At 45.8% G+C, this 288,358-nt stretch overlaps 1 protein-coding gene and 3 long non-coding RNA genes across 10 annotated transcripts in view; 2 read left to right on the top strand and 2 right to left on the bottom strand.

Moving 5' to 3' along the window:
* The first annotated feature begins 1,608 nt into the window (after nt 1-1,608).
* Nucleotides 1,609-130,716, top strand: LOC108398792 (uncharacterized). Of its 2 annotated transcripts, none has more exons than XR_012126698.1 (3): nt 1,609-1,701; nt 95,605-95,684; nt 129,478-130,716. It is a non-coding gene; the product is annotated as an uncharacterized lncRNA (long non-coding RNA). The 2 variants fall into 2 exon arrangements; XR_005063194.2 differs by lacking the exon at nt 1,609-1,701 and adding an exon at nt 95,258-95,496.
* On the bottom strand, nt 6,953-31,328 carry LOC108398796 (uncharacterized). The gene is made up of 4 exons (XR_001853512.3): nt 24,068-31,328; nt 23,033-23,129; nt 16,579-16,665; nt 6,953-12,379 (listed from the first exon to the last, which is right to left on the bottom strand). It is a non-coding gene; the product is annotated as an uncharacterized lncRNA (long non-coding RNA).
* Nucleotides 97,011-111,942, bottom strand: LOC140847083 (uncharacterized). The gene is made up of 3 exons (XR_012126711.1): nt 111,798-111,942; nt 101,566-101,651; nt 97,011-100,076 (listed from the first exon to the last, which is right to left on the bottom strand). It is a non-coding gene; the product is annotated as an uncharacterized lncRNA (long non-coding RNA).
* A 24,030-nt stretch (nt 130,717-154,746) lies between the features above and the next one.
* The window catches only part of ZFHX3 (zinc finger homeobox 3), a 235,537-nt gene continuing 101,925 nt past the window's right edge, over nt 154,747-288,358 (top strand). Inside the window, exons 1-3 of one of the 6 annotated variants that reach the window (XM_073226006.1) lie at nt 154,749-154,884; nt 238,145-240,903; nt 245,782-246,278. In XM_073226006.1, the coding sequence (XP_073082107.1) occupies nt 238,191-240,903; nt 245,782-246,278 (3,210 nt within the window). In that variant the 5' untranslated portion in view covers nt 154,749-154,884; nt 238,145-238,190. Of the gene's footprint in view, nt 154,885-163,591; nt 165,311-238,144; nt 240,904-245,781; nt 246,279-288,358 lie in introns of those variants that run through there. The other 5 variants (XR_012126691.1, XM_073226007.1, XM_073226005.1 and 2 more) reach the window with 5 other exon arrangements.

Raw genomic sequence — 288,358 nt, forward strand, 5'->3', positions numbered from 1 at the left:
ACATCGTGACCATTTATTACTGTGCAGTAATTAAAAGAACTAGAACTATAATTTCAACATAGAAAAAGTTCAAAAACACAATATTAAATAAAGAAAGCAAACCACAGAAGAATGTGTACCCTATCTGTGCATTTTTTAGAGTGCTATATGTTGTTTGTGACACACATACCATAAGCAAAGTACAAAATCTTTCCCAGGGAGACTATGGCACCAGCTTCAATAGCATGGTTATCTGGGGGAGAAAGTGACAGGCACAGGGATGAAAAAGTCCAAAAGGGAGCTTCATCTGTATTTGTAACATTTTATTGCCAAAAAAAAAAAAGGTATATGTAGGTATATAACAAACATGACAAAAGTATTAACATTCATTAAATTGGGCTGCTAAATACATAGGCACTTATTAGATTACTTTGTACTTTTCTGATTGTTTAAAACATATCATAGCAAAAGAAAAAAGAGGGGAACAATGAATATGAGCCTCAAGGTCAAATAATTCTGGGTTCAAATCTCCAACACTTACCAGTTGCATAATATTGGGTGATTTTCTTAACATCTGTGGGTTCAGTTTCACCGTTTGTAAAATGGGAGTAATACTGCTTGCTTTGAAAAGCTGATGCCAAGAATGAATGTGATGTGTATATAAAGCCCCAACACAATGTCCTAATAGGTGTTCAGAAATGGTGGTTATTACTTCAATCCAGTGGTTCTCAACTGGGAACAATTTTGCCCCCCACCGCAAGGGACATTTGCCAATGGCGCTGTCGTTTAGTTGCCATAAATGGGGTTGGGAGATGCTGATGGCATGTAGGAAGTGGAGGTGGGGGATGCTGTTAGACATTTTGCGATGCATAGAAAATTGCCTCCTGCTACCACAGCCAAGAACTATTTGGCCCAAAATGTCAATAGCATTGAGGCTGAGAAACTGCTATAGCCCAAAGTTGCCCAAAATTTGAGCTGGTCTCCTGACTCCCGGGTGCTCTTGCACCTACTGCACATGAGGTTGTCAGACCCTCGCCTACTAAGTGAGTAGTGTAACCAGTGATGGGTACTATCCTTCTAGCTGATCGGCTTCATTCTGGGCAAAACTTTATATGTTACTGAGCGGAACAGCTGCCTGGTGTATAGACGTCTTCATAAATATTTCTTGAATCAGTGAATGAATGAATGAGTCAATCAATCCATTATGAATGAGTGCAACCTCCTGAAGGGTGGAGACCTAGTCACTGTTCTTGGCATGGCTTCTCTGGTCTCCCATTCATTTGAAATGGGGGCCTACTCCGCTTTCACTTTCTTATATAAAGAGAACAACCAAAAAACAAGTGAGTCAGAACTGCAGCCCACCTCAGAGGGGTCTTCTAACAACTACGGGCTAATCTTCCAATGACCTTTGTCAAGACACCTCTGGAATGTGAATTTGTTCAGGCACAGAACTCTCCAACTTCAATGGGCCATGGCTGCACAAAGTGAGGATTAACCTCGATACGATGAGCTTAATTATGACTCTTACATTTGATTCCAGCACAGCTTGCAGAATGTACATATTGTTATTTTAAAGCACTGTCAGGAATACATACATTCCTTGCAATTGTGCACTTTTTGCTTTATTCTAGGTGCTGATTTGGGGAACCCAGACACTGTGGTGGTTCAGAGGACGACTTTGAGAACCTTCTATCACCTTCTTGACTATCGTTTTCAGAGAGGGTAAGTCCCACTTCTTTCTGAACCTCATTTTTTCTAATGTTTGCTTTGGCAATGCAGAAACCCTCACCAATTGTTTCAAAGGATATAAAAGTTACTAAAACAGTCCAGACATGTTCTAGTTTCTACTTAGTTCATGTATATCCACAAGACAGGCAGGAGAGGAGCTTTATCAAACAGCACAGTGAATATAAAAGGTAGTAGGACTAGACTTCACTTCTAGTCCAAATTCTCCATGTGTAACTGGCTGAGTGACATTGAGAAAGTTACTCAACTCCACTTCATCTGCAAAATGGGAGATTTGGGCTGGATTGTTTGGAAGGTATTTCTCTAAACTCTTTAATATCATACCCTCTTGAAGACTGAACCTCCAAAGTGTCACGGGCAACCCATCTGCTTCTATCTAGAGTACTTGTTAAAAAAAGAACCTTCCCCAATCCCCACCCTCGATGTACTGAATCAGAATCTCTGAGGCTGCAGAGCAGAAATCTGCTTTTTTAATGAGCTCCTCAGTGAATTGGATGCACAGTAACTTTTAAGGACTGCTGCCCTAAGCATTCAGAGCACTATTCTGTTCACATGTACACTGAGTTCTGTGAGATGGAATGAGCTAGGTCTGGACCTGGCAGGAACTGGCTGGAATCACTTGTATCTGTAGACTTAGCAAGAATGATACCTGATGGTTGTTTTGCCTTTTGTTTCTTGGCTCCGTACCTCCCCCTTTGGCTCAGTCCTCCACTCAACACTTCTGTGGCCACATCGAGGTGTCTTGCATAGTGTCCTTGGCTCTCCTCCCCTGGGCTGCATTTGAATGAGAGCAAAAGCCTTTTGAAAATAACCATTGAGGGAGAGAAGCTCCTCTAGACTCTATTCAAAGCATGGTCGTGTCAGTCTGTCACTCCCAGAGATGCTGTAGTCATTGCCTCCTCGTTTGCAATAGGATTTGCTGTCAATCATTTGCTATGGAGGGCTGGGCTCTGCTCCGGAGAATGTCATCACTATAAAATGACTAAGGGGATGTGGTTGGAGGTAAATCATGCTTGTATGTGGAACCAAGATGGAGACTCCTTAGAGAGAAGCAGCTGTGCCCAGAGACCCCAAATCAGACAGCACAGATGATGCTCAGAGCTCTGGACTGTGAATGAGAAAAGCATTTGGACCACACTTTAGTCCAATTCGGTTGCCAATACAGGATATGTTGCATTTTGGGCTTTCTAGATTGTGTGCCTAAATCCTCAAGGAATCACAGGCACCTCTAAGGAGACTGATGTCTTAGAGGAAAACTAAATCCTGGCTTTGAAATATAAATAGTGTCTCCCAAGACTGCCTGCAGAGACTCCCCATCAGGATCATTCTAATTGCTCGGTGGGGTGACTATTGCTCTTCTCCAGAGCTTTAGTAGATATAATTTTCTGGCATCAAATAAAGGGAATTGGAGCTTTAAGAACACAACATTACTGTTGTCTGTGGGTCAGATACAAACCTCTCCTCCCAAATCCCAGCCAAGGCATTATATGTGATGTGTAGTGACAAGTGCCCCTTCATGAGAAAACCACTCACCCATAAAGAGTTTTCCAGACAACACCCATTGCTAGCTGGGGATACATGGGGGCTTTATTTGATCTGGGTTGATTTCTTTGTTTGTCTTGCTTCTAGAACAGCATACCTTGGATTTAATGTCTCGAATACTGAATCCAATACTTCTAGGTTCACTGACTTGTTATTATTTAGCATTTATGAAATATATGTCAATGCACTTGGCACTTTACAATGACTCATAAAAAGGCAGGATCCTGGCCATTGAGCAGACACTTGCTACTGGTTGAATTCTGCCTACATGGAAATGATCACAGGACAGATCTGGATATCCTTCACCCCAAAACAACTGTCCTCACTGCATCTGAGTCCAAACAGAATTGTGGTTGCTGCTACCATTTTGACGATCAGTGTCCTAATACAATAGGCTCAGCATGTAGTTCCTGGTACTTAGGAAAGCTTAGCAAGCACAGATGGATGGACTGATGGACGGACGGATGGATGGATGGGTGGATGGATGGATGGATGGAGAGCTCTATAACTTAGTGGACATCTGTCATTTCCTATTTGTCCCTCCACCTATGGCTTTATTTATGTGTCTTACAAACCTGTGGTTATAGCTGGCTGACTTGGAAGGGAACTGTTACTTAAATGGCTTTTTTCAATGAAGATGAGATCAATATATCTATGAGGTGGACAGAAACATAATGAGAAACTGGTAATGCAAAACTATATGAACTTGTTGACAATATGATATCGATGTCAATTTCTTTGTTTTAATTAAATAAGATGTTACCATTGAAGAAAGCAAGGTGAACGGTATAGGAGGGGAATCCCTGTACTATTTTTACAACTTCCTGTGAGTCTATAATTACTTCAGAAGCAAACCACGTGGACTTCAGCCTTCACATCTTTGTAGTCACCTCACTGCCTACATCTTCCAGTCACTGGGCCCTCTACTAATAAAAGCACAACCAAGTGTGTCCTTGCAGGACTCCCAAAAAGCAGAAGCCTAAAAAGAATTAGACATGCAAGAGATTTATGGGGGAAATGCCTGGGTAGCATAGAGCGAGAGGGAGGCAGGCAGAGAGTCTTGGGCAGTGCTAGGAAGTCCTGACACCTGTGAAGGGACAGAAGGAAGGAAGCTTTGGGTGGGAAGAGTCGGACTGCATGAGGTCAGAGGAAACTCCCAGCTGAGCCAGTGAGGAGTCCCTGAACATGCTTTGCCAGTTAGAGGGGTCCCAGCGGAGCAGGAGGGCCCAGCGTTAGCATCCTTACCGAGTCCAGTTGTCATCGGAGCTGCCTGGGAGCAGCCTGTCCTGGAACAAATACTGGGTGAGCCCAGCGGTGCAAGCACCCCTGGAGGGGGCCCACCAGTCCTGCCTCCATAGCAGCTTATCTCAGGGGAACGTGAGCAGGATGCCTTCAAGGCCACTATACCAAGCTGTTCTCTCCGTCATCTTGCCTTCCTGTCCAGCTCTTTGGTGACCTTGATACCTTATCCCTCTGTTGGACTCATATTCTAACTACCAAGCCAGAGTGACTGCCACCTGCTGCTTCTTCTATGGATCTGTCCCTATCTGTCCCCTGCCTATCCTGTATACCATAAAAAGTCATAGACCTAAGTCAGTCCACCCACCAGATGTGTGTGTCATCCACTGTCAGGTGGCCCTCCCCACCCATCAGTATCTCTCACTTTCCTTCTGCTGATTCAGTGTCGCATTTCTCCACGCATTTATTGAAACCCTGCTCTGCCTTCATCAAGTGCCTCTACACTGCCCCCACCCAGCGTTTCTGGACGGACTTCCCACGCAAGCTCCCTAAGCACCCCTTCTCCCTGCTCCACACTCTTCGTCTTCTCCCACTTTCCTTGAGTGTTGGAGAAAGAAAGGTCCTTCCCCTCTGCGGTGTCCCCTCTCTTTTTGGGCTCTCCCTTGCCTCCTGCCTGCCTACGTTGGTTACATCAGTCACCCCCGCCGTCGCATACTCTCTGCCCCACTGGATTCTTCCCCTTGTCTGTGAACGCTGGCTTCTTTATCCCAATGGAACTTTCCTCCCGATCCTTCTACCCGTCTGAGCTATCCTCAGGGACGTCTCCTTCCTTCTCCAGACCTCTGGGGAGACGTGTCCCCTTGCTGCGCCCTCCCCGTCCTCCCCAGGCGCCGGCGCCTCCTCCCCACTCAGACGAAGCTGCCCCTTCCCAGGCCCGCGCCGCCGAGCCCCGCGCCTCCCCTCGGGCCCCACCTCCCGTGGCTTTCGGGCTCAGCTGCCCCCCCCCCCACTCTCCAGACCGCCTCCCCTCTGGCCTCAAGGCCGTGTCGCTCTCCCCTCTCTTCCTACCTTTTCATCCTTATCTCTTCTGGCCTCTCTTCTTACTGCCTCTAGACGTAAATGTTCCCTCAGGATTCGGCCTTCACACCTCTGGATTTGACTTTACATTCTCCTCCATTTTCGGGACTTCCTCTCTCCATGCTCTGCAGAAACTCTAGACTCCAGCTCCAATTCCTCTCTCAGAGGTTTTGCCAGAGCTTCAAGTTCTGCGCCGGCGACGTCCCTCCCGTAAGCTCTTCTCTCCAAGCTCTTGTTTCTGCGTCTTTCCTGTTTGTCTTCCTGAGACCCCAGGCTGCCAGTCACTCGGGCTGAAGTCCTGTAGTCACCTTGGCCCTCCGTATCTGTTGCTCTTCCCTCCCCCGTGGGGTCTCCCCGGCCCTTCTGTGCCCACAGTCACTGCCCCGGCTCCAGCCCTTGCTCCCTGTCTCGCGGGTTCCTATAGACACCTCTCAGTTGGTGTTTCCACCTTGGGTCTTTCCTCCTTCAAGGCCATCGGAGTCACTGATGGCAGTTTTATTTTCCTATAAGCATAGCTTTCACTAGATCCCTTTTGTGCTGTTAAAACCTTTGATGGCTCTACATTTAACTCAACTCTTTCCTGCCTAGTAGCTAAAAATAATCTCCTCCCAACTAAACTGCTATGATATTTTTTTCTAAGTGCCTTTCTTTTAGGATTTATTATTAACTGATTATTACCAAAAGGCTAATTCTCCCAGTTCCCTCCCCCATCACTCACTGAGCACCCCCGAAAAGAAATAAATGTGTGTGTGAATGTGTGAATGTGTTTTATTCTTGTTCCCAACCTCTTCCTTGTATGTTTTCACCTGGAGTGACCAGCTCTCAGGGGGAATGGGCAGGTAAAGCATTCTGTTGGGTTCTTTTCTTAAATAGGGGTCATGGTGTGGGGACTAAGAGCAAGGTTCTGGGAGAGTTCCACCCACATTCAAAATCCTGTAACCTTGGACATATAGTCTACCTCTCTGAGCCTTGGTCTCTTCATCTATAAAATAGGCTAATAAGTGTATAGATGCCATAGGATTATTTTGATGAATAATTAAGTGATGCACATAGGCTGAGAACCATGCTGGGCACCTAACAGAGGTCGGCGTTCGCCACTGTTATTGTCATTCCCACTGTTGTTTTATCATGCTTGCGGCATGACATTATCCACAGCTTAATTATTCACTGTTTGGCATGAGAGACTAGCTTGGGAATTATACACAACTAGTGAATTAATATCCTGAGTACTTCCACTAAGACATCAGGCTAATAATTTTTGGTACTTTAGATAACCCATGATGGGTCCCAGAGGATCCTGCAACCAAGAGTCTACATTTTTTCTTAGTAAGAATGGACATGTTTTTGAGTTTAAGTCTCCATAGTTTAATGTAGCAGCTTCCACTACGGGACATTTGTAAGTTAAGCTAAGGAAGGAAAGAAAATCCCATTGACACAGAAATCTCTCCCCCCTACCCTACTCCCCACACATGAGATCATACATGTGACTCAGATTGTAAATGAAAGCAAAGACCTGGCAAAGATGGCCAAAGACAGAATGCAGGAAGAAGGAGGGGCTACATTAGAGGAAGTTTTTAAAAAGCAATTTGAAATATAGAGGCTGATTCTAACAAATAAAGACATTAAAAAGAGGATTAAAATTGGATGGCTGAATGGCTACCCAACATTGCCAATATAATTAATGCCACTAAACTGCACATGTAAAAATGGTAAAATGGTAAATTTTATGTTGTTTTTTCACACAGTAAAAAGCAATAAATACACACACTAAAACTATGTAGCAGTTTATAATAATATTTTTCTTACAGAAATGTTTTTATATGCCAGATCTGCTTATGTCAGGTTAGTGTTCACTGAGCACCTACTATGTACAAACCCCATGCTTGGGACATTGTATCATGATATGTAGCTGTATTTCTTTAATGTGTTACTACTCAAGTATTCATTATTACTGATGAAAGGATCATATCATACATGAAACGGTAAATGGCTCTCAATGTAATCTTCATAGACCTGTGGGAAAACTACACTTGTCTTAATTTAAAGAAAAAAAAACTAAGGACTTGGCTTCAAAAGCATTTGAAAAGCACTTCTGCTATAAACATGGACAGCTGAAGTATGAGCCAACTAGCTCCTGTAATATCAGTATTATACTTAAAAGAACAAATATGTTGTTTTTTCCCATCTTACTTTGCATGAATCAGTCTAATGGCAATCACTGAAGAAGGTCACAGATTAACAACAGTCACTTGTAACTGGCAGCAGAAACCTGGCTCCTGTAAGTGGCATCAAGCTTTCCCACTGAGAGGCTGTCCCTACAGTTTGTTTTTGAACTTCTCCACATATGGACAGTGACTCTGGCTGATAAATGATCGACTTAGAGTCTGTTTCTAACTGGCTTTCCACGTGGAAGACACAAAGAGTAAGAACAAAAATAGTGATGTAATAGAACAGACAGCTTCTTATAGTGGGAAGCAGAATTAAGCAGATTTATGAAGGAAGGTAGATTATAATTTGGTGAAACTCCATGTGGGTAGCAGCACTAAATAGTTTCAGTAGACACAATTGTTTGTTTTCATTGTAAAGTGTAATACACATTTGGAAAAGCACATATATACGGTTTCAAGTATAATCATAAAGGAAACAAGTATGTAATCACCTCCTAGATCAAAGCAGGGAACATTGCCAGCCCCTCAGAAGCCCCAGCCCCTGACTGTGAATTCCTTTTTAATTGTAACCTCCTTTTCCAATACAGGTAACCATTTTCCTAGGTTTTATAGTAATCATTTCCTTGCTTTTCTTGAGGTTCTTATGTATCTGTCTTGCTTCTTTTGGTCAATATAATGATTAAGATTCATCCACAAAATGCGTTCATGTTCATTGCAGTGTACTATTCCATTGCACAAATAGAATGCAAAGTATTCCTGTCGATGGATACATGGTTGCTGTGATGAACATTCTGATCAGGCATCCTGGGCGTGTGCTCACAGGTTTCTCTCAGGTGAGGGCTCATCATCACCCAGGGAGTCCACAGAGGGTGCAGTCCCACCTCAGAGTGTCAGTTCAGTAGAGCTGGAGTAGGATCTGAGAGTTCACACTTCCAGAAAGTTCCCAGGAAGCAGATGCTGCCAGGAGCAGGGACCACACTTTGAGAGCCACTGCTTTAAGTTATAGAAAGGGATTTGTCAGGTCAAAGCACATACAACTTTTCAACTTTATTAACTGATGCAAAACTATTTCCCAAAGTGTCTTTACATTCCTGCCAGCAGTGTGTGGGTGTCTGATTGTTCTTAGGCCCATGCTAAGAGTTGTAATTGTCATACTTCAATTTTTGCCAAGTCAGTGGGTGTGGAAGTAGTATCTCACTGTAGGTTTAATTTGCATTTTCTTAATTCCAACAAATTTGAGCACTGATTGGCCATTTGGATTTCTCTTTTTGGTGAAGTGCCTATTCCAGTCTTTTGCCCATTCTTCTGAGGGTTATCTGTCTTTTTCTTACTGATATGCCAATACTCTCTTCAGAAAAGGCCACCATAAAATTTTCACTAATTAATTTTTTAAAACTTAAAGAAATCTTAGTATAGTTGGACCAAATCTCCCTTTGTAATAGCAAGAATGAGTGCTGAAGAGAAATCTTTAGATAGCCTCTCTTTTGCAAATGGCTTCATGGAACATAAGGATATTTTCTCCAAACAAGTTACTAACTATAAAGGCAAAACTATATACAAGAATATCAGCATTCTTCATACACTGACAGAAAATGTGTCTGAAAGCACAAGGCCATCTTTAAATGGTAATAATGCAACTGAAACAGATCATTCAAGAAAAGGAGACCTATTATTGAGGCCAACATGTCCATCAACAGTTGTTAGCTTGTCGCTGAAGAACAGAATTCTGAGTAGCAGAAGCTTCAAGTGAATGAAATTGTATCCAATTCTCAATCTAATGAAAATGCTTTGGGCTCTGAGCCAGAGAGTAGATTTGGACCATGGATGGGAATTTTTTCAGGGCCTGAAATTTAAATGACTTAAATTATTTTTAAAGTATCATCCTACTCAGTCTTTTGGAATAAAAACATGGTTTTCAATTTTTTTAAAAAAACTTCATCTCAGTATAAGAATAGAAAGCAACATCTTTGCCCTGACATGGTCCAGAAAAGCAGACACTTCCTTCTAGTCCACACAGCAGAGAATAAAGACACCTATCATAACCTCCTTTGGCCCACAACACACACACACACACACACACACACACACACAAGCTTACAAATCTACAGAGTATACATACATATGCATGCACATATTCCCATTAACACATGCACATATATACATAAACATATTAAATACACATATATGCTCACACACACATTTTGTGCTGGAAAATTTGAGGCAAATATGCATATGTATCAACTTCATATAAAGGATGTATCTTCCATTCTGAAAACACTCAATATTATATCATAAAAATGTCAATAACCCTCAGTTTGTCAACAGTCAAGAACTAAGGAACTCTTTTAGGGCTACTAGTTTGTATAAAATGTAATTATTTGGGAATTAACTGAAGGCAGTTGCAAGTTTTAAGAATAGAAAAGTATACTTCAAATTGTTGCTTATTTTAAGAATGTCATCCCCTAAAGAATATGTAGATTTGCTTTAGGATACAAACACTTAAAAGGAAAACGTGTTGCTATGGCTCACTCATGTGCTCTCTCTCTCTCTTTTTCTTCCTCTCACTCTCTTAAATAAGGTGGAATTAACAGTAAGTAAAGATTAACTGAGAGATCTGTATAGCTGGAAAAGATCCCCAAAGCCCATACTCCGTAAGAGGCATAATCAAACTACTACCTAAAGCCTGCCCTCCCACCCCCAGCACCTCAGGGCTCAATGGGTGGCAGTGGCCCAGCTGGCTACTTAGGGACCCAGTCAGCCCAAAATCTGCATTCCCAGTCCATTTACCTCTAGACTTCCTGTCCTGAGCCCTGTGCTCACAGCTCCAAATATAGCTGGAGAAGTCCTGCTAGGGAACACAGACCGTTAAATCTGGGACTTAGGAGCCCTTTGCTGTTCTAGCCTCATTCCTCCAAGCCCCTGGCCATGAGGAGCAAGCCAGACCCGAGTGATCACAAAGGCTTCCAGCAGGGCCTGGCTCTCAGGATGCTTCAGGACCATGGACCAGCCCTCACTTAGAGTGTCTCGACTCTGGGACTGGGAATCAGAAGACAGGTGCCCACCTGTCGGCTGGTGAACCTCACCTAGCCTTACCAGGACTGTGCCCGGGTAACCTTGGCTGAAGCCTGGGACTGAGGAGTGGAGCTCCTCACTATATTCCAGGAGAAGATGGATGTGTAGCCTCTTGCTGTGACAGTGTCTGCCACCCCACAGCCGCCTGAGGCCCGTAACCCACCGAAGTACATCTGATCACTGTTCAAGGCCAAGGATCCAACCCTCTGGAAGTCCACAGATCTAAAGAGGCAGCGCAAGTGCATCAGCCTTTCCTTCTCCCCTGGGAAGTCCCTTCCTTTTCTTACCCTTTCTCTTCTTCAATTATCAAGACCTCAAAGTAGTTGGGGTATCAGACTACCACTCTTCACAGAGTTGCAGGGACCTGTTTTGGAACACCTAGACCATCACTAGGGACTACAATCTGGTGAGGTTCCAGAAAGTTCTAAAAGCCCATGTAGGAGCCGGCTTTGGACTGTACAACTATACATATTCTATTCCCCTCTATGCTCCTCAGCCCCTTTAGAGGTCTGAATGGGGTCTTCTACTTCTTTCTGGAAAATGTCCTTGGACACAGCCCTCATTGATTTACATCGGCTCATCTCAGATGGCCGTCACATTTGTGACATCTCATGTTTTATTCACATATTTCTCTATTCACCCAACAAATATTGGCTGTCTGCTGTTTGCCTGACACCGTGTTGAGTAGTGGGAATCTGAAGAATAAAACATAGTCCCTTTCATCAGGGAGCTTACAGCTTACAAGAGGAGAAAAATGAGCAAATCAAAAATAAGAGAACGATGTGGTAACTGCTTTTAGCTTTGGGGAAATAGAGCTGGAAGCTTCTCAATCAGGTGTCCTTGCCCACGGGAGTAGAGTTTGACTGCAGGCACTGGCCTGCCTCTGACAGCCATCCTCCCGTCCGTCCTTCACAGGGTGTCTCGGTACAAGGTGCCAAGATACCAAACTTCTCCAGGTCCTGCCAGTGTGGAGCTGGGGTCATGGCGAAGCGGGTGGCTTCGCCTTCTACCTGCAATTGTAGGACCTTCATCCTCACCCAGAATCTCCCCCGGGTGCCTGGAGAGTAACCCAGTGGGGGATGCATGTGCGCTCACACTAGTCCCCTCCACTCCCACTGATCGCTGAGTCCTCTGCCACGTATCGGCCACTGTCATGGCTGCTGTGAGGGTGCACAGCCACTGTCCACGCGAAAGCACTGCCTCTTGTCATTCCCAAATCTGGTGGCACTGCTGCCTGCCAGCTTCCCCCTGCAGCCGAAGCTGGGATACCCCGCATCACTGAGCCAGTCGCTGAGGGCGGCCTGCCGGGGCCCATACGGCACAAGTGCTCGCGTCTGAGTTAGGTTGACACTTCCCACGGTTCTGCTTCGCCACAGCCCCACCCGCAAGCTGCCGTGCTGCTCGGGGAGAAGCCCTTTCCTTTGCTCCGGCTCTGCGTTCAGTCAGTCGCCTTGGGCTCCATATACCCCGTCCCATCACTCAACGAGGTGCTGTGTGAAACCAGCTCTCAAGCTTCCCACTCCACCGAGACTCAGACCTGTGTCGTGCGCTTTGGCCTAAAAGAAGGAAAAGGGAAGGATCATCTTCACAGGGAAAGGCACCCTGTGCCCCAGACCTGCCCACCCATTTGATCACCCTGTGGTTCTTCTTGAGTCAAGCTGATAGATATGCCTGACCCTCTGCACAGGATGAACACCTCTAGAAGATTCCATCATTGGCCATTCAGAATTACTTCCTGCACATCTTTCCCCAGCTCCCCAGCCATGCCCAGGGTGTGGGAATCCCTGTGGATGCTGCCACTAAATTTTAGAGTTCTGTGGGCAGTGTTTCCTGGCAAAGTCCCAGAGCCCTTTGTCCTCCACTTCTCAATCCAGATACTCTCATGTACTCTCTAAAGAGGTGGCAGGTGAATAAGGAGGAGTCCCAGAACTAGGAGTTTCACACCCTGGAGGACCACCTTTTATTGGACCAGTGGTGCCATTTCCCATTCTTCCCAGGGGCCAACACACCCGATGAAGCCTTCATGAGTGTCCCACGCCAAACAAGGCCTGAGGGCCCACATGCTGCCTTCACAGCCCTTGCTTTAAAGGGAAGGCAGCTCAGCATGCTGTGGTCACCTCCCAGACCTCCTGACCGTCGGTGCATCATTCAAACCTGGTACTTAAACGGGACCTCACATCCAGCTGAGACTGAATGCTTGCAGGACTGCAGCATCCCTGAACTTCCACGCATGTCACTTCAGCAACAACTTTTCTGGCTTTTCTTTTAATTAAATCAAGGTAAGTCAGGTAGTTGCTGAATAGTTGGATTCTGGATGAGTGTGACACTGCGTAAATCCAAATTACGCCTCTGAACAGACTACACCAACAAGCATTGTGTCGGATGCTCAGGTGTGTTCACTGTGATCTTTCTCTGTGCCTATGGAATGAAATCACTGCGGTCAAACCCTGATGAGAGCTAGTCACATTGAGAATTTACCATCTTATGAAAATGTCAATTGCATCTACCGAAAAGAATATTTTAGGCATGTTCAATATAAAATGCAAATATAATAGCTTAGTGGGCTGGTTATGTCAGCTGTGTCTCACTTAAACCTATTACCTTGGCAGATTAAATACAGTTCCAGATCTTTTGCAAGGAATATATTCTAATGAAGTTACATTGTCTATCAGCTTTTGTGGTTCATCAGTTCAATCGCATATGAGTAGAATGAGGACAAATATGGGTGAAGGAAAAGAGTGAGACACAGCCATGGAGAAACAGGAGGATCTCCCCACAGACCTTCCAGTACCCACTGAGAAATAAGTTATTTGCTAAAGGATAAATATGAGCAATTTGTAGAAAAGATTTATATCTTATGTGATGAAATAGGTGAGGGTGCATGAATCCCACCCCGCCTGCCTAACCACTTCGACATTTTGATACCTGCTTGTATAAACCCACTCAGCTGGGCAGAGGTGGTGCCAGCTTGACCTAGGATGCCGACTCCCCTTGGTGCTTCTGCAGTCTTTTGGGGCGCCCAGCTCTCGCACCTGGACTCCAGAAGATTCCCCTCTCATTTGACCACGCACTCCACACTCTGACCTCACCTTCCCCTTTAGTTCTTATTGCTCATCATGCCTTGTCTTACAGTAGCCTCATCCTTCTAGATGTAACTTCTTGCTTGATGCCACATAATCCACCCTTCCTTGGCACCAGCCACCTCCTGCAAGAGCTTCCCCAGGACTGCCCTGTCTCACCCCACCCCAACAGAAAGGTTGCTGGCTCCTGGAACAGCCCACTTTAAGCCTCCACTCCATAGGACAGGCTTGATAGAAATTATTCAGCCCCGTCCAGTGTGTCTAGCACAGCTCTCTTATCCCATCTTTGCATGATGAGTTATAAGCTTTGGGGTTTATATATCTAGCAGCACTCCCCTGTGGACTTTTCTAAGGGAGCATCTTGGAAATTACTACAGAGAACTGCAGAAATCATTACTCCCTTTTACAAAGAGCATTCTTTCTATGCCTTCTGTGATCCTTTTTGTTTTGTCTTATGTTAGTATTCTATAAATGTATCTGTTCATAGCTCTTTATATTTGTATTAAAAAAAATGAAGAAGTTGTGCTCAATGGTTCCTGCTCTAAAATATTCTACATGGCTAATGCTATTAGCACCAAGTCTTTCTGTCAAAGAAGATAGTAGCCTATAGAGCTATGGTTACCAAACTGTTGGGTAGGGGAAGTAGGGGTAGGAAAAGTTGGTAATTGTGGAAGAAGGTTCTAGAAGGGAAATCTGGGCACACAGGACTTCACTGTGCAGTTGTGAACTGACTTCAGAGAGCTGGATTCTCTTTTGGATCCTGCCCTAACTGGCTGTGTAGTACTGCACTGGTTGATCCTACTCAGCCCATTTCTCCTCTATATAATGAGGAAGTTGACCTAGAGCAGGTTTTCAACTCTAGTCTTGCATGTTTCCATGAAAATGCCTTCCCCAGAAGTCAGAACAGATGGATAGTTGGTAATCTAGAAAATTAAAAAGCAACAATGACCAACTTCCATTTTCACAGCATTTTCTGCTGGACTTCAAACTCAGCATTTTACATATATTATCTCATTTAATTCTCACAGTCATTCCTGGAGGTTCATATCATGGTCCATTTCACAGAAGAGGGGACAGATTTCAGTGCAGTCACCCAAGCTCACTACAACCACAGCAAGAAGCAGTAACAGAGATTCCCATCAGGCTGGGACCAAGTCCAAGCTCACATGTAGTGAGATAGAACAAGAAGTTCCAGAGCCTCCTCTCATTATCCTCATTATATGAAATCTTGCCATGCTTCCCTTCCCTCTATACACAGATTCCTGATTTATCTTCTTTCCTGACTTTTAAAACACATGTGTCTGTGCCTTTGGCTCACGTGGAAGGGTAGCATTGTGTTTTAGAGTTCTGCATCTGTTCTTTGCAGCAAGATGTGAATCAATAAGAAAACAGCAAAAATGAATTCCCTAGCAGATGCTTTCAATATGAAATGTAAGTTAAGATTTGACCCCAAGAGGGGAAGATTTAGCTCAAAAGAATAACTTTTTAAGCCAGCCCTGTACAGTCCTCTTCAAATAGGCAGAGATGCCAAACATGAGGCAATTGTAATTTTGCTGATGCCTCCTTTGAATCACAAACATTACTGAGGTGGGGGAAGCTGGCACTGGGAGATTTCTCCTCGCTGGTGATGGAGTCCATATAACTGCCCAGCCTTTCCATGTCACAGAGCAAACCAAGTTTGTATCTTTGAAAAAAATGTAGCACCCCACTTCCAACTATCAGACAATGTCTAATGAGTGGCAATTATTACTTATGTGAAGGGTTCCAAGAAAGTGAAGATAATCCTTTGCCAGAAAGTTTTCCACAAATTAAAGAATGGAGTCCAAAGTCAGAATTGTGCCGTGAACAAGGTCATCACCATCTCTATGTGGAAATAAGGAAAACCTCTACTGTTTTCATTAATATCTTCTAGGGGGAAAGTCAATCCTCATTACTCATAGATTCCATATTTGCAAATTCACCTACTCACTAAATTGATTTGTAACCTCCAAATCAGTACTTACCTAGTGCTTTCATGGTCACTCGTCGACATGCAGAGAGAGGCAAAAATTTCAAGTCATCCGATATGCACATTCCCAGCTGAGGTTGAATTAGGCAACACCCTACCTTCTTGTTTCAAGCTTGACACTGTAAACTAGCATTCTTTTCACTGTCTGTTTACTGTCACATTTTTCACATTTTGCGCTTTTGGTTCCATTTAAAATGCTCCCAAGCACAGTGCTGAAGTGCCATCTAGTCTCCTTAAGAACAAGAAGGCTGTGAAGTGCTTTACACAGAAAACATGTTTATTAGATAAGCTTCAATCAAGCTGGAGGTATACTGCTTTGGCCATGAGTTCATTACTAATGAATTAACGATATATATTAAGTAAGACATCTTTAAACACAAGCACACCTAAAACAAGGTTATATATTGATAGGTTGACAAAAATATTGTGACCCGAGGCTCCCAGGAACGCAGCCCTGTATCTCCCCTAGGAGCAGTGGTTCAGTCTTTGCTAATCTAGAGTCTGTGGCAACTTTATAGAGCACAACTACCATGAATAATGGGAACTGACGATATTTGCAAATTTAGGACTTCCTAATGATGTCTTGAGGTATTTCTTGGGACCGCCAGGAGACTGAAGAACTGCTGATCTCATGCCATTTTCTGCTTTGTAGAAGATGGGAACTTACCAAACCATCCCCATTGTTCCTTCAGTGGTGGGCAGCTTTCTCAGCATTCATTCAACTAGCATGAATGGAGTGCTCCGGAATCTACTGCTGTTGGAAGATACGCAAAAAGAGCAGTTAGCAGTCTCTGACCTCAAGGGATTTCACTTCTCTTGGAAAGATCAGGCTTAAGGTTGCAGATGTAGCCAGGTCAAAAGCAAAGTGGAAACATCTTAGAAATGGCAAGGAGAGGAACAAGCTCCCTGAAGCATAACCTAAGGGAAACAGGCTATTTTTCTAATAGTAACCTTGAACTGTTAATTTAGTGTTTCCTCCCAGGAACTCCACTAAGGAAGTTCAGCTTTAGCCAAAGCTCCTAATTAACTCCAAAGTTTCTACCACATCAGCAAACACCTAAAGACCACCCCAGTGTACATTTCTCACCTGACAGAAGTGAAAAAAAACTGATATAAGTGAGATTTGCACTATAGGAAATCCTTTTTTCGCTATAAGAAATGATTGCTATGGTTCCCTCGGTTTGATTATTATGGGGGCCTGTAATCTTTTTTTTTTTTTTTTTGAAAATGGTTAATATTTTACCCTTCAGACGAAACAGCCTTGTGATGTCTTGATTCTTTTTTTTTTAATTAAGGTATCATTGATATACAATCTTATGAAGGTTTCACAGGAACGACATTGTGGTATTACATTCACCCATATTACCAAGTCCCCCCCACACACCCCGTTGCAGTCACTGTCCATCAGCATACTAAGATGCTATAGAGTCACTACTCGTCTTCTCTGTGCTATACTGCCTTCCCCGTGACCCCCTTACATTATGTGTGTTAATCATAATTGGGGCCTGTAATCTTATAGCTAAAAATCTGTATTTATGATATTCATAATCAAATAGTATCATTAATTAATTAAGCACCCAATGTACTCCAGGACTTGTGCTGGGTGCTGGAAACACAGGGATAAAAAGCATGGTCTCTGCCTGTAAACACCCCACAGTCAGACAGGAGAGCCTGGCCATTGTGAAAGTGGGGTAAATGCTGAGATAGAAGGAATCAGGGGTAGGGGGCTTGCGGCAGTACTTACCCAAAGCAGGAGTCTTGGGAGCATAGTCTTGAAGGTAAAGGAGTTGGCCAAGTGAAGAAAGTAGAACTGAACATTCCAGGAGGCAGAAACTTTGTATGAAAGCCTAGAGGCATCACAGAACTATGGGGTATTCTATGACCTAGCGCTCAGAGTGGGAAATGGGAGAATTTCAAGAGAGGAAGCTGGGGAGATGCAAGACCCAGATCATCAGAAGCCTTGAAGGACAAGTTAGGAAGATGAACTCCACTAGAGACTTTTACAGAGGCAAGCAAAATAATCATATTTGCATTTTCTATAGATCCATTGGAAGTAGTACAGAGAATGTATTATGAGCAGAGCCCGTCTGAGAAGGAAGAGAGCAGCTGGGCTATTAGAAGAGCCCCTGGGGAAATACACCAAAAGAGAAGCAGTAAGGAGATAGTGAAAGAGGGTGGGTACCAGGGAATCAGGAAAGCAAACTGAAAGAACTTGAAGAGCAGTTGGCAGTAAAGGCAGGAGGGAGAAGAGATGTAGAAGGAGGAGCTGGTTTGGGGGTGATGATGAGTTCAGCTTGGGGTGTATTGAGTTGGGGGTGCTGTGGATCATCCCAAGGAGATGTTGTCAGGCAGCCAGAAACCTGGGGCTGAGTTCAGGTGAGTTGCTTGGTCTGGAGATGATAATCTGATGACCAGCTTACAGAGGACTATCCAAGTCAAGGGTTTACATTTATACAAGAAAAGTATGTGCAGTTGAGAATAGAAGAGGACCACAGAGACCCTCTTCAGGAACACTAATGTTTAAATGTGAAAAAAAAAAAAGGTAAGTCTGAGATGAAGCAGCCACAAATGAAAGAGGGAGTCTGGCATAGACCAGCATGAGACAAGACAAACAAGAGTGTCATGGAGGGGAGGATGGTCAGTGGGGCCCAACTGCAGGGAGAGGAAAGCACAGATTACTTGGTTATTAACGCCCTAGAGCAGTTTTATGGTGAAGTAGAAATGAAAGCAAAGTGCTTTGTGAAGAGATGCAAAAAGGGGTGAAGACCTAAAGACAGGGGAGATGTTTACCCAGCCTGTGGGTAAACTTGGCTTACAAGGGAATGAGGGAGATAGAAGCAAATAGTGGGTAATGGAAAGTTAAGGAGAGTTTTTGCCACTGCCATTTGGAACTCAGCAATGCTCCTTAATTGCTGACAGGATAGAGGGAACATTTTCAAATTGCACATGACTATAGATTCCACAGACTATACGATGAAAATCTCATAGTGAGGGAGTTGGGTATGGAGATGAGAGAGGATCAAGAATAGAGGAAGCCTTGGGTCAGGGGTTCTGAACAGGATATTCTTTTCTGAGAACCTATGAAGAATAATAAAATGGCATCAGATTAAGACTCAGAAGACCCAAGAATGCCTCTACCAGTTTTCAGCCTTAGGCAATTTCATCACCTCTCTGAGCTCAAGTATCATCATCTATAAAATAAGTAGATACTATCTATCAGGTCTGGTTGTAGTGAGAATTAAACAGGATAATATGTGTGAAGGGCACCTTGGAAATTGGAAAGCCCTGTCCAGTTGTGTGAGAAGAAGAACCTTTTTGCTTCCCTTTGCCATTTGCTGAGGTGCCTTTTCCTGCTGAAGTTATTTCAGGTGCCATGGAAAAATTTCCTTCCAAACCATAGGCAGGATCTCTCTCTTTGGGGGATTTCTCTCTCTCTCTCTCTCTCTCTCTCTCTCTCTCTCTCTTTTGTCCTACACACTTGGTATGTAGAGTTCTGTGAATGAATAAGAAGAAAAAACATTTTTTTTATTGTTTTAAATGTTAACTTGGCACTAATTACTAACCATTTTAAAAAATGATCCAAGATGCACATGCAAATATACAAACACATTTCTTTCTAGGTACTTAAATCTTCCCAGTTATGATCTCTGGGGAAAAAATAATCTTTGTAGAGATCACTACCATAGGTAAAGATGACATAACACCATGCCTGCTAAGATGCCAGTGACCACAAGGCAAGGCAAGCAGGCCATGCCGACATCCATTTCCTTCCCCTCTTTATCATTTTAAATTAGCACTTCCTTCTTGGCCCAACAAAACACACACTCCAATGATGTTTGCCATGCAGCTGCTAAAGTCTATATTTTTTTAATTAAAACAAAATAAAATATTTCACAGAAAGACTAGACTTAAAAAAATACAAAATGGAAAACAATTCTATTCACAATTGCATCAAAAAGAATAAAATACCCAGAAATAAACCTAACCAAGGAAGTGAAAGACCTATTCCCTGAAAACTACAAGACTCTCTTTAAGCTAAATTAGAGGACACTAATAAATGTAAATTCATCCTGTGCTTTTGGATAGGAAGAATTAATATTGTCAAAATGGCCATCCTGCCTGAAGCAACCTACTGATTCAATGCAGTCCCTATCAAAATACCAACAGCATTCTTCAATGAACTGCAACAAATAGTTCTAAAATTCATATGGAATCACAAAATACCCCTAATAGCCAAAGCAACCCTGAGAAGGATGAATAAAGCAGGGGGGATCTTGCTTCCCAACTTCAAGTTCTGCTACAAAGCCACAGTAGTCAAGACAATTTAGTACTGGCACAAGAACAGACCTACAAATCAATGGAACAGAATAGAAAACCCAGATATAAACCCACACATATATGGCCAATTAATATATGATAAAGAAGCCATGGACATACAATGGGGAAATGACAGCCTCTTCAAAAGCTGGTGTTAGCAAAATTGGACAGCTACATGTAAGAGAATGAAACTGGATTACTGTCTAACTCCACATGCAAAAGTAAACTCAGAAAAGATCAAAGACCTGAATGTAAGTCATGAAACCATAGAACTCTTAGAAGAAAACTTAGACAAAACTCTTTTGAATATAAACATGAGCAACTTCTTCATGAACATATCTCCACGGGCAAAGGAAACAAAAGCAAAAATGAACAACTGGGGCTACATTAAACTGAAAAGCTTCTGTACAGCAAAGGATACCATCAGTAGAACAAAAAGACATCCTGCAGTATAGGAGGATATATTCATAAATGACATATCCGATAAGGGGTTGACATTCAAAATATATAAAGAGCTCACTTGCCTGAACAAACAAAAAGCAAATAAGCCAATTCAAAAATGGGCAGAGGATCTGAACAGATACTTCTCCAAAGAAGAAATTCAGATGGCCAACAGGCACATGAAAAGAGGCTCCACATCACTAATCATCAGAGAAATGCAAATTAAAACCACAATGAGATATCACCTCACACCAGTTAGGATGGCCACCATCCAAAAGACAAACAACAACAAATGTTGGTGAGGATGTGGAGAAAGGAGGACCCTCCTACACTGCTGATGGGAATGTAAATTAGTTCAACCATTGTGGAAAGCAATATGGAGGTTCCTCAAAAAACTAAAAGTAGAAATACCATTTGACCCAGGAATTCAACTCCTAGGAATTTACCCTAAGAATGCAAGAGCCCAGTTTGAAAAAGACATATGCACCCCTGTGTTTATCACAGCACTATTTACAATAACCAAGAAATGGAAGCAACCTAAGTGTCTATCAGTAGATGAATGGATAAAGAAGATGTGGTACCTATACACAATGAAATATTATTCAGCCATAAGAAGAAAACAAATCCTACCATTTGCAACAACATGGATGGAGCTAAAGGGTATTATGCTCAGTGAAATAAGCCAGGTAGAGAAAGACAAGTACCAAATGATTTCACTCATCTGTAGAGTGTAAGAACAAAGCAAAACTAAAGGAACAAAGTAGCAGCAGACTCACAGAACCCAAGAATGGAATAACAGTTACCAAAGGGAAAGCAACTTAGTAGGATGGGTGGGAAAGGAGGGATAAGGGGAATAAGGGGCATTACGATTAGCACACATAGCGTAGGAGGGTGGCACAGGGAAGGCAGTATAGCACAGAGAAGACAAGAAGTGAGTCTCTAGCATCTTACTACACTGATGGACAGTGACTGTAATGGGGTAGGTGGTGGGGACTTGACAATGGGGGAATCTAGTAACCACAGTGTTGCTCATGTAGTTGTGTATTAAGGGTACCAAAATAAAAAAAATAAAACAAAAAGAAAAATGCCTGTGCAGGTATTTTAGACTAGAAGAAAGACTACAAACTGGTATGCTGTGGGCCTCCACAAATGTGGTTTATTTGACCCATAGATCATATAAAGAAAAAACAAACTCTGAGCCAATATTTTAAAATGTATGTATTTGATATTTAAACATACAGATTTAATGCCTCTTGGGACATGAGGGTGGAGAGGCTGATTCCTAGCTCTTAAACAGCATTCTGTCTACTTAAGTTTGAGGCTCTACAGAAGTGGAAGTCAAATCTTTGTATGCTCCTTTGTATATTAGAGATTAAAATAAAAGCCACTACTTCCTTTTGGAAAAGCCTAATATGTAGCCCAAAAGAAAAATTTGTATTACTTCAAAAGCTGAGGCAATTGGCCAAAGGATTTCAGAGAGCTATTCCTACCCTCACAAGGTCAAGAAACTTTGATAACCTGTGGCAGAATGAAAAGACATCTGGTGGACCACACTTTAGCATTAGGGAGATAAAGCTCCTTCTAAGTTTTATTAGCACATCCATACTGGCCGTGGCTGGTCTTTGCCACATACAAGAAATTCCCAAACAATGCATTCTTGGGCTCTCATCAAGTGGTCTGTTGTCTGTGGAATTTCCTATTCTCCAGCCCCAGAGCAGAAAGCAACCGCCGCCCCCCTGCATTTGGCCGCTGTGAGGTTTAAAGAGGATCATTTGTTTTCATTACAGCCCCTTGAAGCCCTTCCTTCCCTCCTCATTAATGAATTTCCAGTCTTTCATCAAAAAACAAAAACAAAAAAACAAACACAGAAAAGGACCTGACAGAGGACATGGTTAAGTGGCTGGCGCGCATGGCGATGCCGGTTTTAAAGAGAGGAGACAGCCATTTACTGATTGCAAGGAGGGGTTGACATCCTTGGTTAATATGCTAATTTCATCCCCTGCATTTAACATTCAGATCAGGTCTGTCCAGGCCCTTCAGAGCTGCAGAGTCCAGGGATGGGTGGCTAGCTGCCTGGCAGCACTGAACATTCTCTGCATGAATTACATAAATGCCCAAACATTTTGTCTTTTCTGACTTCACTCTTTTCCTCCCTCTCAGAGACACACGAACGCAGAGCCACACACATGTGAGCACACACTGTAAACACACACACACACAGTACAGACATAGGTCTTTATGAATGCTGAAGAAATGCAATGTAAGGTGCCCGAGTCATCCACAACTGGCTTAATTCCTCCTCCTTGGGGTCTCCAAGGCATTCTTCTGCAGGAGGATATATTTCTCTTGCTCAAGAAACTTACAATGTACTGGGGAGTCCAAAATAAAGAAGCTCCAGAAGAGTAAAACCCCAGGCAGAAGGAAGACATCGCACCTATTGACCTTGCAGTCCCAGAAATCCTAAAAAAAAAACAAAAAAAAAAAACAAAAAACTGCACTCAATGTGAAAAAGAACCTCAGTTAACTGAACACCCAGGAAGGAGGAGGCTCCGGTTCTTTTATTCCTCGGGGTCCCCACTTTGTCATGTGTGTTTGGAACCCTTTATTCAAAGAATCCTATTCATGACTGGTTTTGGACTCACCAAGCCACAGCTGGGTGACAACATAAGAAGAATCCCAAACTAGCTCCCACATGGCCGTCCAAATGGCAAAGAGAGGTGCCCGGCACATTTGCCAGAAGCCTAGCCTACCGAAAACTGAATTTCCTCAACCTTTTTTCCCAGGGTATTTCTGTAACATTGCAGCAGCTTCCTGGAGACAAACAGAATCAGCAGCTCCTGTTATCAGAAGGCACATTTAGGGGTTGCTTTTAATAGACTGAAGCAATTTTGAGCAAGCAGGAGCTCCGATTAAAAGGACAGGACAGGTCGGTTTTTACTGTCTTGTTTTCTCAAAGTATGCCATAAGTGTGTGCCCTGGCATGCCATGGTTCCATCGTCTGGACACTCCAGTGGTCCCCGGTCCTGTCCCCTGGTGCCCGCACATTATTCCACATTTGGCTGAGCAACACCAGGCAAATCCTGTCCGAGCCTCCGCCAGGAGCGACGGGTGTTTTCTCCGAGCTGCAGACTTGATTTGCCTCGATTTTTTTTTTTTTTGGCTCTCGTCCAAGATGTTTTCCTGTCATCATTTCACTGTCTTTTCCAGTAATCCCTTTTTTAAACATTGCCAACAATTAGTCGATTTATCTCCACCACCCCCCCACCTCCCACCCCCATATCCACGCAAACACACACTCCACTAAGCCCCATCACTGTCTTGTTTTGCCTTGAAGTATAAGAAATTACAGCTTCTCATTAGCTGGAGAGCACGTTTGGAACGGCTTTGTATTTACTCACTTAGTAAGTGACGCTGGCCTTTTTAATTATTCTCCCTCTGCGTGCCATCAGAGAGCAGCAAGCTGTTCCAGCAAACCAAGCGACTGCGTATCCTCCGCAAGGCAGTTGGAAGGAGTCGTGTTGTACCTCACTGCTGCTTTCTTCTTTCTTGTCAGCAAGCCAAGGAACCCCCCAAAGCTCTTACGTAGGAGATACCAAAACTGTGAGTCACTTCGCCCTCCCAGAGCGAGTCCCCTGCATGTGGCACCTACAGCAGACCCAAGATGGGGGTTTCCTCCAGGCCACGGAGAACCCTGGAACCAGACGTCCGGGCACCACTTCGTCTTTCTTGCTATTGCTCCCGCTTTCTCATCCGCCCTTGTGCCTGCCTTCGTCTTGCAGCGCCTTGCTCCTCTTCGCTTCTGTGCTGCCGACAGCCAGCCGCAGACCGAGCGGGGCCCTTCTCGCCTTCTGTTATTTTTTTTCCCCCTGCAGCAGGCTTTGGCTGCTACCTCTGCAGGCTGGATCACCAAAGACCCACGACTCACTCACAATGAATAATCAATACAGATATTGATCTGTGGGAAATGTTTGTAAATTCCTGAAAGGGAATCAGGAGCAGGCAGGGGGCAGGGAGGCTCGTGGGGGACGACGCTGAAGTGCCCGCGGCGGTAGGAGACAGAACTTCATTCGGATCCCAGGGCTTGCAGGCTCCGAGGTGACGGTACCGGAATGCGTGCGGACGAGGGTGTGCGCGTGGGAGTGCGCGTGTGGCCAGGGTGTTGTGTGTGCTCCTTTCTCTACAGCTGCTCTCCCCGAAGCATCAAGAGCCAAATGGTCGGGAGCCCCCGTCAGTGCCATGTCTTGGCTGCGGGCCAGCGCTGTTTTGTTTTCATTATCACACGCTACTTTGCAATTTGCATAAATACAGGGTTATTTTTTATCGTGTCGCCCAAAAGATAGAAAGAAAAAAAAAAAGAAGTCTTTGTTGTGTGCAAGAGGGGCTGGCTGCCTACTCATCATGGCTAAGGATTTAGCGTATGGAGAGGGCACCGGAAGAAATAGGGGCGAAGAAGTGGTGATCACAGGAAAAGACAAAAGGAGGAATTTAAAGATAAATGCAGGGCTCCCAGCTTGGTGGAGCCAAATATATTAGGGATACATTTCCCTCTAAGGAGAAGTGGTAGAGCCTTAGACGAGCAAAGAACAGAAAAAGACCACCAAGGTCCAACCAGGGCCCTGTTATATACACGGTTCACTCTTGCAGCTGGAATGAACCGTTTATCCTTGGTGGAGGTGGAACACAGAATGCCGAACACAAGCTCGCTTTCTCTGCCCTCATCCGAAACCTGGGAGCAGGTGCAGCGTCCCCGTCAGCTGCTCTGTGCCCACGGTTTTCCAGCAGGCAGGAAGTGTGGGACCTTGGCCTTTTCCTCCTTCCCTCCTTGCAGCTGGGTCAGTTCATCTGAGCTTCCCGAACTGCACTTGCCCTGGCACCGAGTGGAATTTGCATCCTCCCGTTGGCTTTTTCCCCTTCTGGAAAGTGGGCACAGTCTTCAGCTCAAGGGCACGCTTGGGATGACTTTCTCCTGGCTGTGGAGACCAGGTCTCCTGAAGCTGCACCCCCAAGTGGGCGTCAGGCATGGTCAGGAGTCCCAGGGAGTGGCACTTCGTTTCAGAAAAAGCTGCTGGCTCTCTGAGGCTATTGGAGGGCCACCCCCACCTTGATGTCCTATCCTTTCATCTCTGCCCTGTTCACTCTGTTTCTGTGATTCGTTAGCAACATCTCTTTGGGATCATTCTGCTCTTTCCTCCCACTGCTCCGTCTGTCTCCTCGGGCCTGGTGACAGAAGGGATGCGTCGCCTCTGAGATAGCCATCTAGAGTAAGACCTCCACATGAGGATTCAATTCCAGCACCCCGTCCTGAAAGGGTCTGTCTGCTTTATCAGCCAGCAGCAGCGGCTGCAGCAAGAACGTGGAGTTTTTATTCCCTTTCTGGCTTCTGATTAGCTCCAGCAATCCATTAGCAGAGGAATTTATATCACACTGGCTGAGGTGCCCATACTCATCACAGCAGCTCAAACCCACTCATAAACTCTGAGGACACTACATCTTCCTGTGACATGGATTAATTACAGCACCAGGCCTTCCTGAGTAGGTCGACCAGCGAAGGTATATGTGAATATCAGAGTTAAACAAGAGGCAAAGGGATGACTTTTATGTGTCACCAAGGAAGCCTGGAGGCTGCCCTGCGCTTCCTCCGCTCTGCACATCTCACACTGTTCTAGTGTGTACCACAGAGGCCAAATGGGCCAGGACTGAGCGTTACGGAAGATAGAGAAGGGGATAAATCATGGCACACCCACGTCTCTTCTTCCCATCATTGAGACATTCATTGTGAAACTTGAGGGCTCATAGAGACGGACTAATTTCTTGCCTCCAGCCTATACTTCCCCCAAAATAGTTAAACTATTTAGAAATAGCTCCATGAAAAGAAATGTCATTATCTTCATTTGTATTCCATTCCAGTTGGGTACAATCCTGATGGTGGTGTACCCTTACATCCATCTACAATTTCATTCCGAATTTATCCTAACATTCATCAATCTCTAGCATCTATCTATCCATTCATCTAGCTATATTCATTTATACATCAACTATTTATTCTGCTTCCCAGTCATCTATTCACCCATGTGCGTCTAGCTGTCCATTTTCTAACCATGTATTGATCTATGAATATCTTTCTATTATCTGTCATCTACTTGTCTATCCATTTGTGTCTCTATTAATTCATTCATCTGTATTATCCATCTATCTGTTTTTCTATCTATTCATTAATCTATTCATGTATCCATCCATTCAATCATCTGTCATTTTCTTATCAGTCACCCTTTAACTTTTTGCCTTTTGTTAGCTATGATCTTAAGAGAATCCAAGATTCACATCCTTTATCATTTTTCAGGTAAACAATGCCCAATTTTCAAATGCAGTCTATAATGCTGTATACCTGGTTATCTGTCCTCTGGTTTAAACGAGTCTTGTAAAGAAATAAGTCAGTAAAATCACATGATTTTAAATGAGTTAAAAACTACAAGGGAAATATTTTACCCTGGATTCCTGGAACATTTTCCTTGCTTAATAAAATATGCATGCCTATTCCCTTTTAAACCATTGCCTTAATAGACAGGAATTTCAGATAACGTCTACCCGTAAATCTCATTCAGGTTGTTATGTGTATCACTGAGGGACCTTCATGCAAGGAATCCAGTTCACCCAAAGATAACTTGAAATTACTCTTATCATAAAGCAAAACAGATACTAAACCCTAACATCGTTATTCTTGTTTGGATTCACCCCGTATTTAGGGTGAGTGTCCGGTAACAGTTTGGAAACTAAAAATCGATGTTTTCCCCTTACTTCTTTTATTCAGAATATATTCAAGTCTAAGCCAAAACTTGAGATTCAACAACTTCTCAGGGAAACCGCTCATTTGTTAGGTAGAATGGGCCAAGTGAGGCATTATTGGGTTGGGGAGAAGTGGTAATGGATGAAGTTTGTTTCTGTTTGGGACAGAAACTACAGTCTGTTGCTGTGAGTGAGGACTGAAGAGTTTAACTGGCTTTTCCCCATGTTTCCAGGGAATCACCCCCATCATAAACAGTAGGAGATCAGAATCCTGACCAAGCAGCTCATCTTGTCTCTAAAACACTGGCCATCTCTAACTAGTAGTCTGTTAGTTTGTAGGCAGTATTATCAGTTAAGGACCCAAATTTATTTGTTTGTTTGGTTTTAAACTAAACCACAGTACAGTTGATCCTTGAAAAATGGGATTAGGGGTACTGAACACCCCCATGCAGTCTAAAACCCACATATAACTTTTGACTCTCCCAAAACTTAACTGCAAAGAGCCTACCATGGACCGAAGCCCTACCAATAACATACACAGTCAGTTAACACGTATGTTGTATATTATATGTATTATATACTGTATTCTTACAATAAGTATATAATAGTAATGTTCTAGTAAGAGAGAAATAATCAAATGTTTTCTTGAATTATCACAAATATCCAAAAGATTTTCCAGTGTATTTTTTCATTTGAAAAAATCCATGTCTAAGTGGACCCACACAGGTCAAATCCATGTTGGCCTAGGGTCAACTGTATATTGATTAAGGTCAAGCCCATAAAGACCTCATCATTTCTGCAGTGGCAATGGTGAAACAACAGGAAAGCACCCAAGCCATGTGTCCCCCAAAATCAAGGGAGATGGAAGCCACCCCAATCCTTTTCTCATGTTATTTCCATTTGTTCCATTACCATCGTTGATTAGAAATGGATTTGGTTGTAATCAGAAAGGATGCTACATGACCTCACATTCTCATCTTGGCTATTTTTATCACACCAGCCATCTATGTGCCGACATCTCCAGCAGGCATAGTAGCTGCATTGCTCAGGACCCATGGTCTTTTTTAGGGGCCCACCGAAGTGTTAAACATTAAAAAGGTAGACTTCTTGGTAAAAAAAAAAAAAGAAGCTTTTTTTTAATATTAATATATCCATCTTTATGCTGTGCAGTCATAACATAGAAATTTGAAGTCTTTTAGAGAGGAAAGAGCCCATGAAAGCAAAAGCAGCCAGAGCCAGTGGAAGCCATGTATAATATGGTTTTGACATTAACCAGATTACTTATAACTTAGTTATGCTCAAAAGAGCATGGTGGTTGAGGCCCTGCTCAGGAGCCAGGCTACCTGGGTTCAAATCTTGGTGCCACCACTTGCTAAAGTCACTTAGCTACTCTCAGTCTCGGTTTCTTTAGCTGTTAAGTGGAGATAATACTAACATCTAACCCGCAGGGACGATGTAAAGGTTAAATGAGACTGTACATTTAAATGGCTTCACATAGAGCCTGCACATGGTGAGGGCTCAGCAAAATTTGTTATCATTGTTTAAGCTTGGATGTCTCTGCTTTAAATGTCCACTTCTGTGTAATCTAGCAGCTATAACTAAAGCAATTCCTTTGATTTAAAAAATCTGATTATCTTCTAGTCACCATGGATAGATACAAAAGGTGGTAGTTGAAGTTTCCTCCCCACTGTGGAAATCGTGAAATTCTCTCTCCTAGAAGTAGTAAATTCTGTACTCTCTACCTGGAGCAAGGTCTTTATTCAATACTTTAAAACCCCTCTAATAAATCAGCATCATCTCTCTTGATCAGAGATTTGATTCCTTCCTAACCTAAAACAATCCTGCAAAAATCTTATTAAGAACCACAGGTTAAAAAGAATATTGTCAAAACTTTCTCTCTCCTTTTCTGTCTTTACTTTATTATCCCCTCATTTTTTTTGTCATTTAACTCCAATTATGAGATGCTAAGTGCTTTTGGAAATTTCATTGTTAATATCTTCTTACAGTGCTATTAACGTAAATCAAGTTTAATAGTGTCCCAGAAAGTGTAAAAGCAATCAAAAATTCAGTACTCACGAATCATTCTGTAATTTCAGCATAAAATGTTAATAGAAATAATATCCAATACCATAAAATATCGGTAAATTCAACTTTAAATATATGTGATGGATTACATCACCGTCCTATTGCATTCACGGACTATTCTAGTATGAAGTACTTAATTGGCCAAGCCATGCCTCAGTCATGCTCAGGCTATCTGAAGTCCCCTCCTCTGCTTTCCCCAGTCCTGGCAGAATGGACAGCTCAGTGACAGGCATTTCTTCATCGCAGACATCCTGAGTTATTGGACCATATGGAAAAATGACTCAGGATCAAGGTGGAAAGTACAGTCAACTTGAAGGAATTCAAATTAATGAGAACAAAGACACTGTAGTTCGATTTTAAGAGTATTGATGAGTAGCTGCAAGGTCTTAGCTCCATGTAATCAGCAAATATGACTAAGATAGAGGCCCTGTCCTTGGGAAGCCAACATCTCATGAGACAGGCCAAGGCCAAGATACATACAACATACAGTTCATGCACAGCCGTGAAAAGAGCCATCATGTGTACCCATAGGAAGGCTCTGATGGACGAGTAGTTGGTTAATTTTAAAAATTGGCTAAAGCAGGGAAACATAAGGAAATAAATATAAAATAGCATATACTTTAAGCATTTTGAACAAATACAGAAATAAAACAACACACGTCTTTTGTGCGTGAACCACTGCCATATTGCTTATCTACAGTTTCCAGTCTTGGAGGTGAAGAGAAAATGCAAGGCATGCAAGAGACCATCAGAGAGCAGGCTCCTTCAGTTACGATCGTCCTATCCACACAGCCATTTTTAGCAACAAACCTGTGTGTTTCCACAGAATTAATTTAGCTGTCATAGAAACAACTCTTTTTGCATCCATATATCTCTGATTTATATTTTATTTAAGTTGTGAATTGCATGAATGAATAAATTCACTAAAGAGATTTGGGGAGAAACACAGCTTACTCTTCGGAAGGATACAAAAAATTTGTGGTGGGGCCAGGACTGCTCAGGTGCCCCAGGGTACAGGTTGGTTATCATCCGGGACTGCTGAATATCTGGTAGTGCTGTGGGTGTTGGTCAGCAGGGCTTCCAAACGGCATAAAGAGGGATTTCCAGTTCAGCTATTTAGGGATATTGCCTAAGGAATTTCTTCTCCATAAACAGGAAGGTAAGCCCAGAGACAAAGGATCTAATATTGAGTCAGAACAAAGATCCACATGGGCTAATATTCAATCTGTGCTAAGATTATAAAATGTAGAACCCAGTGTTGATGGGGCCATCTGACATCAGGGAGTCAAGTTAGTATCTTGAATACCCCTAACTGAACAGCTCATTGTGGCTCAGACCTCCAGACATGTGTCCAGATCTTAAACCTGGCTTCATTTAGTCCAAAAGGTATTCAGAAAAACAAGTCTCAAATGTTCTCTCTCTATCATAAACAGTCATATTTTCTGTATTTGTCCTAAAAGACCTTTCCTTAAACTTGTACTTCCTCAAGTGTGGACTGCATGGTCTCAGTGAGGGAAAAGATCATGTTTGGGGGTACAATAACAATTTTTTTAATTTTAACATTTACACATATATAAAAATATAACCAGCACATGATCTCATGATTCCATGATATTGTCTCTTAGGAGAAGGCTAACTCTGTTTAAGTGAAACTGTAAGTCCATTAAAAGAGAAATATTAAGTCACAATGAAGGTGGTATAAGAACAGGACAGAATCATGAGCGTTTCGGAACCGGGTGATTGAAGGTGAAGAAAGGCAACTTAAGCTTCAGAGATGGCTCTACATCCAAGTATCCTACAGCTGAGCCACTCCACCATTCAGGCTCTTCAAGGAGAAGTCTCTGGCAGTCATAGGTGGTCTGTGTTCATGTGAAACAACTCACCTTGATTTTGTGCTGTTTTTCTGTGCCTTACTGTCTTTGTTTGATTGAAACATTCAGGCTTCTATTCACGGGCCTGTGTTTCAAAAAGACACCAGAGAGACCTCTCTTTGGCAAAAAATTCCAGGTGGTTGGTGCAGCCTTTCATCAAGAAGGCCAACTAGGAGTCCTTTTGCCTATAAATTAGACTCTTTTGGCCATGGTTCTGCAAAAGTTCTTCTTCCTTCACAGGCCACGTTACATTGCCTCACAGGTTAGAGATGTGGTGCAGGGCACTTAGAAACAGCACTTGAGGAACGCCACGTATTTGACTTAACTGTCTTGCTTAGGTGAGCTTGGCCTCTCTCCATGACTCTGTCCTTGGAAAGTTTCGTGTCAAGAAAAGGAATACAACCACAGAAAAGTGATCTAGAAGCTCAGGACATAGCTGATTTGAACAAGAAACATTTCTACTTTATATACGTGTTGTGTTAAACCTACTTTTTATTTTCCATTTTCTTATGTTGTCAGGAAAAGTAATACTTTAAAGCCAAGTATTAGCAACGTGACATTTTGCATTGTTGATCTTAGTATATGACACTCATATACGTAAAGGTGAGTCATACCTGGTATCTTGTTCCTCTTTGGAAAATAATTATTTCCAGCAGTGACTACTTCAGGATTTGTGGTGCTATTAAGCTATAAGGAAAAGATGTGAGAGGCTCCTGGGAAACAGAGATGTAGGGGGAAAACGGGTGCATCACTGAGTTTTGTATAATCGAGAAAAATTTAAAACAATCTAAATACCCCACAACAGGGGGTATATTAAGTAAAATATAGTTTATCCACACAATGACATACTGCACAGCCACATTATAAAGTAACATTTAAAAACATGGAAAGTATATACAATACATAGATAAGTGATTTTTAAAAGTTTAAAAAAAAAACAACATAGATAGGAGATTCCAATTTTATTTTTGAACCTATAAAAAGGTGCAACTAAAAAACAAAATGTATAAAATATATATTCATACATGAGCAATCTATAAAGATAAAATACATATTTATTATAAAGGTGTATAAAATATATTCACCAAAATTATAATTGTGAACAGAGGTATTAAGGTGTTCTTTATTTTCTCTTTTGTGTTTTTTGTATTTTCCAAATTTTCTACAATGGTCATGTATCTTTTATAAACAGAAAACAATAACACATGATATATAAATATATATGTATTAGAAGGCAAGACACAGATAGCAAGCTGACATACAGAATTACTTTTATTTATGAGCCATTTGGCTTTAATGCCACCAATTTTGTAATCCTAGAAGCATGTTTATCTAGTAAACCCTGTTTTCCATTACAATCATGGCCATGAGTTGGTGTGTTGTGATTAGTCCTATCTTCTTAGAAGTATCCCACATGGAGTACCAGTTTTCAGAGAATTCGAATATAAATACATGAGACTAGGCAATATCAAAAACAATTTACTCATTTTGAATTGATTCAGAAGGAATCTCATAATCCCTTAGTGCTCCAGTATTCTTTTCATTCTGAACCCCAGTGACCTCTGAGCAGAGGAAGCGCAGAGGTGAGGTGAGAGTTAATAGATGCGTCTGTTCAGTGCCCAGCTCAACTTCTCTCTGAAGGCTTTCTGGCCTATCTGGCCCACCAGCGGCTCCCTCTCTGAGTTCTTGGGCTTTTAGAGTATATGCCTCATCCTTTGGCAGTCTGTTAGCTCCTTCCCTACCTTTGCCCAGACCTCCAACCTGGATCCCCCAAGGCCTATCATGACCAAATAGGAAAGCACAGCCTCAAACTCAATTTCCTAGAGGGTCAGAATCCAGTCAAGACTGGGACCTCAGCTATGGAGGCTCAGTTACAGCAATAGGGTTCTACTGTGCTTCCTTGTCCTTAATGAATTCCAGGGTGTGGCAGCCATAGGGACCAACACTTAGGTTCCTGTCTTAACCCATTCGAGCTACTATAACAAAAATACCATAGACTGAGTGGCTTATAAACAGCAGAAGTTTGTTTTTCACAGTTCTGGAGGCTGGGAAGTCTATGGTCAAGACAGCAACAGATTCAGTGTCTGGGCAGAGCCTGCTGTCTGGTTCGTAGATGGCCCTCCTCTTACTGTGGCCTCTCATGGTGGAAGGGAGAAGCAAGCTCGCTGAGGTCTCTTTTCCAACGGTACTAATCCGTTCATGAGGACTTCACCCTTGTGACCTAACGCCTCCTGAAGGCCCCATCTCCTAATACTATCACACTGGGGATTAAGTTTCAACATACATATTTGGGGGCCACAAATATTTAGTCACTGGCAATTACACTGCTGTTGCTAACAGGGATCCTTCCCAGGGCTACAGCTTTGCCTGATACAAGATGTGCCCAGCAATTCCCTAGAACACTCTTGTGCCCTGCATACATCTTCCCTCACACACACAAACACATCCATCCCCAGTGCTCCACCATAAGGGGTTCGGGAGACTCTGCCAACTGCACAGCATCCTTATGAAAATTAGAAAATGAAGCCTATTCTTGGAAGACAAACAAATAGACAAGCAAAAACCAGAAGGCAACCCCTCTGGGTGAACCCAGCCCCACAGACACCTGCTTTGGCAAGCAGAGCACAGGACACCCACCTTTCAGCTTCCAGTAGTGCCCTTGACTAGATGCCTCTGTATAGCACAAAAACTGCACAGTGGACACAGCAGCACTGAAGGACTCCATGGTCAAAGACTTTTAGAGAATACTGCATCCTGTGTCTGCCTCCTGAAGCTTCAGAATGCACATGGGTATATTGAAAGATTCTGCAAATACCTGTATACTATAGCCTACTTATTTTCCTTTAACCTAACCTTTCTCAGCCTTCTTTGTCAATGAAGCCCACCCCTTTCCTGTTAAAAACAGTTTGCAGTTCACCTAGCTTTCCCCAAATGCATTTTCCGAAGGAAATCTTACCCACCTTCCTAGAACTCTATTACCAAAGAAGACAGCTTCCAAGCTCTCACCAACCCAGGCTCCTGGGTCGGGCCAGGCCAGAAGCAGCCATCACAGCAGTCTCTACTCTCTGACTTGTGGACCAGTCCCTTTGTTTCAGGATCTCTCATCACCGACCATTTGCTGAAACAGTGGTAGGAAATTGCAATATTGTTCAGACACATGGCCTCCCAGGTCCAACAGAGCTTTGGCTGTCAGCCGAGCATGTTGGCCCCAGCAGCAAATCGCACCCATCTCAACTCCCTCTGGTTCCACATAGACCACCTGCACCTTCCCCTAATTATTTCATATATCATTCTTTCACTATTTCTGCTCTACCTAACCGGAGCCCTTGAAGGCAAGAACATGAACTTACCAAGCAATGTTGGCTGAGTTGCCTCTAGTGCTGGTACATGGCAACAGGTGACTGAGAGTAAAATATGTTAATGACATGACTTGTTAAAAACAACCACCACAGCAACATTAGATCTGCATGTCATTTATATGAATTTCTCTTACATAAAGAGAAACAAAAATCAGATCTAAGAACCCAAATGTCCATCAACAGATAAATTGCGGTATATCCATACAATGGAATATTATTTAACCATAAAAATGAATGAAGGTCTAGTACATGTTATGATATGAATGAACTTTGAAGACATTACGTTAAGTAGAAGAATCCAACACGAAAGACCACAAATTGTGTGATTCTATTTATATGAAATATCCAGAATAGGTAAATCCATAGAGACAGAAAGCAGATTTGTGATTGCCAGGAGCTCAGGGAAGGAGAGATGGGGAGTGACTACTAATAAGTACACAGTTTCTATTAATAAAAAGGTCTGGAATTGGATAGTAGTGATGGTTGCACTACCACATGAATTTTTTTTAATCAAACTAGTTCTAAGAAAGTTCTAGACCTGTAGAAATGCTTTAAAAAATTAGTTGGGTCATTCTGCTTGAGCCAGTGCAGGATTATTCTCCACAATCCTCACCTGAAAAGAAAAGGCTTCACTGGACAGCTGATCACCACATTGCTCTTGCAAGATTTTAAGACTGGAATTCCTTTTGATCACGAAGGCCAAAGCATACTGAGTAGGTTCCTTTTTCTTTTTTAGGCATTATTATAACATTACAGAATTTTCTGGTGTGTTTTCTCTAGCCTCCTACTATGTATATGTACCTACAAGGTGTAGGTAAGGCCATGCTTTGTATTATGCTCCATTCTGGGCACCCCATTCTGCAGGGTGAATGATTCTAAACTACCCTAAATTTGGAATCATTGAGGAGACACGGAGTAATGGGGGAGGATGAAGCGGCAGAAAGGCTTTCTCTCTCAGAAAGGAACTGGAGGAAACCGTAACTTCTGTGCTCTAGAAATGACTCATGGGCAATACAAACCACTAATCAATTTTGTTTTTTTTAAGTCCTAGCACCTATACGTTAAAAGAAATTAAGATTCTTTTTTTTAGGTTAACTACAAAGCCACCAGTAGGGGGAAGTATACAAAGGGATGTCGGGACCGCCGTGGGGCCCCAGAATGTCCTGGGCTCCTCCATAAACAGGGAGGTTTCTTTTGTGTCTTCAGTAGAAAAAAAAATAGCCCTATTGTGAAGCTGTGAGAGAAACAACCTTTAATCCTTGCAAAGCCCAATAATATTATGTATATTGACTAAAACCCCGTAGAGTGGGCCTGACGGGGGTTTTTTCATTACCACGGTACATTGTAACCTAGCTACCTTTGAAAAGTAACCAACATCAAGAGACACTTGACATTTGCAAAGTATTATGGGTGTCCTCTCTATGTCCTCTCAAGTTCCCAAATTTACAATGGTCTTAATTTAAAAGTTAAGCCAGGGGATCAATTGCTTAGTGTAGGGCCAGGCTGCCCTTTTTAAAACAAAACAAAAAATGCGAAACCGCTGTGGGCCAGTTTGACCTGACTTCCTCATATGGCTCAGGTATTGGTGGGTCATATGTTGTCTTGTGTCTAATTTTGAAGGAAGGTGTCTGAACCCCAACTGGACGGTCATGTTCCAGTCCTCCAGGTGTAGCTGAGATGTACAAAGGCAGCAACAGCTGGTAATGAGTTTGTGAAAATGAAAAGGGAACATAAGTAGCTTCTTTAGCAAATCCCCTGAAAATGACATGGAGCCTTGAAGATCGATGGCATCGATCTCTCACAGGGCTACAGCCCTGAGCTGTCTGACTCACCTGCAACAGTCAGCCCTGGGAACAAAGCAACATTATTGCAAGTGAAACTGTGACGGTATCAACTGGGAAAATCAAACTCCAGTCTGCTTTCAGCTCCCTCTATTTGGGCAATGGCCATGGGTCAACATTAGAGCAAGGATCACTCTGAAATCCCAAGGGAGAACTAACGTGGGCCTTGGCCTTGCTTTCGGAACATATCTTTATGACCTTCAGTGATATTTGCACCACTGTCTATCTCCTACCAAAACCTAGACTCCTGAACTAGGAAACTGGGAGTCCAAGCTACTGTTTTGAAAATTTTCAGATAACATTTGTATATCATAAGTAAATAGTCTTTCAATGTGTCCTACCAAAACCAGGCCTGTTGTGATCATTACTAAATAAATCCAATGAAACTGGGAGTCCAAGCTACTTTTTTGAAAATTTTCAGATAACATTTGTATGTCATAAGCAAATAGTCTTTCAATGTGTCCTACCAAAACCAGGCCTGTTGTAATCATTACTAAATAAATCCAGTTTGTTTACTACAGGCTAGTGCTGAGTCTACAAAGATGAACGGGCTGACTCTTGACTCAAGTTTGCAGTCTTTCCAGGGAGGCAGATATAATACCAGTGACACTGAGTATGACAAGTACTATTGTAGCTCTGGAAACTGAAAGGAAGGGAACCAGTTCAGTTCAGGAAGGTGTTGCAGAGAGACTGACACTTTGGCTAGAGCTGGACTGCAAGTCCCTGAGTGCTGTGGTAAAGAGTTTGGACTTGCCCTGTAAGTGGCCAGGAGCCATGAAACAAGAGACTAAGATAATCCCATGGTAGTTTGGGAAAGATAAAGTCAGGTGCCAAGTGTACCTGTCAGCTATTGCCACGAGACTGCTGTGTAACAAACCTTTCCAAAACATAGTGTCTTAAAACAGCAAAACATGTATTTTTTCCTTGTGTGTCTATAGGCCAGCTTTGGCTCTACTGTGCTTGTCTGAGATCAGCTGGACTTGGCTGCAGGCTCTCAGATGGATTCAAGTCAGCTCCAAGCATTCTGCCATTCTTCTTAGACCAGTCACTATCCAGGGCTTAGTATTCTCACAGCAGATCAACATTGTGTAGAATCAGGAACAGAAAGATACAGTCCTTCTGGAGGTCTCAATTCAGAGCACACGTGCGCACACACACACACACACACACACACACACACACACACACACACTCTGCTAGCCAAATCAAGTCACATGGTTAAGCCACACACCAATTCAATGAGGAAACTCTACTTTCAGTGGGGAAAAACTGCCAAGTCTTGAGGCAGAGGCTACAGATGTCTCCTCCTAATATAGAGGTCATGAAGAACTGCACACAGTGATTCATTCCACTCCACCAGGAAGAGGACAAGCTGGGGGTGGAGAAACCATGAGAGCTTATGATATATCGAGTACGGTCCATGTAAGACAGAAGGAAGCAATCCGTTGAGTGACACAGAAAGCTTTTCTAAGACTGCATAGCCCAACCAAGTTGGCCTCACCCATATATTTAGAACAGGGGGAAAGCTCTAGCTAGAACATTATTAAATGGTTGGTTGAAACATTTAGGAATTCCTGGTTGAATTATAGCCTTGGCAGCAGCTGCCTTCCAGACCCATCTGGTTTGAATTGGCAAAACTGCAGCTGTGCTTGTTGGTATGGGTAAGCCTTTCTTCTGAGTAACGGGCCTGCATGGAAGGGGTGGAGAAAGGAAGAGAAGGATAAAACTGTTGTCATGAAAAATGGGTAAAGGGAACAGAGCTACTACTGTTTTGCTTTGCAACATGGAAGTGGGCCTGCGGTTCTGAACTGGAGGACATTCTTGGTGGATTACTGGGTTCCCTCTGCTTCTCTAGAGCTGTCATCCCCAGTAGATGCTGTCACATCACATACTTGGGGTTATGAATTGATTGTTTCACTTTTATGGGGCTGGTATAATTAGTTTCACATTTTTAATTTATAGCATCAGCTAAGCTTTTTAATCCGTTATTTATGGCAAAGAACTAAAAACTAAATTGCCTCCTGCCCCCCCTCACAGAAAACATTTCATTCCCACAGTTTTGTAATCAGTTGTTTGGCTAAGGCATGTGGCCTTCTTAAAGGAAAACTTTTCTCACAGAGGACTTGCTGCAACTTCTTTGGATTTCTTCATACATGAGTCCTGGACACCCTGAAAAAAAAACAAAAGCCTCAGATGTTTACATGGAGTAACATTTCTCTAAAGCTCTGCTTTGGGAGAAGGTGAAGCTGGCAGGGTCAAGAAACTCATGCCAGAAAAGTTCCATTTAAAGAGAGACTCTTATGAAGGCAAATAGTGAATCTGTAGCATCTTGCTGCACTGATGGACAGTGACTGCACTGGGGTATGGGTGGGGACTCGATAATATGGGTAAATGCAGTAATCACATTGTTTTTTCATTTGAAACCTTCGTAAGAGTGTATATCAATCATACCTTAAAAAATATTGAATAAGTAAAGAGAGACTCTTGTGTTTGGGCACATTTCCTATCTTTAGCCACCTCCTATACAGTCCTTGGGTGTATCATTATTTTTCTAGAAGGTGAGCATATGAAACGTGAACTCAAGGAGCTGGAGTAGGTGAGACAAGGTCGGCGCCATGAACCAAGGACACTGGGGTGAGGCAAGTGAAGGGGGAAGCAGGCTGATTGACTCAGAAAGCAGCCTGAGACGCATGCATTCCCCCTCTCTGAGAGGGGTCCCAGAGCATCTGATCTGGTTCGGGAGAGCAGCTAGAGGTTTTTGGCATCCTCGTCCTCTGGAGTTGTATTGATGGTCACATCAGAATTCACTTCAAAAAAAAATCGCCATTACACCCACAGATCTGGAAAGACAGGAGAGCCCATAGCTCACCGTTACTGTTGCTGCTGAGATGGCACTGGGGAACATGGCCTGCATCCAGACTGGTAGCCCCCATGGCAGTCGGAGCTGCAAGCTCCAGTCCAGGCTCCAGCCCGGGCTTTGACACTTTGCCCAAGCCCGTTTGAGCTGGAGTGCTGAAGGGTTAAAGCTGAAGCGCCAGCGCACCCCGCAGCAGGAGCAGCTCCTACAGGACAAAGGAAGCACTGATGCCGAGTGGGGTTCCTCCCCCGCCCCACCGCCCTGTCCAGGCGGAGGGGTCTCAGTGTTTACTGAATGTTAAATAAATACCAATTGAATCGTATGTTTAATGAGGTGTATCAAACATGTAATAAGATACATATCTATTAAACAGTTGTGAAATCTCAGTAAATATGTTCTTAATAATAAAGGGTGCAGATGGCTTGCAGATCGGACCAAAGAACAAAGACTAAAGGAGCTTATGGAAGGAATAGGAGAGCCATCTTCTGAAAACTGAGAAGACAGCTGATTTTCAGCCAGAATTTGATACATGTATCTGCGCTCAACTAGAGCGAAAATGGGACCCGAGCCCATAAAGGAGAAGACTATAAACTTCGAAACCTAAAGACCAGGAGAAATAGCAATGAAAATTAAAGCCAGAAATGGGGGCTCACAAAAATGTCATCAATGCTTTACATATACCTTCAGGTTTCAACAGTGCGTGATTCTCAATATCACACATTTATTCCTTGAATGTCCCCAAACTGCAGTGACTAGCTGAGTATCAGAAAACAAAAGAGTCACATGATATGGAGGTTAAAGGATTATTAACTTGTTTTTCTTTCTCTAAAAAGTGGTAATTATCATATTATATTGCAAAATGCTATTGAAGTTACATCAGAAAACTACTCTTGAAAACTGATCTCTTTCTCCTTCCACACATAGGTCAGGCTGAGAGTCTGGTTAAGCATGGTTGTTTGCCAAATAATTGGTGCTTTGAGTTAAGAAAAAAGAGGGGCGAGCAAAAATCGCAGAGGCAGGGTGTCTTAGAGTGGATTCTGAAATAAACACAAAGCCCATGACCAGGCTTCCCAATCTTTCACAAGCCTTTGCACACAACAAAAATAATTCTATTTGCTCAGCAGAGTGGAGTCATCAAAGGCTGGGTGCTATCAGCCCAGGGGCTCAGATCCGTCAGGCCTTGCCATATACCATTTTAAGGGCAAAGAATCACATTCTCCTCACCACTCACAGTTTGGGAAGCTATGTTCTATCCCATACAGAGACCCTAGAGCTTCCAGACACCAAACATAACATTCTGTCTTTCAGATCAGAAACCACCCCAGATTTAAAGCAGTCAAAAAGTGTGCAGCTGTATATAGCAGGATAATAATAATTAACATGTACTTGACATTATTCTAAGTGTTTACACATATTAACTTATTTAAACAACACAGTAACTATGAGCTAGTTATTAATCATTACCTCCACTTAAGAAATGAAGAAATTGAAAAACACTATAAAGAGTCACTTCCTTGAGATCCCGCAGCTGATAAATGGTGGGATTGAGTGAGGTTCAAAGCCGGCTAGTTGGTCTGGAAGGTATATCTAACTTCTACTCCACATCAGTACTTTCCAAGAATTTTAGAGCCACAGGAAACATAGAAAAGCCCATTTGTAAAATATAGGGAGATAAACACTGGAGGCAACTCCCAGTCCTGGGCATAGGCATAGGGCCAGATCAACACGTGGCGGAGTGGCCCCATCTCTCCCAGACTGGAACCCATCTGCACTGTACCAGGATGCCATGGCATACCAGCTAGATGTTCCATACCATATAGCTATCTGGGATGTTCACTGCAGGATTATTTATTACAGCAGGATAAATGCCTTACAATAAGGCATTGCATAGGCTAGAAGCATGATAGAAATGGATAAAGTCAAAATGTTAACATGCTAGGGAACCTTTATAAAGTTGGATGTGGAGGGACATTTAGCATGGAAAGATGTTCATGATATGTAAAAAAAAAATCAAGTGACAAAACAGTATGTGAAGTTTGATCTCATTTTCATTTTTTAAAAATATCTATATATGTATGTATACATATACCTATGCCGGTGTGTGTATATATATATATATATATATATATATACACACACACACAGAGGACAGGTTACAGAAGTCGCCGAATGGTTACAGCTCTGATCTTAAGGTAATGAGTAGTTTTTTTTTCTTTTTCCTTACCTGTTTTCTCTATCCTTTTTATATCATAAACATAGATGCCTTGAAAGTTATTTTTAAAAGAGAAGTCACCTGCATCATTCCCCCAGAAGAATTATTAATGTTGAGGTTCCATTTCAGTCTGAACCTGGTTTCCCCAGACCAGTAACTTCCAACCTTTCATTGCTGTTGTTTTTAGCAGCAGAATTCTTTTTCTAATAAAATCTTACTTGTAGCCTCAGTATATAAAAACAGATCAAATAGAACCTCTATTTGATGGAAGCCAGTTGTGGGCCAGAGCCCACCACCCACTGACCACCTCTTCCTTACAGCCCCTTTCCCAGATGGGCCTAGTACTCAAAAGGCTGCCGTGGATGGAGGGAAGAAATACAGCTAAATCAAAATAATAATAACTGAGAGAAATACTAGAAGACACGATTGTTTAAAAAAACAGATTCTTTGGGATTTAAATTTAAATATATAGACTTTTGCCAGATCCTGCTGTTTGGACGCTAAGTAGGGGCCCACAGGTGGTGTACCCATGAGGCTCCTTGCGTCTAGCATGATTCCTTCATCATGGAAACAGGCAAATATCCCCTGCTTCGTGTTTTTACTTCTACTGTTTGATTTCCACTCATTTGTGTATTTTCCTTAAGTATCCCTTAAGGTACATTTCTATGTAGATTTATTCCATCTCAAGAGGAAAGCCGAATAGATCCGTAACGTATAAGAACTGGGTGCATCATCCCTAAATTATTGGAGAACTCTGGTCTTGTTATCTTTGTCTACCAACTGTTTAGGAAACTAATATAGTATTAGGGGGGAAAAAAATCTTTCTGAAAAAGAAACCAGGACATTCCTAGCTCTTCCCTGTCTCCGTGGTGTTCTTGTCTGCCATCTCTGTGGTTCCCCCACACGTGCAGCCTCAGGACTCTCAGAAAGGATTAATTGTGACACTATACGCTCAACTCTCCTGAGCTGAGTTGAAGTCTTGTTCTGTATGCCACAGGTTAGCAGGGTTAGCCAAAAGAATGTGTATTTATTTACTGAAGGTACTTTATAAATCAATACCTTGTTTTTGAATTCAGGTCAATAGGAATAACTCTGAAACACAACCAACAGCTGCAGCGACCCTAAAACAGCACTTTCAACTTACTGATTTTTAGAAAAGTATCTTTTCCTGGCATTATTCACACACCTTTGATAAGCAACTCAATGTGATGGCAAAATTAAACAGATTTCTTTGGACACCCCCAAAATATATAGTTATATATTTTTCAACATATCTTTGAATTGCAGCCAGTTAAGGTCTTTGAAAAAAGTCAGTATGAAAGGGAAACAAAAGGTGGAGTTGGGGTTTATTCCTTCCCATTTGCGTGGGGAGGCCTTCTGCCAATTCCGTGTGAGAGCGCAGCTAACCAGATTCTGCAAGCTACTTACCGTTTCACTTCCTTCAGTCTTCTGGTGATTTCCCATGTTTCTCTAATTTTGCTGAGAAGCTTTTATTTCTCCACGTGCAGTAGTATTTATCAGGCACCTTAGCTGGACATAGTCTTGACATGCGGCACTTCAGAAAACAAATGTAACCAGAACGATTCTTATTTTCCTTCCACACCAAGTATTTCTAATTTGGGGTGTCCATAGACTTCAAGGTGTTAATGAAACACCAAGTTACCTGCAATCTAGTGTGTATGTGTATGTATGTGTATACACATGTGTGTGCATGCTTTTTGGAGAGGGGAGAACATGCACAGTTCTTGGGGGAACCATGAGTTTGAAGTGGCTTTGAATCATAGCTCTAGATCAGCCGTTCTCAAAGTGTGCCCCGGGACCTGCTGAATCACCTGGGGTCTCTGAGGCCAGATGACGTGTATGCTAATACGAAGACGTTATTTGCCTATTTCACTCTCAGCCTCTAATAAATGTACAGTGGAGTTTTCCAAAGGCTGCACAATATATTAAACTGTAGCAGACTGAATAAAGAAACAGATCTGAGAATCCAGCTGTCTTCTCCTCAACTAGGCATTCGAGACTTACAAAAATGTGACACAACGTCGCTCTTCTCACTAAATTATTTAGGTTTGGAAAATATAATTATTTTTGTAAAAGTGTGTTACGTACGTTAACATGATTTTATTTTAAAATGAATTAATATTTCTTTTAATTTCTCCATTGCAGTCTGTAATCTATCTAGAGATAGAACCCAGACAAAAGCTCTCTGACATCCTTAATAATTTTGCAGATCGTCAACAGGCCCTGACCAGAAGCGTTTAGGAATCACTGCTTTAGACTAGTTGAGGCTTTCTCGGAGCAACACTAACTGGCAGAAGTAAAAAGAGCGATACACAGTCTGATAATAAATCTCATCGGTAGACAGTTTGTGCTGTCCCTGATGTACTGGGTCAAACCATATGAAATTGCCAACGTCTGGCCATTATTTGCTTGCAAAAATGGTCATTTCATGTGGTGAGCATAAAAAAAAAAGACAATATTAATCTACCAGATGGGTTATAGTTACTTTGGCATTTCAGAATTGTTTGGACAACGTCAGTAAGAGTCTTGCTGTTTGATCTGCACACTCTTAGCCGGTGCCTTATGTAAAGTAACATTTTCTTTTCTAAGTATTTTATTCATTAACTTTGATTATGAAAGTAATACATGACTTAGGAAAAGTACAGAGAAGTGCTAGACAGGACATCCATAATCCATCGTCCAGAGAGAGCTGCCTGTGGGTTACTTTCACTCCATTTTCTAGGCATATTATAAATAAGAACGTAGTGTATTTTCAATCTTCAAGCGTACTTTTGTGATTTAACACTATTATAGAAACATTTCCCCTTTTATTTAAATCACTCGATTTAAAAATATGCAAATATTTTTCCTGATAACAAAAATTACATACATTTGAAAATATAGAAAATTGTGAAGAATTAAATCACTCTCAATGTCCCCATGTGTATGGTTTTGTTGTATTTTTTTCCATTTACACATATTTTTTTGTTGTTTTGTTTTACTTATTTGTTTTTATTATGGTATCATTGATATACAACCTTATGAAGGTTTCACATGAGCAACACTGTGGTGATTACATTCACCCATATTATCAAATACCCCCACACACCCCACTGCAGTCACTGTCCATCAGCGTAGTAAGATGCTAGAGAGTCACTACTTGTCTTCTCTGTGCTGTACTGCCTTCCCCGTGCCCCCCCTACATTATGTGTGCTAATCGTAATGCCCCTTATTTCTCTTCTCCCTCCCTCCCCACCCATCCTCACCACCCCCTTCCCTGTGGTAACCACTAGTTCTTGGGTTCTGTGAGTCTGCTGCTGTTTTGTTCCTTCAGTTTTGCTTTGTTCTTATACTCCACAAATGAGTGAAATCATTTGGTACTTGTCTTTCTCCACCTGGCTTATTTCCTGAGCATAATACCCTCTAGCTCCATCCATGATGTTGCAAATGGTAGGATTTGTTTTCTTCTTATGGCTGAATAATATCCCATTGTGTATATGTACCACATCTTCTTTATCTATTCATCTACTGATAGACGCTTAGGTTGCTTCCATATCTTGGCTATCATACATAGTGCTGCGATAAACACAGGGGTGCATATGTCTTTTTGAATCTGGGAGCTTGTTTTCTTTGGGTAAATTCATTTCCTCATATTGTTTTACACTCTTGGTGTTATACTGTTTACACAGTTTTGTATTCCATTTTTCAGATGATGAGCAGTTTTCAAGTCAGTGGAAAACTTGTCATAAACAGTTTGTTTATGGGACTAATTTTATCATCTGGATGTAACATTATTAACTCTTCCACTATTTTTTATATCATTTGCACTTTTTTCACAGACATAAATAAGGCTGCTGTGAACATCTTTGGGCAGGCATAAATCTTTTTCTCTACTGCACATTTTTTCACCTTGTTTCTCCATAATAGAATCATCCCATTTCAACTGAAAGGCTTCTGTCACTGATGCTATTAAAGCACAAGAAACAGTGGAGGGAATGTTCTAAAGGCAAAGCGCACCTTCGCCGATCCCACAAGGATAGATTCCTAGCAGTAGAACTAACGGGTCAAAAGGCATGAACATATACTTGCCTCTTTTTTTTGACAAATTGTTTTCTAAAAAGTTGTCCAATTTACATTTGCATCTGCCATGTTAGAATGGCTGTTTTAGTGATTCATTCTGGCACTGGGTTTTCTCTGTTTCTCCATGTTTAGAGAACTCTCTTACTCATCCCCTCCCCTCCCCTCTGTCTTCCAAAGGAACATAGGAAAACTGTTATCTTAATTTACTTTGCATTACTCTGATCTTGCATGACGTAGAAACTGTTTTTCCAAATATTTCCTGGCCACTGACCTTGCCTCTCTCTCCAGTGAGTCACTTTTATTTTCAAGGTGGCTGACTGACTGTTGAATCAAACTTTAATGTCTCTAGTCTGTAGTTATGCAATGAGTGAAGGCAGCCGGCCCATGGGACACCATACTCATTCTTTTGGCTTCATTATTACCTATTTGCTAACCAAATGAACTAACCAGCCACTGTTAGAAATATCCCTGGCTAGAAATACGAAAATGTTGAAGCCTCAAGTAGCCTTCTCATTATCCCTACGCTGGTCAACACCCCATTGCAGTCTAATTTGGGGCCCTATAATTTAAGAGGAAAGTGAACAACTTGGACTTCAAAAAAAAAGAGCAGTAACAAAAGAGTGAATTTGAAACGGGTCTTATTTAGCAGGAAATGAGTGGTCAGGAAGTCCTGCATGTCTTTTGGTACCTTACCGTCTCTTCTTTAGGGCTGCAGTTCCCTGAATGGGCTGGACGGCCTTTCTGTGTACATGTGTATCAACGTATTTAAGATAGTAAGTCTTAGAAGACAGGGGCCATGTCTAATTCTCTTTCTACAGCCTTGCCAAACAGATACTTTCTCAGCATTCTGTTTCGTTAGGTGTTGAGGCAGGAGATAGCAGCCACATGTAAGAAGAAAAAAGGAGGGTGGTGAGGGGAATTATTTATAAACAGACTTAATAGAAGAAGTACTCAACATGTGACAATAAAGAGAGGACTCGAGATGCCCGTAAGAATCTCTGAATGATAAACCTTGAGGAATCCTTCTTATAATGTAAGCAAGCTGTGGTCTCGATAGGAAAGGCAATAGTGAACTAAAAGCTTCCGTAGGGATGTAAAGAGATCAAAATCGAAAGGAAAACACCCTGCCATAAATGTCCAAAAAGAGCAGACTCCCTGTTTTCTATGCTCTAGTTCTCTTTGCTAACTCTCCTAGGCTTCCCCAGTATGAATAGTGCTGACCTGGGCGGAGCAAGATCTTGAAGTGCCCTCGGACTCATCAAAGAAATATTAAATTAAATGTATTTTGTGGTGGTCTAATTCTTTTAAAATTGGTAATCCATATGAGGTATATATGATAATTCCCTATTGATCCAATATTTTCTTCGACCAGAGCAATATTTGAGTGATCCATTTCCCAACCACAGCAAAGACTTGATGCTAGTTTTTCAAATGTGGTCGAGCGTGCCCCAATGCATCTCTCTTGTACGCTGCTCAAGGAATTTACATAAACACAGCTGAATATCAGTTGTTTCCTTGCTGTGATCAAAGTTCATTTTTAAAACCCCAAATTGCGATTTGTCAAAGTCCATTTGCCAGTTCTTTAACAATTTCAGCCAAATTGTAAATTGCATAACTGTCTGCATCATTTGCATACATAATCATGTTAGAGTGATGGTATAATCTAGACACATCATTTATGAGAAGGGGGAACAATAGCAGCCAGCTTCCAATTCTTGGGATACTTAGAGTAATTTATTACATGGCTGGTGTTTTCTTTCTAATTTCCACCAAATGATCTCTTTTAGAATGATGAGCCCTAAAGGCGGCTGTCCCTTGTGTATTATCTTTACTGCCTTCCTAATCTTGAATTGAGGGACAAGACGAGCACCATGCTACATGTCTGCTTCATTCACTCTCTCTCTCTCTCACACACATGCACACAGAGTAATTTCAGTCCAAATAATATCACAAGAGTTCAATGAAACATCCTCTTCAAATGGTGCCTATGTTAAATTAATTTAATCTCTGGATCTAGTTATTGAGTATTCTTTTCTGTGCATTGACGATTTGCCAATTGCTTGCTTCTTATTTTTAATCAATCTTGCAGATAATTTACCAGCCAGCTACATCGTTTTCCTGGCCTGTCACCCTCCTCTACTTGTCAGAGAGCAAAAGTAAACACAATCACTCTTGTGTTGCACCATCAGAAATTTATGATGACCCCAGGCAAGCAGCTTTCTGCAACAATAATTTATGTATGGTCACTTCTGTCACCATGGCACTTGGACACATCTTTTTGGGCTCTTTTATTAGTTATTCCTGGTAACAACCCTCTGAGATGACAAGGTGGGGCAGACACACCCTTTCTTGAGAGGCCTCTGAAACGGCATTACATGCCTACATTTGGGGACTCAGGAGTATGGCCCAGACCCATAGATCAGGCTCATCTTGAGTCCTAGGGCTCAGAATCTCTGCCAGGTCCAAATTCCTTTTTCTACTTATTATTTTCTTCCTCTACAACAAACACTGCAGCCCAAAGAGGAAATTGCTTTCTCAAGGTCACAAAATAATTTGGTAGTAGTAAGATTAGGCTCCCTTGTGAGTTAATGGCTTATGGAGACTCAGAAAGACCTGTATTCAAATCCTGACTCAGCCACTTTCTAATGGGCAAGTTGCCTAATTCCCCTTGCAACACTGTCAACTTCTTTAAAATGAAGGAAACAATGCTTCCCTTCTGGCGTGCTTGTGAGGATGGAAGTGTTTTTTAAGAGTTTTCTGGGCTCAGCTCTTTCTGCTCCTTATTGTGCTCAATCCTCAGCCTTGCAAGGGGTAGGAGGGTGTCTCTGTATAGAACTGCTCACCCAGGATCTACACTCACTATTACTAGGATACCACACAGCACAGAATACCGCATTGGTTGTATATTTCTTTCCTGTCTGAAAACCTGCTGTTTATTTACTGAAAACATCTTGGAATTCAGAGAGGAATCTTCAAGTCAAGTTGCAAAATCACAGATTAACAGACTTTTAAATAATTTAGGCTTAAAATACTCGAGTGTGGGCAGAAAGAAATTGATAAAGCTCTCTGCTAACTCTTAGAACAAATCCATATAAGCTCAGTTTTCATATACAAGCCAGAAACTCACCAGATCCAACTCTCTCAAGTTACAGATGCACGACTGTCCCTGCCACAAACAGGAGTCATGCTCATCATGTGCCATGGAATATTATCAAATGGTGATTTTATACACATAAGGCTCTTAGGACCTTGCATGTCCTAGAGTAAGTATTTATGAGTGTTAGCTGGTATTACTACTATAAGCATTCCCCCCGCTCCAATCCCATCCCACTAGTGACATTTGATAGATCAGCTTTTTAAATATCCAAAGCTAAGAAGATTCTCCTGTCCAGTTTCAGACTTGTTTGAATGGTGTTCACATTTTTATGGCCTAATAATACCATATAACATTCTATAAATGTTTATGGAACAGAAAAAAATATATATGCACCATGGACAAGGCAACTTTAGAGATACAAAGATGAAAAAGACTTGAATCCTGACTTCAAAGAGTGCATACTTTGTTGAAGAGAGGTATGGGATCTGTTCATACTGCAAGTCAAACTGGTATTTGTTTTATACCGTGTGTATGTAAAGTGCAACAGGATGGGAGGGATCGTAGAACTTCCCAGAGGAAGTGACACGAGAGCAGAGCCTTGAAGGATTAAGTCATCCTTCCTTCCTTCCAGCAATCTTATCCACCCTTCCTACTGAACACCAGAACTAAGTGATGGGAATACAAAATCAGCGAATGCATGATCTGCATTGTCAAGGCCACTCCAGGCATCTGGAAGAGGTACTCGTGTAGACCAGTGGCTACGGGACAGTGGGGTAGATAGTCATAAAGTAGGTACAGAGCAGTTACAGGAACCTAGAGGAGGGTGTTCTAAATTGGAGTGCAAGATCAGGGAAGGCTTTCAGGAGGAGGTGATGTTTGAGCCCAATTTAGATGAATAAGTTGGGGAGATCGAGAAGAAGGTAGAAGATGGTAAAGAAAAGAAAAAAGAAGCTAGGTCAAGGCATGGAAGCAAGAAAAAGGGTGGAAATTTATGATGTCCCAGACAATTAAGCACATGCAGAAGGGCTGGGAAGTAGAGTAAGGTGGGTGGGATGGTTAGGACTTTGGTGGCGATGGAGGAGAACAAAGGAGGTAGCCATTCCAGTCAAAGGGATCAGCATCGGCACTGTCAGAGGCACAGAGATGTAGGAAGTGAGTTGAGAGAAAGAAGGCCAACAACTGGCAACCTGGGAGAGAGGTGAGTCTAGAAAAGTAAAGTCAGGCAGAGTCCGTCTTCCTCGGGTGGGATTCCTGTCTGGCTTCCTCAGCACCACCTGGCTGGCCGGGTTCTCAGGGGTATAGTGGGGTCATTCTGTCTCCTGCAGCTCTAACATCTTCCCCTGCCATACCAGTAGTTATATGACTTTAATTTTGATTCTGCTCCAAACCGGCCATATGGTTGTGCTGTCTCAGTACCGAAGCTCTCTGAGCCATTTGTCCTGGGTAACGTTCATATTTTCTTCTTGGGCTTCAGATTTCTCTTCCATGTGGCTTTTGATTGGCCTCATATTTTGGCCAACTGTGTCAGCAATGGCTAGGAAATAAAGAGATAGTTGGTGTAAAATGAAGGAAGGCATTCTTTTAATGCTTTTCATTCTAGACAGTTTCAAGAACTCAGAAATATCGGGTCTAGACCATCTACAAATTCTAACAAGGCTGGTATTCTTACACAACATTCCGAAGTAAGGAGTGGGGGTTGGGGTGCATCAGGCTTAGAGTGACTAGCAGTGAACTTAAATCTTGTATTTAAGTGTCTTTTTTTTTTTTAGAAGACGATCATGTGAGCCACAGAAAAAGAAGGCTCTTTCCATTGATTTATGTGCTTGGTGTTTTCTGGGAATTTTGTCAATCTTCAGAGAAAGTCTGATCATTTTTAGATTGCATTAAATGCCTCAGAAACATTGGCATGCCATAATTGCCTTTCATTTTTTAATATATAGTCAGCATTAATAACTGATAGCAATTTTTTTCTACAAAGTTTAGTCAAGTAAATGCCTACTATGCACCCAGGTCTTTGGTACTGTAGACACCAGTGTAACACAGTGCTTTTCCTCAAGGAGATTTCATGTAATGCAGGATTATCTAATACTTAACAAAACAAAAATAAGAAATCATCCTTTTCTATATTATTTTTAAGGATTTTTCAACATCTCTTTTCTTGATCTAGGAAAGCTTTTCTCAGATGAAGGCTATTGCACGGTCAAGTCTAAGATGCTTTAGCAACATTTTCTTCTCAGATGGACAACAAAATCATTAAATCCCTTTGAGGTCCATGAAACTTGCCTACACATCCCAGGTGTATTTCAGAACAAAAGGAAATCCATTTGAAACATGCAGATTGCTCATAGACAAAATTGCCCTAATTAATCAGGCTCTTTTGGTTGAAACAAGCTGGAATCAAACTCACATTAGCTTAAGTAAAAATGGGGATCTATTATTTCATATGCTAAAATGTCCAGATACGTGGCTTCAGGCTACAGCTCAACCAGTAACATCTGTCTCACTCCGCCTCTCTCTCCCCATGCCCACTTCAGGTCCATTCACTGCCTTTCCAGGTGGGCTCTCTGCTTGGGGCTAGTAGCCCCTGGCAGCTCCAGGCTCACACCCTACCAATATAATCACCCCAAGGGGACAGAGCCCCCCATCCCAGTGGCTCCAGCAGAAGTCCTGGTTTGGGCTCCCAGTGGGGGTCCATCACTGTGGACAGGGTGGCATAGTGTCCATCTGGCCAGGCTTGGATCAACCTAAAGCCAGGGGATGGGGTCAGCCCTATCAAAACTAAATGGCCTGAGGACAGAATAAGTAGCCTCCCCGGCAAAGACATCTAGAATGCATGCGCCAAAAGAAAGTGAAGATACAGTAAGGCACAACCACTGTCCATTATAATTACCTTAATAAATCCTAATGTATTAGAAAATCAGGCAGCACCAGTTAGGTAAAGGACATAAACCAAAAAGGATCAATAACAGTGTGGTTGGTCATAGCCAATTTAAAAAGTAAAATATGACATCAAAAACCAGTTTTTTAAAAATCTTCAAGTACATTTGATTGGATTATTGGATAGGCTTATTTTCTCTGATTTCAACACATTAAACTATAGTTGGCCCAGATGATTCCAAAACTCACTTTAGGCTAGAAAAAAAAATTCTATAATTCTATGAATTGTTTAGGTTGATTAGTTCATTGTTTTGGAAGCACCTAGGAATGGCTTTCTGGTCATGGATTTAGGTAAACTACATGACACTTGACCAAGTTTTTTTCAGACAGTAGCTAACCTACGAGGCCAACCTAAGACACACTCCTTCTGGGGATTCTTTAATATTTTGTAGAAGAAGTTAGAATTCCACCCTACATTTGGATGACAACACATGACACCATTTTTTCATAAGATTATTTAATCATATTACATTCTTCCTTCAAATTTATAAGTACATTCACCATAACTCTAAATATATTAAATAAATATTCATGAAAGAATTTTATGGGTTAAAATTAAAAAGTATTCCCTAGAAATATATAATAAAACAGCTGAATATTTTTTTTATTTGAAACTTTGAGAAGCAAAATAATAAATTTGAAATATAAGACTAGAAATTCTACCAACTTGGTGTGTTACCCAAACAAAAAACTCTCCAGAGATGCTTATTATTTTATTCTATTTTTTCCATCATGCTCACATTTTCTTTTGCTTCAGTTTTTTCCTTGTGGAACCTCGATTACAACAAAAGGCAAACATATATTGCACAAATTGACAAGAATGGTGATTCTTTCTTTAAAAGATCATGATAAATCCAGCTTTATCAGCTATAGAGTTGTTTCATAGGCCTTTTTTTCCCCCTTTTAAACTAAGTACTGACAATCTACAAAATACTCATGACTTCATTTCTGAAATACAAGTTTCATGGGATTCAGCAACTCGTCCAGAATGGACAGCATTCATTTGGGAGTCAGCATTCTTCAGCCTCTCACTGTAGCATCTGTGAGACTGCCCTTTTATACCCTATGGACTCCCAAAGGTATTCGTTTCAGCAATGAGATTCCCCAGTCTTTTATCATTCCAGAAAAGATAGTAGCCGACTATCTCTCTCTAGTGGACTCGGAGATCTTACCTTGGGGTGTTAAGCATCGCTAAGGGCTGTGAGGACTTGTGTAAATTACAGCCATGCAGAGAGGCGTTGAAAATCAATAAGTAATGAAATAGTACTGGAGTGAAGTAGCCCAGAGAGCAATGGGTGAGAGACTCCCAAGGACACAGTTTTATCTTGTCAAAAGATGAAAGAAGATGTTCTGATGTGTTTCTATAAAACGGGCTTCCTTGGAAACAAGAAGCTATTGGCGTAGATGGCATGAGAGTCACTCCAACACCATAAAGCAAAATGGATTATGGACTTCTTTGTATGACAAATTCATTTTAGACAACCATGCACTTTAGTAAAGCAGTAAATGTGGTATTTTCTTTGTCAGTTGGGTGTCTGCCCCACCGCAGTTCTCTGTCCCCTAGATACCCCATTTCTTTCATTCTACATGGGACCATACTGCCTTCTCAAACCATCTTCATCCTCTCTGGCTACCCATTAGCGATGTTCCCCAAGAATGTAACAGTGTGGTTGAACCTGGATGTCAGCTTCCAAGGGTTCCCATGCATTCACAGATGACTCTAGATTCATGGTGCCTGGAGGCTAAAACTCTCTTCTCAGCCTAATAGCCATAGGGCTTTGTTTTGAATGGAATAGTCCCTGAGCTGATATTTAAATTTCCTTTTTCTTTTTTTTTTTATTTGAAATGACATCTCTCAATGTTTTTTATGGAGATGATTTGTTTTGAGATAGCAGAATTGATTTTCTAAGGTCATGGAATATTTGAATATAAGAAAGAAGTAGGTAGGAGAGGGTTCTAACTCAGTCAACTTTGCTTGAGACGGCTACCCTCCTGCTTCTGAGTGAACATGCCCTTTCATCCCTGCCCTTTCCAAAGGTGTCACTAGCCTCTGCTCCTCACCTGTCCGTCTATCTACAAATGAAGCTATCTGTGGAGAAGGATGGGCCAGCCACCAATTGAATCCTGGGGTCTAGATCAAGGAAAAGGGAACTGTAAAGATCTACTCAAGAACTGATTGAAATGATGGGATTACACTTGCTTTTTGTCTCCCCTTTTTATATACACATAGCTTCTGGCCTTTGTTTAGCAATAGATAAGTGAAAATTGGAGAATGTCCCCAAGCTCTCTTTTGGGTCAACTGGTGTCACTCCAGCTATGGGAGTTTCAAAATTTAAGGGGAAAAAAAAAATCATACCAGCATGGAAGATAAGAAAATAACCACAAGTGTTTGTATAATTAAAAGACCTGTCGCCTTAGTGATATGGTGACTTGATTCTTAACACACCAAATAAAATATTCTGCTTACCTCCTTTCCCTTTGCCAATACCCAAGTACATTTAGAAAGCTGACAAGCAGAATCTTTTGTATCTGATAAAACAGGGCATTAACCACTGAGTGAAAAGCTTTGAGATGGGAACCAACTGCCAGTCCATTTATGGTATGTGGAACACGTGTCCTGGTAACTAATAAACTAGTTTTCATTATTATTTTTTACTCTAAGGCTGTGTCTACCTACATTAGGTAGCATTAGAAATAAAGATGAATATCACATTTACCAGAAATACATCTGATTTGGGTCCCAGAAAAACACTGTCCTCTGAAACAGCCAGAAAAATAATTAAATAATGAGGAAGTAGTTTAGGTAGCTTGAGTTACCTGGTAATTTGACTTTCCTCTTCTCTTTACGTGAACATACCCAATTAGGTTGCTTTCTTTGCACTGGCCATATACTGCCATGGATGGATGAGGGTACCAAGGTGAGAAATCAAACAGACAACGGACAGGTATTTTTGCCACTCATCATTACCCAATCCGCTTGCCTGTCCTCTACTTGATATACTCATAGTAAAACCCTGCCAAGTCATGTTTCCATACCATGGACATAGCAAAACCCACCTCTTCCGACAATTCCTCCCTTGATGCCATTATCCATTGTGTATAACATTGCAACCACAATACTGATTTGCTATGTCGATCTTTGAAATGCTTAGACAGGAGGCCACATATTATAAGAAAAACGATGTCAAGTCAACTGTATTCGGCAGGGGTTGGAAATAGATATAGTGCAGGAAAATGCATTAGAGTTGAAAAGGGTTTTGTTTAACACGGTGGTTTTAAAGACATAAACAATTATGATGGGCCATAACTTCTTCAATCAGAAGATTGTGGAGAAACCCAGCATAGGCAGGGTGCTGGTGTATTTCCAAGTCGTGCTACCACCACGGAACACTAGGGGTCACCATGTTAATGGCAGTGTCCTGGCTCCATTGCCCTCCAAGGTTCTCCCATCCCAGAGCACTTGGCTCCCTGTTTATCCAAGGAATGTTCCTGAGTGCCTTTCTTCCTAACATGTGACCATTTGCAGTTATTTCAAGCACCACTAAAATAATGGGGTAGAGTCCTCTCTAAGCCTCTTTCTGGTGAATGACATTTTTTAAGGGCCACCTAAGGTATCAATCCATTATTTTGGGCTAAATGTAATTATAAGGGGTATGGAAGCCAATTAACCAAATATAGAACATTGTCATTCAATAGCTACACAGGATGCCAATTTAAATGTTCTGCTAAGGCCTAAGTCTCTGAAACCAGGACAACACTTTTATACTTGCCAGCGTTGACATTTCTGTTGAGTGTTGACTAGAAAAATTAATTTCTCTCCCTTCCTTTGTTCCTCATCCCTTTATGTTTTCAATCAGCAATTGAGAAATTATATCCTGAAAAAGAAATTTAAGCAGTTGTCTGTAATCTAGAGATATGTCGTTGCCAGGCTTTCCCAGTCTCTAACATCAGAATGGGGAACTGCTGGCCCAGGTCCACAGTGGCCCAGACCTCATAGTGATATGATGCTGCGTACTCCTGTTTCAGTCTTAAGGATAATCCCACCCACCCCACCACCTTAAGCAGGAAGCTCTAATTCTATCATCTGGGATAGAGCTTCTGAAGGCTAGGATTAAAGCAGCTGAAGATCTGTGAACAGCATTTAAACCACCCAAAAAGTACTGCAAAGAGAACAGATGACAATTCATAGTAATGGTAAGATCATAGCCTAGATAAAGTGCTAAGTCAAAATTAATTTCAAAGCTTCGGGGTTTTTTTTTAACATATTCTTTGTTTCTTCTTTCATTTATTTATTGAGTACCGAATATGTGGAGGCATGAGTTAGGCAATACAAAGACATGCATATGCAGATAAGGTAACTGGTGGACACTGTTTCTCTTCCCTGTCCTCACCATTCATGCAGCTGCCTTACCCAGTATATCCCTTCTCCATTTACCATTCTTCTCCTACCCTCGGCAGTCATGGTCTCTCACTTTCTTCTGCATTTTCTACTATTCTGGACTCCCCTCCCCACTCCCTTTCCCTTTGGTAACTGTTAGCCCATTCTTGGATTCCATGAGTCGCTGCTGTTCTGTTCCTTCAGTTTTTTCTTTGTTCTTATGCTCCATAGATGAGTGAAATCATTTGGTACTTGTTTTTCTCTGCGTGCTTATTTCACTGAGCATAATATCCTCCAACTCCATCCATGTTGTTGCAAATGGTAGGATTTGTTTTCTTCTTATGGCTGAATAATATTCCATTGTGTATATGTACCACATCTTTATCCATTCATCTACTGATGGACACTTAGGTTGCTTCCATTTCTTGGCTACTGTAAATAGTGCTGCAATAAATATAGGGGTGCATCTGTCTTTTTCAAACTGGGCTGCTGCCTTCTTAGGGTAAATTCCTAGGAGTGGAATTCCTGGGTCAAATGGTATTTCTATTTTGAGTTGTTTGAGGAACCTCCATACTGCTTTCCACAATGACCTAGACTTAATTTTTAAGGCAGGCATTTTTCTCTAAGAAATGAAAATATTGATATTACTTTGATATTTGTGTGTAGCCTTCAACCAATTTTTCCCCCATGGATTGTCAGCTCTTGTTAGAAAAAAACCAGATTCCTCCTTTCTTCCTCCAGAACAACCAGGTTTTAGTGGAAAAGTGATTTAAGGTAGTTCTGTGTTGCAAATTTTACAAAGCCAATGGCTCAGAAGGAGAGAAATAAAAGCATGCAAAAGGTGGTATTTGTTAAGTAGGTATTTTGGGAGACTTAAAATAATATGCTTCTGTCTAAACTGAAAATTAAACTCTTGTGGGTCCAACCTTTAATTCCTACCAAATTACAATAGAGCCATCCAGGGTATAATCATATCAGAGGGTGTATTTGCTATTATTTGTTTTTTTTAATATAAGTTCTTACAAATCCTAGCCTATAAACACTGCACATAAAAGAGTTCTTTATCTAACTAGAAATAAATAAACTTTCATTTGTTAACTAAGGGGTCCACAACTTTGACCTTCCATTTCTCCAGAATTGGGATTTCTTAACAAAGTGACCCTTGGCTATTTGCAGCTGCCAAATAGTGGGAATAGAGAGGGAGAGAGAATTTCTCCCAGGTGCTCTCAGAGTAGTATGTTGAGCTCAGACAAAAATTGCAATGGTATGCATCAAAGGCACAGTACTCAAGAAAGAAATCATATAAAGTCTAACTCGGGGTCAATTTTATCATACACTCTATTTTCATTTTGGATCTCTCCAGTTGGTATTAACCATCATAACATTTTCTAATCAGATTCTTATTCTTACTACATCCAAAGCTGTATTTGGATGGTCCTGATGATCTAATAAACAAGAAGGCAATAAAACAAGTTCCTAATCAAGGGTGTACGGATGGATGCCAGTAATTCCATGGATGGGTTGAAACCCACTGAAAAGTATACATGAAAATTAGGGCGTATGTTAGCTTATCTTCAGAGAGAGTCCACAACATTTATCATTTTCTCAAATAAGCCATGCCCCTCAGCAGCTTAAGAGGCCACTGGACTTGAGTGTTTTGACTTAGAGAGGTCTTCATAGCTGAGTCAGGAATCTCCTGGTCAGGCATTATCACTGCCTGGACTAAGAAAAGTCAATTCATAATAATGATGCTCTTAGTATTTACCAAGTGTTTACTGTGTGTCAGAGCACCGTTCTAAGCACATTACGTATAGACATTAAATCCTTCGCAGGTGGGAACTATTATTATCCTCATTTTATAGCTGAGGACACTGAAACACAGAGGGAGACAGCTTGCCCAAGGACCCAGGTGGGAAGGGAGCAGAGTTTGGACATAACCAGGCTCTGGCCGCAGGGTCCATGGGCTTCACCACCAGGCCACTGCCTCTTGACTAAAGGCTACTCCCAACCAGGGTTTGTCCCAAAATAGAAGGGAGAGTCTCAGGAAATGTGACCACTAAAAAATGAGAAAGAAATTAAAGTTTAACTTGCCTCACTCCACTCCTCATTCCCAGGATATTAGCAATTCAGGGGAATGGCAGCAAAATGCCAAGGTGCTCCTTGGTGCTAGAGAGGGCTCCACAGGCAACAGGTAGGGTCTACAGGCCAAGGAGGCTGGGTAGAAAACCCCTCATGCCTCACATTTGAACAGCACCTTCCAGCTGACAATCCACAGCCCATCTCCCTTTTCATTGGATGTGTCCCACTCTCTCGCAAGGAAGACAGAGTGGATTTTTGACAGACTAGAAAACTGAGGCACAGAGAGGTTGTACCTTCTCCAGGGTCATGGCACTAGGTCATGAGACTAAAGTGTCTAGGACCTAGGTCTCTGGACCTTTGGTCCAATTCTCTTTCCACTGCTTTTGGCTGCCTGGCCCATCAGTATCCCATGGCATCAAAGAGAAGAACACCCAAACAGGCAGGAATTCTGTGCACCCAGCTGCTCTGCGGTGGAACCATTTTATCTGGGTACATATAGTAGGCACTACCCTGAACCAATGCAAAGCATGTTGCTTCCATGATCTCATTTAATCCTCAGAGCAACCCAGTGAGGTAGCTATTATTTTATTATTTTCCCCAATTTTGCAGACAGAGAAACTGAGGCATAGTAGCACAGCTAGTAAATTACAAAACCTGGACTTCAGACCCAGCTGTGTCCAGTTCCCCACCGTTTACTCTCCACCTCAGTGGACTATGATGCCGACCCAAAGAGACAGGAATAATCAGGAGCAGAGGAAATGAACTGCACGGTTTGTACAATGAGCAACTGTTCTTCTCTGAGGGCAGCATAAACGGAAATCTGTTCTAAGCACTAGCACATAAGGTTAAAATTAAAAAGGACAATCACCAGCGATTAGTCACTGGAATGGGGCTCCATGGGCGTCTTCAAAAATAGGATGGGCTCTCGTTCACTTGGACCTGGCACAGAGGCACCGTCAAGGACGGCCTTTCTAGGCCTGTGACTCTGCGATGAGCTCTCCGGGAGGGGCCGGGGGCTGCTGCCCACCGGGAGCAACGGCCCCATTTCTCAGGGGTTGTCTGGTCAGGCAGGCCCCGAGGAAATTTCTTTGGCGCCCAGGGATCATGCAATCAACACCGGAGCCACGGGCACGGGGTCGCTCTCCTCTGCTGGGACCTCAGGGAGGGGACAGTCATTCAGCGTCTTTGTCCAGAAAGCCCAGGAAGCCCAGACGGCGGGGGTTTGGGTTTCAACACCTCTGAATGCATCACTTCAAACAGCCGCTCCTCCGGGCCTTGAACCCGTTCCAAGGTCCCAGGAGAAGCATCTGGAACGGGCACAGAGGCGCAGGGGGGGCCGGCGGGGTGAGGTGTTGGAGAGTGAGGCCCGCGCACCCGGGAGGCCCCGCGCAGGTGCCGGGGGAAGGGAGCCTCTGTCCCGCACCCTTTGGGTATGGGGACGACCCCTGGGCAGGGTCCCTCAGGCGTTTGAGGGCCCCAGTCGCGCCGCTGGCCCATGTGGCACCGCCCCTCCGACGTGCTCAGTGGGTAAAACTCCTCTTCGCAGAACCTTCCCTCGTCCTCCAACGTCATGTCTACTGAGGGGCGTCCAGTCACACTTCAGTGTTTTGGGGAAGTGTTAACCCAGAGCAGAGGAGCCCCGCCCTGCGTCAGCTGCATGCGCGAGGCTCCCCAGGGCAGCCCAGACCCCCGCCCCCCCGAGAATCTGGGTTTCTCCTCCAGCGGCCAAGGAGGACAGTATCTGAAAGAGCCGGAGGCGGGAGGGAGCCCGAAAGATGCCTGACGTATTGCCACTGTGAAAGAAGAGCCCAGAAACTAGAAGGAGAAGAAGAAAAAAAAAAGTGGGGTGGGGGAGTGGAGGGGGCGTTTCTTTTCTGCAGCCGTGCCTCTTGGGGAGAGCTAAAATCTGCGAGTGTTACGTCAAAGCCGTTCTCCAAATGACTTGAGGGTTCTGTTGTTGGGTTGCTGTACTCCCGGGACTCATTGGGATGGCAGGATAAAAATTAATTAGAGGCTGTTGGGAGGGGGCTTTGCAAGACAGCCCGAGGCTACGCTTCAGTCTGGTTGTTGGGAGCGATCTCATCGCCGCCTCCCCGCCCAGCGAACAGACCTGGGGGTGGGGGGCACGGAGCGCTCAACACAGACATCAGAGCCCAGGCTTCCTCCCAGAGAGAGTACTTACCACGAACCAGTGGATCTACCTGCTGACAACCTCAGAAATACGTCTTGTTTCATTTTCAGATTTTTAAAAGCTTTTACAGAATCCTGATGAAACGACTCGGGGAGGAGGTGCTGCTGCCTGTTCCTCACCTCTGAGTGTGACATTCAGGCTGGGCAGAGCCACCAACTAGACACAAGGTGGGCAAGATCCTTTCCAGGCACAGGTTTACCTACTTTTAGTGAGTGGCAAGCTGGAAAAAGGGACTCTCGGTATTGGCACATCGCTACACAGCCTAGACTGACCGATGATCATCTCAGATTCAGGCAGGCTCCAAGAAGATCCACCCAAGTCCTCTTGGCTCCTCTGGTCTTTAGCTTTCCCCCATTCCTTCCTTGGCCCTCCCCACACCTCCTCTCCTCTCTCATCCTCACGCCCCCCTCCTCTACCCGACGCATGGACTCCAACGAATGACCATTTAGTTTGAGTGATTTGGGCGCTGCTTTCTCAAAGCAGGGTGTCAGTCCTGGCATTTCATCAGCCACGAGTAGCTTTTCCAGCTATGCATTTCACCTGAAACTGGAAAATGCAAAATGAGCAGACGGCTGGGTCCCCTCATAAGCTCACTTTTATCCATCATGAAAGATGCTGTGTACTTCATATATATATATATTTTTTTAATCTCCTGTATAAAAATGTTAGCTAGTCAGTCCTTAAAACATTTCCTGTGATGCAAGTACTAATTAAGATCTCTGTTTCTTGGATGGAAAAACTGAGATTGTTCATATTTCCCATGTCCAAAAAAAGGCAGTCTATGTGTGAGCTCAAAGAAATAGTGGGAACTCCTAGGGCCCTTCCCTCTCCCTAAACTTAGCTGTGTCTATTTTATTGCCTGTAATTGCTTCCTTGCGTCATGATGAGAATGGGGGTGGGGTAAGCCAATGGGAACAATTACCAAAAGAAAAATAGCAAGTTTTCCCCCAAACAGCCATTTCCAAAATGAATTCACCAGCTGCATAATAGGAAATCGCACCGCTGCATATTTCAGCAACTTTCCTCCTTCAAAGGTGAATTCTTTAAGGTGACTTCACATAAGGAATGGTCATGGCACTCACCACATCTCCAGAAGAAACGAGATGTCCTCCTTGGAAGGCTCACCACCAAATCTGAACACTTGGCTTATTTCAGAGAGAATGTAAGACAGTGGTGAGCCAAACTAATTGCTCCATGCTCCAATTGCTTGTTCTTCCATAGCCAGATCGGCAAGAAATAGTCCCCAGCTGGTTACTGAGCTCAGGGGTGAGCCTAAGACCAACCTTACCGACTGGTTGTCTGCCAAGGGGCAGTGAAGAGAGAAATGGGAAGGCTACTTGCAGAAACCAGGTACTGAGTAGAGTGCAGGAAAAGGGGTATGGCCACATGAAGCCAGATCCTCTCCACTAAGTGCTTTAAAAACTAACCAGTCTGCCTGAAAATCAATCTGCTGCTTTATAAGCAGCCAGCATATTTAGAACCATGGAAATTAAAGATGGAAAAGACCTATTAAGCCTTCTAGATCATTCCCTAGGGCCCAGTGCAGGCACATTCCCTGTAGTACATTTGTTAGCGCTATGTCAGGCCTCATTTCAAGTGTCTCAAGCAATGAACATAAAGGAGGCAGAGACAGTGGTGTCTGCCCACCCCAGTGAACAATGATCATGTGATTAGAGTTGTGCCCACTGCTCACTGGCCTTTGGTATGCCCTGAAAGGGTTTGGATTCTGGGGCTTGGCCCAGAAGAAACCAGGAACTTCTGGGAAGTAAGGACATGAGAAAACTTCTTCACCTCTTTGTATTTAAGCAGAGTGACAGACTGCCTTACAGAAGCATGAGCCCCTGTGCCAATAAATTTCCATAAAGGAAGAAGACAGAATCCAGGTGTGCCAGGACTCATTTTAAAATGAAGTAAACCCCAACCCGTGAGGAATCCAACCTTCGCCCTCACAAGTTTTATTCTTGGTTGGTCAGCAGTTAGCTAAACCACATTTGCAACCAGTGACAAAATGAAAGAAACATTTTCAGAGATGCCAGGACTTTATTTAGAGCATTCAGGACCAAGTTATAAGAAAAATAAAGGCAGATGGCTTCCCAATAATACAATCAATGTTTTTCTGAGCAAATCACCTCTTTTTGTCTCTGTTCCCACCTAGAGAGGAAGTAAGTCAAATTTACAGTGTCAGATGGGAGACTCTTAAAGGAGGGTAAACAGAAACCAAAGCCAATAGAATCCAGAGAACGAAGAGATCACAACCCAATGCAAACCACGTTCTTGTTCCTTCGCAGTTTTGAAATGATGGAGAAAATCCCTTTAGATATTCATATTAAAAAGTTCCAATCATATGAATAAAGTCCAACTCTGTTCCACAACCTGGGTGAAAGGTGAGTCATTCATGGGCCCAGTGCAGAAACTGTGTGACAATTTTTTGACACCAAAGATCATGAAAACTTTACTGTTTATTTCTAGGAATGGGTTCATCCATAGGGACTCCCCTGACCATTTCTGGTCTAAAGGATGAGGCTCATTTTCTTTACTGGATTCTTTTTCTTTTCTTTTCTTTTCTTTGTTTTTGTAGTGTCTTTGTCTGGGGTTGGTATTAGAATGATGCTGGCCTCACAGAATGACTTTAGGAGTACCCTCCTCTTCTACCTTTTGGTGTACTTTAAGAAGGATGGGTATGAGCTCTTGTTTAAATGTTTGATAGAATTCAACTGTGAAGCCATCTGGTGATAGACTTTTGTTTCTTCGGAGTTTTTTGATTACCAGTTCAATTTCATTGCTGATAATTGGTCTGTTCAGATTTTCTGTTTCTTCCTGGGTCAGTCCTGAATGGTTGCGTTTTTCTAGAAATTTGTCCATTCTTCTAGGTTGCCCAATTTATTAGCGTATAATTTTTCATAGAATTCTCTAATAATTCTTTGTATTTCTGTGGTATCAGTTGTGACTATTCCTTTTCCATTTCTGATGTTGTTTACTTGTGTACTCTCTTTTTATCTTAATAAGTCTGGCTACAGGTTTGTCTATTTTGTTTATTTTCTCAAATTATCAGCTCTTCTTGGGTTTGTTGATTTTTTTTCTATTGTTTTATTCTTCTCCATTTTTTTATTTCTGCTCCAAACTTTACTATGTCCTTCCATCTGTTGACATTGGGTTTCATTTGTTCTTTGTGTTCTAGTTTCTTTTATTCTGAGTTTAGACAGTTTATTTGGGATTGTTCTTGTTTCTTGAGGTAGGTCTGTATTCTTCACTGGATTGTTTAAGCAAAACTGAACTTTTAAAAGCCTGAAGTTTGACTCATAGGCGAGCAGCATATTCACTTCTGAAGCCCCTCAACCCCCACCCTTCCCTGTTGCTCTTTCCTCTTTCACGCTCAAACATTATCTCATCTCAGCATTGCAGCTTTTTTAAGTTCAATGTCAATAGCTAGTTAGGAGAGGGCAGGGGGGTCAGGGCTTGGGACTCCAAACCGTCCTTGACGTTTCAACGTTTCTCTGTAGACTGATCTGCTGTTTGTATCAGTCCAATAAAAAAAAAATCCCTCTTTACTATCTGAGAAAAGATCAGAACAGGAAAATGTCAGTTTGAGAGCTGACAGAATTCTGATAAGAATGAGCTGGAAAAGAGGGAAAGAAAGGAAGAAATGCTGTCACTCTAAGAAGTTTTTTATTTAATATTTTTAGACAAATATGTTTCCCACTGAGTATATATATGTTTTCCATGCACACTCTTCCATCCCTCCACTTCTTTTCCAAATGCTCTCCTTGAGAGAATGGCTATTTTGACTTGATTTGATTTGATTTTTACGGTCTTTCCACACAACCTTTCAAAGATCTGGAAGGGTCAACCTTTCTGGCCTGAAAGCTGTGAGCACATTCATGTCCACAGAATTTCTTCTGAGTCCTGGAATAGTTCCACTTTCAGAAGTATCTATACATATTTTTAGAGTTAGAGAGATAATTTAAATTCTCAGGCTTAATTGAACCGACAGACTGGAGAATGGAGTGCTACAGATGGAAACACTTTCCAAGTGTGACGAACTCCAAGTTCAAATTTAATACCTACATAATAAAGGCTTGAAGATAATATAATGGACATTGTTTCTGTCAGTCTATCTTTTTTTCACTTGTGTAGTAACTTTATTAGTAGAGGAAATGGCTGATGTTTTTAAATACAGGCTACGTGAAGCATAGAGAAGTAACTCCCATTAAAAGATATTTTTTTCATGAAGAAAAGGCCAAGTCTTTGATAAATAAAACACTCATTAGGAGCCAAGTGTTCTTCTGAATGAAAAAAAGTTCTCTGGAAACCAGGGAATTGCCTAGTTCACCAACAAAACATTTGTTGAGCACCTACTCTGTGCCTGGCATTCTACCAGGCATTTTGTAGTATCTCTGTTAATGCTATAACGACTCTATGAGGTAGATATTATTATCCACATTTTTCAGTTGAGAATGAGGCCAAGAAGGGTGGGTTTGCCCAAAATCACACAGAAATGGTGTGACAGACCCAAGGTGCACCCTTAATGGGGCCATGAAGCATTCTGTATGTAGAGGATATGTCCTCTATTTAATAATGTGTCTTGTGTCTTTATTCGTTTTGTCAGGGTGCCTTAAGTGTCCGATATTCAGCTATTTTTAATAAGTTACAAAAGTTCATTAGAGCTGTTTTTCAACTTTAACTGGGCATTCTGTGTTTTAATTTGCTAAATCTGGCACCCCTAACATCTGGGTCTCATGACTCCAGATCTAGGGGTTTTCTCCTTCTTCCACACAAAAGGAATGGGTTTTTCTGGACACTTGATGAAATATGTAATTAGACACTGTTTGATATATGGTAGTTAAGAATGTGGACTCTTGAGTCAGTCAGATTGGGTTCGAATCCTTGCTCTACCATGCAGAAGCTGTATGACCTTGGGCAAGTTTCTCAACCTCTCTGAGCCCCAGGTTGCCACGCTGAGTGAGGACAAGAGTACTGCCGACCTCATAGGGTTGTGTGAAGATTTAAAAAGAGAACGCAGGAACTAAAATAACTCAGTTCTTGGCACACAGTGGGTACTTAAGAATTAATAATTAATTAATTAAGACTTAGCTATCTCCTGTGCCCTCAACATCACTCTCTTGTGGCCCTTCTAAAGCATAGTTCTCCTCAGGTCATCCCCTTGCTTTAAAACATTCACTATCTATAAGAGATAGCACAAACTCCTTAACTTTGTAATGTTTTAGGTGTGCTGGCCCTGCCAGCCCTATTTCCTACATCCACACATAAGGAGGTTGTCAATCAATGTTTGTCAGGATAACTTGTTGAATATCTCTGACTTTGGATAAGGAAACAATTATGTTTTCAGGTTTAAGTATGGATTCGTTTTCTGCCAAATAGGATTTAACTGACCTGGCATCCTTGGGCCTCGTCATCCTTATAGGTGGGTTTCACTTTCTAATTAAAGATACCGGATAACTTAGGATATTCTAGGACACTCTGAGCAAGAACACCACACCAGAGTGGCTGGAATGCCAGAGAAGGTGCCAGATGGGGGACTTTTATCAGGAAAATACACTGGGTTTTGACCCTCCATCACCCTCCAGGCTCACCCCTGGCCACTCGTTGTGGCCAAGCCCACGTGAGATGAGTCCCTCCTTCAGGTGCCACACCACCTCCTGGCTTGGAAGTAGTCCTGCCATATGCACCAAGGAGGAATTTTAATGGCCCATCCCAACTCATTTTATTGTCTGGCATTTCTGCTACCTTCTTTTGAAACTGACAAAAACATCTGCTATAAAACCCATGTTTAGTTCTCCAGGCTCAGATCCATGTTGTCTGCAAACTCTTCCCATGTCTCTGCATCATCTCTTCTTGCCCCCCTGATACTGTGTTCTTTAAATTCTGAAACAGAAGGCATCAACCACTGTCTGAATGCCTCCGTCGCTGCCCTGAGAGACCCTGAGAAATGCCCAGGCCCTGGTGCCACCACTGTGCACATGGCAAACCCTAGACTCCCCAGGGGTGGGACTGGGTAGGAGGTTAAGTCAGGAGGGAGGGTGGGAAACAACCCAAAGGGCCAACACTCTCCTGCCAGAGAAAAGAAGCAGGAGGCCAAAGGCTTCCCTCACTTAAAACCGAGGGTACGAAACAGGCCTCCTCACAGACACATGGCCTGCATCCCTGAGGCCCTGCTCTTTACGGATTCATGCACTGGCATAAGTTTTAAATTGCTGCCAGTTTCACAACTGTTTTTCATTTAAAGGCCTCCAGGCCATGATATTCCAGAGCAAAGAGAGATTTTTCAGCGAGCTGAGAACGAGATGAGCGCACCCCCACGGTTCACAACAGCCAACTTTACCTCCTCAGCTTTTGAAATTGCAGCTCACTGCTGCCCATTTCCAAAATGTCCTTCCATTCAGAGATAAGCCCCCACACTGGAACCCACTCAGAGGAGGCTCAGAGGGCAGGGCAGTCAAATGCAGCAGCTATAAACATAACTTCCTTTAAGAAAAAATAATAATAAAAGGACATCTCAGAAAAAAAGAGTTTTCCAGAACTGAAGACAGCGCGTGATGTCTGAACTTTAACATCAACCATCTCCGGAGGCTGACGGAAAGAGAAGGGCTCAGTGACGCCCCCAGGTGCGGAGGTCACTCAGACCGGGAATCCCTGACGAATCCCTGCAGGGATGAGAAAAACAAACAAAGGAATACTCACCTCACTTTACAGTAACCCGGTTGTGAAAGAACAGGAGATGGAGCCAGGATAATTACACAGGCTTTTTATCATCCCCTGCTGCCTCTTAAAAGTTAAAGTGTGAACCGCTGAATGTTCTAGTTGGGATCCTCTCTACCTCCTCTTCTCCCAGCTCCGAGGAAAAGGCCAGAAGAATCGGGGCCCTGTCCCCACCTGGTCTGTGCTGCTTGCCATTTAGAAAAAGCTGCTCCCTCTAAACGGACAGTTAGAGAAAGGCACCCCTGCTCAATAGACAAAAGCCCATAGGCTGCCTGCTAGAGCGGCCAACTGCTCCTGGATGAACAAAAAGTTGCCAGTTCGTCCAGGGGAACCCCAGCCTTGGCTGTGAACATGCAATCATCACTCAAAGGGAACTGGACAAAATGTTTTGGGGTAAGAAGGCTTTGGTGATTGGGAGGAGGAGAAGATCATCTAGACAATGTCATCAGCTGCTTCAGGGCACGTGGTGGGGGTGGGAAAGTTTGGCAGGTAGAATGTTGGCTGATTTCAGCCCACAATTGCCCCCTCGTCTAGGCACCTTTACAAATTCCATAAAATGCCCAACCACGCACGGTGGCCCTACTGGAAATTATACACCAACACACTTCTCTTATTTATTGACATTGTCTGGATGATCTTCTCCTCCTCCCAATCACCAAAGCCTTCTTACCCCAAAACATTTTGTCCAGTTCCCTTTGAGTGATGATTGCATGTTCACAGCCAAGGGCACAAAAGAAAGGGAATGAAACTTGGGTTAGAAGGGCAGAATTTAACCCCAAGACCACCTGTGGATAATGGCACCCATGGTATTGTTAAATAGCCCCACACAGGCTTTATGCACCCATCAGACACAAGCCTGTGCTACCCCTTAACAGAATGGAGCGGTTCGGGGGGATGGTCCCCCTCCCACGAGCAAAGCTGGCAAAAAGCAATTTACAAGGCTCTGAAAACTGAACTGCAACTTGCTTTAAAGCCCTCCTTACACAAACTGCTCCAGATACTTCCAAAGGCATTTTCTGGCTCAAGAAGAACACCATATAAAGCAGCAGAATGGCATTGACCGTACACCCGGAGAGACCGGAATGGCAGAGCAGAGCTCCACTGCCCCTGGGAACACCAACATTGGCATGTCAGAAGGGGAGACGAAGGGGGTTGGCATAGAAAGCTTATTGACAACACTTACCAGCCCTCAGCTGCCCTACCATCGTGGCCACTCCTATCTCCTATGTCCTCACTTCAGCATCTGTGACCTCAGGACCTCTGCTGGCAGGCAAAGCCCTCACACCAGGTGTTCTGGATCCTTCTGGTGAGTCTAGACCAGAATGGAGAGTAAAAGAAAAAAAAATTCAGAATGAAAGAAGAGGATCCCTTGTGAATGGATCTGAGACCTGAATCTCTTCCCAACATGCCTTAAAATTTTCCCTACAAATAGTTGGATCTGTGCAGAGCAAGTCTGATTTCGTGGAGCAACTTGCTCTCTCGGTGACCCCTGGGTCCTGGAGTTGGCTGGAAACAGAAATGACTGGCCAAAGACTGGATGGATTCAGCTGGTCTCAGTCCCTGAAGGCTTTGTTCTTCAATCTGTTTATACAGTTTCCCGTAGGAGTCTGTAATTTTAATCAGTAAATATCTCCCTTGATTTATCACCTTTTATTGACATAGTGGTAATTCAAGCAGTGGAACTAAAGCTGGATTTGCTGTGTGTTTTTTCCTCGCATTGTGTCCAGCCTCTGTTTGATTTTTCTCAGTCCTCTTAGGTAATTGGTCTGCCTCTAACACACTGTATGACCGGCTGTGGTCAGGGGTCAGTGGGTACCCCCTTCAAAGAGCAGAATGTTCTAACCAACCACGAGACAACCCCATCTCGAGATTTCTAAAACCAGAGCAGACAAACCACAGACTGATAGGACCCAGTGGATTTCATTTTAAAAGTAAAAATTCAAGATACTTATAAAGAACACTGTTATTCTCTCTAGCCCCAGAGACAGTTTGGAGACTTAATCTGCTCATTTAGTATCTCTGAGTTGAGCAGGGAGATCCTCCTTCTCAAACCTTCTGGAGCTGCCAATTTCCACATTAGCAAACTGATCCCTCTGTAAACATGAGGTTGAATAAGGCCTGGTACTCAGTTTCACTTTTTATTAATGTATTTTATTTACTTAGTATTTATACTGGCAAATTGATAATATTTTGGGGGCACATAGTATCCTGATTCTGATATCACATTTGATCAAAAATAACCTTCTTGATGGCCAAGATAAAGAAATGAGGACTTTATAGTTATTGAGCTAGGTAAGGGTTCAAAAATGCCTCGGTATACTCCAAAGTTCTGTGCTAAGGTACTTATGTTTGCAGGTGGCCCAGAACTAAAAGGGAAGACTTGATATTGGAGGACAGGGTCTAGATTCTCAATGAGCTGAAATAATGGGCTAAAACTTCAAAGGATGAAATCAATGTACAGTTCTGAACTTTGATTCCAAAAATCAAGTGCCAAGGCATCAAACAAGGGCAATCTATTTAAGCATAAGTTTTGTGAGACTATGTTAGAAGTTTAGAGGTCCACAATTTCAGTAAATACTGTGTGACCCATGGCTGCCAATAATACTAATGAAGTCTTAGGTTGTGTTGGTATGAGTGAGCATGGTTCCCTCCAAACATCATCTCAGGAGACTTGACTTGACTTTCATTGAAGGTTTTCCTTTTCTTTACCTCTTTCATTAACTAGAACAGTGCCTCATGGAAGCTTATTTGGATGGATGGATGGATGGATGGATGGATGGATGGATGGATGGATGGATGGTTGGATGGATGGATGGAAAGACAAATGAATGGACACATAAACAGATGGATAGATGGATAACAAAGGAAGAAACTGACCCACTGGTCAACACATATCTAAAGTATTATGTCCAGTTTTCAATGCTGTGTTTAAGAATGGACATGAATAAAGTAGAGTGTGTCAAAAAGAGAATGCCCAGTGCCCAGATAGTGAAGGATTTGGGAATCATGACATAGGCAACAGAGTTGAAGAAATTGGTACATTTAATCTGAAAAAGGAGAAAGCAAAGGAGTCTTTGGGGAAGGGGCACTTGGAAAGGGGAGGGAAATGTCATCCAGATTTAGAATTTTAAACACTGGTATATAAAAGAGGGATTAAAATAATATACATTGCTTCTGAGGATAAAACTAAAAGGACATCATGGAAGCTACAGATAGGTATATTTCAACTTAGAACAATAAAGAAATCTCCACCAGTTAGAAGGGTTCCTGGTGCCTAAGGGAAATGGCCTACTTCTGCTGATGGGTCTTTCTCTTTCTTGCTTAAGACTGACTGTCATAGTCGGCCCCCATCTGGAGCAGCGACTCCCCTGTAATTCTTCCACAACTAATCGGCAAGAGCCCTTTCTCAATGCTTTATTTAGCAGTGCTTTACATAGTTTAGTGTATATGTCTGTATCCCCCACTCTGTTATATATTCCTTGAGAACAAGGCTGTTGCCTTTCATAGTCTTTATACATAGTAGACATTCAATCAACATTTACTTCATTTGTTGAGTTAAATAGAACTTGGCTGCCTCTTTCGTTCAAGAGTATACCAGAAAAACTTGTTTGCTGTAGTCTGACATCTATGGAAACACAAACTCCGGAATGGCAGTGGAGCGGTGCTGGCTCTCCTCCAGGGTCCTGCGGGTCTCGTCTGTGAACCCATTCTCCCCATCGTTAAAGTAAGGATATCTGTATGGGGTCCATAACACACCATGTATATAATGTTTCATATTTTTTCAAATAAAGGTAATCTGAATTTGAGGTGATGATATATATAATACTGCAGAAACATTTCTCCTTCCCTTTGCCATCAGCATTCTCTTTTGTTCCCAAAGTTTCCACTATGCAATTCTCGAAAATTCATTTCAGGAAAACCCATTTATCTGCTATCCATCCAAACATGTACAAAGCAATGGAGTCTTTTGCATACAATGGAAGAGATCTCTACTCTCTTCTTCTTAAAGGAATGAATAACTATTCCAACTTTTCCTAATAACTCAAGTCACTAAATAGTTTTGTCTGGAGGATATGCAGATTTTGTCCTCAGATCACTTTATGGAACAGAGTGCCTCAAGTGTACTGAGACCTGCTTCCCTGACTCAGTCACATGGATGGTGCAAATCCAGATGAGGCCAAGAATGAAATGATGAACAGTTACCCTCATGCTTATTCTGCTGGATAAAAAGAATCGCTCTGATGCATGCCTTCTGCTATTTCTGATTACATCATGCCTTCATATTGCATGAGATTGTAGGGTGGGGCTGCTTAGCCCTTATCAAGCCTACATTCCATCACACTACCATATTCTTTCCCAAAGGTGGCAGCATCCTGGTGAACAGTAAAGCAAAATGACTTCCAGAAAAGTAATTAGTAAAGTGCACAGAGGCTTAAGAAGAAAGAAACAAAAAAAAAAAGGCTATCAATCAATAAATAATAAAAAATTCAGTCAAGGGCATTTTCCAGAGTGGTGTTCTTGGCTAGGAGAGAAAGAGAGCAAAGAGAGAAAGATTCATGGGGACAGGTCAGGTCACCCCTTCTCAGCTCATGTTCCACAGCTTCCATGTAATGCAATGGCCACACATAATGAGTGGTGGTAAGGATCAAAGATGGGAACTATGAGTCCACCTCCACGTGGTTTCCTACTTCAGGTAGGGCCGTAGCATACCTGATCTTGGATATTCATGGACTAATTGCACAGATGTTGATCTCTTTAATGGTAGACGATGAGTTAATTCATCTCAAACCCTTCTAACTTGGCAGATGAGAAATTATTAGTCATCAGATCACTGTGGGCATTACATATTCTATTATTTATCATTTACATATAAATGAAAGTGTGAGCCTCTCACAGGAGAAAATGGCCTACCAGCAAGAGAGAGTGGAGTGGTGTCAGAAGGATGGGGCAGCCCCCAGATGATCCAGAGAATTTCCATTGCTGAGAGGCCTGGGTCAATACTAGCAAAAGAATGAGAGAGTAAATAACTAAATACAGGATCTGGAGAGAGGGGTGTGGCCCTGGCAACAAGGGAGGCTGGGGGTGGCTCTGGTATTAGAAGAGGAAAGGTAGGGAGTTAGATCTGCTCCTTTACACATTCATTCCACAAATGTTTCTTGTGCTAAACGAGGATACACGGACATAACCCTGCCCTCAAGTAAATGATAAGTACATGCATTACGACCTGGGAAAAGTGCTGCATAGGAAGCGAGGAGACTGTTCCAGGAGAAAATAATGAAATTGGGGTTAAAGGGATGGGAAGCTATTTGAGTGGACCAAGATAACATTTAAACTCAAACGTGAGGAAAAGAAAGAACCAGCTCCACAAAGAGGAGGCAAGTAGTAGAGGCTTCGGTGGAGGCCCTCAGGAAGGGAAGTCCTGGCATATTCAAGGAGGTAAATTGTGAGCGGAGCCTCCATCTATGAGCGCCTGCCATGGTCCGACCCTGCAGGAGCCTCGTGTGGGTTTGAGCATTTACTCCTCCCGACCCCACTTGGCGGAGGAGGAGAACACGGCGCGCAGGTCTGGGACATAACTGCCCAAGGGGAGACGCCTCAGTGTCAAGTTGGATGCGTAGGCAGGGACCAGCAAGGTACTGATTCAGCGGGGAAACAGGGGCGATCTGACTTGGGTTTTTAAGTGACCCCTCCGGCCGCTCACCGATGAGTGACTGAAACAGGGCAGTGGAGGAAGCGGAGGGAGAAGTCAGAAGGCATTTCTGGTTCCAGGCAAGAGCAGGTATGGCTGGAAGGTGGTTGAGGAGATGGTAGGAGATTGTGGATTCGAGGCATATTTTGGCTGCGTTGAGATTTGAGAGGCAGCCAAACAATGAGGACGCAGAAAGAAAGCAGCAGGGACTCAAACCTAACGCCAGCTGCTCCTGCTATGAGAGAGAAGGGAAGGGAGAGAGTTGAAAAACAGACTCCTTGACATTGGAAGATTGTCAGGCACCTAACCAGCATCCTGCCTCGCTGTCAATACAGGACTTGAATACCCATTGCCTGCATGTTGTGGTTTGACTGCTTTAATTCCTCTCGTGTTTTTTTGTTAAATGGACACACACACACACACACACACACACACACACACACACACACACACTCACACACACACACAGACCCCACATGCTGATCCACTGAGCATTTAGAAACAGTCAACAAGTTGAGCTTCCTTCTGGGGCCAGGGAAGTCTCCATGCAGAGAAGAGAGATCTGCCACCCAGAAACTGAAGTTAGAAAAAATGAGGGACAGCAATGAAGAGAAAAGTGTGAAGATGGCTTGCCATGGGGCAGTGGGGGGACAGGTCCCGCTAACCCCAAGCCAGTCACTAACTCTGCCCAAGGCCTTCAGGACACTCACACGCTCGGGCATTTCAGGAGCCTGGAAACTAAAAGCAAAGTTTATTTTCAGAACAAGGCCTGAAGAAGGAAGCCGAGGATAAACAGGGACCAAATGTTTCAATTATTTGACATGGTTTCCACCCCAACACCATTCCCCAAATCTTAAAAGAATGAAGGTCAGGACAGGTTTGTGGGAGAGCATTCTCCTCAGCTCCCTGCCATCCAGGCTCGCACCAGCCCTGTGCTCCCACGTCCATGACATTTCCTCGGGGGGAAAGGCCAGGGGTACCCGCAGCTGCTTTGTGACTTCAGCCAAAGCTGGGTGTCGCGGCCAAAGCTGGGTAGCGGCCACCTGGAACCATCCTCTGCTTCAGACCAGTAGCTGCAGTGGGTTCCCCAGGGACTGCCTCTAAGTTTCCTGTGATACAGTTCTTCATCTGGGTTTTATAAAGAACGGGGTCTTGACCCTGGAATGGAAGCGAGCACAGGCTTATTAGCAAACTGTCCAGGGGAGACTTCAAGGAAAATGAATGCGGTAGGGGACCGGGCAACAGGGAAGGGTGAAGGAGGACAGTCCTTTGCCAGGACTCCCTGGCTGGGAACTCGGACCAGAAATCCACGGCAGGTACCTCAGGGAGAGCAAGAGGAGAGAACAGAGGTGTCGGGGAAAACATAACTGCTAATACGATAAAATGCTGGTGGATATGACAGACCACACGGCCCATCGAAGATCTCAGGGAACGCAGCTCCGGGAAAAGCACAAAAGTCCTTCAGTGTGAGTAATGAGGCGCGTCTAATTATATTTAAGAAAGAAACAGCAAGAAATGCTTTCAAAGCCTTCCCCTCTTTCTTCCCTCACGACTGAGTCCACAACCCAAGCCCACATCCCAAGCCCAGAGACACCGTTATTATTGCAGAGAAAGCAGGAAACGGCCGAGAGCATCACACAGGACAAGGCTGTGATTTTTCCCAGAACTGAGAAAAGCTGTCACACAAGCCCTCCCCTGCCTGTTCTCCTTCCCCCTCCCCAAAAAACCCCCATCAGGAAACAGCAGGGGGAGGAAGAAAACACACACACACACACACACGCACACACGCACACGCACATGCACACACAGCACACAGGCAGCCCCACCATGAGAAATCAAGGCAGTCGGAATGACATCTGACACCGCCAGGCCACAGCTGAAGAACAAGGGGAAAGTTTTAGGGTGACTGTCACTGACCCATAGTCTCTCACTCCCAACCTTGCTTTCCAACATATGTTTCTCATTTCCTTGCTTATAGCTGGTCCAAGCTAATGATATGTGTTTTGGCCGCGATCCCGTGCTTGGCATACAGCCGGTCTTGTTCTCATTGTCCGGGCTACTTACAGAAACCTCTTTCTCTGTCTCTTTCTCTCCCTCAAAAAACCAGCTTTAAAGAACAGTAAATATGCAAAACATCCCCCACGCTCTATACAGCTACCATCTTGAACATGGCCCCCTCCACCCTAACACACCCCACAATAAAGGCCTGGAGAGACTGCCCACGGGTGAGGGGCTCGCTCAACACAAAAGCGGTGGAAATGCAAACAAATTGGCCCATTAGAGTCTCACACGGCTATAAATACAGCTCGGCTCGGGCTATTTTGAGGGACGGTGGCATGGGAAAGTTCGGCCTGGAATCTTGAGTTTGTCCAAGGAGACGGATCTCTCCCCAAGACATGGGAAGAAGACGAAGTGCTCCACAGGCAGGGGGGAAGGAGGGCATCGGTTCTGGTCGGTCCCAGGCAAGGTCAGAGGCGGCGCGTCCGGGCCTCGCCCCTGTTCTCTGGGGCTGCGGGCCTTGCCATCGGGGGTTGGGCTCTGGTGTCACTCCGAGTGTCCGTAACCTCTAAAAAAGCCGAACATGCCCTTTTGCTTCTCAGGGGTCAATAGACCATTTCACTCTTCCTGAAAGGCTGGGCAGCGGTGGAGGAGGGGTGGGAACGGGAGCGGCCTAGAGTCCGAGCAGGCCCCAGGCTGCAGACGGCCTCTCTGGCTGGCCCACAAGGGAACCCTGAGGAGGCCATTTTTGCCGATCAGATCCCAAAGTGTGGCACCCATAATGCATTTTACGAAATTAGGGCAGAGTCATGTTGATTTTAGGAAATTGGGCCCCGTACCTGAGTGTTAGCAAAATATGTAGGCAGAGAATGCACATGTAGGTGTGGAGAGCTGCTTCACATTTCCCCTCGGGGCGTGTCAGCAGATGGCTGTTAACTGCTCACAGTTAGGAAGGAGTAAACACAGAATACCCACACTTCTGCATGGTGTACCTGCCCAGGTGGGGGGCACACGCATCCCCACCGGGCCGTCTCACTGCTGCATCTGCTTCACCGGCCTCACTGGACAGAACCCTGTATCGGTTTACTGGGATGTATTCGTTCAGCTAATAAGCTTCAGGATTGGGGTCCGACAGATAACAGTGGTGACCTCACAGATTTTTCAGCCATGTGGATGCATTTGATCTGTCCCCAACCCTACAGTTTTATTAACTGCACATCCCCATTTGCCCAGGACAGGTTATTTTGTATCTGTTGTCCCCACGTAATTATTCATCACACCTCTTTCCCCTCTCCAAGGTGTCCCAGTTTGGATGATAAATTATATGGTTACTCTGTCTAGAGTCCCTTTTCAAAAGGTACCTTTTTTTGGGTATGAAATCTAAAACCGAGAGAAAAGTGCAAAGATACAGCATCCTTTATTTTCAAGTCTCTTCAGAACTTGGAAAAGTCAAGAAAGGGTTCCCAAATTATCAAGAAGATGGCTGTAGCAGATTAAATTTTAGTTTAAGAACAGGCCCTGCTGCATTTTGGGCTTGAATCCTCACCACAAGTTGTAAATTGGGTCTGTTGTCACTGACATTGTCTGTCTGCTCTGGATTTTCCATGATGCGTCTGAAACCTTGAAGGGACTGCCCTCTCCTCCCATGCGTAGAGGCAGCTGGGGCACGTGAGGGCACTTGTCCCTGTACAGCCCAGAGGGGAAGAGCCAGTTCAGGTTTCCATGACAACACTCTTTCCTGAAAATCTCTGACTGACACTTCCTGGGGAGACAGGAAGTAACGACAGGAAGACACCGAGGTCACTCTCTTCCCATGTCCAGCTTTCCCCGCCTCCCAGAGTTGTCTGATATTTGACCTTCTCTAGCTCAGCCTTTCTTCTCCTGTTCCCATCGGCAAGGCTGTCCTGGGGGGAGGGGGCTGAAAGGCACCAACAGCTTCTGTCCCCTTCTTCACAGTCAGCCAGTGGAGGTCCCAAAATCACTCCGTAATAAGCTATATAGAAGTAACTAGTGAGGTAAAGATGCTTCAAAAAGTTTTGTAGCTGCTTCCAAAGTAAAAAAACAATAAGCAATGTATGGAGCGTCTGCACTTTTGTAATCCATGTACTGACATTAATAATTATCTGACAAGTGTTATTGAGCACCTACTGTGTGCCAGGACCTGTGCTAGAGACAGGGTACAGGGAATTGAACAAAATGAACGTGCTCCCTGCCTTCCTGGAGCTTATGGTGTCCTGCAGGAGACAGACATTAAAGGGATAAGCCCTCCACAAAGAGGTACCTACAGAGTGTAGTGAGCACTACAGAGGAAAAGTACAGACTGCGAGAGAAGGTAGGAAAAGGGGACCTACCTTACATTTGGGTGAGTCAGGCAAAGCCGCCTAATAAAGCAACTTTAATCCAGGATCTGCATGATGATAGGAAGTAAGCAGAGTCCTTTTGCATCAAGAGGCCATCAGACTCCGCTGTATTAGGCATAACCTTTATGTCTTACTGAAATATTTCACTTCAAGATCAGAAGAGCTTTGTGGTATGACTTCCAAGCCTACAAATTGTGACCTGCATCAAAAATAATATAAGGACGTAACAATACCTCCCTTCCAGGTTGTTAGTTATGTGAAGTACTTTAGATAGAGAAAGTGCTCAGAGCACAGCATTCTTCTCTCTCTGAAACTGTTTTGGCAAATGTTGGGTCTCTCATATCTGAAACCCCAGCACTAGCACGATGGAAAGTATTGTTAGCATGTAGGAGTTGTATCTACTAGGTGTTCAGTATACAGTGAATGAATGAAGGAGTTGATGAACAAATGAATGAACTTCTTCTGTGTCTTCTATGGACCAGGCTCTGTGCCAGGCACTCTCACCAATGAACTTTAATTCCAACACTATAACCTTGTTGCCCCTTTCTCAAGGCAGGGATTCTAACGTGCTGAACTAAACAACTGCTCTGAAAATAATTACAAAATTCAACCCTGATGAAGTTTGGAGAAACAGTTGAGGAAGAAAATGCATTTTCAGGAGCATTTAAAATACAAGGGAAGATGCAAGCCAGTGAAATGAAAGGTTCAAAGGCTGCACAGAGTCATAGAAGTAAGACAGGAAGGAGGCTTTAAAGGGAAAAGAGATCTAAGGTGAGATGGAAGGACAGCATTGCTAAAACCCCAAGAAGCATTGGAGCTCCTGAAACGGTCTGCAGAATGTTTGGTAGGTGGAGATGATGCAACTGGATTCTGACATCCTTGGGGCAAGTGTTAAATGCACCGCCAAACGTCAGGGATGCAATTGTGTTTGAAGAGAATGGAGAGAAGAGAATCTGTGCTCCGTGGAACATTTAAGTGCAGAAAAGCTTCCGAAATGGGCAAGAAACTGGCAAGTTAAAAGGCTGGCATTTATGGGGCAGATGGTAATAGGGCCATTTTCTGAAACAAAGGTAATGAAAGGAAGTGTGAATTCAGAAGTAGCTCCAAATCTCACTGGTATAAGAAAGGACATTGGATAAGGAAGGAAACTAACCAGATAATTTTATATTTTAAGAGGTTTCCTCTAGCCTAAAAGAGACGAGGCTCACTGTGAATGATTTAGACAATAGAAAGTTTAAACAGAGGTAGGAGTTCATGTTATCAAAGATGGCAGTGGGAAGCATAGAGTCATTTTAGGATTGGAAATCTCTACGTTTAAAAAACCTTCCACATTAAACTGGGGATGAATGGAAAAGGGAAATGTCTGAGAAGTTTCAAGGGGAGAGAGGTTGGAAAAAGCCCAAAGGCAAAAATGATTGTCCTGTGTAGGGGGCTCTCGTGTTCAGAGGATTTTCTGCAGAAGCAGGCACGGGTTTAAACTCGCTGCTCTTGCTGGTTGAATCCCTGCAGTTTTCTTAGATGGGGACACAGTCCATAATTGTTCTAGCTTTATTGTTTTTCCTCCACAAACCTATTTGTGAAAGTACCATAAAATGCTCTTACCCAACACTCTCAGTTTCAGGAAATATGATACACCACAGATCAGGAGAAAATTTTTTTTTCCCTGTTTCACAGCATCTTGGCCCATGTTCAGCACCAAAATGGTTAAAATATCAGCACATTTCACTAGTCTTAGGTTACTCATAAACATTCAGCAAAGCAATTTCACTCAATCGCACATATTAACTGCTTAAGTTCTTCTCTCTGAGGATGTGGACTGTTATTTTATGCCAAAAGTCCTGTAATTAAGTTTGACATAAGCGCATGGATTAAATATGTGGTTGGGGGTGAGAGGGGGTGGGACTCAGATGGAAGGGTTTCTCCCCTCGCCTTCCTGCCATATGAAGCCTGTAACCAAATAGTGTGCAAAAATTTTTAAGAGAATTTCCAATCTTATTACTCAGTGTTGTTTATCAGGTAAGTCACAAGGCCAGTACAGTTACAAAACCAGATTTTTTTCCTCCAATTTAGCAATAAGAACAACAAAACCTTCCCTTACAACAGCCCCAGGCCCTCATAGTATAGTCTTTAGAAGGCAGAGAGCAGAACTGCTAAAGAAATTCCCTCCAACCGGCAAGCAGCTGTGGCTACAGTTCGGAGCTGATGTATTAAACTGATCTAATTCAGGGACATATTTTAAATGCAGAAGCCATGGTGAGGGTGTGTGTGTTGTTGATTGTATTAAGATACGCCGCGTTCTGATGCACTTGGTTCTAAGGGGATTTTTTGTCAAGTCCAGATTTTCCCTGTCTGAAGGGTCCTCAGGTAACTGAAAAGACCTGAATCACTTAAACTGCCTAATAGCAAATTTACCCTTGATTTCTGGCCACATTCATGAAGGTTTCTTGAGGTTTGAGAGAGGAATGCTCTTGTCCCTCCCTTCCTAAAAAGAACTGAAAATAGCTTTTTCAAATGTTTGAAAGAGAAAATATCCTCCTTGAGTGTCCCCCAAATCAGAGGGAGCACACAGGAGATTAACCCAAAAATGGGAGTTAACTGGTGGGTCACCTCGCTCCATCCCTCCTTGTGAACTCGGTCCAGTGCTCTTGCCCAATTCCAGACCTTTTTCTCCATCCATGTACCTGAGTCGACAGCCATCTTGGTGGCTCTGTCACGCTGTAACTTCTTTAAAGCAACAAGAAACGTTACCCAAATCGCCGCCATGTTTAACTTCTTTATACTTCACCATCACTCCGAAAAATCTCACAGCAGCCATTCCCAGCTATCTTCTGATTTGTCTCCATTTCTCCGAACTCAATGCTGAATTTTTCCCTATGGAGGGTCACACTCTAGGCTGCTCATAACGTTGGAAGCCTGATAAATCTCCATGTGTGCCGACTTCTGGGGTGGGCTTCTGACTGCTTTAGCATGTCCATTTTGATTTTATGATTGGTGTCTCAGACTGAGCACAGGGTTGAGGTAAAGCCTTAATATTGGCTACACAGGAGTGAGAATAATTTATTTAGGCTCAATACATCCCTCTGTATTCCCCATCATTTGGGAAGTATCTGCCACATCATTCAAAAGCCTATTCCAAGCCCTTCAGGAATATTCTTGTTCCTGAATTTATCATCCTCATTTTATAATTTATATTTCTGCTCATTAAATTACATAAGCCTATTTCTAGGCCCACAGCCTTAATGTATTCTAGGAATTCTGAAGTATACTGTCTCCTCCTGTATTATCCCACAATCTGGTGCAAAATATAACCACCTTCAACTCTACTATCCATGTCATAGTTGGGATTTGTCTGGTTCTCTTAAATGGCTTTCAGTTTTTCTTGGATATCCTAGGTTGTTAATTCTATGCCCAAACCTTACTCTCTACAGGGGCCAGTCCATAAGATTTGACCACAGAGCTAATGAGACACATACCCTTGACCCAGAGCTGGGCACTAACTTTGGTCATGAGGACTGCGCAGAAAAGCCTCTGGTGAGACTGCCACTCCCTGAGTCTAGCCCAGGGACTTGAAATTAGTGGGACTGACCCAGGACACTCTGAGAGAGGTGGGCACATTCTGCTTTCTGACTGTGTCTAGCTGCATTTTCCATGGCCTACGTCTGCCCTTTTATTCTGTCCATGGCCAATTCCTCCATAACAGCTCCAGAAAGAAATGAAGGCCTGGCCAGGACACACGCCACCAAGGATAGGCACCAGGTGGAGCATGGCTGGGGTGCATGTAGCTGATTGAAGTGGGGCAGAGTGTGGTATGTTAAGAATCCTGGGGCCCCGGCATTGCTGGGCAGCCCTTCTTGGAGGTCTACTGAAACCTTTCTGCACTTGAGCCTTTATCACTTTTGTCCCCAAATAGGAAGTGATCTCCACTTTTCCTCTCAAGCTGGGGTAACTCCAGCAAGGATCATGCATTCTTCCCATGTTTCCTGTCTCCCCTCTGCCATACCTGCAGGCTTGAGAACCTGTTACGAACTCGTGTGGTCTGCGCACACAGCTTTCTAAATCTGACCGTTAGCCTTGTTGAAGAGTTCTTTACCCTGCAGCTTATGCAGAGTATTTTGTGGTTCCAATCTTCCTGAGCATGATTCAAAATTACTCACTGCCATGCTTGTCAAGGAGTGGTGGCTATGAAATAGTGCAGTAAGAATGCAAGTTCTGAGGCTGGACCACCTGGGTTCAAACCCCAGCTCTGACCTTTATTAGCTATCTGACCTCAAGCGTGTTGACTTAACCCTCACGACTCATTTGCCTTATCTGTATAATAGCGAATCATAGTACCTCCCTCTTGGGGTCATTGTGAGGTTTAAACACATAAAAGGTTAATGAGAGTGCTTGGCCCATGGCACATCTTCAGTAAGTGTTGACTGTATTCCAAATTTTCTAAGGAACATAAGCTACATTGTTTTTGGTTGAGATGAACTGGTCCTTCAAAAACCTAAGACGCTCAGGCCCTCGAGGGGATGAATGATGAGCACATCCATGTCTTCAAGTTGCCCTTGGCACCATTTAAACACACCTTACATCAAAACTAGCAGTCAGTTCATGACTCAACCTCTCACAGCCTAGTATTATTTAAGGACATGGAGATTCAAGAAATGGAAACGTTGGTGCAGAAATTAATAAAAGGATTTCATTTCACAATTCTTATTGTTTCCTCTGCTGCTCATATATACAAATGGCAGAGTTCTCATGTGGGCTCCCTGTAAAAGCCAGAACATTGCTAGTGTTTCGGGGTGAGCTAGCAGCTTTGCAACCTCCGGCAAGACTTTTAGCCAACCTCTTCACCCTCAGCTGCCAAACGGGCATGATTCACTGCCATGCCTACCTCATAAGACTGTTGCAAGCAAGAGAGGAAAAATGTTTGGAAACATAATCATTGTCATTCTGAAATAGTTAGCTTCTATTAAATAATCTGTCCTGAAATCAATAATAACACCTTATAAACTTTATTTATTTATTCACATTTATACAGAATATTGCTAAATACCTGTGGAGTACTCCCATTCTTCCCTGGCACTGTCCAAGTTCTACCCTCTGTTAATGGCCATATGAAGCCTCACTTCCTCTTAAAAGCCACAGCTACACATACACAAACACAACATTGAACTTTCACTCTTTTGAGCTATTAGCCTGACTACTGCTGTCCTTTCTACTTGCTTTGGTATTTAATCATTTATTCCAGGAGTCTGCAGATATTTTCTCTAAAGATCGAAACAGTAAATATTTTAGGCTTTGCAGGCCATACTTTCTCAGTCACAACTACTGAACCCTATTGTAACACAACAGCACCATGGATAATGTGTAAATGAATGGGCATGGCTCTGTCCAGTAAAACTTTATTTCCAAAACAGTGAGGCCCACAGACCATAGTTCGCAGCTCCTAATCAATAGCCTGGCTTTGCTGTTGAGCACCTTTATTTGTGCCCTTTTGGTCTACCCAATTAGATCATCAGACTCTCAAAGACAAAAGTCTTCAAGGTTTGTCATGCCCTCTTCTCCACTTTTCCTGAGACCAGCACCCAGTTCAGTACATACTTGCTGGATTAAACTGCCTTATGGGAAGATTGTATATTGATTGTGAATAGATAAACTTAGGCAACCAAGCCATGCCAAATGAAGAGTGAAACCAAGAAAAAGACGTGTTAGCCTTACAGAATGAGAGACAGCCATCTGACCGTCACATACATGAGTGTAGGAGGGAGACTGCCCACTGATCACCATCAAATCCTGAGGGGAGAAGCTATGGAAAACACCTGAAGGCCACATGTTTCTGGAATTTGAGCTCTGTGCATGAATAATGCCACAGAAGACCAGGAACATGGGTAGCCTGACTCTTTCCCAAGGACGTAGTTATAACCCTGAATTCACAGACAACCACCATTCTTGAGAGGGAACTCTTTTATCATTATCCTTGAGCTTAGAATAATTGCACTATTGTTTCCCATTTAGATTCATCTGAAAATAAATATTTTTATTTGTAGAAATATGATACTCCAGGTGTAGGTGAAATAGTGGGTAAGAGCAGCAGGGCCTGGGTTGATTTCACCTAATTCAAATCTATGAGCCTTGGAGTAAGTCACTTAACCTCTCTAAGCTTCAGTGCCCATCTGTGAAATGGATATTTTGTGAGGGTTAAATGAGACAATGTATACTTGGTATAGGGATCAGGGCAGAGTAGATATTCAGTAACTAACATCCAGTAAGAGCAGTGTAAGTAGCAGTCAAGATTACAGAAGTAAAAGATATTTCTTTAAGCATATCACTACCATGTAACATAGGAATTCCACTCCTAAGCATACATGCAGGAGAAATGCACCTATGTCCACACAGAAGCTTGCATACCAATGTTCACAGCAGTATTATTCACAATAGCCAGAGAGTGGAAACAACCCAGATGCCATCAGCTGTTGAAAGGATAAACAAAATGGGGTCTGTCCATACAAAGGCATATTATTCAGTCATAAAAATCAATGACTTCCTGACACATGCTACAACAGGGATGAACCTTGAAAACATTATGGTAAGTGAAAGAAGCCGGGCACAAAAGACCACATACTGTATGAGTCCTTTTATACGTAGTGTCTGCAACACGCAAACACAAGAGACACAGAAAGACCAGTGGTTGATAGGGGCTGGTGGGGAGGGGCGCAGAGTAGGAAAGAATGCAGAGTGGCTGTTAGCAGGAATGGCGTTTCTTTGAGGGCTGATGAAAATGTTCTAAAAATCTATAATAGTTGCCGTTGCACAATTCTGTGAAACACCATTTTTTAAAGGGTAAATTTTATGATATGTAAATTATATCTCAAGCCATAATTTTTTTAAAGTATGTCCTTTAAAAAAATTAATTAACTTAGTTATCCTCATCAAAAATTATTATGTAGTAGATACCTTTTTCCCCTTGATATGAGCTAGAAATTTACAGTTTAGAATTCCACATGCACAAAAAATGTTTTCTATACAGCTGTATTTTAAAAGAAGATTAGTTACTAGTTAAGTTCATTCATCCATGGTATTTAAATGTACATATCAAGGCTGTGTGTACATCACCTTCATTTATAAGCAGTAAGCTGTAAGAATTACTCAGAGTTATGAGCTATGTGTTGAGGGCCTACTGTGTGCGGTGGGTATATTACCTTGGACACAGGGACATAGGAGAGAATAAAATCCTAGGGTCAGGAATCTATGGTCCAACAAAGTCTTTTCATATCACAACAAGATAATTTGGTCATGCTCCACTTTTCTGTACTTTATATCATAAGAACAACAGAGTTTTCCCCAAATATAAATCATATTATAATCTTAAATCTGCCTTTCATACCCTTCTTCCCAGAGGCACATCACCCCCATTCCCAGCTGAAAATTACACTGCTGGATTCTAGAAGTTTCAATAAGTTCAGGATCCCTGTTTTACATAATAAAGTATGGGGTCCACTGTGAACCTTTTTGGAATGAAATCAGGCCTAAATAATGGAGCCATAGCATGATAGAGGTAGAATTCAGAATGGCTTGGAACAAGAAGTCTACAGATGAGAGAACCATGTGGAAGGCCTAGGATTAGTCCCCCACAACAGCCTTCCTCCCAAAAGAATAAGCATGCCATGAAAGAAGGCCTATTTTACTTAAAAGAGAAAGGCAGTACTAACACCCTTTCTTCCTTACACTCACGTTAAGAGAGATGCGAGCTTGAGAGGGGCAATTAGGGAGAGAGATTATGATAACAGTAGTAAGGGACATGAAGAGAGAGAGAAAAGGATTTAACTGACCTTGGAGACTAGCAAGAAATGACCGTGGGGTGAGGAAGAGATGGGGAAAGACCACCCCAACGGCCAAGCCTCACTCGGCGTTCTCACTCGGCGTTCTCATTCTCGGGGTCTTGCTCCTGACACCTAGATTAAGAAACATTGCCTCCCAGGAAATTGGTCCACCCATTACAAGCAGCCTTTACCAATGACTACTCAGGAAAACCTGATTAGACTCTTAACCAGAAAGGGGAGCCATCATTGTATAACACTTAATACTCGTGCTTGTCCAAATGGTGCTTTGTATTTTAGGAAAGATGTCCCACATGATAGAACTTAAAGGAGAAAAATAACCAGTTAGGTTACTGCTTGTCACATAGTTTCTGCCATGTACCAAGGCACCCCAAAACTTCGTAACTGTAGTCATTTCTCATAATTCTGTGGGTAAGCTGGACAATGCACCTAGTCTGAGTTGGCTGGATGGAAATGGCTAAGCTAGAATGGCTGGCAGTAGGCTCTGTGTCAGCTGATGTGGCTCTTTCATCCATCATGGGCTGGCCTGGGCTTCTTCACATGGCGGCCTCAGGATCTCAAAGAGCAGTGAGAGAACCAGCCTCAACACATAAACACATTTCACGCTCTGCTTGTGTCTCCTGCGCTATCGTCCTGTGGGCCAAAGAAAGTCACAGGGCCAGACCAGTCCGTTATCTGCTTAATTCTGCTTAAAAGATCTGGAAGGATAAAGGTCAATGTTGGGCTTAGCTGTTTTTGTCTGAATGTGAATATTTAAACCATCATGAAAGAAATTCATAAATGCATATTACTGATTAAAAAGTTTTAAAAAGGAGGAAAGCAAGAGAGAGAAGCAAAGAAGGAAAGAAGAAGGAAGGGAGGAAGGAGAAGAAGGGAGAGAAAACGATGCCTGCCATGGCCCATCCAGTTTCATTACTTTGCATGGGCAGGACACCAGCGACCCTGGAAAGACCCTGACCTACGTGGTGGTCATTGCTCTTCATGTAAAGTGGCCTGGATCACTCCTGGACGCCCGTGTGGCTCTGATTTCCACCTCTACAGAGGTGCCTGGCACTGGATATCCAGGCCCTTTCAGAGAAGAGGAGCCTGAGCTTCCATGCCACAAAGTGGTACCCGCTGGGATTGCTGGCCCGGCCACAGGAAGGCTGAAGATGCACACCGGCCACAGCCCAGTCTTAGGACATAATTAATGCGCTGTTAATTTTTTTTTTCATCAACAAAAGATTACCAAAATACCTCATGATTTCCTTCAAAAATGTGACCCTCCCTTTCCTGTCTCATTTTTTCTTTTCCTGGTTCAGAGTGTGGTTTCCATTGGCCTCATGAACAGTTATTTCTGTTGATTTTCCTCAACTTGTCTCAGTTCCTTGATCTCAAGAAGTCCAGAAACCCTAACACAAACTGTGAGCGGCAATTTGAAGGGCTGCTTCTCTCACTCAGAGCTCTTCCCTAAAACACTTCTCCTCCTTGTGAGGCCAGTGGCTTCCTCTGCATCCCACAGAAAACCTCATGGCGTTATAAAAAGCCAACTAACTAAATAATGCCATAGGAATCTTAATGACTAGGGCCATTGGGCCAACAACATTACCCAGTTTTTTCCTCTCAGAATTCAAGCATTTGAAATTACAAATACCCCCATCCAATTCAAATTTAATTACCACTGTCCAAACTTGAAAAACTTTCTCGTTTTCAATTAGGTAAAATTGGAAATAATGAACTACCGCTAAAAAGTGGTCAATTGACTCCATTTTTAGGAGGAGCAGAGAAGTGACATCATTGTTACCTCTTCCTGATTAAATTTCTATTTTTGATCAGCTATTTCTTTACCAAACTTCCTTAAATCACCTAGGTCAATTTCTCCACATTTATCATCAGTCAAGAACGAAATGAACCTGTGATGGGCCCGGGTGCCTGATGTGGCCTCAGAGACTGCAGTTTACAGGTCAGAGAGCCGAGCTGACATAGGCTTTGACAGTGGCAGAGTGAGACTGTCTAGAAAGCTCAGGACAGTCCCAAGCAACCCAAACAAACTGGGAGCCAGTCTACTCCATATGTTGGTTGAGGAGAGGTAATGGGGAGGGCAGAGTCCACGGGGCAGCACCTTTGGGGCAGCTTCCAAATGATCCCACTCATAACTTGGCCTCCCTCCTGCGAAAGGCTAGACTTTGGAGTCAGGCACACCTTCCAAATGTGGCTGCTGAGAAGGCCAGGCTAGGGGCAAAGAGTCCCCTCAAGAGAGCCGCAGCTGTTTAAGAACTGTCCCCTTGAGATGGTGATGGATTCATGGTAGCGGTTCTCTGAAAATCCATTTCCATATGGGTTGCAGTCTAGTCCATTGTGTCTAATGATCATCTTTTAGAAAGAAAAAAGAAATATTCTTTTAGTCCCCAAAATCACTTATTTAAGTGGGAACTACCACCTACCTATCAGGTATTTCTGATAATGAACCTAACTTTCACATTATCAGAAAAGAGAGCATGTGTGTGTATATACACACTTTATGTACTGACATGTATCTAAAATACGTGTGCATCATTATATTGGTAACATCCATTTGAAAGGGGCTGCATCTTGTCACCCCCGGCAGTTTTGTTTACATGGAAGATTGAGGGATGGGGCAAAGGCTTTATTTCTACTCAGCTTCCTCTTTGGAAACAAAAGTCCTTGTGTCTGGGAGATGTTCCCAGTTTCATCTAGGAACAGCATTCTTTCTATTGACCACTAAAACCTAAAGTCCTCAGGACTGTTTACCCTGAAATGTGTGCTGTTTTGGCTTTGGAGCAAGTGGAACTGGTTTTAAAGGTTTCTGTGCCAAATGAAAAAAAATAAATCTTTTATCTTTGCACTGGGATTCTGTTCATGCTTCTTCATTCTACAAGCTTACCTTTCAGTTTGCATGTCTTTTTTTTTAATGACTGACCTCTTCTATTCTTTACCCATCTTTAGTGTTATGAGGTTTTCTGAAGCTTGATCATTCACTACCTGACATACACTTTTTCCTCCAGAACATATTTCTATTTACCAAAATCTCAAATGACCAGGAAAGCTATCAAGAATCCGTAATATGCTATGTTGCTTTTCTATACTCAACCTATGGCACTGTCACCACACATGGTCACAGAGATTATGTAAGAATTACACCCAGGGCTGAGGGAAGAGCTGCCCAGCCCCCCAACCCCCCTGTCATTAATTTCTCTCCATGTTCGCACGTACATCCTGGGCGGAGGTTGAATGGCAAGCGTAGGGGGATAATGAAATCATCGGTACAGACTCTTCTTGTTATTTCACGGACAGAGTGACTGTCCAGGGGCTGCGGGTGCTCACTCGGTGGTGCTGGGGAGAGAAGAGGAAGTATCGAAAAACGGAACAGGAAACAGATGGGAGATGTGATCTCTCAAACTCCCCAAATTCTTAAAAACCTCAGACCAGCCTGGTTGCTTGAAGATTAGGACCAAAGTGAGATCTCGCGTTTACCCGAGAGAGGCCCCCCGAAGCCGCCTGGATGCCGGTCAGGCTGGCCGCAGCCCTGCGGGGAAGGGAGGAAGGCGGGCCGTCGCTGGGTTCCTCTGGGCCCGGAGGCAGGGAGGCCTCGCAGTGACAGCCTCCACTCCAGTGTCACGTCGACAGCTGCAACCCCTGCCCTCACGTGGTTTGGGGTTAAGAATCCCTCTCTTCTTACTAAGAGTGAAGAGGTGTTTACTAAGAACTAAGCGGGTAGTGGTGGCCCGAGGATAAGGACTCAGTCTTCCGCATCTGCAGCCTTTTGGCTCCTAGATGGGCGGGAGCGGAATCTGGGATCAACGAGTTGGGTCATTTGCAGTGACCCCCATGCAGAAACATCACAGAATCTAAATGGCTTGCTTAAACTTGGTCCCAACGTGCAAGTGTCGGTCTGAAAGTGATTCCGATGCCCGAGTTCAGAATTCCGGGAGAACCTGCGGTGGTGACTTAGCCCTGGCTGGAACCAACACCGGGCCTGAATTTTCCTTTTCTTCCCTGGCAGGTGGGGTGTGGGGCAGGGGGAGTGATAGCCCCTGACAACCCGAAAGTTGAACCTGCTTCCTGAGATGCTCCAGTCCCCTCCTAACAAAGCCTGAGAGCCGCGCCATCCAGAGACCCAGCCGCCCCTCCCCTCCCCCCCCACCAGGCGACTGCATTTCACTTGTGACCTTGCACAGCCTGTGGTCAGGGAAGAGCCTTTGAACGCGTCTGCAGAGCTGGAGCGATTAGGTCTTTGATTACTCCGCTTGGCTGCTCCTCTCTTCCCCGTATTTCCCTTCTCCCCTCCTCCAGCCCCCTTCGCCTCACCCAGAGCCCAGGCAGATTTTTTTCTCTCTCTCTCTTCATTTTCCTACAGCATCCTAAACCTCAAGATGTGGGTAACGCTAATCCTGATTTATTTCGGGTTTATCTGCATTATTAATTCCAATCATGAAAAAAAAAAAGGGCTACGGGCCCTAGTTGTGTACAAAGTTTGGGTATTTGTGGAAATGGCCGGCAATCCCTGGGAAACATAATTTTCTTCAATATCTTTTACAAGCCACACCACTTTCTTTTCTAGTCTGAAAATATTCCTTGGGATGGGTCCCATCCTTCACAATTTCATTTAGTATTTTTATTCCCCCTGTCGATATCCTTTGAAGCTGCTTCCTGCGTTAATCTGGACTTAATATGGATTTAAACATTCACAATGGAACATAATTTGGGTTAAAAAATAATCCCCCTTGATAAAGCTAGAAAACCCCCACAACTGTCACCATCTCTGACGGCCAGGAATGGAATGAGATTCTTAAATATGCATGTGGAAGAAAAGGAAGGGCCAGACTATCAGGGTGCATGTTATATTTTGCATTTGTTAGCTGCTATGGCTGGGCTGGAGCTGAGTGATACCCAGGATCTTGACTTGTTGTTTGAATGAATTCGTCATCACTCAGGACATAGGAACAGTTATTTGGTGCCCAGAATGTACTAAAAATACCTTCCACTGGAGTGAGAGAAGGCTGTCTCTCAGAGGTAGCAGCAGCCTGCATCCATCACGCATAGAAGGGCTGCCCACTCACTAACAGGTTCCAATACCCTCCCCACCGGTTCTTTCCATTTTTGCATTTTCCAGTCTATTTACTGGTGTAACACTAGAAATAGAAAGTCCACGTTTCTTTGGGTAGGCCCCCAGCAAGCCAGTGTTATTAAGGGAATTCTTCCTGGATGTAACTCAAAGAGCTCATGGGAATTGAAATCTTTTCATGGGAATTTAAGGGATTTCAAATTAGACCCCCCAGTCCACTTTGTCAGACCTCAACACTTAAGGAAGACCTAAAAGTGTTTTGATTTTTTGGAGACTTGCCGAATGCAACTAGGCTGAACCCAGGAAGCACCCCTTTTCCAGGGATGGAAAAGAATGTGGCATTAGGTGCCATAACTCCCCAATTCCTATGCCCGTGACAGACATCACTAATCAGAGAAATTAATTTTGGTTCAATTCAACAGATATGTATTGAGTGTTAAAATGTGCAAGATTCTTTGCTAGAAAATGCTGGGGCTACAAAGAAGAATGGACTCAGCCTCTGTCATTCAGGGTTTTATAATCTGTTTAAATCAAATCATGAGACAAATCATGTCTCTGAGTCACTCAGATACCTTTAGCTCTTACCTAATATTTTAATTTACATTATTCAGATATAGATGTGTCAGTGTTTTTCCATTTTATGTCATGTGCTTTTATATTTCTACCATGCTATTCTTAAGCACAAAGAGGAACTATGGGTTCTATTTATTTCCTATTGTAATAATATTGATGATAATTACAGCAACTACCTTTGTCATGTATTTATTTTATTTGATCTGTAAAATAATCCTTTGAGGTAGCTATTGTTACTGTCATTTGCTGATGGGGAAACCAAGGCTCAGAGTGATAAAGCAACTTACTCAACTTACCCACTCACCTGGGAAGGGTGGTCCCTGGACCATACTAGCCTCCAGCTGCAAGAGGACATCCTTAGCAGCCAGTAATGACACTGTCCACCTGCCACTCTGGCAGGCGGCTCTGTGTCTTGGCCTGGGTAGCCTGAACTAGTCTCTAGTCAAAGGATAAAGTCAAAGAGTCTCAAGCCTTAATCCTGTGGCATTTTGGATTGTGTCCATTCCATTATCCTCTCAGCAATGATGGAAAACATGACTTCCCAAAGAGCTCCTTCTGCTTGGTACAAGAAACCATCGAATGCCATCTTTGGCATTTGCTAATTTGAAGTCAGACTTTCAAAGATGCACATATGGATAACACATTAAGAACATCTCAACACCCGCCCATGGCGCCACTTGCGAGAGCAGCGGCCCAAAAAGCAGGACTGGAGGACTCAGGCCTCCCCTTGGGCGCTTCTAGAACCGTCAGACAGCCTTCCTCAGGCGCGCTTGACTGTGCTGCGCTGACATCTTCAACATGAAGGCAGGTTACATCCAGGAATCTGCATATCACAGTGAAGACACTCAATAAATATTAAATAATAATTATTGTTTCCTTCACATTTTCTGACAGGATAAAATCCCAGTAAAGAGCCTTTAAGGTCTAATTACTTCATAGGCACTGAAACCAAACTGCTAGTTGAAAAATTAATTACGGAGCCGTGGTAGATGGAGGAGTAGGAAGTTGTTTTGAGCAGCGTGTCACCCCGAAACTCCACGTAAGGTGTGGAGCAGTAAACACCGCCGTGAACTGCCGAAAATGAGTGAGCAAAGGGAAGCTAGCTTTGCAGGGAGCATGGCACGGACTTCAGGGCATTTACAGATTACTTAGGTACACAAAATGTGTGTGAGTGACCACCGGAACGCATTAATAAGCAGAAAATGTATTAGGGATATTTAGAACCGTATGCAGATGATCGCCATCATACAAATGAAGGCCCCAGATATTAATAAAAACAATTACAGTAGAAATTAGCATTTACTAAGCCTTAAGTGTAAGCCAGGCCCTATTTCAAGTGCTTTAAATATATTATCTCACTTAAAATGAGAAAGCGGAAGCCCAGAGAAGTTAAATAACTTGCCCAACATCACACAGTTAGTAGTTAAAAGAAATTAAAAAGCCCAGGATTTGCCAGGCAAAGGCATATTCACTGTGCCATTCTCTAATTTCCTAAGAGATTGCTGAGTTTCCAAGTCCTTAAAGACATATCCAGAGATTACCTCACCTGCAGTTTTCTAACTGCCACATGCAACCATGGAAGTTGCTTCAGAAGTTCTACCAGCAATAAAGTGTTGGTGCCAAACAGGAGTGAGTTCAGCTCCCTGGGAAGAGATGTGTGCTGCTGGAAGCTGCATATTGGATTTCCACATAACATTTTGGTTTTAAACAAAAAGAGAAAGGGTGCTCTATGGTTATAGTTCAAGGGTCAGCAAACATTGTCTGAAAAGGGCCAAATGGTAAAATTTTAGGTTTTTCAGGCCACAACAACTTAACTCTGCTGTTGTCATGCTAAAGCAGCTATATATAAATAAATGAATGGGGCTGCGTCCCAGTAACACTTCCTTTATGAAAGTAGGTGATGGGCCATAGTTTGCTGACTTCTGGTCTAGGCCTTCCCTCTATGGTCCGTAGAGTTTGCCTAAACTTTCTAAGTAGGGGTTGTCTTGCTTACCCACAAAGAGAAGGTATATTGTCCAAGACCCCCATATTTATTAATGCCCATCATAGGTTAAAGCAAAGGAAACTAATGTATATTGAATGTGAACTTTGTGTCAATCACTCTACTAATGGTTCTATGTCTGAACTAATCCTCACTGTAACTGTGTAAGGCCAATGGCATGATCCCCTTTAACAAAGAAGGAAACTGAGACTTAAAGAAGTGAAAAATCGCAAGTGGAGTTGAGCCAAAGTCTCACTCTGTGCCATCACACCATATTGATGTGTCTAAAGCCACATGACTTGTTCTGTCCTATAATAGACAGAAGGTCATTGGTAAGTCACCCTCAGTTGATTCTTCTCTAGGAAAAAACATTCAAGTTCACTTCATAAGCTCACTTTGCTTCCCCCAGGTGCTTCACCATCTCTATTAAGTTAGAGACTTAAAGATTTGTGCTACCATTGCTATTTGAGTTTTTCCAAGACTTAACATGGGAGCAGAATAACCTTGCAATTTCAATAAACTGTTCTCCAATTTATTCTTTCTAGTCCTCCATTGTGTATCTTAGCAGGCTGCTCTGGGGGGTGGGGGGTTGTATTATCTGGTGAGCCTCCTGATCCATATGTCTTTATAAAGATCTTTTTCTTTTGTTTGTTTATCTCTATCCTTTTTTCTCTCCCTCCTGTACTTGTCTCTCTTGAATTCATACTATGCTGGAAAATTCTGGAATTCTAAGTCTTCAGTAGCCTCCTTTTCTTCAAATATTTCTTGACACACTACTAGCTCAGTTATATGCTACCAGTAGAGAAAGAAATCTAGTTTCTTCTTCCTCCATGGGAAAGGTTGAAAATGTGAGGCTGAGATACTGATAAGTAGAATACTAAATCTCTTCCAGAGCATATATTCATTGCCTTCTCTCATGTTCACCCAAATACCTTGGAATTGAAGGACCTCATCATCTATTTTCAATTAATTCTGAATTGCTTTCCTTTCAAGAACTGATCAGCCCCATCCATCTGGCAGTAGGAGGTTGGTGCCATCCCAGGAGTCAGTGACAGCATCGCCTCTAGTGCCTCTCAGTTCCAGAAAAATCCATGTCCACGAGCCACTGCAGCCCACCTCCATAACTGAACAGTGACCCAGCTGCATGTGAAATGAAAGAGAAATCCACCACATGTGGAAAATTTGGCCATCAGTGAGCAGCTCTGCAGGCTTTCATTCGGGGATAGACCACAGAATTGGCTCTCCATCAACAATCAAACGATCCTTAGCTGTTATCAGCCACTTCCATCACCTCTGAGACTGACAGGTTTCCAATAAAGCCAATGGCCCCCTCCCCCAGGGTAAGGTCATCAGCAGGAGGCAGACGTTGTCATTTAGCCCAGCAATTTGACAACAGTGTTAGCTTACACTCTATTAGCCAGCAGCTACACCCTGACCCCTAACCTTGACATTGACCTCAGATGGCCCTCTCCTGAAGTAGACCCTGATCATTTGCAGGGACCCACCCTGCTGGTTAGCGAGCAAGAAGGCCTATCAGGACCAAGCAGGCCTCCCTGGTCACCCCTGCTCCCAACAGGAGGCATAAGGCTGGAAGTACAGAAACAAGCTAGAGTTGAACCCAGGATGGCAAAGGTGAAAGTTCAGAAGCATATCCATCAGCAGCTGTCACCAAAGGACAATGTTAGAGCTATGGAAGCTTTCAGCACAGGATAGCCGTTGTCTCCAGACAGTTCTGCTCCTTAATGGAAAAGACATATCAAAATATGGCTTACAAAATACAAAATAATGGACTGAGATGTACATTATATGAGGGTGTTAGATTGCAGTGTACTTTACAGTGGGGGAATTAGATTGAAGTGTTATGTCAGGGTAGTTAGGTTGAAATATGGATTACCCTAGGAATGTTAGCTTGAGATGTGCTTTATAACACAGTTGTTAAATTAAGACGTGCTCTTCAGTGCAGGCATTAGCCTGAGATGCGCATTATAGCAAAATTGTTAGGGGGAGATGTGGATTCCACTTTGGGAGGGGGATAAGAGCAAGGAAAACACCTTGTGTTGAATATTATTCAAGGTTACAGAATGTCTTCTGCATTACATGCATTTCGGGGGTTTGAATGCAGGGGGAATAAGAGCACAAAGCATATAATGTTCCTTCGCCTCTCCTTTCTCCCAGCCAAACAGTCTGCCACTTTCCCCACTTTTCCTGTTAGGGACTTAAAGGCCTCCCCCATCAATAAAAACATTAGCTCACTAAACAGCCTGATGGCTTTTCCTTCCCTGGCTTAACCCTTCGGGAGCTGGGGTCTCCTTTGGATTTGTAAAGATATTGATCCCAGATAATGTTTGCCTTCCTAACTCTCTCTTCCCTAGACTTGATGGATAGGTTCAGGGCTCCATCTCGGCAGCCAGCTCACCACAGCTACCCAGGGAAAGGGGATGGAAAGCAGGACAAGTGTTCAGTAGTTAACACCACCGGCATGCTTTCCTGGGATAGACAGGCAGACACGCAGCGGCTGGGGAGATGTGCAGGGGCTGCAGTCACTTTCGATCAACACACGATTTCACTTTCGATTCTCCTCATTCTTGTCCTGCTCCTTCTACCAATATATTTCTTCAGTTGAACTGAAGAGTGTTGCGTAATTTCTAATTAATATCAGATGCTATCTTGAGGTTGGCTGCCCTGAGTTGCATTTTTAAAGACCGCTTTTCCAATTAAAGGAAGCACTTTTCTACAGCATTATCAACATGGATGGATACAGGTAGCTGTGTCATTTGCTTGTGATGTTGGCCTAGATGGGAATGACTGATAAAGCCTAACCCTAGAATGCAAATCTTACCCAAGAAAAGTAAGTGAAGAGGAATGGGAACAGCATTTCGCTCGTCAGCTGCTTGGCCCACCAAAGTTCACCAATTGTCTTCCTAACAGTGTTCTTATTCTTTCGTCTCTTGCTTAGCTCGGAAGATACAGTTTACGGCCTCTAGAAACCTAGCCGTGCACAAGCGGACAGCGTCCAGCTTTGCCGGAATCAGAGAGGTGAGTCCCAGCCTTCTTGTTTCTCAATGAAAGAAATGTGACGCCAGGTGAGTTACCACTGTCAAAAAGACTAACCTACCAGACAAGGGCACCAAACAAAACCCAGTAGTTCAAGGGAAATTGCAGTGTTACTGGACACCTCTGCATTGTGCCTTGAGGTTCCAGGAAAGAGGCAGGCGGGCATTTACGGGTGCATTTTGTCAGGCCCTATTTCTTTAGATAGAAAAGAAGGTTTGCTGTAGGGACAACAGCACTTACCCTTCCCTGACTGAGCTTGCTATGGGCAAGACAAGGAGTGTGACAGAAACATGCTTGACAGGTGACAAAGCAGTCCACCCACCCACCCCGTGATGTCTTTGCCAACCTCAGTCTCTTCGGTAGTATCCCAGCTCCTTCGCTGAGCATTTCCTGGGTAAGCACTTTAGAAATGTGCCTGATCCTCCAGACTGGGGTATTCTTTTCTCTTCCTGGTGTCCATGCCGGCCTCATTTTCTGACATCACGTTTTCCTTAAAAATAGGCTATGAGAGCTATTTCTATCCCCTGTCAAGGGATCTATCCAGCCAGACTCCCACGGGATATAAGAATAAGTTTAAAACCTATCCTGAAGACTAAAGAAAAAGAAGGGTTGGCTTAGTCCCAGCCTCTGTTTTTAAACAAATCTTCTGTTGGGTCAAGTGAAATATTTAGGGCCCCTCCCTGGAAGAGGAATTATAATATAGTTCTTTTGGAATACCACCTGAAATTCCACCCCAGAGAAGAGACCAAATCGTATCACGACAGGATCATGGCAGCCTGGTGGCTGGAGGCAGCTTTGGAATCAGTCCCACTGAATTGTTTTGTGAATTTGGGCTAATCAGTGGACTTTTCTGAACCTCAATTTTTCCATCCATAAAATGGGTTTGATGGTAGTATCAACCTCACAGGGGTATTAAGAGGATCAAACAGGCTAACACACATAAAATGTTGAGTCTTATGCCTGCCGCACACTAATCACTCAGCTAATGGTGTCAACTTTGTCATTTTATTACCATGCCAACACCTAGTGGGAGCAGTGTGCCAATTTGCCACAAATCCTTCGGCCATTGCCTTATCACATACCACACTGACCCTCGTGCGCTCATCAACACATCTGGTTTTAGAAAAATGCGGTATCTCTTAGCCTCACTCCTTTACTGTTTATGGGGTTTTTCTCTGCCCAGGGAGAAGGGCAGCCCTGCCACTGAAGGGAGAGACAGATTAGAAGGGCCTCGCAGATGGAATGTAATCCCCCCTCTGTACTCGCTGGTAACTAGCCATGATTGTATTTCAAAGGTAACAGTTCGTCTCCACCACAGGGATTGGCGCGCACTCCACAAATAGGGCCTAATGCGATCCGACAAGCCTGATTTCTCTAGATATATATTAAAACAACATGCCCAGTGCTGATGGCTCCAAGGTCCCAACCTTTAACAAGGACGTATGACGTAAAGCAACCTGCCCAGGAGAGCAAGCAGGGCAGAAGGCCAGAGGGACAAGGTCATCGGCTAATGAAGTGGTCAGCATCGAGTTTCTGTCACTCAGCTGGTTAAGAGGAAACTGAGAGGGAAGGAAAAGAAAATGGGAACATTGAAGAAGCAAGGAGAAGGACCACATTTGAGCCAACACTCCGATGTCAGAAGGCAGGGTGGGGAAACACACTCCGTCTGGGCCTTCGTTGTGGCCTGGCTCAGTTTCTCCTGCTGAACACAGGCTAGTTGAAAGAGCGGTTGGAAGCAGCTAACCCCAGGTTAGAGCAAAAATGAGCAAGTATTCAACCAGCCCGGAATTTGGTTCAGATCAGCTCCAGACACACAGTAAGGAAAAGCTGTCAGGAGCATGGGGGTGCGGAAATGGGCTCCAGACCTTTTCTCTCTGCATTCTGGGCACACTACCCACTGAGCTTCAGCGTCATTATCTGGAAAACTGAAAAGGTACCTACCTCAAAGGGAGGTTGGGTAGAATTAGATGATAAAATTCAAGTAAAGGGCATAGTGCCATGCTTGGCCCAAAATAATGGCTCAAATGCCAGCAGTGATTAATTATTGTTACTCCATGGGCTCTAACAACCTTAGAAAGGGGTGGAGGAGGACATGTAAAAATGGGTGATAAGTTGTGTGCTGTGTAGCAAGGGGACAGCTCCACCAGTCTCGCAGTGATCATTTCCAATGCCTCCCATTGGGAGGGCACTTCAAGCTTTTGAACCACTCACCCAGTCAGTGAACATTTCCTGAAAAGTGCTCAATGCTGAGCCCTCTGCTAGGTCCTGGGATGGCGCTGTATTGCATCAGTCATTCTTGACTTCATTCTTCACAGCCTTGCTGGGGAGGCAGAAACCTTGACACTGACAGCATAGGTGATAGTATACTTCCAGATAAGGCATGGGGTGGGGACAACCAGCTCTTTTCATGAGAAGGTCATAGAGAGGTCAAATCTGTTACATCACAGGATCCTCCAAATGCTGCCTCAGGGCAGGTAAGGCTGACATCACTCTCCCCATGCATTTTATGTCTAAAAGGTTGAGACCCTGTCAAATTACCGCCCTTACCTTTGTTTGCAGCAGTCCCTAGTAGGACTGCGACCATTATCCCAGTCGCCAGCTGCCAGGAGGGAGCCTCCTTGGCAGCATCAGCATGAATCGTGCCCACTGATGGCCGTCGAGGTCCAAAAACATTTCTCATAATTGGCAGTATGATCTTAGCCAGGTTATAATCCAACTCCTGAAATATCCCAACACACAAAGATGCAGAAGGTTTCAGTTCCATTGCCTGAGTTATTAAATAGGTCTTTTCAAGCCTTTTCCCTTTCATTTCTAAAAGTGAAGCACTTGGAGCTGGGAGAAGAAGCCCTGAATGGAGAGATGAGGACCAGCACACCTGTCTAGGCAGCGCACACTTACCGATGTGTCCCAACGAAACAAGCATCCCTCAGGTCCCCAGACTGGGAAACCTCATGTTCCCTGCTCACCTCCGCCTTATGGAAATGATAGAAGGGTGAACCGAAGGCATTGATCTGGGAAAGCATTTTGAGGTTATATGGGAGCATAAAGTTCCAGTGGAAACAATTATCAAATTAGGTTGTAGCAGCCTGGGAATGGAGCCTTGAAGCATCCCCAAGGCAACCACCCCGCTTCCCATCAGGACCCAGACAAAACTTCTTTCTCAGGATTCAGTTCCTTGGGAATTTTCTGGGCTTGGAGACCCCAGTGAAGCAGCACAAATATTCATATACTGTTAACCAAGACTGCTCTCCTTTTTTCTTTCAAAATGCGGACCTAGCTTTAAGCCTTTTTTTTTTCTCTGATTATAGAGATAATATATAATCTCTTTTTAAAAACACAAGCTGTTTGTCAAAGCATTAAGAAAATTTTGAGTACTGGAAGTCCACCACCGAGCAGCAAACGCTGTTAACCTGCGCTACATCCTACCACATGTGTCTCCTGCGTGGATACGTATGTGTCTTGTGTCAGTGGTATTGTATTATATAGGCCGTCCAAAACAATACAGCGTGTCAGTGAATCATAGGTTCACATGGTCCTTTTCAATGACTGCGCTGCCTTCCGGCGTTGGATGTGCCATCACTCATTCCACCAACCCCCTGGGGATGGGCAGCAGCATTGTAAACGATAGTCATATGAACACCCTTGTGCTTGGTGAATCTATCCAATTGTCTCCTTAGGAGAACTTACCACAAGGTGTAATTGTTGGGGAAGCTGTCCTGCAAAAATGGGGGCTATAGCGAAATAAGGGCAACCGAAGGTGAATGTTCATACCCCCAAGATGAAGCATCATTCCAGGTGGTTCTAGAACCACATGCTTGGGAGTGTTTGCTGGGGTCCTTGGCGTGTTGGTTTACTTCCTTACCTCCTGTGCTCCTTGCTGTCGCCCCTGGGTCTGTCCCACATCACACAGCACTCCACATCCCCTGACCACTCTGACCCTCAGCCGCGAATTCCATCTTCCCTTTCCTGGGCTTTCTTCCCGGTTGCCTTTCTCCCTACGGGGCCCAAAGGTTGGTTAAATCCTTTGGGTAACAGTCGACACTGAGGCCAGCCAAGCAGGGAGTTGAGGTGGGTGATTACACTGCCATGTTTTAATTTGCCTTTGGACAAATTCTCATAAGCTTTCCCGAGGAAATCTCCCATTAGATGTAGTCATTTCATTTAAGAAGGTTCAGGAGAGGAAGATGACAGAGAGAAGAATACAGATGTGTAAATGCTGAGAGGGACTCAAAAGCACTCTGAGGATTTGGTATACGGTGAAGTGCAGTGTCTGCTTCTACTGCTTGTATCCGTGGACTTCAGAAGTTTCCAAGAAATCATTCAAATACAGGGATTTTTCTCAGATGACCAGCAGGTTTCATTATTTTCTTTTGCCTGTAAAATCATAACAAGGTCAACTAGAGAACTGGCTACCCCTTGTACACACCCCAAGTCCAGCAAACATAAAAGGAAAAAAATTTGAGTAGCCTTGTAGGAAAGCAAAACAAAGAAAATAATAGTAAGGCTGCTGTCAGAGAGGTGTTTCCTTTCGTCACATTGCCACAAGATATCTTTTTAAATTTCATGCTTAACTCTGGTTCCCTTCAGATTTTGTGGACATCCTAATTTGGTGTTTGTAAAATTCAACATTTATTATTGTTTCAGGACCACAGTTTTTAATTTAATTATAATTTAAAGTTGCCTAATATATCCAGAGGTCACTAGTTATCTAAAAGAAATCAATAAAAACAACTTGCCATTTTTAAAAGCAGCATGTTTATTTGAAAGTCCCACAAACCACTCAACTGAGACATCATAAAGCCTTCAAAATAAACTAAAATGGAAACAAAATAAAACGTCTGGCCTTAATCTCCTTAGAAGGCAAGCAGGAGATGGTTGCAGCTAGCTGAAGGCTGCCATGAGAACTCTCAGAATAACTGTATTACTGAGTCTGGGAACCCTAATGTATGTTTTGACACCCACACTCCATATTGCAATCCATGTAGTCCTCCTCCCAGGTTTATAATCCTTGACCCTTGGTGTGAAGTTTTAGTCAATGAGAGGTCAGGCTAGCAATGAATTTGGTACAGAAAAAGAAAATGACATGCTAGAGGCTTGGAAATGCCCGCCCACTACTTCATCCAGTTGGCTTTGGATGGCTTTCTCCAGTGTAGGTGTCAATAAGGCAGATTCAGCTCTCATTAACTTCGCTATATTAAACATAAAAATGCTGAAATATCAAAATCTAGTGATTTTACATTTGGAAGGCTAAAGAAATTTCAAAACAGTTCCATAATATTCCTACATGTTAGTTTCCATAACAGAAAACAGTAAAATCTTTTTCAAACCATTTACTGCTAGCATTTTCCATGTAATCAGATATGTTATGGTTTGTTAAGCAGCAGAATTATCTAGTGGACAGGAGGTTTATGCTGCTCCAAGACCTTCTAGCTACACAAGTATGCAAATCGGTGAACATTATAGGATCCATTGAACAAGCATAGTCACAACTTTCAGAGGGAAGCATCTATTGCCTCCACCCACCAAATGGTCTTGGGTAGTTCAGAATAACTCTCTTTGGGAGGCAAAGAGCTGGACTGTCAAATTTGGGCCACTCAAAGTTCTGAGAACAAGTCGGAGACTGGTATCCTCAGAGTGGCAAATAACAGGCTTCCAGAAATCTCCTTCCTTATTGTGAAAGAAACAAGAATGAGAAGAGAAAAAAAGAAAGAAGAGGAGAGGAAAGGAGAAGAAGTAAAGGGAAGAGGTTGATCACCTGGATGGCACACTCAAATGGCTACAATGACTGAGGAAAAAAATATGAGTAAGTGAAGTAGGCCTAGTATAAGGCAATAAGGAGAGGTGAGGACTGTGGAATACATACCCAGCCTAAAGGTCATCTGCTGTTCAAATCCAGCTGATGGTTCCCAGGCCCATTGTAACCAGACCTTCTAATTTTTTCAAGAGAAGCTGGAAATAGAGATTTTAAAAAAAATTATAGTTGACATACAATATTATGTTAGTCTCAGGTGTACAACAAAGTGATCTGACAACTATATACATTACGAAATGTTCAGCACAGTAAGTGTAGTTACCATCTGTCACCATACAAAGTTATTACAATATTATTGACTATATTCCCTATGCTGTACTGTTCATCCCCATGACTTACTTTAAAATTGGAAGTTTATCCCCTTCACCTATTTTGCTTATTCCCTTACACACCCTTCCCTATGGCAACTAGCAGTTTGTTTTCTGTATTTTTGAGTCCATTTCTGGTTGGTTGGTTGGTTTGTTCATTTGTTTTATGTTTTTTTTAGATTTCACATGTACGTGAATTTTCTTTCTGTCTCACTTATTTCACTTGGCATAATATCCTGTAGGTCCATCCATATTGTCATGAATGGCGAGATTTTATTCTTTTTTACAGCTGCGTAATGTTCTGTTGTGTGTGTATATATACACACAGAGCATCTTCTTTATCCATTCATCTGTTGATAGGCACTTGGGTTGCTTCCATATCTTGGCTACTGTAAATAATGTTTCAATAAACATAGGGGTACATATACCTTCTCAAATTAGTGGGTTTTTTAAAATTTGGGTTCATATCCAGATGGAAATAGAGATTTTTTTTTACTAGAAATGCCTCAAATTTTGAATATTGGCAATAAATTTTATTCAAACACCCATACATTTTGAACCAAATAAAATACTCCTACATACCACATTCAACTCATGGGCCATAAGTCTGTAAATTGTATGAGACAGAAGTAAGCAGATGGAGAAGATGGAGACCGAAAATAGCAACAGGTTTTGAGGCATGGAAGAGATCATTTATATTAAAGAGTTATTTCATTCTCTGTCTCAGATAAGGGAGAGTCTTATCAAGTCTTGTTACTAATTCCCATCAAGAAAGGAAAATATATACTTTTTCTTCTCCCATGCTATTCAATGCCTTCAAACCTAAAATAACCTTTAATCTGCTACATCCTTTCTTTCTAATTTTCTCTGTAAGTATTGGGCTAGTAAATGATCCTTGGATATACTGCATTAGGCAAATGCTTATGATCACTTAGCTTTTGTCAATGGAGATAGATTGATACATAGAAAATATTTGTAGAAGGTAGAAAGCTGATCTGAACCTATCTGTGAGATTTCTTGGATAAATTATAATATAGTTTGTTGGTTATTTAAGGATATTATCCTTACAGAATTCCTGGCATTTCACCTTTAAAATATCTATATTCAGGGTCAGTTTTTACTGTGTGACGCTGCAGTATTACTAGCTTACAGTCAAGATGTATTTTCGCACATAGATAGGCTGTATCTCTTCCCCATTTTATCTTTATTCTGAGCCTGGGGCTGAAGGAGCAGCTCCTCCCTGGCTTGAAAACAATTCTGTGCTAGAAAGGAGAAGAGAAACTGCATGATGGCTTTTAAAACTTTGGCTCAGAGGAATACACATCCCTTCCTCTCATATTTTTTCGGTGGCCAAAGCAAATCACATGGCCAAGCCTGACGCTGAAGTGGTAGGACAATTATTACCCTCTGACAGGGAAGGACAATATTTAGGAACAATAAAACAATATCCCACAGAGGGCACTGCCTTGGGGGCTTTGAAAGGGAAAAAGCATGGGGAAGCCCCCCAACAGCTGCTTTTGGAGAATCAAAGCTAGCCCTCAGGTTCCATTCTGACCTTGCTGGGACCGTTGAGGTCATTTGATGGGTGAGTGGTTAAAACATGGTATCTGGAGTCAGACTTCCTGGTTCAAATCCTGGTGTTCACGTTTCCTGGCTGTAAGACCTTGGATACGTTACTGACCCCTTTGTGTCTCCATTTCCTCACATAAACGTACCTACCTCCTAAGGCTGTTGAGAGAATTCAAGGAATAAAATATATTCAGAGACTGGGTGAGAGGCAGACAGGAAAGAGAGAGAAAGTATACTTAGAACAATAAGTACTGACTCTTACTACAGTGATGATGACTGGAAGGCCATTGGCTCAAATGCCTCGCGGATACCTTCTCAGTAAGGGCTGACACCTCTGTTACAGGTAGATCACTCCAGGTCATTTTGACTTCAAGAATCCCATATTAAAATGCAAGCATTTCTAGAAGGACTAACCCCTTAAGTCTTCATCACCTAATACCTTGTTGAGGAAAACTTTGAGAGCAGGTGCCAGCAGGGTGGGATATAGAAGAGGGTCCAGTAGACAGTGAAACAGAGAAAGCAAAAGTTGGGGAACAAGGACCCCCAAAATAAATGTTCTACACCTGATGGTTTTACCAAGAGCTATTCGGACCAGACCAGTAACTCTCATCCTAGGCCGCACGTTAGACTCCCAGGAGGTGCCCAGACCACACCCTAGACCAGTGGCCTCAGAAGCTCTGTGGATGGGCTGCAGAACTCTGAGCATCTTAAAGCCCCCCAAGTTCTTCTTATGTAAAACCAAGATTGGTCAACACTGGAATGGTCTACTCTCCGCTCAAAGCACCTGATTGGTCCAAATCTTGCTCCGCCATGAATCTGCAGTAACCCCACTTTTCCGGCACAGTCAAGGTGGACTGAGTGGGAGAGGAGCCCATGCTGACAAACAAGAGGAAGAGATACAGCCAACATCGAGCATTTGTCTTTCCTCTCTTCCTGATTGATCACTTTATTCAATAATAAAACTTTTAAAAGGTTGAACCTGAACTGAGGCTGTGACTGTGACACAATTAATCACACTCTTGAAGAATCATGTTACATTATGTGCTTTAAGCATTGATCCACTTCACTAAAACTTGGCCTGAAATACAACCTAGACACAAGAAACTGGTTCTATAAGAAATGGCCAGGATGCTGTCGATTGCTTTGCATCTCGAATGTGATATGTAGACCTGCAGCTGACCAGGCTGTTAAGCAAGACAAATCTAGCACATTAGAGGGGATGTCACCAGTCCCCACGTTGCCCCAACTTGCTAAGAGTGGAAGTACAGAGAAGAGAGGGCTGATTCTGGCGTGTACATCAAACCTGCTATCATTGTTCCTAGGTCACAATAATGGTGCTCAGCCACAAGGCTCCCGGTCTCCCCACCTCTTCTTGAATTGATCACAGCCAACATCAGCATCCCTGGCACGATAAACAATCCCCCATGGAGGCACATTTTTGGGGTCCTCTCTAAATCTAAGCATTATAGGACCAAATCTATGTCCCTTTTTAACTCCCAAGTAGGCGTCAAGTCTATAACCGCATCTAGCATCTCTGTGCAGTGCTTTCCAGACAACCAAACACTTGAAAGTCTCCAGCCTCATGGGAGCCTCACACTAGCCGAAAGAAGAAGGGAGGTGAGCCAGGATTCATGATCCCCATTCGATGGAAGAGAAAACCTGCAGAGGAAGCGATGTCAGTTTGCCAAGGCCTTGGAACTCACGGTAGAACTTCAGGCAACTTCCAGGCAGCACAGGTCACCACAAAGGAAATCAGATCTTGAGCTGGCCCCAGGCAAAATCACATTATAGGCCAAGCTCCTGGGATGCCTGTCTCCATCCCTCCCCCAGCCTTCCCCTTCCCCTGGCCCTTGTCCTCCTGTGCACCAGCCTACACCTGCACTAGCTTCTTCAGGTCCAGAAGTCTCTAGCTGTGCTCCCCCCTTGAAACCACCCTGGTCTCAGCTGGCCCAGTGGGAAGGCAGATGTGTCCTCAAAGCCCACTTTGCCGTTGAGACCTCGCTGGGTAAACTTGGGCACGTACATTATGCTTTTGAGTTTCCTCCTCTATAGATTGAATTATGAGTAGTACCTACTTCTTACAGCTTTTGGAAGATTGTGTGAGTCATCCACATAAAGTACTCTGGATCATGTCTGGCGTGTGTTAGGCACTCAGAAAGAATAGCTGTTTCAAGAGTCATTTACATTTACTTATTAATTATATGCAATAGGTTAGCACTTTCCAAGGCCTACTACATAGCCCCATGTGTTGCACTGTTCTCAGTACTTTTCATGTATTTATCCTTTGACTTCTCAAGACAGCCTGGAAGCAGATATTATTATTACCCCACCTTACAGCGGAAGAAACTGAGACACAGAGAGTTTAAACAGAGCCATCAGGGATAGAAACTGGACTTTACTAACCACTGCAGAGCCACCGCTCCTCGTCAGCACGAGTCTGGGGAGCAGGGGAGGAGTAACAGATGCTTAACATTGCTTCTTGCCGTTTGCATTTTTAAATATGACTATCCTTGAATAAAATAAATAGCTTAAGCATATGGTATTGGCATGGAAAGGGATCAATCTATGACAGTGACAGCCATTACAGCAAGGAGGACAGATAGTAAGTAGGCAAGAGAGCTTTCTAGGTGCTGCTAAAATGATACCATGAGTGTATTTTGTACACTGACGGAAGGATCAGGAGAAAATGTTAACAGTGGTAGTTTTGGCAGAACAGCACCGAGCTCAGGTGAGGACAGCAGGGTTTTCATTTTCAAGTGTATCCCTTCTTCGTATTTTGAATTTTCAAACCCGGCTCCACAAATTGGTGGTGTCTTATACCAGCAGGATTTATCAGAACAACACAACTATTGCTTCATTTTGTTATGCATTGTGTTATCTTCTTCCCTATACATGTCACATTAAAATATTAACAAATGCAGTGTTTAAAAATCATCCCATAAAACCAACCACTTGCCGCACTCCATGTCGCAGCCTGGAGGTGCTTAGCGCCTCTGCCCAGAGAAGAGCCGGAGGAGATGGAAGGGTCGCAGAGCCCAGCAAGACGGGGTATAATTAAGTGCCCGGGAACGCAGAGCCATCTCTTGAGACCTTAAGAGTACAGCTCTCTTCCCAAACATGGCATTTTCCCTGATGTTTTTTTTTCTCCACCAGAAATTTTCCACTTTAATTATGTGGGTTAGGTTAGAGGAGTTCACCTTTGGAACTTTAAATGCGCAAACAGCTAATCCCTTCCATAAGACCCATTTCTGGGGAAGCCGAAAGATAAATGTTTACAGCCTGTGCTGGAAGCACAGAACCCAGTGAAATTCGGAATGATTTAAGCGTTACGTGCCCATGCCCGAAGAAACTATTTAGAGAGGGCACTAGCCTCTGTGGCCTGGAACCCTGGCCTCCGTTCTCACAGAATCGCAGGCAATGGTCATAGGTTAGATTTTCCCCCCCTTTTCCTGGTTTTGCCATCAACAGGAGGAGGATGGTAATTAAAACCATACTTAAAACATTCAGTCTCCTACCTAAAGGGATGAAGTTTATTAAAGTTGCTAAGTGTCCAGTACAAAACCCAAAATGGCATGGGTGCACTTCCCTCAGCATATACCCTAAATATTGGTTGAGAGGAGACTGCGTGGAAATGTACACACACACACACACACACACACTCATCAATACATTGATACATCAATAAACGGAATGCATTTGTCAAGTAGCTAGAAGTCAACAAGCAGAGACAAGGATGACCCCCTAGTTAAGGGACTTAGAGGAACCGCTACTCAGCAAATTATGAAACGGTTTCATAAGGGCACAGAGAAAACCAGGACCAACCCCAGACACCATTTTACCACCTCTCTGATGCCCAGTTTCCTCATCAGCCAAATGGGAACAGTCATACCCGCTTTGGAAGGCTGTGGGGAAGGCATAAGGAGATACCTGGCATGATACCCCGAACACAGGTAAGATCCCCTATGAGGGATGAGCTCTCCCTCTGCCCCAGGGGCTGGGTGGAACCTACAGGTCAGCCCAGGTGAATTCTAGCCACGGTCAAGGAGAGGTCAGTCACCATCCTCTCCCTCACACCCAAGGGCAGGAGGAAAGGGCAGCGTGGGGTAGAGGCTGAAAGCTCTGTGCTGGGCACCAGCACCAGCTTTGAACATGGGACAACTCATGTCAGCATCCTGCAGGCTGTTACAAAGAATGAATGGGAACCTGAATGACCCGTGCTCAGCACACAGCACGTTCTCAACTGCTCTGGGCTGCTCCAGCCTCCAGGGGCTCCTCTCACACCTGCACGGCTGCCCAGATGCCCCACTGGCTGGACATGAGGTTGAAGGCACTTTTCAGGAGGACACAGGCCCACCGAGAAAGCCCAGCACCACGACAGAGCTGCTGCAGCTCCACCCATCCTGCCCACTGGTTGGCCTGGCATCTCCTCTGTCCAGAGCTTCCTAAGGACTGGGCCCTGTAGGCAGCCCAGGGATATCCTGAAAAGCTGCATGGACAATCTGTGATTTCCTTATGTGTTTGTTTTCAAAGTGCCAGGAGGAATTCCTTTCGGAATTCTTGGAGCAGAGCACACTCCCTGGTGCATAATAGCTGTTCAGTAAATTCTTGTGAATGAGTCATAGTTAGTGTAACAAATTACTGAGCTGCTGTTCTGTGCAAGGCATGGTACTCCAAGAAAATCTTTACTGCATGATTTCATGTTAACTCCACATGTAGGTGGGAGGCACTAGAGCTTAATAGAAAAGAGAGCAGGCTTTGGACTTAAAATTTCAACAAGACTCACTTATGAAAGATTCATTTATGCTTGGTGACAAACGAGCCCGAAAGTCCAGTGGTATGACACAACAGAAATTTATTGCCCACTCACACAAAATTCCGTGCAGTTCTGGATAACCATCCACATGTTAGCTTAACATTCCAGACGGTGTTGCTCTTATCCAGGTCAACACGAGCCCCTGTGAGCACTGTGGCAGGCAAAAAGTCAGAAAAGTTGTACATTAGCAAAAAAATGCTTCTACCCAAAAGGGACTCGTGTCTCTTCTACTCCCATTTCATTGGCCCAAACAAGTTACATAGTCACACCTAAATCAAGAAAGAGAAGGGCAGGGAAAACCATTTCTCAGTGAACAGTGTAGCCCAAAGCCAGTCCCTTAACTACTCTCTATGGTGCTCTTCTCTCCCTCTCAGGGCCAGGGCCAGCCCTTGTCAGCTTTCCCTTACTGCGGCTGTTAGTTTCAACACCCCTTGCTTAAGTTCAGCACAAAGCATAAGGGTTTTAAATGAACTTTCTAATCAGCGGCTATTTCACAAATTCCAGCCTGACTCTTGTCCCATTGCTGCCGGTCAGCGGCACCCGTGGTCAGTGGCTGTCCTCCAGTGCACCCAGTCGCTCAGCCAAGAGCAGGGCCCCCCACCCCTCCATCCGGAGGCCTTTACTCTCTCTCCATCCATCACCAGGGCCCTGCAGACTTGCCTCTCGATGCCCAGCTCTCACTTGATGTCTCAGTTCCGGAACAGAGATGCTTCAGCTGCTACCTGGGAAAGCTCTGGCCCCAAAAATATTTAGTTAGCAGCCATTCAGTTAAGTGGAATTGACTTTTTATCGGCTTTCCTCTGTACAGCTGCCACCAGCGAAGTCTGTTTCCTGCTTCCCTCTTCTGTGCCTGTCAGTTCACTCCACATTCCTATCGGCAGCCGTTAGCTCTAATCAATATTAACCGCTGTGTAACAGCCCACGCACGGCTGCTCCGGTTTGCATCGATCAGACCCTTCTTCCAACAGGTAGTCAGCTATTTGAGGCAATGACTTGAGATAAACACCTACTTTTACTTCAGGCTAATTCGTTTCAGGTGGATTTCAAGGAGGCTCTGCACCCCGTCTCTGTTAGACAGGCTGAAATCATAGAGTCAAGATCAACTCCTCACGTGCTCAAGATCCTAGGAGGCCTTTCTTCCTCTCCCCTTTTTTCCCCTTCCCTTGTATGTTGTAAGTGCCACTTATAAGCAAGATAGCAAGACTTGGGACATTGAAAATGCCACTTCAGAAAATGTGTCACCCGGCTGTCCCTCTTTCCTTTTAACGAGATGCACCCGGGACTGCAGGCAAGCACTGCCGGGGAGGCAGCACTGTCCCTGGGCAGCCGAGCATCCTTCCAGTTCCCCCGGAACTAATCTCACAACACCCTGCAACCCTGGTCCTCCTACAACGTCAGGGGACCGTCCTTGAATCCACCCCCATCCTCTCCAGGCTTTGTCAGGAGCTGATATTACAAAACCAGTTGTTATTTTGCAATTGATTTGAGGGTTGGTACAACTTCATGGCATTTGTGTGATAACCAGAAAACACTCAAGACTAGATGATATACACTTTTTTCCCAATATGTACATTAAGTGCAGCTGAACGGGACATCCAATACCATCAATGCTCTGTCATCTGGGTCCCAAACCTCCTGCCTTGTTTCTCTTTCTCTAGCCTCCCCTGACACACCCAGCTCATCAGACCTCAGGTCCTGTTGAGCCTTCCCTTGCAGTGTGATTCTGATGTCCCCGCCCTCCATCCTGGTTGCTATCATCCTAGTCAAGCCCTCATCTGCTGGTGCTTGGACCATTGCAGTATCTTCTACCTGGTTGTCTGGTTTCCCGTTGCTCCCTGCTTTGTTAGTTTTCCCTTGCACACAGATCAATCTTCCTGGCACTCTGCTGCGATTGCCTCTCTCTTCTTGGAAATACTCAGTGGCTCCTAGAATGGAAACCAAATTCCTCAGCCTATCACCCTGGCCTTCAGAGATCTGATCCTTACCTCTCTCTCCGGACTGTCTCTGCTGCCCTCCAGCAGAAACCCCACACTCTGCTCCGTCTGGAGGGCTCCCTAGTTCTTCTGCAAGAGTTTTCTAGGTCTGTGCCTAAAGAGTGAATGTCAAGCCCCCCACCACCTTTGAAACTGGTTCAAATCCTGGCTCCACCACTTATAAAGTTGTGTGACCTCAGTTGAGTTATCTCACTTACCTCCCCTCAATTTCTCGTCTGTAAAATAGGGCTGATAAATACTTCCTACCCCCATAAGATGGTTATGAGGATTAAATAAATTAGTGTACATAAGGCCTTCAGAAAGTTACGTGCACATTTTAAGTTCCAAGTAAACATTTCCTTTTTATCACTATTGTTATTATTTTCCCCACTTCTCCAAACAACAACACAGACATACCTTCTCCACATTACTCTAGCAAAAAATACTCATTTCCTTTCCTGACACCCGCAGCCCTTGGTTTATACTAATAATTTTACAGTGAATACTGGCTGTTAAGTACATACTTAGTGCTTTTATGTGCACTATTGCTTTTAAATTCTTGGACCAGATATCTTCCATTTGCCCCACATCCACTCTCCCTCCTTCCTTACCCTGCTTCTGCCACAGGAGGCAGGTTGATCTGTATGTCCAATGGCTTCTGGCTGGATTTGGCCAAAAGGACCATGAAATGAGCTGGAGGAAGAAGTGAAGGCTGGAGCTGGGAGCTCCTTCCCAACTGTGTCACCGCAGAAAAACTTCATCCCTCAACCTAAGGTCATGACTCCTGCCAGGTGGCCCTCTGTCCCCAGCTCCCAGTCACCATGCCCCCTTCCTTGCCCTTCACACCCAGAGTGGTAGCATGGCCTCAGGGCACTGCACTCTCCCTTGGGGATCCCTGAACCCTGACCACACCATTGTAAAGACATTTGTCCCTACATGAATGTCCCCCAAATTATCCTAATTCCCATATGCCGCTCTGACTGACACCGATCTCACTACAACCGTACAATGTAGACACGGTCATTGTTACAAGGGATGCCCGAGATCACACCAAGCAAGTGATGGAAACACATCTGCCTGGCTCCAGAGCCCATGCTCTGAGTCACTCTGAATCACGCTCTGAATCAGTCAGTTACCGTATGGGGTAAGGTGGCTCTTTCTCTATGGATTGCCACACCTCTTAGTCAAAATATATTTTCTTTTGCCACAGAAAAAACACCCCCAAAAGTTAGAGGCTTCAAATCACAGTCACTCACTAGCCTTGCCATACTGGGGGTCGGCCACTTGAACTGGGCTCAGCTGGGCAGCTCTTCTACTGGATTCACCAAGATTCGCTCAAATGGCTGCTCTCCACTGGAGGATTTTCTGAGGGCTGGTCGTCCCTGATGGTGTCTCACTCATGTCTGGCAGCTAGTCAGGAGCTACAGAGGGTGACCAGGCCCCATGTCTCCAGTATCTAGCTAGCTTGCCTAGACTTCTTCACACAGGGGCTGGGTTCCAGAAAGAGCAAAAGAAAGCAAGCCCCAGTGTTCAAGCACTTTTCAAGCCTCTGCTTGCATCAGGTTGTCTAACGTCCCATGAACATAACCCAGATTCAAGAGCTGGAAAAATGCACTTCACCTCTTTGGTGGGAAGAGCTGTGAAATACTTCGGCAATTTTTTTTTCAGTCTGCCACACAGGACACTCCTTTCTGGAAAGATCTATGCCTTGACAACTTCATATCCTGTATCCTCATAACCAAAGTCAGAAAAACAAAATGGGTAGGTCCTGTGTTTTAGGGGGTGGAGAGTAGCCGCTTTATAGCTCGGTGAACATCTGACACTCTTCCTGCCCGTTACCACCAGACTGAAAATAATGCTGAAAGGGAAGTCTCTTAAAACTTAGCATGAGGGAGTGGAATTTTTTTTAATTAGGCTTCAGCAGAATTTTTAAAAGGATCTTTCTTTTCTTCAGTTGCCTCTCCCTTGTTATAAATTTTAACTCCGCCCAGTGGCATACCACAGCCAGCCCAGCTTCTCCTCCCCAGTCTTCACGCCACAGTTTGCTTTGCAGCAATGCTCAGCTCACATTGCCACAAAAAGCAGAGGGAGAAGTCTTGTTTCCTGCTCTCCACACTTCCTCTTTCCTTTCCTCCAGTCCTCCTAGAGCTCATCCTGGTCTGCTTACTCCTTCTCTACACCCGTCTGGTGCCCTCCCAAGAGCAGCGTTCTAGGAAGAGCTGGAAGGTTTGCCTATAGGGCTGCCCAGTACAGCCCCCCAGGTTGGGCACTGCACACAGTGGCCAAGAGACTTAGGCCGGAAGACTTGGCCTCTGGGAAACCCTAATACAGAATATTAACCTAAAAAGTACTTTTGTATGAAATTACACTTAAAAATATCTGTGAGATTATGAACCTGGTGCAGTTAGCCATTCATTAATTTATTTCACAAGTGTTCATTGAGTACCAACCCTGTGCCAGGCACTATGCAGGCCCTGGAAATATAAAACATGGTCCCTGCCCTTGACAAACTTGTGGTCTTCAGGCAGGCAGGAGGGAGACAGATACAGAAAGAGAGCATATCAGTTAATGAGGTAAGTGCTATGCCAGAGGGTGTCATGAGAAGACAAGAGGTGACTGAACCTAGCCTGGGTGACTGGCAAGGCTTCCTCCAGATGGTATCTGATATGGTCCAATCCAGCACTGTCCAGTGGAAATACACTGCAAGCTATATATGTAATTGTAATTGTTCCAGTCGCCATATAAAAAAAAAACAGGAGAAAATGATCCTAATAGCATATTTCAATCAGCCCAGTATATCCAAGATACTGCCATTTCACTACCCAATCAGTACACAAATTATTAATGAGATGGTTCACATTCTTCTTATTGTACTAAGTCTTTGAATCCTGTGTGTATTTTATATGCACAGCACATCTCAATTTGAGCACCAACTTCTCAATACTTAAAAAATAAAAAATGCACTTCCACTAGCCACATTTTAAGAGCTCCATAACTGTGTGTGACTAGTGGCTACCATATTGGAGAACACAGGTCTGAAAGGATAAATAGATGGGAAGCAGAGAAAGTAGAGAAGAGAGAGCATTCTTGGCAGGAAAAAGGGAAAAACACTGCAAGCAAAGGCACATAAAATAGTATGGGATTTGGAACTCTGCAGTTAAATATTACTGTGACATGATGGACAAGCCTAGTGATGGGCAGTGAGCCACAGGTGGAGGGCTGGGCAAGAGACAGTCAGGATGAGCCTTGCGCACTCCCGAAGGATTGAGAGTAGTATATTTCGTAAGCACATACTTACCATGGGGAAAATTGAGCAGAGAGAGGTGTCTCAGGTGTAGGCCTTGGCTGGGGCCACTAAACACTAAGGTGAGGGCATCCACCCTCCTGGTAGGCTAGGACAGAGCCCACATGTGAGATGACTCGGCTTGGCAAACAAAGTATAAAATGGAAGAAGTATGTATTTTCTATGACTAACAGAAATCAACTCAAATAGTTTTCAATAAAGGGGCTCACTGGCTCACAGGGGACAGTTCAGAGGTAAAGCAGGCCATGTGGCGGGTTGGTTCAAGTGCTCGAGAGCATCATAACGGTCCCAGAGGCCTTCTCCCTCGCTGCTCCGTCATCTGCAATGTTGACCTCATCCTAAGGCCTGCTCGTCTTGCAATCATAGGATGACTGTCAGCTGAGTTCAGAGCCCCATGTTTCCTCACTCATGCTCAGTGGTACCATCATTCCAAGTAAGATTCTTTGGGATGTACTGATGGGACCATTCCAGGAAACAGTGCCCACTCTTGGGTACTGACTGGCTCAAATCGTTCAGAACTCACAGCTGGAATAGCTCACATCTAGGCTGCACAGGGGTGTAGTTAGCTGAAAGGAAATCTGGATGCTGTTAAGATAAGAAAGTAGAACATGGGTGTTGGGTAGCAGCCCATAAATATGACTACAGTCCAGCCCTTTGGCCAGTCAACGTCCACTCATGCCCATCTTCCACCGAAGCAGCTTCCCAAGTGTCCACAGAAGTTCATGCAACTCAAATGGGAAGCTCTCAAAGGCTCATATAACTACATTGTGTGAAATCCCTCTCCTTGAAATCCAGAGGTAACCCCATGTGGTTTAGTAACCTGTGGCTAAATGACAGGTTTTCTACCCCCATTACACCCAATACAGTGGATAAAGAACAGGATGTGTACAATAAAACTCTGGGAAAATTGGGAGAAGAACATATCATATCCTGTGGAACAGAAATAATTAAGACTTCTAGCAGTAGAAAGAATCGTTGGTATCCAGTATCGACCAAGGAGGATGACCTTTGCCCGCTGGTCCTCCATGAGCCGTTTGAAAGAGGCCCTGGGAGGATGCGCCTCCTGAGGCCCAGGCTGCCTCGGCAGGCAGTTCCCGGCTGTTTGGAGCAAGTTCAGGAGCCAGGGGCTGTCCTGACATCTGCCCTAAGATCTGAGCACTCACAGACCATGATCACCCTTTCACGGAGTTTCTGTGGCAAAACACATCCCGCAAGAAGTTGGTAGGCTTTTCGTCTTCTGCTTTTTGTCAGCCCCACGGAGTAACAACCAATAGCCAGGCGTTTTGTGTGGTCATGCATTTCAAACCTGGACATTTCTATTTTCTAGCCAAAAACCTCCATGCTTTATCTGCCCAGACTACTAGCTTTCAAACATTTTGGCCATGATTCATGATAAGAAATGAATTTTATTCACCACCCAGTATATAATTATGCATGTGTGTGTGTTAATATGTATTTATGTATTACTGAATGACAAGTTCTGTGCAACAGTATTTATCCTCACTGCATGAGGTGCAGGCTGGTATTTTATATTCTATTCCACTTAAAGAAGAAAGAAAGAAAGAGAGAGAGAGAAAGAAAGAGAGAGAGAGAGAGAGAGAGAGAGAGAGAGAGAGAGGGAAGGGGAGGGGAGGGGAGGGGAAGGAAGGAAAGTAAAGCTGGTCACAATCCACCAAAATGATTTTACACCCCACTAATGGGTCACACCCAGAGTTTGAAAGCTTAGTTGAATGGCCTCCCTCTCCATTTTAGCCTCTGCTTTGAAGAAAATAAAAACAATAGCCTCAGAGAGAGAGATTCTTATAATTTCTTCTAGCCTTTAGACTGTTCCCAGATACATCACAAAGCCTGGGAGTCTCTCCTTTCTTAGAGGATATTTACCAAGATGTGCTGGAAAAGTCTGGGATGGGGTGAGTCAAGATTTTTGCAGGTCCCAGTCTTATCTTCTGGGCACCCTCTGGCCTCCCTGCGTCTGTGTGTGTTAACCTTGGTCTAAGATAGAAACCGTGTCTTTGCCGGCCCTGCAGGCCCCAGGTGAGGACTTTGAGCCATCTTGAATTATAGGCCAGAGGCAGAAAGGACTTCTCAGAGCAAAGCCATGTCCCTTCACTTTGTGCTGGAAAACAGGCCACCTTCAGTGTGTCTCTTACAATATTTTATTGAATGCTGCAGGAAGCAGCCAAGCCACTGTAACATCCTGGATTTTTTCTACTAAATTAAGCTCTGATAGGTACTCGCTGTGCATCACTAGGTACAAAAAGTGACAATTTCACCCACTGTGTAATGAAGACCTACTTCCCATCCCAGGGCTCAGAACCCTCATGGGCCACTCCTGGACTCCTCCACTTGCAGTTCCATCATTTAGGGGGTATTTCTTGCAATACTTTCTGATCCAAACGCCCATTATGCCTTTTGAAAATTAGCCTCACTTCTTGTCCTGAAGTAAAGGCCTTAGCGACTTTCAGCACACCCGTTATTGTGTTAGAATTTTCAAAGGAGCCTTCCACTGTGTGAAATCCAGTGCCTGGATTTCAGTGGAGAGGCTCTTGAAGGTAGAAACAGTCTTCAACATCCCAAGAGTTACACCTGCCGGTGGAATTTCAGGCATAGGAGTGAACGCAGGGTGACGGAGTGGAGAGGACCAGCCTTTTGAAGCCAGGAGGCCCTGGATTTGACCATTGGCTTTATCACAAACTGTGTAGATTTGAACCAGCTACCTCTCTAAGCCTCAGTTTCTTCATCTGTGAAATTGTGAATAACAGTACCTCCTATAATTGAAGGCTAAATGGAAGATATAAAACACCTAGCACTGTATCAGCCGTAGAGTAGGTGCCAAAAAAATATTTTGGCATCACCCTCCAGAAGCAGATGCACTGGGAGATGCTGAAGGGCCCTAGGATCAGACTCAATGGTACCCCGAAAGGTACCACCACAACAGTGTCCACGGAGACTTGGGGATGATCAGAGCTTGCTTTGGTAGTTGGTCCTGACTGTCTGGGTGTTAACGCCAACAAGGATAAACCTGCTCAGAGTTGATGGCTTACAAAGAGGCCAGGAGAGAGAAGCTGAAGATAGCTATTTTTGTGACCAGACTCTTCTGGAATAGAGAAGGGCCTGGTATCTCAGGACGGGAACAGAGGCCACCCTTTGCCTGTGAGCTGCCCCTGTGATCAAGGACAAGCCAACCATCCACCTCATAAGAGAGCAAAGCTTAGATTCTTGCAGAAAGTTGCCAATGAGTCTGCTTACTTTTTGATAATTTCAAAGAGGATTACTGAAGAATATTAAAAACACAACTTCAGTTAGTAAAATTCCAACGGGTCACTGAAAGCGTCAGAAAACGAGTAGCATATGCAAAATCTACCCCCTTAAAGTTTCTAAAAAGAGTCCTGGTCATGGGGACAACCCCTTGGTTTAAACCCTCTTCCCTGGAAATATAGAAAATGACACCATTCTACCCCATCTGTAGGAATCAAGAGCTCACATCCCTGTCTGATTCCACTTCCTGCTGTCTCTTCTAGAACATTCCTTCCTGTGCATTTGCGGCTTGCCTCCTTGCCTCGCCCTAGTAGTTCACGCAGTGGGTGTATATGGAAGCCTGTGGGGGTTCTTGCCTAATTATAATTACTTACATTAAAGCAGCGCCTTGGATGATGCCTCATTCTCCAGGCTGTGACGCAGACATGGGTGTGGATAGACGTGGGCCGAGTGCCTCATGGCCTGGGATTTTTAATTTCTGGGAGGCAGCGTTATGGAAGCTGGCGGAAGCTTTTGTACTTCCTCAGGGCTTTTGCTCACCCTCAGCGGGAACCTGCACTGCTTTTCCCAGCCAGGCTTATTGACCTGCAGGTCTTACATTCCTCTTCCCTTTTGAATGTGTCCTACCAAGTATTTGCACAATGCCTTCCTTCTTCCCTTCCCTTTCCAACCCTTCTCTCCTTCCTCTCCTTGTTTCTCACCATCTCTTTCCTGGCATCCCTCCTCTTTCCTCCAGTTGACGCTTCTCTTTCCCTCGCTCTCCTCTCTCCCTTTTGTATTTCTCTCTCCTCATCTCTCTCTCCTTGCCCTTCCCTTTCTCCCAGGACTATTTTAGCAGGTTTGGCTGCTGCACTGGTGTCTGTTCTCTCATTCTGAATGTGTGCCCAGAGGCACTGACCATCCCTAAGCCCGTGCTGTCCAAGCTCAGGGCTGCTGTGGTGCCTGGGCCTGCAGCATAAGGAGTATTTCCAGGGACATGGAGGAGAGAGGACATGCCCAAAGCAGCGGGGCTTCAGACCTGCCTGCCTGATCAGCCGGGCCCCTGGGCAGTGGTGGGGACCCCCCACCAGCTCCCCCTGATGCAGAAGGCAAATGGGTGGTGTGCAGGGTGCCTCTCTCCTCTCCACCCTTCACTAACCTCCCCCTTCCCACTCCACTAGGACAGGCACATTTTTTTAATCCTTCCTGTGTGGTTTTGTTGTCATACTTTCAATTTCTGAGACACAGACTCCCACAGCTCCTTGCATCCCAGATCCCTCCCTCCCTGTGGCCCATTTCCTCTGTCCTCCCATTTCCTCGGGCCCTCTGTGGTCTCCCCTCTCCTTCTCTCATCATCTGACCTTCTCTTCTCCACTGAGGCTCTTCCTTATTTCTCCCTTTCTCTCCTGAGATGGGACACTGTAGGCAGACAGGAGCAGAAACAATGGGGCCCTCTGGAGAGAAGTTTGTCAAACATTCCCCAAAGAAGTTTGTCAGGCCCTTACCCAAAGTTTTCTCTAGAGCATCCTTAAAAATGGAGGAAAAGAACAATGAGACTCCCAGATCCTTGAGCTTACGATTCCACAATGGCTCTTAGGAGTAAATACACATGATTTCTCCAACTGACTCTTAAATGGCTTAAAATATATGCACTCGTATCACTCAGAACTTTCCATGATGATGGAAATGTTCTCTCTCTGCTCTGATAATATGGGGGCCAAGGTCTGCACGTGACCCCCAAGCACTCGAAATGTGGCTAATGCGACTGAGGAACTGAATTACTAATTTTATTCCTTTTAAATAGCCACATGCAGCTACCTAGTGGCTACCATACTGGGCAGCACACAGATATAAACGCAGAAGGGAAAAATAATAGAACAAATGGGACAAAATGTGAAAAATTGGTGAATTTGCATAAAGGGTAAGTGAAATTCTTTGGATTATTCTTGTTATTTTCTTTAGGTTTGAATTACATGATTTTTAATTACATAATAAACATAATGTCATGTCACAGAAATTCAAATTAGACTATCTCTGAGATATTATTTATAACAACTAAATTGTTACAAATAAATAAAACTATACTGTCCAGGGGCCAGGGAAAGGACATTCTCAGACATTACTGTTGTATATGCAAATAGGCACAACTTTTTTGAATATGCCCTACCAAGTATTTGCACAAGTACATGTGAAAATGTATACGGATGTTCACTGCAGCTTTATTTGTAATACCAAGAAATTGGACACAGTTGAAATGTTCACCAAGAGAGTGGTTAAATGTATTTGGCTTTGTACTTCTTCCGAATTACTATAAAGCCCTTCACCAAATTGAGGTAAATCTTCATGCTGACATGGAAAGGTGTCCAAGATAGATTGCTGGGTAAAAAAAAAAAAAGAAAGAAAAAGCAATTTACCAGACAAAATGCTTAGTATCATTGCATTTTTGTAATAAAAACACTAAAACTATACACACATACACACACACACATGCATTCACACATGTACACGCACACACACACACATGCAAACACAGTCTCGCTCACATTTATATACATAGGAAAAAGTTTGGAGAAATACACATGAAACAGTTACCAGATCATTCTCCAGAAATTCCTCAGGTCCTGTGGCAAGACCACCCAATTCCATCGCTCAGCCTCGGGCTGGCTGTGGAGGGTCCTCTCTGGGGCGCCTGCGCGGTAACAACAGAGGTGCCTCCAGCCAGTCCAAAATCTCAAGCTGGTGCCCACCAGCTTGTTAGCCGCCCCTCTGAGCCTGTGCCACCAGACCCCCGGCCTGCCATTTCCAGGCCCGAGCAGGGCGCCTCCCCACAGCCCCCAGGCCTGAGGCGCAGGCAGGGTCATTGCTGAGTTCCAGCACAGGAGTGTTTATTATTGTTGTCGATTTGATGCCGATCCCAAAAGGACCTCATCAACAGGTAATAAGACCTCACGGGAGCGATTAGAAACCTCAACTTTAACCCTGTTGTAACCGCAGCAGAGAGAATCAGAGTCCTGCCGCTCTGTGCCCCTCATTCCTCAGCTGATGGGGAGGACAAGGAGGGGGAGATGGAGGAGACCCAGAGAGGGACTGGCGGGCGTAAGCTGAGCAGGGAGGCTGGGCAGGAGGCACATCTAAAACAGGGTCTTCCCAGTAAGGCACATGGGCATCATCATCTTCATGCTCATTGAAGAGCTGGGTACATAAGGCACAAAAATGAACAAGCTGTGGCCCTGCCCCCGAGATGATCCCGAGCGTGGTAATGGACTTGTAATACAGCAGGAATAACATACAGAATAGGCTTGTTCAGGGCACAGGGGTGGTGCAGAGGAGAGACTTCTCAGTCTTTGGGGGAGTCAGAGCAGGCAACTGCCCCAGGAGGGTGACTTGCAGCGGGTAGACGTGACAGCATCTGCTGTTTGGACATAAAGGGCTTAACGTTTAGACATCCCCTTCCAACACGGAGTTCCTTTTGTCCCTGAAGCTGCCTTCAATCCTTCCCCTTTCTTAACAAGATTGAAGATACCTAAATAAAACTAAACAGTTATTCATTTTAAAATACATGAACACTTGCTTTTTGGTGTTACAAGTGACTCACCAGCCAACCAGCTGGGTGGAGAAAGTTAGTCCCATCCATTAGCAAAACTTAATAATGCCTGATAAGATAACAGTGTCCTGACCCATTGCTCCTTCCCCACAGAGCAATCAAGTGTATTGTTACATAATCATCACATGAGCACACGGCTGGAACAGGACCAGCTAACCGCACACAGACACATCATCGCTGTGGTCGATGGATAGTTGATATATGTTGTGATTACTTAAAGTTTCCAAAGCAAGGCCTCTGTGATGAAGGGTAGAAACAAGGAGACAGAGTTGCATCTGCAAAAGTCGAAAGGACCCCCAGTCTTTTTCCAGGTTGCACAGAATTGAGACAGTTCCTCTTGTTGTTGGTACTCAAGGTTGTGCATTTTGCATAAAACTAGCTGCATGTGTCATGTCTCCTTGATGGATGATTTGACCAGGCCCGGAAGCACAATAAAGACAGCGGAATCGGACAGCAGGACAACAGCCCTAGCAACACTCAGTCCTGGCCCTTGAGAAGCACCCCCCTTACAGGAGGAGGGTTTATACATTCACAGCTTACTTAATCCTGGCTTCTCATTCTGCCAGATGAAAAGTCCTGGAAACCAAAACCTGACACCGTATGAAAACCAATATACGTTTAAAGTCTTCTCGAGCTATAAAAAACACACTTCAACTTCATCAAATAAAAAAGGAATGTAACGTTGCACAGATTCTCATTTCATAAACGTGCATCCAACCACCTGGTCCCTGGCACTGGGTGTGGAGAGAGATGACAAGATGGGATCCTTGCCCTTAGAGAGCTTACACTCTAATTGAAGGAAACAGAATTAATCAGAACATGATGAAAAAGGTCAGGCAGTCACAGAAACTCAAGGAACTAAGCGGAGAAACCCTTTGGGCTTCAGCTTGCGGGGAGGGTCCTGGGGAGGCTTCAAAGGGACATTTGAACCAGGTTTTAGGTGATGGAAAGGGCTCCCCTAGTTCTGGGGCTCGTGTTCCAGGTAGAGGGGACTGTGTACACAGAAGCACAGAGGTGGGAGACGGTAGGTCAGCGTGCGGACAGGCGTGTGGGAGGGATGAGGGAAAAGGAAGTCTCTATCATAAAAGGCTTTCAGGCTATGAGAAAAGTACTGGACCTAGAAGACCAGGCAAGTGTTCATTGTTTTTTTTAACCAATAGAAATTGGCTGTTAGGAAGAAAGTGACCAAGGATACATTTATGTAAGAGTTCTTGTCGTCGGGCATGGTGAGTGGAGGCTGGGTATAATGACCAGACATCCTGTGGTCCCACTCCCTCTGCAGGACACTGGCATCGTCTCTTGTGCTCCCAGAATGGCCCAGTGACAGACGTATCCAACAGCCGCCTGCCTGCGGTGAGCTCACAGTCAAGTGAGGGACAGACTTGTATTTAACCACTTGACAGTGTGAAGATTGAAGCAGACAGAAAACGCTGTGGGGGACAGAGGGCAGGGCTGAAGGGTAACCAAGGAAGGCTTCCTGAAGCAAGTGACACTTAAGCTCCAAAAGCTGACAAGGGGTTAGTCGGGTGAAAAGGATTCACGGTCAGGTCTACATCTGAAGTCAACTGTGGTCCAGAAGGGGTTGTTCTCTAGAGACCCTGTTTGTTCTCATTATATCTCTATAACTTAGCCCATGACCTATGAGCCGGCCTATCTTCAATGATGAGCAGTATTCCAGGGTCTTGTCAAAAAGGAAACATCCTCACCCCTTCGCTGAGAGATTTCCCCAAATGGTCATATTGGAATCCATAGGATTGTGGCAGTGGTTGCAAAGGGTCATCTGGAGACCTCCTAAAGCTCCAGGTGGAGACAGGTGCATGACGTAACCTATCAACTTATTCTGTCCCCAGGGATTTGGCCAGTTCTTTCTCCAAGCCACCATCACCAAATGTTATGAGAAGCCATTAGCCATGAAATAAGGAGTTTGACAAAAAGCACCAGGACACGCCCGGTTGCCTAGGGACTTTGGCCAAATTGCTAAACTCTCTGTCTTGGTTTCTACAGTTTCCGCACAGTATCTGCCAGGGCCACCCTCATTTTTTCTGAAGATCCAGGAAGATGATCTATGTAAAATATCCTTGTAAAGAGGTCTACCAAAAAACTCAGTGTTGCTATTTTATTAAAGCCAGAAAACATTGATTGAACTCTTAGGATTTCTGAGCACTGTGATTGGGATGGGATGATGCATGAGACATAATCCCCACTCTGAGGAGTCCATGGATTCACAGAGAAATTCAGATAGAAAAAAGAAATTAACCATAATTCAATATGAAAAGTGCTATTATGAAGGGAGGTTTGAAGTGCTGGGGAAACATGAATGAAGATGGAAGTAATTCTCAGCAAGTGTCTTCTAATAGGAGGGGCAGACACTGCAGGTAAAGGGAGCTGCTCTAGGACAGGCTTGGAGAAGGGGAGCAGAGGTCTCGAGGAAGAAGGCACTTTGGTGCAGGCTGATTGAGTGGGAGGGATGTGGGACAGTGCCTGGAGATGGAGCTGGAGCCCTGAGATGCTCTAAGCCAGGAGAACTGGGACCCAGTGGAGGCCTGGACAGAGATGTAAATGGACGGACACCAGGACCCAGTGGCTACCAGGTACTGAGCACTTGCCACGTGCCAGGAACCATGTTTAAGCACTTACATGTGTTTTCTCTTTCAACCTTCACAACAACTTATGAGATAAGTGCTATTATTTCTCCCCTTTCACAGAAGGTGAAGCTGAGGCTTAGAGAGGTTAGGCGCTTGCCCAAGATCCCCGTGGGCCACAGAGCTGAGGTCCTAACCTTAAGCTCAGGTTGTTATTTTTTAAATTTCCATCTTAGTAAATGCAGATAAATCAAAAGATTCAAATACCAAGGAGAGGAAGGCAAGCTAGGACTATGACTGTGAAAGTGCTTTGAAAGGTCAAGAAATCTCTACACATATCACTACATGTCAGTGGTGGACCTGTGATTAAGAAATTCACCTGTTCAATTCAATTCAACAAATATTTTTCAAAGCACCAACATCATGCAAGGTCCTCTGCTATAGAAAAGCAAAGATAACTTAGAACAAAGCAACTCACCTCTGGGAGCTTCAAGGCCAGTGAAGGAAAGAGCTAAGTATGCATAAATATATTCCCCCAAAATGGACAGAAAATAAGTGCTGGAAAAGAGGGGGAACATGTACCCTAGATTCAGAGGCTGAAAGGGACAGCATTTGAAGTGTATCCTGTGGCTAGCCCACATGACTGGTTCCTAGATCTTAATCAAGGGGTGCAGAAGTACAGATGGAAGAAACAGTAGGAGGTAACTCCCCGTTAGCAAGGGGCACGTCAGAGGCATGGAGAACAGGAGAGGATGCCTGGAGGACTGAGGTTTGAAATTTGTGGCCTTCGAAGCACTATGTCATTCACAAACATAAGGACGTCAGGAAGGGGCCAGAGGCAAGGTGAAATTGAATTCAGAAGAAAGGCTAAACTTCTTTGTGGCACTGGGTTGGAGTTCGCCGAGAGCAATAGTTCTCAACCAGGGGCTGTTTTGCTTCGCTGGGGACATGTGGGCCAGTCTGGGGACATTTTTTGTTGTTACAACTCAGAGCGGGGCATCACTACTGGCTTCTGGAAGGCAGGGGCCTGGGAGGCCGCTACAAGGTGCACATTGAGCCCCCACAGCAAAGAAGAACCTGGCCTAAAATGCCAACAGGGCCAAGGTTGAGAAACCTGCCTCAGAGCACCTCTCCCCAAAGAGCATTCCCAAAGGCAGCGGGAAAACTAGGATAATTCACAAGCCATACACAAATACGTTGCTTTTCAAAGAACACATTTCTCATTGTGAAAATCACAGGAATTGAAGTGCAGAGAGCTTTGCAAAGAGGACCAGCCCACCTATGATGACTACAGTCTGAGCTCCTGAGGAGCTAATACCATTTTACCTGGATTCCTTCTTCCTCCCGTCCACACAGGGCAGGTGTCAACTTCATAGCACTTCCCAGTCCTCTGCCCTCCCACCATACACACGCAGGAGAGGAGTAGCCTTGCAGACTTCCACTCACGTCAGCTAAGCAATAGAACAGTATCTTATTAATATGGTAATCATACTACTCATGGCAAAAGACAGTGTTCTCAACTTTATAAGTGACTTTCAAAGTTCTGATTTGGTAGATCTTTGGTAGATCTAATGCACATATTTAACTAGTACCCCCCATAAATTCCAGTAAGTTGGGCCATGGTCACAACTGAGAAACCCTTGTTGTAAGGGTACAAATGGGGTGGGGGAAGGAGGGGAAGCAAGACAGGAGTGTTCAGACCGGGCAGGGAAAAGGCAGGCAGGGCTCTGAGCAGGTGGGATACAGACTGGATGGATTTCGATGGGTCCCAAGCAGAAGAGGTCAGACATGGTAGACCCGAAGAATGGATAAAGAGGAGAACAAGGAGCTGTTCTGTGATATTTCACCCTCAGAATCCTTTCTTTAGCGAATCTCGGGAATTCTAACCTGCAAACCAAAAGAACCAGGGGATGCTCTGATTTACTTGGGTGAAAGGGCTCTCTTGATCTCTGCCACTTCCTGATATTTCTGAGCCAAATTCTACCCAAGTTTTGCAAAGTTAATTTTTGGTCAGACCAAAAAAGAGAAAAGGCACACAGGTTGGTCAGATCACGTCAATGCCTGAGGATCTAGTGGCTGATGTTTATTTGTTCATTTGGTAAATATTTTCCTGAGAACCTACCACAGACCAGGGACTGTTCGAGCATATGAGCAGTATGGTCATCCATCTACTGTGTACTTTGTCATTCTTTCTCTGCCCCACAGCCCAACTCCCAGAAATTAGGGAAAGGAGAGGAAAAGAAACTAAATGAAACTCAGTCCATTGATCTACTGAACTAATGGATTTATGAGCAGTTTGACGGTGGAGTCCTGGAAATTGTCAACAATAAAACCTAAGGCTTCTCTCTAAGTGCTCTCCATATGAATTCTGCCATCTTCATGTGTAATGTTCATGAAAGTAGCAACTCAGGTCCTCAAGACAGTGTTCCCACAAAAGGATATTCCATTGGGAGAGCCCCAGATAGCCAGAAGCAGCAGTTCCATTGGGATAAAACCGAGGCATGGCAGGTGCTAATGGCCAACTGAGGGACATCCCCCCTACCTGCCACACCGCCCTTATCAAGAGTATGTGACCTGTTTCATAAGCCCTCCCTTCCATTTTCCCTCAGAAAAGAACACACAAAGCTCACCTCTTAATATTCCCAAAGAATGCTGTTTTAAGAACCCGGCTGTCTGGTGCATGACAGAAATAAAAAATTCCAACAACAAAAATTACTATTCAAAGTAAAGTATTATTTTAGGGTGACATTATTTTTTTAATTCACATTTTTTCATTTGTTATAACATGCAGCCGTTCTGTGAACACATAGATAAGAGGATACAATAGATATTTGACAGTGTAGTTCTCAGAATATTTGCATATCCAAGAGATTATTTCAGCAAGTATACTTAGACTGACCCTATTAACCATTCACAATATTTTGTCTTGAATCCAATTCGCACTCTATAGACATGTCCAATTCACATTTCAGCTCTTATGCTGTTTTCTCTTTTAGACTTTATATTAGGAAATAAATCCATGACATCAAATTTCATGACAACATCTGCTCTGGCTGACATGATTGAAAGGGAATTTCACTCATGCCAGGTTATTTTGTTTCTTAATTTGTTCTTTATCATACCTGAGAAGCAAGCCTGTTTTATCAAGTCCATTGTAGAGAATGGAAGCTACTGCTGCAGAATTCACCACCTGTACCAGCCTCAGCAATGTTGGAAGGTGATGACAAGAAGTGCTCTGAGGCAGCAGCATTGACAGGGTAGCCAGAGAGTAATTCCCAGGCATGAATGGCTGTGCTACTTGTGGCCAGGCCAGGTCTGCCAAGCTAGCAAGCAGAGCATTCAAGATAAAGGTACATTAGTGTGTATAATGTGCAATGACCTTTTATGGAAAAAAAATGTAATGGTCAAAAAATATTAGTTCCTATGTATATTAGGGACTCAGATTCTTCTTGTACACCAATGTTCCCAAGAGCCAAAAGGGGTAAAGAATTCAACTGTCCATCAAGAGATGGATGGATAAACACAATGTGGTATAGCCATACAGTAGAATATTATTCAGTCCTGAAAAAGAATTAGATTCTGTACATGACCCAACACTGTAAAACATTATGCTAAGTGAAATGAGTCAGACACAAAAGGACAAATATTGTATGATTCATTTTATATGAAACATTCAGAATAGTGACAGAAAGTAGCCTGGAGGTTTCCAGGGGCTTGGAAACTCCTGGGAATAATGGGGATTTAATGCTTAATAGGTGTAGAGTTTCTGTTTAGGGCAGTGAAAAATTTTGGAAATAGTGATGAGAGTTATGAATGTTATAAATGTAATTAATGTCACTGAATTGTATAATGAAATATTAAATAATTATATTAGAATAATTTTATATAGACATGTATGTGTGTGTGTGTGTATATATATATATAATGAATATATATATATACACACACACACGGAGATAGATAGATAGATATCTCTCTCTCCAGGTAAATCCTAAAACCAGACAATCAAAATGAAAAAAGAATGTGAAAGCTGTAAATGTGAGATTAAATAAACTGAAGGTAGAAAAGAGAGCAAGCAGCCACCCCAGAGTCACTCAATTCAAAGTGTCCCAGAGAGAAAGACACCTAATGTCCTCTTGTTGCTCGCTGGGGCTTCCCCTATGGAGGTGGGTGTCTGTTTGCAGCACATACGTGTGGCGGTGTTTACAGGCTTCATCTCCTTCCTGTGGGGCCGTGCAGCCTGTCTTCTCTGGCTGAGTTCCCCTCTGTGCCTGCACGCCTGGCATGGAATGAGGCTCCGGGAGCAGGTTTGCTCCTGAACACACCTGCGCCTGAGGAGGACAGAGCGGGACTTCCCATCCCCTTCCTTCCCCCAGCCCTACTTCCCTCCCACCCTCAGAACAGCTGCTTCTCCTACTGCACACTAGGAATTCTGTGTTGCACTGCTGTGAGAAACGTGAAGGGATGCCGTAAGGGAGCCTGTGGGGTGTAGAGAGGTCGCCTCCAAAGCTCACAGGTCATGCAGGCCCTGCCCACCTCTCAGCCTCCAGCTCCTAGCTGCTGCCGTAAGGAGGACAAGCGACTTAGGGAACCGTTACGGGAGCCCATACCCAGCGTAGGCAGCAGGCGCAGGCAGGCGGGCAGTAAAGTTTCCAGACCCCCAGGGGATGTAATCACATTCTCCAACCAGGTGCTGGGAGTGAGGCTTGTGGCTTCCAACCTTCTTGGCCGGAGGCCAGGATTTCCAGGCCTCCCCTCCACCCTTCGGCTCCTTCCCATCATCTTTCCAACCAGAAGCTTGTTAACTGTTTTCCTGTGCTTTTATTCAGATTTCAAGGCACCCTCTGTGTGTTAAACTTCAAAGAAAGTTTGCTGCAGTAAGTGCAATGCTGTAACAAGTGGAAGCCCCAAACAGCTCTGTTGAAATTTTTTTTTTTTTAAGTGAATCGGATGGGGACTCCTTCCACCCCACCCTTTCTTTCAGATGAAATTGCATTTGTGTCTGGATTAAGTTGTCCGGTATCAATCCTGAAATTTTTAGATGAAAAGCAGAACAGTCACACAATATTTAAAATGTGAAATGATTACAAAATGGCACCAGGCCAATGTTTATGAATCATCGAATATGATCATAAAATCATAAAAAATAATCACCAAAAGGTAAATAAATTACCCAGCTTACTGCTTATTTTCACATAGGGTCTGACACAAAAGCTGCAGCCATGAATGATTTATACCTGTTTTAACAATAATACTCATTTTACTGAAAGATGGTCAGCACTTGGGCTGCTGTGGGCAACATGCCAGTTGTCGAAAGGTTAATGTTTCAGCAGCAATACATTAAATTATGAATAATACCAGTCCCAAAATGGAAGGTTATTAGCTCAGTATGCTTAATTAGCTCAGCTAGAACTTTGCCATCAAATAGCAGTGCCCATTACTGCAGCCCTAGCGATGATGGGGGATGGCAGTGCTGGGATTCTAATGCCAGCAGCGGGGGCAGGTGGGGCCAGGAGGGGTGGGGGGCATGTGCTTTCATTTCTTTTCACTCAGAAGATGGTTTGCAGGATTTTGAACTCCCCAATGTTTTGTCTATGGAGACTTCCCAGAAAAGAAGAGCAGAAATTACTTAGGAGGGACAAGGACATGGTCCTTAGCATTGTGGACCCACCAGGACCAGGCATTTATTGAGCAGCTATTGTGTACCAGGCACAAAGTAGTTAATGAGGCAAACATGTTTGTAGATCTAAGGCAGGGGATGGCCCTTAAACAACCATCTGTGCAATTAGTGCATTAATTGCAGCCACATGACTGGCATGAAGGGAAGGTTCAGAATGTCAGCAACCTGGACTGGGGTAAGAATTCTCAGAGGCTTCCTGAAGGAAGCACCATTTGCTCTGATCCCTAAAGGGTGAGTAGGAATTGGCCAGGAGAATCTCCTGAAAAAAGTCTTCCAGGCAGGAGTACCTAAACCATGCCTGAGTCTCCAGAAAGAATGATTCTAGAGAAAGAGGCAGGCATTGCTAAAAAAGGAGTATTGGGAGAGCATTTGCCTGCCAGGTCCACGAGAATGTCTTTGAGCACCTTGCTTGCATGGCTATGTGTGCATGTGTGTGTGTCCACACCTGGCCCACAATCACCCCCACTTCCTCGCCCTATCCTGGCTTTGCCCTGCCAGGTGCTCTTGTTTAAAACTCGAAGTTGGAGCCAGGAGGAGGGCTGGGATTCGCCCAAGCCTCACCAGCTACATCCCAGCTGTCTGCACCACCAGCCTGCTCTACTTAGTACTATTAGTAGCTTGTTTTTCTAAGTCCTAAAATTCATTTTCTTTTCCCGCCTTGCTTCCAGAAAAATAAATAAAAGTGAACACATCACTCATTTAAGACGAGGAATGGAATTTAGGTTGCGTTTTTCTTTCTATTTTTATGATTAGTTAGAATTTTCCTGGGAACGCCGCCAGGAGGGCATTATGGTGAGATAATGTCCTGTATTTAATCAGTCCTGCAATGGCGAACTGTGTTCTGTGGGGAGAGGCCGAGTTAACGCATCCCCTACTGTCTTGTCTGTTTTCAGGATCCCACGGTGAGCCCAGGATGAAGACAAGACTGAGAGGTGGCAGGGCTCCAGGCTTGGGTGATGGCCCTCGGGTGAGCAGGATGCAGCCGTGACTCATTCTCTTCATGCAGGACCCATCGGCTCTGAAAGCCTGCAAACCCCAAAGGAGCTGAGGGAGAAAGGCCCCAAAGCTGGCCAGAGTGAGCAACCTGCAGGAGCACCCAGCGGCCACCGCTGGCGTCTTCGTTTGCAGCTTGCCAACGGCGTCTGCTGGCCTGGACACGCTTCTTGCTTTCAAATGCGCATCTCTCCCCCTTGCAACCCAAACACAATGTGTGCAGGGGAAGCACAAGGCTGCTAAGGGAACCTGGGAGTCAGCAACAGGTAGGACCGGCTCAGCGCCTTATCTCTGTGGGTGTCCGGCTGTCCAGCTGTCCCCACAAGCTCTGCTGGAGGCAACAGCTGGTGGCTTGCAGTATTTGGAGTTGTTCTTGTGTTCCAAGGTGGTTGATCCATCACTGAAGACAGAAAGAATCCCGGGCAGTGGTAAAATAGAAAAGGATGTCTTAGAGAGATGTCCGAAAGGAAGGAAGAAAATGAGTACCTGGGGGTAAAAGAACAGATTTAGCCTCAAGAATAGGAGCCCAGAGAATAGGTGAATGAAGGCAGATCCACCTTTCTCTACAATTAGCGCTAGTGGCCAGGAAAACAGGGGCGTGTGGGGCATACACAGCCTTTCACATTCACTGTTGTCCCCATTAAATGTGGGGTCTGCAGGAGCCATCTGTTGAGGTAGGGGCAGTGGAGAGAACAGGATGCCCCAAGCAACCCATAAATAGCAGGGTGAAGACAGAGTGTTTATTACTTAGCCTCATGAAGCCCGTGTAAGGGCTCTCCCAGGGTGTGAGAGAGCAGGAGCATGTGTGCACTGGCCCCCGTGCGGCCCGGGAGAGTCCCAGACCCGGGGTTCGCGCTTGGCTTGATTCTATGAAGGCATCTATTTGATGGAACGTACTGGAACAGTTCATAGCCAGCCCAGCAAACCTCGTGTGGAGACAGAGCTTTCTTTTTCTGTTTCCTTTTCCTGTTTGCAGTGAGAATGAGGCCTTTCTCTTCTCGGCCCTTTGCTCTCCCCAAAGTTGTCTCACGAGGTCATTGCCAGCTGACAGGCTTCCTTTCAGTGCAAGGTTTGGATGGAAACAATGCTCTGTTTTCTGGGGGGAGGTGGGGGGAGGAGGCTCTATGCCTATTCCTGGCTAGGCTGTCCTAAATTTAAATGGGTTATTGTTTGTAGTAGGGCTGTCAGTTTCTGCAGACATTTTGGTCTATGTGATGCAAGACTTTATCCTGTTATTTGTGTGTGTGTATATATGTATTTATATGTGTATTTATTATTATATATGTGTGTATGCCATCAATTTTGAGCAGCAGAAAGGTGGTTTAAGATCATTGTATTTGGTTTCAAGCCAGGTTCGGCCACTCACTAGCTGTGTGTTCTTGAGCAAGTGACTTACCCTCCCCAGCGAGGCATTTGAGTCTTCAGTTCAGACTAGCCTTCTAATTTAAACACTTTGGCTCTGTGATTGCAAGGTGCTACACTACCATGTCCAACAATGAGCCCTTTCTTTGAATAGTTTGTACATCAACAGAACTGACTGCTAAGAGCTGTCAAGGATATGCGCCGAAAGTTCCGTTGAATCTCCTGAATACTGAATTTACTGGTTTGCGAAGGTTAATGGGAAGTAATGGAATGTAGAAGAGATCTGTGTTGTCAAGTTCTGGGGTCTTGAAAAATCCTTACGGATGTACTTAGGGTTGTCAACTACAAAAATCTTTGTCACCCACAGATAATATTTTGAAAATTAAGAAGAACCTTCAAAGACTATATACTGGGGATTTCTGAGTGAGGCCTCAGCCCTGCCCCTTCACCCTTTCAGCTGATGAGGAATAGCAAATAGATAAAAACAATTCATGGAAACTAATGTTAACTATTCTTGACCATTGTTAATAATGATCACATATCAAAATATCAAATTTCCGAGGCCTCAGAGGAGACTGGTAGGACAGTGACAGGACTTAGCAAGGCCCAGCCTCTGCGATGCGAGAAACCCTCTGACATACAAAGCCGGGCTGGTGCTGGCTGGCTTTGCCAAAGTGTCGCCGGCATAGAAGTGTGCACTGACCTTCCAGGAAGGTAAGTCAGGAGCTGGGCCAAGAAAGAGGTGTTCCCTGGAGCTCTGCCAATCAGTGGGCATCACAGCCCTGCAGCCACTTACAGCCGCTGCCAGCCCCTTTGCAGATCACCATGAAGTGGTCTCTCCTAGGCTGAGTAGCCAATCCCCTTTCTGGAAAAGCCCAACCCTGCTTCTCATTGGCTAGAGGTCTTTCCTTCTCCATTAGCCTACCCGCGTTCTTTCCTGCCTCCCTTCTGCAGATGTTCATTGAACATCTACGGTGTGGCAGGCACTGTGCCAAGTGCCCAGGCCTTGTGCAGTCCCTGGCTCAGAGTGCTTTCTGCCTCATGGAAGATAATCAGGTGGACAGATAATCACAACATACTTTACATAGAGTGATGCACACTGAACTTGGAGAGCACAGACCAGGAAACACTAACTCAGCCTAGAGAGGGTCGCAGAGGAGGCGTTTCCGATAGATATCTGTGGTGACAGGGCAAGGCATTCCGAGCAGAGGAAGCACAATCTAGATGGGGCTGATGGATCCACAATCTTCTTATGGCTCGTGACTAAGATTTGGGGAGGAATCAAGCCTGAAGATGAGTTTGAGCACATGCCTCACCCCCTCAAACTTCAAAACAACCACCGTTGGGCTCAGATATTTCTTCATCCCGTACCCTGAAGATAATTCCCTAGACCTGGACATTAGTGGCGGGAACCTCCCAATCTTGTCAGTCATTCATAAAAGACTTGATGATCACTACTAAAACCTGCAGGTCCGTCCCTCGGGGTGACATCCTGCCCCAGGTTCTGTATCTGCAAGGATGAGAGGCCTGCCTGGTACATTCATCCTTTCTCAGAATGCATCTGGAGTCACCGAGCTTCTGCTGTCCGACACCTGTACCTTGATTGATGACAGTCGGTACAGGGTCAGTGGGAAAGGCAGGAAGCACTACATCCATGATCTAATCACAATGGAGTCCTTGATGTTTCTTGCATTAGATTCTTTTTCAATGATATAAGGTGGTTTCATGTCGGCCCAACTGTCTCCTGTTTGTGTTCTCCTTGGTAAAAGATGTGCATGGACTAAAGAGATGCAAGCACATCATGTGAACATGTAATACCACCTTTGCCTTTGGAAGTAGGTGTATGGCTGTGCAGGCTACTGAGATCTGGGCCCAGAGCTGTATTATGTCCCTACGCAGAGGCCCACCAGGCCCGGAGCTGTGCCTGTCTGCTTCTGGCTCTCTCTGGCTGCCCCACCCCAGCCTCCTACCACGGAGATTAAGTAGTGTGACCTCCCTTTCCAGACCTAAGTAGAGCCAAGACTCCCCAATGACTAGTCAGCATGTCCAGCACTATAGGAATTGGAAGACCGGCCTTCTTGCGATAAGATAGGTTCCTATGAGTGGTCCTGTCTTCTGGAGCAGATGTCCCAGGATGCCTGATCTCCTCCACCTGTGCACACCTGACTGCCCTGACGGGCAAGACCTGCTGGGTAATGTCTTAGGCCTCACTGGATTACCTGGATTTGTGGCCCCACAATGTGCTCCCACTTACCACACCCACCTGGTCCCTAAAGCCGTGTCGGGGTAGGGTGCCCTAATCCCCACTTGCCCCCCTCATTCCTCCCTTGCTCTTCTGCGTGCGTAGGTTTGACACTAAGGCAGCCTTCATTTGGGTGATTCCTCTCATATTCCAGGCTCTCTGTAATCACGGAGATGGTGAGCATAAGAATATGAAACAAAGCAGAAGTCTGGTTTGGGTTACATACATTTTTGTCCCTTGCAATTTAAAATGTTTCCTGATCTTTGAACCACATTAAATCTCATAATATATTAGAATCTGGTGACTCCAACCTTTTCGACTGGCACGAACCCACACTGATGGGAACAAAGCAGTCTTGTCCATGAAAGAAGATGTACGAATGCCACTTGCTTAGAGTCTCATGGGATCCACGCCTGTCATCCTCCATTTTTAATTAGAGCTGTAATCATCTCTCAAGGGGCATCTGGAGGTTTCATTAAACCTCCCAGCTTCCCTCTGATATCTAAAACTGGCAATGTTTAAAATCTTTGCCAAATCAAAAATAATAGGAAGTTGGGGAAAATATATCTGTCATCTAGGGGCTCCAGATAAAGTGAGTTCCCCTTTCATTCCTGTAGGAATAAGACTTCCCTGTAGTCAGCGCAGGAATGACACTCTTTCCAGTTGGTACGTTTGCTTCACGTCTACCTCACATTCCTGGGGCTTTACAGTCACCAGTTACATCTTTAGAAGCAGTGTTCAGGGCCCCTTTAAGACCAGGAAGGTGGTTCATTGATGCTTCTTGCATGAATCTACTGAGCCTGGGCTCCTCTGTCTGTGGAGAAGGCAGCTGCCCTCTGAATGGTGTTCACCAAGAGCCTTTTCAGTAAACCATTCTGAGATCAAACCTAGAACTGTCAGGAATGTTCCAGAACCTCTCCACTTCCATTCAGGCTGCCATCCAAACCAGTCTACCAGGTAGGGGCTTCCAGACTTGGTACCCTCTCCTCACCATAGAACGGCAAAGTATCTTACAGGAGCTATCACCTGTGCGTTGCTTGACAGACCCACAAGCAATTACATGACCTTTGAGATGGAGCTGTCTCTCTCTCCATTTTCTTAATTGAAAAATTTTATTGAGATAATTGCTACTGGCATTTTGCGCTGTGTAATTCTATGTTGGTGGAGAGAGGCTGCCCTGTGAGTTGTAAGGCATTTAGCAGCACCCCGGGCTCTACCCGCTAGATGCCAGTGGTGCCTGTCCCTCATTTGTGACAAGTAAAAATGTCTCTAGACATTGCCAAATTTCTCTGGGGTGGGGAGGCAAAGCCCCCGTTGTGAAACACTGCCATATACCTCAGGCAGGAAAAGTTTGCAGACCTGGGGCTGTGTGGCTCTTCCAGTGGGGGAATGTTATGGAATATTTGTGGAATCTTCTCTGGCTTATAAGAAACAAGAAAGATAAGCCATGACTACGAAGACAGTCACTTAACCCATGGAAACCACAGGACTTTCCACCATTCATTTCCATCCTACATTTACTCTACTATCACACATATCAGAGAATTACTCAGTTATATTAGCAGTTGTGTAGAAGGAAGCTAGATTTCCTTGTCCAGACATCTCATCTCCTATTGACCTACTTTGTCTACATCATCACAAGGGGTTTCTCGTTAGAATTAAGTCTATAACAAATTTTGTTTGCATGTCACACTGACTTAGCTCCATGAAGCCCAGGTTTTTCCGGAAATGCCTTTTCCAGTGTCTCCTTCGGCCATTACCACAGATTCTAGTAAAGCTGTGATATTTCAGAAACTTTGTCACCATTTCTCAGTGTTTTCATCACACTTTGTTCAAAGTACATCTTTATTCTAACAATCACATTTGAGTGAGCACAGTCTAAGAGAAACAACTGGGCCTGAGGCGAGCTCTCTAGGCCCACCACTTCTTTCCTGCCTAGAAGCACATTTACTGGGAAGTCTCCCAATATTCACTGCAGAGTGTGCTTTCGTCTTGTACAAAGAATGAAAGTACATTTGTGGGAATAAAATGTAAAATTCATTCCCTCATTCAAAATAAGTACTGAGTAGGACACTGTGTTAGGTACCATGAGATAGCTAGAGACACATAAGACACAACTTCAGAGTTCAAGTGCTCTTTGCCTAGAGGTAGAGGTAAGGTGTGGACCAGAGCATTTATAATACAAGTCGGGCATCCTATAAGCTAAGTGCCATAGGCTTTCAGAACAAGGTCACAGGAAAAGGTGGATTCTACACAGTACAGTCTGCCTGGCCACAGATTCTAGAATGCATATAGAAATGGCTCATGAGAACATTTCATTTCCTTCTTTGACAGGATTGATATAAACCAGTGAATCAGGGAAATACGGAAGACAGTGAACAGCCAGGCTTTACTGAGGCACTTGGCAACATGGCAAATGACACTGTGTCTCTCTGTCTGATGGGAAAGAAGATGAAGTACGAATCTGTTAGTACTTGGTTGACTGTCATTGCTGGTGTCAGTGTGAAGGGAGATTCCGGGTGCTGTGACAATAAGGTTTTTCATTTTCATCCATGTGGTTGTCATGAAGTCATATGTTGCAGAATTAAAGAGCTCCACAGATTTTGATAGGCTGAGGCAATGTACCAAATCTAACAAGATGAACTGTAATGCAAGAAAATTTAAGATCTTGTCTTGGATCCAAAAACCCATCTGTACAAACACAGGCGGTTGTGGGAGGAGGGAAGCAGGCATGGCAACAGATGTTGAGAGAGTATTTCTTTCCCAGATTTTGTGTGCATCCAAAACCATCTGGCACACTAGTCGAAAATGTGGATTCCCAGGTGCAATGCCCAGATTGTCATATTCAACAAGTTTGAGGTGGGACCCAAGAGTCTGTATGTACTAAGACTTTCAGAGTCATTCTGAAGTAGAAGCTCCATGGGCCACATTTTGTGAACTACTATCTTAAAGGTAGGAGGCTTCAACATTTGTACCGAGCAAAGTGTAATGAGAACAAAGGAGGTAAGCCCCATGCTCTGTTGTGCTAGGTGGGAGCAAACGTGGATGATTTACATTTAATCTCATGTCTGAGGCCTGTAAGAAGGCAGCCCAGCTAGAAGGAGGAGGCAGAAGAACTCAGAACCAGGTCTTGTAAAGAACAGTTGAAAGAAATGGCAGTGCCTAGCTCAGAAAGATGAGACAGGGGGACACGCCAGGAGAAGGGTTATCTGCATCAGGGAATTAAACTTGCTCTGTGTGGGGCTTCACGTGGGGACACTGGGACCAGTGGGCGAGAGCTACAGGGGAATTGACTTAGGCTCAGAATAACAACTGCCTTTCCCCAATAGTCGGAGCTGTCCACAGGGCTGGAGGTGTCCAGTCACGGAGAACGTGTTTCCGTGATTATCTTAGGAAGCTGGGTAGTGAATGGAAGGGTGGCAGGTTGCCTAGGGGGTAGGATCAAGAGAAGTTTTGTGTTTTATTTTTAATAGGAGAAAATAGAGTATGTATACCTTTCCCAGTGGAAATAGACTGATGAAAAATAGATGGAGAGATGGGGGCAGATACACAGTGGGGACAGGAGTAGGGAGAGAGATCGGCGAAGAAGGGGAGGAGAGGAACCTGCAAGGGTTGGGCTCAAGAGCCCAGGGAAGACTTGAAGTAGAAGCAAGGAAGAACAGGAGGAAGGTGTTAATGGTTAAGGAAGCAAAGGCATTTTATGGTGGAAAAGAGGGTGCCGTGTAAGGCCCCTTAAGCTAATGCAACAGGCAAGTTGATGGGCTTCATTCCAGTCATGGTTTTGAGAAACAAGCGGTTGAAATCCTTTGCCCAGAGTTAAGGTGAGGTGAGGCTGATGGGGGCTTGAGGAGCGTGGAAAGGGCGAGGAGTCACAGGTTTGGGGGATTTGTTGTGGGGGTCCACAGCCAGCCGTGATTGGCTTTTACCTTGTAGAACTTTGTATAGGCTGCAGTTCAACTCGAGTTCTTCACATTCCCAGCAGCACTGAGCAATCTGGAGGCTAAGGTGAAGAAAGCAGATGGCTGGGGGTATCCTGGGCTGGGAATTGGCATGATTGACCCAAAAAAGGACAAAGGAACTTACATTGCATGCTCACAAAGACTGTTAAATACCAAGCTTTGATCTGTCAAGGGCAATGGAGTTTTTTTCAAATGAGCATCTATCTCCATTCAACAAATAAACCCCAAGCCCTAGAGATACCTGGAAGTATCCAAGATACCTAGATTTCACTTCAGGGGTGTCGCCACCCTTCTTCCATCGTGGTCTCTTCAGAGTTGGGGCTGCTCTGGCTTTCTTTAAGGTTCCATTGATGCAGCGTGCCCATTCTAGAAATGGGATTTTAACTAAGCCCCAAGATATTAGGAAGTGTGCGAATCCTATGGTTACTCTAATTTATGTTAAGAGGTATAAGCTATGAGGTTTTTCATACATTTTCTCCCATTTTCCTAATTTATTTACTTGTGGGGTTTTAATACATTTATGGAAAATAATGGCTCCGACTTGTGTGAGACTTACAAGATTAACACAGTCTGAAAATCCACCATGCCTATCTTTGGCCTTGAACCCAGTCAATTCAGATGGCTTCAGATAATCCATGGGAGAGAATCTGGAAACAGGCCTGTCAAAGTAAAGGTCTAAAGTCTTGACCATTTGCTTCCTCATTGTTTTTGCATGATCAGCTTTGAAATAGCCCTTACATGCTGATAGAAACACCTTCTTTTATTTTTAAGTAGCTCTTTTGCAGGGCAAAGGTTTTTTTTAATAAGGGTATCTGTTATTATTGGCTAAAATCATGGGAGATGATAAATTCATTGTTAAGAACTTGGAAAGACTGGAAAGGAAGGGGGATTAATGCCTCTATTTTTAAAAAGCAAAAGGGAAATTCATAATGTCCTCATCTGGAACTTTACCTGGAAAAAATGATCGCCAAATCATTTCTGGAATAATCTGTAGTGAATACAGTATTGGGAGCTTATATCACTTGACAGAACAGGTCCTGTCAAGCTGATTCATTTCCTCCCATGAAAGAGTAAGGAGATTTTAGTAGATTGAAGGGAAATGATAAATGTAATCTATATTTTATTTAGCAAGATGCTTGAACCCTCTCCATCCAACGTCTTGGTCGATAAATTCAGAAAATTTGGGGATTGGCATCAGATGTCTCTGGAGGGCAATTGAGCTCCTTCCTATCCTGGGGTCTAGATTTAATAGCACATCCTTTTTGAGAGGCCCTGAAACAGGGTAAAAGCCACCTGATCTGCTTTAAGAGAAAGAAATGATGGAAACTTACTCCAAAAGAATCCTTTGAGTCCTGAAAAATGTTTCTGACATGTTTGCCATTCATGGTTTTGATTATTTAGATATGCTAGGAAGATCAGTTATGAATATTTATTTTTAATAAAATAAAATAGATGCTGGCTGTGCTTGCAGTCATTCACATACCCTGCTTGTACATTCTTCTGAAAATTCCCCAAGAACTTCCCGACAGGATTGGTTCTCAGGCTTCTCTGTCACCAAAGGGTGGGGGGAGAATAAAAGGAAATAATAACTCTGAAACCAAGTGAGATGTGTGGAAATAAATCTGTCATACCCTGTAAGTCCAAAAGAGGAAGATACTTCTGGAAATTCTATTCCAGCCTAGGAAAGAGTCTGTTGCTGGAGATGGTGATTATATTATGTCAATGATGATGCCAGGATTTACATACCCCCTGTACTGCAAGGAGCCTGAGCACCTTAATAACTTGTTGTGTCATTTTTAACTATTAATTTTCATAAGACCTTCCCAACCCCCAGAGAAAGTATGATGGGTGCTTGTATTCTTCATATTTCAGTAACTTTATGACTGGAATTAGGTATACCTGATATCTGTATATGGAAAAAGTTTATCCTTGATAATATATCTTCATCTCTACCCCATTTCCCCATACAGGCTTCCCCTGCTATCCAAGAGTAGATCTAAAAGGTTTCCTGTGAAACCTTTCATAAACCAAAATGGTATAAAGTGAGGAAGCAATTACCAATTTATATGGAAAATATTTTTAGCATTCTCACACCCCAAAAATAACCTCTCAGGCTTTTCTGATACCCTAGGACACCTTGCTGATGAATGCACAAAATAAAATGAGATAAAGCACAGATGCTCACAGATGCTGTTCAAAGCTCTGACGGCTTGAGGCTGAGATACCGAGTATGGTTCCTGGGGAAGGAGCTTGGCGGGGCCCCTCTCGCTGTCTGGTGTGTGTGCACAGCCTCTGTAGCTGCTCTCTCACTGCTAAACAAATGCTGAATCCCCTTCTTTTAGCCTTTTTTCCTAAAAGCAAAAATCCCCTTTGGATTTCTTTTGCTTGGTGAAAACAGGTACTAATGTAGGTCTTTTGTAAAAGCAAACTGGTGTAATGAAAACTTTCGAAACACAGAGGATACCTGTACTAACAGATTTAACCCAGAGCCCAATAATACAGAAAAAGAGTATCAGACTTGTTTAGGGCCCTCTGGCTTATGAGCACTGTCACGATCATTTGATCCTCACGCTCCGACCCAGCAGTGCTGTTAGGTAAATAGTATCAGGATAATATTAATCATTTCTACTATGTACTGAACACCTGCCAGGTGCCAGGCACTGTGCTAAACACTGTATAATTGCCATCCCATTGAATCCTCCAGCAACACCCAGTGAGGTGCGTACTGTTACCCCCATTTTACAAGGAAAAAACACAGTCCGATGATTCCGTGACTTATGGAAATCAACAAGCAGATTTCAAAGCATATAATGCCCTAATGCATGTCACTGCAAGGTACATCACCTCTGGCTCATAGTCCTTCGTCCCTTGACCACAAGGTACATCTGTCCTGAGCTACCAGCATCTTCTCTCTGATGTCCTGCCCTGAGCAGATCAGGAGAGAGGTTTTATGCTCCGGATACTGGCAAAGGACTTTGTGTTCTGTGCTCATTTGCTTGAGAGAGAGAAGTGTTAGATAACTAAATCATATTTTTAAAAAGATTCCAATGATGAGAAGTGATTGTCAATCCACTTTTGTATTATTTAGCTCAGCCCACTGGCTCAGCAGTTGAGATGATTTCTTTTAAGAAGAAATAATAGGGTAAATGTTCTTAAAAAAAGAACCAGATCTCAGAAAATACTCAGCGGAAGTCCTAAACTTCATTCATTCATCCTGCCTTCGTTAAGCATACTGCTATGCCCAGAACTGTTTTCAGCCTGAAATCATTAGCAGCCATTCAGTGTCATCAGCATTGTCTTCACGATTATCGCCGCCATCAAGAGTTTCATTATCTTCCTTTTCACCAGGGGTACATTGCTTGGTACCGATTAGCACTCTGGACATTCATGAAGATGTGTACAATGTATACTCCATATGGTGTCTATCCTGGGGGGAAGCAGGTGGGGTAACCCATAACATGAATACAAATCTATTCATAAATGCATATGCATTTCTACTTCATCACAGGTATTGAGTTGTGAAACAAAGGGATCTTATTGATATTATTTTGGTGCTTGAATCATTGTAAACGAATCCAGGAAACCTACCCAGAAAGCTGAATATGAGGCTCTGGGTGAGCTTGGCTCTGATATTGGGCTTTGGCCAGGGTGCACATGAGGAAGTGAGACTGAACTAAACTCAAGGATGGAAAAAGAACTTCCCAAAATCCTTCCCCAGAGCCCTCCTAAGTGGCAGGGCACATAGTAAAAGACCCTTTTATGTTTTTTTGCATAATTCCCACCATCCTCCATCACCTCTCTCTGCCATTTTGGGCCTTGGATGTGTGTAGAATCTGTGACACTGGCATCGTGAACTCCCAGCCCCAAGTTTAGAACCTGGGCTCCACCTTATTCTTTTGTGGTTTAATTCAGCCAGGGCCCTATAAACATTCACAGAGATGGCAAGAATGACATCGAGACTCTCAACACCACTTTATTTGGGTTCTAAAACCACACAAATCATTTAACTGACCAACAGTTAACTATCTACCTAATTGACAACTCAAAACAGCAAGTCTTGGCCTGTAACATTTGGAAGTTTAAAACTAGAACTTGTACAAAATAAAGCTTATAGGAACTTCTGAGTTCCCAACATGTCTGAAGAGGGCTTAGATCCTGAGTGCCTGAAGAGACCTATCTCCCCCACACCCCACTGCCAGCTTTGTACACTGATCTGTGAAAAGGTCTCCAGAAGGTAACCTCGTATTGTCTGAATTCTCTCCTTACCGGCTGCCAAGGCCATTTTAACAGACACAGGGCTGGAAATGTTTCTCAAGAAATAGAAATGCATCTAACGATTGAAGACCAGTACTATTTTAACGTTGAAAGTCCCATACCTAGATTTTACTACGGTCTTCCAACAGGATGCTGTATTTCTGGTTTTCTATATAACTCAGTGGTAAACGTGCCCCTTAAAGCACTCATGTCCTCCTGGTAGAATCCCACCTTCTCAGGGGTTGAGGATGATAAGTTCACACCGAAGTAATAATTACTTAATGGTTTCATTCTTGCATGGCCTTCCCATGCCCCCTTCCATCTCACCCCAAACTGAAAGGTATAAAAACCCAGGAGACGACAGCCTGAGGTGGAAGGTGGGAGCAAGAGGGCAGGTGAGAGCCTGCAGCCTGTCCTTTGGCCCAGGTGAGCCATTCGCTTTAATTGCCCCGGTTGTTCTGCCCTCTGGCCATACTACACTGTGGTCTGCTTTTGAGGCAGTTTCCTGGGACATCTGTCTCCACCTTTCTGTAGGACACATAAACAGGTTGAGAGTCCCATGGCTTCACTGAACGTTCCCTCCCAACTGTGTGCGCTCTGCACCCACGCGCACCGATCAGGCTTCCCAGAGCAGCGGGCCCCAGAGCCCTGCACCAAGGGCCCTCACGCAGATGCCCTGCGAACCCGCGGGAGGCACCTGCGCAGCCCCGCTGCCCCTGCTCTCTGCCTCCGGGGCTTCTGGGAAGGGTGCTGAGCGGCCTCTTCAGCCCCTGACAGAACCAGGACCAGCAGGAGCAGGAGAGGAACGACCAGGAGCCCCCTTCTCACAAGTCCGAGAGCTGGGGGGGTCTGTGGCCTGGCTCTGGGGGACAGAGGGCACCCCACCTGCTGCAGAGATGGAAGTGAGACGTGGGAGGGAAACTGAAAGAGGAAAGGCTGAAAATAAATAAATAAGCAAGGCCTGTTTGGCCAAACCCCCAGCACCTAAATCTCCAAGCCCACTGGAGCAGTAAATTGAGTGGCTGGACCCCGCAGCCCTGCTCTGGCCTCCCCTCCACCCCTGGCCTGGAAGGTTCTCTAGGCCTTCCAGATTTTTTTTTTCTTTTTTAATTTAGAACTCTCCAATCTCTAGAGAAAGAGTTAGTGTATCTTTAAAACCGAGCAAAGACTCAGTGGCCATAGATCTGACAGAGGAAGAAAGGCTTGATAGAGAAGGAAAAGAAAAAGCGCCCTGAGTGTGCGCGTGTGTGTGTGTGTGTGTGTGTGTGTGCGTGCGCGCGCGCCCAGGACGTCTCTGAGCCTGCCTGTAAGGCGAAGGAAAACAAAGGAAAGTGTGACATGAGAAAGACAGAGAAATAAGTGGGAGAAGGCGCGTTGGGGGGGGGGAGCGGCGTCCGGCGCGGGGGCTCGGGGAGGGCGCCGCGGGAACGGGGACGCGGGCAGAGCCGGCGGCCGGGCGGGGAGGGCGCCGCGCACGTGCGAGGGAGACAGTGATGTCAGCATTTCCTTCTGGATCGGTCACGTGGGCCGTGCCAGGTAAACACACTGGAAATAGACTCCATAAAGGCCGGGCCTGCTGGGGGAGGGCAGAGGCGCTGCCACTTCACCCTTTCCTTACTGCGGCGTCCTAAACCAGCAGGTCTGCCTGTTTGCGACAAGGTGGTCTGCGAGTGGAACTGCATTTTTTTGGAGCCAAGGGAGATGACTCAGAGAGGAAAAGCGATTTGCTTTTCTAATTAGCTCAAGGAGTTCAGAGACATTTTGATTTTAATAAAAAATTAGAAGGGGGACTGAATGTAAATCTGAGCTCAGATGCTGCCAGGGTCTTGGGCCAAGGGCTGTTTATCCTCATTTGTCTCCCTCCGAAGGGGTCAGGTGGGTCTAGATTAAGGATGGACTGGGAGGCCGCAGTTGAGAATGAAAGGATCAGATGCTGTGATTATCAACATTAGAAAGAAGAAACTACTAACAGACTCAAGGTGGATACATTAAAGGAGCTTGATACAGCTCAGTATGGGCCTGGGTGCTGCAGGGAGGAGCTGAGGCCCACCAAAGAGATGAGGTGAAGAAAGACAAGTTAGTATGACTTTCAAGCAGAATTGTTTTGAAAAGGATATAAAACATTCCCCAACTAAAACATGGCAGGAGTTCAGGGCGTTTTGGAATGGCAAAGGCACGTCTGGATATTACCTGAAAAGCAAACAGGTAATTTTTCCACCCAGAAAACTCTAGAGTCCAAAATAGGGGGCGAGGGGTATATGGCTTTTTCTGCAAATTCCTGGAAATTGGGCCTTTGAGTCTGTGATGGAATAGCTTATTTAGGTCATTTGAATAATTTTGACGTGAAAGGAACTACCTTATTTTGGTCATAATTGTCTAAGCCCTTGTGGAAATTTGGCCGAAGACTGGGAGGGAGAGCGACCAACTGTCCCAGATCTCCAGGGCTGCGGGGCTTCCTGGGATGCAGTTTCAAATCTAGGATAGTCTTGGGTGAAGTGGAACCAATTGGTCACTGTGATGGGAGGCCTAGTCTAGTCTAGATAGAAATAATAAAATAATTGGTCTCCATCCTGCTCTACTAACCAACAAATGGGAAAACTCGTTCGCTCTTTTTCTTGTTTTTTTCCTCCCTCCCGCCTCATTTCTTTCCCTCAGCCTTCCCTGATATGTTTATAGCACGGACCTCTGCAATCCTAATTGCAGTATTTGTGACTATGCGAACTTATTAGGAGCTGCCAGGATACATAAAGTTAAACAGTTGACTTTAGATGTACCTGGGGAGAAAAAGCGGGTGTGTGTGTGCATCCTTGTGCTTCTTTCTCCAACTTCCTTTATTTTCTTCACTGTGGGGGTAGGGGGAGTCCATCAGTACCACAAGTGTACTTTTAGCCCAGGGTTGACAGATAGATATTTGATACCCCTCTCTCTTAACAAAATACGTCACTCTGACAAGACTCCCAGCCCAGAGTTATTTTTGCAGCATTATGTAATTGGATTGCTTGGTCAGGAGTACTTCCTTAACAAGGCTTTCAGCAACCCTTCCATGTGGGCCTGGCCTGGCCTGCCCAGTTACACACGCTCAGTTCAGCCCTAGTCAACCCAGCTAATAAACGCAGAAGAGGCATCAGCCCACACCACTGACCTGAGCAGCCCATCCCCTTGCTTCAGTGCCTGGTGGCGCATGTGGAAACCTGAGCTGGTAGAAGAGTCTCCCCTGGCCAAACCTCAATATCTACCATGCAGGCATTTTTGTTCAGTGGGAGCTGCAGGCCTGCTGTGGCACATGCCCCTTCCCCACACCCTAAGGGCCTGCAAAACTGAGCTCCTGAGGAAAGCTCTAGAAGGACCGGAAGACCCTGCACAGGCCTGCCATTTGGATGTGGCTTCCCTGTCTTCTCCCCAGTTTCTGGATTTCCTCATATTTTTTCATGACTAATTGGTCAAGTGATCATCCCTTCCTGTTAGCCTGCTGACTCACAGAAGTTAGGAACTTGTCTGAGCTTCAGACACAGTAAGAAAATTTACAAAGAAAAACAAAAAAGGCCCAGTGGGAGTGTCACCTGGCATGGCCAGCGCAGCCCCATAAATCCCAGGGTGCACTGGGCAGTTGTTTGGGGGGTGATGTCATGTTGCTGTCATCCTAGCAACATGGGATGTGCATTTGGGGGCTGTGCACTTGGTACTTCTTTGTCATTTCTGTCTCTTGGCCTTTAGAAAACATCCTCCACAGCTTTCAGTGACCTGTCCCCTAGCCCGTATCCATATCAAAACAGAGACCCCCCTCCTAGAATAGTTTTCTTTCCCTCCCCTCAGCCCATATGCACTGCATATCTGTTTTCCCCAGGGTCCCTAGTTCTGCTGACCTTGACAAGAGGCAGACAGTGTAATAGGACTTGAAAGCCAGATGGAGCTGGGTTCAAATTCAGACTGAGCCATTTAATAGGTGTGTGATCTTGATAGTCCTCAACTATAAATGGGACTAAAAATACTAGTTTCCCAAGGCTGCTGGAGAATTTCATGCCATTACACGTAAAGCACCTACCAGGGGACTAACACACCGTAGGTGCTCAACAAATGTAGGGCCTTTGGGGAGGGAGGGATGAAGAGAAAGCAGCCAGTTTGCCGCGTTCCTCAGAGCTAACCTTCATCCCCTTTACTACACTATGATCTCCTCTGGAATGTCCTTTTTAAGGGTACAGAATTCGATCTCACCATCATTTGGGAGGGCCCTGGGGAGCAATCAGGAGGGAAAGGGAATAGGTGTTCTTGGTCCCAGGATCCCAGCAAAGGGTCCCTGGGACAGACACTCTCATAGGTGTTCCTTTTGGGGGAATTTTCCCAGCCTGATAATCTGTCCCCAGCCTGCCCCCTTACAGTCAGGGTCTCCCCACAGACCTCCCCAGTGCCAGGCTCTAAGCTCAATGTATTAGCTCTGGTTTTACCTGCACCAAATTGCAGAGGCCACCAAGTACCCAGAGCAAAGAGAGAAGGAACAAATGTAGTTCCTCCCAGTGTCCACCTGTGTGACCTTGCATCTTTGTGGCAGAGGGTTCACTCCAGCTCTGAAGCAGGTCCTAGTTGGAATTCATTGGTCAGCGATCCCCAAGGCAAATTGGGATACAAACAGTCATAGGCAAAATAAAGTGGGAGATACAAGGAAGAAGAGGTTTTCTGGAGGTGGCGATGGGAAGAACCAGCACCCAGGGACACCTCTTGCTGAAGCGCACAAACGCCAAAAGCCAAGAGCCAGTAATGTCTGCTGTACCTGGATGGGGCAGATCGGGGTGGAGAAGAGCATGTGGCTGTGCACCACTGTTCCAATTGGCAGGAAGCCCTTCCCTGAGGACTGTAAGTTTAACCTTTAGCATTCAAGTGTCGGGGCTTAAGTGTCGTTATGAGCAATTCTTCCTGCTGCAGCATTCCCAGACTGGGAAAGAGGGTTCGGCTCAAGTCCGCCCGCCCACTTTCCTTTTTCTTCCCAGACAAAACGAGAGGGAGGGAGATGAGCAGAACCAAACTGGCAGACAGGCACTCCCCCAGTCGACCTCTCATGAACCCTAACATCCAGTCCTACCTCCTTGGCCAGCCAGTTTCCTGGTCCACCTCAGGGGCCAGCATGGCCCCAGAGGATGCTCCACAACCAGATCTCCAGGGCTGCAGGGTGCAGAATCACACTCCAGCCTTTCAGGCCTGGCTAGGAGCCCTGTCTGTGTCTTCCCACAGTTGGATTCAGGGCCCCCAACAGTCCCCTCTGGTAGATGATGTGCCCCTACCTTGGTACCCATAGGACTGGGTTCGGGCACTTGTGTCCCAAAAGAAGCCAGGAAGTAGAGAGGGTCTTGGACCACGACCTGAGCAGGGTGGGGAGTGGGATGGAAATGGGAGGGAGGCACATGGCCTGGGCAGTTCAAGCCACCGAAACCAGGTGACCCCACCACCTTGCCCTCTCCTCAGGTGGCTGCTGGGGTCAGGCCCTGGGCCTGGCAGTTTTATTAGGGGGTGCAATGGGGTGCTTGAATTGCTCCTCAGGGGCCATTTCCCCGCCTAACCCAGGGGCCCTGGGGCCCTGCCATGTGTGTACCTGTGAGGGGCACCCGGGTCCCGGGGCAGCAGTTCTGCACCGGCTGGAGCTCCCCAGCCAGCCTCTCCAGAGGTCTGAGCTCCAGGGCTTCCTCTCTGGAGCCCCAAGCTGACAGGAGAGTAAAGGTTTCCCCGAAATGGGGCTGGGTGTGCCAGACGTTAGGAACGCATGCCCTGGCTCAGTGTCTCAGGAAACTTGTCAGGATCAGCGAGGTCATGGTTCCTGGGGAGGAGGGAAGAGCGCCTGGTCTCAACAATGCTGCGCCTTGGGAGGGTTGGGGGGCAGGAGAGCAGACACAGAGGGTTTGCCTTGTGCCCTGGGCCGGGGTCAGGGAGAACTGGCCTCGGATGTCCTGCTGCCCCGCTAAGCCCTGGAATTAAATAGGGAGGCGGCTGCGCCCATGGGGAACCACTTCTCTCCCACTGCCCTGGCCACAGGCAGGGCCTGTGGGACATCTGGGGGGAGCCCACCGAGCTGGAGCCCCATGCGCTCCGGGCCTGAGGAGCACCAGACTCCTCCGAGCAGGCGGTGCCCCACCCTGCCCTCCGCCACTGCCCTTAACCACACTCTGGCCCCAAATTTCGTGCATCCTTGTGCAGGAAGATAGGATTTGTCTTTTTCTCTAAGAGTAGGAAACAAACGAATTGGAAAATCTTTGCTTTGGAAAAATGTCTGTTTGATGTCATTTGGTGCTTAAATTGTCCTTGGAATTTTTTTCAGCTTCATTTAGAAAAGAGAAAGAAAGTTGATGCGTGCCCCAAACCCTGTCTCCCCTTACACCGTCCCCTTAGACGTGCAGTCGATTACTGCAGATGTTTTCTGGAGCAAAGAGAGCGAAATGGAATGGGAGGGAGGATGAGGACTGGGAATCTCTCATTTGAAATCCCATTATGGCTTTCAGGAGAGGCACAAAAATCAGGAAAAGATCGTTCCTCCCCCACTGATTTCCTCCACTTCAAAGATTTCCCTCACCCCTTAAATCAGAAATATTATGGCACTAGGTATTTCTCAAGGAAAAAAAAATGCTCATATTTCTTCAGAATCTATACACGGTATATGTCCCTTTTTACATTTCTCAGCAAAAAAAAAAAAAAAAGAAAAAGGTGAGGGGTGGGGGTGGGACAAGACACTCAATTCCCTGGCTATTAAGCTATGTCTGCAAGAAACGCAGGCATCGGAGGATGGCTCAGCCACGCATCCTTCCATTAGCACACGCCTGCGTGTCTGCGTATCAACAATGCACGTGCTGCCATGGGCACGATTCCCCATGTCTGCCTGGCCCTGGTGGGCTCTGTGCGAATGGGTGCCAGGTCTCACTTGCCCACTTGTAGCCCTGGTCCCAAGCCCGCAGCCCATGCCTATTAAGGATTCCATTCTTCTGCTTCCAGCAGGCAAGTCGGAAGCCTCCATCATTCCTGAAAGTTATGCCCTTGTGAATCCCTAAATCAAACGTAGCCCGACTGAGGGTCTTTTGCCCTACAGTTGTTCACTTTGTTGCAGGGAGATGAGGTTAGTTCCCTCTTTTCTTTACCCGCCCCAGGCTTTAGATGTAAGTGCAAACTTCTGGTACCAGGTCACCAGAAGGGAAGCCGGCGCTTGCTGGTGGCGCGTGCAGTGCGGAACCCAGGAGAGCCTCCAGCACCGGGGGGCCTCCTGCCCCAAGTGTGGATTTCAGATTTCCATTGCAAAGGAGCCCAGGAAACTGGGATTCTGATTCAAACCCTGGAACTGACTAATTGTCCTACATTTTCACAGTGCGCCATGTATTCGAAATGAAGGGCAGCTTTTATCATTTGGAATTCTTTCAAGGACCCTGGCGCTCCAAGTTTGGGTCTAATTCTTTAAAGATTTTACTCCTGAGAAACCGGGAAAACAGAATGAAAGAGTGAAACATACCCACCGTCCATGTATTGGGGATGGCACTCACGAGTAGGTTATGGTCTCTTTTGAATCTGGAGTTCAAAAGAAAAAAAAAAAAGGCATGTTCCTCCCCCTTGCCCCAGGGATGAAACCTCTCCTACATTCGAGCGGCCAATTTGGTTTGATTTCTGTGGTTTGGAGGCTCTGGTGGGGTTAGGGGTGCCAGGCTTGGAAGACGGACCTCAGCTGCCTTCTGGACTAGCTGGTCTGCTCTGAAATCGGGGTGATTTTGCCCTCACTGTGACAGTTGGAGGGAGCGTCCTGGGAGCGCGTCACCGAGCCTCTCCCGCCGTGCCCTTCACACGCTGTACGTGGACCTTCTCACTCGCCGGTCTCCCTATCTACTCTCAGCACCCCACACTTGTCTCCTGTCCCCCAGGAATCTAACTCCCCCCTCTATCTCTGTCATTTCGAGCCAGTTCTTCTCTCACCCAAACCTCCTTTTTCTTGGAGTAACTTTTCCAAAAAAGCTGTCGTTGTCCTCAAGTCCAACCTTGTGCCAGGATTTGGGAAGCTCTTTCTCAATCACAGCCCCTTTTGTGGGCTCTGTGTACAGGCTCCTAAGGTCCCCAGGATGTCACCTGGGCACTGAGACCCAAACCTGACTCATCAGCGCCGCACCAAAACAAAAGAGGACTTCAGACACTTTGCTCTTTTCCAGTGGAGAGCCTCAGAAACAAATCGGAATTTGGTTTTTGGTTGTCTTTCAGGCGTGAAAAATATTTTGACATAAGTATTCTCCAGGCTGTCTGAGTTGGGGGAAAGATAGCTTTTGCCCCGGCACGTGGGCACAAAGCAAGAAGCTGCATATAATGGACACCACTGTGTACATCCATTCATGACTGTGAAGAGCAAGACCCGGGTCTGAGGAGCTTGCGCCAACATCCTAACTCCCCATCCTGCCATGGGCACCCTTGTTTTCCGCAGTTGTGGGGCAGTTTTTACCCAGACCTAGCTGCTCACCTTCTGGCACAGTAAGAGCAAACTTTCTGATTTGGCTGTTGAGGTGGGTGGGGGGCGCAGTGATTTAACCCGAGGACAGAGCTGCGGACGGAACAGTTCTGAACGCACAGAAGAACGTTTCCCCGCACCCCCAGGAGAAAGGGGAACTAGTTGATTTGTCTGGGGGTAGAGGGGTGGGCTAGGGGTTGGGGGGGGGGGAAGGAACGGACGGACGGAGCGCCAAGTGCCTCGCCTGGCTGCCTCTCTCTCCTGTTCCTCCCTCCCCTCCCTAGCTCATCTGCCTTTTCCAGAGGCTGGAGAAAGGTGATCTAGGACTTGACCCCTAAATCACAGCTGCTGGTGGCTGCACCTCGCTCTGGGATGAGCGCAGCCCCTTCCTAGGGCTCGGACGGCTTAACCCTTTCGTCCCCGCATGCTCAGGGGCCGACGGCAGCGGCGCCTCTGACCTCTGCGCGCCGAGCAGACCGCCTCCTCGGGTGGCACCTTGGATCCCACGAGGAGACCACAAACGGGCGAGACTGCGGGGCTCTGCCAGCCTGGGGCTGGGACCGGCCGGCCCGGAGCGCTGACGGGGAGCCCGAGAAACAGCCGGAGTTGGCAGAACGAAGAGGGATGTTTGGATCGTGTTAGCTACCCAGACAGATGCACTTCGGCATGTCTGCATTTATGGAATCCATATGTCGTCGTGGCAAATGAAAGGACAGTAACACATACATACAATAGACTTAGAATAACAATACACATTCAAAAGGGGACCCGCACATTCTTCACCGATGCAACCCTCCTCTTAGATCTAGCTCTAGACTTGTTCAGAGAGCAGTCCTTTCAACCTTCCCTGCCTCCACTCATTTTTTTTTCCCCTCCACCTCTCTTTTTTCTTTTTGTGACTCCCAATCCTCCAGCAGAGGAAAACCCCGGCCCAGAAGCTGGGCTTTTTTGGAAGTGAGCTCTCCTAAGGTCCCCCTCTCACCTCCTTTCTCCCTTAAGACTGGCCCATGGTATCTTAAGCCCTTGAACCAAATAAGAGCTGCTCACATTGCAACCCCAGATTCTGAAAATTGCAGGGGAGCAGATGCTTATTCAAATTCACTACCCACAACTTTATCATCAAGCCAAACACTTCTCTGTTGTATTTGCAAAAAAAGTAGCTTCAAACATAACTGGAAACAAAAAACCACCAGTAAGAGGGCATACACACAGCTCTGTACCTGCACATAGGTACACCTGGTATATTTGTGTGCACACATAGATACTCACAGAGATGCAAAGACATCTAAAGTCATTCAAATGTATATTTATGTGACCATTTACACATATGTCCTTGTGTTTGTATCCATTCAGTTGAGCAAGAGGCAGAGAAATATACACATCAATGCAATATTTAGCCTACATTCTTTCTCTCCCTATTGTACATGTCTTAAAAACAGTCTGGTGTAAAATTTTCTGCTCTCTTGCTAGCTAAATGAAGGATTTAGATTCTGAGTTCCTTGGTTGCTTTTTTAAAAATTTTGTACACAAAATAATCCATATAGATGCTGGATTATCGCCTAAGCATTATTCAGTCATACCAGCTTGGTACCTCTCCTCCTTATAACGAATTCACTCAGCAAAATTAGCATAAGTATTTACCAGATTAAGCTGACATTTTCCTATATTGCAACATGAAATACATTTATATCCAGCATATCCCCCACATAGCCTATACCAGTGGAGATACTGACTTCCTCGGCACCTTTTGTAAAACAAGCTACAAGTTCGCTCCTAGTACTATTTATATTTTTAAAAGAAAATACATACATAGTCTTTAAGTGAGTTTTCAAGATCTACAAGGAGAAATTTAATTCTGCTACATCTTGAAAAAATACACCAGCAGATTTATGAAGATTCGTGAATACAGATAAATAGGAAGCAAATATACTCCTGAGGGTCTGAACAATTTTCCTTACCTGATGTATTATGGAAAAATTCAGAATTTACCAGTCTTCCTTCAGTCAGCTACATTTTACACTGACCTGCACTTTGGACTGAAAGGGAAAAAAAAAAGATTAACTGTTGCCAATTAAAAATTTAAAATAATAATCAGAAATCGGACAAACTGAAGGTAAAAATATACAATGGCTAGAATAAAGATAAATATTTATTTAATCAAAGTAGAAGTTGTGTTTGGACTGTAGGAATGTTTCATCCCTCCCTTAAAAAAAAAAAAAATCAAGAAAGAAAAAAAGCCAGTCTTTGCTGGCTCCTGGAGAGTTCCCATTGTCCAGGGCTATCGAGAGCCCAGAATGGCATTAACTTCACAAAAGACACATTGTGCAGGGGACAAAAAAAAGCCCCTTCTTCTACAATAACTTTTAGCTTTTTTATTTTTAGAAAATGACAAAGGTTTTGCAAGCACTGACTGGTGAAACCTGTAGCAAGCCAGGCTGGACTTGGCTTTATTGATCAACTGTCCCGCATGGAAAAGCAGCCAGGAAAAGTTTGAATGGCAATCCAGATTTGGCTCATAGAGAGGAAACCCCCGATTTTTCTAAATGTATTTTCTCCCCCCCTATATAAAACAGCATTATTCCCAGAGTGAATTCAGAAGGATTAGATGAGGTAACCTTGCAAAATCCTAAACCGGTTTTCTTTCCCTAGTCTTGACTAAGAAGCTGCAAGCTCTTGAGAGCATTGGAAAATCTCTCAAAATGAAGAATTCCTTTCTAATCAAATAGATCTCCCGATTAATTCTCAAATTCTTTCTAAAATAAATAATCCAGCTAGGCTGGGGCAGAAACATTTTTTTCTAAGAAAAATAAGTTTTAATGTGCGCTCTCTCTCTACCTGATGTTACAGGGTTCACTAATAATGCCTTCAAAAACATAACGTTGTTTTTACATTTGTTTGCAGATCACTTAAAGTGCAAATTGCATTTTTATTCCAGACATTGTAATTTGCAGTGGTACTAGTTCATATTTAGAACTTACATAAATACATACTTGTCATTAAAAAAAAATCTCTTGGCATTAGCAGTGACGCGAAGGCTAGGATTTGAAGGAGGGCAGAGAGAGGAAGAGAGAGAGGGAGAGATTGAGACTCTTGTTCTTCCTGCATTTGTTTGCTTGCTTTTTGGAGGTACCGTACACCCGCCTAAGTGATGGCTTTGATGTACTGGGAATCGGTACGGTAGCAGGGTCCCTGGCTGCTGTCTTTGATTCCAGGAATCTCCTTTGGGCTCTGGTGGGATGTACTGCTCCTAGTCTTTATCTGAAATTCATCTTCTCATTTCAAGCCCTTTGGCTTCAAGACTCTGCTCCAAACTCTTGGAGGTAGCTATAAGATTTTTTTTTTTTTGGCATTAGGGACGGGGTATGTAATTTCCCCCCTTTCTCCACCCTAGACCTTTCCTCACTGTTTAAATATATTGGCTTGCTTTCTTATGAATTTAGTCTGAAATTATTTTTCACTGCCTTTATTACATCCCTGCTTTTGATGGCAAAAATAGCTTCCTGTGTTTTGAAAACATCTGCTTCCCAGGTTTTACACAAGAAAATTGATTTTACTTTTCTCTTAGGTCTAGAAAGGTAGAAAGTTGGACTTGTTTCCAACTGCAACTTTTCCTTTTCTTATCTTTTCTTAAGTTACCCCTTCACTTGTTTCACTTCCCCCTTTTATTTCTTCTAATCATCACTCCCTCTCCCCCTCTCCTAAAGAAGCAGAGAAGATAGATTGCATTTTATTTCACAAGACAAAATTAATACATTTTTTCTTGTCTCGTCTATGGTACGTGTTAAAGTTTTTCCCCTGTTTTTTTTAAAATTTGTCCTCTGATCTAGGGGGAGGTAATTTTCCTTATTTAAAAATACATCGGATTTGCAATTTAAAGTGGCCTCTATTCTGAGTCTCTGCTGCTTCCCGGCTCTTTCACTTAAATCTTTGCTTTAAGCTGCCCCACTCCAAGATTGCCCCCCTTACTCCTCTCTTTTTTGAAGATGCTCTCTTCTATTTCATTTAAACATTGCTGCATTTGCCAAAAAAAAAAGAAGAAAGAAAGAAAGAAAAGGAAATGGAAAGAGAAAAAACAAGAAAGAAAAGAGAAAATAAAAAAAAAGGAAAGAATAGAATCTTAAAAAAAAAAATCTTAGCCAGGTTCCTATTGTTGCCTCTCTGCATTTCACTTCTTGGTGTGTATGTGTGTGTGTGAGTGCGCGTGTGTGTGTGTGTGTCGTGTGTGTGTGTTTTTAATACATGCATAAACTTTTGGTGCCTCTCTCCCTCTTCCTGGGCTCTTCTCCCATCCTCTCTTCCTGCTCTCCTTGCCCTGCTCATCACTTTCCCCTGGTTTTTTTTTTTTTTTCCTCCCTTCCTCCCCTCTGCCTCCCTCCACCTCCCCCTTTTCTTTTTTGCTGAATCTTATTGATCCAGAAGGTGGCTAATTAGCCCTTCCCGTCGTGCCTGGGTAATGAAGCACATGCGCACTGAATTAATCACAGCCATTTTTTGCAGGAAACTAATTAGCAGAATAAAGATCCAAAGACTTTTTTTTCTTTTCACTCATCAGCTCCCACTTCCAGCGCGTCCCCTCCGACCGCTGCAGCCGCCGCCGCCGCCGCCGCCTCCTCCTCCTCCTCCTCCCGGCCGCAGCCGCCGCCGCCACCGCCTGCTTTGCATCCCAATTACAGCCTAGAGCCGCTGCCGCCGCCGCCGCCGCTTCTCCTCCGTGGCCCCTGCCCGCTCCGGGGGCTGTAAACTCCCCGCCAACCATGCTGCTCGGCGGCAGCGGCGGCGGCGGCTCCGGCTCCCCGGCTGCGGCCGCCTCCCGCCCCGGGCTCCGCCGAGTGCGCTCCAGCCCCGCCGCCGCCGCCGCCGCCGCCGCCGCCAGCAGCGCGTCCTCCGCCGCCGCCGACCCCCGCCAGCCGCCGCTGCTGCCTTGATGGGCTCCGCGGCCCGAGCGCCTCTTTTCGGGATTAAAAGCGCCGTCAGCTCCCGCCGCCGCCGCCGCCGCCAGCAGCGCCGCTGCAGCCGCCGCCGCCGGAGAAGCAACCGCGTAAGTGGCAACTTTTCCCTCTTTTTTTTTTTTTTTTTTTTTCCCGCCGCCGCCCCCGCCTGCTCCTCCTCCTCCTCCCGCCGCCGCCGCCGCCGCCGCCGCCCGGACGCGGGGCTCCTCGGGGCGCCCGGGCTGCTTTGCATGGGGCTCGTCCTGCCCCCTCCCGGCTCCCGCGCCCGGCCGCCGCCGCCCGCGCTCCCCGCGCCCGCGCCCTGCTCGCTCGCCGCGTCCCGCTCGCCTTCCCCCTGCGCCAAACTTTCTCTTTCTCTTCTTCCGCCTCCCGCCGCCGCGCCTGGGCCGCCCCCTCCTCCCCGGCTCCCGCGCCGCCGCCGGCGACCCCCGCGAGGGTGGAGGCGCCCGGGGCGAGGGCCGCGCGGCGAGTTCGGAGGCGCCGCGGGGCAGGGCCGGCCGGGGCGCGGGCCGAGGGCGGGAGGGCGGCCGGGGTCCGGGCGCCGAGACAAAGGCGGCTGCCGGCGGGGGCGGGGGGGTGTCCGCGGTGCCGAACGCCCCCGCCCTCGCCGCCCGCGGCCCCCAACTTTGCCCCACCCCGAGAGGCGCCGGGGCCCCGGGCTGAGCCGCCGCGCGAGGCGCGCACCCGCCCGGAGCAGGAGCCGCGGCCGCCGCCTTCCGCGCTGGGGCTCCGCTTGCGGGGGACGCGGCGCCGGCCCGGAGCCCCGGGGTCCGAGAGGGGGCGAGGCGGCCGCCCGACCCTCCACCTGCGCGCTCGCCGCCCTGCCCCAGTGGCAGCGCCGCGAGCGCCCAGAGGGGGCTCTGCCCTGGACACTAGGGGCTCCCGGGGGCTTGGGGCTGCGCCGCCGGGCACGGCTGGACCTAGCCTGTCTGGCCTCTCCTTGGCCAGCTGCGTGCAGAGACATCGGAGATTCCTTTTTCTCTTCTTTCTCTCTTTTCGTTTTTCTTTCTTTCTTACCTTTTCTGTTTCCTTTTTTCTTTGCTCACAAGAATCTGGGATTGTTTACTTTCGCTCCCCACTCTCACCCCTTGTCGTGCTCCACTCTTTTCCATGTTTTTTTTTTCCATTAGATGCAAAAACCGTGTTCCTGAATTTTACGTTATGCATTTACATGTAGATCTTTTTGCATATCTCTTGAAGAGTAGGTCTAAGTGTGTTTTATGCAATGTATTTAAATTGTGTGTGGACTAGGCACTCCTTGGCTTCTTGTAGAGCTATTAAACTTTAAAAATACATTTTATTTTGCAAATCTGCTGTTCAGAATTTGACTTTTGCAAAATGTTGTGCAATTCCTTTGACTGTGGCGAATTCTTTAATTAGAAGTGCTTTCAGAAATCACCCACTCTAAACTTTCCCCCCTTGTTGCTTCAAACCAGGGTAAATATGACAATTTTTATTGGTTTCAATTCTAAAAACTTGACCTAAGGACTAGATGGAAGGAGACTGATTGCCTTTTTTGTGGCCTCCAGTTGTAGGGACTTTTAAAGGGGGGTTTCTTAAGTACCTTTGAGGAATATGACATACGGTGATCGCTCGGCTGTAATGCAAATTACAGAACATAAATTCACTTCGGAATTAAAAAAAGACTCAAGCCCTTTCAGTGGGGACATTTGAGGATTTATTATGTTTTTTAAAAGATTACTTTTTTCTTCCTACTTTGGGAGAATGGCTAGGTACAGGCCAACTTATTTGGAGGTCTTTGGAAAGAGGCTTGGGAAATGGGAGAGGGGAGAATATTGATCACAATCTGCATAATCAATAGGGCAGTGTGCTGCAATCGTGTACCTACATTTACTGTAAATTTCTACAATATCTGTAGCGTGGGTGCTCCAATGTCTCGTTTGGCTTCTTAGAGTTGATTTAGAAGCCGTACAAGCAGAATTTGCTGCCCAGCCCTCCAGAACAATTTAGAGGAAGTCTGCTTGCTAGTGGCTCATTTTAAAATTCCTTCATTTTACTGTACTTTTTCTGGCGAATCTGTTTACATGTGGGGGTTTCTGGAACCCCCAAAGTGTAGGTATCCTATAGATTGAGGAGAGTGGATAGTATGGGGGGTTTGGGGATATTGAATTACACTTTGAGGACCCTTTTCTCATCTTATAATGTTAGATATCTTTAACTGGTGCAAGTAATTTAGAGATATGAATACGAGAGAGTAATACAGCAGAGATTGAAGCAGTGTCAAAAGTAAGGATTGCTGTGTGTGTGTGTGTGAGAGAGAGAGAGAGAGATAATACAGACACTTATCTTATAGTCAGGCTTGAAAGCTTGGAGGTAGGTGAATCCATATTTGGAGATGATTTTGAAATAGTCTAGCAATTGGTGCTCGAACAGGATTTCATAAAAAGTGTACTCGGAGTCAGTTTTGAAAGGATTGCAGTTTGGGGAAATAAGGTGTGTGTTTAGGAAAACCCACCCTAGGCCTGCAGCCTTCCTGTCCTGATGTCTCTTCTCTTCCCTTCCCCCTCCCCGAGTTTTAGTTTTTAATTACTTAATGCTGAAACACACAGGGCTTACATAAATATTTGCAAATGCTCTTTCCTATTGATTTCTCTGAATAAACTGCCCTGCTCAGGTCTAGAGAGGAGGCAATTCAGATCTGTGGACTTTTTAAACATATAAAGTCTCCGGAGGAGCGCTTGTGCATGCGTGTATTTATGGGTAGAGTTGTAGACATGAAGATTTTTGGAGGACAGAGGGAGAGTTCAGGTTCCCAGTAGTGTGACCTAAGAAAGCTGGGCTGGAGCTGGCCCCATGGCCTGGCAGTTCTGACAGATGTATGTGTGCGTGTGGGGGTGTCTACCCTGGGGGAGTCTGAATGCATATATACTTAAACACACACATACACCCCCCCCCCTCCAATTAAATATGGAGCATTTTGCTAGGGCTCCATGACTGTCTTCTCCTCAGGGTCACATTGAGTTTGAATCTGACCCAAGGTGTAGGAATCCTGCAATGGGGAAATAAAAGAATATACAGAATGGGGTCAGGTCAGCTGCTCGGAGGTCAAAACCCCTACAGCTGCTTTGATTTTTTTTGTGTGTGTATATTTTAGGCTCCTCCTGCCATGTTACAAATTGTGCCTCCCCCTCTCAGGTGTTTGCTCTGTAGCTTAAAGGCACCAGAGCCTCTGCCTGCATAGATGGCTGCTCCCAGCAAGAACAGAAAACCCACAATACCAAATCCAAAACAAAACAAGGGAGGAGGGAGAGGAAAAAAAAACCCTATTGAGTTCAGGCAAATAAGGTTGGGTCCCCAGATCCGATTACAAAGCTGCTTTGAATATGCAAGACAGCACACAAGACCAGTTATTCCAGTTACAACAAACTATTAAAAAAAAGAGAGAAAAGAAAAGGCATGTTTAGGTCGTAATTTGTTAGTACAAGGAAGAGAATCCCACATAAAGCTGCCTTTCCCCCCCCCCCCCTCCCGCCACCTCCTTTTGCTGGCTTCACACAGAATTCACTCACCCTTTTCTGATTTGCCTACTATATAGGTTCTTTTATTAAAATCTTTTGGGTTTAGGAAGATAGCTGCAAGCAACACATTTTCTGTATTTTTTTCCCTCCTTTATCTTAGAGGAGAGTTGGCAGGGGTTCTGTGGTTTGCAGTTACACAATATGTTATCATGTTTTTAATCACTAAATCATTGCAGTGGTTATAGATTTACAGTCTTGGGGTATTACAGAGAGGAGCAACGGCAGCTATATATATGCTTTTAAATTACACCAGTGTAAACTGAGTGCAGCAGCTGTGAATATGGTCGGCAGACTCCCACCCCCACCATCCCAGGATCTTAGTTCTTTATCCCTCTGTGATTTTTTCCCCCAAATTGTTTGGTTTGTTTAAAATAAGCTATATCCCCTCCTGTATTCCTTGTCTCTCTAGCCCCCCAACAACAACAACAAAAAAACGTTCACTTCAGACCTCTAACCCCAGGTAAGCTAGAATTCAAACTGTTGAAATACAACTTTGGATCAAAGAGCATAATAATAATAGTAGCAATTCACAAAGTAGATTTCTAAGAAATCCTCTTGGTTACCATACTGACCTAAATGGGGCTTGGAGGGCTGATTGCAAATCAGGAGGGTGGGGGTGGGCAGGGGGAAGGGAAGGCAGGCTTGCGGTGCGGGCCTGCCTGGAACCTCCAGTGTCCTGTCACCAAGAGCCCACTTGCAGCTTCTGTTTTTCATATTATTATGTAACAGAATCCTTGGCAGCATTAAAAATTCAGTATTACAAGCTGATTGTAATGTTGCCTCATTAGACAGCACTGTCTGGCCTTGTATTAAGTGAAACACAGAGCATGGCTTTTAGATTATAAATACCAATAAATATAAGGATCAGCAGAGGGGGAAAATAGCTGGGGTTTTGGCCCCTTCTAGTTTTATATCCCTTCCCATCTCCTCCCACTCCCTCCCCCAACCCCACCATGGTAACTGTCATCTGTTTTCTGGGGATGCTGATGTGTGGACCCTGGTGACATTTTAGGAGGGCTTTTTATAGAGTTATCTGTGTATACGAAAGGTTTGCAAGTTTGTTTTGTTTTGATCTGCAATAAACAGGTCCTTCACTTTGCTGATGTCATTTCCGTTCATATTTGAGTTGTTTATTGTGCTTCTTCGCAGGGCCCTCTCATCCCTACCCCCACCTCACCTCCCAGCCAGAGCCTGTGGCTGCCTGGGGAGGGGGTGCGTTCCTAAGCTGCCAGGTCTGGGTTCAAAGGCTGAGGGTTGCATGTCACTGCCTTGTCATAGGATTCGCCCACTGGGGAAGATGTTTCCAGCTTTGAATCTGGTTAAACACTCCGTTATCCACTTGCCCTGGTATTTCCATGGCATTCAGTGATTCAGCTCAGCTTCCTTTCTCTAAAGCAGCCCCCACCCCATGCACCTTATCTGTCTTTAATACATCCTAATTGTCCACTTCTCCATGCAAGCCCCCCATCCCCCCAAAAACAAACAAAAAATACCCCCAAACACCACCAACCTTGTAATGATGACTTTGATTCAGTCGCAAATCTGAAGCTGGCATTAGTGACTTCATGCTGTGGAAAAAAGAGAATGTTTCCAGGCACTGCCCCATAGCCTCCCCAGTACCAGCTTCTATCCTATTCAGTGTTTTTTTTTTTCTTTCTTTTGCGTTTAATTTTCTATTCCTGCCTTTTCGCAGACATAAAGGCAGTTCTGGTGTTACTAAAAATGACTGCAATGTCCAGTGTCTCCTATTTCCATGTGATCTACAATTGGAATACCCCCTCCTCCCAACCCCACCAAAAAAATAGGGTGGGGGAAAGAAGGAGGAAAAACAGACCGTGTAGGCCCCCAAGACTTACGTCTAATAGGATGATAGGTTTTAAGTTTAGAAAAATATTATTGTTTTGTTCTTTTAGGCTGAAAAATAATAGGGAGAGAGGGAAAAGCAGTCATTAGGAAGTTCACTGAGCTGCTTCCCAACTAGGACGGGTGAAAAATGAACCTGCATTGACACATGGCTCCATGTGAGAGCCCCGGTAACCTCTCCCCCCTTCGGTGGCCCTGGCCTTTTGTTCCTGGAGAACGGAGCTAAGGTGCTTTTTCTCCCAGACCAAAGGCAGCAGGCAAGGAGTCCCCTTGTGTGCGCATCGCCTTTAGATGGCCTTCTCATGGTGATTGTCACTGCAGACTCCCCCAGACAATTGCTGCAGGGAGACACAAAAGCAAAAACATTTGTCCTATTTTTTTAACCTCTTTGTTTTAGATTTTTTTTCATCCATTCTTTAAATTTCACAGTTTCTATTTGTCTGCAGAGAGACAAACGGAACAGCATGAAGCACATTTTCCCGTAGGCCTCACTGGCGATTGGATCAGCCTCAATAGAAAACCAAATTCTAAAACACTGGCTGACTTGGAGGATATGTGAAATTTTAGCTCTGAGCTCTTAAGTCAGATTAGCAACAGATTTCGGGCAAAAATGCACTGAAATGAAAAGATAAGAAAATGGGATTCTAGAATCATTTTGGGGAAGTGTCAGAAGGGTCATCTTTTGTTTATCTCTTAGTATCCTGCCCTATGAAGTGGCTGCTTGATAGGAAAGAATTGCAAACCCAAATGAAATTCTTCATTAAAAAAAAAAAAGTGCTCCTGGTGGTTTTGCCCTGGTATATCAGTTCATTGATTGTTTTAACACATGTGTAGGGGAAACTGTTGTTGCATACTATGGAATTGACGCTGTGTTGAGAATTTTTTTAAAAACTACCATTTATATAAAGAGGCCATAACCCCTCCCCTTTTCTTTCCAAGAATGTGGTTTGCACAAGACTGAGTGCGAAGGGATGTGTCAGTGGGATGGCCTATGAACAGAACAGGAGTGCACCTATTTCCTGGCCCCAAACAAAACGCCTTTCTTCTGTAATGTATGGACCCTGATTGGGATACTGTCCTTAAGCATGTGTCTGCTCTTTCATTAAAATTCTCAATTTCAAGGTTTAGAAACACAAATGTAAAAATCCCCCTGGGTATAAAAGTCTTGCATGGCAAACACTCTCTGCCCTTTCTGAACTAATGTTTTTATTTTAAAAAAAAGAAAGAGCAAGCTCTTTACCTAATGTTTTAAAGCTGTTTCAAGGCAAGTTATTTTTTGCTCTCTTAAAGCTTGGGCTTTGTAACTTAAAATCAGTTTGGAAGAGCTCTTCCCAATCATAGTTTTTAAAAAATGGTTACTCATTGGGGTTTCCTACATGTGTCACTGACAGATTTAGGGTCTGAGCTGGGGAGGGTGGGTAAGTAAACTAGATAATATTCCACCCTACACTTTGGGGGTGAATATCTGTGGAATTAGTGTTATAGCAGTAGATGGAGGCCTTGAGGTCTGTGTCAGAGAAATGTGAAGCAAAACATCCATGTGTGGGCCTTAGCCCACCAGCCTCCACTGCTTATGAAGGTGTGAGTGGGCTAGGCTGCTCTGGGTAAAGCCTGCACTGCCTTCCATACCCAGGAGGGCTAGTCACCCAGTGGGTACCAGGCCCCAAAATATAGCTGCCTGGAAATGAAGGGATGAGTTCAGGACATGGAGTGCACTTAAGCTCCAAATGTTTCCTTATTTATTCAGGGGCTTTGTGTTTGCCCACTTCTGGTTTTTTCTTTGTTAAAGCCTGAAGGTTTATTTGAACACTAATTTTAAAATCAATGTGTATGTATAATTTAGTAAAAATAGCAGGATCTGGAAGAATATACAAATCTGCCAAAACCCAGTTCTGCTGTGAAAATAGAGCCCAGGTTTAGCTAGAAGTCAGAATGCTGACATTCACCGTATGCTAGCTCAGAGATCATATTTACCTTTGCTGAAGCGAAAGGCTAGAGCAGTGGAAGTGAGTGTGTATGTGGGAGAGAGCCCAGCCAGTTTGGTTTGGTCGGGATCATTGTGATTTACCAGCCAGCAAAGTGCTAGGGGCCTGGCCTCTGGCATGGAGAGTGGGTAAGGGGCGGAGTAAGGAGAGGTTAGCATTCCCTGGTTCATTTTTAAATATTTATTCTTTTGGCTGTTGCCAATTACGCTTTCCAGATGAGATGAGACTAGTTACGGAGAACTGGAAGTGGGAAGGACTGCCTTTTCTGAGAGTGGGTTTATTTGTCGACAGTGTCCAGAATGGAGGGATGAGAGTGCTGGGTTCTCACTGTGGGGTAGGCCATGTGTTTAAGGGCTGGCAGCTGCCCTCCGAAGAGCTGGAGGATAGAATTTGCCACATGTATTTCAGAAAAACTGTTGATTCCACATGTAAGTGCATAAGGTTCAAATCCCCTCTGAAGAGGTATTGTTTTTGTTGATGATAAAAATAAGTTTTGGTAGGGACAGCACCCCAGCTCTGGTATAATCCTTTATATTCGTAATGACACAGAGGACATAGGTTACCTGCCTGTGGATTACCTGTTAAATCTGTGCCTGTGACAAAGGCAGGCTTGCCCAGGCCTCATCGTGTGAGTAGCTGGTGCTGGACTGAGATAAAGGAAAGGGACCCAGGGACCCAGGGTCAGTCTCAATTCTGCTTGACAGCCCTCCGCGGTGCAGGAGGCAGCCTGCAGTGTCTGCCGCTTGGGACAGTGGCAGTTTCAGGACAGATCCCCTCAGGGCCTTCTGTCCAGCACCTCTGCATCCTTCCAGATGACTATACTGGTTCTTTGGACTTCCTAGCTTTTGTCTTATTGAAGGTATTTATCTGTCAGCCCACTGGGTTCATGATGTCACCAGATCATGAGGTTGTCCCTGTTAATAGAAGTGAAGATAAAGGAGCAAAATTAGATTTTCTGGGAGCATAAACCTTTTCTTTTTGTCTTTCATTTATCGCTGGGCTGTGGGTTGCTTCCAGGTAACACATCAGGGCCTGGAGTCTTCATTTTGCTGAGGGTTTTTCCAGAGGCATCTCTGCGTTGTGCGTGCCACGTTACTTGCGTTATTGCTCGCATCATCATCTTCATGTATTATTCATAGTCACTTCTTCAATTAAATTATTAATTGGTTTTCTTTAAGGTAGTCTCAACTTATGTGGCTAACGTGAAAGTGTGTTTTGAGAACACCACCTGTTCTTGGGGCTGAATTAGGCTGTCGGGACAGCTCTGCAGTGCTCATACTCGGGTTTGCCAAATCATCCTCCGCTCTGCTTTTTGGCTCTCCACCCCACCCCCCACGCCCGACTCCCCCTCTCCTGCCCCCACTCTCTCATGTGTGACAGAATTTGGCTTGTGCTCTCCTTTGTCCCTAATCGGACATGATTCCCTAGAGGCAGTCTTTTCTCCCAGGGCCCTAGCTGGGAAAAAAAAAAAATCTGAGTCTCTTTTCTGGACTAAAATGTACAGGGGGTTTGTCTGTCCCCAAAAGGTTAGGTATTTACGTTAATTTGAACCCAAATTATATTGTGTCAAGTGCTTTATACATGGGAACGTGGTAATTTTCAGCCAGGCATCCCCTTTCCTCCTGCACCAGCGTGTGCTTAATGCTAATACGATTCCATACCTACCGCTCTCCGCCTCGTGAGCTTATTATATTTCTAACACTTGCATGGTTCATTATTGTGCAGTCGGAAAGGACTCTCAAGGCTGTAGGGCCAGCCTGGGTGGGTGGCTTTAAGATAGGGTAAAAGCAGGTGCCTTTCAGTACTGAGAGAATCGGGAGTAAATTCGGATTGAGCGTGGGATTCTGGCAGGGAGGACAGGGGACTTCCGGTGAGATTTCTGTGGTGTTGCCTTTGCGTATCAGAATGGAAAAGGTGAACCTGGGGAGATATAAAAATGTCCAGCAGTTGCTTTGACCAACTACGGTGGCTGCATTAAATTTGACCCAGCCGTGGAATCTCCCTACGGAGGGCATGATCTATGCCGTATCTGAAACGATGTGGCTTTGTAAGGCGAGGCTTGTACAAGAGACTGTAAGCTTAATTGCAAACTGCGACTTCTTTCCTTACTTTTACTTCCCTCTTTCTCTCCGTGAAATACTGTATCCTTAAACTCTCAATGGAAAGCAGGGGATGTTTTTATAAGAAGTTCTGCAGCTGAAAAACAGAAGTGCTCAGTAAAGCAGTTCATGGGATGGGTGTGTGTTTCAAATAAATTCCTGTCCACATTGGCTAATGTCCCCATGCTAGAGTGGCCTGGCTGTGACGTGGATGGGGCCCCGAGGCCGATGGCTCCGGTTCGGAGGCCCCAGGCTCTTTTCTTGCGGCCGAGGGCGCGTCCCTTTCTTCTCGCCGGCCCTGACTTCTGCTGAGGGGTCAGCGCCTGGGGAGGACCAGGCTTTGTTCCCGCCGGGCCGGTCCCGGGGCGCGCGGCCCGGCCTGCGCAGAGGCCCGTGCCCGGAGCGCGGCCGAGCGCTGGGGCCTCGCGCGCCCCTGTGTCCCCGTGTCCCCGCGGGCGCGGCCACCGCCGAGCACCCGGCCTGCGCCCGGCACGACTGTAGATGTCAGGCTTTGCCCGGGGAGCCGAGCGGTGGCGGGGCTGTGAGTTTCAAATTAACCTTCCGCTTTGTTGCTGTGTAATGTGGATCCCCGAAGGCCCCCCGCCCCGCCCGCCCCCCTTCCCCGGGCGGTGCGCGCTGCGAACTGCGAGTTGAGCTTCATTTACATAAAGCGATTCCGGGCGGCGGGCGGGCGGCCGAGCCCGCGGCGGGCAGGCCGGGCCGGGGACGCGAGCGCCGCGCCCCGTGGGTGAATCCCCGCCGGGCGCCGGGGACCGTCCCTCCCGGGGAGGGGCTACCGCCAGCCCCGGCCACCACCATGAGCCCCCTTCCCCTGTGTGCGGCCCCCTTGCGCCTTGCCAGAGCCACCTCGGAGCCCCGGGGGCGGCGGGAGGGGGGCAGAATGCCGCCTGGGGTGGGTAAGTTCGGGGCTCGGGTGCTGCTGGAATTTCCCGTTGTGGCGCACGCCGCGGCCCCCGGACCTGCGAGAGCCTCCTCCCTCCGGAGGCGTGCGGAGCCTTTGTGTGCCAGGTGAGTGTGCCTCCCTCCCCCCGGCCCGCCCGGTTCGCGCAGCCGGCCTAGGGCTGCAGGCAGGTGCTGCGAGTCTTGGCTGAACTTCCCATCCTCTTGGGGCATGTGGGGGAAGGGCAGGCTGGATGCACTTGAACTCCTAGACTTCAGTGGGAACCTACCTGGGGTGAGAACGTCTAAATTCCACTGGGCACAGAGTGAAAGCCTTTCCTCCTTCCCTCCCCTTCCGTTTTTCCTCCCTTCCCTCCCTCCCTCCTTCCTTCCTTCCTTATTTTGCCTTTGGTTTCTCCCCTGCCTTCTGAATATTTGTAGGGCTAGTGTCACTGAGAAGTTTGGGTTCCTCTGCCTAAAAATGCACCCTTTTCAGCCCAAGAGAAGTCACTGGTCAGTAGGAAACAATGTGAAGAATGCGCTCGCTGTGGAGTAATTAAAGGGAGAATCAGAGTTGGGAGCTGGAAGGCACCTTTGGAGATGGACGTGTCCACCCTTTCGTTTTAGTTTGTCGCACCCTGGAGAAACCAGAGCAGCATTCATTTCCGTGAGGAGGGGTGGTGGAGAGAGAGCTACGCTGTTTGTCCTGTTAAAGGAGGCAGAATACCCAAGTTAGGTCTGTAGCAGAAAGAAAAGAAGGAAAAAAAGCAGTCCTTGTAGGCTTACAGAAGGAAAAGAACTTTCTGGAAAATGGTTCTCTCTGCTTTGGACATACCTGTGTTGTAAGGTTGGGAAAACACCTCCAGGGCACAATGTGTTCCAAGAGTCGCATTGCCTGGCACAGTGGTGCACGGTGTATAAACCACTTTAGATGAAGCCAGCGAGCAGGTGAATCCAGGAGGGCCACCACTTCCCCTACCCTCTATTTGTGGCATTTAATAGTCCTCAAAGACTCTAAAAGCCAGTGACGGATAAGCTCAGAGAGGACAGAGGGCCCCAGTTGGGCACAGGGACAGGGCCTCTCCCTCAGGCTGGGGCCTGCTTGGTGGAATGTATCAAGGCAAAGCAAAGAAAACAAACATAAGCTTTGAAGGTAGATAGTGAGAAAGTTCCATGTCATCTCATTTCATCCCATGCTTTGAGATCCTTGGAGACAAGTCACTAAATAAATAGAGTATAATTTAAAGCTCATGCTAGCTGGGGAACTTTGTTTCTTTGCCGTCAAGCAGCAGGTGCGAGTTTGTAGAGCTGGCCCCTGGAGTCCCCTCATTCCTAAATTCAGGAGGTGTCAAACCTTCGTGTTCTTTTAATGGCTGTGGTTTCTGGATAGGTTTCAAGGGGAAACCCTAAAAATCACTAGTTGCAGGAGGCTGGGCTGGAGAGGGAAGCCTGAGTGCTGTGGCAGAGAGCGTGTTTGTGAGGAACGCATCCACCTTCCGAGGTAACCTGATCGAGCAAGGCCGAGGCTGGAATGTGGGACTGTTACTTGTTATCAGGATAGCCACTGGCAGCCCGTGATTCTGAGTCCTTCTAGTTAACCGACCTAAACGTGAAAAGCAATTAGAGAACAGAGGTGGGGTGTGAGGGAAGTCAGGAGTACATGGTTCTAAGTGATGTAAGGGTTTCAAGAATGGTGGTCAGTGGAGAGAGGTACATACCTGGATGCTTGCACACCTGTATTTGTGTTCGTTCTATTTTCCAGAGACCCCACAGGGTGTGTGTGGCTGTGGAGGCCAAGAGAAACTTTTCTTCTTTCTCGTCCTTAAATTACAGGACTAAGGAGATTGTCTGCATTTAGTTTCCAGCATGTTTTCAGAGAGGGTGTAAGTGCCTCTCAGAATGGGCTAGGGTCACACTTGGCTCTTTTATTTAATTACACAAGTGTTATTTAACAACATGGGGCAGATGCAGAAGCAAGCACTTCTACACTTTAGAAACAGTCCTTTGGAATCACAAGGAGTTAAGTGACTCGGAGACCTTCTATCTTTATGGCACAGGTCACCTCCCTTTCCCAATTCTCTTTTGAAATGGCTGTGCTTCCTACGGGATAGAGCTGCTATTTCCCAGTTCTCCTGAAAATGGTTTTGATGGACAGGGAACTGTTGAGAAACACTGGCTAAGTCTTCCGAAATAAAAAAATCTGAACTGCCTCCCCAACTACCTGAAACCTTGATTTTGGTTTCTTCCCTTCTGTCTGTTAGTGGCACAAATGAATATACTCAGGGAGAGTGAAAAGGACCCAAATAAAATAGTACTGTCTGCAGGCCTCTGTTTGGCTCATCCCACCCTGACAGTGAAGTGCCTGCCTTCTTGCTGCTTTGGGATTGGATTTAACTGTTGTGTAAAGTCAACGCCAATTGGACTGCTCAGTGGCAAGGAGCTAAAGTGAGTGGGATTTCAGTTTTCATCATTATGACTTTAAATGATGATCACTAGACACTCCCAGGACAGGCCTGGCTCACCTTGGTTGACAGGTTGTTAGTTCATTGGAATAAATCTGTGATTGCAGATTATTAGCAAAGTATTACCTGGGGCTGGTGATGATACAGCTTGGTTCCTTCAGTTTGGGTCCCAAGTGGTGCCAGGGAGGGTGTCCTTATTATCACTGGGTGCTGTTGTTCCTTTTGGGCATTGGGTATTGGGGCTTTTTAAAAAAAATATTTATTTTTTTTAAATTTTGCTTCTCTACTGTTAGTCAAGCATCTAGAAATACTGGAGGGCCCAAAGCAGGCCCTTACTTAAGACATTATTTTTATTGCAGAGTTGAAACAGTCTCATGTTAAAAAGTAAATATTTAAGTGACAACATTTTATAGAAGTGTAGGGAATGGCTGCAATTACTAGAAGGGAAAGAAAGTGAGTTGCTGTTACACCCATTTCATGGAGCAGCTAGCTTGCTTCTTAACCCGAAAAGTTTAGTCTCATCTTGAAGTAGTGACCGTGATTCTGGCCTGAAGAAACTTTAAGCCCCATGGATGGTGCACCTTGACACTAACCTGCAGAGGCAGAGTAGGTGTTGTAGTTTATGCTTTCATTTGTTCTTAAAATGGTTGCGTGCTCTTAGCCTGGCCTGTGTCCCTAATACAACTGGCAGCCTCTAGTTCCCAAGGCTGGTGTAATTAACCAGGATGGGGGCGTTACCATAAAAACACAACAGAAGGCAGATTCCATTAGCGTGAACTTCACAGGGGTGTCCGCATGCCCTAGTATGAGAATTTGGTTGTAATGGTGGTGGTTAGAAGTCACAGAACAACTCAGAACCACCATCCCCTGCTGGGGATAGAAACTGCAGTCAGGGAATGGGAGACCCATTTTAATAGAATCCAGGCAAGGGAAGGCCTTTGCAGGAGCCAGTCTCAGTCACATTTTAAAGGGTGCCTTTTCCGTCCAAAGTACAGTGTCCTGAGTCCTTATGCTACTCAAATTGAGAAACAAACACACAGAAGCTAAGCTTGAGTCAAACTGCCCCGAGGGAGGGACCCAGGCAAAAATCTTGGCTCCTTGGCAAGCCACTTTCAAAATCCAGATTAAGGAGAAAAACTACAAAATCAACAACTGTCAAATTTCTTTTCTACATGACTTGAAGTTGGCTGCCAGATTGTTCCCTCGGAACATGTGCGAAGTGACAATCAAATGGTAGAAGGCTTTCCCCCTGCCGCTGTAATGGTAAATGGCTCCTGTGTGGATGGGAACCCAGGGATTGACAGCAGCATTGGCCTACAGCTGCATAAGCAGTGGGGCAGCTCGAATTTTGTTTCTGGTTTTCATTCTTTGGGTAAGGGGACAGGAAGGTAAGGACAAGGTGGTGAGTGGTCTAGCAGTGACGGGCGTGTTTCTAGAAGGTTCTTTTCCCAAAGAAGGGGCCTTGTCTGCTTCTTTGTAACTCTTGAAGGTGATTTTTCCTTTGATGTTTTCACTCTTCTTTCACTCTTAATTCCTGGAGTTTCTTGCTTTTGCAAGGATAAGGGTATGAATAAAAAATGGAAAAAGAGACACCGAAAGTTTGCTAAGTGGCAAATTTGGCTCCATTACAGAGTAAGACTTCTGTTTTGTTGGTTTTAACCCCAGACAGGGCCTCTTAGCAAAGTGCCTGGGCTTAATCTGCCTTTTGGGTGAGCCCTTCTTCCTTCCCACGGGCGGGTCACCATGCAGTCTTGTCAACACGGGGATTAATGCCTGAGGGTTTTGATGTGCACCCCTCCAGAGAGGACTTAGCTGGCCTCCTGTGTCCTGGTGAGGGTGGGCGGAGGTCTTAGGTGGTTCAGCTGCTCATTCTTTGAATTTTGTGCCACCTCCAAGATTTTTCCATTTTCTTCCTTCCCTGAAGTCAGTGTAGAGGCTTCCACGAAGGGAGGAGCTGGGTGGAAGAACATGTGTCCCCCCATTCCCCCCCTGGGCCCTGCTGACTGCCGCTGGTTCCACTTGCAGGCTGCTCCCTGTGAAGATGGGGAAGCACCAGGATCCCTCTCCCCTTCTAGCCTGCTAATCACATAATGGCCTTATAGGCTTCTTAAATGATTATCTTGTCTTTAATTTTAAGTGGGTCTTTTGGGGCAACAGTTGGGACTTTATGGCACGTCTTCAGTCATCTGTAGGAAAAGTCTGACCTGGGAAAACTGGCTGCTTTGGATTCTCTGAAAAGGCAGTGAAATTTTCATCTGCTTCTGATTTCATGCACTGTCCTGAAAGTGATTTTGGCCACAGACCTTTGATCTGGGACTGAGACTTACACGCCTTATATGCTTCTGGAGGCAGGAGTTGGTGACTGCTCAGACCTCCTACTGTGTGTGTGTGTGTGTGTGTGTGTGTGTGTGGCAGTGTTAGCTAAACACTTGGGGGTGGTTGGTGGGGACTTTGAGACCTCCTCAGGCAAGGAGAGCTGCTTAGCTTGGGGGCCTTTGGGCTTGGGCAAAGCAAAAAACCTGGTCCTTTGCTGGTTACTTCGTGGTGCCCTATTTCATCTATGAATGGGACTGCAGGAAAATTCTTCCGAGTCTATTGGTTGAGCTGGGATCTGAATGAGAACTGTTACTTGTATGACACCTTGGTTGTAGGCTCTGCATTTTATTATTAAAAATTCCAGTTCGCAGGCAGCTGTGTGTCTCATCTCTTAAATCTCCTTCGTGAAGTGAGGATGGAGTCAGATTAGCCAAGTGAAGAAAAGACCAAGGGACTTAATTCGATATTTGATTTCAGCCCTACAAGCCCCCGACCCCCAAAAGTCATATAAGTGCCTGTTCAAATGTGGAAAACTCCCTTCAGTGTATACAAAGCTCTTTTCAAAAGAGTTTTAACTCCTTTAAGTCTATAAAAAGTACATATGTGTAGACATGAACTTACTTGCTTCCCACACTTAGGGTCTCTGAGTGGCCTATTTTGGACAGCATTCCTCGTGCTAACATCTTTGTGCAGTGTGAATATGCTGAGGAACACGTGTGCCTTTTTTCTCCTCAGTAGGTTTTCTCTTTTTTTCTTTTAACAAATTTTTCTGAACTGCTCGAGAAACAATGCAAGCCTCTTCCACCATTTCAGGCTCTGCTTTGTAAAATGCTCTTTGGCTCAGGACCTTGGTTCTTAATGTACATCTGGCTTGTAGGGGGAGTGGTTTTTGCTTTCTTTCTAACAGCTAGGTATTTCTCCATGGGACATCTGCATCATGCTAAAGCATCAAGTCAACTTTTAGACACTTTAGGAAGAGACCCAGGGTGAATTCAGTGTCTGTGTGAGGAGGTTGATGTCAACCTGCTGAAGCAATTGGTTTTAAATGCCACCTCTCTTCTGCCACGTTCTCAAATGGTGTCACTTTTTTATTCAATACACAATTATGGCTGAAGGGTAGGCATTGAGAAAGACTGACTAGATGAACACGTGCGACTGGGCCTGCCTGGTTTACCTTTAAAATGTAGTTCCAGGGAAAGAAGGGCAGAAGTGAACATGGTAGGGGCCCCCCTCGTTCTCCAAAGAGGATGTTGAGGCTGGTTTTTCTTCCAACAGGTATAGAATCCAGACGTAGAGGTGTCTTTAGGGAGAACAGAGCACTTTGACACCTTTTGGGAAGGGACGGTCAGTTTATTTTGTCCTTGCTGGGAAAGCTGTAACAAGTGTCCAAAGTGTGGGGAAGTCGACTGATAGAGGAAGTCCTGGTGCAAACTCCCAAGTGTCTGGAGGGGGGTTGCAGTCTTCCTCATTGGTTGCAGGAATGAGATAGTTACAAAATAAAACAGGGTAGGGTCCAGTTTAGGATCAGAAGGCTGGTGATGAATCAGCCCTTGAAATGGGTTTTCTTGTGTTCATACCCAGTTTTGTGGGGGAAGCAGAGATGAATCACAGGAGCTGGTGCTTCAGGAACTGGCTTCTGCGCCCCGCTGTGTCTTAGCCTGTGTCTCCCCCCCTGGGATTGCAGGCCTCAGGCCCGCAGCTCCGCTTGGGCCTGTGTGAGTGTGGACCAGTCATTTAACCTCTCTGAGCCTTACTTCTGTCATCTGTAAAGTGGGCATGATACACACCTCACACTTATAGTGGGAATTAAATGCAGTAGAAAATAAGGCTCCACAGCGCTTAACCTGTTGAGTAGCCTCTCTCATGCCAGGTCCCATTCCCATAACCTCTTATCTCGGGGCTGCTGATGGCCTCTGGTACCCTTTGTTTCCCAGCACCCTGGAAGAAATACACTAAGAGGTCCAGCATTTCTTCGGCTCTTCCCTTATGGGCTGGGAATAAAGCCAACTCTTTTTAACATCCTGCAAATGCATTCAGGACTGAAAAGGTCTAAAATAGACACAGTGTCCCCATCCTCTCCAGCCCACCCCTCACTGCCCCCCATTCTGCCCCTCCACTCGAGCTGGCAGGCGGCCTTCTAAGTGAGCAGCCCACTCAATGACCCACCTAGAGGCCTTCCGGGGCTGGCTTGTATATGCTAATAGGCCTGACTTGTCCTGGCTTGTTTGTAGTGATTTGTGGAGGCATTTATATGCAAATACTAACAACTTGCTGAGTTAATTATCATGTGTCTCTCCCACGCTCCCCCCCCACCCCCCTCAACTCCTTCCTGCAAAGCCTCCCAGCCTGACTCCACGAAAGGGGCTGTTCTCATTCATCCCTGAGCTCTTCCTGTCTTGGCCTCCGCTGTCCCTTCCCTGTCCCCTTCCTGTACCTGCAGGTCTGATCATAGATAGCTCCTTGCTGTTCTACTGCCCATCACAGGAACCTGTGTGGTCGGAAGTGGGGAACTGGGCACACTGGTGGCTGGCCCAGTTTGAATTCTCCGTTAGAGGTGTCACTTGCATGGAGCGGGGAGTCTGGCTCACGTTACTCTGAGCTTTAAACCCTATGTTTTACCTACAAGCTTGAATCACAGAGCTGCCCAGACCTATCAACCCTGGACGCTCAGTCTTCATTCCAGTGAGAAAGTGACTGTTGTTTTAACATTACTGTTACTATTTTCATTTGCCCATATTGTTTATCCCATTGCAAGTTGTTACCAGTTGTAAGCCTGCAGAGTGGTTTTGCGGAGGGGTGCCCCGTCTAGCCCCATGCCCCTGGAAAGCTGAGTATTGAAAGTGTGCGTGAGTGAGCCTCACATTTAGTTGTTTCCTGGTTGTGTGTAGACACTGTTGACATTTGGAGTCGGATAATTCTTTGCTGGGGAAGGGGGCCATCCTGATTTCTCCTGCCAGATGCTAGTGGCAACCCCCTCACTCCCCTCATGTCAATCAAAAATGTCTCCAGGAATTGCCTAGTGTCTCCAGGAGAGGCAGAATTGCCTCGGGATTGAGAACCACTGGGCTAGATTGTGTTTGTTTCTCTGGGATAAAAAGATGGCAGATTCCTACCTTCTCTTCCTCCTCCAAGTTGGACACGCCGAGTAGCCTCTGAGCGTGTGATTTAACCTAGCTGATAACAGATGTTGCCATTTGCTTAATTTTATGAACTTTCTAGCATTTAAAAATTAGGACTCTTTCCTTTTAGGACATGGTAATGGGCTCGTGTACATTTTTATCCTCTAGGGTCTGTCCCGTAGAAATAGAACTCAAGTTCCATAAGTAGTTGCATGTTTTCAAACAGTTGTGTTAGTAAAAAGTAAAAATAAACAGGTGGAATTAAGTTTAGAATACATTTTGTGCTCCCCACAATGTCACCATGACTGCTTCCACAGCTGGGACTAGTCATGTGTCCAGGGCTCTGGAGCCATATGAGGCCAGTGGCTACCATATTGGACAGCTCAGTAATATCTCAGATCTTTCTGGTCCTTTCCAGCCATGAAATCAAGTCATTTTCTACAGTTACTAAATCTGACAGAGTTTTTTTCTTCTCTCTTAAAAAAAAAAAAAAAAAGGCTTTGTGTTTATACTCTGCAAAGTAGGGCCTTTGCCGCACAGCTGCAGCTGGGCAGTGAGGCCAAGGGAGCAGAGCCTCTAATCTCTGGGGAAGCTCCCCCAGCCTCTATGGGGGAGGCCTCAGGGCAGTACTGCGGGCCCAGCCTGGAAGGGAGGGTAAATACTCCGAGGGCTCAGTGTACTCTCACACCGCACACACTAATGGTTCGGGTTAATTTTGTGTACAAGGTCCCCTTTGTTGGAGAAGGGGGTGAAAGTCCACAGCTGTGACCGGAAACAGGGGAAGGGCCTACTGGGATGACCTTGTTTTGGAAAGTCTAAATGGAACACTAATGGCAGAGATCTAAGACGGGTGATGTATGTGTGTGTTTGACTGGGCCTCAAGATAAGGTGAAGAGTATTTTAAAAGTTACTTTAGCGCAACCTCCCAGATAACCATAGGCCTGGGGCCAGTTAAAATTTATGGCGAGCTGGTAGTCAGGCCTGTGTGTTGGCCTCATTTTATCTTTTGAGCCCAGGCTCTGTAGCTTAACTGGTCGTGCTCTGTTTATTTATTTAATCTTTTTTTTTTTGGAGGGCGGCATTGGGGGCTGTTCAGGTTTTCAAGTGAGGGAACATAGTGGCATTTTATAATGCACCAAGAGCTGGCTGAAATGCTTCTTCTGGGTGCTGTGGGCACTCCATGCTGTCCCTAATAATAACTTACACTGCGGTGTTGCATTGTTAGTTTCCAGTAGCCTGGAGTGTAGGCCCACCCCTCGAACATTGCCACAGGCCTGCCAAAGATGTGCGCTGGGGAGGAGGTGTGGAGACCTTAATATAGCGCCAAGCCCCAGGTTTCTTTCATCTCTGAGGTCAGCCTTTTCCTGTTACCTCTTCAGTTATTGCAACTGCGTGGCTGGGCTGGCCAGCATCCTTTCCTGCTAAACAGGACTGCGTTAGCCCTTTTTGGATAGCAGGGGAGCACTGGTGTCTTGTCACCCAATGGGGTCCTTTCATCCCTACCATTCCCTAAATGCTGCCCATCTTCAGAGAGATCCCAAAGTTCACAAAGTTACCATGGATTTATGGATGCGTTTCAATAGCTAGTGGATGTTCTGCTTCTCACCGCCCTGTTCCCAGGAAGAGCCTTCCACCGCAAAATTCTCCCAAGCTTTGTTCTTGGAAAAAGTATGTTCTTGAGCTAGTGGGGACTTTGCGTTTAATAATACATCTTGTTATCAGGTCGCAGCATTTGGCTTGAATCTTGCATGGTTTCTTATTTGCAGTTTGACAAGGTATAGTTTCAGGGGCAGGGGGGCCTTTTCTTGAGGGGCAATAAAGGTCAAATGAGAAGTTCTAAGTGTTGGACTTCATCTACAAAAATAAGTTCATTATTGATAGACTCGTAGTCTATCAATATCTTTTTTTTGAGGCAGGGGTTGGGGGATGTGGTCTAAGGGACCTTCAGACTTTTCACTTTACGTATCCTGGAAGCCACTGCCATCTGCTTTAAGAAATTTATTTTTTCATTTTAAATCCTCAAAGACAAAGGGACCTGGAAGCTCAGACCTGTCCTGCCACATTCCTGAGTAATTTGGTTTTGATTAACCCAAGGAGAAAAGTTGGTTTCTCCTAGCGACCGAGGGGATCAAAGCACCAGGAGGGGCAGTTCCCCTAATACCCGCGGTCCCCCCCCCTCCCTCTCTCTCACCGCCCACTCCCCCTCCCTGGCCTTTTCAACCTCCCCCTCTTTAGAAAGCCCGAGCAGGAGTTATTTCCACTTTCTGACTCTCAGAGGAGTGGAAGTGTATCATAGAGCTTTAGATGGACAGACCAGGGAGACATGCCCCCCCACCACCCCATTCCTTTCTTCCTAAACTCCTTTTCCCCCCACAAAGCTGCAGAGCACATTCCTGTGCTAATCCGGCTGCTGGAGGAATGCAAATGGCTGTAATTGTGTGCCCCAGGATGGGCCTTCCACATCTGTGCAGCTTTTCTTCTTTGAGGGGTGGCTGAAAAGTTCATTTACATGGAGAAACGAGACTGGCTTGTGATCCCTAGTGGCAGGGTGGGTACTTTCTAATAGGAAAGGGGCAATTTCTGTGTTCTCTGCCCCTGCCCCTTCTTCTCCCCCTTCCCACCTTACAGCCTGTGTGGTGGTGGTGGAGGTAGGGGTTGTGGTGGTAGTGTTACCAGACTCCTGCTGGGCATATTTTATGGGGAGGGCAGTTAAAAAAGAGAACTCTGCACTTGATAGTAAGAAATAATGCTGGAGTATTAGGCAAGCTGTGTAATAGGTAATCCTTGCATTAAACCACAACAGACTTTTTTTTAAAGAAAACTATTGGTCTCAGAAGTAATTGATGACATTTTGGAAGGGGTGTGCCACTGCGCTGACCTCATCTAGCTTCTGACACCCCCCATCTCACCTTCCACCTTTTTTCCTTAACTTACACTTGCAATTTGGCAGTGGGCTATTGGGCTACTGAGAATTTTCAGCCCAATTAGAAGTGTCTCACTTGGGAGTGGGTACATTGTAGCTTCAGGGGCATGTTCAAAATAGACAGGAAAATGCTGTCTCAGTCGTACTCAAGACTCCAGGATGAATCTGAAGTTGAAAGACAGGCGAGGTTCTCAAACAGCCCTGTCCAATAGACATACAGTATGAGCCACATGCGTAATTTAAAGTTTTCAAGCCGCCACATTAAAAAAATTTTTTTTAAACCAGTGAAATTAAATTTAATAATGTATTTTATTTAGCCCAGTATATCTGTCATGTTGTCATTTTAACATGTGATCAATATTGAAAAAAACTATTAATGAGGCATTTTGCATCCTTCTATTATAAGAATCTTGTGTGTGCTCTATAGTTGCGGCCCCCGCCAGTTCAGACTAGCCCCACTTCATTGGCTCATAGCCACAGGGGGCTGGTGGCTGCCTGTCAGGCAGGGCAGGGCTCCCATTGAAGATGCTGCCCCAGGCTCCTCCGAGACATTCACTTGATGGAGCGTGGTCACCCACCATCTCTTAGGACCCGGCGGCTTCCGTTTACTGGGGTTCAGGGCTGCAGGCTGCATCTGCACGCACTTTCTTCTGTAAAATCTGCCTGGATCCCCTGGCATCCTCATGGGGTTATTAGGAGGCTAAACTGTGCTGCTGTGCAAAGGTTTTGTGAACTGCTTTGTGGCCTACATGTGGGAGGTGGAGGTTCCAGCAGTGGCTGCAAGATGGGCCAAACCCTTGGGGGAGAGGGTGCATGGCCGGACAGCTCTCATTTGTGTGCATTCTGGGGCATTTTTATTGCAACAGTATTATTGCTTTATATGTCACCCCCTCTTTATTCATGAAATCTCAAACTGGCAGGGCTGCAGGGAGCTTCTAGACCCCATCATTTCTCACCCTGTCCATGGCGGCTTACTAGCTTGTGGCAGTATGGGGTGTAGATCTAGGACCTCAGGTGTGTGGATAACGGGTATACAGTCCTCTCTGATGGCACACAGACTTCCTGGCTGGCCAGCCTGGCCGATGTGCTGTGTGGCGTGGAGGGGCCTTTCTTTGGGAGGTCCCAGCACTGCCCAGGTGTTAGACGCAGGAGCCAGCCTCTACCAGAACTCCCTTCTCTTGTTCCCGTAGTGTTTATTTAGCTTTCTGATTTCTCACATGATCTGAATGCCATGCCATGGAACCCTCTTTCTGTAGTCTAGCACCAGTGGGCATCGCTGGTTGGAGAAGCAGAAAGGGAGGGACCGAGGGCGATCAGGGAAAATCAGAAATTGCCTTGCATGTGAGGATAAGGGGTCTGATCCAGGCAACAAGTCCCAGCCTAGACTTTTTAAAAAGGCTGTACGTAATTTTCTCTTGTTCACTCATGAAGTGACTTTTTCTCTAAGCTGCAATGACTTAAGCCCTACTAACATTACAGCTCTTAAGAGTAAAGAGCCAGGAAGGCCCCCACCAGCCTTTGCCAGCCGAAAGAGCAGCTGTACGCTGTGTCCCATGGAGGATGCACGCCCTCGCAGAGCCGCGGAGAAGGCCCCCAATTCTCTCACTGTTGATCTTAGCGTCCTTAGTCGATGTGTGTGATAACAACTACTTTGCTTCGCTGTTGCGGCACCCAGGGTGCCCAGCCAGCCCCCGCCCACTGGGGGCCTCCTCGGGAGGACAATGGGGTTTGCGCCCCTGAAGCTGAAAGGCGGGTGTGGGGTTGGGGTTTTAGGGAGGAGGTATCTAATTCCTTCAACAGGCTGGCCCCCTGGGCAAGCAGGAAAAAAAACTGCAAGTGTGAAGTCAAGTGGCCCCCGGCGCCGCCTCTGCTGGGGACGGGGTAGCGCAGCTGTCTGACCCCGGGTGAAGAGTTCAAATCTGCATTTAAAAGGAGTGCCAGACCCCACCCCCTTCTCCCAGTCAAGTTGAAACCGTTCACATTTTAGAGGCTGTGATCGGGCCTTGTGCTGGGACATCAAACAGCTCCTAGTTCCCTGCTGCCAGAACCCAATGATGCTGGAAGCCACGAGGGGGAGTGGGGACTCTTCCAAGCTGTAGTTCCCGGGTAACAGTAGTTGATGAGGACCGGCACCCCCCTCCCGCCCTCCCACCTCCCCCAGGCTCATGGAAGGAGAGGGAAGTTTCTTCCTCAGTCAGACCCAGGGTGTTTCACTCCTTCCCACACACGCTGTGGGCAGTGCTTTTTCTTTTCCATTGTCCCCCATCTAAGGCCACCGTGGGCCTGGTGGAGGTGCTGGCTGTGGGTTCCGGGGACCCTGGGTGGGGGGTGGGCAAGGTGATGTCTGGTAGTCATGGTTTCCTCACCGTGGACGCACAGCTCCCCTCTCTTGGGCTTGTGATTAAAATGCTTCGCTTTGGCCAAGTCAGCCAGTATCCCCCACCCCCTGCCTGTGCTCTGCTGTTGTCCTGAGCAAGAGGCATCCTCTGCTTTTCTGGGAACTTTGACAGCCTTGGTGGGCAGAATCAAGATGGGCAAGGAGGGCCCAGGCTTGTGGGGGTAGGGTGGGAAGGGGAGCCCGGCCTCCGTCAGTGTTGACCAAGAAGGGACAGCAATACTCTGTGCCCATCCCGCTCTAGCTGCCCTGCACAGAGGGGGGTCTGGCCTCAGCCCTACCCGGAAACCCATCCACTCGGGCTCTGATTTGTTTACTTGAACATTAGCTGAATGTAAACAGTTCAACCTCTCTGATTTTATATCCCCAAAGAGTCTGAGTGTGAATGCAAATGGGCATTAGGCCCCTGCAGTTTCCATGACTTTCCCCACCCTCTGCCATTGCTAACTCAGGTCCTTAACCTGCTCGGAGGCAGCCGCTGTCCTCTGCGAGCTCCGAGACTCAGGGCTGCCTCCCCTTTCTTTTCTTTTGGTTTTGAATTCTGAGATTTAAATAGTGACGTTGGGAGGCCCCCATCTGTAGGACGAAAAGTTTAATAGAACAGAGAAAGGTGCTAGTAAGGGGAAGTGTGGTTGTCTTCATCTCTTGTTTGGGGAGGAAGGGAAGTTTTCTATATATGTGTTAGTTGGTCAAATGCACTTACGAATTTTGACAATTTGGTTAAACAAATTCTATAGCGTACCTTTGTTTAATTGTTTCTGAACCTTTCTTCTTTTTGAAAGGATAATTAGGGCCTTATGCTTTTGGACCCCGCTCCCTGTAAGTGTAGTGTCTAAGGGAAGTGTCCCTGGGGGCAGTGTAATGTGCCTTCTTCCTTTCTCCCTTGCTGGAGTAGGCACATGCATTTTGTCTTTTCTTCAGGGGAGCATGAACTCAGTCTTGTGGGAACTCACGCCAAGTCACTTTTACCCACGGGGTTCTGGAATGTCCATTCTGTCAGGGAGCTGGCGTTCCCTCGGAATCCCAGTGCCTTCACTCCCTCACCCCCAGCTCCTCCTGCTTCCGCCCCAACCCCCAGTTCCAGTAAGGGGCTCCCTTCTTTGCAGCAGAGGGCCATTGTGACCTGCAAAAGGAGGAGCAGAAGGTCCCCACCCCACCTCGCGCCGCCCTGTGCATTTGTGTTCTGGTTCATGCATTCAAGGCCTGGGCGGTTCTGTCCCCTGTGGTGGCTCTGGGTCCAGTCATGCCATCACTGGGACATTTTAATTAGCAGTGCCTTAGTCATTAGTGAGTTATTGTTTTTGTCTGGAAACACTTAAGTACTGTTTACTCGATGTCTCAACGAAATGCAAAACAGCAATTAAACAGAAATTTGTTGTATGAGGCAAAAACCAAAATGGATTGTCAAAAGCAGGCCCGTGGTTCCTCCAAACCAAGTAAAATCACTTTTCCCTCCAGCATCCTGATAACTGGATTGCTCCAAATCCTGTCTTTCTTCACGACCTGCCCCCTAGAGTTACAGAGTTATCAGGTAGAAATACTGGTCAGCTTCATGTCTTGCTGTGTCCTTCCTTCACTGGGGTGCACATTGGTTTGGTGAAGTGGTAATACTTACTTTTTTCTTCCTTGGACTTTTTTTTTTTTTTTGTCGGCTATCTGGAATATTTCAAAACCCTTTCAAATGAAGATTGATTATTTGTGAAAACTCTTGTACCACCTTGTGTGATGGCCTGTAGAACTTGTGTGCATTTTCTTTACACTTCTTGAGACTCCCAGCGCCGTGGTTAATCTGAATAGTTCTTCACTACCTCTTCAGAGTGTTGGGATGCTGGGGTAGATGCCCCTTTTCTTTGGGGAAACCCTTGTATGGACTAGTGGAAGAGAAGCTGAGACTGAGAAACCTGGCCGAGGTGGAAGTGGAGAGGTGCTAGAATGCAGAAAACAAAGGCAGGGCGTGGGGCTGGTGGTGGAGCATGTGAATGACCCACAGCATCGACAAGAATCCATAGGAGGGAGTTGGGCCTTGTTGAAACGGATGCACAAGTGGCTTCCGCTTTGGTGGTGTTCCTGCCCCTCTGAGTCCACGATCTGTGGACAGTGGAATCACATAAGTAGGCAGGGGGCTGTGTAAGGGGATAGGTTCCTCTGAGTTACACCGTGGGGGCCTCCCTAAGAGGCGTATTGGGGGTAAAACTCTTCTTGCACCAAGTCCGTCACTGGGGACCCCTCGGGGCCCGGTTTGTAACTGCTCTGGCTCTTGTCTCTTGCTCCCTGTCTCTTCTTTTTTTTTCTCTCTCTCTCTTTTCCCTTCAAACAATATCTTCTGACTTCCAGATTTCTGATAAATTGATAAGAGGCATTGCGTGAGTCAATAGAGCTGTAGACACTTTGCCAATATAACCCTGGCTCTATTGATCTGCCAGTAAATTAAAGTCTTACTTAGAGGCTGCCGATATTTCTAATCTCCTGCCTCACCAATTACATCCTCCCGGCTACCTGGAAAGGAGACTTGAGCCTTCGAACCTCATTTTGTTGTTGCAAGCCGACCGCTCTCCTTCCATGGGGCCTGGGGGCGGGGGGTGGTGCTTGCCTCGCTTATCTGGTAGGAAAAGGGGGAGTGTGGAGGGAAATGAACCAGCATAACTCCATGTATGGAGTCTATTTTCATGCTCCAGATTCATTAATAAAAATTTCTGGATCACACATTCCATCGTGCTCACATACATTTTAGAGCACGTCTGCAGGCCTCACTCTTGGATTCGCTCCAAGCTTGGAGGTAGAGAAAGTCGAGCCCGAGCGTGGCTGCTATTGTAGCTTCCCCTGGTATGTTTTATGGCCGCCTCTCACTTTTAAGAAATTGTTGACAGCCTTTTCTGTTGCACGGGGAGACAAATGGGTGCTTGGATCAAAAGCTGGGTTATTAGGGTTTATCACTTTTTAAAAAATGGCCAAGAGTTTGTGAAAAGGAAGAGAGCAGAGGAGGGGTGCCCCAAATAGCGATGGCTGGAGGCACGCCTGGGTGCTCACTGCTTTTCCTGGGTGTTGTTTTGTTGTCGTTTTGTGTTCTCATTGGAGCAGAGGGATGAGGGGGAGAGGATTCATTTCTTTGTCCGTTGTAACTTTTGCCCGTGGTGTCCCTCAGTCACTCCCCCTCTCTGCCCTCTCGCTCACTTGTGTGAAGTCAAGTAACAATAACAACTGCTTGAAGATGTCCTTGCAGGAACAATGGGGCGCACAGAGTTCCCTACTGGGATGCCCACTTTCCGTGATGGCTGGCGGTTTGAGCAGATCATTTGTCGGATAAGCTCCTTTCAAGTCCCGTTTATGTGGTTGGCTTTGGGAAGAAATCTCCAGATAAATACTGTGTTCTCTCTAATACCCCAGAGCAAGAAATCAATGGGAGGGATAATGCCTTCCCTTGTCCAACATACACACTTCTCTGGTGTTTCTACCCTGAGCGGCAGTCAAGGTATTTCCTAATGAAAAGTCCAGTCCTGGCGTCCTGTCTCTTCCTCAGCGTCCTGTCTCTTCCTCAGCGTTCTGAGGAACGAAGCGTTAGGAGGTGCCCGTGTCCCCTTTAGTGGAAAGAGCAGCTTGGTCCCTGTGACCTGGGAAAACCTCTGGTCTCCCTCTGCCTTCTCCCACAGCTGACCTCTCAAGCGGGAGAGGTGGTTGGTGAGCCGGGGTCGGGTAGTGGGGGAAGCTTGCCAGTGGAGTTCATCAGCTGGCTGCGTTAGGGAGGGCGTGGAAGGGGCATGGGGCCCAGGACTAGGTGGGAGGCACTGAGTGGCATCCCCTTCTCAGCCAAGGCCGTGCAGAGCTGCCGCAGGGCAGCCAAGATGGCAGCCGCCTGAGGCGGTGGAGGAAGCGGGCCCCAGGGTCAGCCAGGCCTCCCTGCCCCTGGGCCTGGAGACAGCCTCTCCGCGCTGCCCCTCTGCTCCCTTGGGCTGGCTGAGTGGAGGAGATGTTAGACCAGGAGAAACCCCAGGAGGCTGGGACTGACTTTCCCCTTTGTTTGGATTGCACTGTGTTGTAGGAGGTGTTTAAATCTTGTTCACACCTGTCGAGGCTGAGGCCTGGCTTTGAGAGCAGTTTGTAACAAGACTTCTGTCGTTGCCGAAAAGGTTGTAGCTCACAACAGAGGAACTTTATTGTAGCGACTTGTTAATGTTCAATTAGGCAAATCCTGGGTGCCAGGGGCAGTGGGAGGGCATGCTGACTTTTCTCTGGCTGCCTGTGTAGGGATGGGGTGATAAAAGCAAAATTTTTCTGTGGGCTCCTCCAGGGGCAACAGGCGAGGGTCTTGGTGGAGCTTGGGGGCCCTGCTGAGGTGCTGGAGGTTGGCGAGGGTGAGGGCATGGGTGTGCTGCCTTCAGCCGTAACCACCTCCCCTCCCCATGTTGGCACTGGGTGCCTCCTGCCCCGGTGGGGTGTGGGCTGTGCACCATGTACAGCTGGTTGGGAGACTGGAGGGAGGACCCCAGGCCAGCGTGTGGCGGCTTCAGCATCATGCCTCAGAGCCCCATTACCTTTCGGCATCTGAACCTAACTGGCCACACCTGGGTGTGTCTCTGGCTTCCTCCCTGGCACGATTCTTCTTGAATGACTGTCTGGCACATTGATGGGCAGTGTTTCCCACCTTCTGGCGGACTGAGGTCTCAGGACTGTGGAAAGGAAAAAACAGGAAGCTCATTTCTTTATAGAAAGTTCAATTTGGACTAAGGTGTTTATATTTTGCCACATGAACATCGTTGGCTGACAGTTGGCTTTTCACAGTAGAAAGAAGAAGGGGGGGGACTTGGGGTAACTGGAGCATCGCTTGCAGCAAAGCAGAAATGAGACTCTCAGAGGGTCCATGCCCCATCCTACCCCACCCCCCGCCTCCCAGTCAAGGTGCCCTGGGACCTGGCAGTTTGGCAGGAGGTGGAAGGTAGGTGTTCCCTCCCCACTGTCTCAGGGAGTCTTCTGTGCTGGCAGGGCCTGGCTGTAAAATATTGCCCCCCGTGGCAGCCTTGCTTCATGGTGTTGAGCGATGAGGAGTGTGGGGCACCCGGCAGTGTATTAAACACTAGTTGAGCACAGGAGGGGCAGTATATCACAGGAGAGAGATAAGCAAAGTTCTCTGATAGTGGATCAATAAAGGTTAGTGACATCATATCTCAAAGTGAGGGAACCTGCTTTCTGCACAGCCATTTATCAGATCACAGCTCCGGAAGGGCATTAACCCCTTTCTGGCCAGATTTCTTTTTACCGAACACAGACCAAAAAACTCCTTCACTGGGGAGGCGATCGTATGGAGGGGGGATGCTCACTCTTCCCAACACAGTATTTACATGCTGGGCACGCGCTGGCTTTGGAAATGCCTTCTGTAGCTACATCTCAACCCAGCGGTGGCCTGGGCATGCACCCTGCATTTATGAGAAGTTTCTTTGAAATTTGTGCACAAATTCCCGTAAGAAGACAGTGTTACTACTGGAGTCTTAAGACAATGCCAGAGTGTTAGGGGTTGTGCTGCTATACTGCAATCAGACACCTGGGGGCTGGATTACTGTTCAGTGTTTGATGGCCAAGCAGTTTGGGCTAAATTATTGAAATTGCAATAAGCCTGAGAATGATCTGTTTTTTAAATCTTTGCAGCATTTCAGGTATTTTTAAGGCTTGCGGTGCTCTGAGATTGGCAAACTACAGCCCGTAGGCCACATCTGGCCCAACGCCTGTTTTGTATAGTCTGCGAGCTAAGAATGGTTTATCCATTTTTCAATGGTAGGGGGAAATCAAAAGAGTGATGTTTTATGAAATATGAAGTAATTTCACATGCATGGAAACATGTGAAAATCTTATTTATATCCATCTGTACATAAGGTTTTCTGGGAAAACAGGGACTTGTATGCATGGCCTGCCAAGCTGAAAAAATGTACCTGGGTCTTTACCGGAAAAGTTGGTCAACCCCTAATCTAGCTTCCTATCTCAAGTCTACTGCTAACTAGCTGTGTGACCTTGAGTAAGTCACCTTCCCTGTTTCACTGGTCTCTGCAATCAAATCTGACCTTGTCTGTTCCAGGGCATTCTGAAAGTCGGATGAAAGATGGGTTTGAAAAACAGCTTGTGTTTGCACAGCATTCATTATTATATTAGAATTAAATGGTTCTAGTATGGAAACCATCTAAGACGGTGAGGGCGTGGGGCTTTTCCTTGTGGAAACCCAGTGCCTGATGTGGCAGCTTGAGCTTTGGAGAGGTTGTGTGCCTTGTCTCTTTCCTGTGTCTCGTTGGGTGAAGTTAGAGTTTCTTTGTGTGTCTGAAAACTTGAAGGCATGTGTCTTCCCAGAGCGGACATCTTTGGCTCTGCAAGGAACCATCAATTTTCCTCCTCGACTGCTGAGATTTTTATCCTTAAAGAGTTGGATCACTTTTCTTTCCGTCCCACCAGTGATTTATAGATGGAGTGAGCAGGCCTTTTCCTGTAGGTCTCTGGCTGTTTATCTTCTTGGTTGTTCACGATACGCTGGCTGGGATGTGCACACTGGCCAGGGTGTTTGGGGGCGGGATGCCATTTCCAGGGCCGGGGTGGGGCGGTCTGGGAGGACTAGGCTGGCGGTTCCAGCCCAAAGCTAATGGGCTGAGATCCAAGTGGAAAGTGTATTTTCATTGAGGAAGTGTAGGTATTAGTGGAGCCTGGATTACTGTGTGATTGCGCTGTCAATACTGCGGCACTGAGTCCGTGAGCGCCCGCACAATACGGGGAAACACTTAGCTCACTGCCGCTGCTTATTGAGAAGCCAATAGCAATTTACTTGCTCACACTTGACATCAAATCCATTCCCAGAGGTGGAGCTCCTGCAAACTTCCATGGAGCTCCCTCCCCTTCTCCGGGCCCTCTCCCACCTTGGAGGTCTGCGCCTGTGCCCAGGGTGGGGGCCAGGCTGCCCCTAGGAGGGGGGAAGAAGCAGGGCAGGGCAGTAACGGGGCCCTGTTTTCTTCTCTGCCTCATCACTCTTGTCCTCGTCTTTCAACAAGTGCTAGATGACCCTCTCTTCATTCCTCCCTGGGGTGTGAGTTTTCTGCATGTGGTAACTTTCTCCTCCTTTCTCCATTAAAAAGTTTGTTCTTTAAAATGGACACAGAAGGATATCCTATGTGCACCGGAGCTGGCGGGTGGGTGTGTGAAGAGCAGTGAAGGTCAGAATGTGCTGTGCTGGGGAGTACAGTGCCCCCCGTGGAGCCTGAGATGGGGGAGCGGGGCATCCTGTGCCCACGTTCTGGGGGTTGTGGGATGTTGGGGCTGCTGGGTTGGGGCTCCACTGAACACTCTGTTCTTCTGTGCCTGCTCATGTGGAGTCTGTCTGTGGAGCATCTGGCCACTTGATTTACAGCGTTTTCACATGACCAAGTCATGGAGGTGCCTTCAGACCCTGAGTTAGTCTCTGAATAATCAGCTTGCAAATCAGGGTGACCTGATTCTGGGAGGCAGAACCTAGCATGTGTGATTTGGGGGTGACCAGTCCATGGCTCCCGTGGTCTCCTCAGGTCTTGCTGAACGCTGCCTCCATTTGAGTTTTGTCTCTGTGTTCCCAGACCTTGGGGCCCAGTCCAAACATTTTTTTAGAGTTTCTTCCATAGATGTCTGTGCGACCACTACTTGCAGGGTGGATGAAGGGAGAATGAGGCTGGCGTTGAAGTGAAGGCTGGATGGTCTCAAGCCCACTCACCAAGGGCAGTGCCTGTTGGCCTTGAGCTGCCCAGAGGAAGGCGGCAGGAGGCGGCCTTGGCAAGTGGGGTGTCTTGGGGCTCCAAGGAGGAGATGAGCCGTCAATTCTCTGGACTCTGCTCCTTCCAGTCTGGAAATTTCTCCCTGGTGGCTGATTGTCCTGCCTCACTCCTTCCTTATCCCTCCTACCCCCAGCCACCTCCTTCCTCTGCCAGAGACTTGGCTGTTTCACATCAAGCAAAGCAGAGCCGTGTGGAAGTGAGACTGTGGGGCTCTGACTGTTTTACCTTTTCTCTAGTGATCTTGTTGGACCCAGAATTCGAGGCGCACATGTGAGCAGCAGCCTGCGCCTCTGCTGTCACTGGAGCACCACGCCAGCCAGGGACGGGGCTGTTTAATGATGGTGCTGCTGGAGCTTTGCTGGCGGGGCAGCTTTCTCGGGGAAGCTGAAGGGACTCACAGGAAGTCTTTCTACCCAGACGGGCAGCAAAAGCAAGCCTGTCCAGAAACGGGGGTGTCACTCACAGCTCTGACGCTTTTTGTCTCGGTCTAATGTAGGCGGGCCCACATTGCCTTTGGGCCAGCACTGTGGGGTGTGTTGGCCCCGGAGGTTAGCCTCCTGGTTTCTCCAGGCTGGGATCAGTGTGGGGTTTGGCAAGGTGACAAGTGAGCCCCGTGGGCATCAGGTGGGACTTGAGCTCTGATTCCAGCGGTCTTCAGTGCTCACTTACTGTTTCCCCAAGCCCCAGTTTTCTCTCACACTAGAGACCCGACTTGAAGGATGCTTGAATGAGGGGTCCTTCTAACTTCCGATTATCACGGGAGGGGGTCCCAGAGGTGACTGGGCCTGTTTAGAGCAGCAAGAAGTTCTCTTACTCAGCAAAAATTTGGGGTAGGGAGGGTGCGGTCATGATCTAGCTGCTCCTTGGCTGGTGGTTCATGTGGACTGAACATTGGGGGATGGCGCACTCGGGGGGCCACTGGTCCAGACCAATTTACAGGTGTGGAGGCCTTGGCTGTGTTCAGGATGGGTTCCGGGCTTCGGCTCATGCAGGTACAGGCTCATACACCTTCTAGAATTAAGCGGGGGACTTCCTGCATTTATTTTCATCTTCAAGAGACTCCTCAAGGTCTGTGGCTGTTACTTGGGCACTTGTGGAAAAGGCTTGTGTTTTAGCAAACTTTGGGGGGTTGTCCTGCTGTGTTTTGTATTGTTTCACCTTAAGTTTCTGGGGTTCAGCCCTCTTGTTTAATCCCTGCTGTCACAGGCCTCATCCAGGGCCTCTGTCCCCTTGTGGCTGACATCCTACAGGTTCCTCAGGAATCCACCCATCCATCCCCTTCTACCTCCAGGCGGCCTCTCTGCCTAAGATGCAAAGTCACGGCCTGTAGGCAAAACCTGCCCTAGAGATGTGTTTTGTTCAGCACATACTAAAATTTAAAATTGGCATATTTCAATGTAAACATTTGAATTGGGACTGTCTCTTGAAAAAATGTGGGGGAATTTGGACTTGAGGGCAAAACTGGCTCAAGTAGGATGGTGGATGCCCCTCTTAGAAGGGGCATGGACTTTAGGTCACAGGGTCACTGTCACTCCATTACCTATACCTACCTGGCCAGCACACTCACCTGTGTTACCTGCCTGCCCTCGGTAGGTGTGCTCCCCCTGTGTGCTAAACCTATGAAACTCTATTTCAGTTTCCTCAATGGGGCTGATTTTGCATTCCCCACACCCCGGGGCATCTGGCATGTCTTGAGACACCTGTGGTTGGCACAACTGAGGTGTGAGATGCTAACAACGCCTGGCAGGTAGAGGCTGTGAATGCTGCAGACTTCCTTCAGTGCCCAGGGCAGCTCTTCCCCCACTGCACAAAAACCTGTCAGGCCCCAAATGTCAATAGTACCAAGGTCGAGAGAACCTTCTCTGCTTCCTTCGTCTTCCTCTCCTGACAGGGGGCCTACAGTGGCGCCTTGATGCCTAGCATTTTCCACCTGGCTGCAAGGACTTGCAAACCCTGCCACCAGGAGGCCCGGCTCCTCCTGCGGGCCCAGCCACCCCAGTAAGCTCCAGGTATTGGTGGGCCTGTTTGTCAGGCCGTGCCCTGTAGTGCCCTTCCTCAGGGCACCAGGCCCCTCCCTGCCCTTGAATGCTTGTCCACTCCATCAAATGTTTGAGGACTTCTTGTGTGCCAGGCATGGTTCTCGGCACTGGTGGCACCGCAACAAGGCGAGGGAGACAGGAAAATCTTTGCCTTCATGGGGCTTATGCTCCTCCCATCCCTGATATACACAATTAGTAAGTGAGGCACAGCATTTTGGCTGGTGCTAAGTGCAGGGAGGAATAGCCGTGTGCTGTGGGGCGGGTGGCGGGTGGTTTGCAGGTGGAGTGGGTGTGTGAGGCAGGCCTCCTGAGAAGGCAGCTTTGGAGCGAAGGCTGGAGGGAGGGAGGGAGTGACCTGGGCAGTCTGGACAGAGGAGAGACTGCTCAGGAACCCCGAGTGCCACATGCTTGGCATGTCCGAGGAGCCGCAGAGGCTGCGTGGTGGTGCGGGTGTGCAGAGGGGAAGGGGCGGACAGCACATGGCCTCGGAGGCCATCAGGAGGGTTGTCCCTCTGTTCTGAGGGAGCTGGCTTTGTTGGGGGAATTGGTCTGTGGAGGTGAGAGGCTCTGACGGGTTGGACAGGCACCCTTTGCCAGCTGCACTGGACTGAGGAAGAAGCAGGGATGCCAGACTGCATGCAGCCTGTGGGCGGGAGGGGCTGTGGCCTGGCCCTCGCAGTGCAGGGGCCAGAAGTGGTGGGTCAGCTCCTGTGACTGCTGTGACACAGTAGAGTAACCCAGCAGCTTAACTAACTACAGGAATTGCTCTCTCACAGTTCTGCAGGCACACCGTCTGAAGTCACGGTGCCAGCAGGGCCATGCCCCCTCTGAAGGCTCTAGGCAAGGATCCTTGCTAGCTTCCTGTGGCTGGCACTCCTTGGCATAAAGCTGGGTGCCTGCTGTCCTGCCTCGGACTTCGTGTGGCCGCCTTTCCTGGGTGCATATGTGTGTCCTCTCCTCTCCTGAGTTCCAGGCATCGGGTCTGCGGCCAACCCAGGATGACTTCACCTCAACTTAACTGTACCTGCAAAGACCTTATTTCCAAATAAGGTCACATTCTGAGGTTCGGGATGGACATGACATTTAGGGGGCCACTCTTGAACCTATTGTAAGTGGTCACCCTCTGGATGTATTTTGAAGGTAGGGGATGAGGCAAGAGGGAAACAGAGCCAGGGGTGCCTTGAGCAACGGCAAGGATAGGATCCTTGTGACCCCGGCTAAGCTGCACTTAGTGGCCCCTTCTCTTGCCCCTGAGCCACAAGCCCCACCTCTTCCACCGTGTGCTTCTGCACTGCTCTGAGCCCCAGTGAGCTGTCATTGAGTAACTGCACGTCTAGTCAGTATCACTGTTTAAGCCTCTGAGTTAGCCACTCAAATATTTAACTGTTTAATTCCCAGTAGGAGGGAAGGGTGTCACATCTGTCTGAGGAACATTGTGAAGGAATTTAAGAGGCTTCGATTTTCGAAGCCGTGGAGCCTGTGTTCTGTCAGCTAATCCTCACAGTTGTTCTGTAAGGTATGCAGGGTGGGGACACGTCGTTTTTATAGATGAGAAAAACTAAGGTCAAAGCCTTAAGAGGATCACCTAGCAGTTGGTTCAGATCTGAAACTTGAACTCCAATGGGCAGGCAGCGCCCCATATAGAAGAGCGTTGGGGGCTAGGGTGGGGTGGGACGGTAGGGAGACGTCCTCTGCTCACTGATGCCCCCACTCCGTACACCACCGCCGGATGGCGCAGAATCCAGGCAGAGGGAGGCCTCAGAGCCACCTGCACACATGTGGGGCATATAGCCCTTGAGGGCCTGTACAGGGAGAGAGAGGGCTGTTCTTCCTCCTGACACAAGCAGGCTTTTCCCTAACAGTTTCAAGAGCATGTAGGGAAGAAGGACAAATCGCCACAAGCAAGTTGGCAGGAACTCACCTAAGAACCAGACATTCTGCCGTCGATGCTCATGACTGGCTGGTTGGCTGGTGTGCCACCGTACTGGGAAGAATGTCTGCAGGTGCTCCCAAAGGCTCTGCTGACCAGAAAACCAGGGACCTGGTCCTCGTTCTGATACTTGCCAGCAGTATGACTGTGGCAAAGTTATTTGGACTCTCTGGGCCTCGAATTCATTGTGGGCAAAATAGAACCAATGCTGGTACCCATCTTACGAGATGTCATCAGGACGACACAGAGTGCAGATGGAACTTCTCCCACAGTTCCTGGCGCGTGACTGTACAGATGTTCATTTTGCATTTACACTTAGTGCTTTGTGACGTTGCCCCCGCTTCAGCTGTATTTGAATAGAACTGAGACAGAAGTGGTCCAATGACTATGCCTGTAACTCCCTGGCCTTACCCCTAAGCCAGTAAATACTGGGATGGAAAAATGTCTGGCATGCGTGGGGCATTCAAGAAATCACTGAGTCAAACTTAACACTAGAGGTCTGAGCTGATCGGTTGCACTTGCCTGCGGTTTTGATAACTATTGCTGACTCACAGTTGGCAAGCACCACCAGGGTCAGTAGGATGGGTCTGGCTGGGAGCAGCTGGTTTCACAGTGGTTCACCCCGTATGTCCTCCATTTCCCATATTCTGTGTATTTCAGAAGCTGATCCCTATGGTAAGGCCATTTTTGGCCCTTCCAGGCTGTGTTGGGAGGTATTTTTCTTGCATAATTTAAGACAGAGACCTTTTGGGTTGAAATTCCTTGCAAGTAGTCAGGACTGTGCCTTTATTTTGGTAGCATGATAGCAATGTTAGCCCTCTTGATGGTGCCTCTGGGCAGTCTCCCTTTGGTCTGACCTGAGATTTGGTCTCGATTGTTAAGGAAGTATTTTTCCAGTGTACAGTGTTTGTATGTGGTTCATTAAATGTATTTTTAAAAAACATAAAATCAAGTGTCCTGGTATCTCTGCAGAGTAACCGGTGCCGGTGCCTTTTATACCGGTGACAGCGGCCTTTCCCACGTCCTGGTGTGTCCTTCCTCTCTCCCTCTCACGTGCTGGGCTCCCAGACCAAGAACGTGAAGGATCCATGTGAGATACTGCAGGCTAAAGTGGGTTTTGTCTTTCAGCAACGATAAGGAATGGTGATAGGCAATTCCCATGGAATGTTCGTGGCTCTTTTGAAAGGTTAAAGGGCTCAGTACAGGACCCAAGCAAGCTTGGAACATACATATTTTTTTAAAAAGTGTTTATGCCCTGGCAGGCATGGCAGATGGCTCTCTCATTTTTCTTACCCGTGGACTAAACAAATAAACAGTCCCAGTTGTGGGTAGATGAAAGGAGAGAGCTTGAAAAGGCTGTAGAAGAGGGGCTGTGGGTGAGTAAACCTGAGCATGTTACAGGAGACGGGGGTGATGGGGAGAGACTAGAGAAATCTCTCTAGGAACTGGCTCAAGGTTTGGATGAGAAGTTGCCTCCTGCGAGTAACGATGATTCACACTCTCTGGGTTCATGCCCTTTAGAGCAAGAAGGTCTACATAAGGGAAAATGCCAGCCTAAGGGTTCACGTGCAGGCAGTGTAGAGCGGTCACCTAGGGGGAACTCTGGTTTGAACAGGGAAGTGTGGCTGGGAGGGTCATGGGGCAGGGTTCCAGGAGAGGCCTCCTGCCTTTTTTCTGGGTATAGGAAGGACTAGTGGCTGTTCGCTACTTCAGCTGTTGGCTGCTTCGTAAGACGAACTGGCCACAGGGTCCTTGCCTCGTAGGTATAGCTTTGTAAGGTCAAAAGTGGGTTTAATCCCATCTCTGACTGGAGACAGGCTGAGAAAGTGCCAGACGTATTGCTGTTTGATTCTCACATCCAATGGCAGCATTCAGGATGCTGACTCAGTGATGGCTGTGCTATAGGATTCAGCTCCAGGTTTCCTGGCGTGTGTTCTTAGAAAGCGACATCAAAGTCTTTGTGGGACCAGAGACTTTGGCACCAAGTCTGCTAGGGCACAAGCAAAGCTGGGTGCTGAGTTCTTTGAGGGTTGGCTTGAGAAGGAGCACCTTTGAATGAGAAAAACTGCAGCTTTTGTGATAAAGTCATGGCAGACAAGGACTGGGGAGATGGTTTGACCACTGAGCTCAACATGGAGAATTTACAGAGCCTTGCTTCAGTCTTCAAGGAAGGGACACATCAGATTCTTATGTGGAAGAGAGACTATGACCGCACATGCCAAGCATGAGCTGATTTAGCTCAGTTTAATTCAAACCTCAATGGAAGAAAATTCTAACCATTTATTGCCTAAAGTTCATATTTTTATAAGATCAAAACTCATGAAAATATAGGCTTCTTTCCTGCAAAAAATATCCCACAATTTTTTAAGACTAAAATGGGGAAGTCCTTCCCAGGAAGGAAGGACAGCCAGAGGTCCACAGCCCTCGCAATGGGCCAGACCCTTGTATTTGAGCAGCTGCCAGGACACGAGCTGTGTGCAGGCAACAGGCGTCCTGGCCCGGTCAGCTCACCGCCGCTCCTATCCCTAGCCCTTAGGACAGTCCCTGCCACACCGTAGCCACTTGGGTATTTGCATGCACGGATATATAATTCCCTGGACAGACTCCAACTGGGGTGCTAAGCTTGCCAGGCTGTTTGTGTGGGGCCATGTTTTCCAGTGCCCTGGAATCAGAGAAGACAGCTGCTAGGTTGTGCTGCAGATCAGAAAGGCTCAGGTCAGTTGTGGAGAAGAGAAAGCAGTGTTCAGATGCCAGGGCAGTGAAGATGGGTGGGGAGCCCAGGGAAGTGCTGTGGAGAACATGTTGGCAAGACTTTGATGGTGTGGTGAGAGGACCCGTTGGGATGGGAGCTGGAAAATACCACGAGCACTTCCAGACAGTCCTTTTAAGAATTCCTCCTCCCATGGCTGATGGATATTTTCTGGGACATCTTTCCATACCATCTCCCAAGACCTCCATCCACTCTCCTTAATTTGAGTGTATAGGAAAACCCAAACCATGTCTCAGTATCACAGTTGCCAGCCCAGCTGTTGGCATTCCTTTGTCTTTTTTTAAAGACACATAAAAGAAAAAGGAGTATCTGGCTGCTTCTCCAGAGAGACACAGCTGAACTTGGGTGTAGGGTCCCAAGCGAGCTTACTTGTAGTGGAGGCATTCTACTCAAGAGCCACCTTGCTTCCCCCAGGACGTGATCCCACATCCGTAGGAGGCACGGAGAGCATTCTCAGTTCACGTAGAGGTTACAGAGTGGCTGTAAATGGACGTTCGTATAGAAGAAGAGGAAATTACTGGAGTTCAGAGCTCTGGTACAAGGGCTTTAAAGGAAGGCCATAAATTAGTCATAAGTGCTAAAGAAGACGGGTTTCTATTTCTAGGGCTGGCATGTTTTGAGGAGGGTATCAGAAGAAGCCAAAGAGAAACTGGTCAAGTAGCATAAAGATTTTGAATCTTGGGCAATTAGATGCCAGTTTTGCTGGAATTCACCTCCTCTTGGACTTGGAACATTCAAGTGTGTATCTTTGTTAAGCAGGAGGCTGAATGAGAACCCTTTGTAGAAGGTTGGTTATTTTTTTAAAGTTTTACTTCACCCTGTTTAAAGTAGCACCTGTACAGGTGCACTGAAATTACATACATGTTTAAATCCCAATGAGTAATCCCCATTACCCTGACCCTGAATATCACAACATAATACTTCATGTTAATTAACATAAAGCAAATGAGCTAGACTGCATGAGTGTCAAGTGTCAATAAGCTCGTAGAATTGGTAGAGTTGGGTGAACTAAGTTTACAGATGTGGAGTGTTGGATGGATGGAACGTCTGAATTGGGATTCGAGGAAAGCTGGGGGAGACCAGAGTGGGAAGAATCTTTGCTGGAGGCCCAATGCATAGATGCATTTAACTGCTCTGCACCAGGGCTGCCGCCTCTGTCTGGCCCTCTCTGTCTGTGGGATGTTCTTCAAGGCGCCAGGCCTTGCTTTGGTTGACAGTGGCCTGTACCTGTGTGGTTTATAAGACCCAGTCCTGGAAATCTGGCTCCTGTGGAGGTGTTGGGCAATTGGGGCCGGCTGGCAGCCAGCTTCTGATGTGGTTGGCTGCCTGGCTCACACCTCTCAGGTGCTGGAAAAATGGCAAGATCCTGTGGCCCCAGGCTACCACCGAGGTGGGCAGGATGCCACCACCTTCCAGAGCCTTCCTCCTCTTTGTCTTCAGGAGCCCAGTGGGCACAGGCCCTGGTTTTCCAGTTCTTCAGGCTGGCTGCCTGGCATTGCCGCAGGGCCTCAGGCTGGGCCCATCTGTGGGATCTGTTGGGGGCGGTTGGTTTAGAACAGCTTCTGACATTTGATAAAAGAAACTATGGATCTGGGGATTCTTTCCTATAGGTCTTTTTAGCCCAATATCTTCCATTAGATAACATCAAAATGTCATACACCTATATTCTTTGTTTAACCACAGTTTTTCTATTACTCCCATGGCTTGTTGTGGATATTCATGAATCTCAAATTGCAGTAGGCTGGTATGGCAGTATTTTTCCATCTGACACTAAGCCGCCTCACCGAGTTCGCGTCCCGTAAGATGCAGTCCTTGCTCGTGGCATTAAGGTCCTTTGGCCGCAGCTTCTGGTGATGGGGAAGGAGAGGATTCATCTGGTTTTCAGAGTCTGGAGAGGGAAGAGGTTATGTGGAGCCCAAGGACAACGACTCACTCTGAAGTTCACATCCCTGCCTCTGTGTGTTCCTTCTGGGTGGACCCCTTTTCTCCAGAAGGGTTGTATGCGTTCCCATTGATGTAACAAATTACCATAAACTTGGTGGCTTAAAACAACATAGAGTGTCTTAGAGTTGTGGAGCCCAGAAGCCGGGAGTCACTTTCACTGGGCGAAGGTCAAGGTGATGGCAGGGCTGGTCCCTTCTGGAGGCTCCGAGGAGAGGATCCGTGTCCTTGCCTGTGCCGCATTCTGGAGCCCACACTCATTCCTTGGCCTAGGACCCCTTCCTTGCATCACTCCTCTTGTTTGCAGCATCACACCTAGTTCTGTCTGACTCCAACTTATGCATCCTTGTCACAGGGACCCCTGTCAGTACATCAGGCCCACCTCGATAAACCAGGATCGTCTTTCCTGTATCAAGATTCTTCACCTAATCCCATCTGGAACACACAGGTTCCAGATATTAGGGTGTGGGTAAAGACCTTGAGGGGCTTTATGCAGTCCACCACAGGGGTCCCTTGGAGGAATCGGTGCAGTTGGCAAAGAAGGAAAGCCCCACGTGGCCCTGGAGTGAGGCAGCCAGGGAGGATAAAGCTAAACCAAGCTTTACCTGTTCCGGCAAAGGAGGTTTTCTTGGGAATGAGGGGAAGGCTTTGAGGTGAAATTTGGTATCGTCTCTCGTCCCCAAATGATGTGGTGCTGTTTTGTTAAGTTGTATTGTGGTGAGATACCAAAACTAGTACTGGAGAGAGAAAGAGAGTGTTTACAGAATTCCCGAGGAAGAATCCAGGCATTATAAGAGTGCGAGCAGAGGTTCAGGGGGACCCCAGCAGCACTTGAGAGGTCAGTCAAGGGTACAAGTAGGCGGCCTGTGGCCGTGGGTGGGATGCCAGCCTCCTCTCTGTGCCTCTTGTACGCCTCTTGGTGGGCACCTCCCCTAGAGGGCAGGTCTGTGGCACATAGTTAGAAATGGTTCCCGTGTGCCTCCCTGGATGTCCAGTTACTGGACTGTGGCTTCTTGGCAGCCTCAGAAGGGAGCATGTTGGTAGAATGGGGATATGTTTCTAGAAGCCTCGTGGATACATTTTCTGCGAGAAGTCATGTTGCAAATGGTGTTTCATTCCTTGACCGTTCCCTGGTAGTTTTAGTTTGACCTGTGGAATTGCCCTTTTTGGAATACACCTAAAGAGTAATTAAGTGACATTATAGAGGAATGTGTTGGGTTTTAGGTAAGGACCTTAAAGGCATGATTTTTTGGAACAAGCATAGGTTTTTGGGTGCCCAAATCATAGACATGCCAGGATCTCAAAATTTGAGATTAAAATGATTCCAGTCAGATTCTTCTTTTTTATGTCCAATTGCCAAGATGAAGAAAACAGCAGTTTCAACCAAATTCCAAGAGGACTTGTGGGATGGAGGCCAGTTGCTGTCGTAGCATGTGGCCCCCATCAAGCACCAGCCATGGGCTTAGGATCCCTGTCATGGTGCCAAGGTGAGCTGAGATGTACCGTGGCTGCAGTGCGGAGTTGAACGGGAGTTTGAGCCTACCCTCCTACTGTTGTACCTGTTCTGTGAGATGGCATGGTGCTGGAGAACTGGGATCGTGATCTGTCAGTGGTGGCTGCAAAGTGTAGTTGTGCGGGTGCCTCTAGTCTTAAGTGGCTGTAGCGTTTGATTGTAGCTTGAATGTGCTTTGTGCTTGATGAGCTAATGGCACACCCCTCTTTAAAGACAGTAATACAGTAGGGATGAAAGAGGTGTCCTCCTTGGGTCTAGGAGGCAGCAGTTGGCTTCTGCTCCTTGATCAAAACTTACCTGGTACTCCAGAATTTGCACGAAATATTGAAGGAACGCCTTAAAAGGGTGTCTCATCAAATTGAATTGCAGGGCATCTTAATTCTCCTTGCATTATCCCAGCATCATTTTGGGGGTGGGAGGGATTAGCTTAAATCTTAAAAATCCATTGGAGGCGTTGTGACATTAAAATGTTCCATGTTACCCAGAGAGCAGCGCTTGATTTGAATGCCCCCTTGATCTGAGTAGAGCCCATGGTGCCGGGTGGCCCAGCCGTGAAGGGGGATTGGTTTCCGAAGACAGACACGGAGCCTATCAGCCAACTCGAGACTTCGGGCTGCCAGCTCAGTTCTTTTATGAGGTGTCTAGAGCCAGCTCCCCTGAGAGGAGGCGTCTGAGATGAGGTGACCTGGTTCTGCAGGTCAGCAGGGGAGGTTCTGCCTTGGGGCAGTGTGCTGAGTGCTCTGATAACGCGGCATTTCGCTTTAATGCATCTTAAATGTGGATTATACTATTAATTACTGCTGGACACAAAGGGATTAGCGCAGCTGTCCTGGGCTCGCCTCTGCACTTTTACACTTCCCCTTTGCTAGGGAACGGCCAAAGGTCACCAGGTTTTCCTGTCATCCGTCTTTTGTTTCAGCAGCAGCAGTGACTGCTAAAACTCCTGTGTTCAGGAAGGTAGAGGAAGGAACGGGGCACGCACAGTGTGGAGTCTGAACGCGGTTTGGCCTGGGGATAGTCAGTGGAGGTGGGGCTGTTTCCTTGCCATGTTGGGCATTGCTTACCTGGCTCTGAGGGTGTCTGTCTGGATGGCTCTTGCCCAGCCTCTTGTCCTGCAGCCTCTTAGCTATCAGAAGGCCTTGCTAAGCGCTCTTTTCCCGTGGGGCTAGACCTCCGTGGGTGTTGTCAATGGAAGTCTCTCTATGAGTTTCTCAAGTAAATAAAAAGGATGGCTCTGACTTCCGCTGCTGGCTGCCTAGAGCGCCAGTGCCAGCGTGGGATTGGGTCACCAGCATTATAACCTGAGTTCTGAATTCCTCAGCTTTGGTTCTACCACCTTGTCCTTGCATACAATGGTATAGATTTTAAGTTTATATTTTTCCCCATATTCGGGGTAATGTACTCATCTTTCATCCATATGGAATGAATTTTTTTCCAAACAGTAGAGGCATTAAATAACAACATCTCACTAATAATACTCCCAGGAGTACATAACTTGGTCGGGTTTGCAATTACATGTAGTGTCATCTGTTGTGTGTGCGGCGGGCCTGTGACTTTCTGTTTACTGGCATCCTTCATTACACGGTAACATAATCTATGGATTTTCCCAGTTGTGGGAATTAGAAAGAGGGAAACAGATTTCTTCAACATAAATTGGAAAACTGATTTCTGGAGTTTGTTTTTTCTTATCTTTTGCAGTTGACATGGCAAAGTTGGTGGGGAGGGTGGGGATTGACTATGGCATAACACTTAGAATCCCAAGTTAACTGAATGAATTTGGAATCGAAATTCATTTGAAGTAATAATGGAGAATTCTGCCCCAACCAAAACGCCTGATAGGGAAGCATTGCTACAATGGGAAAGAGTAGAAGAGCAGGTGGGTTGAACTGGGAATTCTGCCATCCGCTCAGCGGTATGTTCTTGCATTTCAGGTGTCAGAATGGTAGCTGGTTGAAACTGGATTAAACTTTTTTTTGATTATTGCCTTTTCCTTAAGTTCTTAGTTCTTCTGAACTTGGAGGTTGCAGAATTAGAGATCTCTTTTTTCCTCCTCCTTTCTCCAACCACAGATGTTTATCATCTTGGAGCCAAGTCTTGCTCAATGAAATTAGTCTCCAAAGTTCATCAAGGGAAGTATGGAAATTTACTTGGTGATATACTTAGTATATCTGGGATGGTATTATCGCATTTATTGAGAGATGGCTTGGCTTTTTAAATTAATTTTTAAAGAAGCAATACATGCCCACAATAAAATTTTCAGAAGGTACGGAAGAGCTTTCCTCTTCCCTCTCTTCCTGTGCTGTGTGCCCCAGAATCACTTAGTTCCTCAGAATCACCTGCTGTTAGACCCTTTCTATAAGGCGTATACTTGGGTATGGCTGTCACAGTATTACGTAAGTACTTAAACATGGGTAGTGTTTTCTGCTTCAAAGTTTTTTTCTTTTCCTTTGCAATAGTTTCTTCATGTTCTTTCAGAGATGTTTACGTCCTCTATGGAGTACTTAATATTAAAAACATTAATGAAATCCAGTTACTTGAAAATTAAAAAATATTTTCCTGAATCACATGGGTTAAAGAGGAGATAAAATTGCTGTTAAAGAGTCATTAGGAAATACTGAGAACTCTCTATATAAATGCATGGGTTATTGCCAAAGTTATAATCAGGGGCACATTCATAGCTTTAAATTGTCTCATTATTAAATAAAGGAAAATGAAAATAAATGAAATTAAGTGTTCCACTCAAGGTTGGAAAGAAGAAAACAGAATTAAGAGATCATTTTTTAGATGCCTAATAATGTACAAGTGATATTAATGAATTAGAAAACAGACAAAAACATTGAAGTGATAAATTTAAGAGCTGTTTGTCTGGGTCAAAAAAAATCAAGGAAATAGACCAAAAACCACTGTGTCATATCTAATTAAGAAAAGGAAAAACCCAGACACACAAAACGAAAAATGAGTTGATGTGATGGGAAAAAAAAGAGTAACAAATTATAAGTTATATTTGAAATAATTATTTTATAATGTAAAAATAGAATATGGTAACTTAAAATACAACAACTTTGAAAATCTCAGTTGACATGGCTATTCTAGGGAAGTGACTCATCAGTCTGAAACTAGGGAAGAAACTGAACATGTAAAAAAAAATCGTATTTCCAAAAAGGGCTCTGAATGCAAGCGGTTTAATGGATGAGCTCTTTTAAACTTTGGAAGACAAAATAATTGCCTGCTAAATAAACTATTTTGGAGCATAGAAAAAGCAGTAAAGCATCGCAGTTAACTTTATAGAGCTAGTACAACTTTGGGAACCAGCATCATTACAAAGATTACACAAAGAGAAGACTGAAGATTGAGCTCAGTCATAAATATAGATGAAAAATGCCAAATAAACAGTTGAAGATTGAATTCAGTATTTTAAAAGAATCATGATCACATAAGGTTTATCCCATAAATGTCAGAAGAGCTAAACATTAGAATGTCTATTCTTCAAATGCATCACCTAGGTAGAAAGAAGAAAAAATACATACCAAAAAAAGGCATCTGGTAATTTTCTACTCTTATTCCTAGTTTGTGTAGAATTTTAAAAAACCAGGATGCAAAGAGATGGCATTAATTTGATGGCAAAACAAACAGCCCAATAGCTGGAGCCTCACTGGTGAACCATGAGAGGCAGCATTATGAAATGGGGAATAAAACAAAGATTGCCCGGTGCACTATTTCTTTTTCCTGCCTTATTGAATTGGCCAGAATGTACAAACCAAAGTCAAATAATGGATAAAAAAATTATTTGCAGGTGTTATTGTCTTCCTACAATACCCAAGACACATTTAAATTGAATTAGATATAGAGTTCAGTTACAAAGTAAAATTTCAGCCTTCTCAAATACTTGGAAAACAGGGTTAGAAAATGCTATAGAGACTACTCAACAGAATGGAATCAAATAGAAATGTGTCAGGTAATGTAGCATTTCAAGTAAGTGCGAGGAGTTAAAATAATAAAAGCTCGCTTTTTTCAGTACTTCTAAGTGTCAGGCATTATGCTAAACACTTTCATGTGAATTTATTTAATCCACGCACACAAGAACTGTATGAGGTGGCCACTATGAATAGTTCCTTTTACTCATGTTTATAGACTTTAAGTAACTTGCCCAAGGTTACCCAGACTTGAGCACTGATCAGATTGACAGCAAAACCGATGATCTCTTTCACTATGCTTTGCTACCTGTAGTATTTTGCAATATTGCATATTGTGCAGTTATGCAATAAATGGTTGTAAGGTAGATAACCAAGTAGGGGAAAACTTACAGCCATTCCTCATAGAATGTATTACCATACATTCCAGATTAGAGAGGTGAAAGTAAAACTGAAGTCACAAAGAGCTAGAAGAAAGTATAGGTTAATGTTAATCTGAATATGGGGCAGGAATGGATATTAGGCCCAGTTCTTATAGTGAAAGAAATCATAGTGGAAATACTGATTTACTACATTAAAAAAAATTCTGTCTGCTGGGTACTAATCAAGAAGTTTAAAGGCATATGACAAACTGGGAAAAGATGTAATTGACATGTACATGTCAATTGTACATGTAATTGACAGAGCTTGTCTTAAATAACCTCAATATATAAAGAGCTCTTAAAATCAATGATAGAAAAAGATAGTAGAAAAGTGAGCAAAGAATATGAATGGGCAACTCATATGAAGAATAAATTCACATTGCCTATTTGAAGAGACGAGTGATAGCCCCTATTTTACCTTATCTAATTACCAGTGAGGTTGAGCTTTTTGTGTGTTTTGCAACCAAGATATTATTGTAAAGCAAATACCCAGTTAATGGTGAGGAGGTAGAAAAATTGATGCACCCTTTCTGGGAGTAGTTTGGCCATGTGTGTCAAGAAACTTTAAAATAAGGTTTATTCACATTTGTAGCTTGTCTCACTGCAAGTTGTTGATTCTCCCAACTCTATCCTGCTTTTCCCTTGTTACCTTCGCCTGCGTCACCTAATAAAATACTAGATAATTTTAAACTTTATTACCCTCGATTGTCTCCCCTGCTCGAATATAAGCTTCACAAGGGCAGGAATCTTTGTGTTTTCACTGATTTATCTCTAATGTATAGAATCAGGCTAGTGACTCGGCACCTTAATTTATAACCAGAGAAATCATTGGAGTTGTGCAAAAGAAATATGTAAATAAAGATTTCTTTGTAGGCATTTATAATAGTGAAAATGGAAACAATCTAAATCCCTCACAGGGGGGGGATTGATTCGAACTGTGGTGCACCCATATGGCAGATTCTTACGTGACTATTTAAAACCTTTGTCTCATGGTTTATGGATATGGGAAAACAGTAATGTAAAATTAAATTAAAGGAGGCCGTGCATACCATGGGACTTCAGTTTAATTTTTAAAATATGTGTGAAGGAGAGGCTGAAGGATACATATAATAGAATATTAACTGAGTGGTTATTTCCAGGGGGTAGAAGTACAGGCTACTTTTAATACTTTGTTTTCTAAACTCTGAATAGTGAATATCTATTGCTTTCATAATAAAAGACATGTATGTCTGAGAGTGAGAATGTACAATCACTTGAATATCACTGGTTTTTGGCTATGTCTGGAAGGCTCGGATATTATTCAACCTTGTGAATGAGGGCCTAGGTTTTTTGTTGTTGTTTTTTAAAGCAGAAGTGCCTCAGAAAATGTCCTTAGACTACTTAGTCTTAATTATTTATGAACTTTACTGTAAGTGTCTAGAGTATGTGTTGGTAAAAATATGTATGTCTTAGTCAGTAATGTGCAAGCCTGTGGAATCCTCCTGGAGATTTGAGAACACCTCTGCCAGTTTTAGCTCTCCGGAGGGAAGCGTCGCATCATCTTCCTGACGTGTCATAGACCTTAAAAGTAACTTAAGGCTCTGCCTCAGCATAAGCTGAGAATGAGGATTTTTCTTCTCAGGTTAACCAAGGGGCAGACTTTCTACCTGTTGTCCCCTGTCCCTGTGTGGAAGGGCTTGGGGGCACAGGTGCAGGAGAAAGCTGCCCAGTTAGTGGGTGGACTTAGCAAGGCAGGGAATGGCTGCCACGGGACATGAACAGGGTGTGTCAAAGCAGACGTCAGAGTGACTGATGGGATTTTCTTGGCCAGCAAATCTGAGGTATGTTCAGCATGTTTGGGCTAAATTTCCAAGATCCCAAAGAAGTTTGTGCCATATTGGCCAGCATTTGAGTTTTGCCTTTGCTGTGCTGTGACTGTGGGTCTCAGTTTCTTTATCTGTAAAAAGAGAAAGTCAAGCCAGATCATCTCTTTGCTCTACTTTCAGATCTGACATTCTGAAGGAATCCAGTGTCTTTTTATTTTAAGGCACGAGTTTCAGGTTATCTGTGTGTCATCTGTGGTAGTGCAGAGGCCCAGTGAGTATTATAACTTCATGGCTTCAGGGGCCAAAATGTGAGCTTGATAGCCACACCAGCATGGTGAGGGGAAAGCGGCTATAAAGGATGTGTCTGGCCTAGTAAGAATCTCAGCCCTCCCATTTACTGGCCCAAACCTTCTCTTTCTCCATTTGTAAAGTGGAGGGGCATGTATTAGTTATCTATTGCTGCATAACAAATTATCCTTAAGCTTAGTGTCTTAATACAGCAAACATTCATTATCTCCTAGTTTCTGCAGGCAAGGAATCTGGGTGTGGCTTCGCAGGGGCCTCTGTCTTGAGGTCTCTCAGGAGGCTGCATGAAGGTGTTGGCCAGAGCTGTGTGCTCACCTGATAGCTCTGCTGGGGAAGGTCCTGTGTCTGAGCTCATCATGTTGTTGGCAGGATTCAGTTCCTCCAGGACTGCTGGATCGAGGGCTTCTGTTCCCCTGTTGGCTGGGGGCTGCCCCCCATTTCTTGACCCAGGGGCCTGTCCTTAGAGTAGCATGCAACCTGGCACTTGGCTTCCACTAGGGGGAGAGTGCAGGTGACAGAACTATAGTCTCTTTGCAATGTCTTCTCAGAAGTGACCTGTTCTATTTGTAGACTCTTGTTTAGAGTGAGTCACTGTACGCAGCCCACACTGGAGAGGGAGGGGTTACACAAGGGTGTGAGTACCAGGAGGTGGGGTCCAAGGGGACTGCCCACCGAGATGGTAAGGACTGAGGCGGGTGATGGTTTTTTGAAGTGTCAGGACCTTCTTAGTCGCTCAGTGTTCACTCCTGTCCCTGGTTTAAAAACTGCTTCTCTTAAGGACAGTTTGAGGTGCTGCTGAGACTCCAGGAGTGGGCTGGAACGCAGAGAGGATCTCAGCACTCCTGATGTCCATTCACTGTCCTCTCAGACTTCATGCTTGGAGCGTCTGTTGGCTGTCTGTTAGACCCACGACTCCCCGCCCTGTGTCTGCCGGGTGTGGTATGTCTAGCGTAATTTGAGAGGGAAATGGGTGTTTGGCTGAAGAAAACGTCCAGTGTATATTTCCGTGGGTTAGGCAGCTATTCGGGGAAACGCCCAGGAGCTCTCTGGGAGCTTGTGGATTGAAACAGAACAACTTCCCGAAGTTGCCTCCCCACCTTTTTTTTTTGTACCTGAATGGCACCACCTATGAAGTTGAGGAGGTCTGCCTCGTACAGCCTCTGGTTGGGGACACTCCAGTGGATCAAGCTGGGTGCCAGACATTGCCACAACCCTCGGAAATGAGTAAGAAAAGAATTTAAAGCAGAGACCTCCCCCTAGAACAAGCTGAGCTTTGTGCAGAACGGGCTTCAAATATGAAAAGACCATTGTTCCCGGATGGCTTTTTAATTAATGCTCACCACTCACACCCCATCAGCTCGCCAAGAAGAGCCCGCCTCCTTCCTTCCTCTCTCATCATCCCCAGCTCCTCCCTCGTCCCATGGCCTTGGGGGCAGGCTGAGGGTCCCCCCGGGGGGGATGGGAGGATGCCAAGAGCAGTGTTGACAGAGAGCGGTCCCCCTCTCTTCTCTTGCCCGGCATGCTTTGCTGGGGGAGCCTCCACCTGTTGGAGATAGGCCCTCTCCATTTCCAGGCTCAGGAGCCAGGCCTGTCCCCTGGGGGCTCCTGGAACAAATCCCGGCCTCAGCCTGTTCAGTCCTTCATCCCAGGCACTGCACACACCTTCTCTTACCCAAGCCAGAACAACGAGCCAGAAATGAGCTATTTTCTGCATCTGTCAGTTTCCCTCCGGTTGTACTGCCCTTAGATCTGAATCCGGATTGATGAGCCTGCAACAGTCCTTAGCTCTCCACGGTCATAGTCGATCCTCCTCAGGGTAAGCTGGTGCAAATGCAGGGAAAGGGGCTGAGTGGGAACTGCTGCTGGGATGATGCGTCTGATGGGCTCAGTGGGACCCCTCCCCGGTCTGCCCTGGCAAGGGGAGGTGTGCTGTCCCAGACCTGACTTGTATCATGCTCACTATCCCTGAAGAATGGGGGTCCTGCCCAGGGCTCAGCACTCAAGACAGATGCATCACCTTGCGCTGTTGTGTTTTAAAGTAACTTTGTGCCCCTCCTGCACAGCGCCTGCAGAGTTTTCTGGCTAACAGTTGCTGACATCGCCTAAACATTTTATCTTCTGTGGAAAAATCTTTCTTCTGTTTATAGCAATTCCCAAACCTGTAGATTCGTCCTGCATTTCTTTGTGCCTTAGGGTTCCACAGGAGGGACCACAGTCAATTACTCTGTGTAATATTGTGTACACAGAGTATGGACATGGTGTGTGACCAGGGCAGAAGTATTTCAGCATAATCTTGAATCTGAAATGGAGTCTGTCACAGTTGAGCACGCACCACCCAGGAGACATTGCTGTGGCCATCGCAGAGTTAACTACACGTCATTGTGGAGATGGTGAAATTTCAAGTTACAGGGTTACGAGGATTTTAAATTAAGAAATCCCGAGGGTCTAGTTGAATGGTGGACAAGCCCCAGAGAGAAGATCTGATTGAACAGATAAGTTGTATATGATTTCTTGAAAATCTGTTCACTCCAGACCTAGCCAGCTTAACTTCTTGACATGTCACCCAAATATAATTGTAAATGCCGTGGGAAAGAATCTTGAAGTAGGGGTGAGTTCTGTGAAGTCTGTGAGTGGGAAAAACAAGCATGAATTATTACAGTGAGGCCAGACCGGAGTTAAGTTTAGGTTCTCACCAGCAGCAGAAGCCAATGCTTTTGATCGCTGCCGTTTGGAAGCCACCAGCAGCATGTGGCTACTGACCACTTGAAATGTGGCTGGTCTGCATTGATGTGTGCTATGAGTGGGACACACCTCGAGTGTCTGGGCCTTAGTATGAAAACAAGGGGAAATATCCTAATAGAATTCAGGTGGATTACATTGGAAATATTTTAGCCACATTGGATTAAATAAAGTATATGAACAATTTCACCAGTTGCTTTTTTCCATTTTGTAATGTGGCGACGACTAGGACATTTAAAATTCATTTCAATGAAGGATTTAGAGAAAGGATGGCTACACAAGGGAGACCCCCAGATGTGCTCGCTGTGGTTCTTGGTCAGTGCACGCTGTGGGAAGTCGGGCTTGGCGCCAGGCGGAAGTGCCTTGAATAATGCCACGGGAGACACCCTGCACGTGCTTTCCGGAGTAAGCTGCTCTAGATAGAAATTCGCCAGACTGCGTCTCTCTGGCTGTGGCCTGACTGTAAGAGAGGAGACCTTCTGTGCCAGAAGGATGAGTTGCCCCACCTACACGGGGAGGCCTGGGTGTCTTCAGATGCACTGGGCTGAGGGGCTTTACCATGGCAAGCCCTCTGGGGAAAGACGATTACTCAAGAGCTCTTGCTCAAACGGACCTCTGGACCCTTTCCATCCAATCATTCCAGTTACACAGGCCCACGGGCAAGACAGCTCTGTGTAATTCTTCAGTGGTATTAAGTTCTTACCCCACAGTCATCAGTGGGAGCAACAGAGCAATTTCGCTCAGAACCTGTTTGTGAAGAAGGTGTGCCTTTATGTAAAGCAAAGTTAGACTTCTGTGATTTCCCTGCTCAGGTTGGCTTGGGAGGGTCGCTTTCTGAGCAGGACCCGACCAGCCAATCTCGCTCTCCTGCGCAGAGGGCGCTGGGGAGGCTTTCTTGGCAAATGAGTGCCCACCCTCTCTGTTGGCTTTTACCAGCCGAAGGGTCAAAGGTTTACCGTGCCAGTTGTCAGTAGTAACATCTAGACGGCTAGCAAAACGAGATTGACCGTAAGCGCTGCTTTTACGTTTGTCTTTCTGTGATCCTGCATCCATAGTACTGGTCAAACCAGTCCATATCTGGCTGATTATTATCAATACAGTAAACTTCACTCTGCGGCCAGAGACAGTCGCGACCTTCCTGCGGCTTAGGTTTACCGGGTGAAACTGCCATGCTAACTGTGGCTTAAATTTTCATGGAGGGCAGTGCCTCTTAATGCAAGAAGTCTGGGCCATTTTTGCACAGAAGGGAACCCAGACCCCCATCCTCTTGTAGACTCACAGCCAGTTATGAATCTTATGAGGTTGATCTCTTTTCATAGAGAATTGATGGACACTTGGTAGCATATTGGTACTTGAGAACAAATGGGTATCCACGTGGCTTGTTGATTCCAACCCTTTATCAAGAACAAGAACCTACTTGTAGCTGGTCAGAGGTCTGCACACCCTGGTTTACAGAAGATAGAAGGCCACAGTCCCTGCCATTAGGAAGTCATGTCTAGTTGAACTAGTAATTATCCATGCAAAACTGCCCATGCTTAGGGGCTTAGGAAAAATAGAAGAACCTATGAATAAATATTCACAGTTAAGAGGTACAGTACCTCCTGAACAAAATATTGAGAAATTCTGGAGCCTAAGAACTTTGGCGGCCAGAATAATACAAACGTTTATTTGCATTTTCCGTTTGCACTGTTCTTGTATGTGCTCATTTGACCCTTTTCATCTCAGAGGTTGTTTGGCCAGACCGAGACCTTTCCTATGTTCACGGAGAGCTGCAGAAGCCCTGTGAGGTTGTATGATTCACCCAAGGGCAGGCAGCTAGGGAGGGGCCAGACTCAAGGTGGGGTTTGGAATCTGATTCATGTGTCCTTGCTACGCGCCAGGCTCCGATTTTCTACACACCATGCCTACAGCGTCTGCAGGAGGTTGGAGAGCTCTGAAGACTGACTGATGGCCTTTGTGTGTTTCATGTTAGGGGGATTTGGGGGTCAGCACTGGGGAGAGGAATATGACAGCTGTAGTTGTGCGTGTGTTTGGAGGGACAAAAAAGGTGTTCATCAGAGAGGTTTGTGCCAGCGGCTTAATTTCCTTTATTTCAGGGCTGGAAGTTATTTAAATTACTTTATAGACTTCCTGCTTCCTTGCAAAAGCTCATTAAGTCCAGGCTGAACCGCTGTGTTGCCATAATGGACTGCAGCTCCCATTCCGTCCTCTAGGACACCCGGATTGGAGAGCACGTACTGAGAATGGGGGAGTTGGGGCAGCTCGTTTGTGGTACCTCTTCTAATAGACATCCAGTTGGCCCTGTCACTAATGGTCTTCTTCAAAGGTAAAGAATTACCCAGGACTGTGGATCCTAGACTATTTTCTGGACTCATTAATTTCACCATTGTGTGAAGGGGAAGAGGCAGGCACATCCATCTGGCTATAGGAGCGAGAACCCTGCCTGGCTTTTTGGTGACTGGCTTGCAGCCTTGGACTAGATGTGGTGTGAGAAGCTGATGTGCGTGCAGCGAAGGCTGAGGGTTTCCCCAGTGATCGGGAACACGTGGCGATATGAGTGTGGATTACCTTAACCCTCTCGTTTACTTGAAGGGAAGGGATTTCAGAGAGGGGTTCCAGAATTGCACCAAAGCTTTTGATCCCTGCCCAAAGGCCACTCTTGTGGATGTGTGTATTTTTCTAGATGGCTTACTTTTAAACTTGCCAAGAAAATAATTTTAGGTGCCCAGGAAACACCCCACACCTGGAGCATCTATAATTGTTCCATCGGGGGAAGCCTGCCCCTGTGCTCAGGGCTGTTTGTTGCAGAGTGCTAATTAGAAATAATAGTGACAACAAACAGGTGTTAGGAGGGAATATAAACGGTGTCAACGTCAAGAAGCTGTCACTGGCTCCCCGTGGGCGTGCGGGCCAGCTGAGATGAAGGGGAGCCAGGCTGCTTGCCTACCACCCACCTGGGAAAGGTAGAGAAGGTAGAAATCAGGTAGACTGGTAGATCCAGGCCTTCCTTGATACACTGAACTTTTATTCCTTGAAATTCTGATAAGCATCATGTATCTCTTTGGTACTCAGCACATACCCAGTTCCAGCTGGTCCAGAAAAGCCTTGGCGGGGAACCCCACACCTGGAGCATCATCCCTTACCACTAGGCAGACAAGAATCTTTCTAAAGCTGGAGGGAATACAACGACTTACCCATAACCTGGGTCAGACTTGCCCATCGAAGACTCGCATGCCAAGTCTTAAATATTCATTTACACCATTAAAGTCCATAATTTCTTCATAAGGAATTCTGAAATAATAAAGATGACCTGGTTGGCAAAATTCACTTGTATTATCTGAAAGCTTTTGATAAGGTCCTTCATAAAAGATTAAGTGAGAACAAAACCACAGTGTGGTGTCAAGTCCTTGTTGTGGATTAAGAAATGATTAAGTGATAGGGAACTGAAGGATTCTGGTGGAGACCCACTGCTCCTATCAGGGAGAGGGTAACAGAAGGGTGTCTGAGGAGTCTGTTGTTGGGGGCGGGAGTTGCTAAGTGTATTAATTGTTTGGAGAAGGCAATGGAGGGTGAATTAGTGCGATGGGCCGCTGCTGCCCCAGTTATTGACACAGATTCAGCCCAGAGAGCCTACCTGGCCATGAATGCACTGGGAGTGCAGGTGGCGCCGTGGCAGAGAAAATGAAGTTTAAGGAAGCGTAGAGTGTGATTCAGATGGGCAGAAAGTAGTCCATGTGGGAAAGCCCAGTGGCCCTCCGAGCTTGGCGGCCTCTCCCGAGGAAAGAGGTTTAGGAGTTAATCAAGAGTTAACAGTTCAATAAAGTGGCTTTTTTAGGACAAAGCAGATAGAAGAAATCAGGTTGGGGTGGGATTGGAATATAAAGGGTTTCCTCAGGAAGGATGAAGCATGCTGTTGGGTGTCTTACTGTCCTGCTGTAGAGAAAAGAGGGACAGTTCTTTAGTCTTTCTGATCATGTTTTCTTTTGTGCAGTTGTATTTATTTTTAAAGTCATGGTGAGGGCAGTCTGCTTGCTGTACAGTGAAATGCTTGCCTCTTTATTTCTCTGTGCGGGCTTTGCACATCACTCTGAAACATGTTACATACGTGTGGAGGCAGCTGTAGGACCCCTTTGGATGGGTCTGGCTTAACTACCGAATCATAGCAAACGACCCCACAGCTCCCTTAGAATAGACCAGTCGGCCTGGCTTCTTGAATTTTCTGAGTTCAGGTGGTGCATCTAAGCTGTTGCAGGCCAGGGTGAGCGGGACAATGTTGAGTTGAGCAGGCAGTGGAGGGAGTCCCTGGGGGTAGTGCAGGCTGGCTGGTAGTGGAACTGTCATGGTACCAAAGTCCTGCCTTTTTGCATTTCTTTTTGCTACACTACTTGCTATGTTCCTTCAGTGGCTGGACTGAAGTTTCTCGCACGGGGCTTTCTGCCTTGAGAGCTCATACTTTCCTGAATGGGCCTCTCCAGACAAGCCATGGATTTCTTTCTAGCTAGTCTCCTTTGTTTACTAATATCCTTTTGTAGCTGGCTGTCTCCTTACCCAGGTCCCACTTTAATTAAAACCTGGGAAAGTACTGGCCTCCCTCAGAAATGTTGCTGAGTCCCTCCTTTTGGCTGTGAGCAGATGCCTCTGTGTGGGTCGGGGTCCCCAGCAGGGCCCCACCACCACCCTCTGGGGATTTTTGCAGTCCTGGTCCAGCATAGTTAGAAGCTGCAATTACTACTTGGTCGCTAATTACCCAGCCTCACATTAGATCAGTTTACAGAGGGAGCTTGGAGCCTGTCAGCAAAGGTCAGCCTGAGGTCCTCTCACTAAACAGCCCTCTTGTGATAGCTGTACAAGGAAAAAGGCATTAATGCAGGAGGGCTGGGGAGCCAGCCTGGGCTGCAGGGTCCTTGCTGGGGGATGGGGGACGACTAAAGGGGCCATTGATGACTAAAGGGGTCATGGAGGCTGACCACCCTCTCACAGCCTTTTTCAGAAAGCTGGGAGGAAGGTGAGGCCCTTAGATTGAGAGGCTTTGTTTCAGAAAGGGTGACAGGTACACAGAGGACACCGGGACATGCCAGTTGGTGACTTTTAATGGCCGACTCTGTTAGAAAGCTCTGTTCAGCCACAGCCTCTGAGAGGGGAAGCAGAGCCCGAGAGAGTTCATCCAACTTGGGGTGTCCTTTCTGTTACATCTTTTTACCATCTGTACTATATTACTTATTTCAATTTTTCCTAATAGGGGTCCCCCATTATAACCTGCTCTAACATCATCCCTAACGGTGATACCTGAACAATCAAATAAATATTAAATAGATAACAATTCGAGCTTAAAATGTTCACCCATGTATCGCCTAGAACCACCTAGCCAGGGGTGTTTGTAGGACACGCTCAAAAATAATGGTGGAAGAGACACTTGACTGAGTGTCTTGAGTACTTGTGCACAAGCCCAGCATTGCTTCTCCTGACATGTGTGACGGTGGGTGAGTGTCCCTGCTTCTCTGAGTCTTAAAAATGAGGATATGGTGTTTGTTAGATTTCATGCAAATGAAATGAGAATGTTCTCCCTTTTCTCTGCCTGTGCATGTAAATGTATGCATAAATATCAACAGCTAACACTTATTAAGCATCTACTGTTCCAACTACTTCTCTGTCTTATTAATCCTTACAACTGTGTGGGGCAGGTGTGATCTCTACACCCATTAAATGTGAGGAACTCGAAGAGGTAGTATATCTATATATACAGTGGAATATTATTCAGCTATAAAGAAGAGTGAAATCTTGCTATTTGTGACAACATGGACGGACCTAGACAGTATACGCTAAGTGAAAGAAGTGAGACAGAGAACGACAAATACCATATGATTTCTCTTAATGTGTGGAATCTAAAAAATGAAACAGATGACCTAAAAACAGAAATAGACTCGTAAACACAGAACAAGGCTGGTGGTTGCCACAGGGGATGGGGTGGAGGGATGAGCGAAATAGTTGGCAGGGATGAAGAAGAGGGACAAATTTCCAATTATAAAATAGTCATAGGGATGAAAAGTACAGTGTAGGGAATACAGTCAATATCTTCATATGTTAATGATGGTGTCTACACTTATGGTAGCATTTAGTAATTGTCAAAGCACTATGTTATATACCTGAAACCACTATAATATCATATATCAATTGTATTTCAATCAGAAAAAAAAGAACTTGGAGCTTTTAAATGGCCTCCAGGCTGGGATGCCAGGTGGTATATGCTTGTAGACCGTTCTGTCCCATGGTGTACCACGCAGAGGAGGTTTTTGTTATTGACCCACTTCAGTCCCTCTCTGATATGGGCCTGTGGGCCACAGTATCAGAAAAAATCATTTATTGTTAGAAGGCCTGGAAGAAGGAGTGTTCAGCTCCCCCTGGGTGGATCTCTGACCTCCCTAAGCAGCGGCAGCATGGCTGTAACCACTCGATGCCTGTTGTCTGTCAGGCCTTGCACTGGTTGGGACAGGCCCGGACTTCCCCATAGCTCTCCACCTTCAAATCAAGGCAAGATCGGTATGTGGTGCATGGGGGCCTCGGAGGCAGGGTTATGATGTGTTGTGTTGATAAACTTCTCGCAGCCTGAGACATGGGCTTCCGAGCAGTTACAGAACTCCATGTTCTGTCCTATCACAGGTACAATGTGTCTGCCAGTGTCTGACACTGCCAGGACCCCAGGAGGACCCTGTGCCATCCTCTGAAATGGCCGAGGGACGCCTTAAGTAGAACTGTGTTCCCCATGCTACCGTGGTTAAGGATGTCTGCCCTGCCCCTCTGAAACGGGCATAGATCTCGCATTTTTTTATTTGTATACCAGATGTGCAGAAAGGAAAAGAACCCTGTGTCATTTTGTAAGTTATTAGGAAAGTTTGGCTAGAGGGGGCCCAGTGAATGAGTGATAGGAGCACTTGGCTACATTTGGAGACAGAATCCAAGTCTCTGACTCCTGATTCCTCTTTTCCTAAGACAGCAGCAGCCCGGGCCTGTGCATGAAACATGCTTTACGAAACTATTTTACTGAGCGTCCACTCCCTGGGTGCTGACTAACACCACCTCTCCTCATCTAGCTTCACATTTGTGTAATTAACATATAACTTGATACCTGGAAATTCATGCTGGATGGAGCTGGAAAGGATTACTCAGTTTTTAGCAATTCAGACTCTTGGCTTATAGAACTCGGTGTGCTGCCGGCTTGTTTTGCTAATGTCCTCGCTTATTTCTTCCTTCAGTCCTGTGAAGTTGAGTGATATGATCATACAATATGTTTTTGTCATTTAAACATTAGCCAAAGGCTTGTTGACTTTTTCATGTGAATTGCCTGCTTCTTTGGTATGTGTGTTCTTAGCTTTTTTTCTCCCATCCACTGGTGGAATTTGATGGAACCATAGTTTATTTCACTTCCTGCTGCTTTGTCAAGGTGGTGCCGTCAGTATTAAAAAATGCAGTACGTAATTATCAGGAAGGGTAGAGGTGAAAAATTAGGATTATTTTGCAATTGAAATTTATTTAGAGTGTATGGTGATGGTTGTAAGTTTTGTTGGAGAAATTTATTGTGTTGACACACGCCTTAATGTGGTGAGGGTGGATCATGGTTCTTAATGTATGTGATACCTGCCCATTTAAGATCCCAGGGCTGGGGGAACTCCGTCTCGGAGTTGAGAATCAGCGTAGTTGAAAGCTGATTAGTATATCTTGAAACTACATCTGAATGTCCGCATGCTTTGAAAGAGGACACTTAGAGCCTGCAGATGGGAAACTGCACATGATGTGAACTCAGAGGAAGGGAAGGGATGAATTTCTTAAGCGGCGCTGGTAAATGGCTTCCACATGCATGCCGACTCTTGACTTTCGATGGCCACAGCTTCCTGGTGCGGTGGTCGAGGAGACCCAGGTCCCATTCCCGGTGAGCATGCTGTCCTCAGTCGGCTGGAGGGGGCAAGGAGCGTAGCTCAGAGGCTGGCCATTTGTTCCCCACCATGGATTGTGCTTGTGCGCCTTTCAGGTTTTGAGGACTTGACTTTGGAAAGCTTCTAAATTTGTTCCTAGTGGGTTGATTTATTTTGTTGAGGTCAAATTAGAGCTAATGGCCCTAATGGTTTACAATGCTCCTAAATGGTTCTTAGCACTTAGGCAGGCTTGGCTGGCCATTGTGGGCGGGTTTCCAAGTGTGGACCATATCCTTCTGAGGGTGCATTTTTTTTCTTGAAGCTATTGTTGTGAGTGAGTACAACTTCTGTGTGTCAGTGAGGTTAAAAGGTAACAGCAGAGCTAGTCACACTTAATATCCAACTTTCTCTTGGTAGCAAGTATTGGGGTGTGTTTGTTAACCTGGGCCCCAGGCATATGGTAAGTGAATAGGGTGCCCAGCCAGGAGTTCAGCAGTCAGTGACTATGACGCTTTGCATTGTTCATGAAATGCAGTAACAGGGAAGCCTCAGATTTTCTCCGGCTCTTCCTGGTTGCCAAGTAGTTCCTGTAAGAGCAGGTAACCAGGTGAAACTAATTTTGGTGCATCCCTTCCAGACATGCTGTGGTATATGTGAGTTCATGGCAAGGTCTTTGGCAAGGGGATTATAGTCTACCTAAAACTGGCTCCAGTCTCCTGATTTCCATGTGATTGGGAGTAGGTGGAGCAGACAGGTATCTGCAGAGGATCTGCGAGTCTGCACTGGTCTCCAGAATTAAAACATGCATGTGTGTGCACAGACAGGCTCTGTGAACCATGACCTGCTAGGGCCGCTGGACGCAGCAAGAGCGGAGAGAATCTGGAGGGAGGGGGCTCTGCTACCTAAACTGAGGTGGTGGTGCAAGGTAAAGATAGACTTTGCTTAATAACTACTCTATGCTTTCATTGAAAAAAAAAATGCTACCTCCAAACCATCATTCTTTGGCCCATCAACTCTCCGAGCAGTGCTGCCTAAGTGTCAGTGTGGTTTTGAAGGCCAAGTCCAGTTGCCTCCTTGTATGGGTAAAACCCTGTGGGTGGCTATGGCTTGAGCTGGAGCTACGGAAAGTTGAGTGACTGGGGCTGTGCCTTCCACCTCCTAATGGAGTGGCTACTGGGTTCTCCGCAAAACTTGGGTTCCCTTTTTCCCTCTTGCACACTCTGAAAACACTTTCAGTACATTCACAAGTTCTGCAGTCTTGAAGCTACCATACTTATTCTTGGGACCCTGTGAGTTTTTTCCCTTGAGCAGTTTGAACAACATAATGCTGCTGCCTCTGAAATGCCTACTTCTACTGAGAAAAATCTCCATCAGGCATCCAGTTCATCCTGAAAATAGCACAGTCATCATTAATGGCGCTGTTAATCCAAAGAATTGGTTCTCCAGAGAGATGGCTGTGTTTGTAACCAAGAAGGAGTTAATTTCCACTGTTAATAAAACTAAGCTGTTGCAATGGGCATGACAGAACTTGAGACACGAGCCCAGAGCAGCAGCCCAAGTCACCACTGAGTTGTGTTGGCGCAATGCGTTCGAGAATCAGTGTTTGACCCTGTGCAGTTAGCTCCATGGCCACCAGGTTCTCCAGAGAAGTTTTAATTACAAACCAAGGTGATGTGGTTTCTTAAATGTGTTACAACAAATGGATGTTAGCCCGTGTAGCCCTGAGTACCCCCTCCATCAATAAAACCCCATAATTAGCACAGGGCGGGCTCAGAGGAGGAAATCTCAACACCCTGGTGTCTAGTCGGCTGTGCTTCCGGCCTCCCTTTCCTGAAGGTGGGGGTAGGGCCACGGGTATTGAAGCCCAGCCCTTTCCTCGGAGGCCCCAAGAGGGATGACAGTGCCCAGGACAGCTAGGATGCTGTCCCAGGGAGGAACCTGTGAACAGTCCCAGGCGGGGGGATGAGGTCTGCTTTTTGGTGGTGGGCCAGGGGTGGGAGTTTGGTGGGCAGGGAGGGTGGTTAAAATGGAAGACCTTGAAATGGCAAATCTTTATTAGTTTTGTAAACAGCTTTAGGAAGCACTGGGAGCATCTTGCAGGGACCCTGCAATTATCATAATAAACAGTTTTATCATCTGTGTGGCAATCAATATTGTGGCTTATGCTGCTTTAGTATCTCAGTGGTATTGATCACCTTAACAACTGTGCTGCGGTCAGCTTCCATTAACCCCTGCTCTGCCGGCAGGACCTGGGCCTCCCATGGTTGGTTGGAAAACTGCTTTGGTCCCAGCCCAGACAAGTGCCAGAATTTGACAGCTGACCAGAGAGTCATATGCAGCTTTTATCTCAAGGCGCCCACCAGAAGGCAGGGTTTTAAAGAGGGAATCTGGAAGCTAATGCAACTTTTAAAAGGCATCTTTTTCACTTTATTGTAGAGGCAGTGTATAAAACAATTATTGCCGTGGGGTTTCAACTGTGACATGGGAATTTGACTGCTAAGAGAAAATTCTGATTCTTCCCCATCATGGCTCTGAGTTCCTTTCCCTTCCACCTCCATGCCCACTGGGAAGTGAGCAGTGTGGCTTCGAACAGAAGGCTGCAGTGCCCGCACCTTTATGCAACAGGCATTCCGGGGGCCCTTTGAGCATTTGCTTTGCGATCCACATTCTACTTTTAGAGAGAAACCACTTAACGTGGCCACTTCTAATTAGAGGATTTAGGTACCTCTGGGACAAGTGAGTGTGTGAAGTGAAATGGCTGATCATGACAGAACACTGGAGATAGATTTTGGTGCTACTTCAAATGATATCATTCTCACAGGCTGTCTCCTGCCTCTGGTCTGATGAGTGTTTACATTCCCCTTTCCTCCTGATGAAACAGAGGCGACAACATCACTTTGCTCTAGGGAACAACCGGGATGGAGTCTCCAGACCAAGCCCAGTAGTTAGGGATTAGGTAGTCGTAAGTGGCAGGCATCTAGAAACTTTTGGGACAAGATCTTGTCAGCAGTAGTGGGGTGGGGGTGTGTGTGTGTATGTAGCTGGGGGGTGAGTTTGCATGCTATATCCGGTAGTTTAGCACCTCTGGCCCAGTTTCAGTGAAGATTATCACAGGGTCTTCTGCATTGCAGACCCAGCAACAAAAGTGCTGTTAAGCCCTAGTGACACTGACCTCTAATGAGAAGCCAGCTACCACAACTAGGAGTCGGTTTTCAAAGTAGGTTTCATGGTGTCTCTGGGGAGCAGAGGAGGAGCAGGCCATGGTTGGACTTTGAGAGAGTGAATTGCATTGACAGCTGCTACCTTCTTGCCTGTCTGCAGCCTGTGCCTTCTTCATTTTTTGTAGCTGCTCAGGAGGAGCCAGGAGAGTGAGTTGATCAGAGAGGGAGAAGGCCAGTGGGTATGTGATGAAGGCCAGGGTCGTGGACTGATCTTGGAGAAGTTCAGGTGCATGGAAGGGTTCAAGCTCCAACCAGACAAGGGTCCTGTATGAGAAGGTCAGGAGACCAGGCTGTGGTGTCTTGGCAGCAAGATGTAAGGCCACAGCTGCTATCTGATGAGGCCCGGCATAGTGATAGCAAGACTTGATCTTGGTATCAAATAGGCTTGATGAGCAGGGCTGCACCCACAGATGACCTGTGCAAGTGAGGGAAGAGCCCCATGGAGTAGTGGTGGGTCTCAGTCCAGAGGGGAAGCTGGTTGGAGTGGTCTTCTGCACGTGGCTGGCGAGTCTGCACCAGGCCACGGCTTACAGGAGCATTCCCTTCCCATCTCAACCCACCCCACCAGGTCACCCGTCTTCCAGCTGGAATGTCAGTTCCATTTCTTTGGTCCACAGATTGGAAGTTTTATTATATACATAATGCTCTTCCTGAAAATGCCACTTAGATCAACCACGTAGGTTCTGAGAGTAGGCAGTGGAAATTACGCTGACCAGAGCCCCATTGTTTTCCATCAGGCTAAGAACTGTAGGGCACAGGGCTCACCATGACGGCAGAAGGTAGACAGACTAGACTACTCAGACTCACAGATAAGCAACATTCATAACGAGCATGAAGCTAAATTGGGTAAGTTCCCCAATTTTTGGCTTTGTGTAGATTTGTGCACTTTGATTAGGTCATGATGCAATAATGCTGTGGCTATAATCACTGTACATTACCCCCCTGGTCTTAACTTGAACTGTGCGTCAATAGTAGCTCTTCTATGTTTGACCTCATTTATGAGTTGGTCCTTAGACGTTGACAGCTTTTTGCTTCTTTTCACACAGCCTTTTGAGCCAAGTGGTCAGACACTTCTGGATGGTAGTACCTTCTGTGTGGTGTAGAGGGCATTTCGGAGGGAGTTGCACTTGGCCTGTCCGTGTCATTCATTTTGTTACAGCCAGAGATCCTTGCTTCAGCATTTGGTGCTCTACTAGATGCTTTTCCAGGCCCTACAACGCCCTTTCTACGTAACATTTACGATTTAATGTCTTCCATCAAGGTTCTTGACTGTGGAGCAACTCCGTATTTGTTACTATTTATAACTCTGCTTCTCAGGTGTGAGCAGTGAAATACTGTTGTTGAGTTTTTAGTGTACTCAGAATTTTTTTTTTTTTCTTATTTAGAAAATGAAATGTGGTTTTGAAGGGTTTAGAAAGATGACTCTGTTCCAGGAAGTGACGTCTTCATAGAAAAAAGAACAGTGAAGTAGAAACCCAGGGTCCTGGTCCGGTTCCTGGTTTGTTACCAACCAGCTGGTGACCTCAGGAAAGACTGACTCATAGTAGTCACTCTAATGTTCGGTAAATCTTTTTAAACCTGTAAAATCGGAATTGATTCCCATTCTGTCTACGTAACAATGCAAGATTGTTGGAGGTCAAATGAGAAATGAACATAAGAGTGTTTAAAAATGTATAAATCACCATTTATCGGGGGCAGTGTTATTTGTTCCTGGGGGGCGATGGTGCTAGGTGTGACTGTTTTCTTAGTGAAATACTAATGTTGCTGTGAAAAAGTCCATTAAAAACCCTTTCCCAGGAGCCCACATCACGATGATGGGCGTGTATGGGCCCACATGTGGCAAGATGCCCATTCATCAGTGGGCCGGCCTGCTGGCAGATGCGCACAGGAGAACCAGCCCAATGGGAAGCAGCTCCGTTCAGACTTTACAAAGCAATTAAGGTGACTTATAAAACATTCATGCCGAAATGAAAGACAGTGAGCTCAAAAACAATGGTCTGTAAATATTGCCTGATTTTGTAAACTCACTAAAAGTGTGTAAAAGTATATTTTAACCCATTAAGTCAATAAGTGGAGGCTTTTAACTAATCAGTGGGTAGGTTTTTTCTCAATCAGAATTTGGCTCTAAGCTCTAAATCAAGCTCTTGCATAATCTTAGGCTGTTATATGGGCTCATTTCTGCTTAGTAATGCTAGTGATAGCACAGACATTGTGCTCGGAACATGATGCATTGTCTCTTCCTGTATTCTTCTTTTTTAAGAAATTAACTATATTCCCAATGCTACAGTTAATGTCCCTGTGACTTATTTTATAACTGGAAGTTTGTACCTCTTTATCATTTTTGCCTATCTCACCCATCTGCCCATCTCCCCTTCCCTTCTGTCAAATACTAGTTTGTTCTGTGTTCTTATGAATCTGTTTCTGTTTTGTTTTGTTTTGTTTTGCTTTTTGAGATTTCACATATAAGTGAAATTCTATGTTATTTGTCTTTGTCTATTTTAATTTCACTAGCATAATCCCTGCTAGGCCTGTCCATGGTGTCACAAATGGTGGGATTTCATTCTTTCATGTGGCTGAGTAATAATCAGTTTGATATGTGTACCACGTGTTCTTTACCCATTGATCTGTTAGGGGACACTTAGGTTGCTTCCATATCTTGGCTATTGTAAATAGTGCTGCAGTAAACATAGGGGTGCACGTGTCTTTTTTAATTAGTGCTTTTACTTTCTTTGGGTAAGTACCCAGAAGGGGAATTACTGGATCATGTGGTAGTTCTACTTTTAATTTTTTGAGGAACTTCCATTCTGTATTCCTTAGTGACTGTTCCAGTTTACATTCTCACCACCAGTGCCCATCCATTTTCTCCAAATCCTTGCCCACACTTGTTACTTCTTAACATTTTTGATAGTAGGCATTCTGACAGGTGTGAGGTGATATCTTACTGCGGTTTTGATGTGCATTTCCCTGCATCGAGCACCTTCTCCTGTACCAGTGGGCCATCAGAATGTCTTCTTTGGAAGAATGTCTGTCTGGTCTTCTGTCCATTTTTTCATTGGATTGCTTTTTGTTTTGATGTTGAGTTGTCTCTATTAATGTTAGCAGTATGGTGGTACTTGGTACCATCTAAGGGTAGGATTAGGAGTGTGGTTGGCAACTGGTGACTTTTGAAAGTAAGATTTAGAGATAGCTAAGCAAGTCCTTTTTCTCTTTTAAGGAAGGAGAACCCATGTGCCTTTGTGAAAAGGCTTAGCTTGTCTAGCTTGTCGTGAACATGTCAACGCTAAGGCTGAGGAGCTCAGTTCTGGCCAATGCCGCTCCTTTTTTGGATAATGCTCCTGAACTGGGTAACGAGAGAGCTTTCCTTTTTCAAGAAAAAAAAATGTGTTGTCTAAAAATGAATACTTTTTTAGACTTAACAGCAATTCACTTTCTATTCAATTTGTTTAATCTTTATGTTCATTGGCTCTGATTTTAAAGCCAGTCAAAGGTACCCTGATGCTTCATTTTCTTGGGTGATAACATTATGTTTATATAACAAAATTAACAAATGAACATCATGAAATCCAAAATCACTCTTCAGATTTACCTGATTGTCCCAGAGTGGCTTTTTGGTTTGTTTGAATTGGTTCCAAAGGAGGTCTGTGCAGTGATTTCATTGTTTGGTCCTTAGGGCTCTTGTTCTAGAAGAGCCTCCTCCCCACCGCTCTCCACTCCACCCCAGCTTCCATGCATGTTCCCTCCACCTCCCCCAGCATCCCCACCCAAACAACCAGCCCACCCATGGATTTTGAAGGATAATAGTGAGTAGCTGCGTGGGACAGAAAGAGCACTGCTGGTGTAGCCTGGAGATACCCAGGTCCTCTTCTCACTCTGCCCCTGACCAGCTGTCTGGCCTTGGCGAACCACCAGCCCTCTCTGGGGTCATTATTCTTGCCCATCAAAGGAGGCAGTGAGACTGAATGGCCTCAAACCCAAGCACCCGCACCATGACCCCTCCCCCTGCAGCCCCACCACAAGATCTGGGACACAGGGTTGCCGGCACCCTTGCTACCTTTTCTTATCCTGAGTTTTGTAATTGAAAATTTACTGGTACTAAATAACCCTGAACAATTGGCCTGTTCTTATTCTCTTGGACATTGTGAATAGTGTACCTGAAACAAAGTTTCTGAAATTTCCTTCTGGACTTTGAGAAAGCTCAGAGCCAAGTTAATGGATTGATACATTGGCTATCGCTGTATGCATTTTAAGCTTAATTTCAACTCTAATTTTCCTCCACCCCTGCTTCGTTTTTTTCTTTCTTTTGCCCTGGCCTCACTTTATGCGATGATGTTGTATATTCTTGTAAGCAGTATAAATAAGTGACCGTGTGCTGGGTGTTCTCAAATGACTCTCACCCAGCCTGCAGGCTCATTGGGGTGGGGTCCCTGCCTTATGTAGTCTCTACTTTATTGAGCCACACATTAGGTGCTCAATAAAACTTCCTGATAGATTTTGGTTTGACATATTGTCATCACTTAACCTATTCAAACAATTTTGATTTCAGTGGTGAAGAGTTGTTTGGAGCGGTGTTAATTCTGTGACTGTGGCCAGGTTCTTCTCTGAGTCACAGTTTGTGTGGCAGAATGGCCAGAGGAGGTCTGGTGAGCCTCCTGGCTGGTGATGGTCTCTTTTGTAGAACTTGTCTCCTCACTGTTTTTTGAGTTTTGTTTTCCATTAGGCCTTCACTGAGTGGAGCAATATTTGCTGGGCAAACAGTTGTGGGTAGGGATCTTAACAGCCCAACCAGTAGCCATTCTACACATTCTGAAGAGTTCACCTCTGGTTCCAGCCTCGGACACAAGGAACGCCCTTGTTGGGATGTTTAGGGTGATGGAGGATGAATCAGAATCTGTCATCTGCTCTATCTGGAAAACAGTCGTCTGGACAATCAGATGTGCTTCACCATCTCTTTTGATGCAAGCAGGAGCAGGGTGACTCTCACTCGGCCTCCCCTCGCTGTTGGAGAATTGGGGCTGACCCCCAGTGCGGCCCTGGGCCCAGCTGGCTCGCTCCCTTAGGTCCCTGGACCTCTGCCTCCTCGATTGGCCCAGAAAGAAGGACATCCATCCTGGAGTGCTGGGGAGGGCCCAAGCTGGTGCCTGTTGAGCCCCTGGCCCCGTGCCTGGCACACAGTAGGGACTTAGTGAATGGCAGGTGCTTTTGGTGGCTCTAGGTGTGGCTGAGGTCATCTTACAGCGCTCGCTTGGTGGCTTCCTCTTTTCTTGTCTGCTGCCACTTGGAAATGGATCTTTTTTAGCATTGGTTCTGAGGGGCTCTGGGGTGTGGTTTTAAGGGCCACTATTCGGGGTCCCTGGAGAATGCCTCTGTGATCCCCAGAGAGGAAGCAAGGTGCCCCGCTGGTTGAAGGAGCCTGCTGATGGCCCTCTCCCAGGCAGACGCTCTCCCAGGGCAGCAGCAGGGCATTTATCCTCCCACTGCTGTGCTGAGGGTAGTGCTTCTGACCCTCTGCCCTGTGAGGACTTAGTCCAGAGGAAGGTGAGCCCCCCAGAGGGTCCTGGGTGTGGCAAGGAAGTTGAGGCTCATGGCTTGCAAGTTATCTTCTAATGGAATTTCCCATCACTTACTGCCCTGCTGATTTCTGATCAATGGAAATGAAATTGCATCACCTCCTCAGAGGCTCCACGTATGCCTGCTGCTTCCAGCTGTGTCAGTTCCGGTAAAATAATCTCATCAGGCGTGCGAGAGGGTAATAGGAAATAAAAATAAAAACCCACAATTAGCAAGAGGCCTTGCTGCTGAGTAACACTTTCCATCCCGGAGGCTGGACTGGCTGGGTAGTGAAGGCTTAGGAAAGATGCCCTTAAAGAAAGAAAGAAAGAAAGAACATTTCCAGTCCTCTCTTCTCGTTTTCCTCTGAACTCTCTCCCTCCCACCCAATCTGTGTGGATGGTTTAAAATTGTGCAGTTTTTTTCTGCCCTACTTTGGAAGTCAGTAGGATTGCTATGTGTTAGGCACACACCAATTTGCTTTCTCTCTCTCAAGTCCCCCTCAGAGAGACACCAACTGAATTATAGAAATTGCAGCTTCTCCCACTGACTTGTGACAGGAACCAGATGGTGGGGGGGAGGATGGGAAGCAGGGGACTGACTGGAAGCTGGGTTGAGGTTGGTGAATAGAGTTGTCAGAGCAGATTCATTTGAATTCCTAGACTTTGTGCTTCAATTATCAGTCCATTAAGAACTAGACTCTCCCCTCCGTGTTATTCCCCGAAAGTCGCAGAACCACGTCATGAGCACGAGGCTCTGAGGGCATTGTTTGGTCCCGTGGGGGCCGGCCGAGCCACCCTGTGGAGTGTCCTGAGCCAGGGGACACACCAACCCCAGCACTTCTTGGTAAGACTTGGGAGGTTGAACACTGCCTCCAGAACATTCTGCCACTTAATGTGCATGGAGCCTGGCAAGTCAGTGCATCCGCCTCAAAAGGAACCGAGGCCAAAGAAACCAGGATGGGGAGTCCAAAGTCAGGTGAGGCCGGGGAAGCTGCTGGGTCACTTAAAAGGAACCTCGAAATGAAATCGTATCGTCTCTTGTCAGCTCGACAACATCAGAGAAGAAATGCTTATGTGAAGGCCAGGTCGATGGTCCTGGTAGATTCTCCTGGGTTATTTGCAGGGCACTGTGCCCTTCATCTTGGGCCGAGGGTGGGGGGGATTCCTGGGCTGCCAGGAAATGGGCAATCTCAAACAGCCTTAATGTTGCTTTAATTGGTGATTCTCATGTGGACTGAGGCCCCTGAGAGGACTTAGCAAGGACGGGGATGCGGTGGGGATGAGCCAGTGTGGGGGGCCACAGTGTCCCCAGCAGCATAGGGTCTTGGGGCAGTTGCATCACTTGCCAGACCATGTGTTGCAATAGTCAGACTGTGTTTTTAAATGTAGTGGACGTCAGGGGTCATCACTAAACCACCTATGGTTAAGAGATGGACACCTCTGGCAGTAGAACAGGAAGACGTTGGAAGTGGGAGGGAGCAGTAACCTAGATAATTATGTTGAAACCAGTGAATTCAGGGACCATGTGAAGAGCCAAGTGTGTCCCTACCAGTGCCCTGATTGTCGCTGTCTGGGTTCTGTTTGGCATATCTGGACTCAAATGGGAGCAAGCTAGTAGGACTCTGTACCTGATAGGAAGGATGTTGTGTATATTGTAGGCGCTCATTAAATATTTGTTGTGTGAATGAAGAAAAATCCTTAGAGCAACCAGGGAGGATCTGGCTAAGCATTGTGCATAGGGGCTTAAAACTAATAAAACCAACAGGGCCAGAACCCCAATTACATCTTTATTATTGTGGCCTAAGGAGCTGGCCAGGTTGGATTCCCCCAGTCTTTGGGGGATGAGCAGAGAGAGGTTCCCACTTCAGAATGGAAGCCAAAGCTCTTGAAGTTAACGTGCATTTTTCATGTTTGTGTGTTTGCACAAGTATGTTTCTCCTCTCTCATCTTAGACCCTTAGCACGGGGTCTTGATCTACATTGATCACATTTTATGACTTGAACTGGCAATTCTCCCCCCGGGATCAGGCCTAACCAGGGTGTCCAGGAAGCCATTAAGGAAAAATATGTAACCACACTCATGCCCAAACTCAATTGTTCGGTCTTAGTAGTGCTTGGATAAGAGACTTTCAAGCGTAATTAATCCAAGGGCTATTTAACGTGGATCTTGGTGATTCTCCCTTCACAGAAGCTGTTGACCCAAAAGTGGTATTTGGAACAGAAAGAGGAGAAAGACTATCTGGGCCAATTTTGCTGAGTTTGAGATGGTATGATTACTACCCATAGTCACTTGGTTCTTTGAGGGGCTTCTGGAGGGCTAAGAAGTGCCAAGTCTTGGGTCCTTGCACTTGAAGAAGAAATTTTCCTTTATTTTGCCTAATTCCCAGAGCCACTCTTTAAAGTGGCCAGTGGTAAATAAGTTTCCGTGTGAGCTGAAGAAGGGGCTGTGAAGCATAGGACACAAATCCAGGCCCTCCTGTACCCCCAGCCACCCCCACGTTGGGTTTTAAGCCAGTGGGGATTTGGAGGCCCTTCCAACACACTCAGAGGGCAGAGTCTGCACCCTCTTCAGCCCTTGAAGCCTCCAGGGCCCTGATGGCTGTTGTCGCTGCTGTTTGGCTTTGCCAAAAGGAGGGGACTTGAAAGGTGAAATAAGCCCTTGGGCCTCTGGGATTTCATACCCCGTTATGAAATGAATGTGCCTCTCCAGTCTTCCGTTTAGCCGAACAAAGGTGTGGAGGAGGCAGTTCTGTGATGGAGCCCTCAGAACAGGAAGCCAGGGGATGCCTGGTAAGCACAGCCGGGAGGGGTACTGAGGATGCCCAGCCGAGGTGCGCCCTTCCCCAGCACAGGGAAGCCCTGTCCAGTGGTTTTCCTCGGCAGGGCCGCCCCTCTTTGTGCCCCTGCAAAGGCTGCACCTTACGACTTCCATTCCAGCTTTATTTAGTGGTGACTCTGACTCCCTGCTGCTTGAAAAGCTGTTTATGCTCACGAGCCAGGGAAGATCTGAAGAACTTGCTGTGCCTGCACTGGTGAGAGGCCCTGTGTGTGTGTGTGTTGCCCCATTAATGAGCCTTCCAAGGGCAGTCCTTGTTTGTTTTGTCATGGTGCCAGTTTGGAGTCCTGTGCCAGAGCATGCTGCCGATAGTGAGCCCACCGTGTGGCTTTCTTTCCTGCCGAGGGGAAAACACCCCCTTTCCAGTCATTTTGGAGACAACATGGAGGGAGACTCTCCTTCCCCCCACCACCCTGCACCTCCGCCAGGCTTCCCCATCACCCTGCGCACAGCAGGTGGCTTATTGGTGAGCACAGATTGCCTCTGTCCAGGAAAGTCGGATGGGGTTCCCCAGGTGCTGCTGCAGACCGGAGGGAAGCAGCTGTAACATGTTACTCACTTGTCCTCACATAGACGGGATCTGTATGAAAGCAAGCACAGGGCCTGTGGCTGCTGCTCCCTGCATTCCTGACATGGCGAGTGCAAACAGAGGATCTGCCCAGGTTGGGTTTCTCCTGGGTCTTACAGCCTTGAACTACAGCAGTGACTCCTGCTATTCAAATGGGGTGTTCTGCTAAGAACTACCTAATAAGAATTCAGGAATCCTGGAGGCGCATCTTCCTATTAGTGACAATGCCTTTGATAACGCTTTCCGGGAGGCAGAAACCTTGGTGTATAGTCGGCGCCCGATCCCCTTGGCCCCCAACAGAATTGTCCTTAGGGATTTGTTTGGCTTCCTGGATTTCTGTTTAATTGACTGACTTTGTAAGATGGCTGTTATGAGGGCCACTTCTGTAAATTTTGGAATAGGAAGTAATTAATGCTATAAACCACAAAATACTGAAATTCTCGGGTATGGTACCTGAGCCTCTGAACTAGGGTGATTGGTGTTTGGAGATTAATTAGGAGTAATGCTGAGAATATCATATTTAAGATGTCTCCTGGAAAGAGAAAGCGTGCTATTAGTCAAGTGTTTTGTCCATATTGGATGTTCAGCACTCTGCCAGGAGATGAACGGAAATACAAGCTGATTTTTGCCCTCCAGCAGCTTGTGGTCAAGTAGTAGAGGTAAAAGTAAACAAAGGGAGACAAGGAGAGGTTGTTTTGGTGATGACTGTCAGAGTGCAGAGGAGAGGGACATCGTGGACTTGACTGATCGCAGGGGATTTTGTGGCCTACGTGGAACTCGAGCTTGTGCTCCTTAAAGGATGACATCCAAAGGGCTTAGGGCTACAGGAACAGAGGAAGAATGCAGAAAAATGTGGGTATGATGGGGAGAAACCCTCCTGTGGGAGGGGATTGAGAGAGATGATTGAGTGGTAGTGTGGGGGCAGATTTTAGAATGTTTTAAACCCAGTTTGGAAACTATAAGTTTGAATATTTTGGGATTTGGCTCTTGGATGGGAAGGGCACCCAATGACTATACCATTGGAAAAACTGATTGTTCTGTTTTCTGGCATCAAAGGTGGTACCAAGGGTTCCATCCAGAGAGACCAGGTGGCCAGTGAGGGGCAATTCTATGTAGGCCATGCCAAGCGTCGAGTGATGGAAGGCTGGCCACTTGCAAACATCTTGCGGTTCTGCTGAAAGCATGAGATGCATCCTCAAGCCATAAGTCAGGAATGGAAATTTTTGTTTTGGGAGTCAACTCATAATTTCGGTAATTGAAACCACAGAAGTAGTTAAGGGTAGTTGATGTACAGAGATAAGAGCAGAGAGCCCAGGGAGAAAAGAGTGATGATGGTCAGACACTATAGGGGAGCAGAGAGAAGAGATTTCTGTGGGTTAAAGTACTAGGGGATTTTATCAAAGAAGTTGAAAAGTGCATCTATGGAGAGCTGCAGGAATGGGAAGAAGGGTAGCTGACGTAGAGATCAGAGAGGTATAGGAGGAGAGCCGGAAGAGTACAGCAGAGGAGCAAAGGAGGGAGATTTCAAGGTGGGATGGTCAGCATCCCGTGCAGTTTTGAACAGTGCAGGGGAGTTGAGATCAAAGTAGAAGAGCAAAAGCCCATGCTCCCATGAGGCAGGCGTTGATGACCTTGGGGACCCAGTTGTGGATACGCAGGGCCTTCTAACTGAACTGAAGCCATGTGCAGCCCTCCCCTGCAGAGAGCCTGGTCCTGTATTTGGGGTGGAGCCTTGCATCTGTATGTTACCTTCACTGAGCCCCACCTTTAATTCTGCAAACCGTTGCCCAGCAAAGCTTGAGAACTGATGATGCTGAAGAGCTCCCTGTAAGCACATAGTAGGGGAGGAAGTCACCTCGCTTTGGCAGACACAGGTGGGGAAGTGAGGCAGTGGGCAGAGTCCACCGTTTGAAGAAGTTCAGATCCAAAGGAAGGACAGAGAGCATTGTCTGAACTGGCCATCTGAGTGGGTCCGACTGCCCTCCAGGAACTCATGGGGCAGGGCAATACATCAGGGAGTCAAGCGGGAAGGGATTGCCAGTAAAATCCTATAAAGCCCTCTTATTGCCCTTCAAGGAAAGGACAACACAGCCCAGCCACAGAAATAACAGGCAATTCACGAAAGAAATAGAAATTGTCCATAAGCATCTACATATGGGTTCCGTCTTACTAGCACAACATGTAAGTGAAAATGAGATGCCGTTTGCTTGCCTGCCAAATTGACATTTAAAAAACAAAAACAATGCCTGCTATTGATGAGGGTACAGGAAAACTGATGCTCCTGTGCCAGTGAGCATGAGTTGGATGGGCTTTCCTAGAGGGCAGTTTGGCAAGCACCAGAGAGCCTGATAGATTCCTAGCTTTTGAGCCAGCAATTCTACTTCCCAGAAATAGGTCCTAAAGAAATAGAAACAGAATGCCCTGGGTAAGAGCCTAGGTTTTAAAGTAGGAAGGAAGGCGTCCTCATTTCAGAGGCTGACTTAGTTTGTATGTGACTTGTGTAAGGTACTTAGCTCACTAAGCCTCAATTTCCTCATCTGTAAAATGGGCTGCTACAAGGATCAAATGAAACATGTATATGTAAAAAGTGCTTAGAACCATACCTGGCCCAGCTAAGTAGGTGGTACTGGAGCTGCTACTTATTTTTATTAATTATTTTTGTTATTACATATGCATAAACATTTATGAGGGTTTGTCACAGCATCAACAGCAAATTACTAGGAATTGCTAAATGTCCAGTAATAGAATTGAATGAAATTATGCTATGTCCATAAGACACAGTATCTATGCAGCCGCTAATTCTAACTTATGAAGAGTATTTAATATAAGGAGAAAACTTTCTTGTTGACTTTACTTAAAAGGGCAGCCTATATAAGGAGCGGTGCCACCCAAGGTTGGTAATGACCTGTAACTATAGACATGAAGAGAAATCCCTAAAAAGTGTCTACCTACCAGGGGTCTTCTAGATGGTGGAATTGTAGGTGATTTTGATTTTAGCTATTGCATGTTCTCACACATATCCAGGTTTTTTTTTTATATAGTGAACTCACACTACTTTAATCAGGAGAAATTATTTAAAATAAATTTAACACTACGAGATGCCAAATTGAAACTGTAATGGGCCAGATGGCATAATTTTATATCCTCTCCCGGCTTCTGCTCGCTGCTGCCCAGGAGCAAGAGTAGAGAGCACAGAAGTGGGATCTTTTGAGAGGAATTTGGAGGAAATAGGGAGGAGCTGAAAAGTTTTGGATGCTGGCAGCAGAAGCCTCAGGGTAGTAGTTGGTCACAGTTAGTGTAGGAAGGCATCCTGTTTAGCTGGGAATACAGCACCGTCGGGGTGCAGACAGGGTCTGTGAGCTACACACCTGCCAGGCAGGAGGGGCTGTTGCTGTCTAGGAGTTAGAGCCCCACTGCATTGGGTGAAAAGAGGTGTAGCTCCATGTCTGGGAATGGGATCAGTACTGTGTGGTGATGAGGTCCAGGTCAGGAGAGGACTGTTCAGGCCAATGATGGACAAAGGATGCTGGTCTTCTGTCTTCAGGATATGGTGGAAAGGCCTTGGGGTGGTCAGTTACATAAAAACCTAAGTGTTGGGCTGGAAATTCTCGAGTAGCTGGTCAAATTGTCCCAGATACTTTTTCAGACCGGGGCAGAGTAAAAGTAATAGCTAGGGTGTTTCACTTTTTATTATCATATCGCTGCTTTCAGTCATTGTTGAACACTGGGTGTATCTACAAAGATAGTAAGGAAAATTCTGTTCCCCAAAACACCAGCTCATCTCTTCCCACACCTACAGAGTGGGCTCCTAGACCTGGCTGTGATCCCAAGACTCCCTCTTCTTCCCCGCAGGACTCCAGTGTCACCAGAATATCGCAGTAGTGTGGATTCCCTGCAGAACGGACTGAGCTAGCAGTTTTTGCAACCAGGCTGATTTATGCTCATGCTGGAAAGAGCATAGATGCACTCATTAGCAAACACGAAGCCCAGGGCCTGGCTGATTCTCTGGGCCTTCCAGCCAGTGGACCTCCTGCAACACAGGGGACCTGTTCAAGCATGTGTGTTCTCTGACCTTGCTGTAGTTATGGAATAATTCTTCGGCTACTGGGAAATTGCTACCAAGCAGATGGAATCTCACCTATGTATGGTTTAACACTTACTGACTTATACACAGCAGCAATGGTCAAATATGGTTATTGTGTAAAATGTAGAATGGAACTGAATATGGTTCTTTAGTGGATTCCAAACTAAACAGATGAGGTCGTATTTGTCTGCCCCTTGAGTGAGGTTTTTGCTTATCTCAGACTCTGATTCGCCTTTGGGTTTTATTGTTGTTTTCTTTTTGAGGCCGTGGGGATAGTTTATTCATTTTTGCATAGTTTCCTCTCTAATGTGTTTTGGTCTAGATTCAGCAACGCTCACCCCTCTGTAGGTCGCCAGGGTTCTTCCCTGTTGGGGTGGATGCCCTTGTCCTTGTATTTAGAATTGCTCTCACCGAGTTTAGCAAGTCCGTCCTGAGCGAGGATCAGGGATGTCTCAGGTAAATATCCTTCAGCATTGAGTTAGGTGACATTCTGCCCCTGTTAGAACGGACATGTTTGTCTTCTCCAGCTGGAGAGCGCTGTCTCGAGCCTCTTCGTGGGAGGAAGGGAAGACCAGTTTTCTGTTTTTGTCTGCACCTCCCTGTGCAGCAAGTGGGTCCCCCCTTTCATGAAGCTGTACCACAGTGAATTTCACATAAAAATAAGGATATGGAGGTCAAGGTGGGTTGGCTGTTCATATGTATTTTTGGGGATTCAGTATGTAGCATTCTTACACTGGACAATTTTTTTCTCTTTGTTGTGATGACATAATTTCAGACGTTGTGGGAGAATTGTAATAATAGGACAGTGAATTCTCTACCCTTCATCTGGACCTGCCATGTTAACATTATTATCTGTATGTGTGTATGTGCGCACACACACACACACGCACACCTTACACCGTTTGTTCTAAGCTGTTTGAAAATGGAGACATTGTGCTCCTTCATCTCTAAATACATCAATGTGTTTTTACTAAGAAACAAAGACATTCTCTTACATAATTACAGTGCAGTTATCAAAATTAGGAAATGAGTGTTCATATACTACCATTATCCAACCTGCAAACCTTATTTCACTCTGGTCAGTTGTCCCAATTATGCCCTTTATAGGAAAAGAAAATCCCAGGTCATTTGTTATGTCTGTTTGTTGAGCCCCTTTAATCTGAAAGAGTTCTTCGTTCTGTCTCTGTGTGTCATGACTCTGGCGTATCCGAAAAGCGTAGGACATTTTGTAAACTGTCCTACATTTGGATTTTTCTGGGGTTCCCTCATGATTAGATTCGGGGTTTTGCCTTTTGGGCGGGAATGTCAGGGAAGGGATGTTGTATTCTCAGTATATCCTCTCAGGAGGCACATGATGTCTATTTGTGTTATTTTTGGTTATGTTATTTTTGGTCATGTGGTGAAGATGGTGTGTGCCAGGTTTCCCCCCACCTCCCCCCCTAAAGTTAGCATTTTCTCTTGTAATTAATAAGTGTCTGTGGGGAGATACTTTGGTGTGTGTAAATGTCCTGTTAATACTCAAACTTTCTTCCACCAGGTTTAGTATCTGTTGATTCTTTCCTGAATGGGTTGATGATAGTTACCAAATAGTGATTTTCTGATTCCGTAATTATGTCTGCATTTGTAAGCTGGATTTCTACTCTAAAGAAGAATTTACCCTAATCCCATATTTATTTTTTTAATTTGTAAAAGTATGGAATTATGGATTCTTATTTCCTACATTGGGCTGTAATCCTTTGCTCTCATGTCATTTTCTTGCTCAAACTGCCCGGGTTTGGGCAGCGGGAGCCCCTGCAGCCTGCTTCTGTGCCCTTCTGGCACGCTCTCATCGTTTTCTTAAAGCCCATGCTCATGTTCTGCCTAACAGAGATGCTCCAGGCCCACCTTGCACTCTCCCTGCCCTGGCCCAAGAATTGGCTATTTCTCCAAGGAGACTTGTTTCCGTTTAGTGTAGAATGGTTACCGCAGACATTTCTTTGACTAAGAGAAAAACAGAACCTGTTCAGGGCTCATCTTTTCCTCTCGAGTGTTACCATTTCTCCCAATACCGTAATTTCCTCCATACTTTTATTAAGCACCTATTACATCCTGGTTGTGGAGGATGCAGAGCTGAACAAGGCACGGAAGCTGCTCACAAGCTGCCCACAGCCTCTTGGCAGAGTCAGACCAGTCAACAGATAATTACAGTGGCATCATAACCCCAGAATTGCAAAATGCCGTGGGCTCACGGAGGAGGTTAAAGCTGACTGAGTAACCCCGTTGATAACCCAGGAGTGAGAGGAATCTTCGCTTTTCAGAAGACCCGAGAGGCTGTGTCACGGATGCCCCTGGCCACAGCAGAATCCCACCCCATTCGTGAAACCAGGAGTACATATTTCACAGTCAACATGCCGTTTGGGAACTTTGAAACTCTTAAGACAGATTTTCATTTACCTTGAAAGGAAGGAACTCTTAATTTCTTACAGGTTCCTCTCATTATTCCTAGTTCCTTTGTCTGTACCCATGTTATGAGATTCCCTCTGAGTGGATCGTAACATTATTTATGCAGACAGACAACATGATGGGCTGTGAACCTGCCGAGTTTCAACAGGTGTCATGTGCTCCTGTAGTCAAGGATCACATCTCACCTTCGACTGCCGTGTCAGTTTTGGGCATCCGTTGCACTTGTATCGATGAACTCCCAGGTGCCCAAGTCTCTTCTCTCCTCTGCTGGTTTTACCAATTGCCAGAACTTTAGGGCAGGGCTTCCTATTTATCCTTCCCAAATCTCATTTTGTTCGGGCCTGTAGTTCCAGCTGGTGGAGATCTCTTGTTTAGTCTTGATTCCACCACTTAGCAAATGAGTTAGCCTCTTAGCTTTATGTCCTTGGCAGATGGCTTGGTTGGTCCCTCAAGTTGTTGACTGAAATGAAGGGAACCAGGGACAAGACAGAAAGAACTTTGAGGCATGTCAGTGGACACACTGACCTTTGACTACTTTAGGTTTATGGCATCCACCAAGCTAGAAAATCGGCCAGAATTTGTTATCCGAAAGATACTTTGCTATCCCAGATACAAAGAAATGAAAGTTTGACATACCTTATTAGAATCGGAAAGTACTCCACTGCATTTCTCAGATCATTGCATCTAAGTGAAGCTATTTTTCAATTTATTTTATGTGAATTTTCTTAAATGAACCTACAGCGAATTGATAATTCCTTAGGACTCTTTTTTTTTTCTCCACTAGATACTATTCAGCAACTGTGGAATCCATTCTAAAACTATGAGAAGCTTGGAATATGCAGTCTACAGCCTTGCCTTTTTAAAAAAAAAACATGATGCCATTACTTTATTCAGAATGATGTACGCACACATCCCTCTTTCCCCTTCTTTTGATTTATGCTTTTTCTGAGTGTCTTTCACCACTTAACGTATTTGATTGCCATCTCTCCCCCACAGGGATGTAAGCTGAAATCTGCTTGTCATTGGTTCTCTAGCATCTGATACATAGTAGGTACACAGTAAATATTGAGTGAATGAATACATTTCTTGATTTTATTGTCTCTGGAATCTGGAATTTTTATTTTTAAAGTAAGTCAGGATAATAGGCTTACCATATAGTTCTTTGCAGCACTTTCTCCTGCTCCCGTTACCCGCTGTCTCCTGTGTGAAGATGTCTCCTGTGTGAAGATATCACAGTGAAGGAGGCCATGTGAACTGTCTTCCCCCAACCACTCCCAAGCTACGAAGGGCGTGCTTTGTATTGGCAGTGTGCTTTTACATAGCAATCCTGGGAGTCCGCGACATTAGCGCAGTCTCTAAGTACCTAAAGATTGAGTGTGATTGTTGGATGTAGGGGCTTTCTGGAGTTCTCGTTAAGAAATAGGTATTAAAGAAAAACATTGTACAGTGGCTGAAAACAGACTCCACATCCAGACTGTGGTTTTGTCACTTGGGCTGTGTAAGTGGGCCACCTCAGTTCTCCCATCTTTAGAATGAGGGTAAAAAGTAGCACCCATCTCACAGAGTGGTTATGAGGATCATGGTGGAGCTCTGCCCCACAGGCCTTGAGGGTGATGCCCAATTAAAGAAGTTATGTCTACCCTTATGATGGTTTTAATTTTAACAAGCTTTGGGAAATAAAGGCACAAATGAGGAAATGAAGTCACCTATAATCTCACCCCCTAGCCATTCCCATTGTAAACATTTTGATATAAATCTCATGTATTTCCATCTGCCAACCTATGGACGCTTCATTCAGTTAACATCCTGTGTGATCGTTTTCCCATGCCTATAAATAGTTTCTTTTCAAAAATGATGTTTTATAACACCCTAGGAACTCTAGGCACTGTAATTTATTTAGAGAGTCCCTCGTTTTGCCAGATTATTTCCCCCCCTTTTTTTATCCTGTTAGAAATGCTGTAGTAATCTTACATCCCTCAGCATATGGTGGGCCGTTACCTAGAATTGGGGAATTGTGGAGTCAAAGGGCATCTGCATTTTTGAGGCTTTTGATGCCTACTGACAAATGGCCTTCAGGAAGGTGGTGCGCCCTGACTCCCCCTCCAGCAGAGCCAGGAGCGCCCTGGAGAAACCGCAAGGCTTGGCCTCTGGTTTGCTCCTCTCTGGTGATGCCGAGTGGGCTATTCACGGGGGCAACAGTTTCTCGCAGCCTGGATTCTCTCTTTGTTTTTCTTTTCTTCCCCTTTGTTTCCTTTCTTGGTTTTCTGCCAAACAGCCTCTTGTGAAAGGCCTGCCTAATTAACCCTGTGCTAATTAACAATTTAAAATTACACAGTACAACTGTTCATGTTTAATTCTCTGGGAGCCAGAGCAACAGCAGGAGCTCCCCTCCCTCCCATGACTGCACCACCCCGCACCCCCAGCTTCCCTGTAACTGTTGCATAGTACCCCATCCTGTCTCCTTAAAGGAATGTGATAAAGCCATCCTATCACATCTTCTCAGCTGAAAGAGGGAAATGGACAGTGTTGTTAATGGGGGCCCTAGGGTAACATGGTGGGGTTTTATCATTTTAAATCATCTTTGAAAAATAAAGGTTGCTATTTTCAAAGATGCAGGGGTCTATTACAGGTAGGTTCCAAGGAAACCATAACTTGTGAGAAAAGCGAGGGTGGGGGGTGCTTGATGAAGACATGGGGACTTTTCTTTACAAGATTAGTTCTCAAGTGGCAGGTTTAAGCACCAAGCAGAGAGAAAAAAACAACAGGAGAGAAGTAGATCGCTCCTCCATCTTCCCCTCCACCAGCTTGCTAGAGAGAGGTGCTCTGTTGAAATCTAACTGAATTCTTAAAATCACATGTAAAATAAAACTTACTTGTACAATATTGGGGGTCATGAGTAAAACACATCTGTGTTTGAAGGGGAATTTTGGGGTCTCATCAGCAGAAGAGAAGCAGGCTGCAGAAGGCTTGAGGGTTTGTGATGTGTGAGCCGACCCTGGCAGGCCTGAAGGACAGGAAGGGGTGTAGAGACGGGGTGGGGGGCTCTGAGCAGAGGCTGCTGGCGGGGCTGCATGTGAGAGTGTGGGGATGCGCTGGGTTCCCAGGCTGCCCTCTGTGACTGAAGATCATTGATTTTACGGGAAACCATGTTTACAGACAGAGTGCTGATCGAACTGCCAAGTTGACTTCTGCCTCCTTAAGTAAGAACTACCTTTTTCTTATTGACTGGCTGATAAACAGAGCGAGAGGGGCAGCCAGCCGGCCGTGGGAGAGAGGTGGACACTTGCCGAGGTCCTTGAGCTGAAGGATGGGCCAAAGTTCAGAGATTTCTTCGTCTCTGTGCTCTGGCCCCTTCTTGTCTTCCCCGATCCCTGTGCCTCCCAGAGACCTGTCGGGAGCCCAAGACTGACCTTGTCTGGGTATCTAGCGGTACAGGCCCCAAGTACGGAAGAGCTGGCAGCCTGTGAAGATGTTCTGAAGCAGAGGGCATCTCAAGCTTTAATTCACGTCCCCTGGGGATCATGTTAAAATGGGGATTTTGATCAGGATGGGGTCTGAGAGTCTGCATTGTTCAGTGGCTCCCTGATGAAGACGATGCTACCTTTTTCTGAACCATACTTGGCTTAGCAAGATGGCAAAAGGTTCTGCTTGTTGAGGCCAGCATGCATGGAAAGGAAGCCTAGAGCGGGCAGCTTAGATCCTAAAGCGGGCTCTTTCTTTCCCACTGGCATCTTGAAGGGCCGTCACTTCTTGTGAATGACAGCCTCCCATGGGGCTAGTGTCGCCCCTACAGGGGGTCATCTGTCTTCCAGAGGGGGGGCCACAGTGTCATTTCTTGACACCTTATGCTTGGGAATCAAAAACAAAGTTAAGCAAGTTTTTAAAAGTCCCAACCTCTTAGCTGGATGATTTGTGGAGAATGAGGGAAGAAGAAGAGGAGAGCAGAGCAAGAAAAGCCTACCGATTAATTGGGAAATGTTTGCAGGTTTCTCTGGCCCAGCCCAGACTGGAGAGGAGATTGGCTTTGCCGTCGATACACAAGTCCCTGGTGAAGCATCAAAGCTGTTCTCCTTTATCAATCGTGGCCTCCCCTTCCCGCATGTTCCTGTAACTTACCTAGCATTTATGACATTGATTTTACAATCGGACTGTTAACCCTCCCGCCCCTTTAGTCCTGCCAACCTTTTTGGCCCGAGCTGTCAATCAGATGCCGTCCAGCCAATCAGGCGTGTCCTTCAGAAGAGCTGCCCTCGATTCTCACCTGCATCCCAGATAAGCCTTGTAAGGCAGACCCCATTTGCCACATGGTTTGATTTAGTGTAGTCGTCTTTGTTTAGACTCAGTATGTCTTTTCTAAGGCACACATAACTTTGTTATAATGGAGTTTGGGGCTATACACTGGGAGAGGGGTGTGTGTGTCTGTGTGTGAAACAAAACTTGACACATTCTTCCAAAAGGTTATTTCTCTCCTGAGACTTCTGGTAAACGTGCCTTCCCCGTCTTTTCCCGAGGTGGAGCTCTTGGCTCGCTGTGCAGTCAGGAATCAAGAAATGAGAAAAGAATGGGAAGATGGGGACTGGGTGGGGGAGGAGGGAGACCAAAGCCAGCCAGAACCTTCCTTCACTGTGTCTGAATGAGACGTTGGGTGAAGAGCAGCCAAGCGTTCTACAGGAAGGAGGCGTGGGGTCAGGAGCCCTGGACTCATCAGGGCTGTGCGAGGCGGAGTTGCCTGTAGGAGCAGGGCCTGGACGCCAAAATGCCCCATGATGTTGCCACAGGAGCAGAGCAGCGGCGGGTGATTCTCTGCCTACTTCCCCGGAGATGCTAAGTCTCAGAGGGCAAATTCAGCTCAGTGGCACTTTGGAGTCGGAAACGGAAAAGCCCCAGGGCTGACGGACAGCTGCTTGGATAGCAACTAATAACTAAGAGGCAGGTGTGGAATGGGGGCTGGCCGAGCCCAGCTGCCATCTCTGCTTGCCACTAAGATCCTTGACAGCAAAACCGCCAAGCCAGTGGTGATCTGACTTGGTCACAGCAACAGAGCCCCATCGACATTGCTGGAGGGGGCGTCAGCCAGTTGAGAGTCTGGCCAGTTCTTCCTAGAAACAGCAAGCTCGTGTTTTGCACCTACATACTTTTAGTGTGAAGCCAGCTGAGACACAAACAAGTGTGTTCTATGGGTTGGGGGCGATGGGCGAAGATGGGAATTCAGAGACATGTCTTCTCTGTTTCACAGTGTCTCGGGGGCATTGGGTCTGTGTTTAGTTTGTAAAATACAGTGATGTGGAGGGGGTGACTGCAGCCGTGGGCCCTCCTGGGGGCTTTGCAGAGTGTGTCCATGCCTGCACACTTGCCCTCTGAGCTGTGCAACCCTCAGACTCCTTTCTTTGAACTTCTGAAACTAGAAATGTGATCAGTAAAAGCAACTGCAGGAACTTCACCTCTGAATCAGTTCACACAGGTGTACCATCCTTTTTCCGAGGGTGCAAAATTCTGCTCTTCTCGTCCTTCCCTCCCCAGTGTTCCCTGGGCTCACAGAAAATGCAGGCAGTCAAGGGTGACTTTGTGTTGGCTGTCTGTGTGCAGCAGGGCTGCCATTCTGTGTCCTTTGTGGGGCTGGTGAGATGGTACTGTCCTCCTCTGCTGTGGCTTGTGGCCTGGTCTGACTCTAATGCTGTGCTTGCAAAGAATGGAAATTCGCATTTGTCTCCAGGGGTGGAGTGGCCGACAATCTGAAGACAAAGAGGGATTCTCCTGGTGTCCCCTCTCCACGTCCCTTTTCTGGCCATGCGGCCCAGGGATGCTGCCGCCCTTTGCACGTTGGATGGCACGGGGCGATCGCTGGGGTCCCTGCTGCCTCGCGGTCTCTGTTGTGGGTGTGGACAGAAGCCTGTTGAGTGCTCTGTGCGGGACCTTAGCCTCGGCCCTCCTAACCTCTTTCCTTTCTCTCTCTCTTCCCCCTCTCTCCCTCCTCTCCCCCTTGCCTCCACCCTTCAGGTCCGATCCGTACTGGGTGCAATGACAGCTCCACGCAGGCCTTACCATGGAAGGCTGTGACTCGCCTGTCGTCTCGGGGAAGGACAATGGGTGCAGTATCCCTCAGCACCAGCAATGGACTGAACTCAACAGCACCCACCTCCCCGACAAACCCAGTAGCATGGAGCAGTCCTCGAGCGAGAACCACGGGCCCCTGGACAGCCTGAGGGCCCCCTTCAATGAACGCCTCGTGGAGAGCGCTGCCCCGGCCGGCCCTGCTGCCGAGCCCACCGGCAAGGAGGTCAGCTGCAACGAGTGCTCGGCCTCCTTCGCCAGCCTGCAGACCTACATGGAGCACCACTGCCCCAGCGCGCGCCCCCCGCTGCCCCTGCGCCAGGAGAGTGGGAGCGACAGCAGCGAGGAGGGGGACGAGGAGAGTGATGTGGAGAACCTGGCTGGGGAGATCGTCTACCAGCCCGACGGCTCGGCGTACATCGTCGAGAGCCTGAGCCAGCTGACCCAGAGCGGGGCCGCCTGTGCCAGCGGCAGCGGGCCTCTCCCTCCGCTCTTTCTGAACTCTCTCCCCGGTGCAGGGGGCAAGCAAGGGGACCCTTCTTGTGCTGCACCAGTCTACCCACAGATCATCAACACTTTCCACATAGCCTCATCCTTCGGGAAATGGTTTGAGGGCCCAGACCAGGCTTTCCCGAATACCTCAGCCCTGGCGGGGCTCAGCCCTGTCCTGCACAGCTTCCGCGTTTTTGACGTGCGACACAAAAGCAACAAGGATTACCTGAACAGCGACGGCTCTGCCAAAAGCTCCTGCGTATCCAAAGATGTTCCCAACAATGTGGACCTGTCCAAATTCGATGGCTTTGTGCTCTACGGCAAGAGGAAGCCCATCCTGATGTGTTTCTTGTGCAAACTCTCCTTCGGGTACGTCCGTTCGTTTGTGACCCACGCGGTGCACGACCATCGAATGACCCTGAGCGAAGACGAGCGGAAAATTCTTAGCAATAAGAACATCTCCGCTATCATCCAAGGGATTGGCAAAGACAAGGAACCCCTTGTAAGTTTTCTGGAACCAAAAAACAAAAACTTTCAGCACCCTTTAGTTTCCGCAGCTAACCTCATAGGCCCCGGACACAGTTTTTATGGTAAATTCAGTGGCATTCGAATGGAAGGGGAGGAGGCTCTCCCCGCCGGCTCTGCCGCCAGCCCCGAGCAGCCTCAGGCTAGTATCTTGACCCCCAGTACCCTCTTGAACCTTGGCGGGCTCACCAGCTCGGTCCTGAAGACCCCCATTACCTCAGTCCCCCTGGGGCCTCTGGCGTCCAGTCCTACCAAATCCTCGGAGGGCAAGGACTCGGGGGCAGCAGCAGGAGAGAAGCCAGAAGCAGGCGATCCGGATTGCTTCTCTGAGAAAGCAGAGCCAGCCGAGGAGGAGGTGGAGGAGGAGGAGGAGGAGGAGGAGGAGGTGGAGGAGGAGGAGGACGAGGAGGAGGAGGACGAGGAGGAGGACGACGAGGGGTGCAAAGGACTCTTTCCAAGCGAGCTGGACGACGACCTGGAGGACAGGCCCCCCGAGGCACCTGGGGCCGTGGCGGGCAGCAGCAGCGAGAAGGACCTAGCTCTCTCAAACCAAAGCATTTCTAACTCCCCCTTAATGCCTAATGTGCTCCAGACCCTGTCGAGGGGCGCAGCTTCTACTAGCTCTAATTCTGCTTCTTCCTTTGTTGTCTTTGATGGTGCGAACAGGAGGAATCGTTTAAGCTTTAACAGTGAGGGCGTCAGGGCCAATGTGGCAGAGGGCGGCAGGAGGCTGGACTTTGCTGACGAAAGTGCCAATAGAGACAATGCCACAGCACCAGAACCAAATGAAAGCACAGAGGGTGACGATGGGGGCTTCGTCCCCCATCACCAGCATGCTGGCTCCCTCTGCGAGCTTGGGGTTGGGGAGTGCCCCTCGGGGAGCGGCGTGGAGTGCCCCAAATGCGACACGGTCCTGGGCTCCTCCCGCTCGCTGGGTGGCCACATGACCATGATGCATTCTCGTAACTCGTGTAAGACGCTCAAGTGCCCCAAGTGCAACTGGCACTATAAGTACCAGCAGACACTGGAGGCGCACATGAAGGAGAAGCACCCGGAGCCAGGGGGCTCCTGTGTCTACTGCAAAAGCGGGCAGCCCCACCCTCGGTTGGCACGAGGCGAGAGCTACACATGTGGTTACAAACCTTTCCGCTGTGAGGTGTGTAACTACTCCACAACTACCAAAGGCAACCTCAGTATTCATATGCAGTCCGACAAGCATCTCAACAACATGCAGAACCTGCAAAATGGGGGCGGGGAGCAGGTCTTCAGCCACACGGCTGGGGCGGCGGCCGCGGCAGCCGCAGCCGCCGCTGCAGCCGCCAACATCGGTAGCTCCTGCGGGGCCCCCTCGCCCACCAAACCAAAAACCAAGCCCACCTGGCGGTGCGAAGTGTGTGATTATGAGACCAATGTGGCCCGGAACCTCCGCATCCACATGACCAGCGAGAAGCACATGCACAACATGATGCTGCTGCAACAGAACGTGACCCAGATCCAGCACAGCCGCCACCTGGGCCTCGGCAGCCTGCCCTCGCCTGCCGAGGCTGAGCTCTACCAGTACTACCTGGCCCAGAACATGAGCCTGCCCAGCCTGAAGGTGGACAGTGCCGCCTCAGATGCCCAGTTCATGATGAGCGGATTCCAGCTGGACCCTGCTGGGCCCGTGGCCGCCATGACGCCCGCTCTAGGTGAGGCTGACTCCGTGTTTGTGTGTTCTGGTGACGAGAGTTCCACTGGGGAAATGGGCTGAGGTCCCACTGATTCAGGCAATGCCTTTGAGTCCACTGGATACCGTTGATTTTTATTTTCTTGACAGTTGTTTTGTGTTAACTTGAGTGTCTGACAATCAAACGTTTCCCTCAAGAACCTTGAACTCTGTGTGTGCATATGGAAGATGGTATCCATCCAACAGAGACAGGATTACACTCCGGCTCCACAGGCCAAGATTAAAATTTTAAGTGTTTCCTCTGGGTTTTGGCTTCTGGTCAACTTTCCTGTCTATTCCTGCTCTCTCTTTCTCCCTCCCTTTCTCAGTTTGAAAAATCATCGCCATTATCCGCAACTTTTGGGTTCCATTAAATATGTATCAAACCTACAGGAAATGGTAGCTGGTTTGAAACAGGAGCGATCATCTCAAAAGAGGAACTCAAAACAGTGTAGTGTACCTTATTCAGATAACCAAAGGCTGGTTCTGGGCTGAGTGGGGAGGTACCCAGGTACGTTTCTCCAAGTTCTGCAGTGGATTCACAGGTCCTGATGAAAGAGACACGTCCTTTTTCTTACCGTGCATGAGTTGTCGGTGATTAGTATAGTTGGGAATTAAATTGCCTTGGGGCAGCGCAAGGAGTGGAGTGATGGATGAAAAATGGGTAAGTTCTAAAATTGTACATCAAAGAAAGCCAAGCTTTAATATCAGGTCCTAGTTCATGCAGCATTTGTTGCCACGAAAAAATGACCCGTGTTGGGGAAGGTGGGGTGGCTGTGTCCAGATACCAAATCTTACTGATTGGTTTCATATGGAACTAGAAGGGGATCAAGAGGGTAGGATTTGGATGCCAAAAATCAGGATCTTTGTATAAAAAAAACACCATGGCCATTTTGTGGGGAGAGGTTCTGTAGCAGGAAAAGGTACAGGAGTTTTGTGAGGACCAGTGTGATCATTGGGCCACTCCTGCTCACCTGTGCCTCGGACAGGAGCTGCTAGTCTCCTTCTGCTGACCCCACTGACCTCTTGGGACCAGCAGTGATGGCCTGAATTAAGCAATGTCATCTTACTGACATGGGAGTAAGTCATTATTCTAGGCAATAAATTGTGAGCAAGTACCTTCATTTGGGCATGGCTTTGGCGAACGTCAGTGGGCCACACCTCACCAGGTGGCACATCTTTGTGTTTCTATGCTAATTGTTGTTGCTTAGTTATATTTCATAGCATTTAATTTGTATTTCCGGCTATGCATTTAAATTTGAATCCTTGGTACTTTAATCTTGTTTTCTGTTTTGGAACATTGACCTGTTGATCCTTCACTTACAAATGATTTGAAGATGTTTTACCAATTGGTTAATCACGGATACATAAGGATCAATCATCTTATCTGTCCTGAGTACACAGGGGGTACATGCCAAGGGATAGATAGCATTAGTATTCTGAGATTCCTTTTTTTTTTAAGGCCTATGGGAATTGGGGTTTTCTTGTCTGGAGATTTAAAATCTTGGGGAGGCAGATGTTGGAGTAAATCAAGTATAATGTAGGTGCAGTGAAGTCGCAGAAAATGGATGGGTTCATAATGCATCTAAGTGAGGTCTTTTTAATGACCTTGAAAACCAATAATTCTGACTGAGGCTTGAATTGAGAGGTAGAGAAATATGTTGTTTTACAGAACAAGTGTTCTGTGAGTGTGCGGGGCATCATGTATTATGGCATATGGCAGATGCAAGGGATAGAAGAATGGATCCCAGTGTTGTAGACGTACATGGAAGATCTACACTTTATTTCATAAAGAAAATAGAGTCCTGCCTTTACAGACCTGATCTGGGTCAGCCAAGAAGGGCCCTGGAATTTTCAGTGTCACCCCTTGTTGGGTGAGAGACGTCTCTGAAAACTTGTGCCTGCCTCAGACCGTGAGAGTTTTGAGGTAGAGCAGAAGCCCGGGTGGGTGTGGGTGCCATAGGACATGTCCAGAGGGAGGCTGCCAGCTGAAGTGTGTGACTTAGTAGAAGCCGAAGTATGCAGATGAGAAGGGCCATAGCTTTCAGTTCTATCTGCAATTCTACTGAATTTTCTTTAGGCAATTTGTGAGAAGGCTGGAGGCGTTTATTAGATGTTACTGGGCTCTGCATGGGGGAAAAAGTTTTTATGAAATACATTCCTGCCTACAAAGTTACTGTTCTCATCCTTCCTTTGACAGAACCTTCTGTTTTGTGACATCACACAGATCCCGATTCTGGAACTGCTTTCTTACTGGAGGCCTTTAAGGAGGGGGTCAGCACCCGTGGTTTGGTCTAGTCGGATTTGCTCCCATTTGTAGATGAGATATTAGATGTGAGGCCATCTGAATATCCTTCCAAACATCCCCTTAGACACTGAAGCTTAGCGCAGTGCTGAGAAGCAGGTAGCTCAAAGGGCATCTGTGTTTCCTGAGTAGCCAGCCAGCCAGAGGGACGCCTGCATGAGGCTTGACAGATGCTCTGCTTCTGCCGTTGTGTCTAGGTGTCTTTTAATCCATGTACCTTTAGGATGGTGTGCTGATAGGCAGGCGCATGCATAAGGATGTCATTTGCAGGTTTAAGTTTGGTGTGTATGGGGAGATAGGGGCCCACTCCTTTCCAAGACCAGCTATCCAGCCTGGCTTAAAAGTAAGTACTGCTAGGTCCTCACTCACAGGGGCTCTCCTCCTAACTACCTGTCAGCTGGGTGAGGCTTCTCTACTTCTTGGGCGCTGAGTGAGTTCCTTCCTGTGCTATACATGTGTAGTGTTCTGAACCCTGTGCTTGTTTCTCCAGGGCATATAGTTATTGCAGGGAGTTTTGGTTCACCCTCATTTCACTGCTTCTGTTTTTGATTTGCATTTTCATTTTAAGAGCTTGGAATGGTAACAGGGACTCTGCATATTCTGAGGACTTCCCATTTTCACAAAGACATCCAACAAGTGACAGCTGAATTTCTCTTTAGAGTGATCTTGATGTGCTGAGGTTACATTTTAAAAGTGTAGAAGATTGAATCCCTCAGGTGGTCGGTATCAGAAACAAAGACATGTTTGCTCCTTGTCTTACCCTCCAGGCAGTTTCCACTTTGACTAAACACTGAGTGTATTTCATGGATGCTGCTTGGCCTTGGTCCCCATTAAGGGTTGGAGCTTTTACACTCCTTTCCCACACCTTGTTTTCTCTCTCGTCCTGTAACACCCCTCACTAGGGGAGATGGCAAGAGACGAGAAGCAGAAAGCTTCCTGAGCCTTCTGCAACGCACATACAGAAGGTGTCTGTGGCTTGCTGGGCTGTCCACAGACTTCAGATACAGCTGGTCTGTTCAATAGAGCCTGTACCAATCTTACCACTCGAGGTGCTGCATGTAATGTAAATAGGAAAATCATTTTTTAAAAATATATAACTTCTTTTCTTTGATTAGCCACTAACTTGGATTCTAATCAGTCATTTAAAAAAAATAACCTCAGCCAACCACCCATAAAAGGTCAAGTTTAAATAATCAGTTGGGGTGGGGCAAGGGCAGACATAATAGGTCAAACGTGCATGTGCTCAGAGAGGCAAAAAATAGAAGCCAGTGCTCAGCGTTCTCCTTGGCTGTGCGCTTCTAGGTAATGGAGGGAAGGCTGCTCTTTCCAAGCCTTTCTTGTGATATAAATAAGGGCTTGCAGTATTAATTTGCTGCTGGTGAATGAGAGCTGTCTCTGGGTGATGCGGGGCAGTGATGGACTGAGATCGAACAGGGCTGGAGAGGGAAGAGCAGAGCTTTCTCAGACTGTTTTTTGGTGGGGGGGACCACGAGCTGACCTTTGCATTTTATTGCCCATCTCTACCCAGTTCCTGGACCTGTAACATGTCAGCTCCTTTTTACAGCAGACATTTGAGCATCTGTATGGGGGCCAGGCACTCTCTAAGGGTTCAGTGAAGAGAAGCCTGGACCCCTGTCCTAAAGAGGCAGCACCCTGATGGGGACAGTGGCCAGCATGTAGCTCTGTAGGTGGCTGACTTAATGACAAGGGAGAAGGTGATACGTCCCATAGTAGACCTACGTTTCACATACTGCGGGACTCAGAAAAGGGAAAAGATTGCAGGCTTGGGGAAATGTGGGAGTTGCTCGTGCCACTGACAGGCAGGTAGGACATTGACTGATGGGATGTGACAGGGAATACGGAGATCATTTCTAAAATCTCAGATTTAGTCCTGTGCATGGTGTTCAGTAACATAGTCAGCTAGCCACATGTGACTATCTAAATTTAAATGAATTAAAAGTACATTGAAATTCAGTTCTTCAGTTGCTCCTTAGCCATATTTCAAATGTTCAGTAGCCACATGTGGCTTGTGGCTACCACGTCGGACAGTACGGATGTGAAATGTTTCTGTTATCACAGAAAGTTCTGTTGGGCAGTGCCACTTCAGGTATATTCTGGGCCCAATTCTGATTCACCACAAAGGCTTAATATCTTAGATTGCAACTGTACCTCATTTCCCAATTTTGGGGGGTCCAGAGTTTCAGGTTCCATTATGCCCAGTGAATGATGGTTATTACTTCTGTCTTTGGACCTGAGTGAGGGCTTGCATTGAAATATTCAAGACATAGTGGTTCCTACTTCTCTTTAGGTGTTCTTTTCCAAAAGAATAAAAAAAAAGCCTTCCACAAATTTCAGAGTGTTCATAGGAAAGATCCAAACACATCAAGTTCATATTTTTTTGGTGTTGTTTCTAGGTAGTAGCACCTTGCAATACATGAAATGTGATCTTTTTTTCTCCTTGAACCTGGGTGGAGGGTGGGGGAGGGCAGGGTGGTGCCTCGGTCCCCTCTGCAGCCGTGAGCCTGGCCTGATTCTCTCCCCTCTCCTTCCCTGCAGTGGGCAGTGACGTCCCCCTAGACATGCGGCTCGGGGGCGGGCAGCTGGTGTCCGAGGAGCTGATGAACCTGGGCGAGAGCTTCATCCAGACCAACGACCCATCGCTAAAGCTTTTCCAGTGCGCCGTCTGCAACAAGTTCACCACGGACAACCTGGACATGCTGGGGCTGCACATGAACGTGGAGCGCAGCCTCCCTGAGGAGGAATGGAAGGCCGTGATGGGGGATTCGTACCAGTGCAAGCTCTGCCGCTACAACACCCAGCTCAAGGCCAACTTCCAACTGCACTGCAAGACGGACAAGCATGTGCAGAAGTATCAGCTGGTGGCCCACATCAAGGAGGGCGGCAAAGCCAACGAGTGGCGGCTCAAGTGTGTGGCCATCGGCAACCCCGTCCACCTCAAGTGCAATGCCTGTGACTACTACACCAACAGCTTGGAGAAGCTGCGGCTGCACACGGTCAATGCCAGGCACGAGGCCAGCCTGAAGCTGTACAAGGTAAGACCCAGGCTGTCTCTGTAAGGCGTGGATTGCAGCCTGGAAGATGGAGGGGCTGGGGAGGGCAGAGTCCGTGGCATGGCCGGGTTGGTGGCCTGATGCCACCCGGGTGTTGGAAGGCGAGCGAGCATCAGCTTCCTCGTGAAGCTGCAATGTGGCGGCAGGCTTCAGCTGGTGACTGAAGGTCCTCTTTGTGGGGTGCCCCATTTGGAGCAGCCTGGTACTGTCCCAATGTTCCCTGTCCCTCCAGTATCTTCACAGTTGACTTTTTTTCCTTGCTCACACTTGCCAGTCCCACTGGTGTTTACCTTTGTCTCCTGTATGGCCCTTATTTACTTCTGCATGCTTTCTTTTTTTTCCTTTTCCATCTCGTTAGTCCCTTCTTTAAAAAAAAGTCTCTTCTGTCCTGGATGCTGTTGGGTGCTTCATTCATTTCCACATTGATTGGTTCATTCATTCATTTAACAGACATGCACTGAGCATCTTCTGTATGCCCGGCGCATGCATACATCCATGCACAAAATAGACAAAACCCCTGCCCTTATAGAGCTTCCACTCTTTTGGGGGGAGATGAGTGATAAAGACAATGAATAAACTGGCCAGAAGGCAGTACATGCCAGGAGGGGAATGGGGTCAGCTGAGGGGCTCCTTTGTTCTTTCCCTCTTCGTTTTCCATGTTGTGTGCCCCCTTTCTCCTCCTCATGCTTGTATTTTCCTCCTTTTCTCTGAGCTTCTCCCACTCCCTCCTCTGCCTCTGTCCCCTCTCCCCTTCCTTCCTCTCCAGCCCCCCACCCCGCATCTTTCTCTCAATCTGTAGACAGTAACGAGGAGGAGGTGCTCAGATACTGTAAATAGTCCTTTCACTTGCACGGCAGAATTGCTCCAGACGTTTCTATTGATTTTCACTGGACTTAAAGCCTCACCTTTTTCTCTAATCATCCCATAATGGCTTTAGTATGAACAATCAGGTACAAATCGCCATAAATCCGCCCACCCTCCTTCCACGCCCTTACTTTCTCATTCCATTTTCGTTCCTTTTATGACCAGACTCTCCTCTTTGCTCTCACACCATATCCCAGGCCTTTGGGCCAGTGGGTGCTGAGTTTCTGCTGACCCTGAGCCCAGTTCATTCTCCTCTTTACTTGTGATTTTAAGTGGAGACTCCCAGTAAGGAAGGCTTCTTATCCTCTCCCCATATCAGTCTCCGCAGAGACGGCTCACCAGAATCCAGCTTACACTTGATCATTCTCAGCGTGGTTAGAGGCCTGTGTAACGTGGATGAGACACCATTTTAGGGATAGGAGGAAGCAGGAATGAGATAGTGGGAATGGAGTGTTCTGGAATCGACTGCTGACTCCAGCATAGGTGGGCTGGGGTGATGCTGTGGGGAAGGTCTGGACAGCAAGCAGCCCACCCGCTGTCCTAGGTGGGCACGAGTTTCACCGGGTAGCTTGGTTTTGTGCCACGTGGAAAGAAAAGGTCCCCTGTGGTTACTTTAAATTGGAGGTCTTAACTGGCCACATGGTGGTGCCGATGTGGTCAAGAAAACCCGATGGAAAAACCAGTGGAAAATGAGTCTTTAAGGGACCTGACTGAGCAAAATTAATTCAGAGGACTCGGTGTGGCCACAGGGGTTGTGTGCACCTTTGATGAAGGTCATTTAGAGGTGGCATGAAGCTGGCCTCATCCATGCACCGGAAAAATTGCCCTTTAGATGATAAACAGTGGTGATGAACTCTCCACGCTGATCTTCTGGTAAGAGTACCAGGCCCTTGGCTTTGCTTCCAAGCTGCCTGGAACCTGGAGGGTTGGCTGAGAATTTCCCCATTTGGTCCCCCAAGCTACGTCCACGGACCACACCTGGGGCGTCAGACTGAGGCCGTCTCCAGGGTGGATGGAAGGGAAGTGTGCGTGGCTCCCTTTGTGTTTTGTTGGACTAGCTTTAGAAGTTCATCCTCCCTGGCCTAAATTTTCTCATCTTTTGTTTTTTTTTAAGATGGAGGAAATTCCTGCTCAAAAAAGGCCAGTGCAGGTGGAAGGGACCTAAGTGTTAGGATGTAGGATGGAACAGGAAACCTGCCTAAAGGAGAGGGTTCCAAACAGTGTGATGGGCCGGCCCGGCCCGGGGGCAACCAGCTTCCCACAGTCAGGGCAGAATTCCCCGGGTCAGGAGCCAAAGGTCATTAGTTTGATCTCATCAGTCCTTGGCTGATGACTGTCCCCTGGCCTGCTGGGGCTGTGCCAGGGTGTGGGGAGCTCTCCCACCCACCCCTGGATGACCCAGCGGCAGCCTCGTCATTCCACTGCCGGCACCCAGCCTTTCCACCCATCATGTGACTAAGACAGACTTGACCACCGAGGGGGATCCTCCTCACAGGGTTTCGTGAGCCCACGGATTTGGGGTGGGGATTGGAAGTGGTCTGAGAGTCAGTTTTTATCTAGGCCCTGGTGTGGCCTGTAGTAAATGGAGATTGATTGCATGTTATTTTTCCTCTTGCTAATGTAATCCATTAGCCCAGCACATGCATAATCAGTTTAGAGCACAGTTAACTGGATGTAATCGAGTTCTTTACTGTCTGCTAGAGAAACAGCTCCAGATGCTGCTGACCCGGGGAGGGCACCAGGCTTCCCACACACAGCCCCCCTTCCCCAACCCTTCCCCACGTCCCACCCTGGCCCCCTCCCAGGCCTCTCCCCCCACCCGGGCTTCCCTGGAAAATCATTCCTTATTGGGCAGGGAGACTCCCAAACTGCTTTCTGCTGCACCTGCTCAAGTGGCCATGACGTGCAGGACTTCCGGATGGCCCTCCCACAACTCTCTTCCAGCTGAGGCTTTTATTCCCCTCCTCTTCCTTTTTCACATTGGAGGAGACAGAGCAGCATCCTCAGGAGATGCAAACAGAGGCGTAGCTTTCCGGTTTGTCATTTGACGCGCTTTGGTCTAGAGTCACTTCTCTTGGTGTCCCAAAGGCTGGAACGTGCGTTGCTGTGTTAGGACTGAGCCGTCTAGAAATGTGAGATAATTTCTAATCTGGACACAGGAGAGGATTGGGCTAAATCTTCCCCCCGCATAACAGACAAAAACTAACCCCAAACCAAAAAAACACAGAAAGCAAAAAAGCTGATGTTATCACCATTGCCTGGAACTGTCTAGTTTTGATTACTGTGTAAAAGGAGTGTTTAAGTCGAGATGGATGTTCCAGCGCATCCTTCCGCCCTGCCTGGTGGACGTAGTGTGGCTGGTGCTGGAGAGCCCCAGGCTTCCAGTGGCAGCTTTTCCTTTCCTTCCCATGTCACTCTTGTGAAGCCCTCATGATTGAGTGCCCTGAGGAGCTTTTTCGTGTGTGTCTTAAATAGTGGACTGCGGTCCAGCCCCTAGTGGTCGTATGCCCGTATCATCACTCCTGCCATTGCGGGGCACTGTGCTTGGTGGACACAGTGGGAAGGCCAGTGACCCCAGTCCCGCTTAGAGGCTGGGCTCTTGGTTTCTGTCCATCAGGAGGCATCGGAGCCGGAGTGGAAGCATGTTGTGGAAAAGGTACTTGCCTCCCATTAGCGCTTGAGCTCCAGAACAGGAATTCCACACTCTTCTGCTTTCCCGAGTAAATCGCTCCTTGTAGAGGACCTGCACCCAGGCCCTCCTCACTGACTTCTTCCATCCCCAGAGATGTGGGGTGCCCTTGCTTGTCTTACGTAGGGGAGTGTCAGGCACTGACAGCCGCCTGCCTCTGCCCTCTCCTCCCTGCCAGCAGAGATCCTGCGTCCGTGGTTCATACAAGCTCTTCTGGGCTCACCTGAGCTTCCCCGCTGTGCCGTGTCCCTGGTGAGCTCGGTGACATTTATAGTTTTCCCTGCTTTTGGGGGGGTGGTGCAGAAAGGGTAAGTGGAGACTGGTGCACACCTGCCAGCTATTAGGATCTGGTTTTCACTTTGATGTTTCTCTTTACCTGAGAGTCATTGGAGTGGAAGTACACCGACCTGTGCAGACAAAGTCAGACCTCAGCAGAATCCACTACCCAAACAGTTCCCCACTGAGGCTGCTTTGATTGGGCCCAGCCCGAAGGTTTCATATTAATTTTAAATGATGCACAAAGAAGATTGTCTACGTTGGAGTTGGGTCTGGACCCCATGTGAGCTGTCTTGGGCCAGTTAGGCAGAGGGCGAGATGCCAACTCAGCTGTCCTTGGCATAAAGAAGGATGTAGAGTATGGCACCCTTGACTGGAAACACACACTCAAATTCTCCACGTAGTGGCCCTTCCCTCTTGCCATCCTGCTAGGGTTATGCATGGTGGAAGGAAGGAAGAAACCCTCCATCAGACCCAGCAATACTTTAAAATCCACCTTCTCCGTTCTCTCCCTGACACATAAGAAACTTGTTGGGGCTCAGACTCCAAGCATGGCCGTAAATGCATCATAGGGTGAATGGACAGACCGGAAGATGTAGAACAAGTCAGACACAGATTGGGTTTGCAGTCTGCTTTCTTCGTGCTCCCTTAAGGGTGTACTTGAGGAGAGGGGCGTTTCAGGAAGGCAGCTGCAGGCTTCATGCCCATAGGTGGTGACTGGGGGTCTTCGTCTTGCTTGGAAGGCCAAAAGCGTCCATCCACTGCTGAGCCTCCCCTCCCTCCTCGTCCTGGCTCCCTGGCGTGGCTGCGTGTTTGAAGCACTGGTGTGAGTGTTATGTGGGTTACATCGTCATTCTGGAACCAGTTTCTTCCATCCTCGTTTTCTCATTAGGTCAGCTTTTTATTTTAAGTGCATACTTCTGCCTTCTTCCCATACATTGGTGCCTTCAACCAAAAGTGAACAGAGGGAAATGTTTTCCTGTGGTTGATTTAGAAGGTGTGAAAGGCCAGATGTTTCGGTAAATCTTAGCACATTCAGCCTTCATGCCCTCTGTCTCCCAGAGCAGCTGGGGGTCTGAAGTTCATTTCCCCCACTTCATGGTGGGGTTCAGCGATGTGGTCTCCAGAAGCTAGGCTGGGAGCCTGCAGCCCCACAGAACCGAGGTTGGCTCTGGCAGTGCTTCTAGCCAGCAGTTAACTTCAGAGGGACTCTAGGAAGATCAAAAGATCAAATCTCTTTTGGAGGGCGTGCTTGTGCCACAACAGAGATAAGCCTTCACTGCTGCAATCACAGTTATGGCCTATGTACTGCTGGCGTATGCCTTGTGAAAGGTTGGCACCTCAGTGCAGAACTTCCATGCCCACCCCTCCTGCTAGAACCACCTCCCGCCTTCATCTGACTCCCCCCAATGGGTATTACTTCATCCAGCACATACATTCATTCAGCCGATTGACTTTAAGTACAAACTTTGCCTGGATCTCCCTGGTTATGGGATTTTACACACCTTCATGTCAGGACGGTAGGATCATTGTTATCTTTTGACTCTGAGATACCACATAATAGAACTGAAAACTTCAAATGTGTCTATTTTTAAAAAGTCCAGTACTAAATATGCCACTTGTTGAAAAACCGGTTTTACAACCATTCACCATGGCACTTTGTCTTTTTTTCTAAATGCTTTTAGTATTGTGTTTTCTGAAGCCTTTCTGTGGATGGTAAAGAATCAGTAAGACCCTTTCAGAATATTGTTGTATTCTTATTTCTTACAAGACTAGCATTCCATATTTTCCTCAAGTGTAAGTGAATAATGTGGATTTCTTATTTTTTTATGGTAAAAATAATTAGTATGTGTGATTATGTTCACTGTAGAAAATTTGAAAAATCCTGAGTAGAGAAAATAAGTATCAGTTAATCTTACCATGATGTGTTTTTAATTTCCTTTTTTTGCATATAACATAAACATTTTACAAAATTAGAATGATGTTGCATGTATACAGTATTATACCTGTATAATGTCTTATAATATCTTTAAGTATTTTTCAATATTTTGAAAAGTGAAAGTCCTTTTTCTCCTCTCCAGTGTACTTTCCAGAAGCAAATCACTGTTACGTTTATTTAGCTTATATCATTTTGGGTTTTTTCCTATGCTTATCCTGATTAGGAAGGCATGTACATGTGTGGACACATATATAAGAAATCTTTATTGACATAAGCTATACTTTCATGTAACTTTCCATCACAGAATCATTTCAGGTGAGTGCATGAAGATCTAGTCCTCTCTTAGGGCTGCATAATATTCCCTTTATTGCCTGCCATGAAAACTTACCGGCAGAAATCCTCATTCCTTTGCTACGGAATTACCAAGTCTTTTCAGTTTAGGAGTTTCTTGAAATGTATAGTATTTCAGAAAAAAGGAATGAATCAACAGTTGGTCTCATTTACAACAAAGAGACAGAGACCAGGCTCTTCCTGATGTATGTTGTGGTTATCTTCTGTGTTCTAGTAGTGTAGACAGGTCAGGGAGAGACGTGTGCACATGTCTCTCTACGCTTGTGCTGTTCCGTGTGGGCTCTCCACGCTCCAGGATGTGCTGCCAGCAGATGACAGTACTTCCTCCTGGCTTTTCAGAGAGAAGGCGACCATCTTATCCCTGCCCTAGTAGGCGCTGCTCAAGCCCCCGCACGGTAGCCAACACGATGCTTTTTTTCCAGTTGGCAAAATTGTTCTAGTGTGGGTCCCTAATGATCAGATGGGGTGAACATTTATTTCATGTATTTATTGGCTGGTTATATTTCTCCCATGGCTTTCCTGGTCATAGCCTTTGCCCTTTATTTTTCTCGGTTTGTTCCTTTTTCTGACCGACTGACAAGCACTGTGGGTGTGGCTACCGTTTCTCCCAGTCTCTTGTTCATCTTTGAGTTAGCTTATGGTGTATTTTAATGTAGAGAAACCTTTCATTCGTATGTTGTCCAATCCGTGCATCTTTTTCTTTACGTTTCAAACTTTTCTCTTTACCCATAGAAAGGGAGGCTTTGTCTTTGCGGTGCCATAAAAGAATAAAAATACGAGCTAACACCTATACAGCATTATTACAAGCCAGACACTGTTATGCCAGCTATATATATGTTGATTTAATCATTGTTAATTTGCCGATTTTCGAATGGGGAAACCGAGGCAGACTGGTGACAAGTCAGAAGCTGGTGTCAGTGTTTAAGCCCAGGTAGGCAGGCACTATGATTGATATTTTCTTCAATATTTTCCCACTCTAAGTCTTTAATCCGTGAGGAATATGTTGTGTGTATGGTGCATTGTAAAACTCTGTTTTGCTGTATTGTGTGAGTTAGGACTGTGTTTTCTTTCAAATTGGATTGTGATCACCCAATAATTTCTTAAATAACCATCCTTTCCTAGCTGATGTAAAAAGCCATGATTATTGTCCCATGGTCTCTAAATCTTATGAACACCTCTCAAATACTCTGCAAATTTGGATTGGTCTGAACACATTCAGAGACCATTGTTTGTTGAAAGAATCAAGGAGCAGAGAGAGACAGGTATTTTTTCGAGCATGTGAAAGTTCTGTGGGTGAAATGTCTTCCCCCATCTTTTCCTGTTTCACTCCAGCATATTCCCCAGGGTGACATTTCCTGGATTAATTACCTTCATCGAATTCACTGGGATAAGAGAGTCACCAGAAGAGACAGCGGCTTGGGAAAGGGGCCAAGTTTCTTTCTGTTCCCTTATGGAGACTGTGGGACTCACCATTTATCTTTTTTTAAAAAAAAAGGGGGACAGAGAACAAATACTGAAAGTCCTACAAGTTCCCTTTTCTGCAGTTCTTATTTGGGTCGCATGGAGATAGCAGGACTATGTCTGCATATTTCCAGTAGGAACTGTTTTCAACTGCTGGTGATAAGTCTCCCTTTGGATTCCATAGAAGGGTGTGTCAGCCCGACTCAGGCTGAGAAGCAAGAAGGCCTAATTTCAGAAAATCTAATAACTACCGCTTTGTCAAAGTACTTAAAGACACTCCCTGCTCCCCTGCACACACCCCACCAAATCCTTATGCTAAAAAAAAAGCTCCAGATCTTCTTGTGAGAGAAAAGTCTCCAACTACCAGTCTAGTCTCTTCCGGTCTTCCCCCATGTAGAAGAGTAAGCTATACTTGGGAAATTCTTTGCCCAAATGCCATCTGTCATCTTCAGGGTGGCCTGTAACCCTTAAGAGAATTTTATTTCGAGTATTCTATGCCCTCTGCATTCCAGAATAATCCACATGTTACTGTTGTTCTAGGCAAACTCAGGTCTGGCCCCATACAATGGGGCAGAGGCAGGAGCCCAATTTTCAGTCCTTTCAACTCGCTGAAGACTTGGATTAAAAGGACTTGGTCTGAAAGGGCAAATTTAAATACGTTTAGTCCCAACAGGTGTTTCTGGTGTTTTGTTTTGAAAGGGAAATTATGAGGGAACAATTAAGCATTGTCAGGAACAGGCAGGGGTTTAAAAATAATTACATAATACAACTGAACCATAGTCTTTATTCTGTTTTCAACATAACTTGACACTATAAATACTATTTAAGTATAGGGTGGGAGAGGCTGTTATCCTGAAAACCATTTGGGTAGCCCCAGTCATGTCATATTTGATATTTAATAATATCAGGTTTCCAGCAACCTTTTTTTAAGCGACCAGGACATAGGGAAAAGTTTCAAAAGTTTTGTGAGAGAGGATCTATTGCTGACAGAAATGTCAGAGGTCCCTGAGACCAGTGACACTAGTGCCGAGTCTTGGTGTCGTGAAAACACCACAGCAGAGACCAGAGACCTCTAGGCTGAGTCACCACACTTAGCAGATAAAAACACAGATATTTGAATACCTAGTTAAATGTAAATTTCAAACAACAAATAATTTTACACTGTAAGTATGTCCCATAAAATACAATTACACGTACTCATCTGAAATTCCCATTTAACTGGGCATCCTGTCTTTTATCTGGCAACCCTGCCTCTGGGTCCTGCAGAAATTCTTCCATGGTGTCCTGCCAGCAGGCTCAGTAGGAGCAGAAGGAGCTGGAAGTGGCTTCCTTGTTGGTAAGGCCTCTCTTTTTGTTTTTTTTTCAGTGGTTCTCACCAAAAGAGAAAAATGACAAATGCCTCTAATGATGATTTCCAATTTTTTGTTACAGAAAACTGTCATATCAGATTTTCACATTTTTCTCTATTAAATAAAGTGCTTTTCCTATAATGAAATCTGAAATTTTCTCCAAAGCTGTTTGTTAAAATCTGTTTTCCCATGATGCCTTTCCTTTGTTTCCTTTTCCTGAAGTGCCTTGACGTCATACGGTGAGATGGGCATCTGATGCCCCCCCAGGCTCTGCCGCGGCTTTGCCACATGCTTCAGCAGTCCGTGCTCACACTGGCCTCGGTGGGCTTCTGACCGCAGCTGGTGTTGATATGTAGGTGGCAGGGATTCACGACACTTGTGCACTGGCTGCTGTACATAGAAAACCCCAAGTGCCTACCGTATATAGGGCACTAATAGGAAATGCCCAAAGTAGATTTGAATTGGGGCTAATCATCCAGAATGATTAGAGAACTTTCTCTAGGGCCTACGTTCTCATCCTGTAAAAAGCAAACTAGTTGAGAAGGTTAGAAATGTTTATCTACCAGTCGTGTTTGATTTACAGCCTGTTAATTAGCAGGGCAGGTGCCCAGGCCCAGGACGAGGGCCTCCAAAGCATATCTGGTCTCTGATGTCAACATTTGTAACCACTGTTTTGTTTGCTGGGCGGCCTGTACGCTGGAATTGCAGAAGGGCTTTCTCATGCCCTTGCTGTCCCTGTTGAATCTTGCTCCCCTGCTGCTCTCTCTGGTGCAGCCTCCTCCTTCAGGATGCTTGGGCCTTTGTCACCACTTCGGAGCTGCCCTGTGGACTTCCTGGGCGACCTGTCATACCAGGAGGTCCTTGTTTCCCTGTCCCTGAGAATTAGGCAGGAGACTGGGCACAGAGGATGGTTCTGTGGTGGGAGACATCCCTGTACCTGTCAGCTTCAGACCCCAGCACGTAGGAGGCCATTCCCCCTTGTGGTCTCTGGGACACAGACACACGGGGAGGAATTGTCTCCCTCTAGGTCAACAGTATTTATTGAGTGCTGATTTTGTGCTGAGACCCTGCAGTGGGATTTTATGTGGACTTAGGCAAACGTATCTCTAACATGTTCTTTAAGACCCTGTTCTGTGTAGGGAGTTCTTAGCAACATGTGCCGGCAGCACGTTGTACCCCTGGTACCCATGTTCTGTGATGGGAACCCCCCACCCCTCACCCCAGTCTCTGCATGTTTCTGTTCGCCTTCCATGTTACTCTTTCTTCAGAGCCTCTGTCCCATCTAAAGAGTGCCCTTGACCAAGCAGGGGGCGATGAGCAGATACCAGGGGAGGTTCCAACTTTTAGGGGATTATTCTCCCCAAAATGCGGGGCAAACAGGTCTTACCTGGGTGGGGCTGGAACTTTTTTTCTGGTGTACCCTGACTTCCTTCATATCTTCTTCCAGTGAAAAAGCTGGCAAGACCACAGAGCCCACCACAGCCTGGTGATACCTCTATTCCTTTGATGGCTGTGGAGGACAGAATCCCGAAGGAGCTCAAGAGCTTCCCAGTGGGACTGTGCGCCCCTGTCGGAGGGGCGCCAGCCTACCAGGCTGCTGCTTGGTTGCATGGTCCTGGCGCACATGCCAATTTTATTAAGTTTGTTTTTGGCTTTGACACAGATGCACCTTAGGGCCTTTGGGACGGTGGGAGCTTACTGTCGGGGTTCCGGGTTCACTCCCCAGTTCCCCGTGTCCCTCCCGAGGGCGTTGGGAGCGCGTGTCGCTGTGGGGTCCTGCAGTTGAGATGCTGGTGTTCCTCCAGATCCAGGAAGGCTCTGATTTTATTTACGGCGGAGGCTGTCCTAACGGAGTGACCACGTCTAGCTTCAGATCTTGTCTTGCTGGTTTAAAATAGGGCTCATCTGAGTTGAGTGCTTCATGTTCCAAACTCAGTATGGACTGTTGACTCTCATGGGCCAGGAAGGTTCTCTGAGCACCACCACACATTTTTCCTCCATTTGGGGCACTCTGTGTGTGTGTGTCGGGAGATAAAGGGCCGCCCTGTGGGCTCATCTCCAGCTCTGCAGTCCCCCACTCCAAAGTGGTCCCCAGCCTCATCTTCCCACTTCCACAGTGCCTGCACGTGTCTGTGTTTCTTTCCCTTCTCCCATAACCTCTCTCATTTCTGAAATAATTAAAGGCAGAGGGAGTTTGGGGAGCATTTCTAGGCTTTTCCAGTCAGCCACGCCAAGAGGCATGGACCAGGACCATGGTTTCCTCAGTGACCCAGACATTAGTCGGTGACGTGACTCTGCGGCCAGCTGTGGTGGGGGACGCGCTGCAGGGAGAGATGTGGCTGGAGGCCTCTGCCCGTGTGTTTGTTCACTTTCTGGTTCTTAGACTAGGATCCGACCATTTTTATTATTATTTTTTGGCCCAGACTGGGTTCCCATTATCGATGCCGCAGCTGCCAGGGTGGGAAGACCAGTTTTGACCGGGATGAGACTCCTGGGCTTTGTCCAGACTCCTCGTGTCCAGTGTCGGATCCATTTCCCACCCTTTCCATCTCCATTTCTTGGCTGTAACCATTCGCGTCCCCAGACCTTTGGTGCTTTGAGGTGATCCAGAGTTTGGGCACGGGCGTCTGCGGGTTTGTCCCGAGGTGTCACATTCTTGAGTTACTCTTCTGGTGATGATTTTCCCTCTCTGACAGCCCAGGTCCCGGAGGACCCCCAGGGCCCCTGGATGCCCCTCCTGCATTGTCACTGCCCCACCCAGACACCGTCACATGCTTTTCTTCTTTCCCTGGCCTGTTCTTTATTCCTTCGGAACGTGCCATTTGGAATAACATCTCACCTGGGAAGTCTCAGACAGTTACAAAGCCCAGCGCCACCAAGGGGGACTAATTACACAGCTAATTAATCCAGCAGATGTCGTAAGTGCTCATTTCTTTGTAATTTGAAGGTACACATCCCGCATTGCCGAGATTGGCCTTGGGCCTGTTGCAAAATGTCTTTTTTTTTTTTTTTATCAGACTTTAAGGACTTAGTACATTTCCTGTCCAGCCTTTGTGCTCTAATGACACATCCCTGGTTTTCCAGAAAGCTCTCTCACGCCCCTGCAGCCACAGGTGGTATCTGTGCCAAGTGTATGTCACACTGTCGGGCACCAAGCTGATCTGTGTGTCCTGTGTCAGTTCGTGAACTTCACAGTATGGGCTGCCTTACCCTTCTGGTAGCTAAGGACTGCAGCACGAGGCGAGCACACACCGCTGGGTGGTCACTGATTTCTTTCCCCTCACTTGTGATCTTTCCTGGGAGCAAGTTTGTTTTCAATCGAAGCAACTGAGGAGAGTGTGAAAGGTGCCTTTTTGATACCAGATGGTTAGAAAGTAGCCTGCGACTCAGCGGTGAGATGGAGCAACTCGAGTGGGACGTAAAAGGGGTCTTGGAGGTGGAAAGGGAGTGTCAGGAAGCAACGGGGAGATGGGGTTTTGTTCTGTCCACGTTCAGTGGCAGGAAGGGGACCGACGGGATGGAAGGAGGCGGGCGGCCGGGGTGGCCGTGGGTGTTGCTGGTGACTGTGGACCTCAGGCTGGCAGCCTGTGCCCGCACAAGCTGGCTGGTCCCTGGAGACGGGGCCTGCCCAGGGCCCCACTGACTGAGTTGTCTCTGCTAAGGACCGCTCGCCCTCAGTCATTCCCACCCGGTGAGGAAAATCACAGCGTCCCCTCCTGATCACTGGGTCGGGAAGCGGGAAATTCCACCACCGATGTGACCGGTCAGCAGTCCGTGTGGCCAGACCCATCATCTGTGTCCTACCCTCTGTGTCTTTCTCCTTTGCCACCCTCTCTCCTCCCCCCTCTTGCCGCAGTGGCATCAGGCTTGCAGTTTGTCTAGGCCCTCGCTGGCCCTTCTCCTTAGCCTCCTTGCTGGCTTCTCATCTGTTACGTAACAGTAAACTTTGGAGTTTCCAGGGCACAGCCCGGGCCCCCTTCTGTTTTCTATGCGACTTCCTAAGTGTCTTGTTTGATCCAGTGCTTTTAGACCTTGTCTGCCCTCTGATGACACTCGCATCTGTATATCGAGGACTGAGCCCTCCCTTTTTCCTCCTCCCTACTGGACACTTCCATTCAAATGTCTGATCATAAACTCCTCAGACTTAGCACGGCCTAGAGAGAATTTTTGGTGGCCATAACCCCCAAGCCCCTTCTCCTCTAGGCTCCCCCGTCTTGGTCAGGGCCACTGCCATTCTGCCGTTTGCTTACACCAATAAGCTGGGGATTGTTTGTGGGCCAAGTCATCAATAAGTCCTGTCGGCTCCACCTTCAGAACTTGTTCTTGCCACCCTGGGCATTGTATCTCACAGCGTCAACTCTCCCTGCTTGCAGTTCACTCTCCATCAGTGAGTTTATGAAGAGGAAAACCAGGTCGTATCAATTCCCTGCAAAGGCCCAGCAATGGCTTTCCTTCCCATGCAAAATGCAAGCCACACTTTTTACGCTGGCTTACAAATTTCTTTGTGATCTGGACTCCAGCCACCACACCAACCTCATCTTGTAACCCTCCCCTTTGCCTACTACACTTAGCCACCCTGGCCTTCTTACTGTTCATTCAGCCTGCCAAGCTTGGAGCTGCCACAGGGCCTTTGCACTTGCTGTTCCATTGCCTGGAATGTGCATCCCTGGCCTTGACATTCAGCTCTCATTAGATGTCTGGTCTTCAGAGAGTCTTTCCCTGACCACCCATTCTCAAGTAGCTCTACTGTCACTCCACCTAAGTTTACTTCTCAGCATTGACAGTTATTATCTATTTTTCTTGTTTGTTCATTTTTTCTTTGTGTCCCAAAAGGTGGGGGACCTCAGTTGTTATCTTAATGGCTGTATCCCTGGTGTTCAGAACAGTGTCTGACACCAACCTAGTAAGTATTTGTTGAATGACAAAGGTACTAACAGAGTGCATCTATGGCTTCTCCCCTACCCCAGAGTCTGGCATAGCAGCCCCATGTGAACACTTGGCTTTTCATAATTTAGAGTCCAAAAGCATATGTTGGAGTAACCTGGACGTCCCATGTGGACTGGGTGTTCCAGCGCTGTTTATAGCCATGGCATTTACCATCAGTTTTGCTCATAGCTTATTTCTGTATTGATCCACGGAGAAAAAGTCCTGGTATGATCGTACAGTTTGTGTCCAAGTATCTTGAAAATTCCTTTGTGCAGCTACCCTTGGCCTTATATCCCGAAATTCTACTGACCAGACTCAAAACTCTTTCTGTTCAACGGTCATAGAGATTGATGTTGTGGGAGAAAAATGAAGGGGGCTTTTCTCCTTTTACTTTGTATTGTAGCCCATTTTTATAGGGTCCTCCTCCTCTATTCAGTTATAAGACCCTCAACAGCAGAAGCTGTTTATTCTTATCCAACTTTGTATCCTTGCCAGTGTTTTGAAGATAGTAGGTATACTATGAGTGTCAACCAAAGATTTGGTATCTAAAGACAGAAACTTGAATGTAGAAATTAAAAAATCGGGTTCAGCCCCAAAAAGCCTACTCCGTGTTTCCTTAGAATCTCCTCTGCTCTTTCACCCCCCTTTTCCCTGGGCAAGTGTCTGTGTCTAAATAATGCTAATTAGTCCCAGATCTGGTTGTCCCAGGGACAGCCACATACCTAGTGGCCAAATATATTCCCAGTAGGAGAGGTGTTCCAATCTGCTTCTCTTTTCCTGCCCTGTATTCAAGTCACACCTCCTTGGGCACATTCTATGGGCAGGATGGTGCCCTGGCTTTTTTCCGACTTTCACCCTCAACTTTGTACATTTTTTTTATTGTGGTTCAAAAAGAGGTTCATTTTACATTGGCTTTCAACACATATGTAACTGAAACAAACATTTTACAAAATATCCTCAAGACATGTGCTACATTCTGATACTTTGACTTCTATCCTAATTCTGTTTGCTTTATACAAGTGCTGGTTGTATTCATGTTACTGGTTTCAAGATCCACTAATGTGATGACTCAACCCAAGGAGCTTTGAAAAAAAGTGCACACCTGAACCTCAGAAATTCAGACTCAGTTTACTGTGGGACCCCACCATGCAGCCCCAGGTTGAAAACCATTGCTGTAGTGGATCATGGACTGTAGTTTGAAAAATGTGGCCATGCAGGATTCAAAGAGGAGTTGATCATTCAGTAAGAGCGGTCGGATGTGTGCCCAAAAGCTAGCCAAGTCCGGAGGGAGGAGGAAAGAGGAAGAAATCACATCTATTTGCTTCAGTCAGACATGACTTCCTGAGAAAGAGGGAAGCTGGAGTTTGGGCAGGGTTTGAAAAGGGAGTAACCACACAGATGGGCAGGCTGGACGAAGGCAGATTCTTCTCTTCTGCTTACCAGGCCTGAGGCCATATTGCTAAGCTGATACTGGTTAACTAGAGCTTCCTTTCATGTACTTGTGGTTACTATAACTTTTCAAGGAAATCGGTTGTGAGCTAAACATTTCATACTAATACTGCGCTGGAATTGGGGCCTTTCTATGTGTTTTGCTAGTAAGGAGGTTTGCTTAAATGATTTGTTAAAATAATAAAACTACAAAGCAAAAAACTGCAGATATCTGTATATTGTACCTCCCTCCTCCCCCAGGGACTTCAGCATACACAGCATTAACTACGGTTCAATATTTGCTTACAGGGTGATCTGCAGTTTACTTTGAAATGTATCAAAGATGTAAGCTGCATTGCTAGGCAGATAAGAGGATGTGATGGGTAGATAGACAGTAAAGTATTTATTAGTCTTAGTCTATGGATGGTGGATACCTGAGTGTCTATGATATGATTTTTCAACTTCTCTCTATAACTGAAAATTTTTGCAATACAATGTGGGGATAAAACACTAAAAGCCAGTGGTGAGGTGTTCTTTCCCCTCTGAACTCTACCACATAGAAGGTGTGCGTTCGCAGTGAGGTCTCATCTTCACCCCCTGTCCTCTGCTTTCCCATAACACGGAAAGAGGGATACAGATATCCTATTGTGTGTCTGAAGACAGGGTTCAGATGAGTGATTTCTGTTCTTTCAGACAAGGGTGTACATTTAACTGGAGCAGCAACATGCCCAATTAAGAGCTTTCTAGCCATTGCAGGAGGGGTGGTGGGAGTCCAGCAGGCTTTTGGTCATTCTAGAAGTTTTATATGCTCACTAGATGCCAGACACTAGGAAACTTCAACATGGGACGCTCAACTATCTTAAGAGAAACCGGGTAATTCTTGGGATTTTAAAGAGAGGCTCCCTGGTGTCAGGCTGCCTGGATTTGAATCCCAGCTCCTGTCCTTCACAGCCGTGTGGCATTGGATGTGGAACTTAATCCATCTCTCTTCTTCAGCTGTAAAATGGGTACTAAAATGACCTGCCTGATAGGACTATTGAGCAGGTTAAAGGAGGTGATACATGGGGATGTGCCTACAGTGTAATTGGCATGTGACCCCAAACAGTGTGTTACTCTTTGAGAATACCACTTTTCTGCATTAGATTTCCAGTTGTGCTACGTAGACCCTATCATTGGAGGTCTTTTATAGTTTCATTTTCATTAGCTTTGAACCTGACACGCTTTTGGTTTGGAGGACCCAAAGGCTGGGTTTCTTTTGGTTTCAAGGAGGGAGAAAGAATTTCCCTGAGAGAAATGGGACCGGCATAGAGTGAAATGACTTTGCAAGTAATTTAACCTTGGCCAGTGGTCCCATCTCAAGGATGAGGGGCTTGAAGAGATCACTGAGTTTCCCTTCAAGCCCTGACAATGTGTCTGCAGGGCGGTTTTAAAAGGAATACTTCAGTTTCTTCTCAGCAGTGGACCAAGAAGTACTCTAGTGTAGTACTTAGGGAAGTTAGAAGGTAATCCAACCCCAGCTTTATTTTTGCTACTTCGACCCCTTCTCTGAGAAGTACCTAAGAGGACTTCAGTTGTGAAAGGAATAAACAGTGAATTTACTTCTACTGACATAATTTGATCACATTGTCCTGTCTCACCTGGAGGATTTTTTTTTTTTTGCCAACAGGTCTTCCCCACAAGCAGCCCCACAACCATATTTCCCTTATGTGACTGAAATTAGATGCAACTAAGAATTGAGGCTTGGAAATTGGTTCAGAGTACACTGCACAACCAGAGAGAACTACATTCTTTCTTTTTTGTTTTAAATCATATATATATATATATATATTTTTTTTTTCTGATTGAAATCCCTCTTTAAAAAAAAGTATAATCTAGGGAGGCACAGCATGGAGGGCTAAGACTGGACAGTGAAAGTCACATTCTAGTTAAACTAGAATACATTTGGCTTTGGTGCCTCTTTCTGTTTGGTATTTGTGTCTGTTTACATGCTGTAACCTTGGCAATCCGACACCATGTCGGAAACGGGGAACAGCCGCTCAACACAAGTGAAGTGTTAGCAAGCCCCGCAAAGCTACCAGACCCACCTTGCCTAAATGAGGTCTTGCATATTGAAAACCCGTGGTGGTGGCATGGATGACTTAACACTGTTTTGGGATTCTTCCTTCAGTGTTTACATTTGTGTCCCTGCCTGTGGCTGTACCATCCCAGTCTCCACGCGCTGCTGCGGAACACCTGCCGTCAAGTATGCAAAACTGTTTCCATGGCAACCCTTTGTTATCCATTAATTTAGAATATTCCAAAATTTGTCTAAAGCTGAAACTGTTTTTTTTAAATTGTGCATTCCTTCCCTTCCCTTATTTATACACTGGAAATTAATCTCTGACTACTAAAATGGGTTTTCCCTCTACCCGACCTCTTCTGAAAGCTGATTTTTTTGTGGGGGGGGGTTTTAATGAAATAAATGGCTAAACTGGGGATCTCTGATTACAGCTCTGAGTCAATAAGTGGGAGGAGATGCCTCTCTCCTTGATTTGAGAGAAGGAAAACTTAATGCAAAATGATCTTTAACATCTGAAACGATGTGCAAAGTATGTGCAACAGAAGAAAAATCTCACCAAGTTCATTGCCTGCCTGATGATTACATCAGCATGTGCAGAACTGGAAAGTATACTTGAGAAATAGAATAGCTCTTTGTCACTTGAATGGTGAATTTAATGGCTTCTAGGAGAACTTGAGTTTTAGCAACGTAAGTTTCATGCTGGTGTCGAGGTGTGTAAGGAACCTGTCCATGGCTCATGTTCGGAAACACCCATGAAGTGAAGTGCAAATCACTGGCAATAATATGCTAGGTTGCAAATTTGAACACAAAAGAGGACATGCAAAAGTTTTGCCTAGTAACACTCATTTCACATGTGGTAATCATTGTCAAATATGATATTCTAATGTCCAGGATGTGGGACATTGTGCCCCACAATTACTACTCCTTGGGTGAAATTTTACATTTTATAATTATCATATGCAAGTCTTTTTCATTTCTTTCACACTTTGATGTGGGTAATGACTCTGTCCTTTGTTGTTAGTATAATCATAATCCTTATTTTAGATACGTACAGATACTATCTTTGTTTGTTTTCGTCCTTCATAGGCTTTATGGGTATTTCTAAATGTACCGATTCTGAGCTGTTATTTACGGTAGGCAGTGGTGGGTGAAGACCAATGCTACTTCTGTTTTGTTGCTGTATAGCTTGAATTACTATTGTCTCCCTTGCTACTTAATTTTCGAAACACTCTTGCTATCCCACAAGCAGCTGTGTCCTGGTCATTTTGGGTGTTAGGATGCAGGGCCTTTGTTGGCCTCGAGATACTCTGTACTTGGAAAACCTGTCTGTAAAAGTAGACCGCACAGAATTCCTACCTTCTCCCGCCCCTGCCATTTTTTGGAAGAGTTTACTATCCTAGTCCTTTTTTCCCCTCCTTTTACTATCCTAGTGCCTTTTTAAGGGCAGTACAGGTGAAGAATGTTATATGTATATATTTTAAAGTGAAAGTTTCTTTTCCCCCTTCTCATGTTGGGGGTCTGGGAGCAAGCACATCCCTCTGACTGCAGTTGATGCAGCGTAATTGATGTGGTCTCATTTCCCACAGCTGATGAGGATTATATCAGCTCGGTTTAACAGTCTCATTTTCTGCTCCCAGTGCACACTTGTTTTAATGTGTTTCAGTTAATGAGGTAGAAGAGAGAACGAGGTGTTAGTGTTTATACACAGACAGTGAGCTTGTGCAGAGAGCCCTGCCACAGCCCATGTGGCCCCCAGGAGCCAAGCCCCACCGAACGAAGCCACCTTTTCAGAACATGGTTTCTCATGGCTAATGCAGGTAATGGTTATTACCCATAAGCTTTGGCAGATGGTCTTATTAATACCATTTCTCTTTTCTAGATGTGTCTTTCATATGTTGTGATGAAAAGATTATAGGGTGGCTCAGACCTTGGGGTGCAGTCGAGGGAGTTGACCAGCCCAACCACCAAAAGCCTCTTTCCAGACTCTGTCTGCAGCTCTAGATATCCTTTTCCCAAGTAAAGGACAGTTCAATTGAAATAATGCAAGTGAAAACAATTTCAGCCATCCAAGAGGAATCATACCTCTGTGCAGGGAATATTGAGAGTCTGAAACGGCACTTGAAATTTGCATTTTCAGTTCCGAGGGTCAGCCCAGTACTCCTGGTAGGGATGGTAGAAGAGACGGAAGAAACTCCCGGGGGTGATTTTGTATGAAGGGGGGTCTTTGCTTTTCTTTGGGGAGATGGGGCCCTTGAGGGTAGAGGCCATCATAATCCAGGTGCAGATCTCCCACTCCCCGTTAGAACTCCTTGGGCAGCAGGCTGCAAAGGAAACCAAGGCTGGCTGGGCCTTTTGCATGTATTTGAATCTCTAATTTCTGGACACATGGAAAATTAAGAGAGTCCAAGGGATACTACTACAAAGGAAACCTTCCCCTCTTGGGACCAACCTGAGCCATTTTGTCAACCACGCACACACGCGCGTGCAAGGACATGCCCTGTACCTTCCTCCGCCTCTCCTGCCACGTTTCACTTCAGCCCCTTCCTTCCCTTTTATCCTTCTCCCTCTCTCTCAACGCAGAGGGCCCTAAATAGTTAAACCTGCTGCCTGGTCATGGCTCCGTGCCAGCCCCGTGGGGTGCTGCGCAGGCTGGATGGAGGCCCCTGGTGCATCCCACCTTCCCAAAGGCCCAGCAGCCCGTGGGTTTCAGCAGGAATTAAACAATTACTAAGTCTTAGTCCTCTCCACCTTCCATGGATTGACTCTATAAATTGTCAGCCTGTTGACATTTTAATGCGAATTATGTCATGTGGTATCCCCTTTGATTTCGACATGCCTCAGTTTGTAAATACATGAGCCACTCAAAGGCTTGTGGTTAGCGTACACTCCGGAGGCCTCGGGGTTTTTGGTGGGGGAGAGAGCGCGCGCCGGAGAGTGCACAATGCTGGGAGTGTGCCTGGCACGGAAAGCCTTTTACAGTTACCAGGGTAGCTCCAGGGGCTGGGCAGGCCATGCAGAAGGGGCCGGCTGTGAGCCCCAGTACCAGGCTGTTCACCTTCCAGTCCTTCCTGGGACTGGAAACGCCATTGCCTTTGGAACCCAGTTACAGGACATTTTTTATTGAATGCCTCGATGGCTGAGCGTTTCCCCAGAGCCGCTGTGCAGCTCATTTCCTCCTTTCATAAAGCATGATGTCACCATCACCAGCACCCAGAGCAGAACTCCAGGGTCCACAGCAAACCAGGAGGCCAACGGCACATTACCTGGAGCAAGTGTTTTCCCTCAAATGGGCTTGGGTGCCCCTGTGGGAAATGAGGGAAATGGGGCTGGTGATGGAGAAGTTGAGGAGGAAGAAAGGGCGCAGGGTAAGGACTGTGAAGGTGAGCGGGGGAGAGGGGAAGGCCCGATAGTCACGTGGGAGAGGAAGAGAGTGGAATGTTGAAGAGCTGGAATGTCCAGGTTCTAAAAGTGAAATTGAAGGGAGGAGATTTTGAAATAGACGCTCAGAGGTGATTCTCCAGCGATTCCTGTGGTGGGACCCTGATCCAGCGCCCTGTTCCTTCTCCTTGTTTTCTAGCTTCTGATCTCTTTGAGACTTTCTTTTAAAACAAATAACCCTGGAGGAGCTGGCTTCTTGGCGATCCTTTGGGTGTAGAATGCCGGTGCTCAGTAAAAGTTAGAATTAGCCATTTTGAGATTTGATGTGCTGTGCCTGGAAGAGGTTGGCTGGGTTGATGTCATGCGTAGACCCTTAGGAACAGACCCCAAGTAGGAAAGTGGTGCCCGCTTTGCACAGAGAAGACGTGTAGCCTCCCCTCTGCAGAACACGGCAGCTGCCGGGCCTGCCGTCTGTGTTGGGTTGGCCGACTGACAGAAATGTCATGGGATCTTTCATGGCCATGGGTGGTCGGGCCCTATTTCCCACGTGCTGAGTAATTCCAGTTTCATGTGTGAATAATGCCCATATTAAAGCAATTAGGGCTACACATAATCTGAAAAGGAGGAAGGGGCCCAAATTCCCATTGATCATAGACACTTCCAGCTCATTGAATTCTCTAGTAACTTCCATGAGTGCTCAAAAGAGTTTTTCTGTGGATTCTATATCTTAATTTGCTTTAAAATGTTGTGATGCAAAAAAGTGTTTGAAAAGTGGAGTTGCTACAGATACTCCTTCTTTTGCCTCTTCCGTGGATTAATCTAGCTTTTATTACTTGGAGAAAGAAGTGAGTAGGAGGATGGGATGGAGTGAGTGAGTGAGTGAGTGAGTGTGTGTGTGTGTGTGTGTGTGTGTGTGTGTGTGTGTGTGTGTGTGTGTGAGTGAGAGCAAGAACACATTCCTTAGCAGTACAGTTGAGTTGGTTACTATGAGAAATAATATTTGGTGCCTCTCCAACATCTAGTTAGAGTTTAGCTGTAAGAGTATATGTGAGATAAAATGATAAGCTTTATGATAGTCATGACCCATAAGACCACTGCTCTTGGCTAATTAAAAAAAAGTTCCAATTGATGTTTTTCCAAATGAAGGCAAACAGTGACTTCCAAGGTATAAAATGAGCCCTGGGCTTTGGGAAAAGATCATAAAATGTTGTTTGCAACATTTGCATAGGTCTCTGTTACCTCCTTCTTCATGTAGTGGACGTACACTTACCCTCTCAATACATTGATACACGTTCTGTAACTTGCCAAGGAATGGGGGGAAGGGGGCAGCCCGTGCCTCTTTTCCTTTCATTCATGTCTTCCAAAGGATGTAAAATTTGTGGCCACTGCCCGCCCTTGGCTGGTGCCCATTCCAGTCCCCTGGACAATTGCCCAGGGACAGAGGAGGGCAGAAGGTGACACTTGGTTTCTCAGTCCCATACAGGAGAATGTGCTTTCACTCCTTTCATCCTCCTTCAGTCTTACTCCTTCAAAAATAAAGGCAACTCAAGGTGTAATGGAAAGACACATGAATGGGATAAGTGAATACAGGGTGAGCTACATCTTAGCACAGCTGGGGAATGCCACCATCAGAATCACTCATTCTTTTTCCTTTTCCCATTTAATTATTTGTTTGTTTGATTTTTAAATTAAAGTATCATTGATACACGGTCTTACGTTGGTTTCAGTTGTAGAGCACAGTGGTTCAGCAGTTATCCACACTATTAAATCCTCACCCCTTCTAGTATGGTCCTTATCTATCAACATAGTAAGATGTGACAGGATCATTAACCGTATTCTCTGTGCCGTGCTACTGTCCCTGTGACACTTATATTGTGACTGTGAATCATTGTGCCCCTTTATCCTCTTCACCTTCCTCCCCACCCACCCCAACCCTTCCCCTTTGGTAACCCCTGGTCACTTCTCAGTGTCTATGAGTCTGCTGCCATTTTGCAGAATCACCCACTCCTGAGTGACCTGTGTAGTCCACATTGCTGCTGTGATGGGGGATGTGTAATCTGACCTGTGACATGTCATACCCCCTGAAATTTTCTGACACTCAGGAAGCTCTGGAATTCTCTTGCCCTTTTTAGTTAGGAGGCCTCAAGATTCTTTTTATTGGACTTTATTAAAATAAAAAAAGCAGAGCCAGCTAGCTAGGTAATGGGATAATTGGCAGAGTAAAAATGCACCAGACTCACAATGGGCAAGCTGAACACGGAGCTGCATCCGTGGTGGCCAAGGCTCGTTCAGAAGAAAGAAGCCAGCCAGCCGATGGGCAGCAGGGGAAAACGGGCAGCCGACTGACCCATTTCTATAGCACAGCAATGGCTTTGTGTTAACTCCACATTCCAGCTTGTTCTAGCCCCACAGGTTATTTGCATAGCACACAAACAGTGGATTGTACAATGCATCCAGGTATCACCGGCATTGCCCAAGGACTAGGCACATGAACGGGACCTGTGTGTCTCTGCTGCAAGAGCTTCCCGAGCCACCCGTGCTACTGCCCGGACCGAGTTCAGACTTGCCGGTGGGGGCGGGCCTGACCCGTCTGCATTCTCACTTCTTGGATCTGAAAATGGATTCATGTAAAGAGGAGGAGGAGATGGGATTACAGTCCCAGAGGAAAAAAATGCCCCAAGGAAGGAAACCCAAGAGGTTAGTTTAATAAGAAGAGAAAAATGGGGGAAGTTAGAGGGAGGCGGGGGATGGATGAGAGAGTGAATGAGAAGGGTTTCTGACAATTAACTAATTCTCCTTGCTCTAACCCATGACAGAATTAATCACACATTAACACACTGACAGCAAAATTAATGTCATATGCAAATTAATAGCGCAGGCTTGGTGTTCAGCAGCCTGTGGGCTCTTTAAGGCTGGCGCTGTAGTCACACCTCCCTGCGCCAGCCCACAGGCTGCTGCATCGGTGCCTCCCTGCCCGCTTCCTGCCTAAGAATGCCCCGCGCAACTCTGGAACTGAAGCGACATCCCCACGGCTGGCTGGAAACAACTTGCGTCAAAAACCATAAATTGCTGAAGCTATTTCCTTTTCATGGTAGGGGCAGAGTCGCAAACAAGCCAAGCATTGGTTAGGAACCCTTCTGGCTGGAATGCTTTCTTACCTGCCCCGCAGTTTCCCAGTCAGTGGCCATTCTTGTAGGAAAGCAGGGGCTATTTGCTTGAAATACCCCCAGGAAGCTCCTGTTCCCAAGTAGCACTGTTCCCAAGATGCCATCCTTAAGAGAGGCATCAGGTCGGAGAGGAGGCATGTTAAGCGTGTATAGCTCGGTCAAATCTAAAGTCATTCTAGTTTTCACTATGAACTACAAAGTGAAAATTGTTTTATGTGGCTTCCAAGAGGTTTAACCTCTTGAAACCAACTCTAAAGCAGAAAATGTAAGCCTCTCCTTGATGTTAAAAAATAAATAAATAACCAGAAGAAAGGACTGTCTGTTTCAGAACATTTCGATGGCTGAACTTCAGTGCCCGGGGCAAGTGTGAGCTAGTCCCATTACAGCGGATGACTAACCCACTGTGAATTCACCATCTGGGATAATTATTATTTTGACACTTAATGAGTAATAGCTTTGTGAAGCAGGCGTTATACAGGACGTAGAGACATGATCCTGCCCGGGAGGTACTTCGGGAAGGATGTCGCAATTCAAAGTAGGATAAAAACAGTGAACTGTTTATGTTGATTTCGAATGACTATTGGCATTTTCTTAGTGGTGCTGATATCCTTAGCTCTTTCATTAGCTCCCACTTCATCTACTACCAAGCAGAGACTCGAGATTGATGAGGTCAGGACAGAGCTCTGGGGAGCAGTGTTGCAGCTGTGGACTAGTCTGAATTCCTGGGGGCACTGGTGCATCTTTTCACTGCGAGTCCAAAACAGCTTGGAGAACAACTGCCTGGCCTGAGTTAGGGCCATAGAAATTGGGACCCTCGAAAATCATTAATGTAATACTTTGGTTTATAAAAGAAGTGAGGAGTTTGGATATATTGAGGATATAAGTATGTATGTCTATATCTTTTATTCTTGATATCCAGAGGATGAAGGCCAACTTACATGTATGTATACAGTATACACAGATGCACATATACATGTAAATACACCTACACATGTGTGTGCATATATATTCAGTGTAATTTTTATGTATGGCATAGTGCCTTAAATACTAATTTCATCACTCCTTCTGGGGGCCTTACCACATTTGTATATAATACTCTATGTGAGGAACCTGGTATGGACAGAGCAGAGGGCTGGGTTGTGGGGTGGAATTCTGCTCTCTTCCTAGCTCTGACATGTATCAGCACCAGACCCCGGGGAGAAGCCTTAATGTCATCTGTAAAATGGAGCTGTTTGCCTCTCAGAGTTAATAGGATTAGATATCCTGCTAGAGGTGAAGGGATTCTAGAACGGTACAGCACACAGTAGTCCAAGTGAGTATCTTACAATTGGTATCTGATCACACAAGACAATTTCATGGACAAAAACCAGTAATGCATCAACACCTAGAGTAACAGTGGTGAGGTCAGGACAGATGTGGCCACACCGGTGCCTCTCAGGCATCCGCTTGTACTCCAGCCCCTGTGCTGACTGTGACGAGTGGGTGGGCCTCCTGGCCTTGGCACTGAGGCTGGCCTTGATGTTGGCCCTTTCCTATAGGGGCTGAAGGGTAGGGAAAGGCCTTCCTCTCAGTCGTCCTGCCTCCCACTTGGCATCCGTGAGCCTAATGAATTGAATAGAAGGTGGTGAATTTCGGCTGACTGAGAAGTAACAAGTGACAGTGCCCAAAGGGAGGGTCATTTGTCTGGACAGGTGGGATGAGCCTCACAGTCTTACTGGAGTGGTTGGGAGATGATGGGAGCAAACGCCCACTGAGCAGAGGATGAAACTGAGCTGGCGTGGGCTTGTTGATTTAACTGGAGGTGAAAGATTGGGTGCAGGGGGAACAGTCAAGATGAAACGCTCTGGGAATCGTAGCCTTGGGTTCAAGTTCTGAGAAGGACCCAGTCTGGTGTGCATTTTGGTCATTGCACCTGCGATGTGGAAGCTAGTCTGCTGTTTCTGCTCCGTGGTGGCAGCACGTGAGTTCACAGGCACTGCTGTGTTCTGCAGGTGCCGCATGGCTGAGAGGGAAGAGAGGCAACCTCCAGTAGCTAGTACCCAAAATGCCTTTCAGGAGACCTGGTTTTGGAGCCGGCTGGCAGGGGCCCCTGTGTTCCTCCATGGGAGGTACTGGGAGCTGGGCCTGCTTTAGTTTTGCATCCGAGCATGTGGCCATTTTAACTCTTCCCTGGGTGGCCTTACCTCGGATACTGCCTCTGTGGGTTGCTAGGAAACGGGCACAGGCCTGTCCTCTCCTTGCTCAGAACAAGGCCGCGGCCAGCTTCCTGGGGCCTGGAACCAGCAAGCGTCACAAGAACACAAGAGCCGAGCCAAATGCGCCGGCCCCCTTCCCCTTTGCTGTCTGCCCTGATCCGTTCCCTCCAGACACTTGGACTCCTTTCTGTAAGTTCAGCGGCCAGTTGTCACATGGAGGCATGCAGGCGGCGTCTCCCGTCTCAGCCAGGCCTGTCGTAACGGTAGGCAGATGCCCTTATGAGGGAATGAGGGTAGCCTAAGATCCAATTGAAATAACGATTCCCTCTCATTTTTTTGCAAGGGCCTCTCCCAGGTCACACCTGAGCAGACCAAACCCCATCCCTGTTCTCCTTCCTTCTCCCTCTGCTACCTGTGTGTCCCCGCTAGAGCCCTGTGTGTCTCCAGCTTTCCCAGCAGTGCCTCAGGCCTTTTGAAGAAAAGCAAAGCTGGGTGCATTTTTGGTCACTGGGCCCTGGAAGGAAGTAACCATGGTCACATTTCTACAAAGAACTTGTCCAAGTTCGTAGAAGCTTTGTTGATCCCTGCCTGAGCACGGTGGCAGCGTGTGGTGGGTGAAGGAACAGCAAGGACTGGGACTGGGAGCTGGGCTCTGGGGTTAAAAGGCAAGAGAATGCCCGTGCCGTCTGCAAGGAAGCTTGTTCTGAATTTTGTTGGGTTTGCTCTGAAACCTAAGAAAGTTGTCTTCCCCTTGGGTAAACTGCTCTGCAGGTCACACTCAGACTGGCACATCCCCCCGTCCCCAAGTGCTTATTTTTAGTTGGTTTTATTCCCAGTCATGAAGGAATCCAGGGGCTCACGTGCCGCTGCTGAGCATGTGGGTGAGTGTGGTTTTCCGCCGCCTCCTATCCCAGTGGAGAGAGGGGCTCCTTCAGGGAGGAGGCGCTCTGACTTCTGGGCGCTGGCCTGTCGATTGCTCTTCATCTCAGCGTTGTTGATTTCAGTTGTGTTGTGTTTTTTTAAGTTGGTAAACTGGCCAATTGGTTGGAATCATTACAGGGAGTGCTTGTAAATTACTATGCTTCTGTTACAAATGGTGGTGCATACGTATTTAGTCGGAAAGGCTTCAACATAGTATTAAGATGTTACCTATCCAGATTATTCCATTTATGTAAAATTGTGCTATCTTCTATGTATAAGATCAGAGATGCCAAGATGGGTATTGGCCCAAAATGTTCTTCTTTGTTTTAGAATTTGATTTTCACTTTCTTTGTTCCTTTGTCTATTGCCTTAAAAAAAAACAACCAGATAACCATTTCTTAAAATCTGTTAAAGATGTCACCGTTTCAAGGGTTGCTGAACCTGAGTATATACAAGGATCAGCTGCAGAACCCTTTTAAAGTGCAGATTCTGGGATTCTGCCCAAGAGTGTGAGTCTGTGAATCCAGGTTGGGAAACTACAAAGGATCTGGGCTCCAATTCCTGAGGTACCTGGCCCTTGAATAGCATTTAGGAAGTACTCACCCTGATGTGGGCACAGCCTGTAGAAATATCTCTGTAAACAGCGGTCGAGTTTCTCTGACTGCATCCACTCTCTTACATAAGTGAGTCCAGGGGCACCTCTGATTGTTAGAACCCTTTCTGTTGAGCTTTCTTACCTACAAAGGTAGAGACACTTGTTTCCTGTTCCTCTTTCACAAGAGAATGTTCCTTGTGATATTATTATTTTAAGGAATGTAAATGATTCTGTATTTTGTACCTGACTTCTGTAAACGTTGTGTGCTTTTTTGATGTCACCACATATTTTTCCACCCTGTGGTATTTAACAGCCACACAGCACACCCTGGTGCAGGGGGATAGTGTGTTTAGGAAATGGCCCCCTTTCCTTTTTTGTAATTTGTCCCTGGGCATATATCTCCATTCTGCCGAAAACCCAGCTCTCGTGTTTGTAACCTATTCTTTGTATGAAGTGGTTTCCAAGCTCCTTACCATCCTTGTCACCTGCTTCTGATGTTTGCTTGTTGATGTGTCTCCTGGGTGACAATGCTCATTATGGGATGTGGTGTTCTGGGTGAGACCTCACACTGGTTGATTACAGGGAGTCCTTCTCCTTCCCTGATAGAAACAGAATCATTAGCTTTCTACTCTCATTAAACAGCCAGATCAAATCCTGAGCTCCCATGGAACATGTGGTTCCCTGAAATGAATAGGGGACTTGTTGTTGCTTTGTTTTTATGGAACTGACAATCACCCAGGTCTCCTTGTCCCCTAAACCCGAGGTTATGGCTGTCCCCTGGACAGGGTGGTCACTGCTGTTTTCTCCCTTCGTCCAGTTTATTCAATTGTGTCAGTGACTTCTCTGGCTGCCCTCTCAGAGGTGGAATGCCTGGAAACATCACAGTAAAGTTATCCTCTTTACATATCTACATATAGTTTTTCATTTTTTTATTTTTGAAGTCAAAATATTTCTTGTCTGTTGTAAAAATAAAAATAAAAGCTTCCAGAAATGCAGAGAAACACACACACACAAAGAAAGTTTTCCGCAATCTCATCACCCAAACATGGTTTTGATTTTAAACATTTTGGCATATGTAAGGCTTTCTGTACAGATGCAATATTTTCTTGTAGAATGTAAATGATACTCTGCATATTACATAACTGGCTTTTAAAACATGTCACTAAATATTTTTCTGTACTGCATTATTTTTAATGTCTACCTAGTGCCCCTCTGTATGGAGAGGCCATGATTTATGCAGTTACTCACTCAATTTGACATTCAGATTGTATCTAGTTTTTCACAAACATAAATATAATTTTAATAAATACATAATATAAGCAAATTAAAAGAGCTCTTGATATCAAAGATGTCAAATCTGCATTTGTGCTCTTAGAGTTACAGTGCCCGATTCATCACTATCTTTTCCTGTTTATGATATGCCCTGAGATTCCAAAGTCTGAAATTTTTATACAGTGAGATCTTCTCATTTCCGCTTCCTTTCCCTTTATTAATCTTCCCCTTAGAAATCCCTTTCACCTGCCAAGATCATGTTCACTTACATCACCATTTAGTTCTGTATGGTTTCATGTTTTGACACTAAACTTCATAATCCATCTGGAGTTTATTTGCGTATATGTTGTGAGGCAAGGATCCCTCCCTGTTTTATTTTTTTCTCATTCAGTCATCTGTCCCAGCCCCGTGTACAGAGCAATCCACCCATCCTGTCCTGCAGGGCTTAGAAACGTTGCCATATCACACACTAAATTCCTGTTTGGCTCCCGTCCTCAGCTTTTCTTGTTTCATGAATCTGCCTTGACTTGGGCCCATGTAGAACTGTTTTTGTTTTTTCAGTTTTGCACTGCCTGGGATTAAAGTGTAATAATTCTTGTCACCTTTCTTTTAAGAATCTTCTAAATTTTGCTGGTTTATTCCTCTCTGTGGCTTTTACACTCTTTTCTCTCTCTCTCTTTTTTGGCATTGATGGCACAACTCCTGTCTCTATTCAGATCTTGTTAGAGATGTTATGCAAGAGAGGTCCAATTTGATGATGAGCTACTGTAGACACTTCCCTCCGGGTTGACTTTGATCTGTGATCAGTGTTTTTTGGGTCAACATTCCCAGGTACAGTGACCTGTTACCATACCCAGTTCAGATCCTCCTGTTTACCGATTGGTTGCGAAGGATGTCACGAGAGAGAAGAATCACATGTCACTAAGTCTCCTGGAGCAGTCCTCTAACCTACGAGCCCAGTATTAGTAGTAACAGCAGTAGTGACATTATTTAACAGGGAAAAACAGGGGCAGAGTTAAGAAAAAAGATCAGTTAACCTCTCGTTCTGTACTTGGTGAACTTACATTTACTTCTATAAGGCATTGCTTTTCTAAGTTCCTGCAGGTATCTGCTTCAATGACTTCTAGATTTTTCTATATATAATGCTCCACTGTGTAATTTTCAGGTCCTGGTGCCATTAAAAATCAGGAAACATGCCCTTCTTGAATGCTATCTTATTTCTCTGGGTGAGGTTAAAACATTGAGATGCATGGGAAAGTATGCATTGAAATGTTAAACGGTGACCCCTAGGGTGGTTGGCGTTGAATCCAGTTCTTTTTAGAACAGCCCTTAGGACCATGGGTAACGCATAGTAAGCACTCAGATACCCGCTGCTGTTAACACTTCTCTGCATTGAATAAAATCAGTATTTATGCTTTTAAAATTTACACCGAGACTCTGTGTCGAGAGAAGGCGTGTCTGTTTTCTCTCAAGACCTAGCACGGTGGACGTGTTTAAACAGAGGCTGACCACGCTGATCTAGGAAACTCCCATTAAGATGAGAGCCACGGGCCGTCCGTTCTGTTCCCGCTGGCCTCTGATTCTAGGTATTTATGGAGGATCTGCTCTCTGCCCCCCCTGTGAGATAGGGTCATGATGGTGGTAGAATTTGTGTGACGTGGCTCTTTATTGTCATTTTTAGGCCAATTTTTGCAGTTGAAACAATTAGAGAACAGTGCAAGATAGGGTAAATGGAGGAGAAATGATGCCGGATATTTGGAGAAGACAGCATGGGCTGGGTGTCCAGGAAGGGGTTTTACTGCTTCACTTCTTCATCTTTCCTCTTTGGTAAAGAATAATGGTGAAGATCAGGATAGTAAGTTAATGATGGAGGTTATTTGGGGGAAAACAGCTCTTATCCACACTTGCTAGTTCTTTCTTGTTTTCCTAGAAGCAACTCATTTCTTTGTTCCTGTTTGATGTCTCAGTATCAAATAGTTAGCAGTTGGGTTAAATAAGCCCATGCTGTAGATCTTGAGGGTCACAGACAAGTGTCTCCCCTCTGTCTAGGCTGTTAGTCTTCTCTCTTGGCATCCTCTCTCTCCACAGCCAGACAGACTTACTCTGACCCCTACTTCTCTGCTTTATTGCTGTCTCTGCTGCAGTGAATGCTCAGAAAAGTAGAAAAGGTAAAGGCTCTTGGGGGCAACAACTGCAGGCTTGTCTCTGGGAGAAATAGGGGCTGAGCTGTCAGTAAGCATAGTTGCCCCTGGATATTGACATCTTCCTGCCTGTTGATGGGGAGTGCCTTTGGCCAACTCAGGTGTTCTGTATTCCTTCCCACACTGTAAAGTTCAAAGAGGACCATCTTCTTCTGAAAACCCCCCAGAGCATCTAGGTGTTTTGACCCTCTGAATGCCACCATGGGTACGCTTCTCTCTATTATATTTCCCTGCTCCGCTGGACTGTTTTGAAATTCTGGAGCTGATAAAAGAATCAGGATAACAGAGAGTTCTCTAGACAGCATGATCTTCAGAGTCAGGAGGCCTGAGTTTGAATCCTGCACCTGTCACCTAAGAACTGTATTAACATGAACAAGAGATGTAACCTCTTTGTGCCAACACGTCCCATCTGTGACTGGGAGTTGATCACTGTAAGGTTGCCACATCACCTCCATCAGGCTGTTGGGAGGATTAGATGAGTTAATATGTGTAAACGTGCAGGACCCTGCCTTCCATATAGCAAGGACTCTGTAGCTGTTGGGCATTTATTCATCTAGGAGGTTGGGAATCCAGGTATTGACAACAAAGACAACATCTTCCTGATTTCCTAAATAGACACTTTCATTTGATGTTTCTGTTTGCATGAAGAGAAGCTGATCTCTTTATAGGATATTTTTATTTATGTAACAATATAATAACCAGAAGGTGGAGCTTCCTTCCTCTCCTCTTGACTGTGGGCTGGACTTAGCACCTCACTTCTAAGGAATAAAATATGGAGAGGCAAAAGGTGTAATTTGCCCGTGGAGGACCCTGCTGGGCACCACCTTCACTGGGCGATGGACGTTGACAGACCAGTGATAAGTCATGCTGAATCATGTACTTCTGACATGATGCCACGGGAAAGGTGCTTTCCAGAAATCCACAGCCTCAGTCTGATCATGAGAAAACATCCGACAAGCCTAAAGTCAGGGGTGCTCTACAGATACCCGACCAGCGTTCTTCAAAAGTGCTGCATCCCAAAAGACGGTCCCCAAATGTCACAGATTGGAGGAGGTGCAAGAACTAAGTACTGTACAGGCTCCTGGAATAGAAAAGCACATGAGTGGAAAAGATGGGTGAAATCCGAATAAATCTGTCCCTTGGTAATAGTACTGGACCGGTGTCAATTTCTTAGTTTTGACAAATGTCCCAGATGTTAAGATGTAAGATGTGAGCAGCTGCGTGGGAATTCTACTCTCTTTGTTGCTCTTCTGTACGTCTAAAAATGGTTTCAAACTAGGAAGCTTAAAGAAGCAAACAAAAAACAACTCAAAATCACACAATATGTGCTTGTTTGAAAATGTTTCATCAAAAGAACATGAGGTAAAACGTGGAAGCCCCACCCCTGCATCCCACGTGTGAGCTGCCTCTCCAGGGCAATGGCTGTTAACAGTTCGGGCACCTCCCAGACCTTTGCTAAGTGCACGTGGACATTTTTATTCAAAATCTTAAAAGACCGTTTTCTACTCCCATTCTGATTACATGCCTTAGACGCTGCAAACCTCTTCATTTTAGTAAAACTATTTTCCAAATAAATTCTTTTTCGGACATATTTTGGCTCTTCCATAAGACTTACTTAAAGTGGTGTTTGTTTAGCCAGTGCTTAATTTTATTTTCCACTCATATTTCTAAGCCCTCCAGGTCCCATTTATATTGCCTCCGTCCTTGCCAGTCTTTCGAAAGCCTCCCAAATTAGCATCATCTGAGAATTTAATTAACTTGCTGTTTACTAACCCTCTCCTTTCAAGATAATTAATGAGGATGTGAAGTGACACCGGGCCTGACACTGCTCCCAGTGGCACCTGCACAGGCACCTACCCCAGCGGGCCCTGCAGGGTTGCCATCTCTCCCTTGTGTACCCTCGGCTGGCGCCCAGGCTGCATGACCACGCTAGGCTCAGGTCCCCGTAGCAAATGCTTGCTTCAGCTCAGGTTTTCTGGCCTTGCTTTTTATCCACTTGTTTCCTGGTTTGTTAATTAAAGAGCTTCATTTTACTTAGAATGGAATGCTTATTTTTTGTGTTATTCCCAAGACAGAGCCTACATTACCGGGCTTGAAATTAAACCAGCGGAGAGAGTCGGGTTTTACAATTTCCTTTTACTTCTGTAAAAGTGGCAGGGAAGCATCTCTTCCCCACCTTCTACTTCGTCTGGGAAACTAGAGGTTATCATTGACCTTGAATTCAGGGCTGTCCACTAGAACTTTGTGCAAAGAAGGAAATGTTCTGTACCTGTGCTGTCCAACACGGGGGCCACCAGCCACACGTGGTTGTTGAGCAGCTGAGATGTGGCTTGTGAAACTGAGGAACTTCTAATTTTATTAAACATATTTTAATGCACATTAGTTTAAATGTAAATAGTCATGTGTGGCTAACGGCTGCCACGTTGGACAGCCACTGCAAGTTATCTTTTATCTGCCTTGGGTCATCCGTGGCAGGTCTGAAACCCCTGGCAGTTCCAGTGCCCTCCCGAGCAGCTTCCTTCTCAGGCAGAGAAGGTAAACTGGTTTCACCATCACATTCAGCAAGCTGTAATTAGGAAGGTAAGTTTTCCGAAGGAAAAAGATGTTACTTTCTAAATCCAAATGTAAATGACTTGGATTATCCGTGCCACTGAGCACTTCATTCATGCAGATAATTGAGAATTGACAGTGTCCTTTTCCCTCAATTACTTCCTGATAGTTCCTCGTGTTACAATGGGAGAAACATGGAACTGTTTTTAAATAGCTATGTTAATGTCCTCATTAATTTTACCTTTTTCTGCCAATTAACAAATATTAACTCCTTGGCAGAATTAAGTCGGCCTCCCTTATGAAGCCACATGCATCCCGAATTCCGTTACTGCCTGAGCCTGGCAGGGCTCAGGTTCTTGCCCTGCATTTCGCAGTAGGCGTCTCAAACATGAGCACCGTTTTTCAGGGGAGTTTTCCTACTGGGTTATTCACAGTGCAGCACAGTGGGGCGTGACCAACACTGAACCAGGACCAGAAGACCTGCGATCAGTTTCCACAGCCCCCTTACAACCCACATTCTCTTTTACACATGGCACAACCCAGGGTGACACACCCAAGTGCCTCTTGGGGCCATGCAGGTTTCATAAACGGGTGTCGGTGCTACAGAGCACCTGCCCCTTCTTGTCTAGATAATTGTTGACACAAGGGAATGTGGGGCCAGCACATCTTCCTTTAAAAAAAAATGGGGTCAGAAAATCTCAGTTGCATGGGAAATTCACAGATCTTAAAGTGTTCATCACTAATTAATTTTTTAGAACTCTGAGTTGCACAGTTCACACCCGCCAGCTCCCCAGTTGCTGCCCATTTACCATCTCTGACTTAACTCCTCTGTCCACTAGACATCGAAGAAAGGCATCTGCTTCCCCTTATTCACAAGGTGCTTGAGAGAATCAGCTGATTAATGAAGGGCCCAACCCTTTGGAATCTATACAGGGCTAGATACACACAGATGGTGTTCCTGAGAGAACATTTAAATATTTTATTTTTCTAAATCCAAACTTCCTAACCACTCATTGTTTGTTGGATGTCAAGATCGTTGCCAGCCTTCTCCTTTTAAGAGGTGCTTAGGAAGTCAGAGCATGGCATGTTGGAAGCTGCACAGGGGTGATAGTGGTCTAATTTTTTGCCTTTTCATTTTGCTCCTTGATTATTTAAACCTGTATTCTTTTCAGCTACTAAAGGACAGAAGAAGCCTACTCTTCTGTTATTAGTGATTCCATCATTAGTTAAAAGTTGAATCAGTTACAGGCATTGTTTAGAGAGGCATTACAGAATTTGAGGAGCGCCACGGGCTGGAGAACATACACGCAAGTGCTTACGTTCCACAGTGTGAAAACAAGGGATGAAGTTTAATTGTTCTGGGGTTGTTTCGTAATTCCTAGTTAAATGGTACTTGAGTGACTATTGCCTTCAGTTTGAAACTTGATTATTTTTTTATCAGGTTTGCAAAACTGGCTCTGAGTTTGGACAAGTTCAAAGGAACTTTCTTGCTTAACAAAATATGTATGTGTATATGTGTTTTCTCCCCACTTCATTAATTTCCTGAATAAGTACATTTTATCGGGAGTTGGCATACCACTTCTAGGGGTGGGGGTTGGGGGGGGGATCCAGCCAGTCACGTGTTTGTATAAATAAAATTTTATTGGAACACAGCCATGCCTGTTATCTTACATATTGTCCGTCACCACTTTTTTGCTGTGATGGCCGAGTTGAGCAGTTGCAACAAAGACTGTATTTACTGTCCAGATACTTTCAGAAAAATTGACCAGTCATTGGCTTAGATGACAGAAACATGTCTTTTAAGAAATATTTTTATGTATTCTGGGGAAACTGTGGCTCAGACATCGTTCTATCCAAATCATCCTTTGAAATGCAGTTCTTGTCAGCTCGGTTGGCTCTGGTTTACTTCTGTGATCTTCAGAATTTGCTTATTAGATGTTGAATGCAATGACCCTGGGTTTTAGGGTAACTAAGCCCGCATCAGCTTCTCACTAATGCCCTGCTAGTCATTTTATTCAGTAGACTGACTAGCTGAGTAGCTTTCCGTGTTTCCATGGGAAGGACACTGCTCATTAGTGGATATGTCCAGCCTTCAGTTTAGCTAAAATCCGAACGTGTTTACAACCTGAAACAGTGGGCATTATTCTAAATGTTAAGTAACACAGCTCTACAAAGACAAAGTGCTTCCCAGTCATTATTAGCTGTGCGCCATCGTCATTCCTCATGATAATGCCATGAAGCAGGTTCTTAGTATTGCCATCCAGATTTTATCACTGAAGCGGGAAAGAAGGGTGACTTGCTGAAGGTCATGTGATAACAAAGCCCACCGGCAGTGTGTGTCATCTCATGAGGCACGCTGGCGCTGGGGAATGCAGCTGGCACCAGCGAGACTCACACCCAGAGGCAAGGCCTCCTAACAGGTTCTTCCCTGGCAAAATCCAAGATTTCATTAGCGAGGTAAGTGGAAGGGCGATCAACTAATTTGTCTTTGTGTAGCCTTAGGACCCCATTGAAATCAGATGGTGGGGAAGGTTTCCTGAGTCTTCATATACCCCTTCCCACCAATTCTCATCACTTGACAGTGGTTTTCTTTTAAATTTGCCCGACCATTTATAAAGTTTACTCATATTGATTGACCGCTGTGAAGCGGTGATTCCATTTTGCAGTTGAGGAGAGAGCTTCTTGTCAGAGGCCCTCTCCTCTGAATGGTTCCAAACTCTTGTCTCATGCCTGTGCTCTGGCTGCAGAATGACCTGACTTGGCATATCTTGGTCCCTGCCTTCAGGAGCCTTCCAGTCTCATTGGGGAATATGCCACATACATAAAACTGATAACCAACACTCAGAGTGTCTGTGGGAAAAGACATGCGGAGGGATGAAGTCTTTGAATTTGGAAGAGAAAGAATCAGTTTGGATGGAAATAGGGTGAGAAATGGGATGCTCAGAAAGGGGAGCAAAACTTGGCTGAGCTGGAATGGAAGTGCACAGAGGACAGAACAGCATGAATCAACCCCACCCCCACCCCCACCCCTTCTTTCCACCCCCGACACATACATACAGGAAGGAGCCCACGGAGGCACTGAGAACCAGATGAGCTGGCTGTAGACAAGGGTGATACGGGACAGGGGGCCACAGATGATAAGACAGTAAAGTGGAGGACCTTTCTCATGTGCCAAGAATGGTGAAAATAATGGCTGGAGATGAATTATCATCCCTTTGTTGTTGTGCGAGGAAACAAGACACAGGAACAGGGATAGATAGGGAACAAGCCCAGAGCTGGAAGGAAGACCACTATAAAAACAGGTGTTACCAGAACCTGGGACTGGCTGTTTTTGTTCCCTTGGCCTTACATTTTTCAGAGAGTAATCTGAAAAGCCATAGAAAATTTTGTATTTTAAGACTTTAGCCTTTCAAATACCTACTAAAAAGTATCTACAGTCTGTGTTAATGCTTGCAGAGCAGGCTACCAGATTTGAGATTCCAGAGAGACATCACCTGTCACTGTGTGATGGTGAATGTTTGGCTGCATCTTAGTACTATGGCCCCAGGAAGAAAGCAGAGGCAGATGTGTCCCATGTCACCAGGCATCAGTAACAGTTACCATGCATGATGCATGCATAGCATCCCAATGCCCTAGAGCTGACACCAGGATCTTAGAGGTCCTCTCTCTATTCCTGTCTTTCCCCAACCTCCCCTAAGCCCCACCATTTTGCTCAATGAAATTTTCCCAGTTGCCAATTTTTTAGATGCAGTTTTCTAGACCTTGGATTTCAATAAAAACAATGGCTCATGGTTCCCTAGCAGGTTTTATAAGCCATCATCTTTCTAGAATAAGATGTACCATGCCCCCCTGAAGATCTACTGCCTTCCCCTCTCCTCATGGTTCTTGGAGAGAACTGGAGCATAATGGACTTGTGGAGTATATGGAGAGGATGTTTCGGTCAATGTGGACTGGCTGGTGAAAAGCCCCCCTGTATTTCACCACTTAAGTTTTAAAAAAATCTCACTGACTGGCCTCACAGCCGCATCCCATTGGGAGCTTGAGAACAGAGCCAGGAGTGGTGTCTTTGGACCAAGCTGCTCGGAAATCCCTGGGGAGGGTCTGTTGCAAGCAGCGCTGGCCGGTCGGCAGGCTGCGGAACCCAGAGCTTGGACGTTCCCTGGAAAGGGAAAGAGGCAGATCTAAGCGCTCAACTTCTGAGCCCATGTAGAGAATGGTCTCTTCCTCCCGGGTCCCAGAATTTGGCCTCAGATGAAAGTGAAAGATGTAGCCAGCCCTCTGGGGAGTGAGAAAAGTCAGGAGCCCACACAGCAGCTCTCAGCAGCAGTTAGTCGTAGAAGAGGTCAGGAAACTCAGGAAGAAAATATGTGTGTATATGTTTGGGGAAAAAAAAGTCCTCATCTTGACTTTTCAAGGCTTGAGATAGGCTGCTTAGCGGTCAGCCCTGGGAAGGCCCGTTCCGCCACCCCTTCAGGTGTCCGAGCAGGGCCGCACCACTCCATTGGCTCTTGCAGACATTTCATGTTTAGGACTAATATATGCACTCAAATGTTTTTATCTAGAAAGGTGTGGTGGACACAGCTGGCTCACCTTCAGAGCCCTGACAGCCTGAGGTGTACTCCCCTTGAGAGGCACCTGTGGAGTATGCTCTCTGTCATCTGCGATCTAGATATTCTACATGTTTCTCAGTATATCTGAGTCTTGCGGTTGTCAGTTTAATGGTAAAAGAGCTCTCATGAAAAAGCCTAGTGATATTAAATATAGCAAAGTATGCAAATGAAATGGAAGGACAGACTGGCCATGACTGACTAAGATGTCCTCTGGCTGGGGGACGTTTTGCCTGATTTGGAGCAGGGAAGGAGAAGTACTTTTTGTGGTCCACACATTAAAATCATAAGTCACTAAGTACAGCCATTTATAGCAATTATCTCCTGCCATAAAATTTTATTTAAACAAGCAGTGAATATTAGCAAGCATATTCATTCTCTCACTTCCAACCCCCTGTCGCGGTCATCAAGGGATGGAGAGCTGGTGTGGAAGCCACGTGAAGGCAGTGCCCGGGAGAGTGGTGGTGGGCGTGGGTGGGGCCCTCCTCGTGCTGTGGGACCCTGGAGGTGAGGACCCCAGTCTAGCTCAGGTGTGAGGGGCACAGGTGTCCAGGTGGAGGTGCCGTCCACCTGCCCTGGGAATTGTAGTGTTTAGCAGGTAGAGTGGGTATTCAGGAAAGTTGCCAAGCAGGAGAAGGTGCTGAGACCAGAAAGATTAGCGGTTGTGGGTAAGGGCAGAATCTACCAGAAACTCTTAATTTTATGCCAACTGCGGAATGGAGCAGAGGACTGAAATCTGAGGTGGTGGAAGGGAATTTGAACTAGATTAGGCAGGTCTTGAACTACAAGCTAAAGGCCAAGAGTGACAGTGGAGCATCACATCTTCCTAGTTTGTTCAGAGTTTGAACCAACAATCTAAGAGCCTGCCTTGGACCAGGAGCTGTGCTGAGTACTGATACAGAAAGACTCAGTGTGGCCTCCCAGCCTCACATGCCGCTCATGGCATGGCAGAGAAGCAAGAGGCGGTTTGTGACATCACTACAGCCTGGGAGCTGCCGCTGGTGGGCAGCGGGCCCAAAAAGGGGACGGCTTCGGAGAAGGACTGGCCTGTGGGCTGGGCCTCTGCACGAAGGAGGATCTGACTCTCTGGCTTCATGTTTATTCTATTCTGCTCATCCCAATACCTTTAAAAAGACCCGTTTGCTCTCATTTTAATTCATTTATCATAAGAGACCATTAGCTTTTGAGATTCAGTAGTTTGACCTACTCTGTGACCTTTCCAACCAATAAAACGGAGTTTTCCCACGGCCTCCTCTCTCTGGCTCCTGATTCCCAGAGGCCTTGCATTCTGGAGCAGGTGGGTGGTGGGCTCTGATCCAGACCTCAGTGAAAATACAAGTTCCTGATAGACCTCGGGCACTGAACTATTCCTAGTACAGAAAGGACGAGCTTGCGAACTGTGGAATTTAGCTGCAGTCAGCCCTGCTGGAAGCTGCCTTGCCCACCTCACCCCCAAAGACGGTGATCATCCAATGGGCTGGAAGCAGAATCACCTGGAGAGCTTGTCAAACCCAGATTGCCCGGCCCTCCGCCAGAGTCCCTGCAGGTCTATCTGGGGCTGATGGGGTGGGGCCCTAGGGAGTGCTGATTCTTCTGGTCCAGGGACCACACTTTGAGAACCCCTGCTCTAAGCCTTGCAGCCGCTGGGAGAAGGAAGTGCCGACTTCTTGCTGGGACCATCCTTTTGGCTGTCCCTTGCTCAAGGACTCCACAGAGGAGAGGATGCCCTGCCCAGCCCATCGGCAGGCACAGAGGTGGAGGTGCACAGGGGCCCCGAGGGAGGGAGGAAGGCTCTCCAGGCCCCTGGGCGACCTCCAAGTTATCCTTCTGAGGATTCGGGCTCCTGCAGTGCCTGTGCCGCCTGCCAAGGTGCTGAACTGTGTGAAACGGGGTTCTAGCCTCTGGACCTTCCACCTCCTCATCTGTGAGGGAGCACTCATTCCCAAGGCCAAGACTTGATTTCAGAGCAGACCCCAGCTGTGAGGAGCAGCGGTTTTGTTCTTGTTGGTGTCCAGCCCCCGGCCCCCCAGTGTAGCTGTCGGACTTCAAGACTTGGCCTCGTCTTCGTTCTGCTGCTGCCTGGGGGCTGGGTCCCTTCCATGAGGGGCGCCCTGCTTGTGATCTGGAAACGGTGTTGAGATGAGGGCACTGCTCTTCAGTGACAGTCTAGGGAGACTAGCAGACACCCAGAGATCCTCCACCCAACCCCAGCGGGTGCCCCCCCATCTTTGAGCTCATGCCCATTGGAATGGTTAATTGATGTCCTTCACTCTGCTGGACAATTAAGGAAAGCTGGGGAAGGAGGGAAAAGTCTTCAGTTAGACCTAATTTGGCACCATATTGTTTTCTGTTAATCTATTTTGTTTTCTGTCTGTCTGTCCCACGGGACAGGTGCCTTGCTGCTTGCTGAAGCATGCATAACTAATGTCCTCATTAAGGGCTGATCTGTTTATCAGGGCCATACGAGGAAGCCAGCCTGCCAAACCTAGCAAGCTGGGGGCTTACCTCCCTCTGGGCCCTAGCCCCACCTCATTAAGCTGGTCGGGGCTATTGATTGGGAGCCTGTGTTTGGAAGAGTCTTACTTACTCCATGCATTATCTTGACAGATTGATCAGACCTGATTGAGAACCTCTTAAAGGAACGAACAGCTGTAATGGGAAAGTTGGACTCTGTCATCCGTTAGGATGATTCTGGGAGCAAGAAGAACAAGGCTGACATCTTGGAGCAATTGTATTTACAATTAACATGGCTGAAAACGATTGCCTCTATTGATCCCCCCTTCCTGCAATTACAGCCCCATTGTTTACATTCCAGCACTTCAGTTATAAAAAGGAAATTCAATAATTATTGCATTATTTAAAGTTAAAGTGCCACAGAGTTTGCTGGCTACGCTTGCTGGTTGATTTAACGTTCAGTAAAATCCATGCTGAGCTCTCCATCTTGAGGCCGAACAATATCGGCTTTTAATGAGACTTAAAAAGCAGGGGAAGGAGAGCAAAACCCAGTGCACAGGGTGTTTGTCTGCGTTATTTATGGGGGGAGCCCGAAAGCAGGGCAGAGGAACTAACCGTGTCATCGCATCATTCGCGAAACTGTGTCCCCTCTCGCCACGTGGCTGTCATGGTGCTTCCTCCGAGAAGCCTTTCCTCTCTTCATTCTCTGCATCCCCTGTCCGCTCACATCAGTGTAGCCATTTCTCCGACCTTTAACACAATCCCTGGAATTTCAGGGGAGAAGGTGAGATGTCTTAGCAGCCAGAATGAGTGAAGTCAGAGGCCTGTGTTCAGAAGGAATTTGTGTCTCCTGCCTCAGCTCTTGTCCATTTTCTCTTTCAAGGGGAAAATGAAAAAAAAAGTCTCTCTTATTAGGAAGAAGTCTGTCCTGTGCATGCTTACTGTCCCCATCTGCTCCCCGCCTGCTGCCATGTCTTCTGTCACCATGAAGGGAGTGAAGGTATTGGTCAGCAACTCCTGGGAGCTCCAGAGAAGCCTCTTGGTTCCAGCGCCAAGTTCATGCTCTCAGCAGCAGAAACCAGAAAGTTCAAGAGCCTGGGAGGAATTTTAAAGACCATTTTATTTTTCTTATATTTGGTTGAAATTTTTCCATGGGCTCCATTCCAGCAAGGCGTCTGGGCAGGTGCACCCGGCAGGAGGCAGAGCCGGAGAGGAAAAGGTGACGCGCCATGCCTCGCCGTCAGGAGTCACGCTGTCAGTGGCAGCTCCAGGAAATGCTGGCCTGCAGGTGTGAAGGGGGAGAGGAAGATAAATAGAGCCAATTCCGACTTTTATGAAGTATCTGGAGCAGACAGTAGCGGGCAGCTGCTTCCGTGTGAC

This window comes from Manis javanica, chromosome 17 (genome assembly GCF_040802235.1).
Source record: "Manis javanica isolate MJ-LG chromosome 17, MJ_LKY, whole genome shotgun sequence".
Classification (NCBI taxonomy): Eukaryota; Metazoa; Chordata; class Mammalia; order Pholidota; family Manidae; genus Manis; species Manis javanica.